Raw genomic sequence first — 288,358 nt, 5'->3', positions numbered from 1 at the left:
AAATTTTCACATTCCTTTGAGGGCTACTTCATCCAAATGGCAATGACTGAATTATTCATTTCTAATTAGCCAAATAAACTGGGATCTGTGAGATAGAGGAAATAATAAACATGAAAATTGGAGTCTGACAAAGCTGAGCTGAAATCATAGATCTGCCATTTTTTAATCCTGTCATTGAAGACTTTGATAAAATGAATAAGATAGAGTGACTGAAACTATATTTTCTTTTTAAATAATCATATAGATTCCCTGAACTCATATATAATTTTCTATATCTTTTTTTTTTCATAAAAGATAATAGCCTACTTATTTTTAACATTTTTTTTTTCAGATCTGCAAGATTAGCATCCAGGAATGGAGAGAGAGAATAGATAGAAGGAAGAATTATTAAAGAAAGGAAAAAAGAAGAAATGGAGGATAGAAGGTAGTAAGGAAAAATAAGAAGGAAAAAGGAAGGAGACCACAAGTAGACCATCTATTAAGCTGTTCTCCCTCAGCTCAATCCCCTCCTACCTCTGACCTCTGCTTTGTGATGCTAGGACCATGCACTGACAAGTCTCACTTCCCTCAAGAGGCTATAATGCTGGGAAACACAAGTTTGGTGGAGGAAGAAGGTCAGGGTTCCTTCTGTTTTGGGACCTGTGGCTTTCCTTTCACCTAATGATCCATAGAATTTCACCCTGGCACTGAATCTTCCTGCCAGCAGCCCCAGTGCCTGCCTGTAGCAGCAGCTGAATCCAGCTTACGGTTCTTCCAACATTTGCAGAACCCACCACCCCCAGATGTACGTATCATTTTAAATCACATAGCTATTATGTAAAAAATAATATATCTGACAATCACAACAGCTGAATAACTTGCCCAAATCAAATAACTTCTAAGTGGGAAAGCAGATTCCCACTATTAACTTTTTTAAAAATAAAATGTTGATTTTTTCATTCAGTATTATTTTTTATAACTTCTGTGCACATTGTGTTTATTGCTATAATTTCTATGAACACTGTCTTGTAAGCAATGTACACTCAATAAACACTTGTTGATAATAATTATAAAATGAGGGATTATTATTGCTGGGCATTTATTTTTAATGCTTTACATGTACAAATACATTTACTCCTCACAATAATTCCATGAGGTTGTTTTAATGAATCTTGATTTATGCCAAATTCTTTAGTTTTCATTTGTATTTATAGTTAATTCTAACACAAGAGAAGATTTTGAAAAAATGGTGATCCAATTGTGTAGCCTATAATGAGAGGGATTCAGATTAGAAAATATGAATATTTCTTAATAATAAAGTAGTAGAAACCTGGTATGTATTAAGGTTAACTGATTATTTTTTAAAGAAAGGATGTGAAGCTATGCTTAGGATATACTTTGAAAGCAGTGGGGTCAAGAAGCCTGAACAATTTTCTATGATGGCTAATTTTGTGTGTCAACTTGACTAGCTGCAGAGTGCCAGATTAAACATTAATTCTGGGTGTGTCTATACAGGTGTCTCCTGAAAAAGATTAGTAATTGCATTGGTGGACTCAATAAAGTAGTTTGCCCTCCTCAACATAGGTGGGAAAAATCCAAGGTGTTGAGGGACTGAATAGAATAAAAGTCAGAGCAAGCAGGAATGGGTCCCCTTTTTTCTTGCTTTACTAATAAGCTGAGATATCTCATCTCATCTTCTCTTGTCCTTGACCTGGGATTTATACATCTGCTTCCATGGTTCTCACACTTTGGACTGAATTATGCCACCACCTTTCTTGGGTCTCCAACTTACAGACCCCAGATGGTAGGACTTCTCAGCCTCCATCCTTGAGTGACCAATTCCTCATAAAAAGTCAATCAACCTATCCATCTTGTTGGTTCTGTTTCTCTGAGAAACCCTGATTAGTATACTTTCTCTATTCATTGTATATCTATTCAATGATTTCTGCTTTGTGTCAGGCCCTAAATTCAGCCCTATGGATTTATACTGTGGTAAATTTGATCACTGGCCCCAATTCTTCACAGTTCTGTATAGCTTTGCCTTTTTCCATATAATTTCACAATTCCTTTTACAAAAGAATATATTTTCCCTGTCTCTTGACTTTGAACTCTGATTTTGTTTGGCCAGTGGGATATGAGTAGATATGGTACAGCCAAAAGCTTACAGCATTAGGTTTGCTCTCTGTTCACTTATAAGGACCTACCCAGGAATCACTTTGCTGAGCTTAAACTACATCAGCCAATGGGTAAATGTTTGAGGCTAGCCTAGTTGAGATCAGAAGTATTTTAAAAAAACACTTCTTTATGCCACCAAGATTTTGTAGCTCTTTGTAATATAGCAACAGCTGTCTGATACACATAAAATATAATTTGTGGCCTTCAGTGAATAATATTTAATTGGTTATAATTATATAAACACATACAATATTATTTGATTGTGACCCTAAGGCAAATATTTTAAAAGTACTATCAGAGCACAGTGTGAAAAAACAAATATAGATTATCTTTGGCATTGTGATTGTGATTCTGTACTTTGTCATATGTATATATTTATAAATTTAAGAATGAGTATTCTTAACTGTAATTTGGCATTTAGAGTACATATAGTACCTATAGAAAACCAATATGAGAATTTAATGTGGTAAAATAATCACAGAAACTTCTTCAGAGCTTGCTGCTTGCCTACCCAACATCCATCTACCTCTCCTTCCCATAAAAAGGCATACCAAATTTATCAAGGAAGCCAAGGTAAAAGATAGTATCACCTAGCCACACTTGCATTTTGGTATGACCATGTACCATAGATTCTGATTAAAACAACATAAGCAAAAAAAAAAAAAAAAAAGCAAAAAAAACAAAAAAAAATAAAATAAAAAAAATAAAACAACATAAGCAGAAGAGCTGTATTCAGCTTAAAAAAAAAAAAAGAAAAGAAAAGACTCATTAAAGAAAGCCTACTCAAATTGAAAATGTATCCCTTTGGCCATTTTCCCCCTCCCATTGAATTAAAGTGAGGATCTGATATTCTAGTAGCCATCTTGGAGCATGATTTAATAGATATGGGCACTGATGATGACAAGAGTAAAAAAGTAGAAGTCATGACTGCTTCTAGGAGTGGAAATATCCATAAGTTCTACATCTGGGACTTTTGTTTTACGTGTGTTTCCATCATTCTTATTTTGAGATTTTTAATATTTTCTGAATAGTCATAGTGGCTAGTCCTAAAGCACCATAAAGCAGGTGAGATTTTTCCTGAAAATAAGTGTAAGGATGCAAAATAATGTTTAATTCATTGTTAAAGGCATGCATAAAACTTTTTTTTCCTAGTGTTGGTAGTTGGGACCATGAAATCTTCCAGCCTTCCTATTTGCACTTCTATAGCACTTCTAAATCTCCTAATGATATGCTTCATCTGCATTCTTCTGCTAATACTGTGGGGAAGGATCTGAAATATTCATTCATTCATACAGGGCATATTCATTATTTATAATGTTTCACTATGTCACATACTCCAAATCTATATCCTTTGGGTAAATTTGAAATTTAAAGTAAAGAATGAATATCAAATACTGGAATTTTTCAAATAATTAACTTGATCAGAAGATCACACCATCTAAAACGTTGACATCTTCAACAAAAACGTTCCATCATTATTACTACAATTCTTTATCTCTTAATAAATACTTTTATTAAAAATGAAAATAAAATTACTGAATTGATAGATTAATTTTAATAAATGTCAAAATTGAACCAAATCACCAACTCTAAAACTTTTAAAAGAAATCCTATATATTCATGGGAAAATAAAAACAGAAGAAATATTATCCAGATTTGGTTAAATCTTCATCTCTTTTAGAACTGAGTAGGACAATTTCCATCATTGCCTGGGACTTTACCTGTTTGTCCTATCAACTTTCCTCCTCACCCCTATAACTTCCCTCATTGTGGATATTTGTAGGTCCTACCTATGGAAAAAATCATTTTTGTCACAATTTCCACCTTACTTATTGTTGAGGGCATAAGCATCCCTTGTTCTTCCATTCCATGTGAAAAACTTTTTCTTGTATCTTATAGCTTACTTCCTTTTAAGATAATTTTTGTTGTTTAAGGTTTGACATTTATGTTTATAATCCATTTTAGGTCCTTTTTGTAGGTTTTGTATATCACCCATAGCAATAGGATTAAATTGTTGAAAACCTAACCCAGAATCTCATCCTGCCCATGGATGATTAAAATGCAAATTGAATTTTCAACCCTATAGAGTATCTGCTCTTAAAGGGTAATGCTTGGTAAAGAATGAGATCCTCTAAGTTGGAAAGGGGACTTGTGGCAAGATCCTGATAAAACTAAGGACATCAAGCCTCTACATTCTCTAAATGTTGCCAGTGGAATAGGCCTCCCCACTCTCATTGGAAGCAGCCTCCACACTCCCAGTGAAAGTACCTCTCCATTTTGTCTGATGATATTAACTCTGCATTACCTGAAGAAACTATAATGGCTATCCCTGAGACAGTTCCCATAAAAGACAATGCTGATTCTCCCTAGATCTGGAACAAATTAACAAAAGTCTAACCTGTAACATAGAAGCAGATTTTTGAGTCAGTTTACATGCCCAGGAATCCTTGAGTGAAGAGAAGGCTGGGTCCCTTGAGAAAGGACCCTGGTACACTGCCCAAAACATAGTATTCATTCATCTCTCAAACTTCCCCAAAGGGTCTTCTGATCTTTCACCAGGTAAACTGCACACTGGAGAAAAGGGAATAAGCAGACTTTAGAGGACACTGGTCTGAATTGACACATACCAGAACACCCAAAACATCAGTATAGTTTGCTGTGTAACAAAACAGGCTTATAGAGGTCCAATGACCAATGGAGTTTTGACTCAGGTTTGTCCCGTAGTGGACCAAGGTGGTCTCCTAACTTATCCTGTGACTGTTTTCCCAGTTCTGAAATGTATAATTAGATTAGGTATACTCAGTGGCTGGTTTTGTTTCCTGAACAAAGGAACTGAGAGCTATTAAGGTATGAAAGGAAAAGTGGAAGCCACCAGAACTATGTAGTTAGGAAACTGGTAAACCAAAAGCAATCCTAGAAGGATTACAGAGATAAGTGCCATCACCAAGGACTTGAGGATGCAAGGGTGATGATTTTTATCACAACCTCATTCACTTTGCTTATTTGACCTCAAGATAGGAGGATATTAGAAAATTACAATGGATTGTTGTAAATTTAACAAGCTATGATCCAATTGCAGCCACTGTATCAGGTATAGTTTCAATGTTTAAGCAAATTAATATATCCCCTGGTTGCTGATATGCAGCTATTGACATGCCAAATGTTTTTTTGTTTTTTTTTTCCCTCCATACTCATCAATAAGAGCCATAATCGCCAGTTTGTTTTTTTAGCTGGAAAGGCCAGTAGTACATCCTCACTGTCCTACCACAAGAGAATGTACATCAATCTTCCAGCTCTAAAAAAAAAAAAAAAAATCTTCCAGCTCTATGTCATAACTTAGTTTCCAGGGGCCTTGATCACTTTTCTCTTCCACAAAATATCACACTGGTCCATTACATTGATGACATTATGCTGACTGGACTTTGTGAGCAAAAAGTAGCCAATATTCTGGAATTATTGGCAAAACTTTTGCCACTCAGAGTATGGGAAGAAACATGACAAAAGTTCAGAGGCCTTCCACCCTAGTGAAGTTTCTAGAAATCCAGTGGCATGAGACATGTCAAGATATCCCTCCTAAGGAAAAGATATTGTATCCGGCCCTTCCTATAACCAAAAAAGAGGCACAATAATTTTGGAGGCAACACATTCCTCATTTTGGTATATTACTCTGGCTATTTACTGAGTCGCAAATTTTGAGTAAGGTTCAAAACAGGAGAAGTTTCTGCAACAGGTCCAGGCTACTGCATAAACTGCTTTAGTACTTGGGCCCAATAGTGTTGAATTCTCTATGGCAGATAAGGATTTTTTTTTTTTTTTGAGCTTTTGGCAAGTCTCCATATGTGAATCATTCTAGCACAAGCCCTTAGAATTTTGGAGCAAAGCTCTGCCATCCTCTGTGGATAGCTACTATGTTTTTGAGAAACTGTTCTTGTCCTGTTACTAAGCATTAGTGGAGACTAATGTAAGATGTATTGACTTTATATCATAGTACTTAAGTTCTGTCAATTTTACATCAAGTTATGGGATATCAAGAAGAGTAAACATTCAAGTACTTTACCTCCTCTCCTGGGGAAGGAGTTAGTTCATTTTTGATTGTATACAGGATCTCTGCATGATGTCGGGCAGAATCATGATTTTGTTTTTGTCCTTCTTTGGAGATTAAGTGTGGTTTAAGGAGATGTATATGGGTGCCATATTAGCAAGAGGTACTATGATAGTTAATTTTGAATCAGCTTGACTAGATCATGGGATGCCCAGACATTTAGTCAAACATTATTCTGGGTATGTCTGTGAAGGTATTTTTAGATAAGGTTAACATTTCAGTTGGTAGATTGAGGAAAGCAATTACTCTTCTCATGTGAGTGGGCATTATCCAGTCTTATGAAGGCCTGAATAAGACAAAAAGATTTACCCTCCAGAGAAGAATGGATTTTCCTCTTGACTGACTGCCTTCAATCAAAGACTTTTTTTCCTGCCTTTGGACTCAGACTGAAACATTAGCTCTTCCTGGATCTCAAGCTACCAGCCTTTGGGCTAGAAATACACTATTAGCTCTCCTGGACCTTCAGCTGCTGACTGCAGGTCTTGGAAGTTGTCAACCTCCATAATCACCTGAACAAATTCCTCATAGTTAATCTCTTCATTATGTCTATATATGTATCTCTATACCTACATCTATATCTATCTCCTATTTGTTTTATCTCTCTGGCAAACCCTAATACAGAGGAAGCTAACAGTTAACATTTTTTCTCAAAATCATTCCAGTTTGTTCATCATGGTGTGTAGACTTTTCTTCACTTTTAGCAAGAACTGCATAAGACATTAAGTCAATCAAGTCCAATGCACTGAGATATTGGTATGGATTCTGTGGTCATCCCCTGTAAGTTAAAGGATTTAACTGAATCATATGAATGTGTCAAAATGCAATATTTTATAGAACTATAGAAGTTTCAGATGTTCTTTGTGAAGAGCCCTAGTTAATTTTGCAAATGCAGTGAACTACTTTCTCTCACTATAAATGTGAATTGTGGCAAATAACTACTAGAATAAGTCCCTCAATCTCTTTGGCCACAGAAATCTTTAAATCTTACAGGGATTGAGTGGAAACTGAGGCCATGCTGAAATCTGTAAGTAGGAATGTGGTGTCAAGGTAGCCTAGTAGTCAGGCTGTCTCAAAGATACCTATTGCTTTGCCACCTGCCACTGCCCTCTGTCCTTTTCTCTGAACAATACACAGTAATACTCAGTCTCTTTATTGTCCTGGTCTATATTTTAAGTAACTCTCAGAAAGAACTCATTTGGTCTTTTGTTAAAGACTAAGTGCTACTGTGATTGGTATTATATAACTACCTATGGGATGGAACATTATCTTTCGTATTGTGAAGCTATGCCATCCTTCACCCTATTAGCTGTTGTAAAAGTCTGATGAAATCCTGAGCTTATTATCACACACAAAAAAAGTCTCTTAGCTTTAAGATTCCTTTCTATACATTTTCTAGGTGATGTATAGGCTTAAATGACTCAATTTCCTATTCATCACATTTTTAAGCACTGAAAATGTAACCCAGTTGGCTGGTGTTGGAAACAAGTGCAAGCAATTTTAAGAGGACATTTTTTTCCCTTTTACATCAAATTATGTGATTATATCAAAGTGCTTTAAAAAGAAAGTAAGGGCTGGAAGTGAAAAGTTGATTAAAAGAAAAGTTTGGGTAGAAAATAAACTCTCAATAAAGTCTCTCTTTTTTAAAAAATGGTTTAAAAATGTTGCTTTCCTGCCTATATTCTTCCATGACCAGTTCTATCCAGAACTTCAAAAAAGTGCAATTTCACATGGATATAACTTTGTAAGAACATGCATATTGTTTGAAACTTTAAGTAAAACTGTTACTAAAAATATGTGTTTTCATTGTATTTCTATAAATTCATTGACCTTTGGGGTGCTATAATAAGCTTTATTTTTATAGGGAATTTTATGATAAACCTGTGACAAAGTGATTTATCATGAATAATTGGCTTTATGTATTCTAGTTGACCAAATATTTTTAATTAGTAATGATAAAACTTGTCAATGACCTTGAAGTGCTATTAGGATATGATAGTATTTATTCTCAACAGATATTCTTCATCCAGTCCTGATATATTTAGAAAGCAGGAATCATGTCATCCTATTTGAGAGACAATTGTAGACATGACACTACATTATGCTGGACTTTCAGAATGGTTATTTGATGGTGGCAATTCAAATTATCATAGCAATGAAATTTATCATACAAAAGTAGTAGGTATTCCAAGAGCAGTTGATAAAGTACTGCCTGTCAGCATTTACTCAAATCATTATTGTTAACTTTATTAATAGAACTTTTAAGTCTTTTCAGTATTGACCTGTGGCAGCAACAATCACTGTTTGTTTTCTGTCTTTTTATTAGAGAGTGTACTCTGCACTCAAACAAATAGTGGTACAAATAGTTGTGGATCAAAATGACTGAAGAGGAATAACCTTGTGTTTTCAATTAGTTTGACCTTTCAAAAATATTTTTAAATACCCTGCTCGTAGAGGATTTGGCCTTTGTCATTATCCAAGGACTTTGTGTTATTTGAAGATTTAGCTCATTAATAAAATTAATGGTATGTTATGCAGTGAGGGAAAATAATAATTTTATGTGGTTTACATTGTGTGGATTAGGGCTAACTGTAAATTCTTTGTATATCACTCGTACACAGATGTTTTATAAAATGAATTGAAACTGCATGCATAATTTCCAGGCAATAAACCTGCACATCTTTGTGGTAAAGCAATATTAATGTATCAATTTCTTATGCCAAGGATAAGGAGCCAAAAATAAATTTTTTAAAAACCAATCATTTCTAGAATGATAATCAATATTTGCCCACATTTACTTAATTGTTATCTAAAACAAGATGAGTTCAAGATCTATTAGTTGTTGAAGCCATTGCATATTGTTTCTCTTTTTTCTTAAGTAGTTAAGCATTCACAAAACATCTATCTGGTTTTCAGAGTAGCCACACACACACACACACACACACACACACACACACAAGATTTGACTCAACTGATGACTTTAATCAGTTCTCAAGAGTATATTAGGGGTGATGGAACTCTACTTCTGATCTGCCTCAGACTCCAAGTCTCTTGAAAAGGAATAACACATGCTGTTTTTAATACTTTATGGAGACAAAAAAAAAAGTCAGCATTTAATGAACACATCAACTAAAGATTTTGTTTTTGAATCAAAGAGAAAAGCTACACCACTAATGAAAATTACAAAATTGTTGACTGATTTGTTTTTGTTGTAAACAAATTGTAGAGTAACAGAAAGGTTAATATGAAAAAAAGCAGCCTTAAGATGGTGTTTACTCACCATGATATCATAAAATAACAAATGATTATTCTTTGAGAGCAGAAAGCAATCAGTCAGTGGAAAATTATGTGACTGTTGTGAAAGATTCTCAATTGTACTTTTAAGCTTAAGGCCTAAGATAATGAAAATGTTTCCTAGGATTAACAAACCTTGCTAAGGTGAACTTTATGAAGTTGATGGTGGAAGAAAAGCAGATACATTTTCTCCCCGAAGGCACTCCCTCACTAAAAATAAAAGGTTTTATGAATTTAAAACACTTTGAATGCTATTTACTATTTTTTTCAGTTTTCTATAAAAGAAAAACCATAGGTATAATATACTTGTATATATGTATATAAGTATATATATACAAGTATATATGTCTACACACATTTATATACATACATGTATATATGTACACATATTTGAATCTTTTCCCTAAGTGTGATAGTTTTTCAGATATTATACCTGAAAATACATCATATATATATGAGTAGAACCAAGAGTTTCTAAATGAACATTCCTAATTCTAATTGTTTCCAATGAGACTTGAGCCGTTTCATATTGAGAAAGGCAATTAGCCTACTACTCAGTACTCTCTATATCTTTTATTGTGATCCTGATAGAGCTAATTTAGTGCTGACAGTTCTAAAAGAGTTCCTAGCTTAACTTGTTCTTCAAATCTCCTGATAACTCATTAGTGAGCTTTCTTGATTATCTAGACCCCAAATTGCAGAAAGTATCACTTCCTTCAAGGGAAACCAGTTTTTTGTTTGTTCATTTTATTTTTAATTTAGTTTAGCTTTTGTTTTGTTTTTGTGTGTAATGATATTTTATATCCCCATGATATTCTATTTTATAGGTTTATTTTAATAGGTTTGTAAGTTTAAAAACATAATAGTATCCATCAGAAATAATTTTTAAATTTTCAAAAACTCAACTTTGAAATGATTAGTAGTAATTCAAATAAGTAAACATTCAAGAGTTTCAGATGAGAAGAAAGAAAAATAACATATGGTACATGCAATATCGGCCTAAGAATTGGATATTAAAGTACCATTATTGAAAAATACCAATTTAAGGATTGGAAAGGCACAAATTTTTAACATGGTAAAATGGAGAAAACATAACCCACAGATCCAGAGTGAAGAGTAAGAATTTGAATGCCATTAACTTTTATAAGGAGTTCTTTCACTGAATTGTTTAATTTTCTTCAATAAAATGGAGAAAGCCCCATAACTTTATTATGATTCTGTCAGAAAATATTGAATCAACTATAATACCATGACTGATTTCTTGAATGGAAGATTTTAACATAATTTAGACATGGTTACCATAATTCTATATAACTGTCTTGCTTGATTTGAAAAACAAAAAATTGAAATTACTTGGGAGTGTTCATTCAGTATTATTTTGAATAAAGAAAAACATATAAAACAGTCTATTAGAAAGTAATGTCAAAAGTTACTGGGATTTTTACAATTTTTTAAAACAGCTTTTGTTAATAGATTTTGCTCATCTTCCTACATAATACCTCCATCAAGATGTGTTCATCTGTGCTGTTGAAATTCTAACAAAAATTTAAGTACCAGTTTTGGGTGATAATCAGTAATAAACTTTTTATCAAACCAATAGGAACCTGGCATTAAGCAGAAAATAATTAATGGGTTCTATAACTAATTTATGTGTGGATAATTTGTGTCCCAGGTGTACATTGGTGGATCATAAATCAAATGTCATACATTATGTGTGATCTAATTTTTTTTTTTGAAATGTACTTAGATCCTTTAAATTGGAACCATAACAGATGACAGCAGTGTAAAACATTGAAGAAGGTAAAGAATGGTAAATCACTCTTCTAGGTTGCAATTGAATAAAAATTTTATCATAATAAACACAGTAACATTAATAATAATACTTGTCTTTACATACTCTGAGACTCTAGAGAAACTTGAGTCATTGAGGTAATGTGATAATATCCTCTAGTGATAATCCCTATATTCTGATACATCCACATACTCTTCTCGGGAACAAGGGCACACAGTTCAAAATGACGTTGATTCTAAGGTGCAGGAAACTCTTTTGTGAGTTTGCAGCTAATAGTCTGCTGAACTAACTGCAATTTGAATAAGATTGGCTTAGAGGATGGTCAATTGATTGATATGGAAATCATATTCTGAACTTGTTTTAGAATTTTCTTTAAACAAATACACCATTCAATGGGTTCACAGAACCCATGGTATAATAAAGTAACAGATAAAAACACCAGTGTAGTATGTATGTAAATGAATGCAGTTGTTTTTAATTCTACGTTTTTTTTTTTTCTTTTTAAAAAAAGCCACACAGACTGGCATATCTACTGTGAATCAATGAGGCATAACTAAATTTCTGAATTTCTCAGGGAGAGAGATGGTTTGGGTAATGAACTATAAAAGTATATATAATTGAGCTATTGGCAGTATGTAATGTTTTAGCATAATGTAGAAATCTTCATCGTGCTACAGGTAAATGGGAAGATTCTTTTCAATATCTGAGCAGTAAAAATTTGGCTATCCAAATTTGTAGACAATAAAATAGATAGGATTTTTTTAACTTATTTTTCTTTGGTTTTGAGCCAAAATGCTAGAAGATGAAAGAATTTAACAAATAAATGTATTGAAAATAAAAAGAAGAGCAGTGGAGATTATAAATTTGCCAACCCAGCAAAAAATACTGGTAATAGAAGGAAGTCAACAATTAACCAAAAATAGAAAAAGAAAATTGTTGTCCACTTACTTCAGGAAAGTTCAGTTCAGAACATTCTATAAATATATTTGATTGGGGGGGGGGGGGGGTGGTGAGGAATGGTTCAGCCAATTGACCTGAGATTTAGGAGCCCTAGAAATGCTTCTAAACAAATTCTAGAAACCCTAATTTTAGATTAAACACTAAAGCAAGGATAAAATACTTCTAATTTACAATGCATAATGTATTTGCTATTGACTTCTATATATATGAAATAGCTTGTTTACATCATTCAAAAGAGTATGGTAATCATTTAAACCACATTGTTTGCTAGTAGATTAGTGTGGGCTCCAGTAATGAGAATGTATGTTTGTTAATCAACAGAATTCAATGCATTGATCACATCTAAAGTAACCAATTCTCTCGGGGCAGGTGGCGGGGGTAGCTAGGTATCTTTATGTGACTTGAAAACATTAGAAAATACATAGAAAATATTTTTCTGCTCTACATCGAAGCATAGGCTCTCCCAGACCTTATCAATCTGTGGGTTTTGATGGGGGCAGTGGCAGGGAAACATGAGTGTTATCTAGTTCTATCTGTGGGGCAGATGTATTTTGGTTGAATCAGACACTGCTCCTGATACCATTAGTCCCTTAGTCTCTACAGATCACTACATCAATCTCCTGTCTCCCTCTGAAACAATTTACATGTAAGTGTTCCTGCTTTCCTTTCTGCAGAGTTTATTCTATTAGAACTTCTCCAGTCTATCAGACATATCTGTGAATATCTGAAACTGACTCTAAACAAAGTTCTAATTCCTTCCTATGAGGTTTCTGGACCCCATTTAAATAGGTTATTGACAAAATAAGAGTTTGTGTGATGTCAAACATTCCTTGAAAATTACTGAAGACTATGGCTTCCAGGACACAGAAAATCTTTAAGAAGGTAGAGGACATAGTTTCAGAATAGGTAAGAATCAAACCATTATCTCTGATTCAACCAGAATACTTCTCATACGTTTTTATTAATTCTTTCAACATTTTTGTAACTTGATAAGTGTGAATCAAGAATATTAATATTAGTCTATTACCAGGCCCTTTTAAATTTCCCTAAATAGATAAAATTATACCTAGAAATACACTTTCTTTCTTGCACTAATTGTAACTTTACCAATTAAAGTCTGGATGGTAATATCTAGATAAAGCATTATTGATAATTTATAATTAGAGAGATGTGAAGCTAGATAAAAATTCTGGAAGGACTTCCAGGGAAGATGGCAGAGGAAGAGCATCCTGGGCTCATCTTACCCCATAGATACAACTAAATAACACCCATGTCAGGGCAAATAAACCAGAAAATGACCTGAAGACTGGCAGAACACAACCTCCACAGCTAAATGTAGAAAAGAAGCCACATCTAAGAGGGTAGGAAGGGTGGAGACACAGTTGGGAGCCAAACTGCCCTGCCCTTAAAGAAATAGTACAACAAGCAGACATGTTTGAGATACGGCACAGAAGCAGCAGTTTGAGAAATGCCTAGGATATATGGGAAGGAGATTTGTTTAGTAATCTCAGAGCATGTGCTGGAGGGGCAGGGATCTTTGGGATGCTTCTCCAAGAACAAACAAGCTGGCAGTCACCATTTCCCTCATCTGCTTCCCAGCTTAAACACACAGACACTCGTGGAAACTAGTGCAGCACAACACTCCAGTAGCTTGCTAAAAGTAACCCCCACCCCATATTCTTCCATGAACATGCCCCTGCATCCAAGCCTGGGAAGTTTTCCTAGTGGCTGCAGGTCTCCTTCAACAGCAGATCTTGCTGGCACCACAGGCTGCACAACAATATTCTCCCGCAGTTTTGCTTCTCCAGAAACCCTTGGCTGAAGCCTACCCAAAGCAGTGTCATAAGCCTGGCAGCATGCAAGCAGCCCTGACAGGGACCAGCACTTCCAAAGTGACTCCTGCCCTAGAGAGAGGAGGAGAAAACCACACACACCAGTGTTACTACAACCCCAACAGTGGGCTAAGGGCAGACATCAGGTATGACAATAAGCCCCTTCCACCAATGAAAGCTTCTCAGTGGACAGCACAAGGAGAGCATCCTGAAGTTTGGTGCTATAACATCTCTGGCAAAAGCCTGGTCTGCTTCAACTCAAGGCCAAGGTGGTCCCAGACTGACCCAGTAACAGTACAGGTACCAAACCATTCCCAAAACAGGCACAGAGAGTTATTGCAGATGATTAGACTGAAAAGAAATGTGGCTCAGCAACATATGGGCACTCGCAACACACATAAGAGACACTCCTGAAACACCAGGTTCTGGTGAACAGAGTATATTGCATTATAGGGCACTACAAGACCTCTTCTTCATAAGGCCACTGCATAGCTGACTTCCCTAACACACAGATACATGCATAGAGTTAGAAAAAATCAGGAGACTAAGGAATATGTCTGAAATGAAAGAACAGGACAAAATCACAGCAAGGCACCTAAACAAAATGGAGATAAATAATATGCCTGATCAAGAATTGAAAATAATGGTCCATGAAGATACTCACTGGACTTTAGAAAAGAGTGGAGTACTTCAACAAAACCTTCAATAAAGAGATAAAAAACAAAACAAAACAAAACAAAACAAAAAAACATAAAATGAGAACCAATCAGAGATAAAGATCTTAATAGCTGAAATTAAAAATGCACTATGGAGAATAAACAGTAGACTAGAGGAAGGAGAAAAATGGATCAATGACCTTCAGGAAAGAGTAATGGAAAGCAATCAAGATGAATAAGAGAGGGGCACTTGGGTGGCTCAGTGGTTGAGCATCTTCAGGTCAGTTCATGATCCTGGGACCCTTCAAGGAGTCTGCCTCTCCCTCTGCCTGTGTCTGTGCATCTCTCTCTCTCTCTCTCTCTCTCTCTGTATGTGTCTCTTGAATAAATAAATAAAATCTTAAAAATATATTTTAGGAGAGAGAAAAACAAATAATAAAAAGTGGAAATAGATTAAGAGAACTCAGAGGTGCCATCAAGCATAATAAATTCACATTATAAGGTTCCCACAAGGAAAAGAGAAAGAAAAGGGGCAGAAAATTTACTTGAAGAAATAATAGCTGAAAACTTCCCACATCTAAGGAAAGAGTTATCCAGATCCAGGAGGCAAAGAGAGCTTCCAAGAAAATCAGCACAAGGAGTTCCACACGAAAACACAGAGTAATTAAAATGGCAAAAAGATATGCTAAAGAGAGAACTCCAAAAGCAGCAAAAGAGGGCAGCCCAAGTGGCTCAGCAGTTTAGCGCCACCTTCAGCCCAGGGTGTGATCCTGGAGACCCGGGATCAAGTCCCACATCGGGCTCCCTGCATGGAGCCTGCTTCTCCCTCTGTCTGTGTCTCTGCTTGTGTGTGTGTGTGTGTGTGTGTGTGTGTCTCAAGAATAAATAAATAAAATATATTTTTTTAAAAAAGCAGCAAAAGAAAAGGAAACTCCATAAAGCTATCAGCTGATTTTTCAGCAAATCTTTGCTGGCCAGAGGGGATAGATGCTATATCCAAAGTGCTAAAAGTTAAAACAAAAAACAAAAAAACCTGCAGGGAAAAACAGTCTGTCCAACAAGGCTGTCATTCAGAATATAAAGAGAAATAAAGTTTCTTACACAAATAAAATTTAAAAGGATGTATCACCACTATTTCAGCCTTATAAGAAATGTTAAAGGAGACTGAGTGGAAAGGAAATACCATAAGCAGGGGTAAGAAAAGTAGGAAGCACAAAAGTAGTAAAATCAAGTATATCTGTAAAAATCACTAAAAATCATTCGAGGGACCCACAAAATAAAAGGATGAAAATATGATACCATATACCTAAAATGTGGTGGGGAAAGGAGCAACAATCAACTTAATATAGACTGCTAGATACATAGGATGTTGTATATAAACCTAATGGCAACCACAATTCTAAAACCAGTAATAGATGTACAAAGAATAAAGAGATAATAATCCAAGTATATCACTAAAGAAAGCCAGCAAACTGTGAGAGAAGGGAGCAAGAGAAGAAAGAAACAAAGAACTACAAAAACAATCATAAAACAAATAACAAAATGGCATAAATACATACTTGTCAATAATTACTTTGAATGTAAATAGACTAAATGCTCCAATCAAAAGACATAGGGTGATGGAGTTTACAAAAAATTAAGACCCATCTATATGCTGCCTATAGGAGATTCATTTCAGACCTAAAGACACATGCATATTGAAAGCAAAGGGATGTACAAACATTTATCATACAAATGGAAGTAAAAACAGAGCTAAAGTAGCAATAATTACATCAGACAAAATATGCTTTAAAACTGTAGCAAGAGACAAAGAAGTACACTGCATAATCATAAATAGAAAAATCCAATAAGAGGAGAAAACAATTGTGAAGAGTATGCACCTGACATGGGAGCACCCAAATACATAAAACAGTTAATAACAAACATTAAGGAACTAACTGATGGCAATACAATAGTGGTAGGGGACTTTAACATTCCATTTACATCAATGGACAGATCATCCAAATAGAAAATCAATAAGGGAACAGTGGCTTTGAATGACACAGTGGACCAGATGAATCTAGTAGATATATTCAGAACATTCCATCCTTAAACAGCAAAATATAGATTCTTAAGTGCATGTGGAACATTCACCAGAAAAGATCACTTATTAGGTCACAAGACAAGTCTCAACAAATTTTAAAAGATTACTCATACCATTATCTTTTCTGACCAAAACACTATGGAACTAGAAGTCAACCACAAGAAAAAAATCTGAAAAGAACACAAATACATGAAGCATAATTAGCATGCTACTAAACAATAATTGAGTCAACCAAGAAGTCAAAGAGAAAAAATACATGAAGATAAACAAAAATGAAAACACAATGGTCCAAATCTTTGGAATTCAGCAAAAGCTATACTAAGGGGGAAGTTTACAGCCTACCTCAAGAAACAAGAAAAATCTCAAATAAACAACCTAACCTTACACCCAAAGAGGCTACAAATGGAACAAATAAAACCCAAAACAAGCAGAAGGAAGGAAATAGGAAATAAGAAAGATCAGAGCAGAAATAAATGATATAGAAACTTAAAAAAATCAATGAAACCAGGACCTGATTCTGGTTGAAAAGATCAACAAAATTGATGAACCTCTAGCCATATTCATCAAGAAAAAAAATAGAGATAAGACTCAGATAAACAAAATCAGAAATGATAAAAAAAAAAAGGCTCTCAACAAAGTAGACATAGAGGAACTATACCTCAGCACAATAACAGCCATATATGACACACTCAAAACTATCATTATATTCAACTGAGAGTTTTTTCCCTAAGATCAGAAATAAAACAAGAATGTCAATTCTCCTTGTTTTTCTTCAACATAGTACTAGAAGTCCTAGCCACAGCAATCAGATAAGAAAAAGAAATGAAAGGCATCCAAATTAAGAGAGAAGCAAAACTTTCACTATTTGCTGATGACATAGTCCTACATATAGAAAACTTGACAGACTCCACCAAAAACCACTAGAACTGATAATGAATTAAGGAAGATCACAGGATACAAAATTAATATACAGAAATCCATTGTATTTTTATACACTAATCATGAAGCACACAAAGAGAAATTAAGAAAAAAATCCTGGGCAGCCACGGTGGCCCAGTGGTTTAGCACTGCCTTCAGCCCAGGATGTGATCCTGGAGATCTGAGATTGAATCCCATGTCAGGATCCCTGCGTGGAGCCTGCTTCTCCCTCTGTCTGTGTCTCTGCCTCTCTCTCTCTGTGTCTGTCATGAATAAATAAATAAAATCTTAAAAGAAAAAAAAGAAAAGAAAAATCCCAGGGTGTCTGGGTGATTAAGTTGATTAAGTGGCCAGCTCTTGATTTCAGCTCGGGTTATGATCCCAGGACCATGAGATTGAGCCCATTGATTGGCTCTTGGGGTCTGAACTCAAATCATGCTCTCTCTTTCTCTCTCTCTCTCTAAAAAATACTCTTTAAAAAATAAAAAGTAAAAAGAAAAACATTTATAAAAAATAATACAATCCTATTTACAGTTGCAACAAATATAACAAAACACTTAAAAATAATTCTAACCAAGGAGGTGAAACACCTATACTCTGAAATCTATGAAACACTGATGAGAGAAATTAGAGACAAAACAAACAAACAGAAAAACATTTTATGTTCATGGATTAGAGTAACAAATATTGTTAAAATATCTATATTACCCAAAGTAATCTACACATTTCATGCATTCCCTATCAAAATACCAAGAGCACTAAACAAATAGAACTAAACAAACAATCCCAAAACTTGTATGGAACCACAAAAGACCCCCCAAAAACAAAGAAACATTGAAAAAGAACTAGTGGTATCACAATCCTAGATTTCAAGATATTCTACAAAACTATAGTAACCAAAACAGTATAGCACTGGCACGAAAATAGACACACTGATCAATGGCACACAATGGAGAGCTGAGAAATAAACCCACAATAATATGGGCAATTAAACTTTAACAAAGGAAGCAAGAATATGTAATGGGAAAAAGACCATCTCTTCAATAAATGGTGTTAGGAAAACTAGACAACTTCATGCATCAGACTTTAGATCTTACACCATACACAAAAATAAACTCAAAATGAATTAAAAACCTAAATATGAGATCTGAAACCATAAAAATTTTAGAAGAGAAGACAGGCAGTAATTTCTTTGACTTCAACCCCAGCGACATTTTTCTAGAATTGTCTCCTAAGGAAAAAAACAAAAAACAAAAAACAAAAACAAAAGTAAGCTATTAGGATTACACCAAAATAAAAAAAAAAAACTTCTACACAGCAAAGGAAATAATCAACAAAACTAAAAAACAATCTACCGAATAGGAGAAGATATTTGCAAATGATATATCTGATAAAGGGTCAGTATCCAAAATACATAAAGAATTTGTACAAATCAACACCAAAAAACCCCAAATAATTGAATTTTAAAACGGGCAGAAGTTATGAACAGATACTTCTCCCAAAAAGTCATACAAAAGTCCAAACAACACATGGAAAGATGCTCAACATAATTCACCATCAGGTAACTGTACATCAAAACCATAGCCTGTCAGAATGGCTAAAAAAAAAAAAAAAAGAAAAAAAAAAGAAAGAAACAATAAGTGTTGGTGAGGCTGTGGAACAAAAGGAACCCTTGTACCCTCGTACAACATTGGTGTGAATGAAAACTGGTGCAGTAACTGAAGAAAACAGTAAAAACTTACCTCAAAAATTTAAAATTAGAATTACCATATGATCCACTAATTCCGCTACTACATGTTTACCCAAAGAATTTGAAAACACTAATTCAAAAAATATAAGCACCCCTATGTTTATTGCAGCATCATTACAATAGCCAAATTATGGAAGAGCCCAAGTATCCATGGATAGATAAATAGATAAAAAGGATAGTTAGGAAAAAAAATATAGGTAGCTGGGTAAATAGATGATACATATAAATATAGATAGATGATAGATAGATATATAGATAGATGATAGATGATAGATAGATAGATGATAGATAGATAATAGGTAGGTTTTAATTTACACACACACACACACTCTCACACATACACACATAATGGAATATTAGTCATAAAAAAGAATTAAATCGGGGATCCCTGGGTGGCGCAGCAGTTTGGCGCCTGCCTTTGGCCCAGGGCGCGATCCTGGAGACCCGGGATCAAATCCCACGTCGGGCTCCCAGTGCATGGAGCCTGCTTCTCCCTCTGCCTGTGTCTCTGCCTCTCTCTCTCTCTCTCTGTGTGACTATCATAAATTAAAAAAAAAAAAAAAAAAAAATTAAAAAAAAAAAAAAAAAGAATTAAATCTTCCCATTTGCAACAACATGCATGGAGCTACAGAGTATAATGTCTAGTGAAATAAGTCAGTCAGAGAAACACAAATGTCATATAATTTCATTCATATGTGGAATTTAAGAAACAAAACAAATGTTGAATATCCCACCAAAACAAATGTCTCATGAAATAGTATTGACTTTCTCCATTACACATAACTGCTTACTAGAATTAAACAAAATTAAGGTGTAGAGTATATATTTGGTTATTATGAATACATAAGTGATATTTAAACCCATGTAGAAGAAAATATTGCCTTGTTTGTCATATGACTTTTTATCATCTGATCTCATCTAACTTACTCTTCCAGTCTCATTTCTATCTATGAATGCCAGGAGTTCTCTTTGATTAACAGAATCAAAATTCAATGAAACTTATTTGGTGTAAATACTCCATATGACATATGATTATCTCTTTATCATGAAATGTGTTCCAAAATCCTCTTTTACGGCATTTTATAATACTGTATTATATATTTGTTTACATGTGCTTACATCTGCTAGATAGTGAGGTCCCTGAGAACAAGAAACATATATTTTTCACCAGTGTAGTTTCAGAATTTTAGTAAAGCCTGGGACAAAGGCTATAATTAGCTAATGTCTATTGAAGATTTTTTTATCCTTTTTTTGTCTACATCAGTAATTTATGACCAGAGATTTTTTATATGGTGTTAAACAGATTTTGTTCTCAAAACAATTTGCTAGGTATAGAATTATTTAAATGATACTTTTAAGGGAATATGCAAAGAAGGAATGGGAGAGAAAAATCTAAAAATTAAAAAGTATATATTTCTCCTTTCATACTTCCAATATTTCTTAAAGTAAAAGGCACATACCTCTGAAACTACTTTCTAAAAGTGTCAAATGACATGGAATAGAAAATTGTATAATCATCTAGTAACTACTATGGCAAAGTAGACTAATTAAAGGAACAAAATGTTTTAATTATTTATATGTGGGATTTTAATGCTCAAAATTACATAAAGTTAAAGCATAAGTAAAGTATAAAAGCATTTAATATTATTTTGTGTCAGCAAGTTACTTACTGAATGTTCTACTTTGAAAACTATTTATGCAAAATCCATATTTAACACATTAATGAAATAAAAGATATGGAAGTAGTAATAAAAATCAATAATTATTTATTGTGCTAAGATCAGTGACCAGGAAATAGATAGATATATTAAAGTCTTATCTAATGCTGCACATAATTCCAGTAATTGTTTTGAATATCTAATTTAAAATTGTTAATGGGTGGTATAAATAAAATACATCCTAATCATTATCAATCTAGTACAATATATTATTGTTCTTTCCATTTGTTATTTTTACTTGTTAGAACTGTGTTATTTAGCATTTTACTTAAAGCAGTTTCATGTTTATAGAGGATTGTACAGAGAATTACATAATGTGCAGGTCTTCTGCTTCAAAAACCATGACTGTTGGTAACTACAAAAGCTAGATAAAAAAAGAAAAAGAAAAACAGATAAATTTTTAAAATCTGGGTGAAACCATTGAAGATACATGGGCTTAAGGGAGGAGACACAAGCTCCCAGAAAGAAAAGAATCCCATAGATGTCAGACCCATGTTCTTGGTTCTCCACATGAGGGCATTTTCCAATCCAAAAGCTATAGGTGATAGGATAAGAAGCTGAACAGAAATATTGGAAAACTTATAGTCCTGGACAGATTAAAAACTGCAGCTGAGGATCTTCCAAAGATGAAGGATGCTGACAAGTAACACACGCTTTCAACTATGCATAAACCCTAGGAATAAGTTGAACAGAGTATAGATTAATAAATACAAGAAGCAAAATCCAGATAAATAGCTAGTGATATCATCTCACTCTGACAGACTAAAACAAAACATTCTTCATGAAGAAAGATATTATCATACAAGGTATTAAATATATTTATAGTTTTTATGCAAAATATCTCTTATTCAATGAAAAACTAATGGAGTAAACATAAGAATTGTCCAAAAGCAGCAGAAAAAAGGAAACCAGGAATATAAACAGACCTCTATGAGATGCTATACAGAAGGCATTTTTATAGACATTAAAATAACTCTTACATGTATATGCAAGAAAGTAACATAAACGTGAATTTTGACAGAGAAATGGAATCTTTAAAAAATCTTCATTGAAAAGTGAAATAAGTGAATTTTAAAAACTCATGGATGATTTTAAAAGATTTGACAGAGTTTAAAAGATTTCAAAATAGAGGGAATAAAAGCCTTGAGATAAATGATAAAAACAGAGAAAAATAAAGCACATGGATACGTGGAAAATAATGAAGCAGTCTATCATACTAGCAATTGCATTCCCAGAAGAGAAGAAAGAGACAGGGTAGAAGTAATGTTGAACAAAGAATGGCAAAAATTTTCTCAAGACTGAAAAAAGGAGTGCCTGGGTGGCTCAGGCAATTGATTAAGCATCTGCCTTCTGCTCAGGTCATGACCTCAGGGTCCTGGGAAGGAGGCCCACTTAAGGCTCCCTGCTCCCTTTTTCCCCTCTGCTTCTGTGCCTCTACCCCTCTCTCCACTAATGCTCGCATCCTCTTTATGTCAAATAAATAAAATCTTTAAAAAAATAACTATAAAAAGGTATCTAGCCAAAGTTTAAAGAGCGATTAAATTACAAAGAAAAAATATGAATAAACCTTCAACTGGGCATAATATATATATTACTGTAAAAATGAAAGATAGTGTAAACCTACTGAAAGCATCCAGAGCAAATATGCATATTACATACAAATTAAAAATGTAAGCTAAAGTCAGATTGACAGGTACATTCTGAGAGACAGAGAGAGAGAGGGGAGGGAGAGACAGAGAAAGAGAAAGAGAGAAAGAGGAAAGAAAGAAAGAAAAAGAAAGAAAGAAAGAAAGAAAGAAAGAAAGAAAGAAAGAAAGAAAGAAAGAAAGAAAGAGAAAGAAAAGAAAGAAAGATAGAAAGAAAGACAGGCAGGGAGGAAGGAACAAATGAAATAACGAACAGGCCCAATAACTTGAAAAATATCTTGAAAGTGCTAAAAGGAAAATAATTGACACCCTGGATTTATACGTATTGTAACAATAATTTCAAAATAAAGATCAAATATAGCTACATCTCACAAATGAAAAGAAATAAGTGATCGGCAGCAGGCTGATGCTAAAGGAAATACTAACCTGACTTCTTCAGGCAGTAGGATAGTATCTTGCTGAGAATAGTATGGTTGTCCATGATCACCAAAGGTCTTTGGATGAACACATGAAGAAATAGGGAGCCACATTAGTGATCTGGGGTGTGTGAATTAAAAACACAACTGGACAATCATATACACAAAAGAAGAGATAAAACATTACATATATATATATATAAACCATATGTATAAATATCTAATATTTTATATAAGCATAAATAGATGCTTGATAGATGATAGGTTGATAGATGATAGATACATAGATAGATGATGGAGAGATCATAGATGATAGATGATAGGTGATATAGCTATATGGTGTATTGGCAATAATGTGGAACAAATAACTTTCAAACACTGCTAGAAAATTTGTTGCAAACTATTTTGAAAGTATCTAACAAAACTGAACATACTCTAAATCTAAAAATTGTACTCAATACAAATTCTTGCATACAATTACAAAAACATGTGAAATATGTTCAATACACATTATTCATAATGGCCTCAAACTGAAGACAAGCTAAATATTCACCAACAGAGTATCTAGTGATTGCCATGAACCAATTACTGCTTTATGCAAAATATAAGTAAATGACACAAAGAAAATGTAGTATTATACAAACAAGAAATGAATAATATATATTTTTTATTCCATATGTATAAAGTTTAAAAGAAGCAATACTGATCTGTGGTGATAAAATCCAAGAGAGTGGCTAACTTTGGGAGGTAGGGAGAAACTGGTAGTGGGGTTTGGTAGGTTGGTAAGAAATTTTGTGACCTGAATAGAAATTACAAGACTGAGCTCACTTTTTAAAAATCTATCAAGCTAAAACAAAGCATATCAGAGGGTACATGGGTGAAATAGGTGAAGAGGATTAACAGTACACCTATGATGAGCACAAAGTAATGATATATTATAGAATTATTGAATCTCTATATTGTACACCTGAAACTAGTAAAACACTGCTTGTTAACTCTACTGGAATTAAAATTTAAAACCTAATTTAAAAAATAAAGTAAAAAATAAAACAAAAATTTATCAGGCTGTAGATTTTTTTTAATTTTTTAGTCTTTCTGCATGTATTTTATTCTTTAGTGGAAAGTCTTAATAATACAAGTGTAGTTTTTATAGAAGAAGCTTCTGATCTCCTACTGCCCTAAATATGGGTTGCTTTTAAAATCAAATATATGTCCATTTCTTTCTAACAATATTTTAAGGTATCCTTCATTAGGCAAGTCTTCCAAAAGTAACATAATACTTTGACCTATATGAAGAAGCTAATATTTCTTTTTCCTACTATAAAATTGAGTAGGAATGGGATGCATTTTCTATGATGTTGATTGTCTATCAAGACTAATTGCATATTGTAGAATTTTGGGATAGTTATAAGAATCATGTATTTTTAAATGTATATGTAACCACATACTACTGAAGCTTATTTGACTGAGATCTGAAGAAGCAACCTGAGAAATATTTCATTTCTAAGAAAAAATAAATTCATATCCTTTTTGCTCTGCTTAAGCGGTTAAATGAAATCATAAGGGTAGATTCATCTGAAAATTATAACTCTTTCTTCAGCAAGTAATACAGTTAGAATAAACAAACACAAAGGAGTGAATTCAAAAAAACCAATACAAAAAAAAAACAATGCAATTACTAATAGGATATCTGTCGTATGCAACAGAACATAATGATGAGCATTCATCATTGCTATTCTCTAAATAAAAATGCATGTGCACATAAGGCAGTGTGAATTACAGGCTGCTATGGAACCCCAAAGACATTGGGAGCACAGGGCATATGATTTCTAGATATAAGATAAAAAGCTTTTCCAGGAGTGTTTACATTTTAGTTGGATTTTAAGAGAATAGATTTTAAGTAGGAGAAATAATAGCACTCACCATATCTTAGAGAAAATAGCTCAACATATTTCTTTAAATAAGCAAAAATAAAAAATGTTCTCAAGTTTGCATTATGATACATGCTTTTTACCATTTAGAAAGGAACTTGCACATTTAAATGTAGCCATTATTTTTATTTATTAAATGCAAATGATTTTAGATGTAAATTATGCATTCACTAAATATTAATCACAAACTTTGGTAACAATCTATGTATTCAGATTCAGAAGTACTCCTTTTTGCTAAAAGTGTTTAATCATTCAATCATAAAACTTAGATTATTTTATAACCAGGTATAATCTGATCAACAATGTACTCTATTGGTTAAGATGATGTTATCTGTTGTAACAAATTAAATATGTATATTGAATATAAATAAATATGTACAAATTATATGTATAAAATAGATATTATATACATAGGCTCAAATATGATAAAACTGTTTATTATTTCCTCACAATAAGTCAAAAAGCCTAGGTCCTTATTAACTAGTGTGTTTTCTCTAAGATTTTTGTTTGTCTGTTTTGTTTTGTTTGCAGGGGGAAGGGACCTAGGCTGCTTCTGTAGTTTTCTTCAATGTGTGAATGCCAAAATTTCTCCAGTATCATTGATATCAAGGTTAGAAGGAGGGAAAAAAGTCAGAAGATCATGCATAGAAGGTTCATGCATGTAAGTTCAGTTACATGGCCACATCTCACTGTAAGGATAGCTAGGGAATACAGTATAGCTCTTTGCCCTTTCTAAGGAAAAAAGCAATTTGGTAATTAGTTAGCCAGTTTACATAGTAGTGAATTACATTTATTCATCCTCTTAAGCAAATGCATTGAGTAGCTACAGTTGTCATAAGCATTGGGCTAGGTACATAAATTATGCAAAACAACTATGAACCACAATGCTTGGGGTCTAATACCTTATAATCTAATTGAGGAAGAAAATGCATAAAAAGTTAGATAAGGCATTATACAACAATAAGTTTTGTTTTATTTTTGTTGTGAGAAAGAACAGATCCGTAGGACTCAGGGAAGAGGGGCAGAGGGAGAGAGAATCTTTTTTTTTTTTTTTTTAATTTATTTTTTATTGGTGTTCAATTTACTAACATACAGAATAACACCCAGTGCCCGTCACCCATTCACTCCCACCCCCCCGCCCTCCTCCCCTTCCACCACCCCTAGTTCGTTTCCCAGAGTTAGCAGTCTTTACATTCTGTCTCCCTTTCTGATATTTCCCACACATTTCTTCTCCCTTCCCTTATATTTTTATCAAACGTTTAAAGAAGAAATCATACCTATTCTCCTAAAGCTGTTTGGAAAGATAGAAAGAGATGGAGTACTTCCAAATTCGTTCTATGAAGCCAGCATCACCTTAATTCCAAAACCAGACAAAGACCCCACCAAAAAGGAGAATTACAGGCCAATATCCCTGATGAACATGGATGCAAAAATTCTCAACAAGATACTGGCCAATAGGATCCAACAGTACATTAAGAAAATTATTCACCATGACCAAGTAGGATTTATCCCTGGGACACAAGGCTGGTTCAACACTCGTAAAACAATCAATGTGATTCATCATATCAGCAAGAGAAAAACCAAGAACCATATGATCCTCTCATTGGATGCAGGGAGAGAGAATCTTAAGCAGGCACCACGCCCAGCATGGAGGCCAACATGGGGCTCAATCTCATGACCCTGAAATCATGACCTGAGTTGAAATTAAGATTTGGATGCTTAACCGACTGAGATTTCCAGGCACCCTCATATTTTGTTTTTCAATTAAATGTAATCAGGATTTTACATTTTCAAAGAAAGAAGGCCAATCATTAGAAGTGGTTTATAATCATAAACATGATGTGTCCCAGGATCAATAGGAGCAAACACATTTGAAGAATAGTGATATTTTGCTATAGAAGACTAGTTAGGTGAAGAGATTGATTTTGAATGTCATTTTGAGGTATATAAAATTGGCTCTACAAGCAAGGGAAAACATAAGGATTATTGAGCAGTAAAGTAGTACAAAGAAGAATGCAATTTAGAACAGATTGAGAAATAAGAAATAGGAAGGTACAGTGATCTGGATGTATCCTCTTCAAATTCATGTGTTGAAAGTCTAATACCCAAGACAATGGCAATAGAAGGTAAGGCTTTGGGAGGTGTTCAGGTCGTGATGTCAGAGCCCTCATAAACGGGATTAGCACCTTCACAAAAATGGCTCCAGAGGGATCCCTTGCTCCTTCCACCATGTAAGGACACAGTGAGAATTCTGCAGCCAGGAAGAGGGCCACCACCCAACCATGCTGGTAATTTGGTCTCAAACTTCCAGTTTGCAAACCTGTGGGAAATGAAGTTCTGTGGTTTATAAACCACCAAGTTTGTGGCATTGTTTTATAGAAGCCTGAGTGGACCGAGCTAGAACAGTAACCTGATACAAAGACGATAGTGATTTAGAACAAATTGAGAAATAGGAAGGAGAGTGACTTTAATAAAAAAATGGTAATTACTGCCAGTTGCTGAGATAGTCTGAGGACTTTGCCTTATGGCCATAAAAGAAGTCTAGGTGAAAGGTGATTTGTAAAGGAAAATGTATTTGAAAAGAAAACTAACAATATTTTAAAAACTTAAAAGGAAATATTATTCTATTAATAGGAATATAAGATATATGAATTTTATAATATATATATACATATATATATACATAATATTTGACATCAGGTATAAAGGAGATCTGTGAGTGCCCTCTTAAGTGCATCATTAGTATTGGCTTGTGTCCAGCTTGAAAAGTACTAGCTGCTTTACAAGGGTAAACAATCACAGAGCTAGGCAAATTAGAAAGTATAAACGATAGGTTAAATATAAGCCAGAAGAATCCACACTGCCTATCAAAACTTCAGTTTGCGTTAGTATAGAGTTCAAAGAGCAATCAAGAGCTTGATTATTTCATTGGATTCAAAACGTAAGGTTCAAAATGGATAAATTATTTGTGCTTTGACATCTTTTATGTTACTCAGAAAAAAAAATGATCACTTTTGATGATAAACTAAGGACTTCCCCCATTTATCCTTATAGATATTTAATAGATAGAAAAACTGTGACATATTATCACTCTAGATATCGGGGGTAAGAAGTGAAAATACAAACAAAGCTTCCCAGTCTATTGATGGAAATTTTTAGTGTGATGATATGATGAATGATGAATACTTTTAGTATGAGATAAAATAAATTAATAAACAAGAAAATACTATGTAGTGATAGATGCTGTCAAAAAAAAAGATACGGCTCTAATAGAGAATGATGGTTGGAGGTGGGTGCAACTTAGGTGGTTGGCAAGAAACACCTCTCTGAGGAGGTGGTATTTAAACTAAAATCTGAATGAATAGATAGGACCAGCTTAACAAAGATCTAGAGCAAAATAACAGTAATTAATAATAATAATAAATATTCAAATTATAATGAAGGACAAATAAACATATAAGTAAAAACACAATAAAAGACCCTGTGGCAAAAATGATCAGTTTCCTGGAGGAAAAGAAAGAAGACCAGAAAGACTGGAGCAAAGTAGACCAGAGCATTTGTGCAGAGCCCTGAGGGTTGGGTTTCACTCTGCAGAGATAGAAGCCTTTAAGCAAGAGAATAACTTGATCTGGTTTATATTTTTAAGAGGTCTCTGAAGAAGAATTATAAAGGGACGAGTAAAAGCAAAGGACCCAGATAGATTATTGTAGTCCAAGCAAGTGATGATGAAGATTTATATTAGAATAATAACAAAGAATGTAGACAGTTATAAATTTGTTTTAATATATTGTCAGAGGCAGAATGTGTCATTTGAATTAGGCTAGTTCTGTCTCAGTTTAACCAACACCCAGCAAGTTTCTTTTCCAAAAGAGATCCAGCTTACTCCTTTAGTTATGCAATAACTGACCTACCAACCTGTTCTTTGCATTCAGTCGTAATGCATTAATTCTGTAGAATACATTTAAATATTGTTTTTTTCCGAGAAAGACAACTACAACTACCTAATTTTTATATCTTGCTCCATAGATATGTAAATGTAGTTGCCACAAATTAAAATGGTGTAAATATGTAAATATAATTATGGTGATCACTTGAAGGCATCATCTTTACCTATATAAACATTTGATGGCAGCTGAAGAATGGATTAATGCATTCCCCAAACATTTCTTATTGGATTTTTTGATAGCTTATTAAATTAGAAATGATTTAATAGATGCGGTAAACATAAGGAAGTATATACTTGCACTAGTACAGACCTAAGTTCTGATTATCTGTATTACTATTTCCCAGCTAAGCTGTATCACACTCAAGGCACCATCTGCCATCAGAATAACTTGACCCTCAGTCTCTCTTATATATCCAGAGAGAACTTTGGTAGAGGGGATCTCATGGCATTGGCGTGTGACAATCTAAGATGCTTTCTATATATCTTATTTCTTATGTGGTATGACTATGACTATATACTGATAATGCTTCACATGCTTTTTCTCCTAAGACTTCGTATTCCTTCAAGGCATGGTAGGTGCAATGCCTGTGTTGCACCTATCATTCAGAATACAACATCTGCAACTATAGAAACACAGTGATTCTTTCTAACCCTTAGTGTCAAAGTAGGACACAGATTTTGCAGTTAAGCCAGTCAGACTTGGACTGGAAAGAAAGAAAAATGGGAGAATGATACCAATGAAGAATCATGCAGATATGAGGAAGATTGCTTGAAATTTCTCAAAACGCTAATTTGTAAATATTGCAATTCTTGAACATCTTTTGCAGGGTGTCTCACTATACTTCTATACACATAATTTTAACCTAAGAATATTTTAAATAAATATTTCATCTTGGTTAGTAACTCAAAAAGCCAGGTTATTATATCAATCACATATAATTCTAAATATGAATACACAGTAACTATTATTCTTGACCCTCCTAGAGAAGAACATAAACACTCTTTAAATACTGAATAGAATAAAAATTAAGAAAAACACTCTGTAAAGTGATAGTAGAGGAAATGTCACATGAGAAAGTTCACCAAAAATTTGTTAGGTTATTAAAACTTTGGAAATAGCACAGTCTAAACTCAAAAACTATTTCCCTCCAAGATTTATACACCACCTTTAAGTCTGGAAATAATATTAAATCAGGTTGATCACATCCCAGGATATTTCTGGAACCATCCACTACCTTGGAACCAAAATAAAACTTAGGAAAGCAATCAGTAAGTTTGTGCCGCAACAGATATGTGTGAAATATAGATATTCTGCAACCTTAATATCCCTTGTATGAATTTTGCTGATGGAATTTATTGAGTTGAGATTTCAGCATGTTATGTGTTTTCTAACAATGATTATTCTAAATAATTTAACACATGTTAAACAATTTATCAAACCGAGCTCATATTTCTCTATCAATTTCACATTTATAAATGTTTACGTGTATATAGGTACATTTAAAAGGACAGAACATACTTCACTTCTTGAAATATTATTCAACAGATAAAGCAGTAATTCCCAAGGAAAAAATAGCCATTATTTGGTTCATATTAACATTAACACGCATTAACATTTCTTTAATAATTTGAGCTCATGATTGACTGTCATGTCAATTTTATACTAGCTGAACTGAACCATTATATGTCCTTTGATGAATGATTGATATTCTAAAATCTTTCAGTCTCATTTTTACACTAAAAATTACTTAAAACTACTACAGAGATCATTTAAATGTTATAAATATCTTTAAAATGATACAGTGTCTGAAACATGGCACATAATATATCTATTATATTCAGTATAAGGTTATGCATTTTTATGATACTCAATTAATTTTAAAATAACTACCATTGTGCACTTAAAAGTAAGTCACACCATAAAGAAACAAAAAGAACAGACCAAATATATCTTTCTTTGAAATATAGAAAAATATTATATACCATGCTTTTCTTTTAGCCTTATCTTGATTGTACAATTTTGTTATCTAGAAAAGAAAGATGTCTGATAGACAAAAATTTTAATTTTTTAAGATGTTTTTATTTCTGAGTGTCAGATTTACCATTCATGTGAAAGCTTTCTTTTCATATATTTTTGTGCTTTGTAAAATTCCTAACAATGGAATTGACATATTTTGAATCACACACATACACCAAAGAAGATCCAAACAAGAATTATAATATGGCAATAATTTAGGTGTTTAGGAACAAATCATAAGAACATTATTGAAGAATGAAGTTACCCTCTAGTTATAGTAAAAAGCTGCCCAGATGAGTCGTACGGTTATGAGAAAACTTGATGATTTTCCTATGATTAGGGTCTTTTGGTTAGAATAAAAATAGGAATTCATTAATGCTTAAAGCTTTCCAGAGAAATGCTATTGTTAGCAGCATGTACATTCCTGCCAAGATGCCCATGGTGTGAGTCATCTTGTATAATGACTGATATATTACTTTGGCAGTCAGACATCATCCACCCTGAAAATGGAAGTACTGAAGTCCTTGGCAGTGACAGCTGTGTTTCTGTATAGTATACAGTGAAGTTGAATGGTATGATTCAGACAATGAGAAACAGACCTAATCAATGTTAGGATCCTTTTCTTTATGATATAGGCTTTCAGGTTTTGTAGAATGAGGCTCAACACAAAAATACATTCTTGAAATATGCATTATCATTCCACTTGTTTAAAAATGGTAGGCAGAAAACTAATTAAATAATGTATTGGTAACAGAAAAGATTTAACCTAATGTGACTAATTGTCCCTTTGTAGAGATGCAAAGCCCTTATAAAACCATTACGTTCTACTTTAAAACTAAAAATGCTGAAGAGGAAAAAATAATAAAAATGAAATAGAAAAGGATAAGTTCAATGTAACTAATATATACTATATAAATCTTTCAAGTTATGTGGGAAATTAACAATAGCCTTTGTGGATGGAGGAGATGATATAGATTTGAAGCTCTTCTCAGAGATGGGGTATAACACAAGATTTTTCAATTTTAAGTATCAATTGAAATTATTTTTGTCATTTGTATATATTCATATTTCAAAATCTGAAAAGAGCTTATGAAAACACTGATAACAAAAACTTATAAACTCAAATAATTATTGATTCCAAATAAAATATTGCAAACAATCGAGACAAATATCAGAAAAAGTAAAGTAAGAATATACTAAAAATGTGGGTTTCATCTGAGTCAAAATGGAAAGCTTTTACTAAAAGTTGGCATTTTCCTTCAACACCAATTCCACAACTCAATATTTTTCTTGTGATATGAATTGGCTTTGGCAATAGACCAGCTACACACACACACACACACACACACACACACACACACACACAAAGAAAGCCAGTAAGAAATTTGAGGTTAGCAAGAACACTAGTTTAATATTCACTCTTACAGAATCTGTGTATTTACTTTCTTCATAGAGGTTTTAGAGACATTTTACTGATTTTTTCCTTATAAATAATTATATGAAAGTGAAATTAAATCCCATGATAAGATATATGTAAATGATATAAAGTTTAGAGAATTTAAACAGATGGGTTTGAAATACTCCTTCTACAAAAGTATTCTGATAATTAAATTAAACTGAAAGAAACAGTCATTTAAAGAGAAGAATCCAGATCTTTAAGAGAATGGCTTCAAACTAGAAATCAGCACATTTCATACAGAATGCAATGCATTTGTTGAGTGCCTATGAGTGAACTATTCACTTGTTTTCTTCTTCAATTATGTGCTGTGGAATGGAGTAAACACTTTCTTCCTCCTTTCTTCTCACAATGCTTTATTTAGGGCGGTGATTCTGAAAGCTTCCCCAGCACCAGAATCACCTATTTGGACTTATTAAAAGACTGATTTCTGGCTACCGCACCCAGAGATTCTGAGTCAGTAGGTCTTGGTGGGCTCATCTTTCTAACAAGTTCTCAGATGTCAGTGATGCTCTTGATCCAAGAGCCACCTTTAAGAGCCATCACTCTAAAATAATAATTAACACTCCAGGTAGGATAGAAATTAAAAAAGAAAACAGTTGAGGAGGGGCTATTTCAAAAGAAGAAGAAGAAGAAGAAGAAGAAGAAGAAGAAGAAGAAGAAGAAGACGACGACGACGACGGCAACTGGAACAGATCCCAATAGTCATTGGTAGAACAATGTTGAGCAAAAAAAAAAAAAGAAAATGCAGTATTGGAATATAATCCAAATCCAAAGTAGAAAATAAATTTTGATGAGTTTATACTAATATGAATGATTGAATAAGTAAATAGGAGAAAATAGGCAAAACTGTGAAGAATTTTTTTTAAGATTTTATTTATTTATTCATGGCAGCAACACAGGCAGAGGGAGAAGTAGGCTCCATGCAGGGAGCCTGATGTGGGACTTGATACCAGGTCTCCAGGATCACACCCTGGACAGAAGGCAGCGCTAAACTGCTGGGCCACCGGGGCTGCCCACCTGTGAAGAATTTTAAATAATGTATGTAGATATTCTCCCATCAAGAAGCTGAAGCATAACTTCCCACCCTCAAGTATGGGTTGCATGTAGTGACTTCCTTTCAAAGAGTGCAGCATGAATAAGAGGAAAGAGGGGGGAAAAAAAAAGAAGGAAAGAGGAATAGTTTTGCAGTGAAGAAACCTGCCAGACACTATCTAGCCAAGCGATCAACATTAACACCATGTCAATATGATGTCATATTGACAGTTTGTATCCTTAATATAATGTGGTGAAAATGACATTTTACTCCTGTGATCTTCGCCCAAAAAAACTCATAACCCCACTCTAATCATGAGGAAGAAAATAAGACAAATGTCAATTGAGGGAGATTCTAAAAATACCTGAATCCTCAAAGCTGTCAAGGTCGAGCTGTCATCCAAAACAAGAAAGCCTAAGAAACTGTCATAACTAAGAACTTAAGGAGAAATGAAGGCTAAATATAAATGTGGTATCTTGAATAAGATTCTAGAGCATAAAAGGGACATTAGGTTAGAACTAAGGAAATCTGAATAAAATATTAATTAATGGCAATGCATCCCTAATGATTAATTATGACAAATGTACCATAGTGATGTTAACATATAAACAATAGGGAAAACTTGATGTGAGATATATGGAATCTATGCTATCTTCACAAATTTTCTCTAAAGCTCAAACTGTTATGATATAAAGTTTGTTACAAAAAGGGGCACCTGGGTTGCTCAGTCAGTTAAGTGCCCAATTCTTGATTTCTTTTCAGGTCATGATCTCAGGGTCATAGGATCAAGCCCCTATGTTAGGCTCCTCGCTGGGTGGGGTTTCTGGCTGGGATTCCCTCTCTCCCTCTCCCTCTGCCCCTCCTTTTTTCTCTCTCTCTCCCTCTCTGTCTCTCTGTCTCTCTCTCTCAAATGAATAAATAAATCTTTTTTTAAAAAAGTTTGTTACGAAAAAAAAAGAGTACTGATGATGAAAATGGTGAAGCAATTGGGAGACTGGGACAGGCTACTATATCATCTTCTATAGACTTTTTGGTTTTCTTTCTCTTAGAGAGTTTCTAACCACAAATGCATGCACACACAGAAAAAGGGAGAGAGGCATAGACTGACAGAGAAAAAGAGATAGAAAAGATTGAGGTGTGTCTCATTGGAATATTTTAGTGAGTTTTTGGCTTTTTTCCAAATTTCTTTTTTTTTAACCTGGAAACTACCCTAATTTTCACTTAGGTATCTATATCTTCTCTACTGAACCCATATATTTTTAATGAACTGATGTCCCCTTGGTTCAAGGAGTGAGGCATGTGGCTGACGCAGTTAAAGTCTGAGTAACTGCCTGAATTTCGTCCTCAGAGCCATAGATGTTGACAAGCAGGAGGATTTAATTCAGCCAATAAGTCTGGTACTAGAATAAGACTAGTACCAGAAGCTTCTGGGGAAGAAAAATCTACTGAATGATACAGTACACAGACATGAGACATGGAACAACTGTTGCAAAATTCCCAGCATAAAGGAGTCTAGCCTTGAGATCAAGCTGATACATTGAAAAAAAGGATGGAGAAAAGGAGAGAGAAGGGGTGAGAGGGAAAGAGAAAAGAAGATAGAGGGGAGAAAAAGAGATAGAGAGAGAGAAAAGAGAATAAATGTAGATCACATAGATCAACTTAACATATGTTAATATATGAAATGTATTTTTTTAAAGATTTTTTTAAGATTTTATTTATTTATTCATAGAGACAAAGAGAGAGAGGCAGAGACACAGGCAGAGGGAGAAGCAGGCATCATACAGAGAGCCTGATGTGGGACTCGATCCAGGGTCTCCAGGATCACACCCCGGGCTGCAGGCAGAGCTAAACCACTGTGCCACCAGGGCTGACCTATGAAATGTATTTTTAAAAAATAAGTTATATACCATTTAACCAATCTAGGTAAAATACACTAAAAATTTCAGCTATTCTAAAATGTGGAAATAAGCTTGTAATGACAGTCTTGTGGCTGTTAATAGATTATATTTGCTTGAGGCAAATAAATATGTATTATATTTCATCTTCCTTTTTCTTCCTAATTTTGAGCCACAAAATTTCAAACTTTTGCACTAAACTGTTATCCATTCAAGTCCTACATTATTACCAGAAAATTCAAAATCCTTTTAAATGTTCTGATAGCTCTTTTCCAGCTGGAACCATGGAAGGTGCAGAAGAGAAGAAGGTTCTTGCTGTGCCAGAAACCCTTAAGAAAAAGCAAAGGTATTTCACAGAGTGGAAGATCAAGCGTCTGAGAAAAAAAGTTTGCCCAAAAGATGCTTCGAAAGGCAAGGAGGAAGCTTATTTATGAAAAAGCTAAGCATTACCACAAAGAATACAGGCAGATGTGAAGAACTGACGAGGATGGCGAGAAAAGCTGGCAACTTCTACATGCCTGCAGAACCCAAATTGGCATATGTCATCAGGATCAGAGGTATCAATGATGTGAGCCCAAAGGTTCGAAAGGTGTTACAGTTTCTTCGCCTTCACCAGATCTTTAAAGGCACCTTTGTTAAGCTCAACAAGGCTTCAGTTAACATACTAAGGATTGTGGAACCACATATAGCATGGGGTTACCCAAACCTGAAGTCAATGAATGAACTGATCTACAAGCGTGGTTATGTCAAGATCAACAAGAAGCGAATTGCCCTGACAGATAACACATTGATTGCCCAATCTCTTGGTAAATATGGCATCATTTGCATGGAGAATCTGATTCATGAGGTCTATATCATTGGAAAACATTTCAAAGAAGTGAACAACTTTTTATGGCCCTTCAAATTATCTTCTCCATGTAGCGGAATGAAGAAAAAGACCACTCATTTTGTAGAAGGTGGAGATGCTGGCAACAGGGAAGACCAGATCAATAGGCTTATTAGAAGGATGAACTAAGGTATCTACTATGATTATTTTTGTAATCTGGTCAGGTAATAAATGACTACTTTCAAATGGAAAAATAATATTGTGATAATATTCTTTTTCTCCTTTTTTAAAAAAATTTAAATTCTATTAGCCAACATATAGTACATCATTAATTTCAGGTGTAGAGTTCAATAAGTCATCATTTTCATATAACACCCAGTGCTCATCACACCACCTGCCCTCCTTAATGCCCATCACCCTATAGCCTATCTCTGCATCCCCACCTCCCCTCCAGCAACTCTCAGTTTGTTTACTATAGTTAAGAGTCTCTCATGGTTTTCTCCCTTTCTTATCACTTCCCATTCAGTTTTCCCTCCCTTCCCCTATGATCGTCTGTGCTGTTTCTCATATTCCACATTGGAGTGGAACCATATAATTGTCCTTCTCTGGTTGACTTATTTCACTCAACAAAATACCCTCCAGTTCCATCCACACTGATGTTAAGTATTCATCCTTCCTGGTGGCTGAGTAATATTCCATTGTGTATATATATACACACCACATTTCTTTATCAATTCATCTGTCAGTGGACATCTTGGCTCTTGCCACAGTTTGGCTGTTGTGGACATTGTTGCTATAAACATTGTGGTGAAAGTGCCCCTTCAGATCAATACATTTGTATTTGGGGGTAAATACCTAGTAGTGCCATTGCTGGGTCATTTTTAACTTCTTGAGGAACCTCCACACTGTTTTCCAGAGTGGCTGTACCAGCTTGCATTTCCACCAACAATGTAAGAGGGTTCCCCTTTCTCCACATCCTTGCCAACATTTGTGGCATCCTGTCTTATTTATTTTAGCCATTCTGACTGGTGAGGTGGTATCTCATTGTAGTTTGGATTTGTATTTCCCTGATGCCAAGTGATGTTGAGCATTTTTCCATGTGTCTGTTGGCCATTTGTATGTCTTCTTTGGAGAAATATCTATTCATGTCTTCTGCTCATTTCTTGACTGTATTATTTGGTTTTTGGGTGTTGAGTTTGATACATTCTTTTTTAGATCTTGGATACTAGCCTTGTGATAATATTCTTAAAATTAGTTATATAATTTATAAAATAGCAACCAAACCATTGAAGTAACTTGTAAAGATAGCTAAGCCATATTTAAAAATGGAAGATTGTCCAATTAATATCTAGCCAGAATGGATGGGAAGGCTATTATCAAAAAATGGCAAGGACAACAACATAGCAGATAATTTGGTAGTGTGCCAAAGATAATGTATTGAATATTTTGAATTTTTCTGTTGTGAGAAAACATCCCTTTGACAGCTATCACTAACTGAGGTTGTTTCGAGGAGACTAGTGTAACCCAGGGACCCCTGAGAAAGAGCACTGATGCAAATCAGTCCCTTAAAATGATGGCTTTAATTAAGCTTCAGGTAAAACAGTCCCTCAACTGAACTGCAAGCAGGACTCGGTGAAATCAGAGTAAAAGCTCCTGAAATAAATACTTAAATTCACACAGGATACTGCCAAATATCTTTCTCCAAAAAAAATTTTGGAAATATAAAATGATGACGAGTCTCTTGGATTGATTGAAAATGTATGCTTTGAACACACCTTCACTTGGAGGAAAGAAAGGAAATAGCCACAGAGCTAGATGCACCTCCCTCTCTAGCGTAAGGTTAGGAATTAGGAGAAGTGGCTCTTCTGTCTGATTTCATCAGCCTTGATGCTTTGGGAGGCATATCTGTTACTTTCATCAGGAGAGCTAGGTACAGTTTATCAGTGGCTGGCACAAGATATATGTCATGATTTACAGGGTTCTGATGCTCTGGAGAATTCTTTGTCTCTCTCTGTATTGAGCTCATATTTGGAACTGGAAAGAAGCAAAATGATATAGCCATTCATTTTTCATTTCATTTTCCTACTTCAATTCAGATTGCAGCATCCCAATAAGTAGAGTCTGACAACTCTGACAAGCATTTTGGGCATTTTGTAATGTAGACAAAGGTGCAACATGTCTTTTAGGATAATGATGGCTTTGGGTGTTGCCTTCTTACTTTTATTTTGACCAAGACACTAACAACAGAAGACAACAGCTTAACACATTATCCCACTTTATAGTTTCATAGAGTTAAAAAAATTCATAACAAAACCTTATTTAGTCTTTTATCCATAATGACTTCAATTTTTGCAGCCAAGAATTTAGATACTTCACTTTAATCCTCTCGCCAAAAACATTATGAAAATTAAGTCCTGATCTATTATTTACCATTGACCTTAAAGTCTTAATTATCAAATTATTTAGTGTCATTCCTGAGAATGATGAGGTTTTACCATCCATTTCTCAATTCCCATTACTGTGGTTTTTTTTATGAAATAATAATTTAGGCTATTATCTCCTTGATTTGCATGTTCTTTTTACATATATAGATAATATCCTATCTATGTTTGGGATGTTAAAATATATCACTCAGCTATAACAGATAACTGCAAAAGAATGGCCATTGATTCCAATTTAAGCAGTTCTATTTGTCACGGTACTTAGCTTTAGATTCTGCTGGTGTGATATAATCCCTAAATACAGTTTCCTTTAACCAGTTTTTAAATATACCAAATTGTTGGTTAATTTTTGGAAGCCAGAGAATGTGAAAAAGAATGACCAAAACAACTTCTTTAATATTTTCCTAAATCCACAGCCCTCAGTAAATTACAATGGCACCTAGGAGTCTAACTGAAGAGAACCTATTGACTACTGAAGTCTTCAAGCTTTTGTATAGACATTCTAGGCATTGGATGCTCCTTAGTATTCTATTCCTTTATTTTATTGATCTGGTGGCATTTCAGTGAGTGAAGATACTATTTTCACTGATTTTCCATATAATATTAAAAATGTTTTTACAAAGACTACTTTTCTTCCTCTATGACCCTCCCTCCACCATGGTAGATCAACTCCCTCTTAATCCTCACAGATAAAATTCTCCTTAAAATGTATACATGTGAAAAAAAATGTATACATGTGTGTATATGCGTGTGTGTGTGCTTATATACTATTCTCCAGTGATGTGTTTAATTTTGTCTTCAGAGTCATGGCCTAAAGGGACAAGATCCTTGGTCATCTCTGTCTTTTGTTTTTCTTTTCTGAAGAATGAAAGGTCTTTCTTTTGCTGATCACATTATGGCTAAGGTGTAGAGAGGTTGCTTCAAGAAGTGATTAAAATGTGGGCAATTTGTTGGGCAATTGGGTAGAGGTTGAGAGTCCTCAATCTGTTGAGTGTCCTCAAATTGCTGTACCAAGCATGCGCTTGAATGTTTTAATTTAGATTGTGCATCCATTTAAATAGCTTGAAACAACATTCAGATAGCAAAGTGAGTGTTTGAATTTAAAGCTAATAGAGACTTTTTGTTTTTGTTTTTGTTTTCGAGGAAAGATCTAAAACCTTCCTAGAAGCCACACTTGGCATCTCTACTATTTAGATGGTAAAAAAGTGCAGACTCAGCTGGCAGTGATCATGGTGACCTGTGAGTCCCACTCACTCTCCTTTCATGGACAGGACGTTATCTTTCTGCCCTGGCCTTAAATGGAAAAGCCTGACAGCTTTCTGACCTTGCTTACTCCAGAGACAGCCTGTCTTTGGCGGCTCTGAAAGATACTGCCTTGCCCTAAGCTTCTCTGGTCTTTGTCATATGCCATATGACCCATCTTAACATGCGGCAGTTTTACTACTGATTTTCCTCCTTGTGTATTTAGTTCTGCCCCTGTCAGATGTAGATAAAAAATTTTTGTATATACTGAACTTACCTAGTAACTAACACCGTGACTAGATTTCAAGTATATAAAAGTGCTTACGAGCTTTAATAAAGAATGCCTCCTTCCATTTTAGGCTTGGCTCTCCCATTCAAGCCTTGCCTCGTGAATACATTGTGAATATATAGCAAACAAATCTGAATTTGCCTTGAAAATAGTATTGAGAAATTCTCCCAAGAAACTGTGTGTGTTTGATGGTCCATGACTGCCCTCCACAGGGTGCAATGCAGAGGGTTTTTTTTTTTATTATTATTATTGTTGTCTCTGTTTAATTTTCTTGAGTGTTCTGTCTCGGATCATTTCAGTATTAAAGAAAATTCATAAAGGCTTGAGAAGAAATTAAATTCCTTGATCTAATTTGGTGAAGGTTTAATCATTTAAGTTAAGAAGCAAATGTCAATGCCAGCCTAACCCTCACTCCCACTGTACATCATCCTGCTGCATCCAATTGCCTGATAAGGAGCTTCTGAAAAATGCTATTTTGCTTCTTAAACAACAGGTAATGGATTTTTAATAGTTTTTTTTTTCCAGCTCTTCTTTCTGTAGGAAATTGAGTTAAGAGCACAAATGTTGGCAATTACTCTTGTACTCCATGGCATTTGTTTGGAACTAGTACTTAATAAATCTACTGCAGCATTTACACTTTTCTAGACCATTTATCCCAAGCCCCCTGCTTAGACTCCTCATAAAAGAGAGAGACCTCCCAACTCTTTCAAGAGAACATTGTAGGATAGAATTTAACCAAAAGAGAGCAATCATCCAAATATACACATATTCGCACATTTTGTAAACTAATAATTTGATATGAATGGAAAAAATCATCATACATGTCTGGAATAAATAGAAGGTATAAACGACAACCACACTAGAGGGGAATTTCTTTCTTCTTTTGACAAGTCATTATTGCTCTGTCAGTTCCTTAGGGTCAGTCCTGGATTGTGTGAGCTGAGAGAAATGTTAAAGCTGACCAAACAAAAAGGACCTAATGTTTTGATCAAAATGGCTCTCTCAAAATAGCCTCTGAGAATCTGTTGTCATTATAAGAGCAAATGTGGAACAATAACAAACATCTTTCTATAAATGTTTAAGAAAAGAAATTCTTGCTAGCAATACCAGTGTATGTCAATGCCATGTTAAACATTAGACAACCCAGAATAGTGCTACTCTTTCCAGCATCATCCTGGATCTGACCAAGCCTGAATATCAGCCATGCTAAAGATCCTGCAGCCTCTAGGTTGCTGCCTGAGTCCTTGACCAGGACTGCTATCTTCACAAGTAAAGCCACAAATGCCACACAGAGGCCTGGAGTGAGATGAGCAATTTTACCCACTTTGGTAAAATACACACACATACATGCACACACACACACACACATTTACTTGATATGAAGAATATTTAGTTAGCCATAAATTCAATTGCTTAATTATAGGAAGGACAGGGTTACAGACAAAAATACGGAGGCTAACCAATGAAAAATAAAACAAGCTCTACCACGACCAGTATATCTTTTAGATCATCTTCAGAAAAGGTAACTTAAGAATTATATGCTTTAGTTCATTTCATAATGACTTCCAGAATCAATCTATAAATTAATTTTAAGAAATTTGAGAAGGTTAGTTGTGTCCCATAAGTATCTTTAATAGAAGACAGCACATTCATAAGCGATAGGGGCCCAGGCTTCTGTCTCACAGCTACACCATCTGGAGTACGCAGCTCTCAAGGTTATTGCAGATGGGGAAGAGAAGCATGGAGGATATTGCAATTGCAAGATGATTTTTAAGAGCAAGAACTGGAGTTGGCTTACATCACCTCTCACCTCTACCCACAAACTATTGACTGAAACTCAGCCAGTAGCACCCCATCATGACTGCGGGTGGGGTGAGGGGTAATATGATAAATGTCTTTCTATGTCCTCGGGACACAGTACGGTGACTGTATAACCTTGTCCCTGTCCCACTTTTCTCTATACGATAAATACATCAAGGTACATCATTTTCACTTTGGGTTAAATTTCCCAATATTATATAAATCATCATTGTTTTCCTTGGCACACTCATTTCTTTTTAATTTCTCAGTATTTTATAATGCAAGCACTTAAAATTTTTAAACGAGAACCTTTCTTTTGTCCTCTTATTCCAAAACCCTTTATCTGATAGACAAATGTTTTCTGAGGTTATTCCGAAAGAAACAAAGCTTTGTGGAAATATATTAAAGTTTAATTTGAGATACTTCGCTTATTTAGGTAGAACAATTAAGAAAAAGCCCTCACTGGGAATTGAATGCACAGACATTTACCCAAATTTTACGATAATGGAATAAAACAAAAGAAGTCCTGGTCAGTTTAATAGAAAAAATCATCACCAGAGAGAATTCTATTGGCTTTGAGCTTCAGACCAAGGCATGTTTATTGCTTGATTAAATATTAATAAGATTAGAGGTCATGCTCTTTGGAAAATCCCATTAGTAACACACAGTGGAGTAAAAAACATTCAACTTCAGCATTATTTGTAATACATTTAGAAGTATATGATTTACAGCTAAAAAAATGAAGCCTGAGTTTACTTGTATGCAGAAGCCATAGCCCAGACACTGCCATGATCCAGTAATGTCAGAGTCAAGGGAAGATTTAATATGCAAGAGATTAAAAAAAAAGGGAGAGTTTCCTTCTTCTGACAGTCTAGACAGTGCAAAATCATATTTCAAGCCTAAGTAGATCAAATTGCTGTTAAGTAAGTACATGTGTCTGTATTAACTAATCAACCATTATGATTATATAGACTAATTAGGTAGACTTGAATTGTAGCCTATCATAAACTGGTGATTAAATGGTAAGAAGGAAAATCTGAAGACTTGGCTCTAGTAATAACTCACCATGGGAACACGGATAAATGAGTGATGTTCATGGTACCTCCACGTCTCCAGCATCAGGATAATACCTACTTGGACCTGATAGTTTTAGGACATTTTTAATAATGAATGTCACTCAAAATGAATGAAGTTTCAAGTAGGGAATATGAAAAGAACAATAATAACTTTACAGCATAAAGACTGCTTATCTCTGGTGTCTCTGATATTTTCCATAAATACCAAAATGTAAGTTAGCAACACTGAATTATTACTTAAAAACATGGTTAGCAGTTAAGAGCTAAGCTACCCTGCTAGACCAGTTTCTAGCTCAGGATTTATATGGGGGAGACACTGAGAAATTCATTTCAATTGCTATTGTTAAAAAAGCATCTCTAATCTGTATAACATAGGTTTACCGTATTTTTTTTTATTAAATTTTCTACTTGGACAATTGTCCTTTGAACTTTTTGAGGAATTTCTCTTCTGATATTTTAATCCAATTGAATATATTTTCTGATGAGATGGCTAAGATCCAGAATTACAGACTATTAACTCTTTAAACTCATTTTTTGCTCATTATGGTCTCAGGTTAATATATATCCTAAAGATTAAATCACACATAATTTAAAGTCAGACATCTCTTAAAACCTGGTACTTATAATTTTTTTCTTCATGGGTTTAAATAAAAGGCACTGTAGAGATTAACATGTCCTTATTTCGTTTTATTTTAAATCACATGAGTATGAATGAAATTAGGATAATATTGTTACTTGAGAAATAAGATAAAACTCTACTACTGGTGTTCCCACAAATAAGAATCTGGGGATTTAAATGAACAAAATAAGCCTCCAAATTAAAAGAAGATCTAATTCAATTAAAATTGATATCTCTTTCTAAATTGCATAAGGGAATACTGCATTTCACATAGGAGCATTATATGACACATATATCATACAGGAGAAATTTATTTCAGACCTTTAACATTCTACTTTTCAAAGGGGCCCATGACTCCATTAGGATCTGACGACAGTCCTCGAGACCTCTCACTTCAGTGTATCTATAGCACAGGCATCCACTGTGCAAATTTCTTCACAAACCTGGCATTTATGTGTGAACTATACACATCCTGAACTGATGACAACAGGGTATTTGTTGCACTTGGTTTCCAGGGAAACGACACTTTACAGGATCCCCACTTATCCTGCTCCATGCGAAGCAGCCTTAGGATCGCCTTCAAAGAGCCCTCGTCTCCATCTGTGAGCTGAAGGTAAGGTGCTGTGATGGCAGCTGCTAATGAGCTGACTCGCCTCCATCAGGGAAGGCCTAAATTTATTTCTTCTGTCCCCGTAGGGAACTGTCAACCCGGAATATGAGTGAGAGGAGAAGAAATTATTGCCCCTTCCCAGGAGCATGGCGCTCTCACTAACACACTTGCTAATTTGATAGTTACAATAAAGGACGGATAGTTAAGAGGGAAAAAAATCCATGTACATTTGCTAGTACTGCAATGTCAGCTAAGTGTTTCCTTCCTAACTTTTCCAGGAGCAGTTTCTCCCTGCCACGCTCTCTGCATGTGCCTCTGACTCTTCCTTTTGTCAGCTGTGCTTTCTCCTAATTGTAGATTTCACATAGTGTACCCTTTCCAGAGGCCTGGGTTCCCTTGCTCCTAAATCTGTGATTGACAATGAAGAATTTTAACAGAAGCTCCTGGAAACACAACATATGTTTGAGATCAGTGGTTAAAGACAATTCTTGATATGGTAATACTCATTAATTGGCCATTGCAATGAGAGTATTAATGGCAGGTGTCCTCTGTTCACTGGGGCACCTGCCAGGGCCATTACTTCTAAACAGAGTCACAGTTATGCTAAGAAAGCCTGATTCTGAGGGACAATTAGCTAGATTCTGCTGAGATTGGAGTAAATTGGTGAATGAAAGTATGCCTCAGGTTTTACATTTTGGAGAACTGTTACCTTCCATTTGGAGGTATGCTTGAAAATAAGTAAAGGGCAATAGAATTCTTGCTAACGATACTCTAATAGAGGAAGCTTTGTACAAGAAGGAAGTGATAAAGTCAGGCTGCTGACAAAATTTACAGAAGGTGAAACAGTTGGTATCACTTGAATTGTACCCTCATTTACACTTCTGCTACCATTTACCTAACTGGACTTACTGTCTCTTATAGAACAATACATAATCTAGTTCATGAGGGTTTATGCTATTCAATTAGGAGATGGTGAGATTTAGTTCATATAGGCTTCCAGAAGCAATTCACTTCCTCAGGAAACCCTGAAGGGAGGAAGTAGAGTATATTAATATGGTATGAGATAAGAAAGGATGTGTGGGAGATAATAGGGGTGTTATGTGTGTGTGTGTGAGTGTGTGTGTATGTGTACGCGCACTTAGACACCTGCATACAAAAGTTTCAGGTTCTGAAATCTGTTACAGTAAAATTATAATAAGAAAAGTCTGGGCTGGGGTTTTTTTTTCTAAAATAACTGAGAGTAATCCTTATGACAGCATAGCTAGAGACTGTGGCTGATGGAAATAGAAGCAGACATAGGAATGTATCCGAAGGACTGGTTGAAAGGTGAATGGAATGAGAATCCCTAAAACAATAACAAAAGGGATTTTATGGATGGAAAAGAATAAAAAATCTATCTGTGGGGAGAGAAAAGAAATGTTCCAAAAAGTCCATCTTTACTTTTTTCCCCTTCCAAACTTTATTTTTTCCAAATGCCTGGATAGTACTGAGAGAAGAAATTACAGGTTCTCCTTAAAAGACAAGTCCAGTGAGGTACCCAGTTGAGAACTTCACAAAGACAAGAATCACTGAAAAAATCTAAAGGGTTTTTTTTTTATCCATTCTTTGATTTTGTACTTGGTTACATAGTGCTTTTTATTTTCCACTCTTTTTTTGTAAGTTTATTTATTTACTTATTTATTTATATAGTTTCTACAACATGAGGCCTGAACTGATGATTCTAAGATTAAGAGTTGCATGCTCTTCTGAGCCAGCCAGGTGCTATCATTCTTAAATGTTACTGTATTAGATTCACCTTAGAGATCTAATATATCAAAATATTTTTGGAACTTGATGATGAATCCAAAAATCTAGGTTTCAGAGCACCATTGTCTCCTGACAGAAGCCCAGTCTGCATTAGTTTTGGGCTTTGCCTGTCAACCTGAATTAGAGATCTAAATCAAGCTACAAATATGGCCATTTGTGCAAATATAGCTATTGTACAATATTGTACTATTAAATATTGTTATGTATTCTTCCCATAACATCTGTCGACTTTTCTTTGTGTAATACCCATTCCACCCATTCTTTGTTTATTTCCTCCCCACCCTGGCTGGATAAATGAAATGTGTCTTACTCATACTTGCATGCCTGGCAGTATTTAATAGTAACTTATACATTGTTGATCAAAAACTGTATTCATTTAAACATTTAGGGATGCCTGGGTGACTCAGCAGTTGAGCATCTGCCTTTGGCTCAGGTTATGATTCCTGAGTCCTGGGATTGAGTCCCACATCAGGCTCCCTGCAGGGAGCCTGCATCTCCCTCTGCCTATGTCTCTGTGTCTCTCATTATTCATGAGAATAATTTATTTATAAATAAATAAAATATTTTAAAAAAACATTCAAAAAGTATATGGTGAGCTCCTACTCTGACTTATAAACTATACTATGGGCTTGATATATAATTATGAATACAACACAGAATAAAATCGGAGAGCAGATTTTTCACAGTTTTAGCAAGGTGGCATGAAGTATTATGAAACGTTCAAAAGTTCAATTATACCAACAAGCAGAGAATGTATGTCAAATGTTACACTGAGTTGAAATAATCCTGCTTGCCTACCTCCTCAATTATTTTTAGTCCTAAATTCCCAGAGTAGCAAATGGTGGAATGAGGTCCAAGGAAAATCAGTCTCCTTTCCACCCTATATCCAGCTCTTTATAGATATCTCCTCACCCAAAGAGAAGTTTCCAAAGTAGTCGTATTATATGATATATATTAGCATTTGAGAAGACAATCAATGTCCTGTATAATTCTCATTCTGATTCCATTTCATCTTAAATGACCTCTTTCTGTCTTGTAAATGTATAGGATTCCCCAAAGTTTGCACCTTAGGTGGAAATTTTCTAACCTTTCCACCATCATTACAACAAAATCTAAAATGTTTTCATAAGGTACAATCAAATTATTGAGAAAAGATATATGATATGAGCTCTCCTCCCATAAGACCTTGAAGAAGGAAATAATTACAATATATTAATGAAATTATTGAACAAATATTTGTAACACATCTGCCACATATTTGTTACTTATTCTGCCAAATATTGCCAAATGCAATGCAAAAATAAGAACTCCTGCCCTTGGAATCTAAATAAAAAATAAAAGCATATCTATATACTTATTTGTTTCTTTAACAAGCATTTATTGAGTGCCTACTATATGTTAAGCATTAAACTGAGTTCTGCAGAAACAATAATGGATGTTCCTTGTCCTCAGTGATCTCTGACTTTAATGGAAGGAATAGATCCAGAAGTACAATTACAACACCATGTCCCATATAAAGAGGCAGAAATGCATAAGGGGTTTTATAGGTACAGAGAATAAGTATATAGCCTATTTGCAGCACTACGTTAATATGGAAATCTGGAATATCAGGAAAAGTCATCTTGAAGTGACCCTCAACGTGAGTTTCATAAATTGGAATGTTTACTCCTGTTAATAGCTGTTAAAAATACATTCTGTGCAGAGGGTCAATGTGACCAATATCAAAAGGGAAAAAAAAAAAACAACAACTTTAAAATCAGTAAAACCAAATTAGGAACATATGGCAAGAGTTTTAGGAAAACACAATGTTACCTGCACTAGGACAAGAGATAGAGGTGTGGAAAGGAAGGAAGAGATTCAAAATATTTCTAAATGCTTTGGTTAGGGATGGAAATCAGTGAGGAGACGAGTTGAAAGATAATCCCCATGTTTTCAGATTGACTGAGTGAATGATGATTCCCAAACAGAACTGCCAATCCAATGTGGTGATTGGTTAAAAGTTAGCAGACATTATGATATTCTAAGATCACAGGATGGTTAGCAAGACTTGGGACAGATGAACTCCTCAGTAGGTGACCACAAACCCGGAGAAGCCTGCTATCTTCAGATGCATGTTTTATATTTCCATTTCCTGTGAACGGTGTGGCATGGGAAAGGTTTACAAAAAAAGCTTCATGGAGAATTTAGACACAAATAATAAGAACAATTTCCATTGTTCAAATATCATCCCATAATAAATCTCTCAGAAAATGAAACACTGGTAGTCCTTTCCCCATTATTGAATTCATATTGGTAAGATATACATGTGTATAGTGAATACAATTAAGTTTTTTAATTATAATTCTGTCTCAAGAGAATTACACAGCTTTAACTCCTAGAAGAAAGCCATTATAAAGACTCCAACTGGGACCTTAAAAAATATAAACTAGAACTCCAGTGTATCTAGACGGGATAATAGTTAATACATTATAATGAGATCAGGTGATGAGTTTTCTCCCTGATGGTGAAATAGTAGCAAATATACCTTAAATCTTGTGAGCATCCAATGTAAATTGGATGATATAATACATCTATTATAATCTTAAATAAATCCACAACCAAGCTCATTACCTCTGTTATTGTTTCTACCCGTTTAATGCCATCATAATCGCTCCCATCACCCAGGTTTAAAAACCCAGCCACCATCTTTAATAGCTGTTCTGCTAGAACTTGGGGGAAAGTGTTTTTCTGAAGGAGGATGATGTATCAGGATTAGGAAAGACCAAGCAGGGCTCAGAGACGAATATAGGGTACGGGAGTTCGGGCAGGCAGTCTATACACATCAACACATCCTACACCAAGTTGATGGAGGCAATTTAGTACTAAAGGAATCAATATTTGATCAACAACAATTTAGGTACAGGAGGTCAGAGCACGGTAGTCAATCAGCTAGACAGGCAGTTTGGGGATCAAATGTACATAGGTAAGGAGTTCCTAGGAAAGATGCTGGATGAGTGAAAGGCTGAACAGGTACTCAGGAATCAAGAAAATTCAAAGGAAGCAAAGTGCAGAGCAAGGTCACAGGGTCTGCATCCAGATCAGCACAAGGAGAGGAAACGTGACAGGCAGGAAATCTCCCCCAGCAGTTCTTTCCGTCGGAGTGATCAAATGCAACCAGCAGTTTTGTAGCTTTGTTATTCAAGAAATACAGAATATTTCAGACTTTTAATGCTTGACTTTTAAAGATGGAAATGTCTTCTTTAAACTAGAAACTCATAAGGCTAACATGATGAAAACAGGTAGGTTTAGAACATTGGTCAATGTGTTCTGGTACTGAAACTCTTTTCAGGATTACCAGAAGGCTCAGTTTGCTCTCCATTTTGGTCTGATTTCAGTAGGCACCTCAGCAGCACAGTCTTAAACTGTGAGGTAGGTGGTTCCTTCTACCTCTCCCCACCACGGTAGTATAGTGTCATCTCATCTCCCATGACACAAAGATGACTTAAGCAATCCTGGTTTTTATTGTTTGACTTGTCCCATACATAATTTCAAAATAGTTTTGAGATAGGGACACCTGGGTGGCTCAATGGTTGAGCATCTGCCTTCAGCTCAGGGCATGATCCCAGGTCCAAGGATTGAGCCCCGCATGGGGCTCGCCACAGGGAGCCTGCTTCTCCCTCTGCCTATGTCTCTGCCTCTCTCTGTGTGTCTCTCATGAATAAATAAATAAAATCTTTAAAAAAATAGATTTGGGATAGCTAAGAGTCTCCCCATCCAAACCCCTAATCAAACATCTCTCCTGCAGGTTCCTGAGAATGTGTATAATCACAGCTTTCCAAGATTATTGCTTACCAGACTTTTCTTTCCAACTCCCCTGACACTCTGTCCTTTAATTACGCTCTCTTAATTTTGGATCTTCCTTTTCTCTTCCTTCTCCCTTTTTCCTGTTTGGCTGCAAACATGCAACATTCTTCTCTAAATATTACAACACAATTGTCTCCTAAATAACCTATGTTTCCTAATATCATCATACGATATTGAAAAACAATAGTTAATGGGTTTGATCCTAATTCCCTATTTGATTTCATTTCACTTCCTATGTTCTCAAACTGATGTATTCCAGCTTCTGGTGAAAGCCAACCAGGGAACCGAAGTCCTTTTAACATGTATTGATATCACCATTGAGTGAGGACTAGTGATAACATCTTTAATGGTTTACTTCTTTTTTGTGGTCTGGTTATTCTTTTTTGGTCACAGATGACTGTCATAAAAGACACCCTCCCTGCCCATACCTAAGGCAGGATGGTCTGACTTGTTCCCTTATCTCTGGTTTCCTTAAACATCAGTATTTGGGGGAGTTTTGTGAGCCTGATTCCCTGGCCTGCTACCTCTCTCTCCCTACCTAGCCCTGTTTTTCCCTAACTCAAAATGACACTTTCCAGTAGGGCACTGACCTGTTCCCAATCACTTAACTCCATGGTATTCTCCTCATCCCTCTTGATCTATTTTTAGAGTTTTATGTGAGGGAATTCCCCATTCTCTGGCTCTGATAAATCGATTTCTCCTATGCGCATCTAAGATAATAACATTGAATGTTTCAATGATGACTATTATTTCTCTATGAAATGTTGAGTAACACGATTTTAGCCTTTAATCCCCTATTTCCTTTTTTTGTCTCTTCTCAGAAATGTATCTTTTCCTTCTGGTTAAGTTTGCATTTCTAAATGTTAACTATTTCATCTCTACTGACAATCTAGAACCTTTCTGGAGCTCTGTCCTGCACCTCTGAAGAGAATCATTTATGTCTAATCAATGAAAGACACTTTCCATATCTAAAGCTGAACAGATTTTTCTCTTTTCTCCTTGGTAAAAATCTTCTTCCTTTTCCTTTTGTTTCATGTCCTCTGGGCTTAAATTCTCATGACAGCTTCTCCTCTTCTCTGCTTTCTGAGACCATCACATTTAATCAATCAAAATCCATACTGTTTCCTATTTCCAAATGACTCCTATTTTAGTCCTTTCTTTTCTATATCCATTGCCACTGTCCTAATTAATGCTTATACCATCTAAAGTTTGTTCTATGAAATACATTCTTCAAAGGTCTTCTATCACTAAAGTTTCGTCTCATATGAAATCTATCTTGCAAACAGATTTGTCTTTCTAAATACTGTGTTGATCATGCCACACATCTGACTTAAATACTTTGGATCAAATCGAAGCATCTAAGCCTGGAATTCAAAGGCGCGCACAATATATCCCAATCTATCTTCCTAGAGTCCTCCAATTACTCCTTCTGACCCCTACTCACTAAAACAGACAGATCTTTATATTAAGTGGCGTCTTTATGTCTAGACCACCCAGATCTCTTGAGTCTTTTCCCAATACTGTAACATCCTCCCCACCTATCTGAATTTTTCTCAGATTTCAAGACCAAGTTCAGATTCCACCAACTCTATAGAATACTTTTGTTTCCTGCAACCCACAGTGATCTTCTAAATTTGGTATATACAGCACTCTGCATATTTTTCACATAAAACTATGCAATGCATTCTATTTTGACATGTCCATCATATCTTTTCAACTGTGTTTCAATTATCCTACTTCAGAGAATATGTCTTGTATTTCTATATTAGGCATTTGTTTTTTAGTTCATAGTAAGTGCAGTGTTTTTATTGATTTTATCCAAGGTTGTAATACTTATTAATGAAGTGTAATAATTAACTTTCATTTTCTGTCTCTAAAATTTGTATGTTATATATGGGTATATAATTCATTATTTAGTTTTGCATGTTTCTTTCCTTCAATTGTATGGAAAAAAATATTTCTTTATCCTCATTTCTACCCCCAGGTATGTACATACACACATGCATAGTCCCTGCTTAACCCCTCTGTGACTTAAGTAAGCAATGACATTCTCCCCCTAAATGTTTTTCCTTTTAAATTGATGATTGGATTACTGGTCTTTATCTTCTCACTTCGGGATGTAAACATAAATATCCACTGTATAATGAATATATACTGTGTATCTATAAATACAGCATAACACTTCAGAGAAAAACTAGTTTTTGCAGCTAAGTTATTATTGCCATTATCTTACATTATGAGGAGTAGAAATCTTTACAATGAATATGTAACGGGATTTATCTAAGCATGGAGTGTCATAAATATCTTTGTCTTTATGTCTATTTTTTCCCCTAAATATACATCTCAAAGACTAGTAAAATTAGTTTGATGGAAGTGCCAATTTAAGTGCTCATAGTTTTTAAATTGTCTGATAAATAATATTAACTTGTAACAAAACTTTTTTTCTTCTTTTGATGCATTTCATATCACAGTCCAAATTTGCCACTTTGAATTCCCAGGTTTTAAATCTTCAGTATTTATTATAGCTACTAGCTGGTTTGAAATAGAGCAGCAGTGCCCTCTAGTGGTTCCTGTCTTTTCGGAAGCTGCATACACTGATTTCCTTAAATATATTTCAACTACATTTTCAACTAATTTTTTGTTAATGTCTTCCAGTGAAGTTTGTCACAAAGTATAATTATACATAACTTTTTCAAGTTGCCTATCCTTCGGAAAACATATCAAAACATACAACAATTAATTTAATTATTTTTCAAGGCTGTCATTGGTTTTAATATAGAAATCCAATGTCTAGAACATTTCTCACAACTTCCTACTCAAACCAGTTTTGTTTTCTTCTCAGATATGATTAGATATTCAAAATAAATATGAACTAAGGCAATTCATTAGTAAAAATATTTTTTCATTTATTTTAAATGTGAAAATTTTTAATATAAAATGACTACGGGGCCCATGAGGTAAAGGACCAACCTAATAGTTAGTCCAAATATTTACTTCCCTATACTAAGTTGCCCAAGTACCTAAAGTTAATCAAATAATAATTCTCTTCCAAGGGCTTATTATATGCCTAGGAAAATGAGTAGATGTTTATTTATAGTTTACTTCAGTAAAATAAATATTTATCAAATATCAGTTACTGTTGGGCAGTGAAGATATACTAATAAATATGCTACAGTCACAAAAAGCATTTCTCCAGCACTGTTTTTTTTTTTTTTTTTTTTTTTTTATTCATGAGAGACACAGAGAGAGAGAGAGAGGCAGAGACACAGGCAGAGGGAGAAGCAGGCCCCACGCAGGGAGCCCGACACGGGACTCCATCCCAGGACTCCAAGATCAGGCCCTGGGCCGAAGGCGGCGCTAAACCACTGAGCCATTCAGGCTGCCCTCCAGCACTTGTTTTAAAAATAATATCCCATAATAGTTTCATTAGGTTCTTGTATATCAATAATCTTTCCGTATCGCAAATAGGACAACCAGAATATAGAAAATTTAAAATGTATTCAAATGCATTTTGAACACCAGAAGTAGAACACTGCTAAGCATTCAGCATTTAAATTTTTACAATACCTGCCAACTTGCATGATGTGTTAAAATACGTAGTGCTTATAAACACATATACACATATACTTCAAACAAAAATGTGAAAATTCCATAAGAAATGAGATTTTTCAAAGCTTCCTGACCATGCCTATAATTTTGAGAACATATTATACAAACTTATGTTGTTTTTATTAACTCCTCAATTACATAAAAAGAGTTGTTAGGAAATATTTTATTATTCTGAACCTATTTTGCTAATGCTTTCAAAGTGCAGAATTGGCTACAAGCAACTTCCGTGAAATAGTTTCCAAGTTTCCATCGTGCTGGGTATCTTCTCACCTCTTTAGGTCCTCTCTCTACCCTTTTCAACCTAGCTCTGTACACTGGAAATTTGACACGTATGTACTACAGAAGTAATCTTTCTTGCCTTTCTGCAGCTTCCAGGAAATGAACAAAGGGAAGGAAAAATTCACTCCCAGCCCTACTTCCTCTGAGGCTCTGATGTATCTCTCTACGTATACTCATAGCTCCTGACAGGTATCCCTCTCCAAACAGCCTTCTCTGTCTCTGGATTCATAAACTGCTTCTTCTTCTCATCTCTTCAGGCCAGCCTTGTCACATGGACTGTTACCAACTGAACTGTGCCCCCCACCCAAATTTATATGTTGAAACTCTAACCCCCAGTATCCCCAAATACAGAGAATGGACTGTACTTGGAGATAGGGCCCCTAAAAAGGTGATTAAATTAAAATGAGGTTGTTCAAGTGGACCCTAGTCTAGTTTGACTGGTGGCCTCATAAAATAAAGAGATTAGAACCGGTAAGAGGGACACCAAGGATGTATCGACACGTAAGAAAGCCCTTGTGAAGACACATGCAGAAAATGGCCATTTACAAGCCAAGGAGAAAGGCCTCAGGAGAAATAAACCCTGGTGGGACTTTGATCTTGGACATCTAGCCTCCAGACTGTGGGAAAATACATTTCTGTTGTTTAAGCCACCCAGTCTATAGTATTTTGTTATGGTAGCCCCAACAAACTCCTACAAGTACTCTCATCAAGCTACAACCTGTGGCTTACATCTTAATCACAACCTTATAAACAGTCATTTTGCTACATTGTCTTGAACACCCAGTTAGAGTGTGCCATACAGTTTCTGATTCACTCCTCTATGTATTAGCCCTGGGTTGTTTATTTTTACTTTAATTAATGGCAGTGATGGCGTATCAGTTTCCTAGGGCAGATCTGATAACCAGAAATCTGAAATCAAGATGTCACCAGAGCCTTACTCCCTCTGAAGGCTCTAAGATAGAATCCTCTCCTGCCTCTTCCAACTTCTGCTGGCTCTTGAATTTCCATGGAGTGCATCACCCCAATCTCTGCTCCAATTTCATGACATTCCCTTCTGTCTTCCCTATCCTTTCTCCTAAGCATGCCTGTTACTGGATTGAGGGCCTACCCTAATTTTTCCAGCATATTCCCATATCAAAATCTTCACCTTAACTCCATCTGCAAAGATCTGTTTTCTAAAGAAGTTACATTCACAGGCTCCAGGTAGACATATCTTTTGGAGGAACACTCTCAACTTACTATAGACAGAAGAATAAGTCTCAAAATGAATTTACTATCTTCTTGCCTGATGTCTTCTTTTCAGTATAACATCTTCATTATACAGAAAAGAAATAGAGGGGCAGCCCCGGTCAGCGTTTTAGCGCCACCTTCAGTCCAAGGCGTGATCCTGGAGACTGAGGATCCAGTCCCATGTCAGGCTCCCTGCATGAAGCCTGCTTCTCCCTCTGCCTGTGTCTCTCATGAATAAATAAATAAAATCTTTAAAAAAAAAAAGGAAAGAAAAGAAATAGAGGAAATAATAAAGGAAAATAATAAAGGACCCCATACAATTAATATGGAAGTAAAGACAAGTACAATGTCCATACATAACTTGCCTTTCTTAACTCAAAATAAAGCACGTGGAACACATAAAAATAGTAACTAAAAGAATTTTAATAAATAAAATATATATTTAGCACATTTTAAAAGTATATAGGAAACTATAGTTATTAAAAGGAGGATCCTGTTGACTCATTCATAAAATATTTTTATACCTCTATGCCCAAGACATTGTTTTATCAAAGAAATTTAAAACAGTAATGATTTTTACGAATTAATATAATGAAACATAAAATAACAAGAATTAAATTCAGAAGTTCATCTAATATAATCATTTATTTTACACATGAGAACTCCAAATTTCTATTCATAAATCTCTTTAATCTAGGCATGGGTTTTCCTACTTAGATTCCACACCACAAATTAACTCTTTCATATCAACTGTGTTACTTTTTTTTTGTCAGTTGGAAAAAAATTGCACACTCATAACCATTCTCCTATAAAAAGGACACTCATAATTATTCTCTTTCTGTAAAAACTAACAATGTCTAAAGGAATAGATATAAACATACGAGCCAAGAGTTGATCTCTTAAAACTGTAGTTGGTCAATTATGGTCAAAGAAATATATCCCTCGGTAGTTTTCATGGTATTATTCTTTCAAAAGGAATCATTTCTCCCTAAGGACTTATAGTCTAAAGGGGTCTTATCAGGTTTTTAAATATCATATTGTAAAGACAGATTCTTTTAAAATCTGATCATAGTACTTAATGAACCCATTGTGTACCAATTAGCAGTTCATAAAAATTCTGGTCCTATGATGTCCATGACAGGAAACTAACAACTGTATAGCCTTCATGTTTTATTTTTATTTTCTCTTTCTCTATGTTAATATGCCCAACTTCTTTTCTTTTTTTTCCCATATAGGGTCTAAAGAATACTATTCCCTAACCCCTGAGATGTTTACTTTATGTGACATAGGATTCTTTAACATTTTAATCAGACACAATCTTTTACACTACAATGATTCTAGGAAGACAAGACTTGACAGTATGTGAGGAATATTTAGTATTGCTTCATGACTACCTGACTAGGCATAATTATAAGTCCTGCAAATAAAATCTTCCTTTATCAATCTTAAGACTTCTTTTGAATATAGTAAACTTTGTAGTGATCCTTTCAAAAAGGAATGCCTTTAAGATATTTTTATTTTTATTGTATTTGTATGTGTTCCCTGAACTTTTCTTTCCTCCCCAGGAGAAGGAGATGCCAGCACTAAGCCAGTTTGATGTCTGATGCCTCAAGAAATGACCAGGCAGAAAGAAAAAAGTAAAGAGAAATCAAAGCATTTCCTCTTGGGAAGCAGTTAATATTTGGTTTATATTTGATTCATACACAGATCAGATATTTCTATAGCATTCATATTCATCAAAATGCCTGCTGAAAATTGACACAAATATTGAATAGTCCTTGAGTATTTCTGCGGGAGGCTGTAATCCACATCAGGGACTGTGGTGTAGTGATTTTTCTCCCCCCCCCCTTTTTTTTTATGTTTAGTGTGACTTGTGGCTCTCCAGGAAGATGCCATATGGTATATGGTGGTGGAGTCACTAAATTTTTTTCCAACTGGACATGCGAGTCAACTTCATGTCCAGTTCTTTATTTATAAAGAAATAGCTCTGCTTAAGTAATTATTACAAAAGATTTGAAATTACAAGGGCCTTTCTATACAACCATCTACATAGGACCAGTGTTAGATGCCATCTTTAGTATCAAAACCAAGACTATATGGACAGCCATGAAAGTCATCAATCATTGAAAAGTCAAGGGTGGGAAAGCCATACATGAAATGGTATGCCTTTCCTTTTTTTATTATTTAGTAAAGTGAACTTTGCAATGACAAGAGCATAGAACATATTTACTTCTGGAGGTATGAAAATATAATGTGCTTAATATCTAAAGATTTCATGTAAAAGCTACATATATCTTGCTTCTCCTCACTATACCATGAAACTAATGCAAATTCCAGGTAAGAAAATTGTAGCTTTAAGTATTTATAAAACTCAGAGTATAAGCACATTTCACAAAGGTTATGACTATAGGCACATCTGGGTCGGTGACTTCTACATTATTCCACCATGTCCTGCAAAGACTCTAAACTAGTCTCCGATGTTTCCTCCCAATAATGCGGTAGCTACTTCCTCCGTCTTCCAACACTAATCAAAATGAACAATTCCCTCCTTTTTGCTCCTGCTTTCTTTATGTACCAGAAAATAATACACACCTTGAAATAATTTGTTTGTATATCCCTAAGTGTTAATTAAGTGTGTATTCCTACCCTTTAGCACAATGCCTAACACACCATAAACACTCAGTAAATTTTACCAAACTGCTATTGAATCTAACCATGCTGAACCTTATGATTTGTTTTTATCCAAATGCTGCCAGTAAGCAGTTTTTGGACCTTGGGCAAGTAACTCATTCTCTCCACAGTAGCTTTTAATCAGCAAAATTAAATATTTTAATTTAAATAATTCCAAGGTTAGTGGGCCTAAATAAAAAATATAAATGATTAGTCTTACAATTTCAAACTAAATTGAATCTTCATCTTTGGAAAAACTATGGAAGAAAAAAATATACTTTTGTTTTCATAACCTCCTAGAAAATCTATATCCATAACATGGGTGTTTAAAATCAAAGGTGTAGTGATCATTACAGCTAGCAGCTACATATGCACTACTTAGCACCACACTGAAGGCTAATTGGTTTGGGAAAGAAACATTTGATCATAACCGCCAAGTGCACATGATATATAATGATTAGTGAAACAAACCTAGTGCATGCTCTCTTCCCACTGTTCAGTTGTAGTTATTAGTGGCTGCCTACCTCCCCGCCTCCAGCAACATCGATGTCTCTAGAGCTCCCGAACCCATTTACTTTCCATTCACTGCTTGCCTCACTGCCTGCAGCTGTATTAATACATCCCAGAAGAATTTGTTCCCATCAATTACGGTAGAAGTTGTAGTCACAGTTCTGTGGCATATCAGCACAACTGCAAGCAGGCAAAAATAATACATAAAATAAATAAAATAAAAACAGACTCAGCTCATGAGTCACTGCAATTAAGATGTGAGGTATGGGAAGAGGAGAAAAATAAAAGGTGCTTTTACATTATCAGATGAATTGTTACCTAATATTTGCTATACAGAATATAACAATGATTTCTGGAATAATAAATGCATTTAAGGCTAAACTTACAGAGCAAGAATGACAGGTGTAAAACACTGGAGAACTTACCTAATTATTCCAAGTCCTTAATTGTGACTCCCCTGAATTTGTCATAGAAGGTTAATTTTCCTCTTAGGAATCTCGTGTTAAATGTTTATTCCTGCTACTAGAAATTATTTTTGAAATAAGAAATGCCATGAGTGAAAAATATTATGGTGTTGCTAAGATTTAAGGAATTGTCCTAAAATAAAAAAAATATATACTTTTCTGCATTTTTTATTATAATCACTTATGACTTGTATAGACTCAAAGAATTTTAAAGGCAGAAGAAAACCTGGTTATCACACAACTACCTCATTTCATTAATGAATAAACTGAAATACCCTACCTAGGTACTAAGGGGAAATTAGAGCCAATCATAATACTCTACTGAATACTGTAACCAGATCATCTTCTCTGAATATCCCTGATTTCCTTTACATTGGTCTATTCTTTTTTTTCTAATTTTAAAGCTTCTAATATTTTATTAACTCTAAGTTTTTATTTTCTCCCTCCCATTATAATGTATCTAGTTAGAGAGCACATTCCTTTGTCTATTTTGTTCATGAATGTATCCAAAACATCTAGTGTGATGTGAACACACAGTAAGGATTGAATAAATATAGATGCTGAATAAATAATGAAGGAATTGATAATTGGTGCAAAAAGTCTGCTAAGGAAGTAGGGAGAGGAAATATGAGAAAATACTCTCAAGAAAGACAATTGTATTGTTAACAATGGAAGAATTAATCTGGCGTGATTTTGGCTACAGATGGGGATCTTCATAATTTAAAACACACACACACACAAAAAAAACCTGGTAGTTTTAGTAACCTAATATTATTTGATTCCAAGTGAAGTCATTGGACAAGAATATCAGCTAAGAGAGAGTTAAAACATGATGGAAGATAACCCTTAAAGAGACGGTGAGGAATTAAAACTGCCATTGGGAAAATAGGGAAGAAAATTTGCAGGTTAGCGATCCTTTTTAAGAAGCACTGAGGGAATTGGAGACGATAAATGTGGAGGCACCAATTCAAAGTGCTCTTCAGTATTTTTCTTTTTTTTTTTTTTTTTTTTTTTAGTATTTTTCTATACAAAATCAACCATGCAGGTATAATTGTACAAAAGGTAGACAATCTGTAGAAAAAAAAAAAAAAGAACTCAGGGCTCAGAAACTGAGATACATATCTCATATCTATAAATCATGGAAAAAAGGACATCAGGAGACATGTTCAACCTCTTTTGTGTGTTTTTTTTTTCTTTTTGTGAGAATAAGAGTAATGATTTGCAAGCTCTTTACATGTTAGAGCAGTAACCGGAAGTGCATTCAATGGGCAATCCTTATTCTTTAAAATTCGTTTAGGGGTATCCGACTGGCTCAGTCGGTAGAGTATGTGATTCTTTTTTTTTTTTTTCAATATAGTTATATACTTTGCTTGCTTAAACTCGAGTTAGTTAGCATATAGTGTAATATTGGTTTCTGGAGTAGAATTTAGTGATTCATCACTTAAATATAACACCCAGTGCTCATCACAACTAGCGCCCTCCTTAATACCCATCACTCATTTAGTCTGTCCTCCCACCCACCTCCCTTTGTTCTCTATAAGAATCTCCTATGGTGTGCCTCCCTTTTTGTTTTTATTTTATTTTATTTTCTCTTCCCTTCCCCCACGTTCATCTGTTTCATTTCTTAAATTCCGCATATGAGTGAGGTCATACAATATTTGTCTTTCTCCGACTAACTTATTTTGCTTAGCATAATATCCTCTAGCTCCATCCATGTTGTTGCAAATGGCAAGATTTCATTCTTTTTGATGGCTGAGTAACAGTTCACTGTGTGTGTGTGTGCCATATCTTCTCTATCCATTCATCAGCTGATGGACATTTGAGCTCTTCCCATAATTTAGTTATTGTTGATAGTTGATAAACATTGAGGTACATATGCCCTTTCAAATCAGCATTTTCGTATCCTTTGGATAAATGCATAGTAGTGCAATTGCTGGATTATAAGGTAGTTCTATTTTTAACTTTTCTAGGAAATTCCATACTGTTTTCCAGAGTAGCTGTACCAGTTTACATTCGCACCAACAGTGCAAGAGGGTTCCCCTTTCTCCACATCCTCACCAACATCTGTTGTTTCCTGAGTTGTTAATTTTATAGAGCATGTGACCTTTGATCTCAGGGTGATGAGTTCAAACCCTATGTTGGGAATAGAGCTTACTTTAAAAATAAATAATTAAATAAGATTTGTTTAGATTTGCATTATGGTTATAGATGTATTCAATTTTGGTAAATGCCCCACATGCATTTGAAAACAGTGTGTATTTTGCAATTTTTGAGTATATTGTCTTATATATACCGATTAGGTCAGTTTGATTAATGTTTAATTTTTCTATGTCTACTTACTTTCTGTCTACTTGTCCTGTTATTGAGAAAGATGAGTAAATATCTCCAAATATGATACTGGATTTTTTTATTACTTCTTTTTCATGTCTCAGTTCTTGCTTCATATATTTTGAAGCTATGCTATTAGGTGTTATTGAAATAAGTTGCTAGACTCACGATGGAGCTGTTTCTGCCCAGGGTGCCAAGCCAGCAAAATAAAAGTTATATAATTCTAGTGTTCCTGTAAATGCTCCACTTGATCAAAAATGCAGTATATCCAGTCAGCCAAGCCCCAAACACTAAGCCAACTCTAGGCACCATACTATTTCCTTATTCCTTCTCACCCCAAACAAGGTTGATTATGTGGCCCCAGCTGATAGATTTTTTATTGTTTCTTCCTTGTTCTTTATTTTTAATCTTATAAAAACTTCCTGCCTTCTGCCCCATTTTGCAGTTGTGTGAATAGAAACTGTCTGCTTCATGAAGTGTTAAAGTTTATTTGTATCATCTTAATTGTTTTCTTTAATCGTTTTAGGGGGTCAAATGGGTGATGAGTGTTAAGGAGGTCACGTATTGTGATGAGCACTGGGTATTGTATGTAAGTGATGAATCACTAAGTTCTACACCTGAAACTAATATTACACTGTAAGTTAACAAACAGGGATTTAAATAAAAACTTAGAGGGAAAAAGAACTGTATTAAAAAAATTGTCTTCTTTAATCATTTTTTTAATAATTTATACAAAATACTGTGGAATTGTCCTTTTCATCATGTGAAATATATTCCCCTTTCCTTGATTTATATATTTTTATCTCTGTCAGAACTTCACCTTGTCATCACTTTTTATTTTTCAGTGAGATATAATTGACATATAACATCCTATTAGTTTCAGCTATACAACATAATGACTCAATACATGTGTATATTGCAAAATGATCACTACAAGAAGTCAAGGTCTGTCACCACACATAGTTACAACTTTTTTCTTATGATGAAAACTTTAAAGATATACTCAATTTCTTCATTTGACAGATAAAGAGGTAATGTTTATAAAAATGTGTTCTTTTTTTAAAATGTGTTCTTTTACTAACTACCTATGTAACTTTGGAGATGATATGTCTTCCCTAAACTTCAGTTCTCTGATTCTTAAAATATTAGTAATACCTTAGAGAATTTCTGTATAGTTGAAGTAGGATAAACCATCTTGGTGCTTTTCCTGTAATAAAATAAGACTTCATTATGTCACCCTGCAGTATTCAATACCACTATTAGTAGTATTTTAAAAACTTTGGTCCAACCCCAGAATTAGATGGCTTCCTTGAGACTTCTGAAAAGTTATGAGACTAGCATGACCTTGAAATCAATATCTGAAAAAGATGTGAAGGGAAAAGAAAACTATAGATTTATCTAAAAAACATTAATCCTAAAAAAATTTATCAAATATAACATAACAGTATGCATAAAAGATGATAGTAAATTATAAAAAAGTATGGTTTGTTCCAGGAATTACAAGGTAAGCTAATATTCAAATCAACAGTATTTATCATATTAACAGAATAACACAGATATTTTAATAGGAGCTAAAAATCATTTAACAAAATTCTGTACCCATTCATGATTAAAAACAAATAAAATTTCTTAGCAAAGTAAGAATAGTATGAAATTTCTTTAACCTGATAATGGTACCTACAAAAGACCTATATTTAACTAATATCACTTGTGATATCAAATATTAAGAGCTTTCCCATTGATATCAAAAATTGAAAAAAAGAGGGGCACCTGGGTGGCACAGTTGGTTGAGCTTCCAATTCTTGGTTTTAGCTCAGGTGGTGATCTCAGATTCATGAAATCAAGTCCTGATCCCTGTGTCAGGCTCAGGCTTTTGTTCAGTGGGGAGTCTGCATGAGATTCTCTTCCTCTCCTTCTCCCATTCTCCCACTTACTCTCTTTCTCTCTCTCTAATAAGTAAATAAATCTTTTTTAAAAAATAAAGAAAAAAATTCACTATCATCCCTTCTATTCTATACTGCAGTGAAATTATTAGCCAGTATAATAAGGAAAGAAAAAAATATATAAGGATTAAAATAAGGAGAATTATGCAACCCTAATAAAAATCTTTTATTTATGAGCAAAATGATAATCTTATTCTAAAATTTATAAATTAATGCAAAGGAATAAACATAGGTAAGACAATATTGAAGAATTTTTTAAATGTAAATTTGCAAATATCTCATAAACCTGTAATCAGTAAGACTGCATGGTGATAACATTAGAAATTACAGTATAAAATAAATAATGGAAACGATATAGAATATAGAAACAGACCAACACATATACAATCACTTTATTTATGTCAAAAGGCCTGTAGTATAGTAGGAATAGGTAATTTGTTTCAATAACTGGTGCTGGGCCAGTTGAAAATCTAAATAGGAAACATGGCTTGATCCATACAACATAGTATATATAAAAATACCGGACAGTTTGCATATCTAAATATATAAAGCATATGAATGAATGAATGAATGAATGAATAAATAAACATCATTTCTCTGAGTGAGAAGGGGATAGTAAAGGTTGGAAGCAGGTTTGTAACCTATTGTCTCCCTTTAGTAGAGACATTTAAGAAAGAAAAAATAGGCTGATCAAATTCCCTGCAATTATACTACAAAACAGGTGTATTGTAAAGGCATTATTTAAACTCTTATGTTAAATCCAAACCAGAACATGTTGGAATGTAAGAGATGAAGGACATTTGGAGATTAGATCTGACAATCTTGGACCTCCCCCAAAGACTTGTCATATCTTTTGCTACTGCCTGCATCCTCTGAAATATTAGTAATTTGGTACTGGGTACACTTTCAAAAATTATAGTGTATCTGATTTGACAATTGATCTTTATCATAGGCAAAGACTTCTTAGTCCACCTGGTAGCAAATCTTTTCTAAGAACAGATAAATGCAGTGTGTAGAGTTACACAATTAATACTACATAGAATGAGAAAGTACAAACTATAACTATATGCAACAGTGTGGATGAGTTTTAAAATAACTTTGAGAAAAAAGAGAAAATGTAAGAGAAGGCAAAAATACTATATATATTATTTTGGCAATCATATAAAGTTCAAAATCAAGGGTTAGTTAATAAAATGAATCTTTGGGGTTAAATGTCAGAATATTCTTTATCCTTGAAGGTCATTTACTAAATGTGCACAGAAGGGGGGCTTCTGGGATGCTGACAACATTTTCTCTGTTGGATTCTGATTACATAAATGTGGCCACCTTGTGAAAATTCATGAACATATTCATGATCATTTATGCATTTTTTGTATGGATTTTTCTAAAATCAAGATTTAGAAAACTGAGTTGTCAATGATCACACAATTGCTTTAAGGAAAAAGACTGACATAATAACTGATATAACAACCAGATCTTGTTCTTTTATCTTAATTATGCATACATATATAAATAATCCACATATTAAACAACCATACAAATCTTTAAAGAAAGTTTGTGCTTGCAATTTTCTAATAATTTTGATGGATTTGTCAACAAAAAACAGTGTGCTATGAAAATACAACTAAAGGGAAAAAATTGCATAGAACACCTTTAAAAACTTGCCTTGGGTCTTACAAATATCATGATGTAGCGAATGTTAACACCAAAACTCCAATGTTAGAACCAAAGGGCTGAATCACAAGTAGTTGCTAAACATCAGAGTACAACCTATTTTAGTTGAGAAATAGCCCAAGGTACAGAGAAATGAACTGCTAACTGCTTAGAAAAGTAATAAATAGCAATGACAAATAAAGACTCCCTGTGCTTTTTCCCAACTTTAAAAATCACATTTTTTTCTGAACTCTAGTGTAATTTGATTAAAATTAAAGGATGTAAATATATATATGTATATGTATATATATGTATATATATACATATATACAGAAAATAATTAATATATACAGAAAAATAATTCTTTCTAAGAATTGCAAATGAAAAGGGCATTTGGGTGGCCCACTTGGTTAATGACTGACTTTTTTATTTAGATTCATTTTTTTTATTTTTTTTATTTTTTAACGGTTTTCTTTATTTATCCACGAGAGACACACATAGAGAGAGAGGCAGAGACATAGGCAGAGGGAGCACTCTCCATGCAGGGAGCCTGACGTGGGACTGGATCCCTAGTCTCCAATATCATGCCCTGGGCCGAAGGCGGCGCTAAACTGCTGAGCCACCCTGGCTGCCCAATGACTGACTCTTGATGTCAGCTCAGGTCATGATCTCAGGACTGTGAGATCAACCCCTATAACAACCCCCTCTAGGCTGGGCATGGAGCCTGCTTAAGATTGTCTCTCTCCCTCTCCCTCTCTCCCCATCATCTCCCTGTCCCTCTCTAAAATAAATAAATAAATAAATAAATAAATAAATAAATAAATAAATAAATATATTTTTTAAAGAATTGAAAAGGAAATTAAATGTTATAAGAAAAGATTAATACATTTAACAGGGAATGTGGAAATCTTAAATAATAATTCTAACGAGGTAAAATAGGAATTTCTCTGATTGAATTATATCTAAATAATATATATGCCAATAGTACTGATCAAAGATGTTTGGAAAGAATAAACTTTGCTATTTTGAGCCCAAGACCTTAGTGATAATCTAAAAGTTGAGGAAAAAAGGCAAAGAGGTTTTAAAAAATCTTATTTGACTGACTTTCAGTACATAAATGGGTATATATTAGTAGATTACAGAACATTAAGATAAAATAAATTAGAAAAGAGAAATATATTTAAGTTGAATTTAAGAAAGGATAATTTCCTAGAAAAATATTGCATCTGAAAATGTCAAACTGGAATAAAGGGGTAAATGTTCATCCTTGAAAGGAAATAAATCAAGCATATAAAATGCCAAAGCAGGTTTCAAAATCTTTGATATTAAATGGGTATGGAAATACTTACTTACTTTATTTATTTATTTAGCATTTGGGCTTCCTGGGCCCAAATAGTGGAGAAATGAAAAATACATTGAGGCACAGAAGATTTAAGCAATCTTCATTCCAGATTTAAAAAATGTTTTCCATTCAGAGTATTTTCCTCAGAATGAATAATGATTTCAAACTTAAGCAACCGTCAACTTCATGTAGATGCAGAAGATGTTATATACAAATCTTGTGGCAAAGAGAAAGGAATCCAAGTATATTCACTAAAAAGGCAGCAAACCATAAAAGAGAGCAAGAAAAGAAAGGATTAGAGAATGAAATCTTGCCATTTGCAAAATATGGATGGAACTAGAGATTATTATGCTAAGCAAAATAAGTCAATCAGGGACAGCCAAGTATCATATGATCTCAGGAAAACTACAAAAACAACCACAAAACAAGAAACAATAAAGGCAATGGGGCACTTGAGTGCCTCAGTCAGTTAAGCATCTGCCTTCCAATCAGGTCATGATCCCAGGTTCTGGGATTAAGTCCCACATCAGGCTTCTCATTCAGCAGGGAGCCTGCTTCTCCTTGTCCCTCCTCCAATCATAGTCTCTCTCTCTCATTCTCTCAAAAATAAATAAATAAAATCTTTTTTTAAAAAAAGAAGCTTATGGCTCCTTAAAAAAAGGCAATAAATACGTACCTATGAGTAATTACTTTGAATGTAAATGGACTAAATGTTCCAATCAAAAGACAAAGGCTGTCAGAATGGATTAAAAATACAAGACTCATCTATATGCTGCCTATAAGAGAGTAATTTCAGACTCAAAGACACTTGAGGGGATGGTGAAGTACATATCATGCAAATGGATCAAAAGAAAGCCAAGGTAACAATACTTATAACAGGAAAAATAGACTTTAAAACAAAGACTGTAAGAAGAGACAAAGAAGGACACTATGAACAACAAAGGGCACAATCCAACAAGAAGATATAACAATTGTAAATATTTATGCACCAATAGAGGAGCAAACAAATACAAAAACAATTAATAACAAACATAAAGAACCTAAACAATAGTAATACAATTATAGTAGGGGACTTTAACACCTCACTAACATCAATGGGCAGATAGTCCAAACAAAAAATCAACAAGAGTGGCTTTTATTGACATACAGGACCAGATGGATCTAACAGATATATTCAGAACATTCCATTCTAAAATAACATAATACACATTTTTTTCAAGTGCGCATGGAACATTCTCCAGGTTAGATCATGTATTAGGCCACAAAACAAATCTCAACAAATTCAGAAGGATTGAAATCGTACATTATCTTTCTGACCACAACACTAAGGAACTAGAAATAAACTATTATAAAAAATCTGAAAGGAACCCAAATACAAGGAAGTTACCTACCAAGCTACTAAACAACAAATTTGTCAACCAAAAAATCAAAGAAGAAATAAAAAATTACATGAATACAACAGTTCAAAATCTTTGTGATATAGCAAAAGTGGCTCTAGGAGGGAAGTTTATAACAATACAGGCCTAATACAAGAAGCAAGAAAAATCTCAAATAACCTCATAATCTTACACCTCAAAAGATGAGAAAAAGAAGAACAAACAAAATCCAAAATCTGCAGAAGGAAGGAAATAGTAAAGATTAGAGCAGATATAAATGATATAAAAACTAAAAAAACAAAACAAAACAAAACAAAACAATAGAACAGAACAATGAAGCCAGAAGATAGTTCTTTGAAAAGATCAATAAAATTGATAAAATTTTAGCCAGACTCATCGAGAGAGAGAGAGAGAGAAAGAGAGAGAGAAAGAGAGAGAGAGAGAGGACTCAAATAAATAAAGTCACAAATCAAAGAGGAGAAATAACAACTGACATCACAGAAATACAAACAACTGTACGTGAATATTATAAAAAATTATATGCCAACAAATAGGACAACCTAGAAGAAATGGATAAATTCCTAGAAACATATAGCCTACCAAAACTGAAGAAGCAAAAAATAGAAAAGTTGAAAAGACTGATTATCAGTAATGAAATAGAGTAAGTATTTAAAAACCTCCCCAAAAACTGAAGTTCAAGACCAGTTGGCTTCACAAGTGAATTCTACCAACATTTAAAGAAGAGTTAATACCCATTCTTCTCAAACTATTCCCAAAAAAATAGAAAAGGAAAGAAAACTTCCAAATTAAATTTATGAGACCATAATTAGCCTGATATCAAAACCAGATAAAGACATCATGAGAAAAGAGAACAGACCAATATCTCTGATAAACATAGATGCAAAAATCTTCAATAAAATACTAGCAAACTGATTTCAATAATACATTTTTAAAAAATCATTCACCATCATCAAATGGGATTTACTCTTGGGATGCAAGAGTTGTTCAATATTTGCAAAACAATAAAAGTGATACATCACCACAATAACAGAAAGGATAAAAACAATGTGATTATTTCAACAGATAACGTAAATGCATTTGACAAAGTACAGCATCTATTTATGACAAAAACCTTCAACCAAGTTTTTAGAGGGAATAGATCTTAACACAGTAAAGGCTTTCATGAAAAACCCACAGCAAACATCATACTAAATGAGAAAATGAGAGCTTTTCCCCTGAGATCAGAAATAAGACAAAGATGTCAACATTCATCTCTTTTATTCAAATTGTACTAGAAGTCCTAGCCACACCAATTGGACAATAAAAAGAAATAAAAGGAATCCAAATTGTTAAGAAAGAAGTAAGATTTTCACTATTTGTAGATGACATGATACTTTATATAGAAAATCCAAAAGATTCCACACACAAACACAAAAATGTTAGAAATTCAGTTAAGTTGCAGGATACAAAATCAATGTACAGAAATTAGTTGCACTCACTAACAATGAAGTAGAAGAAAGAGAAATTAAGAAAACAATCCCACTTACAGTTGCACCAAAAATAATAAAATACCTAGCAATAAACTTAACCAAAGAGGTGAGAGACCAGTAATATGAAAACTATGATATATTGATGAAAGAAATTAAAGACAACACAAACAAATGGAAAAACGTCCCATGCCCACAGATTGGAAGAATGAATATTGTTAAAATATCTATGCTACCCAAAGCAATCTACAGATTTAATGCATTCTCTATCAAAATACCAACAGCTCTTTTCACAGAACTAGAACAGTCTTAAAATTTGTATAGAACCACAAAAGACCACAACAGCTAAACCATCCTGAAAAAAAAAAGAAAAGAAACATTGACGTATCACAATTCCAGATTTCAAGGTATATTAAAAGCTGTAGTCATCAAACCAGTAGAGTACTGGCACAAAAATAGGCATAAAGATCAATAGAATAAAAGAGAAAACCCAGAAGTCCACAATCATATGGTTAATTAATCTTTCACAAATGAGACAAGAACATGCAATAGGAAAATGACAGTGTCTTCAACAAATGGTGTTGGGAAAACTGAAAAACTACATGCAAGAATGAAACTGGACCACTTCTTACAACATACACAAAAATAAACTTAAAATGGATTAAGGACCTAAATGTGAGACCTGAAACCATAAAAATCCTAGAAAAGAGCCCATGTAGTAATTTCTTTGACTCTGACCATAGCAACATTTTTCTAGATATGTCTCCTGGGGCAAGGAAAACAAAAGCAAAAACAAACTATTGGAACTATATCAAAATAAAAAGCTTCTGGGGCGCCTGGGTGGCTTAGTCAGTTAGATGTACAGCTCCTGTTTTCAGCTCAGGTCATGATCTCATGGGTCATGAAATTGGGCCCCAGTCTGGCTCTGTGCTCAACAAGGAATCTGTTTGGGAATCTCTCTCCCTCTGCCCCTCTCTGAAATAGATAAAATAAGTCTTTAAAAAATACCTTTTTTTAGTGGTGCCTGGGTGGTTGAGTCAGATAAGGTCTGCCTTCTGCTCAGGTCATGGGTCAAGCCTTTCTCACTCCCTTTGCTTATTCTCTCTTTCTCTCTCTCTGTCAAATAAATAAAAATCTTTAAAAAAAACTTTTAATTAAAATCTTCTGCACAGCAAAGGAAACAATGAACAAAACTAAAAAGGAACCTATGGAATGGGAGAAGATATTTGCAAAGACTTCTGATAAAGGGTTAGTATTCAAAATATATAAAGAACTGATAGAAGTCAACATCTGAAAAACAAATAATCCAATTAAAAAGTGGGCTGAAGGCATGAAAGACACTTCTCCAAAGAAGACATACAGATGGCCAATAGACACGTGAAAAGATATTCAAAGTCATTCATCATCAGGGAAATTCAAATCAAAACTACAATGAGATATCACCTCACATCTGTCAGAATGGCTGAAATCAAAAATACAAGAAACAACAAGTGCTGGTGAGGATGTGAAGAAAAAGGAGCCTTCATGCATTAGTGGGATTGTAAACTTGTGCAGCCACTCTGGAAAACAATATGGTTTCCTCAAAAATTCAAAACAGAACTACCTATGATCTAGTAATTTCACTGATCTGTATTCATCCAAAAAGTACAAAAATACTAATTCAGGGGATCCCTGGGTGGCTCAGTGGTTTAGCGCCTGCCTTTGGCCCAGAGTGTGATCCTGGAGTTCTGGGATCGAGTCCCGCTTCGAATTCCCAGCATGGAGCCTGCTTCTCCCTCTGCCTGTATCTCTGCCTCTCTCTCTCTCTCTCTCTCTCTCTCTTTCTCTCTATGTCTATCATGAATAAGTAAATAAATAAATAAATAAATAAATAAATAAATCTTTTTTAAAAATACTAATTCAAAAGGACACATGTGCCCTGTAATTATAGAAGCATTATGTACAATTGCCAAATTATGGAAGCAGCCCAAGTGTCCACTGACTGGTGAATGAATAAAGATGTGGTATCCATACACAATAGAGTATCATTCAACTATAGAAAAGAATGAAATCTTGCCCTTTGCAATAACATGGATGGAGCTACAGAGTATAATGTTAAACAAAATAAGTAAGTCACAGAAAGACAAATACCACATGATTTCACTCATATGTGGAATTTAAGAAACAAAACAAATTAGCAAAGGGAAAAAAAGATAGAGAGGACAAACCAAGAAATAGACTCAATTCTAGATAACAAACTGATGATTACCAGAGAGGAGATGGGCAGAGGGTTGGGTGAAGCAGGTAAAGGGAATTAAGAGTACATTTATCATGATGAGCACTGAGAAATATATAGAAATGTTGAATCACTATATTGTATATCTGAAGCTAATGTAACACTGTATGTTAGTTACATTAGAATTAAAATTAAAACTTAAAAGAAAAAGCAAAACAGGGATGCCTAGGTGGCTCAGTGGTTAAGCATCCTAGGATCAAGTCCCACTTCAGGCTCCACAGGGGACCCTGCTTCTCCCTCTGCCTATGTCTCTGCTTCTCTCTGTGTCTCTCATGAATAAATAAATAAATCCTTTAAACAAAAGAAAAACAAAAACAAACAATATTTCTCTTAGAAATGAAATTACATTTCTTCTATACACACTCCAAAAGAGATGTTATTCTCAGAAGTGTAAAAATACTGATTCACAAATACACCTTCTGTAGTGTAATTCATATGGATGTCATCAAATCATTGTTCAAATTGGATAGCTATTAGTTAAGCTCAGTTTACTAGTTTTTTATATTATGATTCAAATTCATTAATATAAACAAGAAGTAGAAAGTGAAATAATGTCATTTTAGTTAAAAATAATTGGAATAAATTAGAAGTATAAATATATATAAGATAATTGAAATCATAATTATCATAGATAAAATTATAGCAACATATAATTTCCAAAGCAAACAAAAAATTGTATAAGACAAAAATTATTACTATTGAATTATATCTGAGAATAATGTGTTTAACTTAATTCATTGAACAACTATTTTCTTAGAGGTTGGTTTTGTGTTTTCATTTTCTTTTTTCTCCCCCTACACTTGATTAGATAAATTAAGATTAATTCCTACAGAATCCAAATCTGCCCTGTGGTTACACAGCCTTGAAATAGACCTTTGATTAAATAATGTTTGTATTGTTTTGACTGCCTGTACTTCTACAAAAAATTAAGGAAAAGCTGTTTTAAGTTAAACTAGAAAAGAGTAGAGAAGAATTTAAAGATAGCAAGGGCAGAACTTTACCAGTAGAAGTGTAATGAGGTTGGAAAAATGTTAAGACTTGCTTTTTTTGTTTTACTACAAGATAAAGAATATTTATTTTCTAATCTATCTTCTTTAGTTTCTGCTTTTGACAGATTGATAATTCCTGAACAAAGTTTATCAAGCAACGCCCCCTGCCCCAGACATCAAGCATCTGTCAGCAAAAGAAGATATCAGGGAGCAATATAGATTATTGTACAAATAAAAATTATGTGTAGCATAACCAATCATATATTTATTCTTTGATTTGTTAGAAAAAGAACAAATTGTATGTAATATCTATATAATCTAGTGAATAATAATAATAGAATTGGTTATAGACTTTATACACATTATTTTATCCTCACAGCAATTAATCGATGCCATCAAATCCAGTATTTTGCAAATGAACAATGGGAAGCTCAGAACAATCAAGAAAACAGACTTAAGTCAGCTGACCAATGATCAAATGAAGGAGGACTATTCACAATACTACCTTATAATTAGGGAAACAAAATATCAAAAAGTTAAATAACTTTCCAAAGATGCCAGTTAGCAAACGATAAAGACAATATTTAGATCCTGGTAATATGACCCCAGAATCCATTCTATCAACATTACTTTGTGCTTCCTCCTATTATAGATCTCTGGTTAGGAGTTTGATTCCAGATCATAATATTCAGAGTTGACTGAGTTCTATCAATGGGACTATTCGTGACTCCTAATGTTAATTAGAACGTTATGTTTCCTTTTGTTTTTGCATTATGTTATCTTCTTGATAAGTGTCTGTCATCAAGAGTAATAACTAGATAGGTAAATTCCACTGACCTTTAGTAATATAACAAGAGCACATGAAAATGAGGCAAGAGTTAATATCCTTTATCTTGCTCACTTGCTTTAAGGTTAACATTAATGAAGCAGAGTCATGAATTTAAATCTCATTTGAGTCACATAAATTTTCTAGACCAGTAAGCTACCAATAGCCCTCTCAGATCCAAGCTAGTCATTTTTCGTGGCAAACAAATACAGCTGGTCACAAAATAAGAATTTACAGACAGACCTGCATCATCACACTGGTAAACCACCTAAAGTCCATCTGTCAATAAGCACTCAGTCATTTCATCTTCACTTATATACTAAACTTAGTTTTAGTAAAATTCAAAATAAGTCAATCAGAGAAGGACAAACATTATATGGTCTCATTCATTTGGGGAATATAAAAAGTAGTAAAGGGAATAAAGGGGAAAGGAGAAAAAATGAGTGGGAAATATCAGAAAGGGAGACAGAACATGAGAGACTCCTAACTCTGGGAAACGAACAAGGGGAGGTAGAAAGGGAGGTGGGTGGGGGGTGGGGGTGACTGGGTGATGGGCACTGAGGGGGGCACTTGATGAGATGAGCACTGGGTGTTATTCTATATGTTGGCAAATTGAACACCAATAAAAAATAAGTTAAAAATTTTTCAAAGGAAAAAAAGTTTTAGTAAAATTCAATCCTAGTTTAAGAATATGCTAGCTATGCCTTCAAATTTTTGTACATGTACAGTTCATATGACATAATCTCACATAACATGGCCTAGTTAGGTTACAGAAAGTCAACTAAAAATCTAGGAACTATATTATATATTACTATCAACCTTACCACCATTCCAAAGGGAATCCCAAGAGACATTCACAGATGAACTGGACTGAGAGATTTCCCAGGATGTGGGAATTTCAGTGCTAAAAACAGCATAGTTCCCCACAGGTTGGGATGGTGGACCATTATATTATAATCAGCCCCTTATCTGCAGTCTTGTTTTCTGGGGTTTCAATTCTTGTAGTCAACTACCATCAACCATGGTCTGGAAGCAGATGGTCTTCCTTCTGAAATATCATCCGAAGGTCAATAATAGCCTAAGACTACATCATAATGCCTATGTCATTCACCTCATTTCATCTCATCATGTAGGTATTTTATCATCTCCTATTATCATCATAAGAAGAGTGAGTATAGCACAAGAAAACATTTTGAGAGAGAAATAATTTACTATTTCACACTCACATAATTTTTATTACAATATGTTGTTATATAACAAAACAATATGTTGTTAAATTTTCTATTTTATTATTAGTTATTATTGTTAATCTCTTACTCTATCTAACTTATAAATTAAACTATCGGAAGTATGGATGAATAGGAAAAAACATAGTGTATATAGGGTTTAATGCTTATTTAGTATTGATATATAGAAACATTTTACAGAGACAAATCATAGCCTAAGACTGAAGCTGATTATATGTATATATCATATATGATTATATATATGATATATATTTATATGACTATATATGATATATGTGTGTATATATATATACATGCACACATAGAGAGCGAGAGAGAGGTGTAAGAGACATAAGAGACAGACATAAAGAGACATAAAGAGATAGAGATAAATGATATAAATGTAGATATAGACATGTAGGCAAATAGGTGTAGAGATAAAGATAGAGATGCATAGATATCCACACTTTCAAAGAAGAAAGTATTGAAAGGAAAAAATAGTAATTATACAGTGGATAAACCTGACAGAAACTATGTTAACTGAATAATGAAGTTTGGCATCACCAGTGATTTTATGTCAAAATCATATATTCACTCATACTATGTAGTGAGATCACATTTGTGGTATTCTTTCCAAACTTCATAACCTCAGTCTAATCATGAGGACAACATCAGACAAATCCAAATGGGGGATATTCTATACAATCTCTGGCCAATATTCCTCAAATCTGACAAGAAATCAAGGAAAGACTGAGAAATTCTCACAGACCAGAGGAGATTGGAGAGACATAATAGTTGAACACAATGTGGTATCCTAGAGTAGGTTCTGAAAGAGAGAGAAGACATTTGCGGAAAAAGTGATGAGACCCAGGTAAAATCTGGAGTTTATATAAAGTAATGTACTAGTGTTGATTTCTTGTTATGACAAGTGTACCATGGTCATGTAAGATGATAATAATGGAGAATTTTCTGTATTGCATAGTCATTTTTCAGTAAATATAAAACTATTCCAAAATAAAAAGACTATTTTTAAAATAATTGATAGCTTGGGGGACAGAATAGAGAAAGATTAAACTTAATGCAGAGGAAGTATAGCATAACCCAAATGAGAGGGTAGGAGCAGTATGGATGGAAGGATGAAAATAATTGATTTGTAAGTTAAGTACTAAAAATGACATAACACAATGACATTATGCTTTTTATTTTTAAAATTTTCAAGAGCCTATTAGCTTTTCTAGCTACTGCATCACATGGTTAATATGTATTGAATTTACTCTGAAAAAAATAATTAGGTCTTCTATAATCGTAATTAAGAGATTCCAACATCTTCTACAGATATATTTGTGAATCTAAAAATAGGATTAGATTTTACCCTTATGGATTCCATTCCTCTTGGATGACTTTAGATTTGAATGGCTATATATTTACTTTTGCCACTCAAATCCATTCACTGTTGTCTTGGAAAGAGAAACTCTCCTGAGTTTGGGCAGTGACCACATCTCTCCTATTTCTAAGAATGGGACTGGAGTCCAAATCCATTCCTAAATCTAAGAATGGCCAGGTATCTTAACCTTGAACTATAAGCAGCAAAGTCATTAGCATTGTAAGGGTGAGTAAATCAGAAAGGACAGTGACCTTTCTCCAGATATGCACATGTTTTCAAAGACTTTATTTTTAAGTAATCTCTACATCCAACTGGGGCTCAAAATTACAACCCTCAGATCAAGAGTTACATGCTCCACTGACTGAGGCAGCCAGGTACTCCCAGATATACATGTTAACAAACATAATCCTGGAGCTTCTAGAAGCCAAATACCATGATTAAAATTGGCATGGAAAAGAATAGATAAGAATGCTTCTTGATTACATCCTACATGACCTGCATTACATGAATCATGCTTCTTCCCCTTTTCCACTTAAGCCACTTTAAGACAAGTTTTCATGTTTATTACTTGCAACCAAAAGCCCTAAAGGATAAATGAAATCCATAACAATGGACTCTATTATTTTTATGCACTTTGTATCTATAAATGTGGCCTCTTACGACTTCTAATTATTTATTCAAATGAGGGTAAAGTATAGAACAGACAAGTGTTCAGTGAGAAATCTGAGTTATATGATAAGAAATCTCACTCTAATTCATACCCAGCCTTTGGAAGTGAAACATGATTGGTCTAAGTAAGTGATTCTAAAACTTTAGAGTGCATACAAATTAAGTGAAGAGCTTGTTCATTATCTGCAGGCTCTACTGACCAAGTTTTGAACTAAGCAAGACTGGTTTGGGACCTGAGAATTTGGATTTCTAACAAGTTCCCATAGATGACTCTTTGAGAACAACTAACTGGTCTAAGCATATAACCTTTGATCCTCATTACTCTATGTGACTCAAGTAGTGGCTTTCCAGAAACATTATTTTCACTGTTTTAAGAAAGACATAGGGCAATAGAGCCACCTTTTCCTAGTCTTCTTCTTCCAGAGTTAGACACTGCAATGAGAGAATGTAGCACTTGGAGTTCCCACCCCCATATGAGAATCAAGAAAAAAAGCCAAGAGAACTCAAGGTATTCATTCCAACACTGAGACCAGAACTGACTTCTTCAGAGTCAGCTTATGATTGATAAGCAAATCAATGCTGATATTATCCAACCATTAGTCAGGCACTCTGTTACTTTTAACTAAATGTCCTGCTTGAAATGATTACAAATGGGCTACTGTAACTGCTATGAAAAGCACTCTTCTGGCTGTAAATTATTTTAGTGCAGCAATTTTAGGTCCTGTAAAGCCATATCACAGACTACAGTTTCTTGAACATAATACTTGTTCAATAAATATCTGCTGATTAAATGATAAATAATAGCAGTAGTTTGGATTCAGTATCACATACCTTGGGCTTTTAAGTATTAAAAAGATTTTCATGTAATTTCTCCTATTAACTAAACATACAAATTGAAAAAAGATCATTTTTTTAGAATATATCTCCTTTTCCCTTTTTAAAAATATTTCCCTCCCACAAATATTTAAAATACATTTTTCTACAACATACTAAAAATAGTTTAATAAGGGGAAAATCTAGGTTTGAAGTTTTAAAATAATGCAAACTAAAAATATGGAGAACATGAATCTTCTCTTGTCAAGGGATATTTATAAATCCCACTTAGAAGGACATCATTTCTCAGGATGTTCCAAGGCCCTAAGTCAGCTATTTAATAGAGAATAATACCAAGAAATATGATTCAGATAAAATAGTTTTATGGCATATAATTTCTTTTTTCATATATAATTTCTTAATGCTGTGTGAATGTTCCTATAACTCAGACTCACACATATTACATCAAACACTTTGGCTTCTGTGGAACATAGTAAAATATAATTCTCATGAATACTTAACTTACCTTATTCTGCATCACCAAGTCTTTGGCATTTAATGTAGCATTTCTACCTTTCTGTCAATAAAATTAAATCTTACATTTAATAGATGTAGATAAGGATCATAATTTTAAATAGGAAAATAAAATCTGTACAAAGTCCAAAAATGATCTTGTAAAACAAAACAAAACAAAACAAAAAGCCAAAAGTTTAAACTACTATAAGCTTTAAGTCAAAATAATTGCTCCCTTGTTTGTAGTATGCGCTTTGTCTCTAAAATTGTAGCACTTGCCAGTGGTAACTGATAAACTTAGCAGTTTTCAGCCTATAACTGTTTAATTTATTATCATTAATTTTTCAAAATAAACAAAAGAAAATATTGTGGAGAGGTTTTTTGTATTGGAATCCCCTTTATCCCCTTCATTTTGAAATGATTAAGAGGAAAATTATACTTTAAGTGTAAGAAAGTATTGATTCTGACTTCCTGGGTTTAGTTCTCTTTGTTTTACAACACTGAACAGTCCAAAGACAGATTTTTTTTTTTTTTAGCTCAATGTTTACCTCAGTTTGGAAATTATTAGCAATAGAAATACTAATTTTGAGTTATCATATATACATGATTCAAAATTTAAAAATCAACTAATCTTTTTATTGGATTATTACAGGAGTACACAATAATTTGCAGCCTCTTTTGGAAAACAAAGCAAAACAATGTATTAGGTTTCAGCTGTCTTACAGCTGATGATGTTACAATTATAAGGGTCACAAGGAGAGGGAATACTTACATGAAGACTCTATTTCCTAGACTAGGTAACTGAGCAGTCTCGTCCTATTCACGTGAAGTAAGTGTCTCTGGAGAGTCTGCTAAATTCATCATGATTCTAGTTCTCTGAGAGTGAGCTCTTGTGCCTATGCCCAGGCTCCACACCCTCTGTTCCCCTACCACAGAAGATTAAAATACTTTTGTATGGCTCAAGTAAGATTAGGGTAATCTAACCCTTCTCCCATGAAGTAGAAAATTGGAATGAAGAATCATGGATCCTACGACACAAGAACCCAGTCACATCTTTTGCTGACACTCTGGAGAGTCCATGAAAACTTGTTTTGGGGGCAGCCTGGGTGGCTCAGCGGTTTAGTGCTGCCTTCAGCCCGGGGCCTGATCCTGGAATCCCAGGATCCAGTCCCATGTCGGGCTCCCTGCATGGAGCCTGCTTCTCCCTCTGCCTGTGTCTCTACATCTCTTTCTCTCACTGTGTTTCTCATGAATAAATAAATATAATCTTTAAAAAAAGAAAAAAAGAAGAAGAAAAGAAAACTTGTTTTTTGTAGCGCTGGAACTTCTCTCATTTCTGACTTTCCCAGAGTTTGGCTATTTATTTCCAACTTATTCATACAATTCCCTTGAATAATCATGATAACCAGTTCACAAATCATATGTCATATCCATATATAAGCATAGCAAAAATTTATGTTCTTTCTGTATATCTCTATTTGCCTACCTATCTATCCATGTTTCTCTGCGGATATGTGGATATAGGGATAAATGATAATAGATGATAGATAGACAGATAGATAGATAGATAGATAGATAGATAGATAGATAGATGATTGATAGATAATACCTAAGATATATGGATACATGGATATTTATAATGGTCTCTTTATATATAGATATATATGATATTTTGTTATACATTTCATATTATTCAAAGGGATACAGTAAACCTAAGAACTGCCCCTTTGAAAATAAAAAGTCCCTGACCACACCTGAATAACTTCACATTCACTGGATTAGATTATGACCTTTGCTTAATACAGTCTGTTTAATTCCATTTATATATCTCTTTAGCCTCAATCATGTACCAATGAGACTTTGACCAACATAGCACAAATATTTGATAGCAACCTATAAAATAGTAAAAAAAAAAAAAAAAAGATGATAAGTTATATCAATAAAATCAACACAATCTATTGAATGGTAGAAAGTATTTCCAAATCACATATTTGATAAGGGGTTAACACTCAAAATATATTAAAAAAACTCATGCAACTTAATAGCAAAAAACAAAAATAGTCAAACTGAAAAATGGGCAGAGGAACTGAAGAGACATTTTTTTTCCAAAAAAAAAAACATATAGATGGCTAAAAGATACAAAAAAAGATGCTCTACATCACTCATCATCAGGGAAATGCAAATAAAAGCCACAATAATATATCAGCTCACACTTGTTAGAATGGCTATTATCAAAAAGACAAGAAATAAAGAGAGTTGACAAGGATGTGGAGAAAAGGGAACCCTTGTACACTATTGAAGGGAATGCAGCCATTGTGGAAAACAGTATGGAAGTTACTCAAAAAAAAAAAAAAAAAAAAAGAATTACCATACGATCCAGCAATTCCATTTCTGGATATTTATCTGAACAAAACAAAAACACTAACTCAAAAAGATATATGCACCAAATGTTCATTGAAGCCTTATTTACAACTAAATTATGAATAGAAGTGTCCACTGATAGATGAATAGGTAAAGAAGATGTGATACTTATTTGCAGTGGAATATTATTCAGCCATAAAAAAAACAATAAAATCTTGCCATTTGTGACAACATGGATGAAACTTGAGAGAATTATACTAAATGAAATAAGTTAGGGACAGATAAATACTGTATGATCTCACTTATATGTGGAATCTAAAAACAAACAAACAAACAAACAAAACCAAAACAGAGAACAGATTGATGGTTGCTAGAAGCAGGGAATTGAGGGTAGGAGCCTGGAAAAAATGATAAAGAGAGTCAAAAGGTACAAACTTCCAGTTATAAAATAAACAAGTCATGGGATATAATATACAGAATGGCAACTACAGTTAATAATACTGTATTACATATTTCAAAGTTGCATATTTGAAGAGAGCAATTTTTTAAAGGTTCTCATCACAAGAAAGATATTTTAAGTATGTACAGTAACTGATGTTAGCTAGAATTATTGTAGTGGTAACTTTTCAATGTATACACATATTGAATCATGTTATACACCTCAAACTAATATAAGGTTGAATGTCAATTATATCTCAAAAAATAAAAAATTTTAAAAAGTAAAAAAAAGACATTCCTGCTCATTAACAAAAAAATGTATTAACAAAGACAGTGTCATATTTTATTTAAAAATTGCCTTACTGGGATCCCTGGGTGGCGCAGCGGTTTGGCGCCTGCCTTTGGCCCAGGGCGCGATCCTGGAGACCCGGGATCGAATCCCACGTCGGGCTCCCGGTGCATGGAGCCTGCTTCTCCCTCTGCCTGTGTCTCTGCCTCCCTCTCTCTCTCTGTGGCTATCATAAATAAATAAAAAAAAAAAAAAATTTAAAAAAAAAAAAAAAAAAAAAAAAAAAAAAAAAATAAAAATTGCCTTACTGAGTAATAAATTATAATATGAAGGCACTAAGTTGGGAAAGATCAGAAATGGATATTCTTAGGATGTGAATGGGTGGTCTGATCAGTTGTACAATCAATTTTATTTTCTATGTTAGAAAGAGTAGTTGTCATGTCCTGTTCCCTTTAGCCTCTATAAGAATCTTTCCTAGATAAAGATTGATTTATTCAAAATGTTTATGTAAAAACAGATAAGCTGGAGAGGGATTAAAACACATACACACACATACAATCACTTATATGTAATAAACAGAAAGGCAGTGAAAAGAATACAGAACTATTTTAAGAAAAGGCAGAGCTGGGCCTGTTACTTGCTCCTTCATGCAATTGTAAAGTCCTGCTTTCATCTATCTAGCATGCTTTTCCTGATTATATCAACATGACTGACTGGCCATGGTTAAGAATACAGTCTGAAGATTTTATCAATAAATAGGGACAAATTTAAGGGTCATAATCACAAAATGCACATTTTATAAAAGATTTTGACTAACCAAACTGAGCTGAATTTTAAAATAAACCATACTTTTCCCCCCTTCATCAATATTCTCTCTTGTCTTTTATACACTTAGTTACTTAAAGGCAAAGAGAAATGGGCTTTGATAAATCCACCCCTGCAAAAAGAGCTTCTGATTTTTATGCTGTGCCAGAAACTCAGATTTAGATAGAAGTGCCTTATTATTATTTTTAACTCATTTATTACCTCTCCCTTGGGATTTCAAATTGGATTAGGACTACAGCTTGAACAGATTTCCTATCTAACCCTTAAAAGCAGTTGCAATAGAGTATAATTTGAATACAAACAAGACTCATTTCAAAGTACTTAGCACCGTTATCGCGTGCTTTGTAAAGGAATCTTATCAATCTTAAATGCTTTTATTGTACCTTATTGAAATGACTACCTAGAATTTTTCTCACTGCCCCAACCTCACCCGTTCCCATTTATTGATTTTAACATGTATGCAATTTCTTTTTCTTTTCCTGTGGAGTTACTGTACTTGAAATTTTGGGGATGGTTTCTACTGCATCTCTGAGCATATTTTCTCTTCCTAATTCCTACTTACTGTCATGAACTGCTTTATTATTGGTCCCATTTCTCACTTTCTTCGTGCTTGTGCCATTCATTTAGACTCATCCAACACTTTATTTACTGTGGTGCTTTGTGAAATTACTTTGAGCTGTTACTTGAAGTCCTGAAGTTAATGCAAACCTCGCCAATTAAATGATTACTTATGTATCACTCTTTGGCTTTAAATTTTTCCCATTACCCTGTGTTCTACAGTAGAAATTACACTCAATGACTGCATTAGAATTACCACTCAAGGGACATCTGTGGCTCAGTCGGTTAAGCGTCTACCTCTAGCTCAGGTCATGACCCCAGGGTCCTGGGATCCAGCCCTGAGTCAGGCTCCCTGCTCATTGGAGAATCTGCTTCTCCCTCTTCCTCTGACATTCCCCCCATTCATGCTCTCTCTCAAGTAAATAAATCTTTTAAAAAGAAATACTGCTCAAATAATTGACTACCTGAGTCGAGTCCCACATATTAAAGGAAATAAGTTCATCTCTGGAATATTACTCATTTATTTAATTTCAGACAAGTTTCTATTAGGATGTGATATGCAAAATATGACACTCATTATTTCTACATCCAGCCTCTCTTTTCATTGAGAAAAGATATTTTTAACAATATGAAAATAAAATTACAAGTAATCACTCATAACAGGGTGTTACTTGGACAGCTATTGTTTATCAACATTTTGATAATCTAAGTTTTCAATCTTAATTTTGTTATTTCTCTATTGCAAAGCAGCTTTTGACTGAAGCAATTTCATTTTCAAAATAGATGGATTATACTACCTTTTTCCTAGAATTCTAATTTTACTTCCCATTTGATTAGTTTGCTTCAGCACCATGATAATAGGACAATGCCCAGATTTCTCTTGCCCTTTCCTCTCACTTCCTCAGGGCAACTGCAGTGAAGGTGCTGACTTGAAGATCCTCCTTATGTTACCAGAGGTACTTAATTTTCCTGCCTGTTCTTTTTCCCATGCGGCCAAATTGGAAACACTTTCTTGGTTGCTGCTGCCCTGCAGAGAGACGGCAAAGATCTGCTGGAGCAGACAGACAACTCGCACTGATATCCTTGGTATATGGACATGCAAACTTTTCACACTCCAAGTGATTTTGCCATCTGGGTAACTAGGTCTGGTTGAAAACATTTCAATAAAGATTACCATTAAGTTTTCAAATGTGCGCATCATTGTAGAACATGTTTAAGACACTATCCCACATGCTTATTCATTGATACATGCTTATTTCTACACTATATGCTTGCTAGCTTGAGCAAACATGACTAGGCCCATAAGAACAATGAAAAGCACCCTATTATGCTGTTATTCCTTCAAAACCTAACTTCTGAGAAAACTGCAGTCACTGCAGGAAATACAGAAACATGTAGCAAATGTACTTTCATTTGGTTGTACAAAGTGTTAAAAAAAACACAACAGCTAAAATAACCAAGAGAGTGATGACTAAGTAGGGGAATAATTTATCTAATTCAATAACAAAACAAATACTATAGGTCTACCTGGGGGACACAGTCCGTTAAGCATCCAGCTCTTGGTTTTGGCTCAGGTCATGATCTTGGGGTCATTAAATTGAGCCCCATGCCGGGCTCCATGCTCACAGTGGAGTCTGCTTTGAATTTACTCTCCTTCGCCCTCTATCCCTCCCCCCACACGCTATCACTCACTCTTTCTCTAAAATTAACAAATAAATATTTTTTAAAAACCCAGATACTGTAGATCGGGGAAAAAAACGTAATTCATAGAAATGAGATTATAAACGCATGAACAAAACATTACATGTTTTTTTGTTATTGTTTTTATTTGTATCAAAACCAGCCTAATTCCCTTTAGGAGGTAACTTATCATCTTGATGCAGTTCTATTGAACTTTAGACTACTGAAACTCAGTGTTTCGGCTCTTGAAGCAAAAAAAAAAAAAATTGAGTTCCATCTCTGCTAGTTACTCTGCAGTTTGTTCCAATGTAGAATATGGTGTTTTGATGCCTTCTTTCATGTATCAATCATCCATGGGTAAAAGAGATTTCAGATATCCTAAAGAAAAAAAAAATGATGCTACATTTTTAGACCTTGTAACATCTCTACTTCTGGATTTATTTATTTAATTAATTAATTAATTTATTTATTTATTTATTTATTTATTTATGAGAGAGAAAGCAAGAGCATAAGTGAGGTAAGGGGCAGAGGGAGACAGATATGTAGAAGCAGACTCCCCGCTGAGCAGGGAGCCTGACTTGCGACTTGACCCCCGGACCGTGGGATCAGGATTATGACCTGAGCCAAAGGCAGGTGCTTAACTGACTAAACCACTAGGCACTCCCAGACTCATCTTTTTAATATCAAAGATTGACTAGCATTGTATAATGACAGATGCTAGCTACACTCATGATGAGCACAGCATAACATACAAACTTGTTGAATCACTATGTTGTATGCCTGAAACTATCATAACATTGGGCGTCAACTAATTTCCATTAAAAATTAAAATAAATAAAAATAAAGATGTAGAGTATCCTGTGGATACTCGGGACAAAAATATCTGTTAGTAGAAAAGGCCTTTTTATATATTTAAGTTTTTGATACTGTATTTTGAGCCACTTTGTTTTGGCTTCTCGCAATGTTGAATGTTCAAGATAAGATTATTTACCCTCTGAATCTTCCATTCTTTCATATTTCCTTTTCTCTCTTCACAACATCAGCATAAAATAAACTTTATTACTATTGATAACTGCATTAAAAAAACACAGTAAAATAAAGAAGCTCTGCAGCTCAAGTGAGATAAGTGTGGGATCTATGAATAAACTGCCACTATTAATTTTCATTATAAACAAATTTGAAATATTGTTATTCTTACATTATTTGTTTTATACACATTGATCACCTTCGAGAGTATCACAGAAGGAATAGGTCAGTTAGATGTAGGTATAGTTTAGGCCTGGGCACACCACAGAGAAATATTGAAATTTGCAGTTCTCAGCCACTTTAAATTTTTTTTTAATTTTTTAAATTTTACAAGAACAAGGAAACTCATAAAATAGCATCCTAATTTTTTGCTTTGTATATTGGTATGGAATATATAAGACAAAGTACCAGTATCTGGAATTGTATGTAAGAAAAGAGTAACTAAGGATGATGTGGAGTCCCCCCAAAAAAGTTGGAGGGAAATGGGAGAAAATGGATATTGCCAGGATATGGACACCTTAGTATTACTTTCTTTGAGATGAAACAAAAGATATTTCTCAAGTAATCCCCACTTGATCCAGAAAGTAGAACTATAACCTCAGTAGATGTGTTCACAAGAACATTTACTAAAACACCCAGCTACTCTTTCTTTATTGTAGATCCAAGCAAACAAGAAAGTAAAATATATTTAGGACAATTTGCCAAATTTACTAAGAGCTAACAATGATCCTATTTCTATGTTAGCTTTCATGGTGATTAACAAAATTCAGAATCATTTTACTTATTTTTAATATGGAAAAATAAAATCATGTATAGCTTTAATAAAGATACAGGACTATATTGCATTTGAAGAGTATACAGTGACGAATTCAAGTTACTCTAAAGATTAATAGAAATAAGACTAACTACTTAAAATTTCACTGATACTTGTGTTGTCTTTTCCACAGGATTACAGATAGAATTTATAGGAGACTCTTGAAATTAACTTTGTACCTTAATAACATTAAATCTCCCCCAAAATCTATTATAATACATGGCTCTTATTCAGCATACTTCTTCTTGACTTAAATCAAAGTTTGAACTATTGTAAAAAAAATTATAATGAATTTCTATGGAAAATCCATGTGGAGTTATATGGTGATTTAGTACACAGGCTTTAAAATCTTCACAATTTTTTTAAAAAGACAAATATAAAATTTAGTATTTTTATCTCCCAGAAAGTAGTAAACATTAGTAGTCTGTCCCAATAACTCTTCTTTTATGATAAATATGCTCCCAAGACCAAAAAATTAACAACTGAATTCCAGAGAAATTCCAGAATTTAAGGTATCAAATTGTACAATTAAATTTAGATAAGAAAGTATAAACCATAACCTTCAAAAATGTGAAGCCTAAATCTAGGCATTCCCACACTCAGGAACAAAGTGACTGCTTTCTTTTACTACAAACATTCGCTTACATTCAAGGGAATTCTTTAATCAGCTATGCTGTCCTCTGCCTCCAAACTGTAGTCAAAAAATAAAGGAAAACTGCTGGAAGTGCAGCTGTAGTTAGGGTTGTGTTCATTAGCCAGGTGGACACAAGAGCCAAGCTTTCAACAGACAGCTGCAATGTCTTTTTCCTCTGGCACTTATGTTAAAGCATGTGATTTCCCACTTTATATATATGCAAATTTTATTAGCACCAGAATGATTTCTCTTTCATTCAGAGGAAGTCATAATTTAAGACCATGCCTGAATACTCAATATTTTGTTTTACTTTTCCAAGCTATTGCCAGAACACATTTATTGAAATCTAACAGGGCACAGCTTGCACTGTAAAAGGTAAAATTACATATAGTACCACCTGGAAGTCTTATAGAGAGTAAATTAAAAGACAAAGAACTAAGTATAACATACAAAGTACAGTTACTGTTACTGAGTGTGGGTAGAGGAAACAACTACCCTCTTTTGAGGCAATCATATATTTTTCAAGCAGTGCCTCATTTCTCAATTTGTAAGTCAAATATAAGACTTATAAATGTATATAATGGAAAAGCTCTTGGAAATGATAAAGTAGATTTTTAAAAAGGCAAAACTCTCCTTGATTACCTTTTTGTTAGAAGGACTAGCTGTTTTTCTGGTTTGCTCTGTTCTGTGTATGCACTAAAAATTAAAGTTTCCAGAGAGGTTCTGGAAGGTTGAGCCCATAAGAGACATTGCAATCAATGAAGGAACAGGAGAAATATCTCCTTCATGAACCAGAAATTACATATCGATTATATATCAATCTGAATTTGCCAGCATGTCCCCATAATGAAAATACAGCAATTGTTTATTTTTTTCCAGCTTTATTGAGGTAAGATTGGCAAATAAAAGTTGCATATATTTAGGTTGTGTAACATGATTGTTTTGTTTTTTCCAAAGTTGTGTAATATGATTTAATACACAGATACTTATAAAATGATTATTACAATCAAATTCATTAACATATTCAGTACTTCACAAAGTTAATTTTTTTTTGTGGTAACAATACTTAAGATCTACCCTCAGCAAATTTCAAGAATACAACACAATATTATTAACTGTCATTGTCATACTATACATTAGACCTCCAGAAATTACTCATCTTATAACTGAAAGTTTGTAGCCTTTGACCAACATCTCTTCATTTCCTCCACCCTCATCTCTTCATTTCCTGCACCTGGCAACCACAATTCTATTTTCTAAAAAAAAAAAAAATTCTATTTTCCCATTTTGTGAGTTAGATATTTTTACATTCCACATGTGAGATCATATAATAGTTGCCTTTCTGTATTTTTCTTATTTCAGTAATATATGTTCTCCAGTTTTATTTATGCTTTCACAAGTAACAGGATTTCCATCTTTATGGTTGAGCAATATTCCAGTGTATGTGCATTTGTATGTGTGTGAATGTGCGTGTGTGTGTGTGTGTCCAAACACACCACAAAATGGTCAACAGGTATTTGAAAAAGTGCTTAACATCACTAATTATTAGGGACATAGAAATCAAAACCACAACAAAATATCACCTTATACCTCCTATGATGGCTAGTACCAGGACGACAAAAGATAACAAGTATTGGTTAGGGTGTGAAGAAAAGAAAATCTTTATATACTGTTAGTGGGAATGTAAGCTGGTACAGCTATTTAATGGGAAACAGTATGGAAGTTCCTTAAAAAATTAAAATAGAATTAAAATTAAAATAATTTAAATCAATTAAAAATAGAACTACTCCAAGGCCCAAAAGTTGCACTTCTGGATATATATCCAAAGGAAATGAATTAGTATGATAAAGAGATATGTGTACACCCATGTTCGTTATAACATTATTTATAATAGTCAAGATATGGGAGCATCCTATGTGTCCTCTGACAAATGAATGGATAACCACGCAATCTCTCCCTCATGATAAAACTGTATTTCTTGGGTCTAAGAATCCAACTGTTTATCCTCCTCTCACATCTATTCTAGAACATTGCCCAAGTAAAACAGACTTTGTAAAAAACCTGATGTACTAAGTAGCTTGTATTAAAATAATGAAAGATGAACTACTCTATTTGGTATTTGCATCTATATATTGGATTCATGGTTTATTGATAGATTCATGTTTGTCCTCATATTATAGTTTCATGATATAGTTTTTTCATCTGAGATTTTCTCAATGTCCTAAAAACCATGATATTTAGGCAAGTACTTTTTTTTTAATGGAAAACCATTTCTACACATCAACTTTTCTTGCTTTCATTTCTCATTTTTATTTTCTTTGGATCAAGTGCAAAATCTCAATATCTTAGGGTACTTTTTAATACATTATTTTTTCTTAAATTCCTGCTCTTTAATTAATACAAGATGCATATGGTATATTAATATTCTTGATGAGCACATAATTTAGTGAATAAAATAGCAATAATGGTGTGGGTCACAGTGCCCAGATATGTGGTCAAACATTATTTTAAATGCTGTTGGGAGGATGTCTTTGGGTGTGATTGAATTTTAAATCAGTAGACTGTGAGTAAAGCAGATTGCCCTCCATAACATGGGTGTTCCTCATTCAACAGTTGAAGGCCTGAGTAAAATAAAAGTTCTTTCTTGAGCAAGAAAGAATTTTGCAGTGGATAGTTTTCAGACTTGAACTGCAGCTCCACTCTCTCTTGGGTTTCTAGCCCAGTGGATCACCCTGCAGATTTTGAACTGGCCAGTGTCCATAAATGTGTGAACAAATTTTGAAATAAATCTCTTTATACACACACATATGCATCCTATTGGTTCTGTTTTTTCTGGAGAACACTGATTAATACACAGTGTAAATAAATAGTTGACTAATTTAATCAAAATCTTGTAAGTGTTATTATAGAAGCCTATTTAAAGCACGTTGAGTTTACCCCCTAAACAGAATAAAAAAGAAAAATAATATATTCCTCTCATAATAAAGAAAAAAAACAAAATTCAACAATTTATGAACAAAATGTTTAGCTAATTCAATTTGATAAATGATATATATGAAAAACCCACTGTTAATACCATACTTAACGGTAAGTATTGAACTCATTCTTGTCATGATTGGAACAAAGCAAGGATGTCTTCTCTGATGACTTCTTTACAACATTGTATTGGAGGTTTAATCCAATGCAACAAGGCATTAAAAAATATATAGGCCATAAATATCAGAAAGTAGTAAAATAATCTCTATCCCAGACAACATGATTGTCTACATTTAATAAAGGAATCCATCTGGATACTACACTAATAAAATAAAGTTTTTTGGAGTTGCAGAACAACATATCAAAATATAAAAATCAATAGTATCCCAAATGCTCTCAATAAATTATAGAACATTTAAGAATCCACATATCAATAGCAGCAAACAAAATTTTTATAAATCAATGTAATTATGCATAAGACCTCTATATTGAAAACTACAGAATATCTCTGAGCTAATTTATGACATCTTAGATAAATGGAGATATATAGTATCTACACAGATTAAAAGAATCGATATTTTTAAGATGCTAATACCCCCATGACTGATATGTTAAAAAAATCCTCATCAAAATTCCAGCATGACTTTTTAATAGAAATTGGCAAGTTTATTGTAAATTTTACATGGAAATTAAAAAGACCAAAAAACTGAAAAAAGAACAATATATTTGTAGTATTTACATCTTTGAAATATTTATTGACTCTAAAGCTGTAGTAATCAGACAAGCTACTGGCTTAAGAATAGATACATAGGTAGCTAAAAACTGATTAAAAAGTCCAGAAATAGGTACATACCTATAAAGATGAACTGATTTTTGAAAATGCACCAAACTCATTAGAAGAAAATTCATTTCAACAAATCATACTGGAATAAGTGGATATCTGTATAGAAAAAAAAGTGAATCTGAACTTATACATACTATATCCCTCACACCATAAATCCATAAAGAAAACATAATCAAAAATATATTACAGACCTGTATGGTAAACCATAATGGTACTAAAAACAAAGGAAGATATGAGATGATCCATTATTCAATATCTGGATTAGACAAAGAAATAAGACAAAGATTTAACAATTAAAAAAGAAAATTTGATTTCATAAAATTTTAAATGATACAATCCTTCTAAGATAAGATTGCCACTTCAGAAACTTCACATAATTAAGAGAAATACTGGGGATCCCTGGGAGGCTCAGCGATTTGGAGTCCTGCCTTTGGCCCAGGGCGCGATCCTGGAGTCCCGGGATCAAGTCCCAGGTCGGGCTCCGGCATGGAGCCTGCTTCTCCCTCCTCCTGTGTCTTTGCCCACCCCTCTCTCTCTCTCTCTCTCTCTCTCTCTCTCTCTCTATGTCTAAAATAAATAAATAAATAAATATCTTTTTTTTAAAAAAAAAGAGAAATACTGATCATGGTATTTTTGGCACCTGCATTTGTTCCTCAACTATGAATTTTATCTGGGGGAAAATGTCATGAGTTTGGTAAAACTGAGTTTCTTCTAAAGGTGTTAGAGAAACAACATTCACAACTCACCCTTAACCCCTTGTTTGCCCATGAAATGCACAGCTTTTGAGTAAGACGTCAATTCTGAGTAAGATGCTAGCTGCTACCACATGTCAGAAATTTCTGCATGGAGATATTTTGCCCAGTGACTTTGTAAAAACAGTCCCAACTCCTCTGAGCAATCCTCTGACTTTCATTAAAAGATATCCAGCAACCATTCAACTTAATCCTTTTAAGAACTACTTGGGATTTGCATCTTGAAATTTCAAATTTCTAACACAGTTCTGGCACACTGTGCATTCAGTATCACTAAGTCAAGCAACTAAACCTTCCCACCCTGAACATGGATGCCAAAAGTAGACTTTGTCATTTCTTCCCAGTACCACTCTCTGATTTGCCAGAGAATGCCCACCCAATTTCTTCTTTTTATTTTTCCTCATGCACAAGATTCCAATAGCCATTTCCAAATAGTTTCTGCTTTAGCTAAATGACAAGAGTGGGAAACAGTTCACTGTCAGTTTTCCTTTTGTCATTTTAATAGAACTACCTTAATACAAAGCTATTACAAAATAGGCTTTTCTGATTAATGGACCAAGAAAAGATGTTGCCATACCAACTATACTTGCATTAAACTTCTGGCCTCAGTCACAACAGAGGATCCTCTCCCAGTGTGGATAAAATCCCTCTTAACAAAGGGTATTAAACAATGTAAGGGGATGACAGTCACTTCTCTAGAATCAAGTTGAATAATTTCTGGGCCCCGAAACTAATCTGATTAGTCAAAGTTTATCCAAGTGCTCAGGCCACAAAATGTTAAACAAAAGAACGGGATATATGGCCCTATTCTTTGATAAGAATTCAGTCACCTTTTAGTGGTTTTTACCTACTAGCATTAGAAATTATAATCTGCTCCTAATGATCTATCACTCCCAGAAAAGAAGGCTTAATCTTATTGCTTGTATATAATCAAGATCTTCCCATTAGAACTGAGAGTCTATTTCTTATTAGCCCAACCGTTTTATATTCCCTGCTAAAACTAAGTTTTCTACTTGAGGATTTTACACTCATTTGTGTTATTAATGACTATTATTATAAGATGGTTACTTTCACAAACAACACAATGTTAAACATTGTTTGGCATTGGTAAACCTCCAAGGGCAAGATAATCACAAGGAGGAAGTTAAGCAATCTCCTGTACCAAGCTATACCACCTGGGGTTCTTAATGACAACTACATACCAGCACCCATTCCAAATTAAGTGGAGAAACAAGAAGTTACTTACGTGTCTATGCTTTGGGGCAGAACTTTATTTCTCCCAAGTGACTTGGGGTAAGGGAGAAACATATGTGTCTCCAATAATTCTTTCTAGCCTAATTAAACAGAAAACCCTCAAACATTCTAACGCTGATGCCAGCTACATCCTCACTTTCTTTCTGTGTGTTCCTATACAAAAAAATATTATAACAGACCACACAGATTGAGGCACTTGGTAAACACTGAGCTCAGCACGTTACGTGTAATTTTCTCAATTTTTTTTTTCAACAAACCTCTGAAATAGTCACTCTCCATTATTTCATAGTGAGGGAACAGAGGCTTGGATGGGTCAAGTACTTTACTGAAGGTCACACAGTAAGAGGCACAGAACAAATTCAAGTAAAAGTCTGATTTCAGAAACCACTTTCTCAACCACAATGCTATGTTGCCTAAGCGTGATAGGCCATAATAGAGAAAATTTAAATTTTGATATTGACTGCCTAATTCAGTCTGCTTATTCATCTTATTATGTGAAATAGTATCTATCTTACGTTAAACAATGCTACTTATCTTTTGAGATAATTACATCTTTTATAAAGAGAAAAAAAATAAATCTCTGGAAAAGTCTCTGCTAATTTTGAAGTGTATATATCAAAGATAATATGTTTATTCCAAGTATAAATTTTGATTACTCTTCTAAGCAGCAGTAGCACTACTTATGTATTAAATTATTCACTTATAATTTAAATTCATGAACAATATTCAGCTATAATTAACATTTATAATCAGCTCTGTAGTAAGAATCTTGCTAAATATTTGCAGTTTCCCCATGCTATCTTTAAATAGATTATGTTAAGTTAGTGGTTTGAGTATCACATGGGAGTTTAGGGAACAAAATAGCCCTCCTCAGCTCCATTACTAACTTCCTCTTAAAACAGGAAGTATTTCAGTTTAAATGTTCTATGCATTGAGAAATGCAACTGGCAAAATAAGTGGACTTTATGTATGCATGTGTATAATTAGAGTGAATTCTAAACATCATTTTAATTGTTAATTTAAGAATCTATTTGACTAATAATTTCCAAGATAAAAATAAATTTACTTAAGTAGTTCAATGAAATTGTGATGTTGAACAATCATTTTATTTTAGGATTTGGAAATAAATACTAGAGTTTTAAGAAAACTCTTGGAGGATAACGTTAATCCCTGAATGCCCTGTAAATATTTTACTGACTCATTAAATTCCCTCCTTGTGGGTTCCTTAAAATTATCTATTAAATAATTCTGTATTATCTGTTCAAAAAGTAATTGCAGTAATTTCATTTCTTTGAAGAAAAATAATTATTTGACTTTTCTAATTAAAGGATTTACTTCCCATGTTAATTATATTCATTCAATTTTACTCAAGAAATTCATTTTACCTTAAATAATTTGCAAAAGGATTGGTTTATTCATTTTAATAATCTGCAACTAGTCAGAACTTAATTCTTCTGAGAAAACCAAATCAAATTTTATCTAGATTGTTATTCAATACTCTGCAAGGAATGGCATTTTACTTTTATTCCTTTTTAGAGGATGTGATTTCATCCTCTTAATTTTTAAAATTAGTAACAATTATTTGTTATCCCTTCTCCTCTAAAATGTTTTATAGAGTTAAATAACTGTACTTCTTTTTTTCCCCCAAACTTACTGATTTTCATTTGATATCTGACATAAAGCCAGAGTCTCTAGCTGAAGAATGTAAGAAAGTCTCTCTCAGAGCACAGGACTAAAGAATGAACAGACATTTCCCTTGCAAAGAGCAAATGTTCAGAAGTGAATTTTTACAATGAATAATTCCAAGGTCTGAGAGCCTAATAGGGATTTAGAAACTGAAATTCTGATATATCTGGCTAGTAGAGGTCATGACTTCACCAGCCCAGTTACTTCCTGACTGGAGATATATTTTCCATGTGACTCCAATATTGAGAAAATATCAAGAACCCATCTAACAATTTCTATGAAAAACTACAATTACATGATCCAACTGACAATAATGAAGCCTTAGCAAAATATTAAAATTAATTTCACATGCTCCCAAGAACAGTTATGTATTTTCACACAAAAGTGGCTTTGGGAGCAAAAGAAACATTTTCTTATAACTCTATTTTATTTGAGGAATTTAATTTACTTGGAATTCTGATGGAAGGAAAGATCCTATCAGCGTACAAAAGTATCACATTAATGGAGAATTTAAAAATGGTGCATTCAACATCTACTCAGTTTTTCTAGAAAAAAAATCTACAGAATGCCTCAATTTCAAATTAGAATTTAGGAGTATCCTCTTTGGAACTTTGTAAAATAAATGGAGCTCTTTATAAAATACTGTCTCTTTGTAAGATAAAACACTTTAAATATTCCAATATTGAATTTCCAATACTCCCATCTATACCTTTGATAATTAGGTTTCAGAGAACTAAAGCATGAAAATACTTTTTACTGGCTTATGGCATCAGCTCTGTGTTGAAATTTTCATCAATAAGGTCACCTTCTTTATATTCCTATTCAATAATGCAGCATTCAAAATCAAAATATTCTATTTAGGGACACCCGGGTGGCTCAGTGGTTGAGCATCTGCCTTCAGCTCAGGGCCTAATCCCAGGATTCCAGAAGAAGTCCCACATCCGGCTCCCTGCATGGAGTCTGCTTCTCTCTCTGCCTATGTCTCTGTCTCTGTCTCTCTCTCTCTGTATCTCATGAATAAATAAATCTTAAAAAAAACTAATTAAAAAATATTCTATTTAATCTTAATGTTGCATTGTATGTACTTTGTTCCTTAATGTGTGTGTGTGTGTGTGTGTGTGTGTATGTATAGGTACCTGTGTGTATACTTGGTGTGTGTATACTTGATGTGTATATACTTGGGGTTGTAAGTGGAGAATAACTTAAGTTACTTCTATTATTTTACCTATGTGTGTTAACTTCATGAAAGCATGCCTAAGAAATTGTAGATCCAAAGAATTCTGATACCTGGGGTAAAGCTTAATATGTCACCAACCAGTTCAACTTCTAGATACTTGCAGGTGCCATCACACTAATATTAGCTCACCTACTGATGGTTGACTTCTTTCCAAGAGCTGCAAAGTGGGAGGTAGTCACTTGATCTTACACTGGCTTCCAGAAAATTCAAGGGTAGCTTTTGGTCTCCAAATTATAGCAAATCTTTTTTTAATTGAGCTGCTTCAGGTGGAAGCAAAAAACTCAATGAGAGAAGAAAATCACCACTCGAATGACTGCCTGTGTACACACCATGGGTGTGAATTTTGACATCGAATAGACAGTAATTATTGGCTCTAACATACCTGAGCCAAAACTTATAGCCTGTTATTCTGTTTCCATCTTGAACTGTCATATAAAAACTGAACTGTTTCCACCAGGGAAGTAAAGAAAACAGTGAAAGGAAAGCAAAAATCAATTTAATAACAAGTAAAAAGTGTTAACTGTCTAAAGAAGCACAATATTTCTTCTCTAAATATGCTTTGTAATTGCAGAATATTGTTGAAAGAAAAACAAATCCGGGCCAGGTAAGCACGCAAGACTCTTCTGTAATGCTATCCCAAGTTAGCTTGAAGACCTCAATGCTGCATATCAAGAAGCCAAGATTTAGCCCTCCCACCCCCAAAAGAATGGTGGTTTTCATTTTGGGAAGCTTTACACTTTAAACATGCATACATTTGCAGTTTTGCACAATATCATGACTTGTCATCTTATAAAAGAGATGTGGCAAACTAACCAATTTATGAAAATAAAAATGGACATTTAATCCAGTAGGTTTTCTATGAACTGCTTGTAGTTAAAATAACTCCCTGACAACTGGTAAACTGATAGTAGTATTTGGCACATTATTTCAGCTTATACTTTTCATGTTCATGATGGACCTTTTGTTAAGAAATGCCTTTTTACTTAGGTCCAAACTCCTTGGAAACTGAAAAACTTTATTATTTATAAAATTCCTAACAAGATCATTATATCCAAAGTGAAAAAGAAGCGTTCAATGTTAAAAAAAAAAAGTAGGTCAATCTTTTGCATAAATTTGATAGAACATTGCATTGTAATGTTGTGACAGTGATTAATCTTGGATTACCTTGAAATGAGCAGGATAAAAATAATCAGCCAATTTGTAGTGAATATCACATGTAACTATAGAATGTATTATCCAGGTTCAAATACTAGAATGTCTCCTTGGCTTTGTTATTGTTTATAGTGTATACATGGACTGAATCTTTATATTCCAGGCTCATATTTACCTCTGCTTCACCTGACAGATGTAATAACTTCCAGTATTTTATTTGAAAAGGCTAGAAAGTATATATACGCATGGCAGTCGAAGCCCAAAGGCTGACAACAGGGCATACTGGGAGAAAACTGACATTTAAGGCTACTGTGGATTTTTTTTCCCCAGCAGAAGGAACATTTAAGTGGGTCATGGCCCAAAGGTATTGAACTTCTTCCCTTGCTGACAGCTATTTACCAGAACACAGTTGAGTAAAGGAAGAAGAGGATTAAGGAGCTCCAATTGATCAGAAAATAGCATTCAAAGTTGAAACCTGTCTCTACTCCCAGGACTCAGCTTTTGAAAATCTTTTAGTGAAACCATTGTCAAGGGATGGCATAATCACAGAATGAAGTAAGAAGATTTAAAATTCTTAAGCAGACAAAAAATGCACTGAGATTCTAAGTTTTAAGGACTCATAAGAAATAGCAATGTGAAACTGAATCACAGGGAATAGTCATTGATCCTTTCAAATTATGATAAAAAGTATCAGAAGAAAACAGATCTTTCCATTGAATTAAATGTGCATTCCACTTAATTTGAAACAATAATTCATACAATCAACAAAAATAGGATGTTAAGATTATTTTTATTAACCTGTGCATTGTATGCAAAAGAATGCAAAGATGTGTATTAAATAAACTACATTCTGTGGCTATTTATTCCTTCAAAGCTTCATTCAATCAATTGCTTCTACAAGTTGAAAATGAAATACATAATGAAATGCAAGTGATAGAAACCTGAAGAGTAAAGTTTTTTTTGGGGGGGGAATGGGCTGACTTTTATAAATGATACATTTTTTTCTTGTCTTTTTTTCTTTTTTTTTAAGTAGGCTCCACACCCAGCATGGCACCTGTTGTGGGGCTTGAACCTATGATCCTGAAACCAAGACCTCAGCTGAGATCAAGAGTCAGCCACCTAACTGGACTTAGCCTCCCAGGTACCCCTGTTTTGTCTTTTCTAGTTAAAGGATTATTCTTTCATTTTGTGTTGATTGGATTCATTTTTGAGGGAAAGATTGGTAAGGTTCTTGGATTATCCCACAATGAAGACATTTGCCTTTACAGCCTGTGTGAAATGATCTGAGAGTCACTCACAGACTATACTGAAGAGATGAAAATTTCTCATTGCTAAGATACATTTTTGAAAATTTGGTTTCAATAAACAATTGACAGTGATAAGAACTAGTAGGTATTGTGTGCTAATTATGTGCCAAGAACTCTTCTAAACACTTTCCACAAATTAACTTAATTACAGTCACAAACACCTATAGTGTTGTAGCCTTGGTGAGGATCCTCATTTTCTAGGGGAGGGAACTGAAGTACATAAATGTTCAATAATTTGACCAAAGTCACAGAGTCAGTAAGTGGTAATATCAGAAATTAAACTTAAGACTGGGATCCCTGGGTGGCGCAGCGGTTTGGCGCCTGCCTTTGGCCCAGGGCGTGATCCTGGAGACCCAGGTCACCCATGGAGCCTGCTTCTCCCTCTACCTGTGTCTCTGCCTCTCTCTCTCTCTCTGTGACTATCATAAATAAATAAAAAATTAAAAAAAAAATAAAAAAATAAAAAAATAATAAACTTAAGACTGTTCATTCTTATTTACACAAGCAAAAAAGAGAATGTTGGTAGAACTTGTAGTGGTCCCAAAGTCAGAAGACATATATGCAAGTAGTGCTGTGATAAGTGGCCCCAACTCTGAGCTCCTTTTCATCTATGAATTGGATTAAAAATCTCCATCTCATGCTATTACTACATGCTTTAAATAAGACTGAACATGTAGAAAGGTTGTTCTTGTGATCTGTTACATTTTGTGTTTTATATAGAGAGATTCTATGTTTTCTATAAAACAGCATTTTCTAAAGTTCCTAGAATGAGGTCTTAGTTCATTTGATAAACATTACTCTCCTCCCTTCCTTTTCCCAAGTGAAGGAACAAAAAGAGCAACAGTCTTCTTGGGGGTGGACCTTAGATCAGAAAAGTTTATACATTTTTATTGTAGTAGAACATCTGTCCCTCATCTACCAACTAGGTTCATTTATCTTATCTATCTAAACAGCATAATTATCAGGTATGTTTTGAGAGCCAGTTTTGTTTCAGAAAAAGAATAAGGCATGCTGGAATGTATCCTTTTTTTTTATACTTTTATTTGAATAGAGTTGAAACATATTATATTAGTTTCAGGTATACAACACAGTGATTCAACTTCTCTATACATTATGCTATCCTCACCACAAATATAGCTACCATCCATCACCATACGATACTATAACAATCCCATTGACTAAATTCCCTATGCTGTGCCTTTTATCCCCTTGACTTTTTCATTCCATAACTGGAAGCCTGTATTTCCCACTCCCCTTCACCGATTTTGCCCATCTCCTACCCCCTTGCCTCTGGAACATATCTTAAAATATCACGCAACTTTAAATCATTGATAAAATTTTATTTATGTTAATATGTTAATTTTGGAGGGGCTTACTGAACCTAATAGAAACAGTATAAAATAGCTAATCAAAGCAGTATTTTTGACACATATAAATAAATGTGAAATAAATGCAAATATAATGGGTTCTGGGCTTCTGAATATTTGAATGGGACCACAATATAATATGATATTTAAAATTATAAAAATGTATCATGTAATAGCAATTACCATTATAAGTCATATGCTAATAAGCTTAAGTGTGATCATATTCTATGCTTAGAATTTTGATTTCTTTTCAAAATTCAGCTAAACAAAAGGAAAAACTAAATAACGATTCTTTAAAATGTCACATGTATATTCTTAATGTGTTCCACCATTGCTTCATGTAATCATTAAACAGCCTTATGAGTATGAGCATTATTAATAACTCTACTCTGAAGATATGGAAACAAGGAAGAAAGTTAACTTGCCCAAGTTCCCAGAGCTTGTGTGTATTAAATAACTGGGCTATGCAATAACTAAATCCATTCCAGACCCAGTATTCCTATTGAAATTCCTATAGTAAAGAGTACTGATCTCTAAAATCAATTAGTGTCATAATCCATTTTTTCTGATACATAGGCCAGTATTTTCAAAGTATGCTGAGAGAACCAGATGCCTATGGGCCATGTTAGGACATTGATCAAAAAGCACCATCTTGGATCATCCAGGGCCAACTAAATCAAAATCCCTAGTGATGGATCTGGAAATCCCATTGTTAAAAAAATAATAAAAATAAAACCTAACTTTAACAAAATAACCCAGATGATTCTCAAACACATGAAATTAGAAAAACACCATAAGCTTTTAAAATAGGATTACGTCTGTGTTCTCAGTGCTCTTAACACATATGGTAGGCAAGCTCAGTAAATATGTTACATGAAGCATTATAAAAGAATAAATCCGTGTGTCAACAAACCATTTTTCCATAAATTAGTACTAAATAAATGCAAAAATAGTTTCCATACTAAACACTCTAGGCATATATGTTAAATCAAATCAAGCTTCCTGATTTTTTCCTCTCTAGTTTTGCTTCATCTATTCTACCACTGTGACAATCATCTTTACACAGTTGTAGGATTTATGAAACACAGATGTGAGAGAGTTTGGAATTTTTAAATATGTAGTTAACTACTTTGAAAAACAAAATAAAAATTCCCTGTAGGCCTATATCAAAAACATCACACTTGGTATTTTTAAATTTAAATATAGTGAAAGAAATTGAAATATTCTCTCATTTTTAAAGATAAAAATACTATAATTTTCACTGCCAACTTTCTCAAGCAATTGTATTTCTCATTTTCTTTTTAATTTCACCAAAAATTCCCAAAGTTGCATTTACATATATGACTGAGAATACCAGTCTGGGGTAAATTTAGCATGACCCTGGGTGGCAACTCTAGCCTCTGTAACAAAAGAATTGCTTCCTTTTCTACAACATTAGATATTTATGTCTGTTTTATGTTTGGTTTATTAAGTTGTATTGAAATGATCATTAGAAGACCATATAACTTGGATTATCTGTAACTTCCTCTAAAAGTGATTCTATTAGTTGTATGTTAGACATTGTGTGATGAAGAGACAGGTCTTCCAGTAGGAAATCAAATTTGGAAGGCCAACCATGGACAAGCTGTTTCTATTGACAATAGTTTTGAACATCAAAGATGATTCTGATTGTGTCCAGATAGTATTGGTTAATATGATCTGTGCCCTACCTAGGTAGACCAGAACTTTAAGCTTTCTTTCATTGGACTATAAGCTTGAAATAATTGTCTTACACTGTTCAGACTTCTATAACAAACATCATAGTCTGAGTGGCTTATAAACAAAAAAAAATATTTTTCATAAGTCTGGAAGTTGGGAAGCCAAAGACAAGGGACCTGCAGATTCCGTATCTGGTGAGAACTGATTCCTGGTTCACAGATTGCTGTCTTCTTCCTGTGTTCTCACACTGCAGAAGGGTGAGGAGGCTCTCTGGGGTTCCTTTCCATTTCATTGGTGAGGGCTTTTACTCTCATGACCTAACCACGTCCCAAAGACCACACCTCCAAACACTACCATATTAGGGAATAGGTTTCAGCATATGAAATTTGGGCGGACACAAACATGCAGTCTGTAATAAGTTATTTAAACCAGAAAATTCTCTTTTGAAGTTATATGTTAATCTGCTATCCTTTAGTGGTTATTAACCGTTATTTAGTGGAATATAGTGTTGAAGGAAGAGCAGATTTGATGATTAAGAATGGCAGGTAACATTAGGGGGAAATTAGCCCAGGGGAAAAGGTGACTCCGGGGACAAGCGTAGAATCTTCCCTCATTTCCAACAGAAGCCTCTGAACTGTATTTGAGAAAGACAGCAGCAGTTGCCTGGTATCCAATCCTGTGTTAATTTTTTCCATCTAGCTCAATTTCTTCTTTTTGTCTGTTCTCTTGTTCTGTTTCCTCATTTCTCATTTTTTCTAAGCTTATTTAATTGGGTTAGCTTGCCAATTTATCTGTAATTTGAAGATATACACAAACAAAATGTCCATGGATAGCCTTGGGGGATTAGGGAGGGAATCTCCAAGGCCAGCATATTTGAATTTAATTCTTATCAATATACATAAACCCACCTGTTTCTCTAACATGTTCAATATATTTTTTCATATTTCCTTATGGTGACTAACCATCCATTACCTCCAGAATTATTTTTTTCAAGCTAAATAGAATTTATAAATGAGAAACATGCTTAAATATATGCTATATTTCCACTATTTTATTCACACAGAACATTATCTATGGGAACCACAGAATGAAAGAGTCATGATAAACTTTGCAATAGTCTGATTTTAGCCTGGGAGGAATTACTATTGACAACCTGAGTAGAAGAATAAATGGCAATATTTTGAACTCCTGCTCTCAACTAGCTGAATAACTAAGAGAACCTCATAAGCTGTCTCAAACTCACCTTAATAAGAAGTATGATTTTCCAGGTAGTGGTGCTTTGGCCTTGAGTGATGAAGTGGGTTTCCTCTCCCAAAGACACTTAGGGAAGTTGTGTGTCTTTAAAGAAAACCTAGAATTGATTACTTTGAATAATTTATTTAAAAATAGGGATCCCTGGGTGGCGCAGCAGTTTAGTGCCTGCCTTTGGCCCAGGGTGCGATCCTGGAGACCCGGGATCGAATCCCACGTCGGGCTCCTGGTGCATGGAGCCTGCTTCTCCCTCTGCCTGTGTCTCTGCCTCTCTCTCTCTCTCTGTGACTATCATAAATAAATAAAAATAAAAAATATTAGAAACATAAATAACTATTTCATAGCTTAATTCCCATTTGGAGTAAAAATTTGCATGAGTGAATGAAAAATGTATGTAAGAAGAAAAAAGCACAGAAAGCATTTGTTTGATTCACATAAATAGTCATGTGGTGCCAGAATGTTTTATTACTTATGGTAGATAATCTGCTAGCAAATACATCAAGTGCATCCATGCCAAGAGCTAATGAGGAGCAAAGTAGGATAAGTATCATTCTTGGGAAAGAGCCCAACATTTGATGGAAAGAGCAGAGAAGCTGCAAGAATGTTCTTTTTTTAAAAAGAATGAAATTAAAATAATAATATAACTACGAAAGAACAGTTCATTGATACTGAGATTTAACCTGTATCATTACACAGGAATTTTAATAACAGAAAACACAGTTATAGTGAAGTATAGTGAAGTGCAGGAAGAAGAAGATAAAATGAGTAGGAGATTGTAATTAAACTAAGGAAGAATTATGCTTGCCAGAAGAGGGTATTGAATAAAATTAATATGCTCTAAAGTTGGCGATTTTTATAATCCTACTTTTTTGCAAGAATTTCTTGAATGTTCACTTGTTCAAACAATTCATCCTAACTATTGCTTTTGGCAGTTCATTGATCATTTTTGCAAAATTGAAATAATTATCTTTTAAGCAGAAAAAAACTGTATTATTAGCAATCACTATATTGCACTGATTTCCTTTCTAATCAGATCTTTTAAAGAATGTAAGATATTACAATGAATGCCTAACTAACATTCACATGAATAGGTCATGACAAGTAATTTAACAAAGCATTATTTGAAATTTAAAACACACAATCACTCAAAATGCATGAACACTGTCTAATTGTTTAAAAAATTGAGCTGCTTTCAATACCTAATTTCAAACTTAAAAACTTTTAAAAAATCCTATGTCCAGAATTCTGAGATATATATGTATATAATATATATTATCCCAGATATATATAGTACATATATTGTCCCAGATCGATGAAACTGACATGGAAACAGAGGTCGCAGCACTCATAGTCTCAATGCTTTCTCCTTTCAGTTTATATTCATTCTTTGTTTTGAACCATGTGGAAAGATTATCACTGCAGTGTTCTCTAAGTAGAGTTCCATGTAGGTAAAATTTGTCTGTAATTTTTCCCAAGCGCTTTACAGATGAATCCAGTGACCCCCAGCCCTCCTTAACTACAGGACTTGACAACAGTCTTTGCGCCCCCCCCCTTCATTGCTGTCCCACATGAAAAAATTATATGTTCAGTTAGTATCTGAGACCTTTGCTCTCGGAAATCAAGTGATTTCTACCTTTGGATAAAGCTCTCTGAAGTGGTTTGTTACACTGCTATAGTCTATACTTTAATAAAAGATTTTAAGAAGATATCCAGTCTTTCCTCATGCTATAATTTTCTGCCTCTAAATCTAACTAGTCTGTTCTTGTCCATGCAAAAACTTAGTTTAATATATACCTCTCCTTAACCTGCCTTCCTGTTATTGATTGCTGCTACTTTGCTCATAATGCTTTTATAAGTTCTGGTGTCTAGAAATAACTCCCTTTCTTTCAAACCCCTTTTCTCTAAGAAAAGATAATAAGTGCAATTTGAATTGGAAAAATGTGGTAGGTGTAAAAATTCTCAGCTATGTACTTTATATTCTGATGACTCTAATACTTAAATGTTTTATATTAAAATTAAAAAGTCATTCACGGTTTTTATCTGAGATCCTTCCCAAACTTCATTATACATATTGAGTAAAGTCTACTTGAAGGGCAGAATGAAGACCACTGAACAGTAGATTATTTTGGCTTGTTATCATCAACTGAACTTCCCTCGTTGGCTATCACTGGGTACATCTTTTAAACTCTCAGAACTATAGTTTCTCCATCAATAATATGATCAGAGAATTGATTGCTTTCTTTAACATGGAGGTATTAGCAGAATTAATTGAAATTTTTTAATGTAATGAACTATTTAAATGCAAAGCATTATGATAAAAAAAAAAGGCGGGGGGGCCTTGTTGCCATGGGTGAATTTGTAAAAGCAAATGTGGAGATGAATATGTGTAAACCTCCAATGGCCAGCAGTAATTCCTGGGGATCATATAAGAGATTTTATCTGGATTTGGATACAAAGGGAAAATTGACTTTTAGAGCAGATTGTTTTCAAAGTTGTTTAACCGTAAGAAAGAAGATTTATAAGAAAGAATGTAGAGCACAGATTAATTAAAAGATTTCAAAGAAAACCATATGGATTAAGGGGCTTCGTGACTTTAAGAAAGAATGAACGAATGTTCTACAACATTCTGCATTAAAGCATTCTTTTGCGAAGATTATTTGAAGTCCTTAATTAAATCTACTTGAGTGTTCTCTTCCTATCGAAATTTCAACTTTCACTAAATGGTGGCTGCAAAAAGGAACAGGTTGATGTGCAACCATGCCTGACACAGAGGTTTTCTGTTTTCTAGGTTTTAGACTTTCTAGGCCAGTGCTCAAAGTGCGCCAGTTTTTCATACTACACCATCCAAATTGCCCCCCAAAATAAGTAAATGCATATATGCATGCACAATATTTTGCATATAATCAGTATGATTTGTTGTTAGATATTTGTTGTTTCTTTTTTTTTTTTAAGATTTTATTTATTTATTCTGCCACAGAGAGAAGCAGAGACATAGGCAGAGGGAGAAGCAAGCTCCCAGTGGGGAGCTTGATGTGGGACTTGATCCCAGAATCCTGGGATCATGACCTGAGCCAAAGGCAGAGGCTCAACCACTGGGCTACCCAGGCACCCTGATTTCTTGTTTCTGTTATTTTGTCTACCATGACTCAGCACCAGGTACAATTTATAGTGTTGACATCCTGGAGACCTGGTATCACGTCCCATGTCCGGCTCCCTGCCTGGAGCCTGCCTCTCCCTCTGCCTGTGTCTCTGCCTCTCTCTCTCTCTCTTTCATGAATAAATAAATAAAAATCTTTAAAAAAAAGAATTGTAATATTTGGATTTTATCTGAGTAAAATGGAATAAGATTATGGACAGATATTTTGCAAGTATTCGAAATGAAAGAAAAGTTAACAAAATCTCTGCAAAACTTCAGAACAAATCATAAGGTTTTATGAAAAGTTAACATTGAAAGGGTAAATTTGTACTCTTTCCAAACTGAGGTTTTTCACCAGGTTATTTAAGTTTGACATGTTCAATCTCTTGGCATAATAAGAACTTCATCTTTATAAACAGAAATCTTTGTGTGACTTACTCGATAAAAATGATTAACAGTTTAAAAAAAAGTAAAAAATAAATAATTAACAGTCATGAACAATTTGCCCCAACTTTTTTTTCTGAGAGAAAAAAGTTGTGTGATGACTGATGAGTTTTCCATCATAAAAGAGAGTTTGGCAATTTCCCACAACACCTAGGATCTTGTGCCATAACAAAGTACCACAGACTAAGTGACTTAAAACAACAGAAATTTCTTCTCTCCCTGTTGCAGAGGCTAGAAGACCAAAATCACAGTATTAGCCAGGCTGTGTTCTCTCGGAAGGCTCTTGGGAGGGTTCTCCCCACCTCTTCCAGTTTCTGGGAGCCAGAGGTGTGCCCTGACGCATGGCAGCATAACTCCAAGTCTTTTTCTCTGTCTTCATATCACAGTCTCCCTGGGTCTTGGTGTTATCATATGGTCATGTTTCTTATAAGGACTCATCACATTGCATTAGAAGACCACCCTAATCCAGTATGACCTCATCTTAACTTCACTAATTACATCTATAAGGACCATATTTCTAAACAAGGTCAAAATCTGAGATTCTGGAATTTAGGATTTCATGTGTTTTGTGGGTGACATGATTCAACCCGTAACACAAAACTAAGCTTATAACATTTTTATGAGGTGACTAATATTAGATACTTAGATCAGAAGATTGCTGAAGGTATAGTGTTTTCAAATAATAAAAGAGTTCAAAAAGATCTCATCCGAGGAGAAAACTCTTAGAATATATCTTAAAGAATAAATAGGAGGGCCTCAGGTAGAAAGAGGAGTAAGGAGGAAATAAGGAAATAACTCTAAGTATATTTTATGTTAAGGAGTAAGGTCACGAAAAAACAAAATGTATTCAGGAAACTGCAGATTATTCAGAATTAAAGTTTTCAGATAAGTGGAAGAAGATAAAGCTTGAAATAAATAATGAAATTCCTTGAATCATATTCCATATTTTTAGATCTATTTTCCTAAAAGTAAAGGAGAGTTATTAACATAGTTTAAATAGTAGAAATGTAGGTTACCTTTGTGTCCAATCTTGTGGAAATGCCAAGGAATGACTGAAATCATATTGATGAAATACTTAGAAAATTTACTCTGAAATCATTGTAGGCATCCAGTACATATAATTAGTTGTGTAGATAAATTCTATGTTTCTTAAAGAGGAAGAGCTTTTGAAACTACATGGAAAGTGTAGTAAGCAGTATTTTCTATATGTGAGGAATTAATTTTTAAATATAGTTTCAAATTATCCAATTATGGAGTGGACTATCTCATAAGACAAACACTTAAGTATATTTTGGAAAAAATCTCTTATTAAGGAAAAGAAGGGAAGACTTAAACAGTAATTAAAAACAAAATTTTAGTTGACTTTCAATGACAGTGGCCTAAGTCAACATGTTTAAATATTCTCCTTGAATAGTGTCTTTGAAAAGACAAGGAAATATAAAATAAATAATAAAATAAAATAAAATAAAATAAAACAAAACAGAGGGAAAATTCTGAAAACTTTGCTTGAAAAAGTGTAGGCAAGAGAGAGAACCATTAAAAAAATGTTTACATGATATTGTCAGTATGAGACTATATTGAGGATAGGTCAAACTGACTGGAATTCAGTATGTGCAGAGAAGAAATTTCTCTGGGAAGTCAGTTCACAGGAGCGCTATCATAATCTAAAATATGTCAGGATAAAGCAATAAGATCCTAGTCTAGGCCAGCTCTTAGGGCACTTGCAGCCCCAATGGAGCACACATTTCTATTCTGTAAACTGGTGCCTCAGAAATACAATTCTTTGTCTCTGTTTACTGGAAGTTCTCAGCAAGAAAGGAAGCCACCTGGACAATTTTCTTGTAAACATGTTAATAATAAAATCAACCAGTGGTCTCGCTACTGCAAAGTCCCATCCTGTGGACTGCTTTTAGATGGATCAATCTGTTGTAGGACTATATGGTAAACAAAACTGGTACCTATGAACATATAAAGCACAGGTGCCTGCAAAATGTTACTAAGCTTATGAGATGTAAGTCCTAACTTAGGAGAATAAAATGGAGCTACTTTGGTGGTCCAGGGCCTCTCCCTGCTTTGCCTGTACAGGCTTCCTTATTAATTGTGTCCTTGAAATTAGGAAACCTTGAAACTAGATAAGACTGTAATTGGTGGGTTAGGGCTGACTTTGACAGTCTGATGATTTATGTTATCTCACCATACACAGAGCAGCACATTGTGACAATTGTGACCATCTTTCATTTGCTATGCATGACATAGGTGGTGAAGATACTGCTCAAGATGGCTCCTAATAAAGACATACCAGTTGGACAAGCCCAAAAATACCCAGGTGTGATCGAACTATCAGAGCAGAGATGAAGGAGGTCTATCCACTTAGAACTGAATCTAAGTCTTTCCCAGTATCTTTCCTCCTACCCTAATTGTGACTACACCCATGATCAAGTAACATAGAATTACCCAAAAGAAAAAGAGAACTTCCTTTTCTGTTTTATCTAGAACTAACTGTTTTGAACAGACACCCACACTTTCTCTGAAAGAAATTATTTCAATAATCAATATCAGAATAAAAACCTTTCAAACAAATAGAAAATATAATCACTAATGATGGCATATGGTATTCTTCACTAGCATGAATATACATCTAACAAGTGACCTCAATTTCCCTTGTTTCTTTATTCTTTTATTTTATTAAGAACTACAGCTTTTACAAAGGCTGATACTAATGCTGTATGAGGTTGATATGTGCTAAGGCACATCAATCAGTGATACTAAACATAATAGGATGATACATGTGCTGGAAATACACACATACACACAGACATTTTTAATTACTTGGATGCATGCTTTGGTGAACTAAAACCATATCTAAGTCAGTAAGTGGTGTGAGCAAAAAATCTCTTTAAAATTCTTAAAGAATGTGAGAGATCTCAACGTGTTTAATGATTGTAAGGTATACTCAATTTTAGGAACAAAACTAGGGGACATTCTAAGTGTCTTCCAAGTAATCTCAACTTACCAAAACGGGAGATTGAAAACTTGGCTCATCTTAACAGGACCTTAAAAGGAGGATGCCAGTTACTAAAAAGCAAAACAGAAGTTTGTTAGAGCTGAAGAATCAATACAAATTTCCCACAAGTACAAATCTCTTGGATGAGATACAAGAGGGGGTACCTGGGTGACTCAATGTTTGAGCTTCCGCTTTTGGCTCAGGTCCTGACCAGGGGTCTCAAATTGGGCTCCCCACAGGAAGCCTGCTTCTCCCTCTGCCTATGTCTCTGCCTCTCTGTCTCTCATGAATAAATAAAATCTTTAAAAGAGAGAGAGAGGTACAAGAGGAAATATTTTAAATAGATTTAAAAAATGAAATGTCCATTCTCCTTGACTAGTGACAGTGATCTTGGATTCATATTGGCAAGACTCATGAGACACAATGTCACCTGGTACCAAGCTGACTGACCTTTAAGAAAGGATACAGGGCAGGCCACACAACGTGTACAGAATGACACGTTTCTAAACCACTTCCGCATCTGGGACATGCGTATGCTAATATGAGGAAAGGCTGACCAAGTGGATACCACAGCAGCACAGAGAGACTGCAAGCTCTGAAATCCCTTCATCTTTGTACCTGCCTTAGTTACAGAGCTCCCTTGGGCCTTCTGGTACCATTCTCTATACTAGGCTGCATCTTGTCAACTACCAGTTCCTCGTTGCTTATGAATTTCTCAATAGGAATTTTGAGAACACGGTACAGACACTGAAGTGGCTCAGAGTATGTTCTGCAGGTTTTTTCCACAGTTTATTTTGATCCTCTAAATGTTCCTGTTTGGTGTCACAAGAGACATTTAACCAGACAAAATGTCAGATCAAATGGTAAATCTTTCTTTCCACAGAAATAGTTCATTATCATTTTCAGCTGGATTAAATGAAAGAGGAAACTTTGGGACCAATAAAAATTGTCAGATGGATAACATGAGTACCGAATTGGAAAATTCAAAGAGGTTATTGAATCTGAAGAAATATAAATCAAGGACATAGTAGACCAACTAAAGATATTGACAATTCAGAGAAAAATGCTCCTATATATGTGTGTGTGTATATATGTGTGTATGTACATGTATACACTTATATATATACTTACATGTGAATGTTTATTAAATATTAAGTATTGTATGTACGATAAAACATTGAAATTTAAGATGCATGAATAATAAACCTAGGAATTTCCCTATATGAAAATTGGGGATTTTAAAAAGAATTACACAGAAGAAAAGGGAATAATTAAATACATAATAGAAGAATATGTTCCTGATTTGAAGAAAGATTTGAGCAACCACATTAGATGAACTTCAGGATAAAATATAAATCTCTAACACATTTCAGTGAGACTTTTTTTTAAGTAAGCTCTGTGACCAGTTTGGGGCTTGAACTCATGACTGAGATCAAGAGCTGCCTGCTCTACAAACTGAGCCAGCCAGGCACCCCTTAGGGAAACTTTTTTGAATTTTAAGGACCTGGGAGGAAAGGATGTAACAAAAGAACAATAGTAGAAGCAAATGTGCTGTGAAGTGCTTTTATCTTGAATGTTGCCAAAAATCTGCTCCAATATAAGGCAAAGCTGTTAAATCAAAAGCAGTAGAACCCCGCATCTATGACCGCATCTTTGAAGAAAACAAACCAGTGAGTGAAAATGGCATGATCTCTGGACAGCCTTTGGACAAATGGAGAATTCCTGAGCAGATCTGCTTGGGGTGGTGAACTAGCAATAAATGATTTCAGCTGCAACTAAAGTCCTCTACCAGTTGTAACTGAAACAAACAGCTTTTTGTTCATTTAACATAGGCCAAAAAGAGGGTCTGCCTGCATCAGAACAGCTCCTTAAATAGGTAAGGGTTTTCTTTTCTCATCTTTAGTGTATTGACTTTATTCTCTGAACTATAATATCAAGTGAGGTGGGAAAAATAGAAAAATAACTATGTCATGACTGGCTTAGAGGGTTAGACTAACCATAATTCTTTTCTCTTTTTTTAAGATTTTATTTATTTATTTATTCATGAGAGGCAGAGAGAGAGGCAGAGACACAGGCAGAGGAAGAAGCAGGCTCCCTGCAGGGAGCCCAACAGGACTCCATCCCAGGACCCTGGGATCACAACCTGAGCCAAAGGCAGACCCTCAACCCCTGAGCCACCGAGGCATCCCACTAATCATGATTCTTTGTCAGGGGCTGTGCTGTTTGACACCCTGATCAAAACTGGGGTTCTACTAGCAAAGAAGAAGAGGGACAGAATTTTGGCTATGAAACTATCAGCTGCGGGCAGACACAAGTGAGCAAGCAGAGGGCAGAGTTAAGTCCGTTCTCAGAGGGTCGGCAGCCATGTACAACTTACCTGTTACGTTGATGCTCAGGGCAAGTCACGTCCTCCGTAAGAACCAACTAACCAACCAGCAAAATTACCTTACAGTGAAAGAATCTCCAAAAACATTATGCTTTATCACAAACACACTCTAAAAGGCATTGATCACTCTAAATCACTTATGGTGGAAGGTGGGAATGGGAAGAGGATGATTTCTTTCTTTTCTTTTTTTAAATTTTTTTGTGTCATAACATTCAATCAATTTTTTTTTTCATTTTAACACCTCTGGTAAAAGAACTCATTATAACATGTGAGTAGGCTAGGAAGGACTTGAAATACATTACCACTATGCTATTAATTGGTAATCCATTTGGCAACATATCTTTCTACCTCTTTATCTTTCAAACTGTTATCAATGACAATGTTATGACAGAAATTTTGGGTAAGCCAGAAAATAATATAAGCCGAATTAACAGAACTTAATGATGGAGCAAATGCTATGGCGATAGGCCAATTGATCAGAAAGGAGATTTTAATAAAACCAAGAGATAAAAGTTTTCTAATCAGAAAATGGAAGTCTTTGAATTCAACCTCCTGGAGGCTCCTCATGGAGCTTCTCACTCTTGCACATCAGCACATTGGATGTGAGAGCACCACACTGTAGCCAGAGCCTCTTCCTGAGCTTGAATTCGAAATCTGCCACTCACTGGCTCAGCGACAATGGACAAGTTAATTTCTCTATTCCTTGGTATCCTCCTCCATAAAAGAGGGGGAATAACATTCATTCCTACCTCACAGAATACAGATGGAGATTAATTAAGATGATATCCATGAAGTATAACTACTTAATGGTACTTGTCCAATATCTATATGTGAATATATACATGTATGTATATGGAGTTGTGAAATCAGAGTTTCTAAAATAAAAAAAGCAATTGTGTGTTTTTGAGGCAAAGGAAAGGAAAACAAAGATAGGGTTACAGAAAAAGGTATGCAGAATAAAAAAGGTTTCATGCAGATTTTTTAGGAAGGGATAAATATATGAATAAATAGATATTTTGCTAACATTTGTTATAATCATAACATAGAGCCTGTTAAGAGCCAAAAAATAAATTTTAATGTTTCTCTCTCTCTCTTTTCCCACCAAATAATGTATTCTGGTTATGTTTCATTCAGGTTATTAAGGGCTTTTGACACGATGCCTGTTTGAAGCTCAGAGTACTGATGCATCTGAATCATCAAAATTTCCAAGAGAAATGTGTACGAGTATATTTTGAGGACATTTTTAAACATTTTTTTTCTAAATGTGAAATGAGAAAAAACATTTTCCGAGAAGGTGGTCTTATCACATTTGAAACTTTGAAAGCTCCTTATCTGTATATATATCTAATTTTTTAAAATTATTTATATATACAATTAAATAAGTAATTTTAAAGATGAAGCAATAACTTAAGATTCACATATCATGGAAGACAATGATAAAACAAACACAACCAATGAGAAACCAGGGAACTGTTGCATCTTCAGTGTTAGAAATGTTTTAGTTTTGTGAGAGCTTTTTGCTCAATGAAATTTATATAATGGGACTTCTTTTTCTTACTACTCTCTCAAGTCTTTAATTATTTTCTAAGCATATAAGTAATATTGCAATCCATGCAGTCTTTCCTTAAGCACTCAAAGGCAAGACAGCAGATAAGATTTGAAAGCCTACTGCCTATAATTTTAAATTCAGATTTAACTGTGGAGTCCTTCTACCAGGCAGATTTGCTGATTGCCACAAAACGTGATAGTCTATCAGTATGAATGAAAATTTCAGTAAGAATACTTTTCTGCTGGTGTGCAGCTAGTCTACTAGAGTTTCCTTTAAAGGATTTAGTGTTGACATTCCAAAGACATCTTCCTTTAATTTTGGCTGGCTTGTGAACAGATACTATTCTATATTATATCAGTCATCACTGATAGGGATTTCTTTTCCCTTAAAATCTGGCATCTTATTTTTTTCTGTTCTATTAAGGCTCATTTGTATAATGTTTTCATTGTTTCTACTGCTGCATTTAGATCAAGAAAACATAAATGGCATGTAACTTAGTAGTCACTCGTGCTTTGCTTCCTTTGTCTAGCTGTTGGATCAGCTCATAGCCCGTAACTGTTCACAAAGCATAATGCACTTGTTTGTATAGTCCTTTTTTCCCTCTCTGCTCCTTTTGTCAGCTCTTTACAAGAATCTGCAGAGCTGGCATTACTTAGCTCTGACTCTGAATTAAACCTATCAGGGATTTGCTTATTTTTTGCTTCTTCTTTTAAGAAAAAAAAAAAAAAGTGTTTTTTTTTTTTTATGAATCAAAAGACTAATGAGCCCATCTGTCATATTTTGCAAGAATGCCACAGTGAATCATTTTTTCTGACTTTAACTGGCACTGGGAAATTACTACATGTAAATAGACTCACTGAAATGTCAAAACAAGAGTGCTGCAGAAAGACATTTCTCCACAATGTTTGGCTGGGCTTAGAGTTTATTAGACAATCGGGAGAAGTTTGAGCATCTGAGCTTAAGCAAGATGTTTAGACTTTGAAGGAGGTGAAAAGGAATATGAAATAGCAGGAAAAATAGAATCTTCTCTCAAGTTAGCAGAGGTTATGATGTTTGGAAATTATTGCTGAGACAAATAGGAGCCTGAAGAATAAATGCAGTCCTCAGATAATATTAGAAAGCTATTGATAAAGAAATTTTATTTTATTGTTTGGAGATTTTATTTTTAAGTAACCCCTACACCAAACATGGGGTTTGAACTCAAAACCGGGAGATCAAGAATCACATGCTCTACCTACTGAGCTACCCAGGTGCCCTGGTGAAGAACTTCTAAACTACTTGCTTTCGAGGTAGAAAATATAGTGGTTTTTCATTTGAGAACTTATGAAGGAATTCTCTTTCGTTTAAAATATTTAGGCAAGGGATGCCTGGGTGGCTCAGTGGTTGGGCGCCTGCCTTTGACTCAGGTCGTGTTCCCGGGATCCGGAATCTAGTCCTGCATCAGGCTCCCTCCTTCTCCCTCTGCCTGTGTCTCTGCCTCTCTCTCTGTCTGTGTCCCTCATGAATAAATAAATAAATCTTTAAGGAACCCTCACACAGTTTTCCAGAGTGGCTGCACCATTTCACATTCCCACCAACAGTGCAAGAGGATTCCCTTTTCTCTCTTTTTTTGTTTTTTTTTTTTTTTAATTTATGATAGTCACACACAGAGAGAGAGAGAGAGACGCAGAGACACAGGCAGAGGGAGAAGCAGGCTCCATGCACCGGGAGCCCGACGTGGGATTCGATCCTGGGTCTCCAGGATCGCACTCTGGGCCAAAGGCAGGCGCTAAACCGCTGTGCCACCCAGGGATCCCAGGATTCCCTTTTCTCCACATCCTCTCCAACATTTGTGGTTTCCTGTTCCTCAAAGAGTTAAAAATAGACCTGCCCTATGACCCAGCAATTGCACTGCTGGGGATTTACCCCAAAGATACAGATGTAATGAAACACCGGGACACCTGCACCCCGATGTTTCTAGCAGCAATGTCCACAATAGCCAAACTATGGAAGGAGCCTCGGTGTCCATCGAAAGATGAATGGATAAAGAAGATGTGGTCTATGTATACAATGGAATATTCCTCAGCTATTAGAAATGACAAATACCCACCATTTGCTTCAACGTGGATGTAACTGGAGGGTATTATGCTGAGTGAAATAAGTCAATCGGAGAAGGACAAACATTATATGGTCTCATTCATTTGGGGAATATAAATAATAGTGAAAAGGAATATAAGGGAAGGGAGAAGACATGGGTAGGAAATATCAGAAAGGGAAACAGAACATAAAGACTCCTAACTCTGGGAAACAAACTAGGGGTAGTGGAAGGGGAGGAGGGCGGGAGGAGGTGGGGGTGACTGGGTGGCAGGCACTGAGGGGGGCACTTGACGGGATGAGCACTGGGTGTTATTCTGTATGTTGGCAAATTGAACACCAATAAAAAATAAATTTATTATTAAAAAAATAAAAATAAAAATAATAAATAAATAAATAAATAAATAAATAAATAAATAAATATTGAAAAAAATAATAAGCTAAAATATTTAGGCAAACTATCGATGCCCGGCTGAAAGTATTTCTATTTTAACTAAAGCACACTTGAACCTCTCCTTTTTGTTTTACTCTATGATGATACTTCTATGAATTTTTCAAGAGGGAAGATGATGAAGATGAAAGTGAGGATGATACCAGACATGGCTAAGTGATTATAATGTCCCTGGCATTACACTAAGCACCTTGAGGTATAATCTATCAATATCAAGGAAGACTTTCTCTTATAAAGAATCAGTATGGTTGTTTCATAAAGATATATATCAGTGCGGGTTGCATGGGGGAAGGAGAAGCACTGAGCACTATGGAAAAAAGAATGTATTTTAGGGATTAGGCTCCCCATTATGAGAGACCCCATAGAAGGAAAGATCAGAAAGATAACGGTTGGTAAATCAGAAAAAGGTCACTGGCAAAGAGTCATGGACAAGAGCTGCTGAATTCTGTAGAACACTGTCGCCTCTGCATTTGGGACTGGACAGGCTGTCCATCAGCAGGACAGGAACTATTATGAATAAAATCTGAACCTAAAATGAGAGAAATAAAACCAAACAGGAATGAGTGAGGGCAAACCTGAATGCAGGAGGATAAACCGAAACCCCCACCTCTCACTCTCTGCTTTCTGTCTCTAAACCCGCGCGCAGCCTTCCCGACCCGACCTGCCGGCGACCTGCGGGGAAGCAGGTGCTCTGGGCGCTGCGGGGAGCCGGGCCCGGTGACAGAGGCCGCGCCTGAGCTCGCTGCCCCGCCGGCAGGTGCGCTAGCGGATCAGCCAATGTGAGAGCCGCAGTGACCCCGGGAGCCCGGGAGCCCGGGCACCAGCCGCCCAGCTTGCTGGCTGCGATTTCACATCTAGCTTCGGGACCTCACAATTGGGCGTGCGTAGGTGGCTCAGTTGGTTAAGCACCCGACTCTTGATTTGGGCTCAGGTCATGATCTCGGGGTCGAGAGATGGAGCTCCACGTGGGGCTCCGTGCTGGGCGTGGAGCCTGCTTAAGATTCTCTCTCTCTCCCTCGCTCCCTCTCCCTCTAGCTTGCCCCCTTTTCTTTCCCCATCTTGCACACACCCAAGCTCTCTCTCAAAAAACAAAAACAAAAAAATCCAAAACAAACAAAACTCACAAATTTTCTTGTGGCCAACCTAGTCAGGAACTATACAGAAAAAGGTATTTGATAAATAAAGTTTAGCTTAACCGACACATACGAAACCATGGAATTTAGGGTTTGGGTCCAGACTACTTAAATCTGTTTCCTGATACTGTTTCCTGACACTGGTGTTTATTAACTCTGAGACCTTAGGCTAATTGCTTAAATGTTCTGTGCCTCAGTTTCCAAATGTCTAAAATGGGAACAATATTAGCACAACCTAGAGGACTGTGTGAAAGTTAAATAACTAAATACATGTAAAGTTCCTAAAATTACATGTAATATAATAAATGACCTCTATATGTAAGTAATTATAAGTTTTACTTCATGTTACCCTATTTTCCAAATAATCTTACAAAGTAATATCTTGGGATCTGCTCCCAAATTACATGCTGCTCCTCTGAGTTGGAGCATACTGCAATTTTTAAAACTCACAAGCATGCATGGTAAAATATCAAGATGCCAAAGGTACCACCTTCCATTTCTCTATTAAGGATAATGCATTGCTTTCAGCCCTCTGCCTCAAGGCAGAAACACCAATAGCCTGAGAAGTCTTTTGCCCAAAGCTCACATTGTAATTTTCAGTGGACATAACTGAAGGGATGTGTCAACAATAATTTTTCTGAGGGCAATGAAGGTTAAACTTAAAGCAGGTGATGAAATCTACTTACATTCTCCATGGGACTTAATCCATTATCTTCCCAGGCAAAATGTTATGTCAGAAAAATCCTAACTCACACCTTAAGCAAAGGAGCAAACCATTCTAAAATTAGATAAAGAAGAAGTGCATTCTATAGACTGGAAGTTCAGTCCCCAAACAAAAGCATGGAAATAGCATATGTTGTCTATTTTTGTTAAATAAAATTGTGTAGTTATCTTATAAAAAACTTACTGACCTCTGGCATGTCTAAATTAAGACATTAAGTATAATTGTATTAGTGAATTCTAAGAAAGAGAAAATTGTTATCTGACCAAGGATAAGAATGTCTGGTATCAGAGAACATCTTTGAGGCTTCCCCTTAATGGTTAGATAATTATTATCCCTATGATATTGCTGAGGAAATAGAAGTTCAGAGAAATAAAATAATAACTATTTACAGTTTTATATTAGTACCAAGAGGCCAAGATTTAAACTAAAGAAATTAAGACTCAAAGCCAATGTTTTCAACCTCTATGCAAATTGTCTTCCTTTTACAATCAGGATGGAACCCTGAAAGCTGTGACCAAGGTCTTGAAACATCAAATTCCATGTTCTTCTATGCAAAGATGAAGTGCCCATTGAAAATGTTTAATATACTGCATGATTTTGTATCATCTGGGTCACCTTAATTCTATATTAGTGCTATTTCCCAAGACTAGTAGTTATTAGTATTAATATTACTATTCATGTCTTTAATACTAGCACTTATTAGTAGGTAGGGTTTCCCCATATTAGTGGTATAGTTTTTAGCCAGGTAGTGGTCTCAAATCAGATATTTAAAATAACAGTTACAAACAAGAATTTCTGAAGTTAGATTTTAGACTTCCGGTGTTTAGAAAAGAACAGCCCTCCATTTGCATTTACATACCTTGAATGTTATGATATCACTCAGGATAGACTATGTTATGTTGCATTAGAGAACGACTCTCAGGTCTCAGCAGCACACAACAAACATCTATTTCTTGCCCATGTTGCATAACCACTGTTGGTCAGCTGTGATTCTGCTTCACCTTATCTTCAATTCTGAAAAAAAGAATTTCTCAGTTTCTTCCCAAACTTACTCTTGGATAATTCTGTGCTTTTATAACTTTAATGTACATATAAGTCACCTGGGTATCTTATTAAGATGAAGATTCTTGGTCAGTAATTCTGGAGTGATTCTGCATTTTTAACAAGCTTCCAGTTGATGTTCAGAGACCAAACTTTGCTGAAAATAGAACCTCTTCAAATTATTTCTAGATACTTCTTGGGGGCAAAGAGAGGAAGCACTGGCATCAGAAAACTCTGTTTATATATTGCTGGGTCTCACTGCAGTGATGTCTCTAATATGACAAGACCCAAAGTAATATCTACATGGTGAAGCCCATTGCTTCCGGGCTTCACCCACTGCCCAAGCCTGGTCATGTTATTTGTACTTAGGAAGTCAGAGACCAAAACCTTATTTCATACAGCAGCAAGATCAAATGTGATGTCATTAAGAATAACAATTATCACTAAATCAAATTGCAAATTGTTTTACATAATAGATAGGTTTTACCATGTGCAAGGTACTGCTAGTGACTAATGTGACCCCCACCAAAACCTATAATTTTTTATTATACTATCTGAATGCTGAAGAACTTTTTTTAACCACATAGAAATAGGAAATTCTATTGAATTTGCATTCTATCCAAACACAGAGTATCTCTCAGCTACCTAAGAAAAAAAAAAAGAAAGAAAAGAAAGAGATCCTAGTAAAGCTGGATAATGATATTAAGGACTGCATGTTTGTGTCCCTCCCAAATTCACATGTTAAAATCCTAACTCCCATTGTGATAGTACTTGGAGGCAGGGCCTTTGGGAGATGATTAGATCATTGATTAGGTGAAGCCCTCATGAATGGGATTAGTGCTTTCAAAAAGGAGACCACAGAGAGGCTCTTGGGTGGTGCAGTGAGTGAAGCATCTAACTCTTGGTTTCAGCTCAGGTTGCAATCTCAGGGTCATGAGCTCAGGATCATGATCTCAGGGTCATGGGATCGAGCCCTGCAGAACCTGTTTGAGCTTCTTTCATCCCTCCCACTCATGCATGCTCTCTCTCTCTCCCTCTCTCTCTCTAAAATAAATAAATAAATCTTTAAAACAGTAAACAAAGAGACTTCAGAGACCTCTTCATAATCTTCAGCCATGTGAAAAAGATACAATGAGAAAATGTCTGTCTGCAACCTGAAAGAGAGCCCTAACCATTACCTTATCATACTGACACCCTGATCTCTAGACTCCAGAATTGTGAGAAATAAATTTATGTTGTTTATAAACCACCTACTCTCTAGTATTCTGTTGTAGTAGCCTGAAATCAGACAAATAATGATTTTAGCAATGCTGTTTGGTATTTTAATCATAGACTCAATAATGTTAAAGCTAGTTCACATTGTCTTGTCCAAACTATTCATTGTATACATGCAGAAGCTAACACTTAAAGAATTCAGTACGTTATTTAAGGTAAAGTTAACAAAAGCAATAGAATTTTGACTTCGGGTGTTTAGAAAAGAACAGTCCCTCCATTTGCATTTACATGCCTTCAATGTGACGAATATCAGTAAGATAGGCTACATTATGCTGCATTAGAAAATGACTCTCAGGTCTCAGCAGCAGACAACAAACATCTATTTCTTGCACGTGTTGCATACCCACTGTTGGTCAGCTGTGATTCTGTTTTACCTTCTCTTCACCAGGTTGACAGAAAAGTCCTATCTAAAAGATTGCTGTTCCCATTGTAAAGGGAAGAAAAAATGAGATCTTTTTAGTCACATTTCATTAACCAAGAAAATCACATAACATATCAGAACATATTTTCCACCTGCAGGGAGATGTACATCAAGGGTCAGGGACAACCTTGATGTTGGTGGAGCAGAGAAAGATACTTTTCTACCAGGATAGTATAAATATTAAATCTAAATGATACAACCTTCTCCAATTGCAAATGGTGGGAACTCTGATGCTTTTGAATAGATCTAGCACTTATGGTATATGCTCAGTAAACAGCCCATATTCAGTCCATCTTCCTTCCCTGGTGGTTCCAGTTGCAACAGTGTCTTCTAGCAGAGATTGGTCAAGGCTATTTTGAATTATTTAAATGAGAATATTCTCTCCTGTAACCTAAGAAAACAGACATAAGTAGCAGCTATGCGATTTTATAGTTGGTAGATTATGGAGCAAAATGATACAAAAATCATGTCAAAAAGACGAATGGGCAGGAGAGTGGATTTGACAGATGATTGGAGAGGTGCCATGTTCCCTGTATCAGAAAGACATGTGTAGGAAGAAGCACAGGATGGTTGACTCAACTTTAAGTTATAGCCCAGGCAGCAGATGGATACAGGTATATAATTTCACTCTCACAAAGATGTGACCACTGTCACCTCTACATATGTGACTATAAAATCATTAGGATTTTATAGCACTGGCTGGAGAATGACATTCTCATTTCAAGTCCCCACAGCTACAGCACATAAAAATGATAAGAGATGCAGAAAAGACCACAGGACACTTTTCAGAGTAAGTTACTTACCTCTCTTATGTATAAACCACAGAAGCACAGGATCCCTTAGATCCTCTATTTTGGATATGGTCTGCCAGCTAGTATCAAGCACAAATTAATGGATGAAATGAAACCATAGAGGAAGGTATGTTTGGGAGAGATGGAAAGACGGTACCATTTCTCTTGTGCTAATACATCATGATCAACAGAATAAATGAATAACACATTTAGTTATCTTCCAGCGCTGAGGAAGGACACTAGGATGCAAAGTGGCTGTTTATGGATATGACTAGGCAAGCTCAACTTCTCTCAAAAACTCTGCTAAGGACAGATAGATGCCTTAAATTTTTCTTACAAATTCCAAGTGAAATGAATATAGCATTTTTGGCAATTATATCCCAGTTATGTGTGTGTGTGTGTGTGTGTGTGTGTAAATATGTGTGTATTTGTATTGTGAGACTGTGCACCTAATTCTGAATACATGTATGTATGTGTATATGTGTAGGCATGTGTGCATATGTTTCTGTGCATTGCTATACATGTAAGCATGTGTACATGTCTGTCTTTATATGCACATAGGCTGAAGTTCTAACACATAGACCTGCTTATGAAACAGCATTCTCCTAGTTATTTCCCTAATTTGGATCAATTCACATTGAGCAAGATTAGTTCCTGACAATCTATTCGGATCATTTCACTGAAGAGTTCATTTTATTTTCTGGATAAGAAACATCTAAAGGATACAGACGTCTGAAAGGTTTAGGCTCTATTTTTATTGCAGGGTTATTGAGCTTGAATGTAATTGAATTGTGAACATATCAAACCTTGTTCAGCATAGATACTAGTTTATGTAGTAATAATCTTAAAATGTTTTTAAAAAATAGCTTTTTTTATAATCTGCTGTTGAAAGGAAACACATTAGCTACTTTAATTGCATGCTTTAATTGCACACTTAAATTAAATAACTATGTTTGAGGATCTCTCTATAATATCTCTGTTTATTCTTTATCTCCTGAGATATCAGTCTAGCTTTTAGTGAACCTGCTTTTCTTCTCTGAAAGAGCTTTTTTATATAAGAGAGACAATAGCAGGCATATGCAAAATAATAAATGGTGGTTAGGTTTACATGTCCAAATTCCTGAAATGATTTTTTTAGGCTTTTTATGTAAAATTTGGCAGAAATGTTGCAATTGACATGCCTTCTTTTTGATTATAGTTTTCTCTGTATTCACTCTTAAAATTGCTACCTCACACATAAACTAATCTTATAATTAATCAAAATGTAAACTGATATCATTTTACCATTATCTTCATAAACGTTGATTGACAACTTTCTTTCAAATCAACCTGGTATGAGTTGGTTTTGTCTTCAAAGTGAATTTCTTAAAACCTCATTAAAACAACATAATGATTACAGAAAATGTGTTCACAATAGATAAGTACATCTAAGGCATTACCAGGATATGTGTTAGAAGGGGTGAGGTGGGGGATAGTTGAGTATCCCCCAAACTGGCACTTTGAGACCAAAGCAGGTGACTCCATACAGGTTATACAGTTTTATTTAGCTAACTTACTGAGAGGGGGGATCCGGCAGGTGATGATCTGTGTATCTGTCTAGTTATTCTCCACAAAGTCTTGACCTCAGTCTATGGATATTATCAAGCAAAGAGACATGAACAAAGAACACTGTAGTGATATCAAAGGATTCACAAGTACTTTTCATGCATTTAAGTGACAGCTGACCTTTAATTAGATATTGTGGCACTACTTGTGCATCAATAAGGGGAAAGACTGTGTTATCTCTAACAGATTCATGAAAGGCCAAAGCAAGCCTCCCACAATCCCACCTTGGCAGTCATTTCTAAGGTATGTATATTAATCTCCCATGGGCTCAGAACACATGACCCAAGAGAGGTCATGGAGCCAACATGAATAAAATGGAGAGCCAATGATGCAGTTGGTGTTGTCAGCACTCCCACAATATGAAATGTATATATGCTTGAATGAATAAGCTTATCGTGTTCAATAGCAAGAGATAAGGAAAGTCAAAAGCTCTAGCTATTCTAAAGCCAAAAACAATAGAAAGACATGTTTTCAATATTTTACAATAGGTTACAAATAGTTCGTGACTTTATCAAAGGATTTCACATTTTGGCCAAATATTAGAACTTAGGGAACCAAACAATATCATCTCTACTTTGTCAATGATACAGAAAAATCACAGAGAGCCAGTGTCCTTAAGATACTATTGCAAACCAGGGAGATGACACACTGGCCTCTCAAAACAAATGCCTTATATTAATGGTAAATAAACATATTTCCACTGTCTGAAAGTTGTTTAGGATGACTAAATTCTAACCTAGAATACTCTGGAAATTCAAGGTTAAAATAGACGACAAATACTTTATAAGAATTAGGAAAATTTTTAAAGAAACTAAGAAAAAAAACAAATAGACATTATATCCTAACATTCTAATGGCAATCTATTAAGTTCAGAAATAATATATTCCTACACTAGAATACTTATTCTTAGAAAAGAAAAAATCAGTAAATTACTATAATGAAATAATTTCTACTTTCAAATTAATAATTACTTTCTAAAGAAATTATTTCTAATTTTTTTTTTATTTCTAATTTTTTTAAGGTGCATCATGAATACTATTGAATTCCTCATCAAAACCCACTGAGTTTACTAAAAGCAAGGTAACGGAGTAATAAGTTGATTAAATAGCACAGATGTTTATTTTCATCTGACATAATAACCCAGATATCAAGGGTCAGGAACTTGTGGCTTGACTGTGCCATTCATAAGAAAGAGCTTCCAAGACTGCTACTTATTCCCATTTTATAACCTCATGAAGGAAAAGAAAAGTTCAGCAAGACTCTTCAAGGAGAGGATCCAGAAGTTACACATATCACTTGCTCTTATAACCCATTCCCCTGATCTTAATCACATGGCGACAGCTAAGTTGAAAGAAGAGTGAAAACGATGGGCTGTGACTGGTAGCCTAAGATAAAACACAGTGAGTTTCATCACTGAAAGCAGGAAGGGGAGAACAAAAACAGGGAAGGATTGTGTTTATATAAAATTCCTCTTAGTTTTACCAATCTTTCCAAGGATCTAACATAAAAAGTCTAACTTACCATATATTTGTCCTGTTTAATTGTTTTTATCTAACCAACTTCACCAAACTCATGCCTCTGCCACTGACTTCATCATCCTAAACTCATAACTTAACAATAAATCTATACTCGTGGTTACTGTGAGCTGTTTTATTTTTATTTTTTTGCTGTTTTAGTTTTAATGTTAATAGTCCTAACTCTTAGCAACAGCATCAAGAAACATTCATCAAACACATAATTGTAGATACAGTGCAAAATTGTAGATACAGTGCTTTAGCAAAAAACTATCCCTATATATACCTGGCCACTTTCATCTAGAAACTGACACTCTCAATAATAAAGGGGAAGCAAATAATAGTTATATAAAGAAGCTATGCATCTATCCCCCAAAGGATTTATTTGGGTGATATCTAAAAAGGCAGAGTCATATAAATGAAATGCAAAATTTTATTTGAGAACTTTGGCCCAGGTCAAGCCAGGAAATTTCCCCTTCCCTAACTTGATGATGTCCTAATTGGGATCTTATCTCTATGTTTTCAGTTAGGAAGGAAAAGAAGATAAGCTTCTGGAACTATTTTAACAACAAGACAGTGAAACTGAGCAAGTTGATGTGGAAAACTTACCCTGTGAAAAAAATACAGCCTGATATAATGCTTCGGTGAGGATAGCAGGGCAATTAGATTAAAAAGCACTGAGAAAATTTGAGGCTGACTCTTTCAATATCAGTGACCTCCAGGCACTAAGATGATTAAAGTTAAAAAGTAACATGGTGAGAAGATTAATCCTGCCTAAGCTACAGATGTGGCTGGCACAACAATATAAAATCATGGGGCTGTGAATTGGTTAGGATTCTGTATATATAGGGGGTTCCTTTGAAAATGACCTAAACTAGCAGCTGATAGGAAAGAACATGCTGATATTTTTTCAAAGCTCCCTACTAACCAACTAAGATGCTATAAAAAGTGTGGTAACCCCCACTAGGAAAAACCAATCTCTCCCAGCCTCGCTCATTTTTCTTTCCTGAAATACAGGTCTATTTTTGAATACTGCCATGAATAGAGTTCTCTCCTTTGGAACAGTTAAGTGCTATGCAGTTCAGCATGTTCTGGTATAATACCTTTTATTCAAAAGTTTCATAATCCACTTTACCGACAAAAGTAGATTAGGGAGATATGCTTGGTGAGCGTGACTTTCATATGACAAGGTAAGAAGCTGCCTGTGGAGCAGGAATGAAGTAGGAAGAGCTAGGAAGCAGAATTTGCATCAGCAAAAGGGAAATAAATATGGTCTTGTGGTCGTCAGGTGAAAGAAGGATGAAAAGAAGCTGCAATGAGAATGGAAGGTCAGTGGGAGAGATGAAGGAAAAGATCTTAGGAAAATGTTTTAAAGGACATTGTCTCACATAGCTGATTTTTAGGTGAATTTCTCTGAAAGAAATCTAGGAAAGAAAGGCTTTTTAATGTGAAGAGACATAAATCATACACTTTGGAAGGGACCATAAAAATCATAAAGTCATGAAATTTTAGAAATGAGAGTGATTTTAGGATCAGTAATTTCATTCTCCAGATGAGAAAATGGAAGCTCAGAAACAGTTTTAGTAAATGCCCACAGTTGCACAAGAAGGACCAATATCTATATGAAAAGGTGGGTCTACTGTCTACATATCTACTGCTTTATCCACAAGGTCACATCACCACCTTTGAATGGCAAACACGTTTTTTTTCCAATTCAAGGAGTGCAATTTTGCAATTGTAAACAGAATATTCCAGTGTATGACTTCTTTAAGAGCTTTCTTTACTCTCAAATTGAAAGTGGTAGGCGACTCCGACTCCTACGTGATACGACTATTAATTGATGCGAGAGATTACTATTAATTAAGCAGATTTATAATCTCCTTATGTTGTTTTCTTGTATCCTTCCATAAAATAGTATTCAACTGAAAATATTGTACATATATAAACTAAATTATATTGTCTTCTCAGACTCTTCACAGCCATGAAGCTTTGAAATGACATCTGAATTAATGTTTTAGGTATAGTGTTAGCTGAGTTAAAATTGATGTCATCTTTAAGCCAGAAATTACATCGGATTTGTGAAATCATTATGTTGTAAACCTGAAGTTACTATCATATTATGTGTCAACTCTACTTCAACTTTTAAAAATTACATTAGATGGACTTTTGCATCAAGTCCGAATTAAAGCTGAAGCTTAAATTGTTCTTCTCTAGAACCTAATTAAATGAGTTGTAAACTAGTTATGAGCTAGTCAAAAACTAAAGGGGGAAAAAAGCAAAACAAGACAACAAACAAGTTCATAGCATAAGCTTTGTCCAAAAACAAGAATATTAAGAGGTTCAACATGGCCCTTTTTTCCTATTGTTCACCTACAAACCCTCTCCTCCCCATCAGTACTGCTGGAAAAAAAAAAAAAATCAGAAAGGTTCTATATTGTATTAATACCTTTCAGTTGGTAGAAAAGCAGGTCAAATTGGTGAGTAAACAGCCTTAGAAAAAGGAAGAGAAAATATCTCAGGACCAGCAACTCTTAGTGGCCAGCTACCGGTTAGTGGATCTCAGTGGAGATGAGAGAAAACCATAAGGCTTATAATTTCTCAAAGCTACTCATCTCTTTGCTGGGAATAGTGTGCAGCCCAGAGGCATCCCACACACATTCACACACAGAATAAACTCTTCATGACTACATAGGGACCTTGGTACAGAGTGTTCAACGGAAATTTCAGGAAAAGAAACCAACCTCCCTTAATCCCTATTTGCATAATAAAAAGAAAAAGCCTATAGTATGCATTCCTCAAACTGCAGCTCAGACAAATACAAGGAGAATTCACCCACTCTATGGGAAAATCATGAGAAAGAGTCTAAGCAGAACTTAGACTTCCATTGGGCTAATGGAAGCATGAAGTAGATAAAAGGAAATAACATGGCAGCCATGTAAATATACTTCAGAAAGAAGAAAGGGACAAAGAGAGAGAATAATATGTAAAATATTGCCAAAAAACTGAATCTGGAAGCAAATTCAACAAAAGGGAAGTTTCCTATTGCACTGTTTATTGTAGGATGTTAATAAGAAAATGAGGTCAAGACAATAAGAACTCAGTAACAAGATAATAAAACACAGAATTAGATTAAAAGAGAAAGATCATAATTAAGAAAACCAATAGCAATCAGAATCAACAGCATTATACAAATAAACACTAAATTAGCAGCAGCAGAGAACAGAAAACACAAAGTTGAACATGGAATATAAATAAAATGTATAAGGGAGTCATAGATACTGCAACAATTAGGAGAAAGGTATAGGTATAAAGGAATGACAAGAGAATTTAATGCAAAGAAAATTATACTCCAACCCCAATAAGACATCTGGAAAATTAAAGCAAAAAAAAAATACAAATTTTAGTAAAGGAATGTTAATTTTTCAGTGAAGGGGTAACTAGAAAAAGTATACTACATTTTCACGAAAACTCCATTCAGAATAATCAATGCCAACTTATTCTCTATTGAACGTCAAGTATGAAAAAATAATTCTCTAAGCATTCAGCCAGATATACAACACATCACATACAGAATTAAGATAGGGAGTTAGCTTTAGACATTTCCACAATTATGTTCTGTGTTCAGAAAACAGTATTAGAAAAATATCTTCAGAATTCCAAGACAAAAATAAATGTCATTTGCCCAAGCATATAATCCCTAGGAAAGGATACTTTCTCTTTTATTGTTTTAAAGGTTTTTATTTATTTGTTCATGAGAGACACAGAGAGGCAGAGACATAGGCAGAGGGAAAAGCAGGCTCCACGCAGGGAGCTTGATGCAGACTTGATTCCAGGACTCTGGGATCACAACATGAGTCATAGGCAGATGCTCAATCACTGAGCCACCCAGGCACCCCCTTATTTTCTCTTTCAAGTATAAAGAGGAAGGTCTCTCACATACAAATGAATTCAGAAAATATAGAATCCATCATCCAACCCTTCTAAAAAGAATTTGAAAACAAAAATAAGCAAACAGCTGATTGATGATGTTATACATGCCAGCAAAAGATGAATGTAATAGTTGAGTTTAATACTCAGACCAGAGAATTGCAGAGGAATAATAGCTGCAAGCTTTTGAGGGGAAGACAAGAGGACACCAAGTTTTTATACTGAGACAAATTTTTCTTCAAGTGTCAAAATAGTAGAAAACAATATCCAGTGAGCAAATCTCTGGGATTACAGTACCTGAGGATCCTCATTGAAAAGATATTTAAGGGCAGCCCAGGTGGCTCAGCGGTTTAGCACCGCCTTCAGCCCAGGGTATGATCCCAGAGACCCGGGATCGAGTCCCATATTGGGCTCCCGGTGCATGGAGCCTGCTTCTCCCTCTGCCTCTCTCTCTCTCTGTGTCTCTCATGAATAAATCAATACTTTTTTTAAAGAAAAGATATTTAATAATATTTAAAGGCCTATTCCCCCCATCCTTTTTTTTTTTAACCCAAGATGTCTATCAAATAGTCCTCAGACTTTGTACAAAGAAAGATCACTGTTCTCTTGCAAAGCATAAAATATGAAGGGGCTTACCAACTAGATATTAGAATAATATGTTAAAATTATATGGGAAGTCAAAGAAAAGAAATATACCAGTCTTAGAGACAAGCAAATGTGAGTTTCTGAACGCTCTGTCACCTTTGAACCATGAATCACAGGAGTAAGCTAAGTGTTAATTGATTATAACACTGGGCAAACAGGCATATTTTCAGAGGGAAAAATCATCTGTAGAAAATCCAAAAGTATTCTTGCTGAAAATATAGATTTTCTTGCTATATATATATATATATATATATATATATATATATATTAGTTTAACCTTATTGAAGAAATCTGTTTGGTAACAACCCAGTCATGGGAAATTTTTTAAAGGTGAAAGCTGCCAGGAGTTTCTCATATTATGCTGAAGAGTGAAATGAATTTTCTATAAATGCTCATGGCCTTAATCTTCAGAGACCCTCCAAATTATTACTGCTCCCTTGGACAGTCAGAGAATAAAATCACATCTTTGTTGGGATGCCTGGATGGCACAGTCAAGCATGAGACTCTTCTCAGGTCGTGATCTCAAGGTCTTGAGATCAAGCACCTGCATGGGGTTCCTTGTTCAGCAGGGAATCCAGCTTGTCCTTCTGTCCATCCCCCTGCTCTTACTCTCTCTCAAATAAATAAATAATTTTAAAAAATGTCAGTGTTGTTTTTGACACAGTTTATCAGTATTCTCCTTCCTGGTTTGTTTTTTAATTCCTCAGCACTCTATCATCAGAAAGACATCTTTCTACATTTTCTTCAAAATTTTTCTATACTTTTTATGTATATTTAATTCACCTGGAATTTATTTTTCTTTATGGCATAAGATAAGGATCTTATTTTATTTATCCAGAGAGGGATAACCAGCCAACAGAGCATCACTTACTGGACAGTCATCTTTTCCTCACCTATTATTAGTAACATTATCTTTTTGATCCATGAAGTTTCCATGTGTGAGTCAAGTTGTTTGTGGGCTCTTTATTCGATTCCACTGAGATTTTTCTACTTCTGGATCCACATCACACACTGTTTATTATCATAACTCTGTAATGAGTTTCATTAGCTGTTGGCTAAATTCCATCTTATTTTAGTTTTTTTTTTTTCTTTTCTTTCTTTTTTTTTTTTTTTGCATTTTAAGACATTGGATTTGCTCTTTTTCACATGACTTGTTTGTCTTATTTTAGTCTATCCTTTAGAAATTGTTACCTCTTTTAAAGAAAGTTATTCTCTCATTTATGTGAATATATGAAGTATAATTACTGAAAGAATTTGAGGAGAATGTATAAGATGAATGTTGATTTCATTTCTGAACCTAAGTATATAATTTTTGGTTTTCAATCTTATATTTAATATATTTTTACCCTGTGCTTAGAGCACAGCATGTGAACTCATCATTGTATGCACTTCTCCTTCCCTTATAAGACAAAGTCCAAAGAAATATAACAAAGTTCTACTTGAGTTCTGAAAAGTAATTGCATCTGCATCAGTTGTAATACAAAAAGCAGCAATTTCCCTTCCAACTTCTTGGCTCCCCAGATTCACAACCCCCAGGCTCCAACTTTAGTGAAGGGTCTGGCCTATAACTAGAATCAACTCCTAGAATATAAGTAAAATGAACTTCTTCCAACTCCATCAACAGTATCTCTCACTTCCTGCATATTTTAAAGGGTTTAACAATGTAATTAGTATTAACTCAGTTAAGTAAAAAATGTAAATGTATTCCATGACATGCACTTAGTTATTTATATTATACTTTTTATCAGCAAGGATTTCAGAGTACAAAATTAAATTCTCTTCTTTCAAGAATAAAGAAGAAGAAAGTGGAAGTAGTTAATGCTTATTGCAGCCAATTATAATATGCCACAATTTCAGTGCATTAGAGCCCTCTGATCTGGGACTTCCTTATCTCTGGCCAGTTTCACTTACCAGAACAAGAGGCAAACAGGTTTACTTCAGAATAGGTTTGGCTTTATTCATTTATTTTTAATTCTAGATTCACTGCTTATTCAAAATACGGAAGTTCCAATAATAAACTGTTCTTTAATGATCAGAAAATAGTCTTGATTTTCTCAAAAAGTACAGGTCTACCTGTTCTCTTCTTACAATTAGCTTGTTTAAAAAGATAAAGTTCAAGACAAGTGAGCAATGTCTTCCCCACCCAGAATACTTCCTTAAAATAGAAATTTTCCCCCTCTCTCAGCAACTACTCTCATTCATTGGTAACCATGATTTAATGAAGATTATAAAATTTGTGATTATTTCAATAGGAAATATGTGAAACATATACATATGATATATATACATATGTAAACACACAGGGAGAGAAAGAGGGATGGAGGGAGGGGAAGAGAGAGAGATATACCTATTAATATAGATGTTGGGCTTAATATATATCTGTACATAAGTTATTTTTAAAATGTCTACACCTACACAGATTAGGAGAATTGCTTTAATAATGACCTGAGTCAGAGGGTAGAAGGTTATCTGTTAGAAACTCTCTATAAATATCAAGCGCATGTGTCTAATGACTAATTTGTTTGCCATGAATTTCACATTTTTCTTAATAGTTCTGGAAATGATAAAGTGTCATTTTTGTTTACCACATGCATTTAATTTCATTCACCTCAACAAATGGCTTGTTCAGGTGATTAACATTTATAACTCCAGGCATATCTTTACTCATTAATATCTTCTTAAAGATTAACCACCCTTTTTAAGCTACTTAACGTATAGAGATATAATGTTGCTAAAGGGACATACACAACTCATTTACACTGACTGGTAACACTAGGGTAGACTTATGTGGTTGCTTTACATATCCTGGACAACTTGAGAGGTTTGCTCTTCAGTTGGTTGAGGGGTCTACATTCTTTTATAGTTCTTAGATTAGCAGGCTTTCAAAAGCCAATAATGGTGTCAAAAAGAAGTATATCTTCAAGGCACCATTCTCTGAGTACCTATGAAGTTTTGTTCATAGTTCTCTTTGCCTTAATGGTGGTTCTCTGTGCTGGATTATTTGCAGTGTCCTGGCTGGCAATTGAGAGATCAGAAAGAGGTAAGTCCCGTGGCTTTGGCTACTGAAGCATCTCCCAGTTGAATGTGCTCACTCTATTCTCAGTTATCCCACCACTACGTTCTATTTGTTGCTATGCTTTCATGACAAGATATCTATGTTGTGTTCAGATGCTTTCTGCAGTTCACTTCATAGAATATTAGAAAATGAGCTCATAAGTAATTTGGAATTTAAGGCAGATTTCAAGCATGAGACTCAATTTTTAAAATAAAAAAAATGTTAAGTTTTTTAGTTTGAACATAAAGTAGATGTCATAGCCCATGGATTCCTTCTGATGTAATTTTTAAAAAGATTTTATTTGTTTGTTTATTTATTTATTTATTTATTTATTTATTTATTTATTTAAGAGAGAGACAGTGTGCATGAGCTGGGGGAGGGGCAGAGGCAAAGGGAGAAGCAGACTCTCTGCCAAGCAGGGAACCACATGTGGGGCTCAATCCCAGGACCCTGGGATCATGACTTAAGCCAAAGGCAGAGGCTTAACTGACTGAGCCACCCAAGCGACCATTCTGATACTATTTAAATTATAAACATATTAAAACATTGTTAACTAGTCAGGTCAATAAATAGGGAAGGTTAAAGGAAATATATTGTTTATTTATAGAGAACAATATTGTCTATATGTCCAACAATTTGAATGGCAACAATATAAGAGAATTTGGATGTAACTATAGACTTAGAAAGATCTCAAAATGCCTGAATAGCAATTTGTAACAAATAGGGAAATAAGGAAAAATAACAATTATTTAGAGCTAACTTATCTATACCGGTAGCTTTTCAAAGATCTTCAAATGTATTCTTTTGTTACAATGAGTTGTTAGTTGTTATAGTTACCCTCATTTTGTTTATTTTATTTCAAGATTTATTTATTTCAGAGAGAAAGACAGAGAGACGGAAAGAGAGCATGAGGAGCAGAAGGAGAGAGAGAGGGAAAGAATCTCAGTCAGACTCCATGCTGAATACAGAGCCCAACTAAGAGTTCCACTGAGGGCTCAATCTCACTACCATGAGATCACAACCTGAGAAGAAACCAAAATCTGGCACTTAACCGCTATGCCACCCCTCCACTCCATAATTACCTTCATTTTACAAGTGAGGAATCAGAGACAAATTTAAGTAACTTGTTTAAATTTGTATCAGTACTGTATAGTTTTATAAAATAATTCCAATACAATCCCATTTAAATACTATAGCTGAATACAAGGAATATATTTTTGAGAGCAAGAAGATTTAGGATATTTTATAGAAAAGTTCACTTAGACTATTAGAAAAGTGTCTGTTTTGGTCTTAATTAAATGCTGTAAGTAACTTGAAGAATGAATAATCATTAGAGAGTCCATTGGAATCTTTGATGTTTAAGGAAAAAGGTACAAAAATTACAAAAGCTGTTTTACAGGTAAATAAAAATAAATATTTATAAATGTTAAAATGATTTGATAGTGAACAACTAAATATAAAAGGAGAGTGGAGTTAAAGTTATAATAGAATACCAGAGGACATAAGATATGCTACCTTTCATAGATTGTTTTACTTTTTATTGAAAATCATTTTAGACTTACAAAAGATTGCAAAACTTGTAGAGTTCTTATATAACCTTCACCCAGATTCCCCTAATGTCAGGATCTTTTATATCCATAGTACCATTGGCACAACCAAGAAATTAACATGAGTACAATGTTATTAACTGAACAAGACATTTTGTTCACACATTGTTGGTTTTCCCACTAATGTCCTTTACCTGTTCAGGATCCAAAGCAGATTCCTGCACAGGATTTAGTCATCCTGTTCCCCATCTTCTCTAATTCAGAGTTCCTCTGTCTTTCCTTGTTTTCCACAGTTAAATATGTAAATCTAAATGCAGTTTTGAGTATTTAAAAACAAAATGGCATAAATGATAATATATTTCATCAATTATACAATGATAACTGTTTAGATTGAATGCCAGTTTATTGCTTAAAATATTATTTCTAATATTCCTTCAGGACTGGGAAGTTTGGTGTCAACATATGACAGAGCCTGGGTTCTACATTGTGTTAACCCTTTGTCCAAATCTGTCACTTAAGAACTTTATCACCTTGGGAAATTTTCATAGTGAATCATAGCCCCAATTTCTCCACCTGGGAAAAGGAGAAATAACATCTTCTCATATCACAATGTGGGAATTATGTATCATCATTAATACATTTGCAATGATTTCATTATTGTGTTTCAGTTGAAGAGTCTCATTTTAAATTTAAATATATATCAAGAAAGATATTCTGATAAAGGGATTATTCAAGACTCGATGACACACATTTTATTACCCATGTTTATATTCAATCTACCTTTTCCCTTAACATTTTTTTGCATTAAGATAATATATTTTCTGCAGCATTCTCAATAACTTCTCCAATAACAATAGTCACTAACTAATGGCAAAGGTCTTACATATCAACTTTATAATTGTTAGAATAAAAGAAGTAGTTTCAAATCTGTTTCAAAGTAAACACACACTGAAACCTTCACAGCAATCCACATGTAGAAAACCAACAGTGTCCCTGGATGCCAGGTGTTCAAGAAGTATCTGAAACCAACTACAAAACTTTTAAAACTTTTAATGGTCCATTTCTCACCATGATTCCCTGAATCAGTTCTCAAACTGGCAGAAGTCTATCCCTTATCTTCCAACAGGAATCTTAGTTGAAAAAGAAAGAAAGAAAGAGAAAGAAGAACGAAAGAAAGAAAGAAAGAAAGAAAGAAAGAAAGAAAGAAAGAAAGAAAGAAAGAAGAAAAGGAGGAAGGAAGACAAACCACTTGGAAGCTAGGATTGTGGGTTAGATTTCAAAGAAAAGAAAAAGATTGGTAGCATAGAGAGTTTATTTTTAATCTTATAAAATAACCATGTAGCCAAAAAAAAAAAAAAAAGCACCTAATTATGGAACATGAAATCTGCAAAGAAAAAGCAAGAACTACCACACCAACAACGCACGAAGCAAGAAATTTACTTCTGAGTATCAATCGGAATGTGCATATTCTCTCTTATTCATAAATCATATTTTTCAGTGTCTTATTTCTTATTAATTCATTAGATGCAGTGTTTGGAGAAAGTCACAAAGCCAGAGGGACATTGAAAATAATATCCGGAGCTACATATAATCCTAATTTGCAAGACAAACTCTCAGTGGATTTCAAAATTCTTGCTTTTGACCTTCAGCAAATGGTAGGAGACTGTCTTTTTTCAGCTGATTTAAAATTTCAAAACATATTTCACTATTTGCCAAAAGATACACGGAACCCATTTTCTTACTTTGAGGAAATTAATAAATAAATGTAATACACCCAGAATGCTTAAGTGCATGAGTCCCATCACCACAATGAAGGAAATTGTAATCCAATTCTAAGCAGAACAGAAAGATCAATTTGTTTAAAGTAGTTGAAAGTTTGTCTTAAATATAATATGCTTCTCTAAAACTTTTATTTTTTTAGATAAATGAGATCTTTCAATCAAGTAACCTGAAAAATGAATACAAAAACTCAAGAATTTTACAATTTGAGTGAGTATAGATCAAAAATTTTCTATTGATAAAAAGAATACAGAATCACAAAATAGTGATTTTTTTGGCTAATACTTCCTAATATTTGCTATTATAGTGTCTCATGGTTAGGAGAAAAGGGAACATTTAAAATTTTCCACATTTTCCTGAAGATTTTGTGAGAAAAGTGGCACAGCACAAACTTTCATATTTGTAGCAAATAAAAACTCTGGATAGTTTATCTTATGTTAACATTTTTCTCTCTCCTGGGTAAAAGCTTGCAGAGACACATGGAGGGGCTGAGGCTGAAGGTATACAGATGCCGATAGAGTGTTTTAATTTGCTATGAACATGTGGAAGAAGTCCACTTACTACCTTCCATTTACACTGTCAATCATGGGAGAGAGCATATGTGTATGCTGTTGCAAGACAAGACGACCTAAGGAGAGGAGAAAACGGATGCCATTTCTGATACAAAAAGAAGAATTAATACAGCATAGTAGTGATATTTTCTGGCTGTCAGTGAGTGTCCTCCAAGATGTTGAGACATCAGGAGGGTATTGAATGTCAGTCTAAGAGTCCGACATTTAACCTTTTTCAAATAGAAGCCATAAGGGACGTTAGGTCATTGGAGAAAGCAATGAGTCCCACTCCGCAGAAAGTCTTATCTCCTACCAGATCACAAACAACTGAGTCAGAGAGCCTGGCAACAAACATACTTGGTACCCGGTTTGGACAAGAGTACTGACATTAGTAAAAGTATCCTTAGTTCTTCATGACCAAATAGGGGAAAGAAGGTCAACTCAAAGACTAAGATCATGTTTAGAAAAACAGTGAAAAGGTCAAATGAGGATTATTTCATGAGCAGAAGAAATCTCAAGGTCTTGCCAGTTCTTTTTGTCACAAAACTAATCCTATCAGAGGAAAATAACAAGAAAAAGTTGATAAATCTCTGTCTCTCTCATTCTCCCTTTCTTTCATTCCTTTTTTTCTTCTTTCTCATCTATTTATGTATCTATACTTATCATTCTTCTTTTTTTAAAGATTTTATTTATGTATTCATGAGAGACACACAGAGAGAGGCAGAGACCTAGAGGGAGAAGCAGCTCCCTGCAGGGGAGCCCGATGTGGAACTCAATCCCAAGACCCTGGGATCATGACCTAAGCCGAAGGCAGATGGTCAACCACTGAGCCAGCCAGCCATCCCTATTCTTATCATTCTTTATCTCACTGTATATCCATGACATCTTGGTCCCCCTGGCAGACAGCCCTACAGCCATCTATGTCTTCATTCCTATCTACAGTATAGAAGCTTCTACTCCTGTTTTCAGGACTTATTACCTCTGAAAACTTCTTTTCATTGACTCAATATTAGGACTGGAAGGAGACATATGGAATCTTGGGAAAGGTTTTTATTTGTTATTTGTTTGTTTTGCTTTTTTTTTTTTTTTGTCTTTCTCAAAGGCTATTTTTAAAATATATAATATATAAATATATATATATATTCAATATTCTGTGAGGATAAAAACATGCATACAAGTGGTTTTTGTTTGTTTTTTGCCACTTTAAGTGATTTGTCTATTTTGGAGTGTAAGGATCCAATTTTCCCTTTCCAGTTTTGTAGTGGACTGAGTGTAGAGCTCTGCATTAAAGCATTAATTCAGATTTCTCAAACATTTTAGCATTTCTTAAGAAGAGGTGTCCCAGGTACTTGCCTCTCGTTATGCCAGGCTCTACCCAATGAAATCCATACAAAGTACAGAGTATATTGCAGAGTTTACTAGGATAGCTTTGCTAATGGAACTCTTCGTATCCACCTATTTACAACATGCTGGATTACTTTAGATTGGGAAAAAATGCTGGGAAATTGGGAAAAATCTAGATTTTCACTAGATTGGGAAAAATTGCTGAATATAGATTTTTATACACAAGCTTGGTGGATTATCAAAACCCCAGCATTTTTTTTAATATTTAATAAGTACTCTTTTATTTCTCTAGATGGTAAAATCACTATATTGGAAACTGTAAACTATTTTAGCTGAGGAATTCTTTCTTTCTTCTCCTTTATAGCTATCTAGAAGACCAATGGAGTAGCCAAACCCTGATATATATTTTATAATGATTTACAAATAATACATTTATCTCTGTAGAGATACACCCAGTTGTAGCTGAACTACTTTTAAATCAGAAGTGAGTTTTTGAAAGATGCAATGCAAAGAAATTTCATGAAAATGTCTGCAAGATAAATTATAGGTCTTGGCTCTCCAGGAGACTGAGAAGGTTAGGAAAAGAAATTCAGAAGCAGTAAAGAAACCAACAAGCAAACATTTAGGTTTACTTTAAATAATCATTTATAAGATGACACTCAGAATAAAGTGGCAGACTCCTAATTAGCTTTACAAATTATTTTAATTTTAAACTGCAATTGACAAAACCAAGTAACAGAAATAATGGATTCTCAGTAACCACCACACCATCTGTGCAAACTACATCTAAAACTCCTTTAAAATACTATTTTCCTTTTGGTTACTGATCTCAATTCAACTCATGCTACACTCACAAGTACATGTTCAAATTAGAGCAGTCAGAAAACTAAACTGAATCAAGGTATCCTTTCTTCCTTTTAAAAACATTACTTAATACCAACCCCCAGGTTGTGAATTAAATTGTGTGTGTGTGTGTGTGTGTGTGTGTGTGTGTGTGTGTGCATGGCCACTCTGCAAGTTTGCTCTCCTCTGGGAGCACTTTATGTCATTCTGCTTCGTGGAAAGTGCTTTGACTCAGAGAACATTTAGCAGTTAATTCTTTTAATAAAGTGCTGTTTACCCTTTGTGGCAATATGCAGCTAATTTTGCCCTTTGGGCACAGATGAGTCACAAAGTTAGCAAACGAAAGACTTTTGTTTACTCAGCAACCCTAGAGGTTATCAATACCATTAAGAAAATAAGAGATAAGAAACATTTTGATTTATTGCACACAGGCTCTCTGTACAATGTTAGAATTTATCTGCTTTAAAAAAAAAACAAAACAGATATTCCCTGGGAATAAATACTTTGAGATGAAAATAGCCATTATTAGGTGGTTGTTGTTTTCCTAAAGGAAGAATTCTCATTTACCCTAATAAATAAAATCAATCTAACAGCAGTGATCAAGATCAGTATCAAACTAATCAAATAACAGCTTTGGTTTTCTTACTAGGCGAGGCACAAATGTTTTTTTATGGTTCTCCCGATTTCTACATATATATCTCTTAGCTCAACATTTACAGTGAATGAGAAAAGAAATTTTAATAGAACTGTATATGATAAATGTTAACTAACTGGAATTAAAAGCTTAAAAAACAGTAAGAAGTTATCTGTAAAAATGAATAAACAAAACTGTGTGTATATATATATACACATATAGAATATATTTAGAATATATATATATATATATTTAATATGAAACTCTTGTCCTTCCAAAGTATAAATAATTAAATGTAATGTACAATTTCCAGCTAAGTTGCATCTTTCATACAAAATATTTCACGCCTGAGAATAAACTAATCCAGTTACTTTCAATTCAGTGAAGGAAAATACCAGTCTTGTACTTTCTCTACCAAAAATGCCTTACCTCTTCACTCCTTAAGCCAAATAAAGACAAGTGTTCAGTCAAATTAAACATGTGGAAAATGGCATAAAGACCTAACTGAGGGTACCTGGGGGTTTCAATCAGTTAAGCAGCCAACTCTGTATTTCCCCCAGGTCATGAAATCAGGATCTGGGATACAGCCCCTGTAGGACTCCGTGCTCAGCGAGGAATCTGCTTGAGGATTTCTCTCCATCTCCCTCTGCCTCTGCCCCTACCCTTGCTTACACATGTTCTCTCTCTCTCTCTCTCTCTCTCAAATAAATAAACCTTAACAAAAAAAAAAGAGAACCAAGATTCAATCAGAATTAAAACTATCTACTGTGCAACCAAGAATAAAGTGAAAATGTAGATATGAAGACATAGAAATATCTTTAATCCTGTCCATAATTAATCCTGTGGATTTAACTATTTGGGGGCAAAGGGCAGTTAAGGAGACATAAATAGAAGAGGGAGGAGGAGAAAAAGGAAGGGACAGAGTGAGAGCAAAGTAAGAGAGAGGAAAGAGTATCAGAGAGGAGAAAGAAGGAGGGAGGCAGAAGGAAAGAGAGAGAGAGGGGAAAAGAAAAGAGAAGGTTCTATCTCTCAAAATTATGGAGGGAAAAAATATCTATCCCTTCCACCTCAAAACCCAACTAGCTATTTTCCCTATCTCTTTGGATATAAAAATCTGGTAACAATGCAAGATAAAAAGCTGGACCTGCATCTAAGTAAATGTGTTGTGTTCTCTTTCCTCTTAAATAGTTCCCATGGCATTGATAGTGGTGGTGTTGGGGGTATGAGAATGGGAACTATGTAAAAACACAACTGGGAAACAGAGGTCCTGGTTTTCATTCCTGTCTCTGATAGTAGTAAGTGTACAACTCTGGACAAAGTTACCTACATTAGTCTAAGCCCCAATCTCCTTGTTGCTAAAATAACAATGTTAGGCAATATCAGGTGCAAAAACACAGTAATCTCTCTTTTCTGGAGCTTCTCTTTAAATAAATATGGAATAAATGCTGCGAGTTCTATGCCACTTAGGATTTTTAAAACTTCAATTAACAGAACACATGACTAAAAGTGCCACAATCAGCAAATGTGTATGATCTGACATCACAAGAAAACTGGAAGTTTCAGCGGAGGTTAATTCAATTGTACAACGACAGTGGCATAATCAGGAATTTAGGTGTTTTCCTTCTTTCTCTATCCCATTTTTAGCTTGTCAACCATAGCTCATGATTCCAAGGTGGAAGTAGCAGTTCTGGCAATGATATGTAAATATTGTAATGTTGAACAAAGTAGAATAGTTGCCTACTATGAGCCTTTCTCAGTTAGATATGGACAAATTTTCCAGAAATTTCTCATGGGTGTCCCCTCAGATTCCATTCATCATGGTGCAGTTATATGCCCGTGAATAAAACTGTCGTTGACATAAGGAATGGATGAAGAAGATACCAACTTTCCTGAGAAAATGGAGAGTTATTCTCAAATAAAATTCGGCCAGCATGGAAAAATTAATTAAGGTGAGAGAGTAGATTTTTAAAAAAAAAAAGTGCAACAAAATATATCCTTATCAAAGACAGCAAGTGGTTCCATGCATGGGTAAGTTTAGGGAACCCTGAGCTAAACAGTTACTAAGGAGCCTTCTCATTTACAAGATTTGATTACTATGATTTAAGCAAAGTTAAACGTTCTAGCTTTTGACAATAGTTTATTTAATAGAGATGAAGTGTGAAATTATTATATCACAGTAAGCCAGTTCATTTCAAAAGTGAAAAACCAGCTATACAGAATAACTTCTGCTAAACTTTGAGCCTGAATAGTGGCACAGACATTCAGGAGGACTATCATTCCTCGAGGAGATGTTGATCTACTATAATCTTTATGGAACGTTCTGATCCTATGTATAGGGAAAGAAAATATTTTAAGCTCTACCAAAATCATGGTATGGACAGATAAGTAAAGAATGCTTTTAGAACTGAAGGAATCCTTGAAGAATCTCATTAACTTATAGACACCACAAGGATATGAGTGTAACTACCCACATTTCAGAACCAGCAAACATACAATGTACAATTTGATCCTCCTAGTCTTTGACTTTAGGATCCGAGTACCATCTGAGTACCCCCAGCTTTCTGAGACACACACGATGAAGGTCAGGGCTACAGTTTGTCTCCCAAGTGGTTTTAACCTAAAAGAATACCATAAACCAAGCAGAGGTGTAGACAGGAGAGCAAAGTCTTTCAAGTATCGCTTTTAGACCAAAAAATTAGTCATTTTTATGTTTCTTTAAACTGTAAACAAATCATCAGTGAAGAAGACTTTTTAACTCTATGTTTCAGAAAAGGGGGCAAATAAACAAGTATATGATTTGGGCCAAATAATTGAATTCTAATGTTATGGTCAGAAATAATGTAGGCAAAATGATCCCACCAACTCTTGACCATGAGAAATCCTAAATATATGTGTCTTCTTTCTATCCCTTGAAATCAGGGCATATTTTGATATTTTATATTAAGAAGAAAAAGTAGATATAGATTCATTGCTATGAGCTTGCTAACAGACCTTTATAAATGATATAGAAAGCTTCCCTGAAGTCAGTGAAACTCTCTTAGACTTCACCCTAGTAGAGACCATCTGTGTGAAATTACAGATCCACACTTTTCTTTCCTTAAAACAGTAAATAATAAATATCATGATACCATGTAATTGTGTTTAATTTGACACAGGTAACCCTGGGAAATAGCATGGCCTGAGGATTAGGGTGCCAATGCAGAAAACTCAGATTCCAATTCTGGATATGTCTGTGTTCTTGGAGAAACATTCAATCTTTCAAAGATTTTTATTTATTTATTTATTCATGAGAAACACAGAGAAAGAGACAGACATAGGCAGAGGGAGAAGCAGGCTTCCCGGGGGGGAACCTAATACCAGACTCCATCTCAGGACCCTGGGATCACGACCTGAGCCGAAGGCAATTGCTCAGCCACTGAGCCATCCAGGTATCCCCAACATTTGGTCTTTCAATTCCCTTTGCTTCCATCTATAAAATAAAGATGATATTTGACATAACCTATCAAATTTTAGTACACAGGTGTAAAAAGGTGGTAAGTATAGAGAATTTCAAAGACATATTACATGAATTAAGCACAAATCATTTGATAAAGGCTGACTTTTTCTTCTTATATCACCTTTTGCTTTGCAGAAATGGCAGCATTATAGTTATATTTGACCTTTTCTTTGCCCGGTGGGTGTCAGATGAAAATGTAAAAGAAGAACTGATTCAAGGCATCGAAGCAAATAAATCCAGCCAACTGGTCACTTTCCATATTGATTTGAACAGCATTGATATCACAGGTATCTGTGAACATTATTTGATTTCTTTGAATCATTAAACTATGAAATTAAAATTCTAGCTATATACCAGGGAAGCAGTAGGATCATCCTTGACTTTAGGAACATGTCTTATTGCCTGAGGTAGCACATTTACGTGAGAAATTCAAAATACAGAGAAACCATATTTGAAGGAAAACATCAGTGAGAAAAAGTTCGTAAAATATCAAAAAGGTTCTGAAAATCCTGGCATACACAAATGTTTATGAGTCTCATCACATTCTTGGCTTTAGTCAAGCTCACCCTGATTTTTCAGAAATAAGTAGCAGTCATTACTTTCTGATAGAGTCATAGACATTATTCAATTACAAAATCAAGTATCAAGCCCACTCTATAGTTAAGAACTTAAAAGAAGGAGGAGGAGGAAATAAAGAGATCAATGAGTTTGATTCATCCCACCTATTTGGTAATAAAAAAAATAAAACCTCATTCTTAAAATAAGTGATTTTAAAATAAGAATAAATCAAAGAGAAAAGAGATAGGGCATCAAAAATAATAGCAAGATAATAAATATCTATCAATGGCTAGGTTATTCTAAATTTTCCATTCTAGTTGTCCCCCATTCAATTCAATTCAACAAACATTTACATTATGTCTTCATTTTGGTTGAAAACAATACTACTGATTGCCAGGTCCATCCAGGTCCATCATTCCTTATCTATAAACCTTAGAGCCAAGTGTGTTTCAGAATCTAAAAACTGTTGGACATTAGAAAGCTAGTCAATATATAAATGCCCACATCAAGTGGAATAAAGGCAAACTTTAATAGACTAACACCAATGTAAGCAGTTTTGCTACAGAATGAGATCAGTCAGTATAGGTTTGTCTCTAAATCAAATGTATAAAAACATGCAGAAGTTTTTTGTTTTGTTTTTTACTTTTACTGAAGTTGCAGACCTGTAGTCGCTTTTCCTTACAGTATTGGTTCATCAAGCACAGTTTTCTTTTCCATTGAGTCTCCTGTTGTATCCTAGGAGAAGGTAAGTAACGCTCTTAAGAGCCTCCTCTACTGATGGCTTTGTTCCCTCTGGCACAGCTGTTGGAGCAGAGACCATTTTAGATCTTTGTCTGATTCAGATGAGCTTAAAAACTACTAGTGTAAGTTAGAACAGGTGCTTTATTTATCGACACATTTAATCCTTACATTAAAGTTACTACTTTGTGTCTTACTACTTTGGGGAGTGTCTTTTACTACTCCCCATTTTACAGATGAGAAGAGCAAAGCACAGATAATTTTGATAAATAGCCTTAAATCACAGTTATTTAGAGTTAGATTGAAGATTCTGACTCAGGTGGTCTGACCCTAATGCCTGTGCTCTTATCTATTATACTAGCCTGTTTACAATGGTTTTATCTTTGAACAGCATTGATTCTTTCTCAATAGTCATTTTCTTCTAGGAAATTGGTTTCTTACTCTCTTTAGTTGAATATGCATCAGTTTCTGGAGGTTTATTATGGCAAATGAATTAACAGGCAGGCTAAATCTTATTTTCATGACTCCCTACAGTTGGGCTATTTGGGGATGGTTTTAAAAAATAATTATTTATTCAATAAAAGCATGTCCTTGAGTTAACTTAAGATAAATATCATAGATGTGATAAACTATATCACAACATCAACAACTCAAAAATATGTTCTACACCTTGAACTTACATTAATGTACTGAACTATGTTAGGATACATTTATCATGACACCAAGGTTAATTTTAGATATTTAAGTTTAATATTTACTTGTCTCATGTGAATGTTTTAATTTATTACATTTAAAATTGGTTGAAATTTTCATAAATACCTTGGTTTTTATAGAGTTCACAGCTAAATAAAATATAATAAAAAATTAAAATATTAAACTCTTGATGAAAAAATTTTATAAACTTTATTTTGTTACCTTCTTCATCAATAATCTAACATATTTTATTTATGAAGCTGCTATAGATCTTGTAGGAACAAAGCAATGCAGAAAGAAATACTGAAATAAACAACCTAGTTAGAAGAGAATATACCTCTTCACATACTTATCATAAATACAGTTTTAAATAAAAACAAATTGACTAGATGAGGGTTTTTCATAAGGGATGCTTTGGTTTCCTTTATATTTTACATAGTTGTCATATTTTTTTTTATTTATTTTTTTTAATTTATGATAGTCACAGAGAGAGAGAGAGAGAGAGGCGAGCAGAGACACAGGCAGAGGGAGAAGCAGGCTCCATGCACCGGGAGCCCAACGTGGGATTCGATCCCGGGTCTCCAGGATCGCGCCCTGGGCCAAAGGCAGGCGCCAAACCGCTGCGCCACCCAGGGATCCCTAGTTGTCATATTTTTAAAACTATTAAACAATCTAAAGGGTAAAGAAAACAACTGGTTTTTACCTTTATGTGAAAAGCACTTTATATTTAAACAGGACTTGAGATTCTCAGTAGATATTATTATGTACAAGTTTATTTTAACATCTTCTATATATTTCAGTGCAAAACCATTCATTCTAAGTTTGACAATCTAGTGTGCAATGTTATATTAGTTGTCTTAAATATAAATTATCCCATGTAACTATGATGAATAGATATTTTTCTTAAGTGAGTAAAACAAAGCAAACTTTCTGTACAGGTAAATTTTACAGAAAGAACATAGAGATTCTGGAAATTCATCAAATGTATTGCAATCAAATAATAATAGAAACATCCAACATGAGCTAGGATAAAAATGGGAATTCTAAAAGATCAGATGCCCTTTGAATGATATTCAAACTGCACTCACTGTTTTGTAATATATTTGTGTCATAATCTCAAACTTCAAATCTACTTTATTCCAGCATCTTTGGAGAATTTCTCTACAGTTAGTCCTGCAACGACTTCAGGTCAGTACTTAATGGCATTTTCAAAAAGTATAAGTTGGTGATCATCAAACTGCATGACATTAGGGAAAAAGGTTTTTTTTTTTTTCCAAAGCCCTATCTGCGATATTATTCTTCATATTACAATGTAAGAAGTTTACATTTGTTTAAGAATAATTTAATTTAGGGATGCCTGAGTGACTCAGAGGTTGAGCGTCTGCCTTTGGCCCAGGGCGTGATCCTGGAGTCCTGGGATCGAGTTCTACATCAGGCTTCCTGCATGGAGCTTGCTTCTCCCTCTGCCTGTGTCTCTGCCTCTCTCTGTGTGTCTCTCATGAATAAATAAGTAAAATCTTAAAAAAAAAAAACAGAACAATTTATAATCTTGTAGATTTTATAGTGCCTCATTACACATGCCAAGGACATGCATTTCCAATTTAAATTTTCTTTTCATATTTTAAACTCTATATATGTTCACATACATGTATGGTGTGTGTTCACATACATGTATGGTGAGCATGTGTATGTGTGTAAGCGTGAGTATGTATAGCATCCTAAAATGTGGCTCTTATCCTGTAGCCTTGGAGATGAACCCATAACATTTGTAAGATCAATGGGAATAAAGAAAAAAAAGTTTTAAAGATAATCAAATGATGACTTTCAGAACTCATTCTTAAGAAAGAAGAATCCAAAGCTTAATGTTAACTTTGCTCTATTCCTGCATTTCCTTATCCCATCTTTCTAACTACGCTTAGCTATTACTGCTCATAAAATTTAGAATTTCACTTTGTCTCACCAAGATCACATCATTACCAAAAGTTGCTTTGGGAAATTATCAAAAATTCTAAAATTAACCTAACCTATCACAAAATGTAATATTATTATATTGCAGAAAAATAATTTAAATTGAAGTCAGGAACCCTAAACATCAATCCTGACTCTGCCAACTACCAGAAACATGGAGCACATCTCTTTATTCCTTTGAAAATCTTCTCATAAATCGCAAATAATATTTTTTTCTGAATATTTCAGTCATGCCAAATTTCAAATTTACGTATAAATTATTTTTAAATTATAAATTCTTATAAAATTATAAAGATAGTACTTTTGGTATTATCTATTATTGTGACCATTTTTATAATATTTGAAAGATCTACATTTTATTAAAATATCTGCCTGGGCCAGGTGCTATACTTTACCAGTTGTTGCCCCCATTTAATTCTCAGAATGATCCTGTAGAGTGGTAATATTTTTTTCCACTTAAAAAGAAAAAAATAATAAGCAATGTGCCCAGAGTCACACAGCTATTAAGTGTCAAACTCAAAAATTAAAAGTAATTCCTTTGTATTCCAAAGCCCATTATCTAAGCATATCCCAAACTTCTTTTTCAAATAACATCGGGTTAACCTAAAACATTTAAGTTTACAGCCATTAAGAAATTAATGAATCTTCATGTTTAGTAATTGACCATTGAATAACATCATCTTCTTAGAAAGTAAATGACTTAAAATCTAAAAACCTCTGCTCTACAATTCTAAAAATTTAAGAAAACATAAAAGATTTATTCTTAGAGGCAGATACAAATGACATATTCTTAAGTCAATGGATAATCATAATTCACAGGTTAGGGGCTTAGTTACCTGTGTGGCTTAGTCAGTTAAGTGTCTGCCTTTGGCTTAGATCATGATCCTAGGGTCCTGGGATGGACCTTCACATCAGACTTCCTGCTCCGAGGGAATTTGCTTCTACCTCTCCCTCTGTTCCTCCCTTCACTCATGCTCTCTTTCTCTCCCAAATAAGTAAATAAATATTTTTTAAAATAAAAACTCTCAGGTTAAATATTAAGCAGAGAAAATATACAATAAAGTCCTAAGAATCAGTTTAAAAAGGTAATAATTATCTTAATGTCATTTATTTTTACAGAAAAGCTAACAACCAGCACTCCTCTGACAACTCCAGGTCAGTTTTAACAATTTTACTTATACCTTTTCAAAAAGTTTTCACTTATTTTTTATTTTAGGCTCTTGAGAATTCTATGCTAACACAGCAGTTAATATTGCTCCTATTTTATGGATAAGAAAATTGAAGCATAAAAGTTTGCAGCTTTAGCCTAACATTGCACCAAAAGTGAGCAATGTATTCAAGGCTAATGCCTGGATTAGCTAACCTCACTCCAGTCCTCTGGCTAGAACCCTGGTTATTATCTGTTGCTAAGAATGCCACCAATAGAATCAAAATGTTTGCCAGAAGAGATGTAGTTTTCATCAGATGTGGGGGTTGGGTTTTTTTCTCTAATTATTCTGTCTGCATACAAGGTAGAAATGCTTGCTTTCTCAATCCAATATGTGCTGCCAAACCAGCACTGAAATAGCCTTGAATTCACTCATTCAACAAGTTTTCATTAAGTGGCTTCTTTGTGCTAACTCCCAGTATGTATCTTTGATGTGCCAGTTTCTCTGGATTCCAGGTAATTGTCTACTGTGCTTTTGTCTATCTGCTTGCCAACTAAATTGCCTTTTCTGGTCCTAACTTAATCTTCATGTTGAATGGCCTGGATGTGTCCTTCATCTCTTCAGAAAAACTCCATAAAGGCAATATTATATAGATCTTCAGGTCCTAAAATAATACTGCCATTTTTATATTATTAGAATCCATATCAAATATTATATACATACAAGGAGAGAACATTTGTAAAACCATAAATGCCCTTTTGAGTAAAACTTAATAATTCTTGAATAAAATAGTTGGCATGATGTTTGAAAAGGAAAGCGATACATAAATCATTCATCAAAATTCTTTATAAATCAATCCAATACACTTCCAAATCTGCAGAGATTGTTTATGGTAGGAAAAGGCTGCCCGGGGTTATGTTTAGGTTTTAACCCATACAGCAATCCAGCATACTAATAAATAAAACTGTTCTTTATCTCACAGTCTCCTCTCCAAGATGGTAAATTATTTACAGCATTTAAAACCACCTTTCAACACACTTTCAAAAAAAAAAATGCTTCTATAATTGATAATGGCTAATTCCTTCAGTCTAAAAATAAGCTGAAAAAAGTGATTTTAATGTATTTTGAGAAATATCTTTCTAAAGCTTTGAAACTCAGCAACATATATCCAAATTATTGCCTGTTTTCTATTTATCTATTACTTCATTGAGTGATTCATATAAACCACAGGATCAAAGACACTTTCAGTGTATAAAATGTCCTAAGAGAAATACGTGCAATGACTTAGAGGAGGAAAAATCGGTGTCAAAGCAAGAAAGTCTTGGACTTAAAAAGTAAATAGTTCTCTCTTACTTTTCTGAGGACAAACTTGTAAAAAATGTAAGAAGTGACTGAACTTTATTATGCCAGTTTCCTCTGGCCAAAGGAGATGGAGAATGGGTGACAAAGAGTGTGAGAGGGGTACTTTACCCATACTTTGCTCTCATGGGAAGTGAAGCAAAAATCTCCTTTTTTACATGTAAGCTACAAGGATGGGATATGTATACATTTAGCTCTATCTTTTACACTTTAGGTATTTGGTATGTAAATTGAAGACTCAAAACAACATACAAGTCTCTATCATCAAAAAAAGCATAGTCAAATCCATCATTAACTAATTCCACCAATCACTCTATATGTGGTGTTTGGCAAGCTACCCAGTCTTTTTTAACGTTAGATTAAAATATATACCTTAGAGAGTGATCATAAAATTAAAAAATAATACAGAGACCACTGCACCGTCTCAATTTGTGATTGCACAGAGTTAGACTCCTTCTTTCTTTTCCCTTCTGACTTATACAGGAAAAAAAAGCACAGTTTGGGTGCACATTTTTTTTTTAATTTTAGGAATATTTCAAAAATGAAACTAAGGTTAAACAAGACAAGTGTACTTGATGATGTTCACTTAAATCTGATAATCTATTTGACTTAAAAAAAAACTCCTCCGTTTTTGAAGCTTTCCTTTTATTGGACACTGTATTGAATTACCTTAATCAATCCTCAAAGAATTATAATAAGGAAAGGAAATGGAAAAATCTCATATTTCCTCTTTTATTGGATCCATGAGTCCCCAGTCATCCTTCCCATTTTTCCCCCTCTCCTACAGCAAGATACTATAGATTTATAGAGGGGAACAAGGCAATTAAAACTGCAGTTTCCAAGCAGTAATTTATTATGAATATGCCTTTCAGGGGTGTTAAGTTTATTCTCATCTTTATATGCCTGGAAGACAGAGTTTGAGAAAAATCAACAAATGCATGCATCATATACCTGGCATTAGTACTGTTATAAATTCTGCCAAAGAGAATCTTTGTATGATAGCAGGTACAAAGTCCATGAGGATTATGTTCTATTGTTCAACTGCCTTTGTTGCCAATTACTGTAAAGTTTTATTAACCCATTTGGAATACGAGAGGAGGGAGATGGGGACTTGGGTTGAATTACACTGATTGATTTCTTGGCTGCTACAGAGTGCCAAGAGGGGCTGTTTTGGGCAATTGTTCAAATGCTTGAAGGATTTCTAGAATATAGCTTGTTCTAGTCTTTTGTTGTTTCCTATGTAGGCAATGATTGCAGAAAAACAAAAGTTTCACTATTATGGGCTTTCTCAATTTCAGACAAAATGCAATCTTGCTCCAATACTACTATGTGGAGGGACTTAGGGATTGAAGAAAAGGAATTGGCTGATTTAGTGAAGAACATGAAATTGGGTCAAGAGAAGCCAAGGTGGAATTATGCTCTTCAGTTGAATTGCCCAAGGACTGAAACACAGGGACTTTATTGAACACCAAATGTATTATAATTTTATTTTTCTTTTTCTACATTTGAAAGAACAGCATGTACATTGCTAAACACACTCCTCTAATTTAAAACATCCTTATGCACATGATATCAGAACTGTTTGAGTATCTTTCCACTGTAATTTCATTTGGACTGACCAGCCATAGTCTTGCTAAAAAGTTGAAATTAGTTAGATCAAAGTTGATAAGAATTTCTGTAGGGTGATATTTATTTTCCCAATAGAGTGTAGAGAAATAAACTTAGTCGATAAAGGCAGGCATTCATAGATTCAAACTCTACTTTCACTGCTAAGTATGCTATAAGGATGTGGGACTTAATTTGTCTCACAAAGCTTGGTCCACCAAGTATTATTATTTCTGTGTGAATAATAGAAAAAATAAAATGTGAGATTTCCAAAACACGATTTGCAAATTATTATTTGTAAGTAACACTCTTTGTAACTGATTTGGAAGGGGAAAAAATGGATTTCTGTCTTTTTATCCTCTTTGAAGCCTAGCACAGAGCCAGCACTAAGTATGCACCGGAAATTCTTTACCACAAATTCACCAAAAATTGTTGTGACTTTGGATCATTCTGGAGCAATCACATTGAGTTGATGCTGAATCTTTCATGATATAAATATGAATGGATAATTAAAACCTTCTATTTGCAGAATCTCAAATAATAGTAATTTCCTGGTAGGTTTTCACAAAATGCCAAAGAATTAATAACCCAAAGATAAAATACCGTATAGATATAAAAATACATGCACACCCTTCTCCCCTGCTCAAGATAACATTAATTAATATTCAGGCAATTTGTTCAGCTTCTGATAAACAAAACCAATTATTCTGCTCTCTCTGCACATTTCTTTAAATACAATTACTTAACTCTTTTCCTAGAAATTCCCTATTGAGAAGTACAGTACAGTCTTCTAAGAGAAGGAGAAATACCAGAGCAAGAATTAGGGAGTTAAATGGCAAATAGAATAATACACAGTTGAAGAACTCTAATTTTAAGAATGGAAGGTCCTTTTTAAAAATTGGCAGCTGGCTAATTTCTGTAACAGGTAATGTTTCAATGAATGATTTTGTTGGAAATTGTCATCAGATGTTTTTGTATGTAAGGAGATGAAAGGAAGACAGGAGACAAGGTAAAAAGGCAGTCTGATAAAATCTCCAGATGTACTCTCCTAAAGTAACAATTACATTTATATTTTCCATACCGGTTTCAATATGGAGAACTTCTCTTTCTTCATGGACTAAGGTAGCTGAGGAGTGTTTATGAAATAGTCTGAAAGAATAAAGTACAACCCAAACTGTAGTACCTAGTATTTCCAACTTTAAATCAAAATATTACAACTAAAACTAAATAAATAAATAAATAAATAAATAAATAAATAAATAAATAAATAAATAGAAATGCTTCAAGTTAGAGTCATTTTCTAATTCCACTAGGGGTTCCTCTTATACCTACTATCATGATTAATTACCATGAATAAATTCCACTGCCCGCTCCAAAAGCATGGGCATCATGAATCCCCCTTTCCATCCTCTTGGTCAGGGACACATCTAGTCACTAAAATTTATCTATTATATTGGTAAAATAGCAATTGAGTCCATGCCCCATCTCCTTTAGCAGTTGAAATTCCAACCCTTATCCACTAGTAAAAACTAGTGAGAGTTCAATCCTTATTCACTTCCAGTTTAATCGTAAAAATAGCTTCTTAGCTTTTCTCCTTATTCTACGTGATTCTCCACTTGGTCCCAAAGTTGCCTTCACAAAACATGGGCTGATCATACCACACACATATATAAAAACTTTTAATGCCATTGCCTATAGAAAAAAATATTTCTAACATTTTACAAAAATAAAAAATTCTCCTACACTTGACACCAAACTCACTTCCTGCCATTGCCTTTACAAACATCCTACCATCCAGATAAGTTATACTCATCTGCTTTCTGTATATGAATGTGCTCTTGTCACATCACTATATATGAGTTCCATACATCCCTCTCTCTCTTCCTGGTACATTTCTAAGCATCCTTCAAAATCTAGTTTATAAGAAGATGTTTTCAATTTTTGACTCAAAAGAAAACTAATTGTCCAGTCCTTGGTGTTCTCATAGCACTTTTTTATACTTCTTAAAAAAAAATGGTAATGAACCAGTCTTTCACTAAACTCCAGGCTTCATGAGAATAGAGGTCTTTGTCTTATTCATCCTTTTATCTCCATTCCTTAAAAATGTTTGACACAAATAAATAGATAATAAACAATTGTGGAGTGAATAATCATTAATAAGATCAAAAGATCCCAATTGGTACATTCTTCTAGTGTGGTTTTGAGGTTCAATCTGTAGAGTTCAGTAGGGCAACAGATAGACATGTGAAGCATCATGAAGTGCAGTTCCCATGAGAAGCATTACAATGGGCAAAATTATACATATTCCTTGCTATATCTCCAAATCATTTAAATGTTGAATATTTAGAATTCTATTAACTGCTGTTAAAACTAGACATAGATTTTGTAGCATAATTTTTTTGTTATTTATTTAGCAAGCATTTATGGAATACTATCAACACTATACCTTCAATGGATTAGAGATTCAATGATTAAGGACTCTGGATAAATATTTCATATATATCAACAGCTGTAATATGCTTTTGGGTCTATTCAGTACCAGTTTTACCACTTTAATTATCTTAAATGGTGTGGCCTGTCCTTTAGAAATGGCTCTGATCTTTATCATGTCCTATTTTAAATATTAGGTGATCTATGATTTTCCCAATGGTTTATATCCATTTTAATTAGAACCAATTATAAAAATCTAACTTAGTTGACTATATGCCCAGAAACCCTGTCCATAGATGCTCCTAATTAGGTATTACCTTAGTAGATTAACTGACACAAGCACTTTTATTTTCCCAATTAATTTCATTGAGCATAAGGAGAAATTTCAGAATCAAATATATTTTTAAGCTCCAGCAGATGGCAGTGCAGTGCAGAATATGCCATTTTTAAAAAACCCACACTTAAATTTTCCAAGTTAATTTCTAGAAGTAAAATGTGTTTCTTGGTGCATCACTGTAGGTAGGCACATGGAAGAGAGCAGCAGATGAAGGACAAGACAGGCTAAAAAGAGAAAATTGATCAGATTCTGGTCCAAGTATGGCATAGAAGTCTCCAGGAGAATGTTTGCATCTTTCCCACTAAGAATTTCTGACCCAAGAAGCAAAGAAATACTGAATGGAAATAGCGATTGGGTTTGTCCACTGCTCAATGTAGCCAGGCACTGGAAATTTTAAGTGATTTATTCTACTATAAAATGACTTTTGCTGACAAATTTTGCTCTACAGAAAGCAAACTTTGACTTCAGCCCCCATATTTCCAGTAATAAGTTTATAAATAAATGAAGTGGTTACTGGATACTGCAGATGATGTGAGAAAGATTCCAATAAATTGCCCCACATAACACATGTAAATAGTCCTACAATGTGTAAACATTAGAAGCCAAATGTCCAAACTGTAGTATTGATTTATCAAGGTTAAAATCAACAAAGTAAACATTCATATTTAACATCTCTGAGCAATATATATCTTCTTTTCAAAATTTGAAATTCTAAACTTTTACAAGTGACTAATTAATTAAATGAAATAAAGTTTTACATTGGAAATTGAAATATACGTTTGTAAGAAAAGACCTAAATGACAATACATCATAAATATCCAAACATTGTACATATGGTTGGAAATTAAATTTACTATGCAAGAAACTTATAAATTCTGTCTTTTATTTTTCTAAAGGAAATGTCTCTATAGAATGTCCGCCTGATTCAAGTCCTTGTGCTGATGCTCTAACGTGTATAGCAATTGATTTATTTTGTGATGGAGAATTAAACTGTCCAGATGGTTCTGATGAAGACAACAACACTTGTGGTATGTAATGCCCCCCACATTTTCTCTCCCCACTGCCTTTCATCCCCTCCCTCACTGTGTATACACACAGACACACACACACACACACACACACACACACACACACACACCTCAGATACCAGAAACTACTGGAGAATGAGATATCTCAATACTCATGATTATAATGTAATACAGAACCTAAAAATTAATTATATTAATGTTTTCCTGAACCATATTATACAATATTAAGCATTAATTAATTAAGAGGAATTCTATTTGATGGCTATGGAAAGAATGCTGTCTTTAATGTCCATTAAAAGTGAGGTAAGAGAATGTTATTTTTTTCATGCCTTATTAAACTATTCCAAACTATTATGAATTTCAATGCTCTTTCATGTTTCATTATACTATAATATCAATAATATCAATCTCTTTTTGCCATTTCAGTGACCCCTCACTCTGTAATTGCCACTCTTTAATTTTGATTGTTGCATTTATTTGCCTTTTGACATAGAGGCAACAAATAGGCAAAAAGGTATATTTGAGTTGCAGTTCTATGAATAATAGAAACCAGTTATAAATAAAATCTTGTCTTATGAATAAAATAATCCATTCTTTATTTGTAAATTTTGGCATCTGTTTAAGTGTTAATATTATTATTAATTATTGTTATTATTATTTCACACTTAAGTAGTACTCTAGCCAAACATGACTTTAAGTGATTTAAATATCTTTACTCTTTGACTTACTTTATTTTATAGTTGGGTAACATATATATGAAAGATTATCACAAGACTATAAATATAGATTGATAAACAAGGTGAATAACTATTTGAATAACGAGCTTATAATTTGTTATTCTTAAAGAAAATTTGTTCTTAAAGAATTAAACATTAAGCATGAGTTAAACAAATTTTTGGCGTGGTTTATGATCGATCTTAAAACTGACAGCAGCACAGTCAGTTCCTGAAATGAATAAAGGTTATAGTCACAATTTGCTACACTTTGCTCTTCTATTTTTGCTGCACTTTGTTCTTCTTGCTTGATATTAATTGAAGATGAATGCTCCAATAACAACCACAGCTTAGTAAGTTACCTAACCACTTGGTACTTAAAAAGACAGGCAGTCGGCCTGTTTTCCAGGACCAACTCAAAAAAAGGCAACTTGACTAAAGAGGCTTCTACTAAGTAATCCCAATTCAAATGTTCTTTGATAAAATTCAAACCTTCAAAGTTTAACTAAATACTTTGAAGTGCACTCAGAGCATATTGGAAGAAAGTGCAGGCTACAGAATATTTTTTAATCTATTTTATATAACTAAGTTACTCAAAGAAGAAGAAAGCAACATTCTTTTTAGCTATGGTTTTCAGGCAGTTTCCAAAACCTTTTCAGGGAGAACATGATACAAGTGTGCCATCATGAGGTAATAAGGGTGATGTTGCTTAATATTTCAAGAAGAAAAATGTATGCCAAAGCTAGACACATAGCTTTCAGCCTATATAAAGATTATCGATAAACTTGAAGGGGGAGGAGGGTATGCAAGGTGAATTGAACAATCAGAAAATGTACCATACCTATTATTTGGTCTTTACTGTCATGAAGTTAATAATGTTCATGGTAAAGTCATATCAGTGCATTTCCAAAAATAACCATAGAAGTATCATCTAAATGTAGTAGTTTGTCCTAAAATAAGTCATAAGGCCATGAATTCTTTTTCTGAGTGAGCATGGACTAACGGCATAAGCCTCAGTATTCGAACTGAATTCATTCTTTAAATTTGCTTTAAAGACACAATCAAATTGCATTTTTAGTTTTCAATATCATGGAGTTTTGTGTTAATTGAAACTTAGTCTCAGGGATCCCTAGGTAGCTCAGCGGTTTAGCACCTGCCTTTGGCCCAGGGTGTGATCCTGGGGTCCCCGGATCGAGTCCCGCATTGGGCTCCCTGCATGGAGCCTACTTCTCTCTCTGTCTCTCTCTTTCTCTCTCTCTCTCTCTGTCATGAATAAATAAATACATAAATCTTAAAAAAAAAAAAGAAACTTACTCTCAACTAATCATCCATGTCACGAAATTTCTTGAGTCTCTAGATCCTCACCTTTCATTTTTCTTGGTTCTCTTCATTATTTGTATTTTAAAATTAGCATCGTATTTATCTTTGAAAATAAATTTAGTGCTTGCCTCGGCAGCACATATACTAAAATTGGAACGATACAACGAGAAGATTAGCATGGCCCCTGCGCAAGGATGAAAATAAATTTAAAGCCTTGTAAATAAATGTGGACAACTCCATCAAGTAATCTGTCTTTATCCAGCTAGGATTCAGGCCTATAATTTGTTTTATTCATCATTCACCATTAGTGATGGTGAGCCCAAAAGCCCAGTACACTTCCCTTCGACTTGAATTTGAACTTCTGGTAGCATAATTTCTACATGAAAACTTGTATCCATTAATCTAAATTCACAAAAAAAATTAATTTAAAAGTATTTTTTTCTATATGAAATTGACCCTTGTGCTCTCTCTCTCTCTCTTTCTTCTCCAGCTGTGAGCTCTAATTCTAGTGTGTTATTAATAGAGTCCCATTAATGTTGACTTCCTCACATAGCTTCCTTTTTTAGCCTTTAGTTATTTAGGTTTTATGCAACTTATAGCTGACGATAGCTGAACGAAGACTTCTTTAAATTGTTTTTCTCTTCTGATTAGAATGGCGTCAGCAGGAAAGTTCACTTTAGCTGACCTATGAGAAGGAAAGATGCTGACTCACAGCCTTTAGACCAATGTTAAGACCTATTTGGAAGTTGTCAACTATCTCTTTAGATTGTTTGCATGCCTCTATGTGCACACTAGACCTTGGTGGATGGGCATAGATCATGTTTGTTTTATGTATCCTTGAGAATTTAAGAACCTAAGCAAACATACAACTAGTAAATATTCAGCCAGCAGAGGGAGCTCCCAGTAGGTTCTAAGAGCGTCACTTTAAGGAATCCTCTCCCAATACAGGCAACATTTCAGAGAGCTCAGTAAATGCCTGATATTATTTGACAGGCTCATTTATCTCCCATTCAGGATTTTTTCTCATGCTGGACTGTAAAACACTATGTAATCTAAAAAGTTTAATCTTGGACACTAAGTAATCCTACTTATCCATGCCTAGGTTAGGTCTATCTTTCTGAAAGGCTATCCTGCTTCATTGTCTTGTGCAAAATTAGGTTCTCCAAAAACATCCTGATATTAAATGAAAGAATGTATGAGAAAGCCCCTAGAACAAGGGGCTGTATCTTGAAATAATAATTTTGGCATTCTGAGCTATGCTATTGTAAGTAGTTCAATACCATTGTAATTTTATTTTAAATGCCTTCAGGAATATTCTTCTTAAAAATCCTTTTATCCTCACATGCAAGAATTCCCCAATGGCCCTTTAGAGCAAAACTTGACATGCAGATTATTCATTCCCACTAAAACTCAGCAACTCCATAGACAACTGGAAAAATTGATCATACTTTTTAGGATAGGCTAAATACTATGGTAAACAATCTTATCAATTTAAGACAATAACAGTTTACTTATCATGTCATGGTCCAAGGAAGAGGGCAAAGGGCCACGCTTTGTGTAGGCATTCAGGATGCCACCTCCTTCACTGTCCCTAGTGCTTTGCATCCTTTGCAACCCACTGACAGACAAGGGAAGAATATCATAGAAGGTCTTTTTAGAAATCACATCTGGAAATAAACACAGTTACTTCCATAATAGTTTAATGGCCAGGATCAGACACCTGGCCCCATTTATGGAAGTGCAGCCTAGTGAGTGCCCACAAGGGACTGGGAAAACCTACAACAATCCTGCCATCAGGGACATAACTCAAGTTTTTGGAAAACACAGACCTGTTGATACTTCCCCCCAAAAGATATAGTGAATGGGTGTGAAGAAGTGAAGAATTACTGAAAGTTATCAGATTTGCAAATTGGCTTTATAAATTCTTAAACCAGTCTTGGTTTGTTCCCTTTAATTCTATTCTTTTAGCTTTCTCCTATTTGTTGTAGAATGCTATCGCAAATGTGATCTATTCTAATTTTAAGAACAACAAAAATGACAGAATTTTATAATTTCCTGTTTCTTGGGGCATCTGGGTGGCTCAGTTGGTTAAGTGTCTGCCTTTGGCTCAGGTCATGATCTCAGGGTCCTGGGATCCAGCCCTGAGTCAGCTCCCTGCTCAGCAGGGAGTCTGTTTCTCCCTCTCCCTCTATCCCTCCCCTTCCCCCTCATCTCAAATAAATGAATAAAATCTTTTTTTAATTTCCTGTTTTTTCTTTTATTTACAATTCTATACACACATTCTCCCCTACCCCCTACATGAGCTTTTCATTTCAGAGTGGATGATAACATCACGATATGTCTATATATTGAAGTATCAGGCAGTAGAGCCCTGAATGCTCAGTAGTAAGATGGCCTGGCTCTGAATTGTCACTAATAAGCTGGAAGAATGTTTGCTAGTTACTTAACCCCTCTGTGCCTCACTTTCCTCACTTATAACTTTATAAGATGGTTGTGGAGATTACATTAATACATCCATAATAACTTCAGAACAGTAGCCTGCACATAGTGAACATTCTATCAATGCTAGCAGTTATGTTAAAATATAACTGGCAGGATTGATTGGTCCACCTCATTAGATGTAAACTATTTACAAGAGCATGGACTTTCTTGTATAATCTTGAAGTCCATATGTTCTTTCCACAGATTAAAAGATTCCATATATCACCTAAAATATAAACAGACAGTATTTTTACTTTTATAACATTGATTAACATTATTTCTTTTTACAACTAGAAAATTACTTAATTCTGCATTTAAAAAATCACACATTTTACTACTTATCTTCAAATCATACAATTTCTCCTTAACTGTCCTTGTTTGCTCAAGGAAGTATTATACACAAGGAGATTCAGTTCTCTCAACAAGCCATGATACTTTCCACTTCCTTTCCCAGATCTGTGGTAGATTTTTCAGTGCTTAATCCTTTGGCTTGGATTTTCTTTTCTGTTTTCAGTTTTTGTTGTTATTTATCTGTTGTTTTGTTTTTTGTCTTCTGCTGAGAATCACACTATTCAGTCATAATAAATTCCTAAGTCACTATTTTTAAATAAACTTGAATCTTACAGTTCACAATTTTACAGTCTCACAACCACAAAGTGATTTCTTATGCTTTTTTAAAAATACCAAAAATAGGAAAATGCCAACCAACACCAAAAGAATTTTACAAAGATTTCTATATATTTACTTTTCAACTTTTTCTTTTGTCCACATAAAATAGCTGATGTCATATAATAGCTTGTATTTTATAACTTGACAGAATGTTGTATGATGTTACATGAAATTTTCCATCCATCCATTTAGGATTAGCTTATTCTAGCTCTCAGATTTCAAAAGCAGTAATGTAATGTTAAAAATTTCTTTAATCTCCCTACCCTCAATCAGTGCTTCTGGTCTACAAGGAATGAACGACCTACCAAGAGGAAAAGGACACATTCTAGGAGTAGTTATCTTATAATATGGTGTCAAGAGAATCAAGTAACTAAGTATATAGAAAATCTAAGAAAAATCAAAGATTGTGAAAATAAAGTGTTTTTTTTAACACATAATATACATAGTAACTGTAACGGGGACACAAAAACTAGTGAGGCATGGCTCCAGGTTAATACCCTCGGTAAGATTTTAAACTATTTGGAAATGATTCAGATATACGTTAAAGACAACTAATAATACATGACATTAAAGAGAAATATATGAAGTAAATATGCTACAAGAATTAAAAGAGGGGATCCCTGAGTGGCGCAGCGGTTTGGCGCCTGCCTTTGGCCCAGGGCGCGATCCTGGAGACCTGGGATCGAATCCCACGTCGGGCTCCCAGTGCATGGAGCCTGCTTCTCCATCTACCTATGTCTCTGCCTCTCTCTCTCACTGTGTGCTTATCATAAATAAATAAAATTAAATTAAAAAAAAAAGAATTAAAAGAGCAAACTGAGTAATCAAGAAAAGCAAAAAGACATATTCAGGAATATTAAAAGAAGCTAGCTAATTCCTACAAAAGAAGCAAGAAGCTTAAAAGATGGTGGAATAGTTTGGATGATGGAATTCACTATAGGCCACTGGCACCACACATATCATTTGCCTGGCCATGTTCTGATCATTTTCCGGAGGACATAGCATGTAATGCACATATTTGAAATTCACCTTTACTGTATTTAATAGGGGAAATAAGACAAAAAATAGTAGCCATTTGTCTGAATTGGAAGTTTATAATTCAAATACATTCATTTATTTCCTTAAAAATATGAAAAAAATACTAAGAATGCAGCTTAGGTATGAGTATTAGAAATACAATGTCTTTCTAAAGGAATCTATGAAGGGTTATGTACAGGTATTTGAAAATAAGAGTCGACTTTAAACATGAGAGATGATCTACTCCCATTTGATCATTTCAGTTTTGTACAATGGCCTCATACAGATCCAGTTATGAATGTTCGGTGTTCATTAGCCAATGCAAATCCCATTTCATTTGAGAAAACTTTCTGAGATTGTTTTTTGTCTAACATCAATTCCCATGTTTTTCACAGCCACAGCTTGTGACGGAAAATTTTTGTTGACTGGATCTTCTGGGTCCTTCCAGGCTGCTCATTACCCAAAGCCTTCTAAATCAAGTGTTGTTTGCCAGTGGATTATACGGTAATATATCATCTTCTATTCCCTATTATTAAGTCATAACATCTTTCTCTGATACAGTAACTCCTACCACCTTCAGTAGTCTGTAGTTTAACTATCATTTTCACTGGTTATGAAGCAAAGTCTTCCCAACTGATAACTTGTCCAAGAAGTTTCTCTCTCACTCTTCACCTATAAAAAGGTGTTCTGTCCTATTGATAATACTGTCTAATAAATGGGGCCACCGTTGGGCTCTGCAGCAAATTTTTCCCCCTATGACTGGCACAGATGAAGTGTTGCCAAGGTGAACAGCACATATTTATACCTATCTGTATATTACAAGATATAATATTCCCCATCACTTGCATTCTGGCCACAGGGGAGTTCCTTTCTCATTATGCCAGCATCTGTGTGAAAATCTCCTCTGATGTGATTTGGTCATAGCATATTAAGAGCTGGGGACACCCTCTATACACATTCTTTTTTGCCATATCTTGAATAACACTAAATCAGTTACCATGTATTTGATCTTCAAGCTCTTAATTCAATTCACTAATTCAATTATTGTGATGATCCAAATAATCAAGCTGCTGAAGGTTGATAAATCTTGATGTTTATCTAAAGCCTTTTTCACACAGGAGTAGTACCTGATGTTCCTCCCCCATATTCCAAAGGAAAATTATTGGTACTTAAATAAATAAAAGTAATACTGAAATAAACTCATCACAACTTTTTTTTTTATTTTTTAAGTACAGGACTTGTCATGGTTTCAAATAAGTTAAAAAGGAGTATAAATCTCAAAAAAAGAAAAAAATCATCTTAAGTAACTAATCATTTTCCTCCATAGAACATATAGAATAAATATTCTATGGAATACTCTGTGGTAAATGACATTTTAGTTAGTCCATTTCTCTTAACAACTGGATGGGATTATGGTTTTCCAATCCAACCCACTATATGATAGTTTTAATCATTCTGATGATTCACTAGAAAACCAGGGAAATCAAGACAACACCTGATTAAAGAAGGTTATAAGGCAGTGTCAAACAAGTTCTTTCCAACCATATGATAGAAATGGTCCCATAAAGATGCACAGTGTTGTTTATTTGTGGAGACATCCCAGAGATGAGGTGGGATATGAAGGGATTATTGTTCTAAACACATTTACTTGACATTATTCAGGGAAAGAAGAACATCCTGTTCTCTTTAAATAATTTCTATTTTGGCGCTCAACCACATGTAAGTTAAGTTTTCATGCTCTAGACAATATGTTACTTGTGTGCCAAAGACAAGATTTTGTATTAAAAATGGTAGCTCACTTGTCAAGTGAAGAATTCAACGATTTGGAGGTGTATTATTTCCAATATCACATCAAATTTAAAAAGAAGCAGGGCAGCCCCGGTGGCGCAGCGGTTTCGCGCCGCCTGCAGCTGAGGGCGTGATCCTGGAGACTCTGGATCGAGTCCCATGTCAGGCTCTCTGTATGATGCCTGCTTCTCCCTCTGCCTGTGTCTCTGCCAATCTCTCTCTCTGTCTCTATGAATAAGTAAATAAAATCTTTTAAAAAAATTAAAAAGAAGCATTTATAAATGGCTATTCGCATTGTTCATAAGTAAAATGAAAAACAGTCTATTCCTTACTTAAAATGTCAGCTGAAAGCTTTAGAAAAATCTTAAATTACTTCATCTGAAAATGGAAAGAACATGAATTCTAAATTACTTCTTTCAATATTTGGAATTTCATCAATAGCAAATAAAAATAATTTAATTGTTAAATCTACTGCTTAATAAAGCTAGGTCAAATTTATAGAAGAATTTATAAGCAGGACACAACAAACTTTTGCCATAATAGTAGTGTCATTTATGTAATAATCACACTATATTAATTAAATTCACCAGTAATACAGAAATGATTTGTAAAACCAAATAATCCAAATATTACCCTAAACACAGTACTTCAAGATGAAAGTATGATCTAATTAATCATATAAATGACCTAAGTATGTTTTCTTCTTAAAACTGATTACTACAATAGTGATGCATTGTCCTTGATAACTTGTTTCTCCTAATGGTGATCAAAGTAGGGGTAAAGATAATGTTTCCTTCAAGATTTGAAGACTGTTTAAATAGTGGAGAAATGTCTAAAGTGCAATTAAACCATATTTGGGCTAGATAAGCCCATCCTTGGAATTAAAACTACATTTAACAGAGTCTAAAATAGTAAGAATGTAAGCACTGGACACTGTATGAGTTCAAATCTACACTCTATAGATCCAAAATGTGTGTTCTCAGGCAAATAACTAAATCTCTTTGACCCAAAATGTATTCATTCATAGAGTTAAAGATCTCTAAATTCAGAAGCCAAAGTAATTATTAAATGAAGGAGTGAATGTAACGAGCTTAGCCCCATATTAAGATATCAAAAGAGTAGGCTCTAAAGAGATTAGCTATTGATACAAAAATGCAATATGCATAAATTATATTTAGTAAAATATCCATTCCCTTCAAAAAGACATAAGATAACCATGCCTAATATTATAAAACACAGATATTATATTTTTAATTAGTCATATTTATAAATGATGACATTTTATTGCAAGTAAGTTGGCTTTTCTGAATCAGAAGAAATAGAAAACAGTATTCATTAGTTTCTCTCTTCTACATTTGACATTATATTTTTTAAAAAGCAAAAGAATCCTGAAAATTAAAGTTCCTAAGGAGCTTCTCTTGTGTCCTTTGGTTTCGTAGCTTAAAAATATCACATGAAGAATAACTCACTAGATTTCTGCCCAAAGATGCCAATATTTTAGTTAGAAAAAACAGAAATCACCGCTGAAGCCTGCTTCATTTCTTTGTCCTCTGTCTTCTTAAAGCTTTGATGCCAGAGTCCCTAGAGGGTCTCACTAGCAGGTTCACTCGCCCATCCTTGAACTGACCAACAGAGGCAGAATTTGTATAAATGGCTGCCACTATTTGCCCATAGATCACAAGATCTTTTATGTAGAAAATCATCAAAATACACGCACTTATACACACATCAACACACAACAAATGAAAGAATTTAGCAAAGTTACAGAATACAAAATCCATGTAAAAAATCAGTTGTGTTTCCATACAATAACAATGAACAATCCAAAAAAGAAATTAAGGAAAAAATCTCTTCCCATACATACATACACATAACACTCACATAACACAAACACCACATTCACCCTACATATAAACAACACGTATACAATTAATACCACAAAACCACTAGATCCACATCAAACATATACCACACAATTATACCACATGTGCAAAAAAAAAAAATAGGGAGAAATCTTCATAATACTGGTCTTCAATTACTCTAAAAACACAGGCAACTAAAGAAAAATAGACAAGTGGCATTATATCACATTTAAAAACCTTCTATACAACAAAGGAAACAATCAGTAGAGTGAAAAGACAACCTATGAAATGGAAGAAAATATTTGGAAGCCATATATCTGATAAAGGCCTAAATATCCAAAATATGAAAAGAATTCTAAACACTGAATAGCAAAAAACAACCCAATCAAAAAATGAGCAAAAATCTCTAATAGATATTTCTCCAAAGAAGGCATACAAATGATGAGCAGGCATATGAAAAGTTGCTCAGCATCAACAATCATCAAAGATATGCAAATTAAAATCACAATGGCCATTATAAAAAAAAAACAGAAAATGATAAATGTGGGTGAGGATGTGGAGAAAATGGTGCCCTGTGCATCGTTGATGGAATGTAAATGATGTGGTCACAATGGAAAACAATATGGAGACTCCTCAAAAAATTTTAAATGGAATTACTGTATAATCCAGCAATCTCATTTCTGGATATTTATCCAAAAGCGTTGAAATCAGAATCTCTAAGAGATATTACACTCTTACAGTCAGTCCCATTGCAGCATTATTCACAATGTCCAAGAGACGCAAACAACCTAAATGTCCACTGACCAATGAATAAGTAAAGAAAATATGGTACATACATATAATGGAAATTATTCAGCCATTAAAGGAAGGAAATCCTGTCATATGCAACAACATGAATGAACTTTGAGGTCATTATGCGTAAGTGAAATAAGCTCTTCACAGAAGGACAAATAGTCCATGATCCCATTTATATGAAGCATCTGAAGTATTTAAACTCATAGAGACAGAAAGTAGAATGGTGGTTTCCAGGGAAAAGGAGAGGATGTAATGGGGATCTATTGTTCAAGGAGAATAGTGTTTCAGTCATGCAAGTTGAAGAAGTTCTAGAGATCTGCTGTACAACATTGTGCTTATAGTTAACAGTTCTGTATCATATACTTAAAAATTAGTTGTCAATCTCATACTCTGTGTCTTTTAATCACAATTGGAAAATACATTCAAATTTTAGAATGCATAGACTTGTAACAACCTGTTAAGAGTATAGTAATCTATTTTTTGCTTTAATTTAGTGTAAATCCAGGACTCTCCATTAAACTGAGCTTCGATTATTTTAATACATTTTATACAGATGTATTAAATATTTATGAAGGTGTGGGTGCAAGCAAGATTTTAAGAGGTAAGTTAAAACAAATATACAATTATCAAAAATGAAAATATGTGGTAAACTCTTTAAAGCAATGTGTGTTCAGTTTGATTTTAAACTATGGACTTGAACTTTAAGTTACTGAAAGGAAAAAGCAAACCTGGTTCTCATAAAATTAATAATCTTAGTAATAAATGGTTACAATTTCACATTATCCTCTTCTACTTAGGTTTTTAAAATCATGTGGAGGGCAGCCCGGGTGGCTCAGCAGTTTAGAGCCGCCTTCAGCCCAGGGCGTGATCCTGGAGACCCGGGATCGAGTCCCACGTCGGGCTCCCTGCATGGAGCCTGCTTCTCCCTGTGCCTATGTCTCTGCCTCTCTCTCTGTGTCTCTCATGAATAAATAATAAAATCTTAAAAATTTTTTTCATTAAATCATGTTGAGTTTTCCAAAGAAATAGAATTATGTCTTGGGTTACCATGCTTTCTTTGTTACTCCCCATTAAGCAAAATTCAGACAAACCCTGAAAACCACTTTTCTTGACTCACAGAATGTCTTCTACTTTCATTTTGCAATCTAATAGTCTCTTGCAGGACTACTCCAAATAAAATGGGTAAAACAATGACTAGCCCAGGATGTAGACTCAGAAAATGGTAGGTGTAGGTGGTATGGCTCTTCTATAACCATTTTGTCATTATGTACGTGGACACTGATGAAAGCTAAGAAGTCAGGGAATGAACTAATACACATGTGCCCACTTCACATTATTTGTCTGGTCTCAAAATCCATGGACCTACCATTCTGATACCCACAAAAGTAGGAGTGGAGTTCCAAGAGGAAATAAAATAAGGATGAAGAAGAGGATATAAAAATGGAGTCCAGGGAATAACTAGTTTTCCTTCCATTTTGGAGAGAGAGTCAAGTGTAGAGCTGACATAAAGTTGCAAGTGACACCTGTTTCTCAAGTTTATGTAATAGCTGCATTCTTTAAAAACTATTTTGGCTCTCAGATTGTGCTCCTGAATAATGAAAAGTGAATCCTATCTAATAAGTGTTTTTCATTAATTAATCAATTTGAGAAATATTTAAGCATAAGATAGGTACTTTGTTTTGAGTAGTATTGTGTAACATTGACTATACTGAGTGTTTTGTGTGGCTATTCTTAGTATTTTCAATAAACCTGCAAAGTAGGCACTACAGGAGAGGAAAATGAGGTCTAAGAGGTTAAATGACCACAAGTCCATGGAGCTAGTTAGTGTTAGACGCAGAAATGAAACTTAAAACTCTCTGACTTCAAATACAATGCAATTACTCAATGTGTTTTAAAAGCTCCAAGTACAAATATAATAGTGAATATACATAAAATAGATGAATTCATAGTAAGTCACATTTGGCTAAACCAAATGAGCCAGCCATTTGATAATCTGCTTATTTCTGTGATTATAAGTCAAGTTCCTTAAAATTGTAATAAATTAAATATTTACATTAATAAACAAATAAGCCAAGTAATATAAATTTCTCCAAGGGCTAATGTGATATTAATAGTAAATTTAAGCATATGCTAATGACTTGCAATATGCAAAATAGTATTCTCAACACTTTAAGTTAACTCAATAAATGCTCCCTCAAACCATATTATGTAGGTGCTATTATAATTTTTCTTCTATAGATGATGAAAACAAAATTCATAGAGGCAAGTTGTCTAAAAGTGACAGATGTAAGTTACCCTCATGTTCCTTTATTCCTCAAATACCATGATTTGCCTAAATGCTATTCTAACTCATTTTCATATGCTTAGATTATCAGTAATTCATAAATAAATCTTAGAATCACCAGGCATACTGATGTGAATAATGTACAAATGACTATCATAAAAAATCAATACAGAAATTAAATATCCAAATAGACAAAAATCTATGACAGTGTATTTAAATTATAACAAATAGGTAGTTGTTTAAATTTTAAGGTCTTTTTGAAATATAAATCCATTTTAAAGTTTTGAAAATTAAATATTATAATCATAACTTGAAAATATAGGAGAAATGACATTGGCTATTAAAATTACATTTTAAAATAAAAAATAATACCTTTTTTTAAGAAGGCAACAAATATCTTACCTCCAGCATCTAGCACAGTGCCTGATATATTAAAAACTCAGTATTTGTTGATTTAAATTTAGACTAACAGATTTACATATCACGGTATTATAGCATGTAATACATGAAGATCAATAGCATTGCTCAACTCTAAAGCTATTTTATTTTTATTTTATTTTTTAAAGATTCTATTTTTTTAATTTTTTAAGATTTTATTTATTTATTCACGAGACACAGAGAGAGAGAGGCAGAGACACAGGCAGAGGGAGAAGCAGGCTCCATGCAGGGAGCCCGGCGTGGGACTTGATCCTGGGTCTCCAGGGTCATACCCTGGGCTGAAGGTGGCGCTAAACAGCTGAGCCACCAGGGCTGCCCTAAAGCTATTTTATTTTGTAATAATGCCAATACTTTAATTCTTGATTCATGGTCCCATCTTTTTCTAAATATTTTAGCAAGCTCCTTTGAGAGATATATAAAATGTTTACTTCTAATAAATTCCAATTCAGAATATATTTCAAATATGGTTGTTATTTTATTACATTGAAAATATATAGATCACTTTAATTAAATTAGGAAAATTAAGATTATCTAGAGAAATTAATAAGAAAATTAAAGTATCCAGCACCATAAAATAATTACATAACTGATTAGAGGTAAGTCAATATAAACAAATTCTAAAGGAATTTTCCATCATTTTTACATATAGGGATGCAAAACTTCTTCAACTGGTAGAAAGTGTCAGAGTAGGATGATCATCACATAAAGAAAAATGATATAGAATGCAAGAGTATCTTCTCCAAATAATTAGTGAATTGAGGTTAATCAGAATAGAATAACAGGAGAATTTGTTCAAAAATATTTATTTAAGTTTCAGTGATGAAGGTATAATATTCAGTTCAGTTGTACTAATCTATCAATATTGGGTCTGGAGGTGGTGGAAAATGTAAGTATGTTCATTTATTTTTTTGTTCAGAAAAATACGTAGACATTTTTAATGCATTCTCAAGGAAAGACAACAAAAATAGCCTGGGTGAGCACCCTGGAACTGATTTTGAATTGTCAATCCCAGAAAATATGTTCCTGAGTATATAGTTGTCATGCCATTCTTTATATCCAGTGCTTAGCTGTCACTCCATTCCCAAAGGACTGCTAACAACATATCCCTAATATGGTAGCCTAACATTTTAAAGGCATGCTTTTACAACTGAAGCACACAGAAGTGTGTTTAGATATAGCCAAAGATACAGAACACAGTGAATCTTCCTCAGTTGTCAACTTATCCTACAACAAAAGTTATCATATTGTGAATATGGCATTAAATAATAGATGCAACTATTTTTCAAGGTAAAGCATTTTTATAAACCTTGTGCTTTTATTAAAATCCTTTTGCATAACTTAGAAGTATTTATCACTATGGAAACAAGCATTAGCTTAAGGTATTCACCTTCCTAGAGCCTCTTGAAGATTCTCCAATTATGGTGTTTGGGAAAATTAGGAATTACTTCTTCAGTATTCCCATGGCATTTCTTTCATAAGAATGGGGTAGGGGTTTTTTGTTTGTTTGTTTGTTTGTTTTTAAAATAATGCATCAGTCCAAACTTTTCTAATAGGGGAACCTGGCTATTTCTTCTCCATGCCATCAGCACTTAGCACCATACCAAATTCAGTGAGCGCTTAATAAAATGTGTTGAATATATTAGAAATCCTATACAACACACAAAGATAAAACTCTGGTGGCAAAATTCCTACTCTTATAAGTTAGTTAAAATAAATAGTTTTAAGCTAGATCTGTTGAATCATACTCTAAAAAGTCTGTCATTCTTGCCCATTGTCCTTTAAAATGTCCCTGCATTTTTTTTAAAGATTTATTTTTATTTAATTATGATAGACATAGAGAGAGAGAGAGAGAGAGAGAGAGGCAGAGACACAGGCAGAGGAAGAAGCAGGCTCCATGCTGGAAGCCTGACGTGGGACTCGATCCCGGGACTCCAGGATCACGACCCCGGGCCAATGGCAGGCGCGAAACCGCTGAGCCACCCAGGGGATCCCCATGTCCCTGCATTTTAATCATGCTTTCCTCTTTCATAAAACCTATTAACTGGCTTTACGGTTAGAAGACAAATGCTGAATCAATCCACGTTTAAGTGTGACTACTTGGCAAGTTTATGCAAATTAATATCTATAGAAGTGTTGAGTTTTTAATAGTAGACTGGATTTTCTTAAGGAAATATTCTCTAAAAAGTCATTATCTTATCTATTAAAAAATCACCTTAATTATTAGGTGGTTGTTCTGTTTTTCAACTCAAAACCTGACTCTTTAATGGAGGCTGACTTATTACTGTATTTACTCAGACTGTAATTCATGCATCCAAATATTGACTGAAATTTTCCTATATTCAGACACAGGGACAGAGGCACAGAAAGCATCATATAATCTGTTTTCAGGGCTTACAACCCAGAAGGAGAAATGGAAAAACAATAGCTATATTCACTGAGCATTTACTATGCACCAGTCACTGTATCATATTACTTATTTAGTCTTTATTACAAATGTTTATGGGAAATATTATTATATAACAACAGAGGAAACTGAAGAACATAGAAGTTTAGTAACACATGCCAGGATTAAATCTCATGCTGACTCTGGAGTCTCTGTTCTTAATCACTACCCTTTCCTGCCTTCCCAAATGCATTAAGATACATGCCTTCCACTGTTACTATGGTTCTGGGACACTTTCTAGTCAAGGATTTGTTAAAATCTGATGAAAGCTTTACAAAGTATCTACAGACACAAATATTCTACATTTCCAGAAGTTTATATTTGTCTGTTATGTGTAGCCATGTTAATGGACCTCAGAATAGAAACCTCTGCACCTGTAGACTAGTGCAATAACATTAGACAACATGGGGACCACATTACAACCATCAAGGGTGCCACTGAACCAGTAGCCACATTTAAATCCAACCGGAAACCACTGTCTCAAAAAAATCCATTGCTATAAGAAAGAAAGAAAGAAAGAAAGAAAGAAAGAAAGAAAGAAAGAAAGAAAGAAAGAAAGAAGATACATTTTAAAGCAAAGTTTTTAGAATATTCACACACGTTAAGTGACTAAATACTGATTGACTACCAAGGTTTTCAATATGAGAAGCATAAGGTAGTACGCCGGTGAGAAGAGTCTAAATAACCAATGTGGCTCTTCACAAGAAAATACTGAAAAAACAATACAACAACACAACATTTTTTGGGAAAGAGCAAGATGTGAATCCACACTTATTCATGTTCTGTTACATTCTATTGAAATTATCATGCATATATGACCTTTTTTTTGCTAATTTCTGTATGATAAGCACAGAATTTTCAATAGTTCATAAAACTATCCTTTTGGGGAATACAATAACAGTGGTGCTTTGTTTCCCACCTGTGAATGTGGTAATTTTCATAACCCGAATATGATACCCAGTTCAGATTGTCAAACTAAAATACTAAATCATTATTTCTTACCTTTTTTTTTTCTTATCATCCCCACTAAGAAAGCTTTTCAGCCCTTTTCTTTCATAATTGCTCTCCTCATAAAATTTTAGGTGACCTGATATCCTGGCCATCTGTTATGTATTGTATATATATCTGGGCTTTATATATTTAAAAATTAAGGTAATTTGGGACACCTGGGTGGCTCAGCGGTTGAGCATCTGCCTTTGGCTCAGGGCATGATCTCGGGTCAGGGGATAAAGTCACACATCGGACTCCCCGTGAGGATCCTGCTTCTCCTTCTGCCTGTGTCTCTACCACTCTCTCTGTATCTCTCATGAATAATAAAAAATCTTTTAAAAAATTAAGGTAGTTTGGCTCTTAACAACCAATTTTTACCCCCCTTGGAGACAATATCACCCCCCTGAGAATGTATTGCTAAATTATAAATTTTTGTAAAAGCAAATTTCATATAACAATAATTTGTAAATCCTCATAAAAGTACTTCACATGCCAAGCACTATGCTAACCCTAGAGAATCAAAAATCTGGGAAAATACCTCTTATTTGGCTTAGATTCAAGATAGAAAAAAATGATAAAATCATTATAAGATTCTGTAGAAACAGTCTTTCAGTCACCTAGTATTATTTTAAGGTCCTACAGTTATATGGGTAAACAAGCAAAGAAGTATTCTGGTTCCTAGTATTGTGATCAGTTTTAGCCATTATTCATGAGAAATACCTGATAGAGCCAAAATTTTAGTTTTATAACTGCTTAACTTGTGTGTTTCTTACAGGAATTTTCTCAATAAAGGAATACATCTTTTTATAAGTGTATATAGTGTTGTATAGCTCATAATTAAAAATAAAAATAGTTTTTTCAAACTATAAATATGCATAATAATTTGAGGTTTTCTAATGCTTAGAAGAGGCATTTCAAGTAAAAATTAATCATGACTAATGCTTTTATTAATGAGTGGTATAAAATTGATAGATCAACTGATAAAACAATAAATTAATAATAGGTGGACAGATGGATAGATTAACTGATAGATGGATAAATGGATAGATATGTACATATGATAGTCATTCTTTTTTTTTTTTTTTTTTTTTTGTAGCGTCTCTCTGGGAAACCAATCCTGACACAATTAGGATCTTTTCCAACCAAGTTACTGCCACCTTTCTTATAGAATCTGATGAAAATGACTATATTGGATTTAATGCAACATACACTGCATTTAACAGCACAGAGCTTAACAGTAAGTACTGTTTATTCTTTAGCCTTTGAATCTTCAGATGCTTTAATATTGTAATGGAATGTTAAAAGTATCAAAACCTAACATTTTAGAACAAGGTCATAATTTGTTTCATATGCAAGTTCTTTAATGAGTCTCTCATGTATAACTCTCTTTATTTAATAATTGAAAAAATTGGGAAATTAGAAAATAGTTCATGTTCTTCAAAAAAACCCCAACCGATTTGACAAAAATTACAAAGTTTATGCATAAAAGTAATTCTGAGAATATTCCACATCAACTTAATTTTGACCCAAGTATTAAATTTAGTAAAAAGAGGAGAGAAAAATATGAAACGAAGTTTATGTGGGTAAACCAACAGAGGTAAGATGCAATACAATAAGAACAAGGAGCTTGTTTTTGCTAAAGCCCTACTAGGGAATAGGAAGCACGTAAATTTAAGACAGTTGGCAATAAAAAGCTGTTTTCATTGTTTTTTTAACTAAGTGGAATGAAACAAAATTACAATGAATTTTAAAAAAAGACTGTGTGCCTGACACTTAATTATAAGTATATAGAGTTGCATAGAGGAAGGGAGGAAAGAATAAAACAAGATGAAATCAGAGAGGGAGACAAGCCATAAGACACTCTTAACCATAGGAAACAAAGTGAAGATTGCTGGAGGAGAGGGGGTGGGAGGGGTGGCATAACTGAATGATTGGCATTAAGGAGACATGTAATGGAATGATCACTAGTTATTATATAATCACTAAATTCTACCACTGAAACTAATAGCACACTATATATTAATTGAATTTAAATAAAATTAAATTAAAAAATAAATGTATAATACTGTATAAGACTAGATTTTCAATGCAATTGATTACAATTGGTCACACTATGGACTAAATTTGAAGTGTGTTTTCTTTTTTTAATTCACAGATTATGAGAAAATTAACTGTAGTTTTGAAGACGGCTTTTGTTTCTGGGTCCAGGATCTAAATGATGATAATGAATGGGAAAGGATTCAGGGAAGCACCTTTCCTCCTTTCACTGGACCAAATTTTGACCATACTTTTCACAATGATTCAGGTATAATTCATATATAATTCAAAAATCAAAAAGAAGGTGGTATGTGGTTTCTCTAGTTTAATGTGAACAGTATTATATTCAAGACAGTTTTTTCAAAGTTTCTTTTTAAAAGAAAAAACAGGGGCTCAGCTGTTTGGTGCCTGCCTTCGGCCCAGGGTGTGATCATGGAGTCCAGGGATCGAGTCCCACATCAGGCTCCCTGCATGGAGCCTGCTTCCCCTCTGGCTGGCTGGCTGTCTCTCTCTCGCTCGCTCGCTCTGTGTGTCTCTCAGAATAAATAAATAAAATCTTTAAAAAAAAAAAGAAAAGAAAAAATAGGCTAATAAATGCATTTAAATGAAAATGGTAAATAAATAGGCAAGTTAAAGTGAGTAATTAAAAAAATTTTTTTTACCCTATATATTCATGAAACATTGAAAAGTACTGAGTCCTTTACAGACAAAAACACTTGGGTTGTTGCCCTAGATCTGCCACTTACTGTTTCCTAATTGGATTGTAGGAGGCGATTAACTTTTCTGAACTTTGGTCTACTTTGCCTTGATTTCATTTTCTGATTATTTATTGCTGTTGTAGAGAAATACAATTGATTTTTGTATATTGGTCTTGTACCCTGCAACTTGTTTATTAACTCTAACAGTTTCTAAAGACTTTCTTAGAATTCCCAATATACAAGATTATGCTACCTTGGAATAAAGATAATAGATTTACTTCTTCTGGGATCCCTGGGTGGCGCAGCGGTTTGGCGCCTGCCTTTGGCCCAGGGCACGATCCTGGAGACCCGGGATCGAATCCCACATCGGGTTCCCAGTGCATGGAGCCTGCTTCTCCCTCTGCCTGTGTCTCTGCGCCTCTCTCTCTCTGTGACTATCATAAATAAATAAAAATTTAAAAAAAATAGATTTACTTCTTCTGAGGAGCTATCTTAGTCTGTTTAAGCCTCTATGACAGAAAACCACAGACCGTTTAATTTAAACAATAATTTATTTCTCACAGTTCTCGAGGCTGTGGTCAGGATGCCAGCATGGTCAGGTTCTGGTGAGAGCTCTTTTCCGCCTTCATAGACACCTGCCTTCTCACTGTATCCTCACAGAGAGAGAGGGAGAGAGAGAGAGAGAGAGAGTCAAAGAGAGACAGAGAGATAGAGCACTCTTTCCTATATCTTCTCATAAGGTCCCTAATCCCATCATGAGGGTTTCATGACCTAATTATCTCTCAAAGGCCCTACCTCCAAGCACCACCATATGGGGATTAGACTTTCAACAGATAAATTGTGGAAAGACAGCCATCAGTCCATAGCAAAAGGACTATGGAACAGTTGATTCTAATGCATGGTCATGAGGTTTGTAAATAGCTTTTTTTTTTAAGATTTATTTTTATTTCTATTTATTCATGAGAGAAACAGAGAGAGAGGCAGAGACATAGACAGAGGGAGAAGCAGGCTCCTCACAGGGAGCCTAATGTGGGACTCGACCCCGGGACTCCGGGATCACAACCTGAGCCAAAGGCGGACACGGAGCCACCCAGGTGCCCCTGTAAATAGCTTTTCATGTGAATATTAGAATTAGCTTTCAGGCAGAAAAATAATATTGGAGACAATAATAGTTGATGAAGAAGAACAGAAGTTCTAGGGACTTATCAGGAGATAAAGAAATCATAGCAGGAAGACCACCTATGAAAACCTTGGAAGCATGTATTTATAATACCAAATTAATCACTGAACAGAGAGTTTACAAATCTAGAAGTAATGTAGATCTTATAAAATAAAGAATATTACAAAAAGGACAGAATAGAAATTTCTTTTTTTTTTTTTTTTTTTTTTTAAAGATTTTGTTTATTCATGAGAGACAGAGAGAGAGAGAGAGAGAGGCAGAGACACAGGCAGAGGGAGAAGCAGGCTCCATGCAGGGAGCCTGACATGGGCCTTGATCCCGTGTCTTCAGGATCAGGCCCTGGGCTGAAGGCAGTGCTAAACCGCTGAGCCACCAGGGCTGCCCAGAAATTTCTACATTTAGATAATTTTCTTGGACAAAAATCCATCCTACAATATAACTTGTCAATAGATTACTGATGAAAATATGGTTCAATTCAAACAACATACATTACAATCTTACTTTAACCAGACATGGCTCTAGGCATTGAGCACACAGATCTCACATCACCGCTTCTGTAAAGTCTATCTAGAACTTGTGAGTTAAAATTTCCTTTTCCATTAAACATTATAAACACCTCTTTTGTTTTTCCTGCCATGTGGTGTTATATTTTCTTACTTATTTGTTTCTTTTCAAAAAAAAAAAGAAACTGCTCTTTTTCATCTTTAAGTTCTTAGCCCATTTTTAGTGCCTGAATCTAATGAACACACAAAATTATGTTTTAATTTATATGAATGAATGTCTACAACTTTGACTCAATAGGTAATTTCTGATTGAGTGAGTTATTGACTGCATGAAGTTGCTTATAACATAAAAATAACCTGAGCAAATGTGCATTGTAATTTATTATCAATGGCCACTTCTATTACAGAGTTTCATTTTTATAACCTGAAAAGTAAATAGCAGATTAAATGTCAATTGTGAATGACATTGCTAGGAGGACATTAAAGAGTTCATTTTTGGGGGGCAAAAATTTATCTGTCTAATCCTGTTCCTTTAGACAACAGCCTCCCTGGAATAACAAAATTTGATTCAGCATACTACTTCAACTTGATCAAAATATTGCTTAATAAAAAGTGATTACTTTTGATCTATTTATAATCTATTTCCTCAGTCATCAGCAGAAGCCCCAGCTGATTAATTCTTCCACTTCTTTATTCAAGAAGTATTTTTGTTTTAAGCCCCAGTCCCTATTTAAGGTACTCAGAATATATCTTTGAACAAAAATAAACCAGATTTCCTGCAATCGTGAAACACATATTTTGGAGTGAAAAAAATTTATAAACTAGAACTAAGCAATATGTATGACAAGTAATTACAACTTGTAGGCATGCTAAATATGAATGAGCGCTCCGAGAAAATACATAGAGCTTGGTAAGGCAGCGGGGAGGGCAAGTGAGCTGAGGTGCTGTTGCAGATTAAAACAGCATGATTAGGTGGGGTCCCATTGAGAAGTGACTTTCAAACCAAAACTTTACAGAAATGAAAGAATAAGCCGTATAGATTATTCTAGATGGAGGGAATGAGCAGAACAAAGGCTTTAAAGGGAGTATGCCTGACTTGTTTGAAGAAAAGCCAGGAGGCCAGCATGGCTGATGTGGACTAAACAGGGCTAGTAGAGGTCAGATAATAATGGGTCTTCTATGGCTTTGGCTTTCTCCTCAATGAAATGAAGAGCTATTGGATTCTTGAGCGTAAAAGTGGTAGGGTTCAAACTGGCTGGTTGAACAGTTTATGGAAAGGCAAGGGCATTGTCAGGAAGACCAGTGGAGAGTTATTACTCTAACCAGAGAGGAGGCCATAGGACTGTTAGATCAGTGGGAACAGATGCAGTGAGAAGAGGTCAGATTCTGGAAATAATCTGAAAGGAAAAGTAACAGGATTCTGCTAAATTAGTTAGCAGTGTGGAGCTATGAACAAAAATGTGTTCTGTGTAGATGGCCAATCCCAATAGACCAAACATGTTTAGTATGAAAATTATGACATCCCTACTACCATACATAGTTAATCCTCTTTGAATTAGTGACTTGCCAGAGTCTGATCCTCTATGGATAACTTTATAATCTGCACAGCTACAGACCAATCCCAATGTGATAATCACCCCAGCCCTCTGAAGAACCCTGGCCTAAAAATGGTCAAATAAATTGACCACTTTTTTGTCTTTATTGTAATAAAAAAAAAAAGTCTCTACCACACTTGGACAAGAGTAGTTAGAGCAAAGTACAGAAAGCATTTATATCTATTGACTATGACAGATACCTTTTATGTAGTTGAAGTCTTTGATGTTCAAATGATCATTTTTCTACTTTTATGTCATCATAATAAGAGATAAAATAATTCCACTGATATTTGAAGGATATAAGTACATTACAGGAGGAAAATGGTTTCAGCTTGCCAACAGATTAAATAACTAAAGAAATAAGATGAAAATGACCAAAGTGAAGCAGGTTGAATGTCAGGTGGAGGTTTTAAATAGTTGGGTCGGAAATGGAGTCTCTGGAGAAAGTCCTGTAGCTGGAGTTATTTAAAATGAGACAAGTCAGAGCAGTTCAGAGCCCACCAGGGGCAGTGGTGTAATGAGAACGGATGATAGGATTTAATAGGTTCTCTCCAACTCTCATACCACTGATTTCATAATCTACCAGACATCTCTCCCCACCCCCAGAGGCATTTTTCTTCCAACCTGCTTTTTTATGTGTCAGAACATCCTACCTCTGAAATGGAAGAGAATTAAATCTCTCCTGCTGTTCCTCTTATCCATGCAGGGGATTTTTGTTCTTTGCCTTCACTTTAAATGACAGAAAAGTCTAAATGAAACAGATAAACTTTGAATTAACATTGCTTTAGGGAAGAACATCTAAGCCCCTTAACTTTTTGGCTCCTTCTTTAGAACTCTCTCCTGATAGAGCAATGGCCCCCTAAATCTGTGCACTGTCAATGCTTAGAGTTTCTCTGTACCTCTTAGAAGCAAAGGGACCCAGTAGAGATGGCAGCACTGATACAGGGCAGCATCTTGGGGTGCTCAGAAGTGGCTCATTTGTTCAGAACATTCAGAAAGAATGAGGTCAGTAACATATGAAAACTTCAGAAATAGAGGGGTCACCAAAGGGCTAGACAGCCCAAAGAAAGTGTTTCTTTGTTGGCCTTTCTCAATGAAATCATAATTGTTTCTAATGCCTAGGGGTTAGCATAGTGAAGTAGTAAAGACCATTAAAATTGAGACTGAAGTCAGCTAGGTTTAAATCAGCACTGCCATTTAGGCAAGTGTCCTGTTTTCTCTCTGCCTTAGTTCCCTCATCTGGGAAGTGGGTTGATGATAATCAGGACTTGACCTCAGAGGCATGTTTTGAACATTAATTTGGTTACTGTGTAAATAAATAAATAAATAAATAAATAAATAAATAAATAAATAAGAAAATGCTTGGCACATGACACAAGTGCTATATAAATGTTAGGCATTATAACTATGTTCTTTTCATGATGCAAAAGCATTCAACAAACAAAAATTGGCTGTGGTAATGTTTTAGGTGGTAGGCTAGGGAGAAAAATAGTTACATTACTACATTTTCAAAAGTATATAGCCCTTTAGATATCTGCATTTCATTTAGCATAGGTACTTTTTTTTCTAAAATAAGTATGATTTTAGTGTTTTCAAAGTAATATTGTCTTTACTTCCTTATCTTTCTTGTGATGTTGAATTTTAGAAAATATTACTTTCTAATGTTGATAGACTTGAATTTGAACTATTCTCTAATCTACAACTTTCAATATTTATCTCCTAGGTTCAGTTAATTTTACATAGGTATTCACTACCCACAAAATGATTTTTTAAAACGATTTTATTTACTTACCCATGAGAGACACAGAGGGAGAGAGGCAGAGACATAGGCAGAAGGAGAAGCAGGCTCCCTGTGAGGAGCCTGATATGGGACTTGATGCCCAGGCCAGGATCACGCCCTGAGCCAAAGGCAGATGTTCAATAGAGGAGTCACCCAGGCATCCCACTCACAAAATATTTTATATCAGTTTGTTTTCATCTTAAGAGGGATCTCCAAGCTTCCACAAAGTTCTGCTGCCTCTCCAGTTGCTGCTATCTCTACATCACATCAGTGCATATCCAACACTTTTTCTTCTTAATTGAAGTGTTAGGTGTGAAAGCATAGGTTTGGTTCATGGAGAAATAAGCAGAAAAAGAGATAGAAAGAAGTTGTAAGAAAAACCTAAGGCTCAAGAAAGGTTCACTGTATGCTTAAATTAACAAAATATATTCAATCCTTTGGGTTTTAGGCTGACTCTGAGGTTCATTCCAATTCTCAAAAACATTTTAAGAAACCTGCACGATTTTATGGGCACCTGAGTGGCTCAGTCAGTTAAGCATCTGCCTTGGGCTCAGGTCATGATCCCAGGGTCCTGGGATGGAGCCCAGAGTCAGGCTCTCTGCTCATCAGAGAGTCTGTTCATCCCTCTGCCCCTCCATACTCATGCTTTCCATCTCTCTCTCTCTAATAAATAAATAAAATCTTAAAAAAAATAAAGAAATTTGTAAGATTTTAAAAGAAATTGTCATTTGACCATAGAAATTCCCATGTGGTTATGAAAAATATCTCTTTAATCATTCCTTTTGTGCATTACTTTAATAAAATTAAATTAAAAAGCCAGTCAAATTGGTAACAGGAATAAAATTAAGCAACATTCAGCTAATCCATATTGAGAATTCAAAACTGAACTAAGTGTTGCTCTTTTCCCAAAGTCTAGCAGTTTTAAGTCACATGTGACCATGAATGTAATACACAATATAGCAGAATAGGTGACATCAGAAAATTCAAAAGGAGTGGTTCCATATAGTTGGGAGCAGCAAGAGGAGCTTTCTAAAGGAGATGGCAGGTTGATTTAATGACCTCAAAAAATTAGTAGGATTTTGACAGGTACAATTGTAAGGAGAAGTAGAGTGACAGAGAGAAAAAAATAAAAAGACTCATAAATTTCCTGGGTGTTGAGCAAATTAAAATAATCGAATATTGTAGAAGTGCTATATGTAAATAGATGAATTATAAGAACTATGGCTAGAAAATGACATTGAAGTCTACATAGTACAGAAGCCTCAAACATCATAGTAAACTTATGTTTGCTTAGTAGGAAAAAAAGAGATGATAAAAGATGTTTAATAAGGGACAAATTAGATTGTGCAGAAAGAGGCATTATTGAGCTAGGATGTAGGAGATGAATTCTCATGGAGAGAGAACTATAATGAGACACACTGGAAAATAGTGTCAATGACAATATGACTTAAATCATAGTCCCAAGTGTTAGGATGTCCCTACTTGTCCACTTGGTAAGATACTTCAATAGAAATATTGTGTGAGGGGATCCCTGGGTGGCGCAGTGGTTTGGCGCCTGCCTTTGGCCCGGGGCGTGATCCTGGGGACCCGGAATCGAATCCCACGTCGGGCTCCCAGCATGGAGCCTGCTTCTCCTTCTGCCTGTGTCTCTGCCTTTCTGTCTCTTTCTGTGTGACTATCATGAATAAATAAATAAAGTCTTTAATAAAAAAAGAAAAAAAAAAGAAATATTGTGTGAACTTCTGGTTTCCATACTCTGAGTGGAATCAACTGGATGTACAACTAAATGAGAGCTTCTGAAATGAATAAGCAGCTGAAATTGTGCCATATTAAATTATTGAGGGCCAAAAGGATGGATAATCTTGAGAAGTCTTAGAAAAGGCAAAATAGTAGTCTTTAAATATTTGTAGAGTTAGCATAAACTTATTTATCCTTAATGTGCCCAGGAGAAAAAATAGAAAAGATAAGCACATAATAACTTTAAAAAAAAAAAAGTTTTTAGTTGTGCTGAAATGGAATGGGCTGCCTTGAACACAATGATTCCTGCTATATCTGACAGATATCAGAGGTCAAGTGACCCCCACAGGCAAATGTAAATGAAATTTAAGGACAATCAACATAGACTAAGAAAATTTTTATGCATACAATACTCTATTTTTAAAATACATAATTTTATGAAGAATTTCCTTCATTTTCTAATTTAAGAATTTAACTGATATCCCAGAAATAGTTAATATATTATTTTTAATTTTTATTTTATATTACTTATTATTATGTTATTTTATTTTCTATTCCAAAACATGTAATTCTATGTGATTTAATATATTGAGCTTTTAAAAATTTATTTATGCAAAATTCATAAGGTACTATATCCACATAACTATGTTTTATCTGAACAATGATTCACAGCATCATGATATCTTTATCAGAGTAAAATTCCCACATATATTATTACTTAATGAGTAAACAATAGATTAAAAATATTTCTAATTATAACTAATTGACTATGAACACGGCAAAACATAAAAAGCACAAAAGTTTTTATGTTACATAATTGCTGCTAACTAGAAACATTTCTGAACAGGGTAGCTAGTTCATTATTTATTCATGGTCTTCAGTGGTATTTTAATTATCTCCTCCCCAACTATATTCTAATCAACAAAATTAAGGTCAATTCAAAAGGGATTTAGAATTTGGCATTTAAAGGGTGGATTCTAGATCGTCTTCTCTGTATCTCTGCTACATTTTTTATTAGGTTGAATAATTGAGCACTAACTATAGAGATAAAACAAGAACTCATAAAATGCCACAGAATTATATAAAGTATAAGTAATGTGTTAATATAAAATGTTAAACATGCATTCATTTCCATTTTACATTTTATAATCTCAATCCAGTGAATGTATATTTATTACATTTATTAATGTATTTGACCATGATTTCACCTTGATAAAATATTCATTCTGAGGGGTATTTTTGGCTTCACTAATCTAAATATAAACTGATATATCTATTGGAAGTTTTATTAGTATTTTTCTTCATATCTTATCCTTATTCTACATGTCGTAAATGAATGAATTTCAATTCTATACAGCATTGCCTGTAAAAATTTTTGTTGGAAAACATGAGAGAAGATGTTTGATTTCAAATAAACACTAAATTTCAATATTTCATAAAAAACTACATTTATTAGAAATCAGATTTAGAAATTAGAAATCAGATTTACCCAATATTTCATTTGCTTCATAACATATTTTGTTACATGATTCTGGCTTTCTGTCATAATATATAAGCTGCAAACTAAGAATAAAAAAATTAAATTTCCCTAAGAAAATGTTCAAGATTATCTCACTCTAGCAACTCTTCCCACACTTCAAATAACTCAAATCATTGGTTGGAATAATGAATTCCAGACCAGAAAGCACTTAATGCAGTGGCTTGAGCTATTTTAGAAGGCTTTTATGTAGATTAGCATACTTCCTGCTCTTCTGTGATCTGATTAGTTATCATTCAAAGGAATATGGAAGATAAAACCATCATAAAATCAGGTAACTTCTTATATAGAAAAATGCAGTATAGTCAATGGATTAAAAAACTGATGGTCTTTGAAACTCTTAACATTGCCTTCAAATTTGTGCTTAAATACTTGCATATATCATGACTTACTTCACCAGCATATCTAAATACTCTCATGTACTCATTGTCTCTAAAGAATTTAACTGATTAAAAAAATCTAGTAAATGGGAATTAAAGTGAAATCTGGGTATGATAATATGATAAAATAATCATGAGGACTCATAAAAAGTCAGAGTTTTATATACCCTTAGTGATGTTCCAGTTCAAGGCTCTTGTTTTATAAATTGGGAGGTCCAGATTGAGAGGTGGTTTTCCTGACTAATAATTTATTATGCAGAGACAGCGCCTTCTGGGGTCACATCTACCTTCCTTTCCATTCCTTATATTTTCACCTTAAATTACTCCTTTCTCCTTATAACATGATATATCTCACACAATGAAATTGCTGACAGTTAAGTGAAGTAAAAAAAATTTTTGTTGTTTTTACAGGATTTTACATTTCCACCCCAACTGGACCAGGAGGAAGACGAGAAAGAGTAGGACTCTTAAGTCTCCCTTTAGACCCCACTTTAGAACCAGTCTGCCTCAGTTTCTGGTATGTCATAGACACATGTTAAATACTATCTTATTTAATGAATACCATTCCCTTTCTCACATTGCCATGCTCTGATTTCACTAAGACATCCCAAGTTTTCATGGATTTGCCATTATTTTTCTAATTGATAAAGTAGCAAAATGCTGGGAAACTTTACTAGCAGCTCCCTCACTAAGCAAAAAGGGAATATTTCAGAGAAAGTAAAGGATTTAGAAGAACCCTAAGTTGCATTTATTCTAATACTGTAGAAATCCAATCATTTGTGCTTGTTTCCAAACTAGGTATTATATGTATGGTGAAAATGTCTATAAATTAAGCATTAATATCAGCAGTGACCAACACATGGAGAAGACAGTTTTCCAAAAGGAAGGAAATTATGGAGAAAGTTGGAATTATGGACAAGTAACATTAAATGAAACAGTGGAATTTAAGGTTAGCAAAATACCTTGTGATTCATAACCATGTGCTTGTGTTCTAAAAATGGTGATGCAATTATAGGTTAAGGTAATATGATGACAAAAATATTTTATGGATATAGCCAAGTCATTTTCTCTACTTTCTCAATCTCTTAAAAAAAAAAAAAAAAAAAAAAAAAAAACAATCTCTGGGGATCCCTGGGTGGCTCAGCGGTTTAGCACCTGACTCTGGCCCAGGGCATGATCCTGGAGTCCCGGGATCGAGTCCCACGTCAGACTCCCTCCATGGAGCCTGCTTCTCTCCCTGCCTGTGTCTCTGCCTCTCTCTCTCTCTCTCTCTGTGTCTCTCATGAATAAATAAAGTCTTTAATAAAAAAAAATCTCTGAGTTTGGGGCCCCTGGTGGCTCAGTTAGTTAAGTATCCAACTCTTTGTTTCAGCTCAGGTCATTATCTCAGGGTCATAAGATGAGCTGGCATTGGGCTTCACACTGGGCATGGAGCTTGCTTGAATTTCTCTCCCTCTGTCCCTCCCCATCCCCTACCCCAGTGCATGCATTCATGAGCAATCTCTCTCTCTCTCTCTCTCTCTCTCTCTCGCCCTGTCTCTCTCTGAAAAAATAAAAAATCTCTGAGTGCCCTTATTTTCATTTATTCACTAACTTATTTAAAACCACTTAATGAGGAACAATTTACTACATTAAAGTGCTACTTATAATGATCTGTAAATTCCATAGATATTTTGTGGGATATTACAGCTTTCTTCAGCAACTTTCTAGCTCATGCCAACTATCTCTTCCTATGTCCCCTAGCTACCTAGGACCTCCAGTTTTCCACAAATATCACCTAGATCTGCCTTTTACTTTTCTAGGAAATCATCCTTTCCTATTAGAACATCCAGGCCCATCGATATCCATTCACCCTGCCCCACTTTGATTTAATCTATGTATTTCCTTTAGAAACAAATTTCATGAGCTGTATCTTTGGGAAGTCTTTGATCATTTATTTCACATTAAGGTGAATTAATTTTTCAGATAACAGCTTAATGTGTTCTCTTCCTAAGGGTGTTTGCAATTAAAATACAAGATAATACAGGCTAATAGTTTGACCAAATTAACAATGTTTTAATCGGGTCATTTCAGACAAGAGAGTATAACTTTCAGAAGGTGTATATTTGGACAGACATAGTTATTGTGACAGCTTTAGTTTTTCTGTGACTTTGTGGAAGGAGGCAGTAATTAACCACTCTCATTTACATTCCTTCCATCTTCCTTTCCTTCCTTCCCTTTTTCTTCCTTTTCTTTTTTCTCAGTCTATCCTCCCCCCACCCCCACCCCCCAGGAAGTTTTCTTCTCTAACTTCATTCTCTGATAATTCAGGGAAGGATAAAGGAAAATGGAACATCAGAGGAACAAAGAAATGGCAGAGCAGGAAAATAAGTACAGTAGTTCCCCTTGTCATACATCCTAAGACCCCCATTAATACCTTAGATACTATTGAACCCTACATATACTATGTTTTTTTTCTGATACCTACCTACTTATGGTAACGTTTAATTTATTAGTTAGGCTCAGTAGGAGATTAACAATAAGAAAATAGAACAATTACAATAATTACTGTGACAAAAGTTATGTGAATCTGGTCTCTCAAAATATCTTATTGTACTCACCCTTCTTATGATGATGTGGAATGACAAAATGCCTACATGGTAAGATGAAAAGAGGTAAATTATCTAGGCATTGTGACATGGCCTTAGGCTGCTGCTGACCTTCTGACATACAGAAGGATCATCTGCTTCAAAGTCCAGCTGACCACGAGGACCAGACAGTGAAACTTCAGATGAGGGGGAACTACTATATTGCAGTGGCCAATATGCCTCAATTCATGGAGCATTTTTTTTTTTTTTAATAACTGGATCCACTTTCTCAAAGTTAGCTTATCAGGCAGATTGAGAGCATCGAGTTCCACAAATATTTGCACCTTGGCTTTGCCACTTCGTCGTGAAATCTTGTCACTTTAGTCTCTTTGAAATTCAGCTTACCCGTACATGAAAGAGAGAAAATAATCCTTATTTGGAATTGTGTCTAGCATGGAGAAGGTGAAATGAATGAACAGAGTGAATGATGTATGACTGTACAATAGTGTTGAAAAAATTGAATGAGATAATATATACAATGTGCCTCGCATAGTAATTAATATATCATGGGTATTCTGTTTATGTCTTTCCTACACAAGAGAGGACCCAGGAAAGTTTAGCTAAAGTAGCTACTGTCTTTAAAAACCTAGTAAGTTTCATCTGACCACTGAAACTTTCTTCCATGTCTGGGTCTGTGTCATCTGGGCATTACCCACACACAGTATCTCACACCAGCTTCCTGGGTGAACTATGACTAGTACTAGATGGCCCTGAATGATCATATTTACTTCTATCTTCTCTTATCCCTTTCTTTTCTCATTTAAATTATCTAGTTGGTGTGAATTCTCTTTAGGGCTCATATGCTGTAAGAAGGCAGACAGCTACCTGGATTTCTAATATTATTGAAGGGAGGATTCTGTGAGAAGTTTGCTGTCCCCTGCCAGAAAATGTGGATCCATGACAGAACACAGTAGAGTATGACAAATCATGAGAGACAGAGACACAGGAAACTGTGGCAACATTGGTTGCCACAAGAAAGGAAGGAAGGAAGGACTCAGAAGGAAGACACTGGTGAGAATTTAGATTAGTATGAACACATAAGTAGGGAGAAGGATTATAAAAAGCCTGATCTATCAATATTTCACTCTACAGAAACTGGCCCTCTTATATTTGGAGTTGGCAATTCTGATTTTCCAGCAAATATTGAGCCAGAAGAAGAATCAAGTCCCAGAAGATTAGAGTGGAATGACTTCATATCCTTCTCTGAATTGCAGGTTGCTTTTAATGCTTTTAAAAACCAGATCCTGAGTGATATAGCATTGGATGACATTAGCCTAACATATGGAATTTGCAATGTGAGTCTTTATCCAGAACCAACTTTGGTCCCAACTCCTCCACCAGAACTTCCTAGTAAGTAACTATAACATGTATTTAAATCATTAATATTTTCAAGTAGATCTTCCTTTGGCTCTTTAAATTATCTCAGCCTAACATTTTTTCACAAAAAAGGACTCCAAAATATAAGTAAAATGGAAGTTAGCAAAATATTACATGTTATACACACACTTACAAGGAAATCACTCAGTACTTTGTTATGCATCATATTTATAATAATTTTAGTATATTTTTATTTTTAAAATAATGAAGATGCTAACTTCCATTTTGTTTCCATTAGTATACGAACTAATGCTGTATTGGCCATGTAGCATGGCAGATAGTCTTTTGGGAAGGAGCCTTAAGATTCTCATTGTCTTCTTAAAGAAAAATGTTAAGATCTCCAGAGGAGTTTGGTTAAGCTTGAAATCCACCCAGTCTATTTCCAGAATAATTTAATAATAATTATTGGGCTTAGACTTTTTCTATACAGACCAAGACCACACAAAAAGTTTTTATCCTAAAATGGTGCCTTTGTAAGACCCTACAATGTGCTCCCTTCATGGAGCCACTAATGTGTTATAGTTGAGCAGTGACAAGGATTTCCAATGTCCTGTGGAGTCTTTTAACACAGAAGAACAAAACAGAGTCTGTATCCACCTGTGCTCTTAATCCAAATTGGAAACTGACATTTCAGAGGAAAAAGGGGCATTACTACCCATCTTATCCTGTCAAAGGAGACAATAACTTCATATCACTTTCTGACTATGGTATTTGACAGGAAAAAAAAACCCATATAATGATAAATTATATCAAACATGTATTTTTCCTCTACTGGGAGTCTTCACTGCATTATAGTTTTGATATTAAAAAATCCCTTCTATCTTTGGATTATGGCAGTTGGAAACTGATCTAGTTCTACAACTTTGCTTATGTCAGACCTCATGGATGTTTTTGTTCTGCTATGGCTCTGAGCCCACAAACACAGCACTTTTTCCTTTTTTTCATTTCCTTCCAAGTGCACTTGAAACTCTTCCCATCACATCAGCAAATCAACTTGGAGAACATATCCAAATTTGACTTTACTTCTAAAACTATATATTTTTCTGCTCTCAATCTTTAAGTCAAAAAAAAAAAAAAAAAGAAAGCAGACATTTCAGATGAGAAGTTTTAACAATTGAAAAGGTCTACAGATAAATGACTGGTGTTTGAGAACACATAACAAGTGAATTGTCGTTAAGATGAGGATAGTAATTACATTGCCATACTGGTTCCCTGCCACCATATTGAATGTGCAGTTACATTCTATCAAAAGGCTAGTTTACACTTAACCATCTTTTGCATTAGCATGTTTGGATGCTTGTATGGGCTATACATAAATTCCTCAGTATTCCAAACATTCATTCAACTTTTATAAATAGCTACTATATAATAAGCACTGCATAATAAATATAATATGTCAATACCAATGCATGGAAAAAAATTTAATCCATGTAAATAAATACTTAAGACAATATATAATTTTGTGCCCCTAAAAGTAATAAATGAGAAAGTAAATGATAGACTTTGGAGAATAAAGTGTGAACTGGAGAAAGCTTTAAAGAAACATTAAAGAGACAGGACACTCATAAAATTTAAACAAAAGCAGAAACGTAGCATGCCTTCTCATATATATTGGTCACAAAATTGTGGCAAGAAGTGAGTTTCATGACACCAAACTCTGAGTGTCATTTACCTTTGCTTCACCAGTGTCTGACTGTTTCCTAACATCACACAAATAGATGATTAATAATATTAGATATGAACTAAATCTTCCTCCTCTCTCTCTCTCTCTCTCTCTCTCTCTCATTCTCTCATGTTGGCTACAATTTTCTTTTGGCAACACAAACATTTTTGTCAAACAAAATATTAATACCAGAACTGGAGTGGAACTCAACATCAATGCAATAATTTGGGCCACCTGACAATGTTTAAAAGTAATTGCTTCACTTTATTTTGTATGAATGCCCCATACCTTACCTGTCTATTATACAAAACATTCTCATGCAAAAAAAAATGAACATTCTAATTATTAAAGTCACTACTAGTTTGACAAATAATTCCTATGGATAACAAATATTAGAAACATCTTGCTATTTGACATTTCAGTCATTTAAAATAATTTTCTTAATCCTTTCTGCCAGTGTGTTCCTCTATTTATCAATAGGTGGTCAAGAAGAAATTTTTCTAGTAAAAGGAATAGTTTCATAGGCTTTACTTTTTTTAATAACAATCTCATCATTATCTGAAATAGAAAATGTGAGGGCAGCCCAGGTGGCTCAGTGGTTTAGTGCCGCCTTCAGCCCAGGGCGTGATCCTGGAGACCTGGGATCGAGTCCCATGTCAGTCTTCCTGCATAGAGCCTGCTTCTCCCTCTGTCTGTGTCTCTGCCTCTCTCTCTCTCTCTTCTCTCTCTCTGTCTCTCATGAATAAATAAAATAAAATCTTAAAAAAATGTGAGATAACTTCTGTACATAATGTCAAACATACAAATAAAACTTTAATATAATTTCTCATATTAATATTTTAGTCAGAAAAAGAAAAGAATAGCACTTCAATGTCAAGGTAACATGATATTCCTGCATATTTTAACAAGGAAATTATAACGGTAGAATAATCTATCTGATTTTAAAATATAAACTTTAGAATTTGCCCAAAGTATATTTGTTCCAGTTTCCAAATGGTTCACTTCAGGGTAATATTTAGCACAGCATAAAATGTTAATTACCATCAAATGCATTCTGAACAATTTCATTCTAATGCCATTTGCAATTGGTTCAGTGAAATTCTTATGTGAGCAGAGCTTTTCTGGTTCCAGATCACTGATTTGTTTAAGCAGAAATAAAAGGAAACCATGGCTGACTGGCTAATAGCCTTTCTTTGGCTCTTACAGGGCATTTAAACAAGAAAATAATCCCAGATCAGTAGCTGACTAGCAAAATTCCTCCCTTGTTCCTAGGGATCTACATCGTGCCCAGTTTGGGGAAATGTTCAGTTCAGTTTTCATACCTACAGGGATTCTTCATTTTGTGACTTCGATCACCTGTTGCTGAATTAGCTCTACAGTTGTTGCCCTATGACTTCAACATAAATCATTTAAATGTGGAAATTGTATTGTGAACACTTTTCAAAAGCAACCATTCCATTACACAAATATTATGTTAATTTGCAACAGAATTTGGGTGATTGATGATAATACACCTACTGAATAGAATAAGTATATACAAAAAGGAATCCACACTACAGGCCCTTAACTTATTTCTGTAGCTGTTAAAACTATTTAAGAGAAAAGATACAAGCTCTAGTTCTGGCTATTCTAATAGTCACTTTTTATTTCTACAATTTTGATATACTTGGCCATTATTTGGGCCATTTTCCATTTCCAAAGACAAAATCAAAGTTAATTTGGCAAGTTTCACAGACAGGACATTCATTTAATTCTTCATATAGAAATGAATTGGCACCTGTCTACTTGTCTTATAATTATATGGGGGCTGCATTCTTGCAGAGCTGCTTGCCCTTCATATCATTAGTGTGACTTAATATTTAATTCTCTAGCAAATTCCATATTAACTGCACTCATTTGCTCCTGTATCAGTGTGTTTTCATCTATTCTGTTTTGTTTTCACCTTTTTATGTTGAAAACTAATAGCCTATTTGTTGGCTAGATTGCTATTCATTACAAATAAAATAGACTATAAGGAATGAAAATTTGAACTTCATTGTCATAAATTTAAGATAAATATTAGTATCATGGCTGGTCACTGGAACCTGTGAATGGAACATAAATTTTGATAAACTGAACACAAAATTTTTATGGGATTTTCCATTTTATACAACTTGAATTTTTAAGATGTTATCTGTAATTGTGTAGGACTTATCTATTACTATGATGATGAAAAATAATCACTGATTTTAACAACATTCAAGCATCAATGAAAGGCATTATTCCTCAAGGCACACCTATTATTTTACCACAAACATCTTTAATTTGAACCCTCCTACTGTAAGTGGGAGCTGGGCTCTTCTCTTTCTCACTTCACATTGACACATATCTCATGAACGTCAGAGGCTTAAGCATGGATTAAAAATGACATGCCTCAAGAAAAATATCTATCCTTGACAACCACTTGCAAAATACTGCAAGCTATTTACATATTGTATGTAGTGAAAATCCCTGCTGGCATAGTAAGGAATTAATCAGAATACAAATCTTTGAGAGAACAGCTTCAAGAAAAGGAAAAATGAAAAAGTTTCACAGCTGTGAATAAAACTCCCTGTACCAGATAATTTAACTCTCGTTCTCTGGGTGGAGTTTATCTAATGACACAATATGATTGTGGTACCCAGAAGTACATTTTCTGAATCTTTGGCCCCTCTAATAAGGAGGCCATCTCCATTATAGCAATACCACCATTAAAATAAATCGTGTCTTCATATTTAAAATGGCTGAAAGTACTTTTCCCAATCCCTTACCATCATTTATATACAGAGAATAACTGAGAAATCTTACCAGGCCAAGGATCAGAGATATCTTATGGGTCAATTATTTGACATGAAACTATATCTGATATTCATTTCAAAACAGTAATTCTTAAATATTTCAGAAGAATGAATTTTCTAATGCTTCTATTTAGTGAAGAAATGCTAAGTGAACTGTTTTGACAGGCTTAACAATTACACTTGACAACATTTATGTACTAGGTGTATATTTATTAAAGTCCTATTATTCATCTACACATAATGTACAGCTGTGTTATGTGAAAATTCAATACATTCTCCAAAATATCAGTGATTTACTCCATTAGGAGAATACAACTTTGAGATCTTCCTATTCTTTGAGGAGAAAATAAGAATGATGGTTTAAAATCAGCAACAACAAAATGAAAACAAATCCACTGGCCACACTGGCTCTGTTTAAACTAGTGAAACAGAAGAACTGGTTTTCCCCAACCTGCAATCTGCAATCTGCAATGCTAGACTTTGCCTTGCAGAGTTTTTATACTACCCCTTCCTCATTAGTTCCACAGAGAATTGAAGGGAACATTTCATGTTACTAAGAATTATTATTTTTATTATTTTTAAAAAATATTTTATTTATTTATTCATGAGAGACACACAGAGAGAGAGAGAGAGAGAGAGAGAGAGAGAGGCAGAGACACAGGCAGAGGGAGAAGCAGGCTCCACGCAGGGAGCCTGATGTGGGACTCCATCCCGGGACTCCAAGATCACGCCCTGGGCCGAAGGCAGTCGCTAAACCGCTGAGCCACCCAGGGATTCCATCACTAAGAATTATTAAAATTAAATGAGTATGTGTAAGTGGAAGTTGAAGGGTTGTAGTATATACTTCTTCAGAAATCTTTGCCAGGCAGGTAGTCACATAATCAAGGAGAGTATTGACCTCAGATATAGGATCATACAATTCCCTGGCCTTTCATTCATTCCTTCAAGTGGAGAACCTGCCCTCTTTCTCCTTATCACTCTTTTTTTGGTTCAAATACCTTCTTTATTTTTTTAAAGATTTTATTTATTTATTCATGAGAGACACAGAGAGAGAGTGAGGCAGAGACATAGACAGAGGGAGACACAGGGTCCTCCCCAGGAAGCCCAATGTGGGACTCTATCCCCCAATCTGGGATCATGCCCTGGGGCAAAGGCAGAAGTTAAACCGCTGAGCCACTCAGACGTCCCCAAATACCTTCTTTAGCACCCTGTGTACACTAACTCCTTCCTTCTAAATCCATCCATCATTGACCTTACTTGTTAGCACTTTCATCCATGTTCCATTCTGCCCTCCTTCTCTTTGTGTATACAAGCGTATGTCACATACACATACCGTCAAGTGGCATTCACTTGCCTATGGCTTAGACCAGACAGTGAAAAGGATGCAGAGTTTAATCAACCTAATAGGAAGACATATTGAGGGGTGAGGGTGAGACAAACTGAATTGAAGTCTTGACTCTGGCCCTAAATTGATGTGTACAGCATCAGCAAGCAACTGAATACTGCCAATATTCATATCGTCCATTTAAAATTGAAATAATGAAGTAATGACCTAGTCCACGTGTATGTAATAAGAATTCATATTGAATATGCCAGGTAATGTGTAGGCACTTTTCATAATTATGTCTGATTTTTATAACAACCCTGAAAATCTCTAATATATATCTTTTTTATGTATGAGAAAACCAACTCTCAAAAAGACAAATAGATAACTCAGAGTGACAATTTTAATCTACCATCTCCAACACATCTTCCTTTTATACACCATTTTCTCTCCCCGCTTGAGCCAAAGTGCATGGAAACAATTTGCAAGTTATAAGGCTTTGCAAGAGGTTTTATTATTCTTGCTAAGTTCATCTGAGTCTGGATCAGCCCACCCAGGAGACCATGTAAAATAGACCAGATCTACTACCTTCAAAACCGGATAATAAGGCAGCACCACCGTTGGACCACAACCGCCTCTCTCTGTTCAACTAGAGTACATTATGAAACCCAAGTTTAAGATGCTTATTACACAAATTTGGAAGAAGCACATGAATTGAAAAGATATACATAAGTGAGACACAAGACATGTAAAAGAGGAACCAAAAAAAAGAGTATGACCGAAGGACTGCAGAAGGTGTAAAGACATTTCATTATCTCTCATATAACCTGATTTGTCTTACTGAGAGTAAAGAACTTTGGCATCCTCTGTCTTTAATTAGAAAAAATATATATGAATCTCAGTTTCCTATATTCTTAGAATTAGATTACTTTTATTCTTTTGATTTTAAATGTAACATGTTAATACAAATAAGATAGAATTAGGATCCTTGAAGTAGTTGATGAATCTTTATATTACTTTAGAATTTTCTTCCAACAAGCAGGAAGATAAATATAAAGTAGTTTAAGAATCTCATAAAGTTAATCTGCCAACTTGAACCATCTTAGTTTTAACTGGAGTTTCTGTGCTGTATTTTTTCTAATGAATTTTTTCCCAACCTGACTCCTGGACAATGTCAAGTATCAGACCAGTGTCAGCAATTATTTGGCAAGAGAAGTTTCAGTTTGTCTCCCTTTCTTGAGAGTAAAACATCTCAGTATACAGGATAGTGAAGCTCTCTCTCTACTGAGGAAAAAGAGACGGGGGTGGGGGGGAGGTAGAAAAACAAAAAGAAAGAAAACAACAAAAGAAATGATAGAATGAATGATTTACTTGTCTTTCAAATAGGAGAATGTCAAATTTAAGATTTGTTCCATTATCGGAATTCATTATTTTCTATATCAGGAATCAGATACCTTATTTCATAAGGCCTACTTATAAAAGATGCTTAGCAAAATTATTCCTTGTCCAAATAATTTTGGGAAATGCTGCACATGATTACACCTTCTCGGTGATTCAAAGAACTGAACAATATTTAAGGTTTTCAGAAGTTCTTCTGAAAAAGAAGTGGAGACCTGTTAGCCTGCACTTTTCCCTTACTTAAGTTGCAAGGTTTTCATTTACACAAACTATAAATTTTATGTGCCAAAACCAGTATTCCAAGAAATATAATTGGGAATTTGCTGCATATAATATTATCTCTCTGAAATAAGCATTGTGTTAGTAATGATTTTTCATTGTTTTCCTTTTCTCTTTTTCAGCTGACTGCGGAGGACCTTTTGAACTGTGGGAGCCAAATACAACGTTCACTTCCATGAACTTTCCAAACAGCTACCCTAATCAGGCTTTCTGTGAGTTGTTTTTACCCCCAGGCCATGAAAAACAGATGTATATACCAAGGCTTGATACCCCCTTTGATTCAGCAAAGTGGATTATAAATTTGCCAATACTAAGTATACCTACCAGATCTATGAGATGGTATAATGATAACAACAATAACAATAATAATTACTAAACTTACTTAGCATTTATTTCACACTAGGCACTGTGTTAGTGCTTAATATGTTATTTCAGTCAATTGTTGCAATCATTCTTTGAAGAAGGTGCTATTATTTTAATTCTCAAATCTAAAAATTTAATAAAACCAGTAAGTGAAAGTATCTTATTTCAGATACTGCTCTCTTAATCACTCTTCTTGATTATGCATATAATATATGTAACAAATTTACAATTCCATAAAGTCAGTGGAAAGTATAAAAAGTAAAGGGCCAATTGTGACATCCACACCTTTTGTAAATATATATTACTGTCAATAAAGCATGCAGCTAGAGTAATGTAGTTAGATTCTCAGGATAAAAAATCAAATACATGTGCCTGAGTGGCTCAGTCAGTTAAGCATCCAACTCTTGATTTGAGCTCAGGTCATGATGTCAGGATGGTGAGATCAAGCCTGGTGTCAGGCTCTGTGGTCAGTGAAGAGTCTGCTTCAGGATTTTCTCTTATTTTCTCTCTGCTCCTCCCCCCACTTGCACACACTCTCTCTCTAAAAAATAAATCTTTTTAAAAAGATGAAATTATGAAGATTTACTTAAAAATCTTAAGCCTAGAGAGAATATGATAAAACTGCACAGAGCCTATCTCTTGTCAATATTCTAACTGGAGGAACTCATTCAAGCTGCATAGAAATTGTATTAAAGATGCCAATTCCCCAGCACAACCTACAAATATTTCACTTCGGTAGGTCTGGGAAACAGACATGTTTCCTCCCATGGCTGCACCTAACATAGCAACCCCAATCTAAAAGGAGAAATCTACCAGTGAAAGAAATGCCCTAATGACAGTGAAAAATGTGTTGTTAGAAAATGTCAACTTTTCTTCCTTCAAATGACCCAGAGATAAGTAAGTATCACTTTCATAGGAGAATAGAGCCACTATTCCAGGGACTTATCTGATCCAAAAAAATAAACAGCCATGAATCTAATTTGACTTGTATGAGGAACCAGAGATTATCATCTCTACTTCACATTGAAGACATCTTTTAAACATATCATTTGTACAATGTACTGATCTAAAAATTCCAAAAGTCAGTGGAATATTAAAAGAACAATCTATAGAAATTTATTAAATTTATTGATTTATTAAATAAATATTTATTGGGTACTTTATATGTTAGGCACTGAAGTGAGAAAAGAAACAAACATAACAAAGTCTAGATGAAAATGTAGATAAGTTGTCAGGCTTTACAAAATGCCCAAGCTATTGTAACAATAAGGGAAAAGGCAGGATGCCGTGGAGGGGCATGAGGTTCATATGAAAATTCAGAGAAATTTGAAATTCTCAAGAGAGTGAAGCTTTTGAGGGAAATCAAAACAAGTGTGTTATAAACTGTGTTGTCATATATCACTTCTTCGTGTGTGTGTGTGTGTGTTATGTATTACATTTAAGGTGTTTGGAATTTAAATGCTCAAAAGGGAAAGAATATACAACTTCATTTTCAAGAATTTGACTTAGAAAATATTGCGGATGTAGTGGAAGTCAGAGATGGTGGAGAAGATGATTCTTTGCTCTTGGGTAAGTCTGAGATTTAAATATTGTGAAAGTTGTATGGCTCAAGAGATTGGATTGATGGAGAGAGCATTTCCCAATAACTGTAATCACTCTTTTACAACTAGCAAAATGAAATTACAACAGCAGAGTAACATGTCAAATTTTATGTGGAGCTTCCAAAATGAGAGTGTTTGCAATAATAACAGAGTAATATTCTTTTTGAGCATTCTTGGCAAACCAGAATTAATATTTTTGCATTAGCAGTTTCTACCAGCTGTATTAATTCGCTACAGTAAGCATTACTCCTTGGAGACTAAAAGCTAAAAGACATACATTACTCATAATATGCATTATGTGTACATCATATTTCCAAAAACTGCTATTAAATCCAGTTTTGTTTCACTTCAAACTAAAGGAACAAATAGTGTTTTTATGCAAATATTTTTTATGATTTTTATTTACATTTATTATTACTCTGATTGTGTCTCCAGTACCAGTTGCTTCTATGTAAATATCTGAGAATTATTCAAATATTGATCAAAGTTGATTTTTCCCTATTTTCTACTGACTACTAATTTTTTTAAATAAACATGGGGAAAGTATACTACTCCAGAGAAATTCTTGTATGTACGTCATAAAATACATGGTAACATAATAAAAACCTATCAATCAAATGTCATGGCTAATATCCTTTTTAACTACTACCAATTTTTAAGAAAGCATCTCTTGATAAATAACACATTAAATTATGAAAACACTTATAGGGTCAACTGGAGTGAATGAAACCACACACTTCACAAGTAAAAATGTTTCATAAAACTGTGCTTTGAACTCATTAATCATTTTCCACAAAATCTGGCCAGGTAGCTATGCAATCAGGATGCAATACCATGAACACGGCAACCAATGGAGGAAGACCAGAGGGAACTTTCCATAACAGTACAGGGACAGGGTGGTGGAGAAGGTTTCCAGTAATATTAACCATCACTGTTTACACAGAGTTCTTCAGAAAAATCCCACAAAGTTCTAAAGCGCAGACTTCCTAGAAGAGGATTTTGAAAACCACGCATAGAACACATCAACAATGAAAATCTCAGTGAGGTTGGGAGGGTAATGTTAATAAGAACTGAAGAAATTCAAATATTATATTTGTATACATAGTTATAGACATATTTTGAGCTGTTTTCCCATTTTTAGTTTATATTGTCCTTCTAATGAAAGTTTCAGTGCTCTCTTTATGCTCTTTCTCTCATAAATAAATAAATAAATAAATAAATAAATAAATAAATAAATAATAAAATCTTTTTAGAAAAGAAAATTTCAGGTTCTCATGGTCCAAGAAAAATTTTTTTTCATCATTTCACCTCTTAATATTTACATCAGTCATTAAAAAGTAAATAAAAATTCTGGAGGATCTCAGAATCATAGTTTTCAAAGTTGTAAACAAGAAGTTCTTTTGAAACAGGGGATCCCTGGGTGGCGCAGCGGTTTAGTGCCTGCCTTTGGCCCAGGGTGCAATCCTGGAGACCCGGGATCGAATCCCACATCAGGCTCCCGGTGCATGGAGCCTGCTTCTCCCTCTGCCTGTGTCTCTGTCTCTCTCTCTCTCTCTGTGACTATCATACATAAATAAATAAAAAAAAAATTTTAAGAAACAGAATCACTTTCAGGGATTCTAATATATAAAATATCTAATAACATGAGAGATTCCTGGGTAGCTCAGTTAGTTAAATGTCCAACTCTTGATCCGAGCTCAAATCATGATCTCAAGGTTGTGAGATCAAGCCCTGTGTTGGGCTCCATGGAGCCTGCTTAAGAGTCTCTCCCTCTGTCCCTCCCCCACGCTTCTCTAAAAAATATGTATGTGTATATCTCTAATAATATGAATGTATTCTTTAATTAGCCTAAGACTTTATTGTGTAGTATAGAATATTTCTTTATTTATGAACCCTCCAAAGCCCAGGACTTCATGAAAAACATTTTGAAAAACACCACTTAGGTTTATATTATCTGTCTCTAATTAATCCAATCCTTCAGCTTAGGCTAATGATTCAACTCACAAAAAATATCAAATAAATTTGGATAAAAATTTTTTAAGGGGAGCTATAATCTCCATTGTTTTATAAAGGTCTTTAAAACCAGTCATGCAATCATTTTCTTTTTCTGGGATATCATGAGCTTTGAACAGTAGTGGTGCTAAGCCAGATAATATTATAAGCAGTATTAAATTATAGAGCCACAGAAATCTCAAGCAATACTGGAAAAGATCAATAGAGAAGTTGGCTTTCTTAGAAGCAGTGTCCAAAATCTAAACAGAAGTACATAATTATTTATGTGTGGTTGCTCCTCGAGCAGCCATGCTGCATGTTGCATACCTCTAAAAGATGGAACTGATAAATGGGTATATTTTCTTCTACATTCAAAGTATCATTTTAATGATTATCTTGTTTTCATTTGGAACAGCTGTCTACACAGGGCCTGGGCCAGTAAAGGACGTGTTCTCAACCACCAATAGAATGACTGTGCTTTTCATCACTGACAGTCAATTGGCAAAAGGGGGATTTAAAGCAAACTTCACTACTGGCTACTACTTGGGGATTCCAGGTATGTGCACTTGGGACTGCATGTTGCGTGTAAACTTTTGGAGCAAAATGACAAAAACATACAGTATTTCAAAGCCTAAATATGACTTCTGTGTTTGCATTTGAATGTATTCATTCTTTCTCATCTTATCAGAGATTTCCTTCTTCCTTTATGTCCACATAACCACTCCCTAAGTCACTTCAAAACAGGAATCCATTTCATTTTCAACAAATTTACTTGCTCTTCTATGGGATGTAAACTCGTGAATTTTGTTCACTTAGGGGGGGCATTTTAAATGGTAAAAGTGGGGTACTTGACACTATGAAGGAGGACTATTTGTCGTGTCCCCTTTGCTAAGAGCATTTTCAGAGAGCAGCAGGGAATCAGGCAAGTGAACTCTTTGGATTCCAGCAAGATCCAATTAAAAAATTAACATCATTAACTTCTTAAAGACAACCAGTATAAAGCCCCTGCCATGAAGGATGAAGGAATTTGATGCTAATACTACTGACATGCACAACCTTCTTACCCTATATTTTTTTATATCATAACATAATCAGCAGGAAAAAACTAACTTGCCTGCCTGCTCATCATGGATATATCAGTATCTCTATACATGTAGGTGGGGGTGTGATGTAACTCATTGCATTTGACAACCTACAGAGAATTTGTGATCACTTGCTGCTCCTCTTGGACTATGATTTTTCTTATATTATTGCTCCTCAACTGTGGTTCTCTCCTTGTGCAAATATGTCAGGAAGATGGAATGCATGTCACTTCCTTTATCTATCTTTCTTTTTCATAGTAGATCGTGGTCAGTTTGTCTTCAACTAGAATGTCTAGAAAAGTTGTAGGGTCAAAGCAGGGATCTTCATCTGGCCTGTTATCTAATCTCTGTTCTTTCACTCACAACAAGCCTAGACTTTTGACTCCATCTCTGAAAGTTGTATGCTTTTAGCTTACTGCAAGGCTAATCTGTATCTTGTCTACCCTCTGGACATGAAAATAAGCCACATCAATTATTATCCAACTTACTTAGGTAGGAGTGAGTGGTAGCCCAATCAACTAACCTGCCCTTCCGGATTTCATGATTGGTTTTAGAAACAGCTACTTGTTTATAAGCAACAAGTGACACATGTCAATCAAAATATTCAATTAATGAAATAAGCAAACAAAACATTAAAAACTATGATAAATATATAGTATAATAAGATAGAAATAAAGACTTCGAGACCTACTGAAAATTAGATTTTACCTTAAAATACAGTCCATAAAAAAGAAGAAAATATAGAAAATGATATGATTTAAAATTATTTTACTTTACAAACTAAAATATTTTAAAATCATATTCATAATTATTTTTCAAAGAAGTAAAAAAGAAAATACAGTGACATGAAAGTAGGAATAGATGTTATATATTTATGCAAGTATATGTTTATATATGTATGTATAATGACTAAATTCCAGTTAACATAGAATGTCATATTAGCTTAAGGTATATAATTCATTGATTTATCACTTATATATAACACCCAATGCTGATCACAATACCCTCCTTAATTCCCATCACCCATCTAGCCCATCACCCACCCACCTCCCTCCATCACCCCTTAGTTTGTTCTCTATCCTTAAGACTCTCATGTGGTTTGCTTCCCTCTCTCCCTTTTATCCCCCTCCCATATTCATCTGTTTTGTTTCTTAAATTCCACAGATGAGTGAAATCATATGGTATTTGTCTTTGACCAACTTATCTCACTTAACATAATTATTCTCCAGCTCAATCGACATCATTGCAAATGGCATGATTTCATTTTTTATGGCTGACTAATATTCCATTGTGAGATATATATAGATATATATATCTATATATATCTCACAACATCTTTATCCATTCATCAGTCAATGGACATTTGTGCCTGTTTATAGTTGCATTATCAACAACAGCCAAATTATGGAAAGAGATTACCATTTTGGATCAAGCTACTGGTTCTGTTCCATGATAATTTTGTTGCTACTGATTTTACTATGATAACCATGTTTGCCTGCCAATATTTTTTTCTTTTTTTTTTACTCCCATGCCTGCCAGTATTTTAGTCCAGTTTTTTCTTTGTGGTGTAGCTATTATTTTAATTTTAATTTAATTCAACATTTGATTTAACTCGTTAATCATTTGATTTTCTGATGATATTTTTATTTTTTTAAAGATTTATTTAATTATTCATGAGAGACACACAGAGAGAGAGAGAGGCAGAGACATAGGCAGAGGGAGAAGCAGGCTGCTCGCAGGGAGCCAGATGTGGGACTCAATTCCAGGATCACTCCCTGAGCTGAAGGCAGACGTTCAATCGCTGAGCCACCCAGGCATACCATCTGATGATATTTTTAAAAGGTAGATGAGTAACAAACGTAGATGAGAAAAAAATTATGTATAGGATTTAGTTCTTCTAAGATAAAAAAGACTTTGGATGTATATAGTTGATAAAACCTAATTGGTTCTTATTGCTACATAGAAAATGTCACATAGAGAGTAAATGACATAATAAAGAATTTTAGTTAATAGTAGAAAATGCAAAATGGTTTCAGCATTATTTTTTAACTAAAATTATGACTTCTAGTTTTTTAGGAAAAATTAATATTTAATTTTAGCCTCTAGTATTTTGCTAAACACCTGCCCCCTAAAAATGACATTACAAATCAGTTGCCCTTAAGATATTTGGAAAACCATGGCCCTTTATGAGCAGAGGACTTTCCTGTTGAAACTCTACCACAGCCAAATTATTTTTTCTGATTTGATTAGAGGTCTTTGTTGATGCCATAAACAACAAAGTTTTTTGGTTGATTGAATACCTATTCAAACACTCTGGCACCAAAATATCCACATTTCCACAAAAATTACTGCACAAAAGTATGATCAAGAATGCAAAAACAATAGATAAAGAGATGGAAAAGTGTGCATACAGGAAAAAAATGCCTGCAATGGGCCTGCAGTAAAAAAAAACACCAAGCCACAATTTGAAATTTGAAAATAATAAACATTCCCAAATGAAAAGAACCAGTCAAAACTAACAGTGACAGATATAAAGGGAGAAAATTATGTATTTTGACCAAAAAATCACAGTCTTACTGTTGTCTGTAAAAATTTAATAAGCAGTAATCAGTATTATAAAATTTACTATTTAAACTTTTAAATTTCAAGAGGGATATATTTTGACAAATTCCTAAACAGAATAAATATAATCATTTTTCAAATGTGTTAAAAATCAAATCAGCTTTGGGGTTCCAGGGTGGCTCAGTCAGTTAAGCATCTGACTCTTGATTTCTGACCAGATTTTTTTTTTATTTGAGAGAGAGAGAGAGAGCTCACAAAGGATAGGGAGAGAAAGAAGCAGGCTCCCCACTGAGCAGGGAACCCAGTGTGGGGCTTGATGCAGGGCTCAATCCCAGGACCCTGTGATCATGACCTGAAACAAAGGCAGATGCTTAATGACTGAGATACCCAGGTGCCCCTAACCAGGTCTTGATCTCAGGGTCATGGGATCCAGCCCTGTGTTGGGTACCACGCTCAGCAGAAAGTCTGCTGGAGATTTTCTCTCTCCCTCTCCCCCTGCTCCTCCCTTCTCTCTTTCTCTTTCGATCTCTCTCAAATAAATAAATAAATCTTTAAAAAGTCAAATCAGCTTTACATATTACTCATTTCATGAAGAATACTTAAAGACAGTATAGTGGTATTTTGAAGATTTTTTCGAGAATTGAATGTATGGGCATCAATATCACCTACTTGGCATCTGTCACCTATTATTTGAATGCAAAAAGAATTAATTCTTCAGAGTATCTTAATGTAGTCCAAGAAAATATCTAATAACTACTCTGGGTCTCCCAAATTTTTTCCAAGAATGATGTCATGGAAAGAACTTTTTTTGAATCATTATATTGTATAACTGAAACTGAAACAACAATCTATGTTAACTACAGGAATTAAAATTAAAAACTTAGTTTAAAAATCTGAATTAAGAAGAAAGAGAAGGACTGAATAATTTTTTTCCAAAAACTATATAGAAATGGCCAATAACTACATGAAAAGATGTTCAACATCACCCATCATTGGGGCAATGCAAATCCAAGGCACAATCAGATATCAACTTACTCCTGTTAAAATGGTTATTCTTGAAAAGACAAGTAATAAATAACAAGTGTTGATTAGAATGTGGGGTAAAAGGAACCCGTGTAGACTATTTATGAGAATGCAAACTGGTACAGCCACTGTGGAAAACATTATGAAGATTCCACAAAAATTAAAATTAGAACTATTTACATAATCCAGCAATCCCACTTGTGGGTATAAATCCAAAAAAAAACTGAAATCGGAATCTCAAAGAGATATCTGTACTTCTATGTTCATTGCAGTGTATTTACAATAGCCAAGATAAAGAAACAACCTCAGTGTCAATCTACAGATAAATGGATAAAGGTCATGTGGTATATTATATTCAGTGCAATACTATTCATCCATGAGAAAGAAGGAAATCTTGTCATTTGTGACAACATGAATAAAACTTGAGGACATTATGCTAAGTGAAATAAATCAGAGGAAGACAAATACTACATTACATCATGTAGGTGGAATCTAAAAAAGCCAAACTCTTAGAAATGGAAAGAAAACAAACAAATAAATAAGTAAATAAGAAAAAAGTGTATTTTTAAAGAAATGAAGATGAATTATAAAACCAATTGAACTAATGAGATAAAAACTTAACTCTAACCAATAGAGAAATGGATTTTTTTCATAGATTTAAACAATTGAAATAATTTTTGGCATTCCACCATCCGCAAAAAAAAAGAAACCATACAAAATTTTGATACAAAATTTTAGAGAAGTGCTGGTCTTTTAAAAAAAAAAGCTTAAATCTTAAATGAGAACAATGGAAAGAGGTGGAAAGAAAAGATCACAAAAAGGAATACAGCCACAAATCTCTTCCACAAAAATATTACAGTTACTGGTTTTTATTAGATTTTTATTAGATAAATATAACACCAAGGATTTTGAAAAATATCACAACAATTCTATTCAAGATAAAAGCCTAAAAAGCACAACCTATGACTTCTAATGCTTCTATCCACTGATACCAAGTTTTTGGTGTAGGAATTGTTCATGTTTGTTTATCCATTTGCTAGATTGTAATAATTATGATTATGTTATTCAAGAAATAAGTCATTTAGAAAGAATTCCTGACTGAAGCTAGAGTGGACGCTTCCATGACCATCACTGTGTGGTGAATATTCTGGGAATGTGGTTTCCCATCCTTCATGGACATGGGACAGATGCTGCTGGGTGTAGAAAATGGAGTGAATGAGTCATCATCAGCACAATCTTCTCCCAGCGGGATTTTTACACCAAAAGACTGAAAAGCAATTATAGAAACAGGGAATCGGCAGTGGAAGATAATCAAGCTGGTAATGGAAAGAGAGATTGAGCACACTTATCTGTTTATATGGTGCCCTGCTTTGAGGATCATTTTAGAAAGAAGTATAAAAGGGATATCAAAAATTTTCAGCATTTATGTACTTCATTTATCTTCTGAGGTATTTCAAGGGCAACTTCCAATACATTCAACTGAAATATAAAACAATTGTATAACATATTTTTGTATCTCCTTTCCTTATCCTATTTTTAGCATTTCCTTGTAAATTAAACTAGAACATATGAAATATAGATTTATTAAGATCTGTCTCCCATAAATGTCCCCTCATTGCTCTTTTCTGATACTCAGGGTCTTAATTTGGAATTCAATAGTGCTTATCAGGCAACTGTGGAAATGGCAGCTGATTACATTTAGGGGTTTAGAGCCCTCCCCAGATTGTGTGGCATGTGCCTTAGAGATCAATTCAGTTCCATTTAAAGCCAAGCATATGTTGATTAAATGAGGCAGGGCTACTGGAGACTTCATAAAATGAAGATGGGAAAATTCAATTCTTGGCAATATTTCTTTTTCCCTCTTTCACTATGGGCATAAAATGATCGGAAGTAAGATTTCAGAGGCCACAGAGAGTTAGACTTTTGGATTAAAGACTTCATAATGAAGCTGAACTGCTATATGTTGCAAAGAATTGGAATCCAGTCCATGCATGTAAGGAAAATTTTGAAAGAGTTTATTCAGACCTTTCCTCAGAATTTATAATCTCTACTCAGTTCAGCAACAATAGACCATTTTGCCCCATTCAGTGTTTTTTCATTGATGCATCCATTTTACAGAAGCAAATTATTTTTTTTCTAGATTCAGGGGATCCCTGGGTGGCTCAGCAGTTTGGCGCCTGTCTTTGGCCCAAGACGCGATCCTGGAGTCCCAGGATCGAGTCCCACGTTGGGCTCCCGGCAGAGAGCCTGCTTCTCCCTCCTCCTGTGTCTCTGCCTTTCTCTCTCTCTCTCTCTGTCTATTATGAATAAATTTTTTTAAATCTTTTTTTTCTAGATTCATAAGGTATAACTTCAACATCTTCAGGATAGCGCGCAAAAATAAATTACAATTTTCAGATCTTTATACATGTATTCATATTTTCATTTAGAAATTTAAATTTCCATTCAGTAAATATATGCTTTTACAAATAAATATAGACTGATGACACTAGTAAGAGTAAATTTATCAATAAGCTTATTTATGATTAAATTATTGGCATTGAGAACTCATCTTTACATAATGATTTTAACAAGCTATGAAAACAAAATAATGAGATAATTTCAAAATAACTCATGGTGACTAACATTCTCTATTAAGATATTTAATCATGGATATATAATTAGGCTGTCAGCTTTTTAAATAAATATAATGTATATCAAAGTTTAGATTTAAAATAGAATATACAAATACAAACACATGTATCCCTAGTTTTAAGCCTTCTTTCTGTTTAAAGGAAAATTAATAGTGGATAAATAAAATATAAAGTCAGTTAAAATATTAATGCTTGCCTGTAGAATATGAAATTATCTTCACCCATTTATCATCTCACTAATCTGGTTAAAACCTATGTGTTTGTGAAACAAATTGATAATTACATTTACAAGAACATCCCTAATAGTATTATAGTTGATATACGTAACCTACTTCTCTCATTGGGGTAAAGATTTATAGAAACAACTGGCCCAGCCATGTCTTCTTTAAAATATTTTTTTTATTAATGTAAGTTAGATTTGGGTTACAAAATGCAAACTTTTTCAAAGTTTAAGATAAAGTACAAACAGCTCCAATTATTGTTTTCAGATACTCAAAGGAAAAGATTAAGTATGATTTCTTGTTGGTAATCTGGAGGGGAAAGTAGCACAAAGGGCACTTAGAAATAAGAATGTTAACTTAAGTATCAGCTAAAGAGGTGCTTTCTAAGTGTTATTCTTTTTGCTTTTAAGAATATTATTTGTTGAGCATTCAATATACTCATACTGGTTTACCAAATACATTTCTTTTTTTCAGCTGACTCTCCGAATTCACCTAAGACATAGTACTTACTCGTATGAGACAGTAAAGAAACTAAAGCTCTGGGCAGCCCAGGTGGTTTAGTGCCGCCTTTAGCCCAGGGCTTGATCCTGGAGACCTGGGATGTCAGACTCCCTGTGTGGAGTCTGCTTTTCCCTCTGCCTGTGTCTCTGTCTCTGTCTGTCTGTCTGTCTCTCTCTCTCTCTCTCTCTCTCTCTCTGTGTCTCATGAATACATAAACAAAATTAAAAAAAAAAAAACTAAGTCTCAGAGAGGGTAACTTCTTTGCTCAAGTTTGAAAATAAACATAAATAAATCAATCAATAAATAAATAAAGAAAATGGCTAAATTGCAGACCAAACCAAGGCCATAAGATTCCAGAGTTTATGCTTTAGCCAACATTCAAATACAAATAAGCATATTTTATCTTTATAATTCATAGAATCAATTTGTTTACAAATAAATAGAGTTTCCATTAGCCAATAAATTGCCCAATTTAAAAAATATATTTCTTTGAAATCATACATTTGAAGATCACTTTATATTGTGTCAGCTCTATTACTAGGGTTTGTACTGATCTTTGAGGCCTATTAATCATTTAATATAAATTAATCCACTTAATGTTTAACAGTTACTACTGATTTCCCACTTTAGGCAGGCATGTAAAGATGAAGAAACAAGGTCTATGGATATTTCAATTATTAAAGTGTATTTTCAATTTAAAGAATGGACTCGATAAAAGTGCAAACAGAAAAAGCTTTCTTTTTCTCCACCTACTTTATTTCAAATCTCCCTTTTGGCCCCTGGATATTTCAAGTGGACCACCTCACTCTTGCAGTTATTTTAGGTCTTAAATGTTCTTAACTGTGTAATTAAGATTCACTTTTAGATATTAAGATGTACTGTCAAATTGAGCATCAAAATTTTAAAATCATCTGGTTCAAATTTTCTTTTATCTCCCAGTTCTGGTACAAATCTTAGCCTAACAACTTAAGGTAGAGGACCCTAGAAATATTGCCTTTGACTCACGTTCCACATTCTTTCCCTTCCATCTTCCTATACCTGCAGTGTTCAAGGAGAGGCAAACAGGAAAAATCTATCACCACTGTGTTTTTCTTTTGGCTAACGGTGGCTCCTGGCCAAAGACTAGCTCTTTTGTAGAACAGAACTGTGGGTTCTTTGGAGCATTCCTCTCCTGCTCTCCTTCCCCATGACTACTGCACTGTAGACAAGAGTAGTACTCTTCCTAAGCAATCTCCTATAGCCCTACTCAGTTCCCAATTCCCTCCCCGCCCACCAGGTTCTGCTCTGCCTGTGTCCACTTTGTGTTGGAGCATGCTTATCCTGTCAGGCAGCTGTCACTCATTTATATTCCCCAGTGCCCATTGGCCATAAGGAAACTCATGCACTTTTCCCATATGGAGAAAATGCAGGCTGTTTCCACTGCCACTCTCTCTCCAGTCCCTAGCTACCCTCAAGGGAAGCTCCAGCCTAACTTCTGACTTTGAATTCGTTACATAGGAAGTGAACATAAATCTTCATTTGTACAGCTACCTGCCCACAAACTTTAAGAACCTAGAGTCACTACTTCTTGTGAAGTTATTCATTATACTTTAGTTCAGTCTGATATTTTTCAAAAATCGGATCATGAAATCAGATTTATTTGGTTTTGGTCAGCATTTCATATTATAGAACGGAATAAAATAGAAAAGAATAAAATTTAGAATAGAATAACAGAATAAAGGTGTTTAATTTAGTTACACACACACAAAAAAAAATTTAGTTACACACACACACACATGCACACATCAGTTAAAAAAAAAAAATCTGAAAGCTCCTGCATGAATCCCACAGAAGCAATAGGTCTCGTGATTCTTTAGTGTAAAAAAAAAACCTTCAGGTGGGTAGTGATATGATGGCCTTCCTCCTTTAAGGTAACTCAGTATGAATTGTCTTGGAGCTTCCCTCCCTTGGTGTGCTGGATGGCACCATCTTCCCTTCTCCCACTTGAAAACAGTTCCTTGAAGATATATTATGCAGTCTTTTTAGGAAAGATATATATTCTAATCCTCATATATACACACATACCTAGAAACAGGTGATGGGTCTTGATAGTTGCTAGACCAATTTTGCTATTTTTTTAGTAAGTGTAGTATGGCTACATTTAGTACCTCTTTTTAAGAGTGTAACAGTATTTATCAATACTCTCAGATTTGGGGCTACGACCTAGATTTAAAATGACAGGAATGATTCTTTTCAAGTACCATTACATTTGGTCATCATAAATTGAGAAAATCTATATGGAGATTAGTACAGTTCAGTTTTGAAACCACTTTAACATGAATTGCATCTCCTTGAAAACAGTATAATAGTTTATAATTAATATTCATAATACCTTTCAAAATACAAATTTCCCTCTTCTTTATTTTTATCGAGTACTTTTGCTTCCCCATTATGATCATCTGTGCATGATGTGAGGGAAGAAATATTAAACCCTCCATACCAATCTCCATACCCTCTATACCATCCCTCTTCTCAGGGAGGCCAAATCCCATGTGGCCCTCAATGAGATCCTAATACTGCCATGTAGCTATCCCTCTCAAACCACAGTTAAAAACCATGTTGAGGGAGCAAACCCCTCTCTACCTGTGCAAAACCCTGTAAGATCAAACAGTTCCAGAAAACAGTAGCAGCCACTTTCTTCAAACAATGAATATTTCCAATAAGCCTATTTTTACATGACTCAAATTCTGGAAACCACCAACTGCCTCCAGATTCACTCAGTTCCTTCTTTGTCCAGCCTTTTCATTTTCCTTCTATTTTTTCATATGCCAGTCACATTCTCTTGACTCCAACCTGATTTACTTGTTTAGAGCTCCATCTTCAAGTTCTTTACAAATTACTGCTATTGCAGAGTTTCCATTTATTTGTGACTACTTTTCCCCCACCTGACCCAGGCTATAACCGAGCTCACTGCTTCTAGCCTGGCCCAACTTTGGTCTCATCAAAAGGCCACTTCCACATTTCCATATGATATAAGTTTGGATGTATCGTGTGGTAAAATCAATAGATCCTCCTATGCTTGTGTAACATTCCAATGGTTGTTGCTTGTATGTTAATTTGGGGTAGAGATGTCTATTGAAGAGACGAACAGAGATAGGGAGGAGTGTATCCTAAACCTCTTGGCCATCTCTTGGAACTGCTCTGTGCTCTCTGAAAAGATGCCTAAGGTTTTGTGCACACTTTTCTCAAGCCATATCTCTGGCTTTGACCCTATTGTTGTGGAGGTATTCTGAGAACAAAGTGTATGTAATCTTACTTCATATTAAATCTACCTCAATCACTCACTGTGGTAAAGGCCAATGTGTAAAGAGGCAGGAATGGGATGGATACTATGGGATCATGTATTTGTCACGTCTTCACTCCATAAGTAAATATTCTCTCTCAATAGAGCCCTGCAAGGAAGACGATTTCCAGTGTAAGAATGGAGAGTGTGTTCCATTGGTGAATCTCTGCGATGGCCTTCCGCACTGTAAGGATGGCTCAGATGAAGCACATTGTGGTATGTTCCATTTTAGGAAAACACTTTAATCACGTTAGCCTCTACATTTGGCTTCTACAAATGTAAAAGATTCAGAATGTGGTTATCAATATATGTCTTGGTGCTTTGAGGTATGATCATCCCCCCAGTGATTTCAGCACTTAGTAATGTTATTCTGGTTAGGAGAAAAGTTGACCAGCAGATCCCTGTTTTTTGTTTGTTTGTCTATTTAAGCTTGACTGCATTTAGTAACTTTAAGTCTAGGACAACTCATATTCACATAAAAAGCATAATATACCATAGACAGAGAGACAATGGCCTGCACCAGGCCCTCTAGCACCACCCTATTAGCTAGGATAGTTTGCCCATTGCCTGCATATGGATACATCTTCATATTTACTTAGAACTGACTATGTTAGATTTGCTCCTTTGCATTTCTGGTTCTTCAGTACCTACTACTCCTGCTTTGTTGAGTCCTCAGTCTAGCCTACTTCCAGATCTCTATAAAATGATGAGCAATGACTACTTTTACTATGTCTTGCTTTTATTTCTAAGCAAATACTTAATGCTACTTATTATGCCATGCCCTGTAGCTGAGTGCTTGTAAAACACTCTTAACATAATAAGAATTAGTTCTTTTTGGCCATGATAAACCTGAGGCTTGGAGAAGTTAAGTGGCTGCCAAAGATCACACACCTAGTGAATGCTAGAGCTGCATTTCAACTTGAGTCTGCCTGATTTTAAACGTGAACAAGAACATTAACCTACAGAATTACAGTATAGTGTTTGTGGTAAAACTACCATTGCTGATGTTTCACCTGTTTGATAAACTAGCTTCACTGGGCCCAGTCCCTACTCAGCCACTCATAGCCTTTATACTGTATCCAAAATGCTTGTAAGGTAGCGGGGAAGAAGACGGAAACTAAGCAGCAAAAGAACAAGGCCAAAGAAAATAGTTTCTAGAGAAAGAAGTAAGGGGAAAAAATGCCTAAAGTTGTTTCTGAACTTGAATTTTCCTTCTTTTAGAGACTAAGCTTATAAGACATGATCCTCACAAATAACTTTATTTTCTATTTATTTGCTGTATTGATATGCAATAAACTTCTGTATCTCTGCCTTTTCCATCTTTATAGTTATATGAAGGAGCAATGTTAAGTCTATCAAATTTGTATTTTTCAAGTTAGGCCTTCTAACATACTCTTAAGAAAAATTACAATCAATCTCATAACTCTAAATGTTAAGAACATTACACATGTAGTTTACCTTTTTTTTTTTTTTTTTTTGAGCGAAAGCAAGGGGAGGAGGGACAAAGAGAGGGGGAGAGAGAGAGAATCTTAAGCAGGCTCCACCCCCAGCAAAAGCCTGGCAGGGTTCGATCTCAGGACCCTGAGATCATGACTTGAGCTGAAATCAAGAGTCAGACGCTTAAGCAATTGAGCCATCCAGGCACCTCAGAGCCCATCATTTACTCTTAACAGCTTAGGCCGAAGTGACCTTGTGTATGATCTGATCTCTTTAGTACGTCTTTTCAACGGCACAAGGAACAACAATGGTTTGGTGCAGTTCAGAATCCTGAGCAGATGGCATGTAGCTTGTGCTGACAACTGGACCGCCCAGATTTCAAATGATGTCTGTCAGCTGCTGGGACTAGGGTAAGTGATTCTTCTCAGGTCTGTTTTAAGAGATTCTCAAATGTTTTTATTGATATCAAATAGGGTTTATTAAGACATAAATTTAAGGAAGTTATGAATTTAGAAAATACACATGAGCAAAAGGAAGACAAAAAATTTTGATTAAAGCCATTCTCAAAAACAACCACTGTTATGTTTATAAAAATATTTATTTATAAAAATATAAATATGATAAAAAAAAAAAGAATTACCACAGGATCCGGCAATTGCATGTCAGGATATTTACCCCAATGAACTGATATATTTGCACACACACGTACAAAGCAGCTTTATTCAAAATATTCAAAAGGTGGAAATCCTATACTACAAAATTTTACAAAATATAATATTATATTGCTTTTTAGCCTACTTACACGGGCATTTCTCATGTCGATTAAATATTTTCTATAGATTATCAAAGAAAATGAAATATTCTTTGTTATACTATATTATAGTATATATATAACTAATCACAAAGGTCCTAGAGAACATGCTTTTGCTATATCTTTGCAACATTTTCACAATAATTCCTTCAGAAAATCTGTAGCAGTGTTACTATTGTGAGAAAAGATATGCAAAATTTCAAGGCTTTTTGAAGAAGCATAATGCAAGTGATAATTCCATATTAATGACACACCTAAGATTTATTATAGTTCCAGTCTGTCATAATACATCATATCAAATACACTAGTTCACCATATTCATTTCTTACCTTCCTATCAATCTCAAAAGTAATAAGGTTTAAAATAGAAGGGAATAGTAGTAATAATTTGCTTCTTTTAAGTTGTATAGTCAATTCTAATTCAACATTCTGATCCTTTTGGTATTCATGATTTAGGACATTTAATCATATTAGATCACACATGGTTATTTTATCACTTATAGCACTATATTGTTTACTAGTATGTCTTGTCATTTTAAACTATAAAGTCTAAAAAAATAAAAAATAAAAAATAAACTATAAAGTCTATAAATACAGGAACTATGCTTATTTTATCCAATACTGCATTGCTACCATCTAGACTTATCATTGTCTCAAAATACAGGTAGTAAATAAACATTTGTTAAAGCAATAAATTATTCATTACAAATAAATATATATATGCATATAAATATAGAAATATCTAGCCATCTAAATGCCCAAAGTTGTTCAACATAAATCATTATCATTTTCCTTCTGTCCTGATGGGGAATGATTTTCTAATCCATTCTAAAAGTTTTGTATAAAGTGAAAAAAGGAAAATAATTCAAGTCCACTTCGACATATATCATGAGCATTTGGCAATTATCTCAACTGTTCCTAGCTCATCAAAATCAAAGGTAATTGATTGCTTTCTTTATAAAGAGCCCTTCTTTCTAGCTGATTAATAATCATGCAGTCTTCATGCTATACACAGATTTTCAAAATTTATTTCAAAATGTTTATTTTTTAATGCAAGACATATTTTCCACTAGAAATAACATTAATGTAGCAATTAGGTCTTGGTGTAACCTATAATAGCCGTTTAATTTCTAGTAGACTGGGAGAGTTACATTGTGTACTAATGCCGATCTAGTACCTAACCACCACATAGAAGTATTCCTATAGTAATAGGAAAATGTTTGAGGCCCTATTCAGAGTATCAGAAATGCCCCATAATTTCTTGCAATTTGAATTGAGAGTTTTCAACTTCCTTTACTTCCTAAAATACTGTTCATTCAGAATCTGAACTCCTCAGCTTTAAGTCTCATTCAAGTGATGTCAACCTCATTAGGAAGATAAATTTCTATAAAGAGCAAAGGGAGGATGTGAGTTTCATCATCCATTATGTAAATAATCATCAGTTTGGTTTATATGCATTAACCAGAGATTTCCTGCACTTTATATATATTATTGTTTTTATAATACATTATAGCTTGTATTCTAACAAATCTTTCAATGTGGGAAACTTGGAGAGCTAAGGAAGCTGAGTGGAGGGTAGGTTGTAGCGGGAATAATGTTTTTTGATGAAGAGGCAACAAAACACTGAACTGACAGTTGTTTATTTATCCTCACTTCAAGGAAACCACTGGGCAAGTGGCATTGATTCCAAACTCCTATTTCAGTGTTAATTTTAGTTCAATACAGGTGAGGCCCTAAGAAGTCATTTGCTTTCACTACTGAACTTGTCAGTAATTCTTACGAACTGTTTTACAGACTCAAGAATTTAGTAAAGGTTAAGCTAAGGAGATTGGTAACTTGACCTTGTTTCCACAAGTAATGAATCCAAATATCCTGGATGATGGAGATTTCACTGCACAGGAGCTTGTGTTCCAATTCACCATCTATCCAAGCATAATTATATGGTTATAGACACAGGAGTTCTTTTCATTCTGGTTGTGAATCTTAAATAAATAGTTTCCTGCAGGATATAGAGGGTCAAAATGAATCACTTACAAAGACCAAAGTATGAACATCTTCATTGACAGAAGTTTTTAAAATTTGAATTAAATATGTTGGGGATTCCTACAATTGCATGACATAATGTATTGCAAAGGAAAGATTTCTTTATTACTTAACAGTTGCTAATATAAATGTATTATTTTGATTACTCCTGATCAAAAATTTAAACATTAGCAAAGATATTGTGTCTGTTCCATGGATGAGTAAAACATGGCTTTTGCTTTAAATATGGTGGGGACAGACACATAAATAGATAATGACAAAATAAGGTGATAAATAAAAGGTGCTAGAAGAGAACCACTCAATTTGGGCATGTCAAGGAAGGCTTTCTAGAAAACAGCTTGAGCTAAGTGGATGACAGGCAATCCCACACAACTGTGTACTATCTATTTACATGTTTTCCCCCAGCCAGATTTTACTCTCTAGTTCACTGACCTCATTTTCCATGAATCACAGTCCTCCAGCAGGAGACAGGGACAAAGAACTAGATTATTTTTTAGTGTGTATCAAGCAAATAGTACATCCCACTGCCTTAGATACAGTATTTTTTTATGAAGGTCAGGCACTTGCTTTCTTCAGAAATGAGTCGGGTAATCTCTGCAAAGACTTTCATCTTTGGGCCTGCACTTATTAAATAGTCTCCACAGTGCTCTTGTAATTGAAAGAAAGTTATAGCCTTAATGAGAATGTGTCTAGACTGGGGCATGGTAACCGAAAGAAAACTTAGTGAGTTTAAAATGATGTGTTTGGTACAGTGGAAAGTAATTTAGGAGTCAATTTATTAAAAAGGCACTGTAGTCTCTCAAGATTATTTATGCAGATAGGGTACAAAATGCAATTCCCCCAAGATTCTAGTAAATCATGTTGAGGCAGATTTCATCAGCCTTCCCTCTTTTAAATGAAACATTTTCATTCCCTGCCATTTATAGCATGCATAAGTAAAAAAGTACTTTAAATAACACTTTCATGTCCCTGATCAAAGTATGAAAGAAAACATTTTACACCAATGCAAGAATAAATGTTAAAGAAACTTAGGGTTGTGATCTTTAAAACATTTCCTAGGAAAGCACACTACCTTGTTACTAATCCAAAAAATGAACTATGTGGTTGAATTGCCTTGCTGAGCCATTAAAACCTAGAAGTCATCAGGTCTGTACAGCTTCACAGAATTTAGGAAATACTAATGTCTTAAAAATAGATTTGGAAATAAAAATTAAAAAAAAAAAAAAAAAAAGGGATCCCTGGGTGGCGCAGCAGGTTTGGCGCCTGCCTTTGGCCCAGGGCGCGATCCTGGAGACCCGGGATCGAATCCCACATCGGGCTCCCGGTGCATGGAGCCTGCTTCTCCCTCTGCCTGTGTCTCTGCACCTCTCTCTCTCTCTCTCTGTGACTATCATAAATAAATAAAAATTAAAAAAAAATAGATTTGGTTATACACACCGCTATTAGGCTGCTTATGAGGAGTTGCTGTTAATTTTTAAATCCTATAATAGTCCCGGGGCGCCTGGGCACTCAGTCTGTTAGGTTAAGTGTCTGCCTTTGGCTCAGGTCATGATCCCAGAGTTCTAGGATTGAGTGCCCCCCACACTCCCACCCCCATCCCCCACTCCCACCCTATCCCCAGGATCCCTGTTAGGCGGGCGGTGAGAGCGGCTGCTTCTCCCTCTCCCTTTGCCCCTCCCCCTGTTCCTGTGCTCTCTCTTTCTCTCTCAAATAAATAAAATCTCTAAAATCAATCAATCAATCCTATAACAGTCTTATGCAAGGTACCTTCTGTTCAAATGTCAGAAGCCTCAGGTTGAGCCTCTCATTCTCAAATCCAAAATAAGAAATAGAATTACTTCAAGTTCTTCCATTTCGGAAGTGTTTGGAAACTGCTGGGGATGAGGGGATAAAATGCTGTATTTATAAGCCTTCCAAATAAACAGAGCATTAATGGTTTAATAGCCTCTATAGGTACCACCACAAATTTGTATCCACGGTTTAAATGGGTCCTGGAAAACTGAAAATAGAACCTGTGATTCATATTAGTTTTAAAAATTGGTAGGCAAAAAGTGTTCTTGTCTTTGTCCATATTTCCCATCATTGTCCCCAAATTTTCAACCATGTGGGAAAAGCCTTAACACAAAACAACAAAGATAAGATACGGGAATTAATAGAAAAAAAAAATGTAACTACTAACTTCTACTTTAAATGACTTATTTTTTATTTGCTAACCTCACACAGAAATAATTAAATACTATTTTCTGTTATTTTTAATTTTTAATTTGCAAGTTTAGCACCAAAGGAAATTTTTATTGTGTTCTTAGCTATTTTCCTAGAGTGGGATGGGGTGAGAGGCAGGTGTGGGCAAGATGGTGGAAACATTGTATTTTACCAAGTTAAAAAGTTCACCATTTACCTGATATACAAACTATAACTCTGATGTTTTTTCCAATTTTAAAATTAGCAGTGAATTAACTAAATATAGGTAAGGAGAAATAATTATAGCAAAGCATAATAATTTTAGAACTTTCTAAGATTCATATTTAGTAAAGTTTATTATTTACCAGACTATGAAAAGCACAGTGGTTGGGAAATTCTCTCTGCTATGGCCAAGGGAGTGAAAGTAAGTGTACCACTGATTTGTAATCCAAAAGTTGGATCAGCAGCCCCCATACCTGGTTATAGTTAGAATCACCTCGTCTTTTACCCAGATATTTGGATTCAGTGTGGTCTAGGTCAGTGGTTTTTGACATATGATTTTCAGAACCAAACTAGTAGCATCTGCAAGCCTGGAATGCACATACAGAAATGCAAATTCTGGAGCTCCACCTGAGGGACCTACGCATGGGCAAGTCTAGAGTAAGATTGGCAGTCTGTGCTTGAAAGAGCCCTTCTGGCAATTCTGATGCTAAAGTTTGAGAACTGTAATCTAGGGTAGGCTTTCTTAAGCTTCTTTTGTGTGTCATGGACACTTTTGGCAGGCTACTAAAATTTACTAACCTCTTCTTAGAACTGTATATTTAAGTGTAAAAAATAAAATACATATAATTACAAAGGAAATTAACTTCCTAAAAAAAATAACTATCAAAGAGCACCTGGGTGGTTGAATTAAGTGTCCAATTTTTTATTTCATCTCAGGGTCATGAGATCAACCTCGCAGGGGGCTCCCAGTTGGCGTGAAACCTGCTTGAGATTCTCTCTCCCTCTGCCCCTCCTGCTCACACATTCTCTCTCTCTAAAAAAAAAACTTGTTAAATAAAAAATAACTATCAAAATATTATAAATATGACATAGTAATAGATATGTATAGTATCTAGTAATAGTAATTAGTCATAGTAATTAGTAATTAGTCATAGTAATAGATATATTTATTTATATATATATTTATTACATATATTTTATTTAGGTATTGGATAAAATATGTTGGCAGTTCTAATGATTACTATAAGACGAAAAGTGAGCATAAATAATTTTTTAGATGTATGCACCAACAGTTATAGGTGTTGCTATCAGTGTTAATGGTTAGTCACCTACATTTGTATAACAAAAAAGACTAAATTTCAATTAAAGGTTAGTAAGAGTTAGTTCTGTAATTATCTCTTATCTAACCACAAATCCCTTACTTATTATCACAGACAAGAAGTAGCTCCACAGACCCAGACCTTGCTAGTATGGGGCCTAGAGATCTCAGGTCTTTGCAGAGCCCTAGGTGATTTTGGTGGGGTAGTCTTGTTGTCCCAAAGTAACCCATGAACTTTTGTGTACTTGTTTCAGTAGAAAACAGAGAACTTGTACAAAGTATCTATCTCTAAAGTCTGGCACTTTGATTTCATCAGGTATTAAAAACAAAACAAAGTGAAATGAAACAAAACATCAAACTTTTTTTTTCTACTACAACCTGCTTGAGGGCCATCCCTGACTTAACCCAGGTGACTCCTTAGTCTTTTTTTTTCTGACACCAGCCTATTTTAACTTCTCTAAAAAAATGAAAACCTTTCTTGCCCAGTAGATCAAAACAAAAGTAGAGACTTTAAAGAAACCTCTGTAAGAAGGACATCATTAAAAGGGGGGAAAAATCTGCTGCTTGGTTTTCACCAACCGTAGCCTGGTTTTATTGCTTTCTCTGAAAAATTCATTCCTGATTTCTCCCACTAAATATTTAGTGGACTCTCTTATATGAAATGTAACTTATTTATATTGACATAACTCAGGGAGAATTCTCATTGTCTTTTTTATTTTGACTTTTATTCTAATGGGTGTTTCGTAACCCCAGAGAAATTTATGTAGCAAAGAAATTGTTGAGACTATAATCCTACATATAAAGGGTTAAGAAAATATCCCTTATGTTTGGCATAATTGTGAATCATCTACCAATAAATTTTCTACAACATATAGCTATTTAGTCTATAAAAGTCTGGCACAGACTTTTTTTTTTTTTTTTACTCAAAGACTTTTTTTACTCAATCCATATGTATAAGCCAGCATCCTTTATCATTTCCTTAGACCCTGGTTTGGGTTTTTTTTTTTTTTTTTTTTTTTTTTGGAGGGAGAGATTTATCTAAATTCAAGTTAATTAACATACAGTGCAGACAGCCACATACAGAAGAATGAAACTGGATTACTCTCTTACACCGTACACAAAAAAAATAAATTCAAAATGAATGAAAGACCTAAATGTGAGACTGGAATCCATCAAAATCCTAGAGGAAACACAGGCAGCAACCTCTTCGACCTCAGCCACAGAAAATTCTTGCTAAGGCTCCTCTCTAAGTGCAAATGACATATCAGATAACGGACTAGTATCCTTAGATCCTGTTATTTGTGGGGAAGCTTCAATATTCTAAAACAGAAATAGTTGAGAACAGAAGAAAACTTTTGCTCTGTGAAATGAATAACCAAAATCTTCTCGTTCATTTTATTTCCCTCCTAAAAACTATTTCCAATTCCTCAACCTGTAAATAATACTGTATATTCTATGAGACCAAGGGCCATTTTTAATAAAATTGATAAAATCTAGTGGAACAATATACCTTCTGTCCCCTTCTTTAATTTTTTCTTCTTTAGGGATGCCTGGGTGACTCAGCAGTTGAGCATCTGCCTTTGGCCCAGGGCATTATCCTAGAGACCCGGGATTGACTCCCACATTGGGATCCCTGCATGGAGCCTGCTTCTCCCTCTGCCTGTCTCTCTGCCTCTCTCTCTGTGTCTCTCATAAATAAATAAATAAATAAATAAATAAATAAATAAATAAATAAATAAAATCTTTAAAATTTTTTTTCCTTCTTCCACTTTCCCTTATTTTCATTCTTCCTTCTTTTCTTGCTTCCTTCCTCCCTTCCCTATTCCCTTCCTTCTTTTCTCATATCCTTCCATCTTCTTCTTTGCTTTATACGCTCACCTTTTCAAAAGAAACTGGGGTGATTTATTACAAAAGGTATGTGCAGTAAGATTAATAGAATAGTAGCTGAAAATAAGGTCTGAAGAAATAAAAAGACACATCTATAAAACGTACAGGGTCAGCACCATTACTAGTATTTCTCTCTGAGATTCCTGGAAACCTGTGCAAAAAAGAGAACATTAAAAATTGCATCATTTTAATTGTGAGATAGGATAAATGTTACCAGTTCCATAGGGAAGACAGATTTCTCCTGACACTAAATTCTAATGGAAATTTTGCATGCATGTCCTTATAAAGTAGTAATGCTTTAAAAAAAAATATGTGCACTGATCATCCCAATGTTTATAGCAGCATTATCTACAATAGCCAAATGATGGAAAGAGCCTGAATGTCCCATCGACTAATGAGTGGATAAAGATGAGTGTGTACACACACACACACACACACACACGCACACAATGGAATAATGGAATATTACCCGGCCATAAAAAATGAAATCTTGCCATTTGCAATGATGTGAATTGAGCTAGAGAGTATTATGCTAAGTGAAATAAATCAGTCAGAGAAAGACAAATACCATATGGTTTCACTCATATGTGGAATTTAAGAAACAAAACAAGTGAACATAGGGCGAATAAAAGAGGCAAACCAAGAAACAGACTCTTAACTATAGAGAGCAAATTGAGGGTTGCTAGAAGGTGTCTACACCTGAAACTTATATTACATTATATGTTAACTAACTGGAATTTAAATAAAAACTTGGAAAAAAGAAATATGTGCACTGAGAACACCTCTTAGTAAATGTAGCGGTGTATGCCATATGCCTCTTACCCAAAAATAAATAAACTCCAGTGGCAGGTAAGAAAATAAAGTTGCAAATGAGTCAATGATATAGTATAAGGGATTAAGGTCACATTCTCCAAGATGTTAAGCATAAGGATCCTGTCTCTGACAACCTCCCTTGAGTCTAATTTCTCTCTGCCACACTTGAGGTAGGAAATGCCAGGAATTTGTTTCCTTCCTAATATCATTAAATCTGTGGGATAATACAGAACAGCTACCAGACTGACCCATCAATTTTTCTCTTGTTCTTAAGATGGTAGCTCACACAAAGGAGGAAATTGATCAGGTGAAGATAATTTTTTCCACTGGCACTTTTTTTTTCCTTCTGTGTGCCACAAAATCTTAGATGTCCAGGTCAGAAAATCCGAAAATAATCCAGTTTAACTGTTTGCCAAACTATGGTGGTGTTAGGTGAGTGCTAGGTGTGTTGTCATAAATGTGGTAAAGGACTAAGCAGTTGTAGCTGAAATGTGTCCAGTTCAGTCAAGCTGTTTACCTAACTGCCCTCATGTCCTGACTCTCTGAATAGGATGCTTTGCTCTCCTTTGCCTCCAACTCCTTTCATTCATCTTCCCCCCAACCTGCCGCCGCCCCGTTCAACCACTCTCCCCACCTTCTGCCCTGCCAAATCAATCCCATTCTTTCCCTCCAACCTGAAAAAGGGTCCATCCTTCTCTAAAACCCTTTTCAGAATAATCCCACCTAGCTCCATTCATGACTTAAGCCTTTTGGGGTGTGAAATGAGCAACAATGCCTGGCTGCAGCATTTGCAACATTTGTTATTCTGTTTAGCTTTAGTGTGTCCAACAGCTTAAAACGTCCCTACCTAAGCTCCTGCTTCAGGGAGGAATTCTTATCATGGCAAATACAGTCTGAGGATCAAGACAAAAGAGGAAACCCAAGCAGGCCTGAGAAGAGACACAGAAGATTTATACTGTACAAGACCCTCCAGGATATCTTTCTTTTGCTCCCTAGAATTCATCTCTGAGTGTATTTTTATACTCCATATATGACGTTAAAAATAATGATGGTGGATTGCATTTATATGCTTCTTTTCTCACATAGAATAAGGTTTTCCTGAAGCCAAAGGAGCCCTTGGAGGATGCATAACCTATACAGATGATAATAAAGGTTTAGAAATGGGTAGTCAGGAGGCATTAGCACGTCAACAAGGTAATGCTATATGGGCATGTTTCTATGTGATACCAAATTTCTACAGATTTCAAACAGCTGTGCAAATGTGTGGTAGAGTTATCTAAATCTGCAGAGTAAAAATTTCCAGAATTTAAAAAATGCAAACCCTAGCCATAATCTTGACAGTTTCTCTGTAAAAATTAAAAACTAGTTTTGTGGGAAAGAAAAGGAAACTGAGGCAGGGAGCAACTCCGTGGCGTGCTTTAATTACAGAGCTTAATGAGAAGTTACTCTCTCTCAATTCAATTTTTCAGTTTTTCTGAGATTTTGTTTCTCAAAAATAAATGGTGCTAATAAAAGGTTGCTAACCTTTCATTTGCTGAGAATATTTTAAATATACTTTATTGTCTCCATCATTTCTTAAAATAAGAAATAGTTTGTTGTAAATGTTCTCTGCAGCTTATATTCTGTTTACTGTGAATACAAACTGGAATAAATTGTGTTCAGTCTGGAAAAGGATGAGTTGAATTTGGCAGGATTTGAAATGCAAGTAATCGGTCTCAAATTAAACTCCAAATTCTAGCATCCAGCATGGACACCTGGAGATGTTTGTATGAACTGATGGCCTCTAGACACTGCTTTCAGGTTGCTGGCATCAGTATATATGACCAAAAAATGATTATGTGAATACTTTATACTTTTTTCCAAAGGAATGTCTCAGTTATTCTATCCTATGTTCTATATTCAAAACAATATGTCTGTTGTATTAACTTCAGTCTGTTTCCTCATGTAAGTTTAAGACTTGTAGAGGAAATCTAGAGAAGACAATCTCAGAATATAAACTACATCTTTTTTTCGATATGCACATATAATCTTTACTTTTCCCTCTGCCAGATAGTGAAAACATCACTATGGATGGAACAGCATTTGAGAATCCAAGGGTAGAAGTATTAGCTGTTACTAAATATTTTATATTCTTTAAGCTTTGCCTTTAGTCTATTTTTTTCTCCTAGAATAGGCTTATGTTAAAATTTACTTGCCAATTCCATCATGGTATAATGCTAGTGGTAAGTGTATAATAAATAGATACTAGATTTTAAAAACTTATTTACAAATAACACTTCAATATGTTTTCAATTTAATTTTGTCCAAATTTTGTTTTGAATCTCCAGAGATATTAATACATCTTCTCAGGGTCTGTAATAAAAAGAGCTTGTGAGGGTACCTGGCCGGTTCAGTTGATAGAGCATGCAACTCTTGATCTCCAAGTCATGAGTTAGGTGTAGAGCTTACTTAATTAAAAAAAGAAAGAGAGAGAGGCCACCAGGGTATCTCAGTTGGTTAAGCGTCTGATTAACCAGGTCATGATTCCAGGGCCCTGGGGTCGAGCCCTGACCCCTGCATCTCATCAGTCTCCCTGATGAGCTGAGAGTCTGCTTCTCCCTCTGCCCCTCCCCCTGCTTGTGCTCTTTCTCCCTCTCTTGCTCTCTCTCTCAAATAAATAAATAAAATCTTTTTTGAAAAGAGGGAGAAAGAGTCAAGGGATGGAATCAAAACAGGTAGAAATAATGGAAAAGTGATATATATATATATATATAGAGAGAGAGAGAGAGAGAGAGAGAGAGACAGACAGAGAGACAGAGAGAAAGAGAGCACACACATGGGGGAGCAAGGGAGAGGTAGGGGCAAAAAGAGAGGGAAAGAATATCTTAAGCAGATTCTGTTTAACCAGCTGAGCCACCCAGGAGCCCCTTTGAGATACATTTTTAATGAATCACCCTTCAAGATGTTCCTTTATGTAGTTATGAATGTTGTCAAATGACAAAACTAAAACAATTTAGTATTGAGTCTGATGTTCTTTACTCAAGAGAAAACAATCCGTCAATCAGGGGAGTATAGTTAGTGCCTCACAAGCAGTGGAGCAGCCTTTCTTAGTGACCTTGGGCAAGAGGAAACTTTGTGGAATGTTAGAAGAGGTAGCAGGGCACCATTGGCTAGGAGGTCAGGAATTTCTTTATAAGCTTAGCAGGTCCTATTTTCTAGGGCAAAGTAGGCTAGTGAAAGCTGACTTGGAAGATTGTGATGGTGTATATGAAGATTTCTTGACAGGAGGCCTTTCCTGTGTGGGCTGCCAGGTTTAGATCTGTGAAGTGGGCCAGGCCACTGCTGTGGCCTCCATTCTGTGGGGCCCAAAATGTGAATTAACTTCATCAGTGCCTTAAAACAAACCACCTATCAAGTAACTAGAAGTCATTTTGGAAGCCAAAAAGCTGACCCCCTGAACAAGTAAAAAATAGATATTATATTTGGATTTGACAGGGGTTCCCTGACTTGCAAGCATCAAAATCACCTGGAGGGTATATCAACGAACAGACGCTGGACCCCACCCCCAGAGTTTCTGATTGGGGTGTATAGAGTGGGACTAGGCAATTTGCATTTCTAGTACATTCCCTGGAGGCTCATACTGCTTGCCTCTAGAACATACTTTGGAAATCTTTGGTCATGGAGAGTCAGGAACACTAGAAGAATGCCCAACACATATAGGAATTAAGCAGAATAATGATATTGAGAATATTGTTGCAGGAATTCTCTGCTTTTAGTGCCTGTGGTCCTTGGTCACATCGCTTTGAAGGATGAAGAGGTAAACCAGACGAAGAGTGATGGGCAGCAAAGTTTATTGAGCAAGAGTATAAAGCTCCCAGAGAGGGAGGGGCGGCCCAGAGGGTTGCTCTAGGAATTTGTAAGTGTAAGGATTTTTACGAGCTCTTTTGCAGAATTATTTTAAGCAATCAGGGTATGCTGAGTTGTGCCAATCAGGACTTTGGTCACGTGTCTGTCTATCTATTAGGTTAATGTCTATGTGCTGATGGTCTTTCTTTGGTTAAAATCTGGGGCTTGGGAATCCCTGGAGCCTGCCTTAGGCCCAGGGCGTGATCCTGGAGTCCCGAGATCAAGTCCCACATCAGGCTCCCTACGTGGAGCCTGCTTCTCCCTCTGCCTATGTCTCTGCCTCTGTGTGTGTGTGTGTGTGTGTGTGTGTGTCTCATGAATAAATAAATAAAATCTTTATAAATAAATGAATGAATGAATAAATGATAAATAAATAAATAAATAAATAAATAAATAAATAAATAAATAAATAAAATCTGGGGCTTATTGTCTTAACTGCCCTCCTTGCTCATGATAGGGACAAATGCCTTGTGGTTAATTGTCTTATTTTAGGACATTTTGCAGAAGTCACTTCTGCAAAAGCTGCAAAACAGAATGCTAGTGCACACCTGCCTAAGCTATAAAACGTGATGTTAGTGCTGTTTTCTTTAAACCATCTTGACTCCATATTTTCTTGTTAGGGCCCCTGGCCCTGACTATCTAAGTGTTCAAATAACTCCTAACAATGTGACCAAAAACAGTAAGAGAAGAGATAGATCTAAAAGGGACAATGGAGAGTAGCAGGGACCCACCCTTACAGCAAAGATGAGCACCCATCAACCCATTATAATGATGTTTCTGGAGCCTGCAAGCAAAGTCGACACAACTAGAGCCTCTTCAAATTGGATAAGTATCAACTGGCTTAAAAGCTAAGATTAGTGTGATGAATTCTACCAAAAGTTGCACCAGGGTAAAATTCAAAGTCCTCTGATATCTGTTTTGATGCACATTCTATCTTCTCTGAATGCATAAATCCTTAAATATAATGTTTCTCTATTACAGTCCTTCCTGACCCAGAGCTTTCCTGATTTCCATACCCTCTGCTGCCTTTTGAGGTCTTTATGCCTCTTTTGTTTTCTGAACTATAACAAAGACATTTTATATAAATAGTTATATAAAATGATGCTTCCGCTTGCCTGAAGGGAATGCCTGAGTCTTTAACAGTAACAGTGACAGCGCCCATTCTCCCTTTGGCAAAATCATTTCAGGTGTCCTTAATGAACGAATAGTCATTGATTTGTATGCTAGAGTTACTTTTATCTGTTTATAAAGTTCAAGGCGCTGAATTCTAGGACATTAAATAGAGGCTCCATTGCTTCAGTTCTCTATTCAGTGAATGAAAGTTACCAGACAAATACGTTCAGGTTTTTTAAGATGTTGGCCCATCTGAAGGAGACAGGAAATACTCTCAACTTAGTTCTTATCTTCTGATTGATCATAACAGCCATAAGTGTTCCTTGGAAATTCCCTGTAAACAGAGAGAAAAGGGTGAGTGTTGGTTACAGTGTGGACTACAGTGTTGGACGTCCTTCTGAAGAGGCAACAGGTGGATCCTTTGTGTTATCCCAAAAGATAAAAACCGGATCATCTGCCCGCTAAACCAGTAGAAGTTAGCAGCAATCAGGATGTTTTCAACCTAAAATCATATTCTTATGCAAGGATTAAAATCTGGAATAAATGAAAGGCAGGAAACAAGATTAAGAAGCTAAAAGTTTCCAGCGAAACCTACAGAAGAGAGTCAGGATAACAGAGACATCTTTAATTATGGTTCACAGTTGAGAGCACGGATATAACATGTTTTCAGGGATAAGAAAGACTAATAACTTAATGTCTTTTGTCACATGGAGAGTGTCTCTTTCTCCATCCCACCCTGGCCCATGAGTTGACACTTGGAGGTCCAAGCTACATACTCCCTTTTCAGAGCAATCACATAGCTTCTTATTTTAAATTAGGTCTTGCTAGACTTCGAATTGAATGAAATATCAAGAACAAAGAAACCTTTGGAAAAGCAAACACTGAAGATATTATTTTTCTAGGTTGTTCTTAGGCAACATGCATTTTTTAAAAGATGGATTACACTTGACAGGAAAAAAGTTTAATAAATTATGGTGCCACAATTCTGTGAGGTTGTCATTAAAATTGATCATTCTGGAAATTATTGAATAACATAGAAAAGTAAAATGAAAAAATCAGATACCCAAGTAATATATGCACTGGTTTTAATTTTGTTAAACAGTATTTGAGCATGCAAACAACCAGAAATATTACACAAAAATTAAAATTATATTTCATGTCATTATGGATAATTCTTCTATTGATTTATATCATCTTTTATCTAGCAAAGCTTTTGAAGTTTTATATTAAAATATTAGTCTTTTTGTATGGAATCCCATACTTTTTTTAGTGTCAACAGTATTAAATAACTAGAAATTTAAGTTTTGGATCTTTGTGTTTTGTTTTGCCTCTATGTGTCTTTCCATAGGAGTGGAAACTCATCAATGCCAATCTTCTCTACTGGGAGTGGACCATTTGTGAAATTAAACACAGCACCTAATGGCAGCTTAATACTAACACCAAGGTGGGTCCCAAAATCTGTTCTTGGACTAATTGTACTTGAACTGGAAAGAAGATAGATTTTGAAACTTGTTAGATTTTAATGCCACCACATATTAGCCATAAAATCTTGAAAGTTATTAATTTACTTTTTTATTATTCAGATAATCTCGAATAGTACCTAATTGATCCTATCTGAAAACATTGCCTAATCCTCATGTATACAGTAAGACAGTCAAATGAGATACTTCATATATAATTGTGCTATGCACTGATAGAGATTCAATAAATTTTACTTCTCTGTCCTTTCTATCCTTACCTTCAGATTCATAAACAAGTAAATCCCCAAGGAAAAGAATTGTGAGAGCTGGGATAAGTAAGTCCACTGTTGGTCAGACTAAAGAGGACGACACAAATTAGCTATCAACCAAAGACAAGAGAAGAGAGAAAGTCATGGTACTTAGCAAATAGAACATGAGTATTAAGTGAAGGACTCCAGACTTCTAATTGGGCCTACATATTCTCTTTTTTAAAATTAGATTCATTTTTATAGCTTTTACTAATGTTAAAAAAGCAACATCTTTCCTGTATTCAAAGATCTATTTTAGCTTAGATTATATCATTTCTCCTATTTGTGCATTAATGATACTTTTTTGTTGAAATGGGCTTTTGAATTTTACAGTTCCATTAAAGGCCAACTGGAGGGGGGAGGCAGGGAAGGGAGGAGACAGTAACTCCAAGACGAAGCCATAAGTACTGACAAAGATTTAAGATGTCATTGCTGGTGCATTAGCTTGCAGTTTTTTGTATAACATACTTAATGATGAAAAATGAAATTATGTAATTATTCAACTATTCATGAAAAGTTATCATATCTGTGAGCTGAACCAGTATAACAAGTTGATAAAGGAATATTTTTAGTACCAAGGACTTTGCAATTGAATGTTTCATATGAATGCTTGCTGGTCCTTGACTGATATTATTAGTCTCATGGGGGGGAATCAAAGCATTTTCAAGTGAGAAAGCAGATTTTGAGATTTCCTTCTATAAGCATGTCTAAATTTACATTAGCATTATCAATCTTGAGCAGTTTGCACACTGAAAATTTCTTTTATTTGTATCTTGTAGACTTTTAAGAATAAGAAAAAGGACAAAGGATAAATGGTTTTAAAAATTCATCTCAGCATATGCATGTTTCAGAGCAGATGTGGGTTATTCCATGCTTATCGTCAAGATGGCAGTATCAGTGCTGTCCCTATTGTCTGTATGTTTATGTTACTTGAAAGAGTTCTATGAAGGGCACCTGGGTGGCTCAGTCTTTTAAGCATCTTCCTTAGGTTCAGGTCATGATCCCAGAGTTCCTGAGATGGAGCCCACATGGGCTGGCTCCCTGCTCAGCGTAGAGTCTGTTTCTCCCTCTGCTCCTCACCCTGCTTGTGCTCCATCTCTCTCTCAAACAAATAAAGTCTGAAAAGAAAAAAAGAAAAGAAAGAAAAGAAAAGAAAAGAAAAAAGAAAAGAAAAGAAAAGAAAAAAAGAAAAGAAAAAGAGAAGAAAAGCAAGAGTTCTATGACTTAGGGAGTATTGCTCTACTCTAAGGCCAAAGGAACAGAAGCTTGGTGTCGATAAGTGACTAGGACAAGTTTCCAAAGCCGTAGGCAACCCTACATCGCTCTGCTTTTCCACTCTACTGTGTTATCTTCCAAATTCCCCAAGGCAACAGCTCACTTTAAATAGCAGTTCTGGAAAGGAGAAAGAAAGAAAAAGCATAGCCTTTTCAACAACAAAAAAGCCCATGTTGTCGAGTACAATGGATACACACCCATCCATGTTTATCATACTAGGGCCCCACAGGGCTGAGAGAAAGACACAGGATCATGTCACTGCATACATGATATACCCATATCTAGGTAGATACACATGCCTGCACATTGCTTATTAATAAAACCTAAAGTGTATTTTCTTATATTTCTTCATGTCCAGAGGGCTAAGTTAGCTCTGATTTCAGGACCAAAGGCCAGGACAGTAATTCCACTTTCCTCCAATCTCTCTAAATATACCTGGACGAAGTGTGGATTCACTGCTCATTCTGACCAGGCACTAAGCAATTTATTCCTCTACACTAAGCTCCTGCATCTGTATGCTTACGCATGAAACATTTGACTAACTGAAATGCATGGAGAGTGAGGGGCAAAGTTCAGTTCCATTATCAGGTTAACTTAATAGTTACTTTAATTTTTAAAATTTATTCAACTCTTCTATGGTTGCCTAAAAGAATATCATCAGTTTCGTACATACTACAGAGCAGTAGGCATCATTTAATATCTAAGAATGCTGAGGCATTTTAAACATGGATTTTCACTGATGAGTAATGGATATAGAAAGAGTTTGGATGAACTTGAAAGTATGCTGGAAAGCATTCTAGAAACAACTTCTCTCTCAACCATGAGTATATAACAGAAGGGGAGTTAATTGAGGGTTCTTCTTTGGGGAATTATAAATATATAGATATAAATATAGATAGATATAGATAGATATAGATATAGACATAAGGATCCCTGGGTGGCGCAGCGGTTTGGCGCCTGCCTTTGGCCCAGGGCGTGATCCTGGAGACCAGGGATCGAATCCCACGACGGGCTCCCAGTGCATGGAGCCTGCTTCTGTCTCTGCCTTTCTCTCTCTCACTGTGTGCCTATCATAAATAAATTTTAAAAAAAATTAAAAAAAAAAGATATAGACATAGATATAGAGATAGATATATAGATATTCCCATATCTAGGTAGATATACATGCATGCACATTGTGTATTGATAAAATATAAGTATATTTTCTTATATTTCAATTAAAATTACCTTCTATTCTCAACGATATGTCAATTGGACAGTATGAATGCATGTGATTTCAAGTAAACCTTACCATGTATGTTCCAGAAACACCGAATTGCTTTGATTGTATTTGGGATCTCATATGGATTTGGAGTCTTGTTTTAGGGAAATTTTTCCCTAAAATTTCAAACACCTAAATAATATGTGCAACAGATGCAGTTAAATATATAAGTAGAAATCATTACATGTTTGTGTACGTTTTTGTTTCAACGTGACCAATATCTGCGTAGCCACAGGGAGAGTGTGAGCAAGTGATTTAATTCCTTGTATTATACTGATCTCTAGTGGTCAGGAAGTATGACACACTTTTAAACTATTTTCCTTTGTTTAAATTACTGTTTAAAATAGAATCCTTAGCTTTGAAAAAAAAAGTTTGTATCCAAATATTTAAACAGGTAGTGAGTTATTAAATTATATATGTCTACACTTCGTATTTTCCTGTTTATATGCTTATTTCCCTTGAAAGCAGAGCCCGTGATTCATTCATTGTTGAATTTTCTGAGTAGAGTTACAGCCTCATACACAGTGCAGGCACTGAATAGTTCTCCAATTAGCCACACTGAGACATATTCTGTATTATAGAATGATGAAACGCAAGATTGGTTAAAGCAAGCTAATAATAACTATCATTTATTGAGAGATCATTGTGTGTATGGCACAATAATAACTCCAGTGCAAACATTTCTTTTTACTTCTCACGAAATTCCAGTAAAGTAAGTACTATTGCCCCCATTTTATGGATGACAAAACTGAATCTCAGGGACACTGAGTAACTTATCCAATATCACATGAAATGTAAGTGGTAGAGTTAAGGGCTCAAACTCAGTTCCAATGGAGTTCAAACTAAGGATTTTCTTGCTGTGTGTATCAGCCTCCCCATTTTTCATATATGATACTTACACATGAAGGTTAATTCTACTAAAAAAATAAAATGATGTGCATTATGTTCTGTTTTAAAACATTAGGTGCACAATTTCTGAAATTTAATTGTTCTTCTATTACAGTGAACAATGTTTCCAAGATTCATTGATTCTGCTACAATGTAACCATAAGTGTAAGTAAATATTTTGTCATATTTTCTTTCCTTCAAGCCTTCTGTTTAAAATTCGGAATAGAGGGGGCATATCACCTGAGGTTATTTTGTAGTGATCCACTCAGTTTTCATAATCAGAGGAAATCCATCAAAATAAAATAGATGCTCTTTCTTCAATTATTTTAATAGGGTGTGGAAACAAACTGGTGGCTCGAGAAGTCAGCCCAAAGATCATTGGAGGAAATGATGCCAAAGAAGGAGCCTGGCCCTGGGTTGTTTCTCTTTATTATAATGGCCATCTGCTCTGTGGTGCTTCTCTCATCAGCAACGACTGGCTGGTGTCTGCTGCCCACTGTGTGTATGGGTGAGTGTGACATCGCAGTGTCCCCTCCAAATTGAGACACCACAGCAGACATGGTGCATCCCACTTCATGCAGCCTCACGTACTCAGGGAAATGTTCCTGCTCTTTATGATACTATATAGCATCAATAATATTCCCACTAAAGTCATATATAAAAATACAGAAAGTTAAATGGAGGTTCATTCTTCATTAGATACTTGCATCAAGTATTGTGTTTCCTACGTATGTAAAAATTAAAATTCTTACCTACACAGGTAAGAATTTTTAAAGGTGTAAAATTCATATTGAATGTGTAAGTTGTGCTGGTTATCAATCAATCAGGCCAATATTTCAGAAATTGTCAATATCAGAAAAGCACCTTTAGATAGCCCTCATGTTACAAATAAACTGTGCTCTAGAAGTTCACATGTAAGGACTTCATTGTGAATTAGGATAAAAATGTTTCCTTCTCAAGTGAGATCTATTTTGATGCTACTCATAACTAAAACTTAGAAGTAATATCAAACCAGATTTGACTCTTCTTTGATTACATGATATGACAAAATACATAGAGAGAAGATAGATCTTAAGGGGTGCCTGGGTAGCTCAGCAGTTGAGTGTCTGCCTTTGGCTCAGGGCATGATTCCAGAGTCCCAGGATTGAGTCCCACATCGGGCTCCCTGCAGGGAGCCTGCTTCTCCTTCTGCCTATCTCTGCCTCTCTCTCTCTCTCTCTCTCTCTCTCTTTCTGTGTGTGTGTGTCTTTCATGAATAAATAAATAAGTCTTTAATTTTAAAAAGTAGGTAGATCTTAGAATTCAAGATCTATCTTCTCCCTCTAGAAGCAGCCATACTCTAAGCAGTACCACAGGGGAAAAAAGAGCAGGTGAAGGACAGGAAGAAAAGATGGAGAAAATAAATATTCTTAGGCCCCAAGAACATGTTGATTTTCTACTTTCACCTTCCTAGGTAATCCCATTCTAACACTTATGAATTAGGCCAGAAAAAAAAAGGTAGCTTCTTCATAGAAGATTCATAAGCACTGACCTAGGGCAATTTCCTGCCCTTGAGTAAAAGAAGCCTCCAGAGAATGACCTCAGCTGTGAGGATTAGGATGAGCCTCTCTGTGGCCAGCGTCCAGAATCTTTGAGAAAAGAACCACATGTGCTCAAGAATGGAAGACATAGCTGTAGTTAATCAGATAAAAAAAAAAAAAATCAGCTCCCTACCAACACGGACATTGAAAGTTCTTGAATGGACGGAGACAAATTGTCAGATGCAAAAGGTTATGATAATTATTTGGGAGATGGGAGTGAGGGGCAGAAGGAATGAGTGGTTGATCCCACTGGACCAGAGTGAGAGCAAAGTTGAACTCAGAACCCAAAGAATCTGAAATGAAGACCCAATAGCTAGATCCCAACTGGACTGATCACCTGGGCTCCAACAGGACTACCCAAGGTACTACCTGTTTATACCCAAAGCTCTTTGGTTCTATACATCACACCCTCTACTGGGTGAGTAAACTACAGCCCGTCCCATACCTAAACTACCCCTTCGTGACTTTTCTGCCTCTGGATAATTATATTTTATTCTGTTTTCAACCACATCACAAATGTCTATGGCAGTCAATTTTCCCATCCCCTGCTAAACATGACTTTAACTTTTACCTATTCATGCTCTATGCCTTGGTATGCCACAGGTGGGTAACCTAAACCTCAATTTCCAAGTAAAAGATATCTTTGGCTACAGGTTCATTGTCATTTTCTATTGCACAAAGACAGATCTTAGTAAGTTAGCGACCTCCCGTATTAACCTTGGACTTGCTAAATTAGTCCGTTTGATGTTCTTGCAGAACATATGCTTTCTAAATGTCAGCCAGGCTTGTAGTAATATTAGTGACATCTTTCATTTATCTACCTCACAGATGTACTTAGTGCAGGTCAATGCTACCCATATCGTATCTTTTCTTTTTTTAAAGATTTTTTTATTTATTCATTCATGAGAGACACAGAGAGAAAGAGAGAGACAGAGACACAGGCAGAGGGAGAAGCAGGCTCCATGCAGGGAGCCCAACGTGGGTCTCGATCCCGGGACTCCAGGACCACGCGCTGGGCTGAAGGCAGGCACTAAACCACTGAGCCACCCAGGGATCCCCATATCGTATCTTTTCAAGCCACAAAAGAAATGGAAAAACAGTTTCATCCAATATAAACACATGTTTAACCATATAAGACATAAAATATCTTTTCACAGTTTCAATCTGAACACAAGCAAACAAGCAAGTGTAAGCTGTAATAGAATTGTGACGAATTCAAACTCATCCTCGCCCACCTTGCATTTTGCTCTCCAAAGCCACTGAGTGGTATTATTTCTTCTTTCCCAAGAAATGTATATCTGGTGCAGGTGTTTTAACTTGCAGGTGGTTAAATGGTTTAATTGGACAGCTCTTCTCTGTATACATTCTTACTGTCCACACTCCCGTTCCCATCCCCCAGCCACAGTGTTCCTGGATGTCATGAAATTCCACTATGCCTCTTCTTTTTCTCTGTCACTGGTTTGTCTTCTTTTTGAACCTTAAAACAGATTTGGAGAGCATGGACCAACTGTGGTTTAAAGGCAAGGTTGACTTTAGACCAGAGGGCAGAATTTTGATCCTACTAATGCTACTGACCTTATGTCACTTGGTAGCTCTGTTTCGGTATCCTCCTCCACAGTGTGTTCAGAAAGACATCTGCCCCCGAGAGTGATTATCAGGACCAAAGTAAGAGGATGCAATACTTTCGCATACTATGAATTACATAAATGTACAATAGAATTCCTATTGTGCTCCTGTTCCTGTGCAGGAAAGGTCTGTGAAAGAAGATTCTTATTCTTTCCCGGGAGACATTGAGTGTATTTCCTTTTTAAACCTTTTATATTACTACAGTTTCAAGCATGCACAAAATTTGCAAATAATAGTACAGGGAACGTTTGTATACCTTCACTGAGATCCACCAACTGTTTCAATTTTATGGTATGAAAACTTCTTTATCATTCTTTCATTCTCTCCAGTCTGGAGAAATACTTTTCCTGAATCACTTGGCAGTGGATTAGACATTGTGCTCTTTACTCTGTATTTTTACTAAGAACAAGGATATTTTCCTATATAATCACACAAAAGCATGGAAATTTAACATTAATGTGATACAATTATCTAATCTATAGAATGTATTCATTTTTGTCAATTGCCCCAAATATGCCCTTTGTAACCTTCTTGTTTGTTTCTATGTTTTCTGCCCACAAACTAATCCAAGATAATGCACTGCATTTACTGACTACACCTTTAATCTTGAAGACACTTTCTACCGGGTTATCTTTCTGTTTTTCTTGTCTTGGCTATTTTTTAATACAGCAAGTTATTTTATAGAAAGTCCTCCTATTTGGTGAAACCCTTCAAGCTTGTCTACTTGTTTGTCTTGATATATCTCCATGCTTTGAGAACTTCTTTACTTTCTGCAAAATAAGATGTTCCAGGTTCATCTTGTGCTTTTTCTACCTTAGTCCTTAAATCAAGCTTTCTATAAGAAACCCCCATTCCATTTAGCTATTTTTAGTTCCACATTTTAAAAAACAAGATATTGTGTGCTCCTTGCTACAGCTGCTGTGTCCTACTCCTAGACCCTCTCAATAGATGTAACTATACACCTACAAATATGAACTCAAAATGACAATTCCAAATAAAATAGATTACCACAGGGTACATTCTGATCTTTTCTCCTGTGTTTGCAGCACCTGTCCCCAATAGTAAGAAACCTGTCCCTACTATCCACAAAATATTTGTAGATTTGCTTAAGTTTAGAACACAAGTTGTTTGAGAATTCCCAACCCTCACTATAAAGCAAACTTGTCATAGTTTGATGTTTGTTTTTCATTTTTTTCCCACTGACATAGAGTAAATACATAATTTTAAGTGCACAATTTAATGAGTTTTGGAAATGAATACACCTTTGTATCCCACACTCCTATCGACACATTTCCATCACATGCAAAATTCTCTTATCCCTCCTTCTCAGTCAATCACCATCTCTGCTTCCAGAAGCAACCATTGTTCAGCCTCTTAGATGGGCAGGTATATGTAGATTCATAGTCTGGATCACATGTATTAAATACACACACATCAATGATGAAATTATACATAGAGAGATCTCTTGCCAATCTCCCATTCTTTTTTTAGAGAGAGAGAAACAAGTGGAGGGCAGGAATGAGGAAGGGGGAGAGGAAGAAGGAAGCTCCCCACTAAAAGGGAGCCTGACACGGAGGCTTGATCCCAGGGACCCTGGGATCATGACCTGAGCCAAAGGCAGTTGCTTAACCGAGCCACCCAGGTACCCCATCAATCTTTCATTCTTTAAGAAGCCCTTTAGAAAAGACCAAATACATTTATCTCATTCTTTATTGAAATAATTCCTCGAAGAAGGTGTTAATATTCCTAAAATAGGTTATTTCATATATGAGGTATTTTGGGTATGGCAAGAAATACGTACTACTATTCACATTTTGTTTAGTATCAAATTAATTAAACTGATAATAAAGCTTTGAAGCAAACTTTTTGAGTAGTTAGGTATATAAAATAACATAATTTAATTGATACTTCTATTACAACTTAAAACTTGGATTCATTTGAGTGCCTCAAATACTTTAAATAGGACTAGGACACAGAATAAACACAAATATAGTACCTAGAAAATTATTTTGTTTCTATTAAAACTTACCCTAATACATAAACATCATGGTTTTTATTCATTTCTCTATATATCTACCTATTTGATGGCTTTACAAAGTTCAATGTATTATTTCCTTCAGGTTGCGGAAATTCTATAATAGTTTTTCTTTTTTACCAAAAACCAGTAAGTCACTAACTTAATCTTGAAATCTCTACCAGCCTAAGAAAATTCACTTATTTTTGATTTACAAAAATTACTATAGACTTACTGGTTTTTGGTTTAGAGTAGATCTTGGCTACTTTTTTTAAGGTATTTCAAGTTTGAGCTGCTTGTCAGCTTTTCAATTGTTAAAATTCTCTTGTATCACTAGGACTTTATAAACCAATGCCTTTCTCAGTTTTACCAATTTCCAATATGATGTCTGTCCCTTAAAATTATGTGTTTGTGAAGTTTTTCTTGGCCTATAATCTATTTCCTTGATGCTATTCGGTTAACTCTATTTTTAATAATGTATTTTTCTTTTCATGTGTTTTTTGTTTGGGTTTTTTGTTTTTGTTTTTGTTTTTTTAGTTTTATTTTTTACTCCCTTCATCAATAACACACACACCACCCCTGCCTCTGGCAAAGCACTTTAATAACATATTTCTTAATAGCAGATATCTCATTATAGTTGTAATTCCACCCAAAAGTTATAATATTTCCTAGAAGCTCCAGTGCCAGATATTTGAGATTATTTTTACTTTGAAAACTGATTTATCATCTTGAATCACATTATTGGACTAGAACAGATTAGAACAAGTGTTGTTCTAAGTTTGGGGTATGATAGTGCTCTACAGACCAACAATGTCCTTGCCCTAGAAAAATACTCAAATATTTTATTTTAGGGAGTGATAAGTGCAGCAAAGGAAGAAAAAGTGGTATAAGGAGAAAGCAAATGATAGGAGCAGGGGGCTTCATTTGGATACAGTAGTGACAGAAAGCTTCACAACAAATGAAAATCCAAGGAGAATCTAAAGAGATGAGAGAGAAACTTAACACAAATTTCCCAGGAGGTAATATCAACTCGAATACTCTGGGGGTAGGAGTGAGATCAGCCTGTTCCAAAAACTTCAAGAAGGCTGCTGTTGTTGCTGGCCAGGAAGTGGTTGGCAGAGAGGTAGGAACAAGACTAGAGATGCAGGCAAGACCAGATCCTGGGTTCTGGCGGGGACTCAGGAGGTTATGGTAAATGGGATGAAAGACCATCTGGAAGACAAAGAGTGACATCATCGGGAGAGAGCAATAGTGAAGCCAGGAAGACCCAGTTAGAAAGAATCAATGGTGGCCCTAGGATTGTGCCTGAGAAAGCTGGACAAATGGCTTTCATTAATGGATTTCATTATTTCATTGAGTAATACTTTTTCCATTTAGTGGAGAATAATAATAGAGATCTAAAATTTTGTGCTGGAGGTAAACATTGGGGTTGGCAGTGGGCAGATGTGACTAAAGTACAATCTTCTTTAATGATAGAATACAAAAAAAAAATTCAGTTTAGACTTATAGGTACCCACTGATTTTTTTTTCCTTTCAGCATATTGTGCTGCTCTGTCATAACTATTTTGCCATATTTACTTTTTACTTCAATGAAAATCCCATATAAAAATGGACATCCTCACACTCTGAGTAGGGAATTTATTTACACATCAGCACACAGCAACCTAGAGTGTCATAGCACTAGTTCCTCCCATCTGGGGCAACATCTAAGGATCACCTATTGTGTACCAAGAATCATGCTAGTATTTGAGGTGATAGAAGTCAGGAATACATGTCTTTCTGTTGCCTCCCAGTTTGTGCCTTTCTTTCTCTTGCTACTAAGAAAAACATTTTGCATGAACAGGGCAGGCACAGGTGTTATGCAACAGAAATTCAGCCAATGTCCCCTGCTTCAAGGTACACTACTTCTGCCATCTTTAGCCTGTGTCAGATTGGCACTTGCCTATCCAATGGGGCTATCTCCTGTTCTTGTCTTCACCTGTTTTCTATCCTATAACTTTCCCTTGTTTCACTAGCATGTAGATGCTTTGAGACAAATATATTTTTAAAACATAGTAAGTATCCCCCCCCCCCCCATCTGTAGCGATTTTTCCTGAAGGCTGTCTTCTCCTATCTCTTGGCTTTGGTTGAATGGAAAAGCTAGGGAGGATTCTATATTGCTCAATATCCCAATAGTAATTACAAAGTGAAGATTCTTGGGTTCCACTCCAATCTTCCAAATTAGAATCTCTGGAGGTACAAATTAAGAATCTGAATTTTTACCAAATACTTCAGGTGATCCATAAAATTGAGTAACACTGGCCATACCTTCTGTATTCTCAAGTCTTTCTTCTGAGATAAGGCACTAAGATTGCAGTAGGATGTAGTCATTCTGTTAGTGCTTGTGCTAATGTGGGCTTGTGGGGAAGCTAAGCACAGAGACATGAAAAGTTATGTGGGCCGAGACTTGAGAGAGAAATATAATGGATAAATATTAGAGGAGTATCTCCTTCCTAAAGTACAATTTACAGATTCAGGAGAAAGAAAAACATGAGAAAAAGTCTATTTTCCATGTAGCCCTATACCAACTTTGGAACTCATTAAGAATGTATCCGATTAATATTCTTGTAACTTGTATTTAATTAGACCAGTAGCTTGAAGCATGTATGTGTAATTTTCATGGTCTGGTTCACGGACTGGTTTTCTACTCCAAACCTTAAAATAACAAGACAAAATGGTGATTACAAAGTTTGTGCTACCTACAAGCTCTCTCATATCAGTAACTAATATTTATTGTTCTCAGAAGGAGTACAGTACCTACAAAAGAGATAAGAATTTGGGAGGTTAGCTACTGAATTGCATTATTTTATCTGAACTGCATTTTTTAAAGATTTTATCTATCATCTATCATCTATCTATCTATCTATCTATCATCTATCTATTTAGAGAGTGCATAAGTAGGGGCAGAGAGAAAAGGAAAGAGAAAGAATCTCAAGCAGACTCTCCACTGGGTGTAGAGTCTGACACAGTGCTTGATCTCATGACCCTGCGAGCATGACCTGAGCTGGAATCAAGAGTCACTCAACGAATTGAGCCACCAAGGCATCCCTAAACTGCATTATTTTATCATTGAGTTAAATCTATAGCAAATGACTGCATATACCTCTCTGAACTTTCATGTAAGTTTTCTGAGGATAAAATATGTAAAAGACAATCTTGTCACTTTTGAAAATAAAGGCACTCTATTAATTTCAAAATAGAACTCTATAATCAGTTCATACTCCCTTTTTTAAAGGGTTTCATTTATTATTTTTTAAGATTTATTTATTTATTTATTTATTTATTTATTTATTTATTTATTTATGAGAACACAGAGAGAGAGTGAGAGAGCCAGAGAAACAGGCAGAGGGAGAAGCACACTCCATGCAGGGAGCCTGACGTGGGACTTGATCCTGGGTCCCCAGGATCACGCCCCGGGCGGAAGGCATCACTAAACCGCTGAGCCACCCGGGCTGCCCAGTTCATACTCTCTTTGACCAAATTTTATACCATTAATATAATTAATGTTATTTATAATATGAACATTAATATAATGCATTGGTTATATAGAATATAATTATAATGTAAAATATAATGTGTATAAATAAATATAATTAAAGCAAAGTAAGAACCATGGTGTGGCAACTGTAAAATTAATATTTTTAAAATACTGAGTTAACATATATTAAATGTTTCATAAAAAATACAGTTCTTTAAAAAGAGTAACTACCTGTTACCTGTCAGCCATAACAGATAGGCCGATCAAGTGACAACCATGACCAGCTGAGCTTTAGGAAATGTACTCAAACGTGTGATACAGAAAGAAATTCGAAGATAGGATATCAGGAAAGAGATTTAATGCTATCCCTTCTCTTTGAGTAAGCCAGTGTGGGCAGAGGAGTCCCAGGGCACAGTGGGAGTGAATGCAGTTAGAATATCTGAAATTATCAGTGTGTCTGGCTAGGCTGAAATTCCTCTGACCTAGAGAGGGGAAAGTGAAAAGGCCTCCTGACTAGCAAACACAGCCTTCACAGTACCATAATACCCTCCTGGTGCAGCATCTGTCCATTGAAGGAGCTCCCACCAACCACTAGGAGCATAGACATCCTCCCCTTCCTGAGCCCAGATAATCCAGTGGCAGAGAACATCTCTCCCTGCAATGCTCCCCTGATGTTCTCAACCCCGCCCACACAACCCTGCCCATAGCCCTTACGGGCACCCCACTATGTTGGTGCAAGTACAGCTTCTGAAGTCAGACAGTCCCAGTTCAAGTCTCTAGGCACCTTTTAAACTATCAGCACCCAGTTTATTCTCAATGTAACATCCATAGCCTGGTGGCAAAAATGAAAAGAGTTGATGCAGTCAAAGTATGTGGCATGGTTCTTGGCACAAAATAGGTTCTCTGTAAATGGGTGTTATTCTATTCTGTAAAGCATGTGAGCAAGTTTCCTCTTATTTTAATGCAGCATGGTTACCAGTGGACGTCTCCTGGATGCTTGGGCATTCATTGGCTTTACCGATGCTGGTGACCTGATCAAACATGATCCCTTGTTTAATTTCAACAAAGTAATGGATAGGTAGAAAGATAAACAAATGGACTTGAAATAACTTCATGCCCTTTATATATTTGTTAGGTGACTTGGCTTCTAAGAGCTGAAAGACCACATTAGATGAGGCATTTATAACTATTAAGAATTAAATTACTAGCTCATCTAAAAGAGCAGTTGTTGAATTTTGACTTCATTGTGAATATGGCTTAATTCCAGCTGTTCACTAGTAGTTTCTTGGTGTAAAAATGTTGCAGGCCAAAAGCACAGTTAGAAGTCCCTGCACACTTCCAAACTGTCATTTAATCTGCCTATAACACAAATGTTATCTTTTACCAATTCATTATCAAGGGCCAACACTATGTGTGGAAAATTACTCAAGTTTATTATGTATGAAAATCCCTGGAATTTGTATGTTAGATTTTAGACATCATAATAGGTTTTATTGCTTGTCTTAACTTTGTGTGAATTCAGTGACCCTGTAGACAGGAGAATGCTTCTGAACCTCCTTCCATTGCTACCGTAGCTGCTGGGGTTGCCTGAAGAAACCCTGGACCAAGGTGTTTAGATCCCATGGAATGGGATCTAAGGCAGTGGCTCTCTAACTTGGCCATATGTTAGGAAAAACTTGGAGACTTAATTTAAAAATAACACATATTTTTTAAAGTCTTTTTTGAAGAAGGATCATTCAGAGAAACTCAAGAATATTTTAGGACAGGAACACATAGTTCTGAAATACCTACTACAAGGATCTTTCAAAAGTAACTGTGGTGGATGGAGGGTTGCTTATATGTCTTTTTCATAATTTTCAGGAGAAATTTAGAGCCATCTAAGTGGAAAGCAATCCTAGGCCTGCATATGAGATCGAATATGACTTCTCCTCAAGTAGTAACTCGGTTGATAGATCAAATTGTCATAAACCCACATTACAATAAACGAACAAAGGACAGTGACATCGCTGTGATGCATCTTGACTTTAAAGTGAATTACACAGGTAAAAAAAAAAAATCAGTTTTAGTTATCTTATCTGGCCAAATTAATTCAAAATTAGATTTGAAATATTATAAGTACCAATGAGTTAATAGTCCAGAAGAGTTGGATAATTTGTTATAGAAATCATTATAATTTAAATGGAATTGAGGAATGGAGCGAAACATATTCAATTATCTTCATCAAGGTGTTTAAATCCAAATTTCTAGAAAGTTGGTCCGCAGAATAAAATGTCCTGAGCCCCCTATAGTAATAAACTCAAAGGAGCAGCCCAGAGAAAATAATGTTACAATGCATGGTTTCTCTATTTCTCACATGAAAGGAAGGCAGGTCCACCTACCACGAAGTACAGAGTAGGACAAACTAAGGAAGAGCATATACTCTCAGAGTAAAGTGAGTAAGAATTAAGATATCCATAGAACAAAGTTTTTGAAGGAGATTCAATAATCTTAATAGAGTGGCAGCTGGAAGACTTCCTCCAAATACCTAGATAATGTGCAAGATATCACCTGATGGAGTAACCTATATCCTGAAGGTATAAAGTTTACTCCAAAGACTTTTCCAACCCCCAGTGAGGAGAAAGAGCTGCCATTTCTGGGCTCTCATGGAATTCGGTCTACACATGTATTAGAGCACTTAGCAAAGGCAGACTATTACTGTGGTTAATTATGTAGCCCTGTCCTTGAGGGTAAGCACCATATCTTATTCATTTTTGTGTCTGCCCCGGGTCTTACATGTACTGGGTGCTTAATAAATGTCAGGCAGCTTGTAAATTGTTGGAGAAGGGCTTTAAAAGTCGGCGACCAGTACTGACGCTTCCATAAGTGCTCTGTAAAGCAGTCACCTAAAAGCTTTTTTAATGTGGAGATAATTGAGGAAAATCAAACAAGCCTCAGAACATTTGTCCAAGTGTCTCTTAATTGACCCTGAAGAACAGCCTTACCAAGATTTTCACAGAACTGACTCTGTAGATAGCATGATTACTTCAAATCAAATCAAATATAAATGATCAACTCTAGAGCTAAGACATTATTTATCTTCTTAATGAGTATTTAGGAAAGTAGAAAAGGATCTTGAAAGACCACCAGTGATACCTAGTCCATTGTCAAAGGGTGCCACCCTGAGATGCTTCTTTCCCCTAAGATTGATGTCTAAAAAATGTTCAGGCTGCATAAAACAAAAATACATTTTTTTAGATAAAATGTTGAAAATAATTGATTTTTAAAACTTGTTAGAAATGCATGTTTATCTGTGTTTTGTTTTTCCAGATTATATACAACCTATTTGTTTACCAGAAGAAAATCAAGTTTTTCCCCCCGGAAGTCTTTGTTCCATTGCTGGCTGGGGGAGGGTTATATATCAAGGTAAATCATCAAACTCAACAAAAAGAAAATGCCTACTAGTAAGAAGGATGCTATTATACTAGCCTGTGAATATTTTCAACATATTTTTTGCAACTCTTATAACAGTTTTCAGCAGTAGCTCTTAAAAGCACTGTTATATTCATATGCTGTGTATTTGTATAATTTTAAAAAAAATTCCAGATTGTGTTGAACATCCTATAAAACTATGATCCCTATTGGGGGAGAGTTCAAGCATCCCTCAAACTTAGTGACTGGTTTTAGTATTACAAATACTTTGATAAAGAGAAAAGATATGTCTATTTAAGTAAGTATTACAAAGGTTACATTTATTTTTTAAATATTTATTTATTTTAGAGAGACAGAGCACAAGTGGGAGGGGCAAAAGGAGAGAGAGAGAAAGAAAATCTCAAGCAAACTCCACACTGAGTGCAGAGCCTGATGCGTATGGGTCTTGATCTCATGACCTGGGCTAAAACCAAGAGTCCAAAACTTAACCAACTGCACCACACAGTCTCCCCACGAAATTTATTTTTGTAAAGCACATGGATAAAGTCTGATCAAAAGCCAAATTATTACCTGTTACATTTTCCAAATCAATAAAACCCTCTTTATTTATCATATAAAGTCTCACACTCACATTCCCTAAAAAATGAGAAGGGAATTCCCCTTTAACTTCAACATGCTGAGTCAGCCTACTCAGAAGGGGCACGAATCTTACACTCAAGAGTGTGAACTGACTCTTGGCTTTATTTAACAGGATGTTTTCCAAACACAGAAAAGATGCATATTAAAACTAACCGAACATAATTTTTTACAAAATTCCAGTACTTCATTTTCTCTAAATGTAACTACAAAATATGCTGGATTCAGGATTCCTTTTTTTTTTTTTTTTTTTTTTTTTTTTTAGATTTTATTTATTTATTCATGAGAGACACAGAGGAAGAGGCAGAGACATAGGCAGAGGAAGAAACAGGTTCCCTGCAGGGACCCTGATGTGGGACAGACATAGGCAGAGGGAGAAGCAGGTTCCCTGCGGGGACCCTGATGCAGGGCTTAATCCCAGGACCCTGGAATCACACCCTGAGTCGAAGGCAGAGGCTCAGCCACTGAGCCACCCAGGTGTCCCAGCTTTGGAATTCCTAATAGGAGTTATTGCATCTAGGGCAGAACTTTGACTACCCATTAAACACAAAGGAAAGGCACGATATAGTCTGGTGGGAGAACCTGACCTCTGGAGTCACAACAGATCAGGGCTGAGATATTTAAAAATCCTAATTGTAATAAGATGAAAAGCCACAGAAACTTGTACTACCAGAAGCAAAGCATTCACAATTAAAACACTCTTATTCCTTGTAAAAGAAAGGATGACGTTCTATGTCAAATCTTTGCCTGATGATTTCGACAAAGGTTCTCCACCACAATTACATTATCTTGCCGAAATGCCTCATGTCTGCTGTCCATAAAGTGCATTGAAGTCAAAGACTGTATCTTTTTTTATTTCCTCCACTTGAAAAATGCTATGATTTATTAAATTTGAAATCTAAAGAGTAAAAATGATTCCTAGATAGATATTTTCTCTATGAGACTTCAAACTAAAAGATATTTATGATCACAGTGTAGACTCTTCAAAAACAAATTATCCACTAACAAAATTTAAGACTCCTTGTTCGGTAGGAAATGGGAATTTCTTTTAAGAGCTGAGTAAACTTGGCTCACATTTACTTATTGTTACTAAAGTTATGCATTTAATTGACTTAAGAAAGGTCTCTAAGAGTGGTATGGAGCCAAGGAAAATCTGTATCTGAGATCAATTTCATTTAGGAATAAACAGTCAGATCATGTTTAAATACTTCCTGGGTGATGGAAATTTTAATGAATTTTATGAACTTTGGCTTATGATTTCCAGCTGCTTAATTGTGTAAAACTCAGCTTCCCCCATTTTGAGTATATTGCCCTAATAGCTAGGAAAACCATGAACATATTGTTTACTAGGAAGAAATGAAGTAATATTAGTCAGTTAAATTAAGGCAATTAGTAAACCTAAAATAAGCTTATTGACATTTTTATGTATGTTTTTAAGTGTGTATTCTCAATTATCCTTAAGGCAATTCATGTTGACAAATAAATATTAAATATAAGAACACTGCTCAAATTTTTCTTTACCAAAGAGATTTATCCTATACCCATCTTTCTTATTCCTTGATGAGAAGCAAAATGGGCTTTGGTTTTATAATTGTTTGTGATAAAAACTAAAGTCTACCAACCCATCTTCAATCTTCATAGAATGAATGACAGTGAGATGCTGAATTCCCTCCTCCATCTTCACCTCCTAAAGTCCACTGTCAAACATAAGGACAGTGGTTTGTTGCTGGAGTCACTGTCACCAGCTGGAAATTCCCATTTGTGCACAGTTCCCAACTCCTGTTCACAGTCATGCTGGTACCTTGAAATTGGCCATGGTTCGGGTGTTTCCATAAGACAAATGATACATATTGGAGATTTTTTTGTCTTAAAAACCAGTATTAAACATTTACCGACACACCACTGAGTCATACATAGATGGCTTTGCACCTAAATTATATACATATGTGCATGTATACACACACACACACTCTTCAGTGTGTGGATTAAACTTGGCTGGAAATGAAGTCACAAACACTTTTGCAGCAACGTTGGCTGTCATATGTACTAAGTTATCATCAACTTTCTGCCTCTCTTGAGGAACCAAATAGAATTGCTAAGTATTAGAAAGTGCTTATCAGGTGCCTTTTCTGAGGCACTAGACACCTGCATGTTTCACATCTCTCTTGGGATTAGTATTTCAGTAAACAGAGAGTCATGCCGCCAATAGAGGAGTCATTTTGTAAAAAGCGTGGAAGCATACTCCGTTGCAAAATGCCTCCTTTCTCTTCCCCTGCATGAGGATAACAAGCTGATTGCCCTTAGACCAGGGCACAGTTCATTTGAGCTTTGTGTTCTGCTCAGTGTGCACCTGCTCGTTCACATAGCATCACAAAGGTGCTGAATGCCATTCTAAGGGATCACCTCTTCAGGTGCCACATGAAAAGCCTCCTGGATTTCTGAGTTGTTGCTAATTTCCATAAATGAAACTCTTTGTGTCAGTGGGCTTTTTCCCCCCCATGAGCAATACTGTAACCATTTGAAATTACTGAAAATGCCTACAGCCTGTCTAGTCCAATCCACCATCCCTGCTAGCCCTTGGGAACTAAAGAAGTGCTTTACTGTTATCCATTTTGCAAAATCCACAGATGGGCCTTATTATGTGCTTTAAAATACTAAGGTTTAGCATTTAGTTTCATTATATATACACACAGTATTCGATAATGAGAGTGAACTGTTGAAATAAGTAAGAATAATGGTGGCTCATTCAGTGATGTATGTTGATCACTTCTGACTGGCTGGCTGCATTACCATTTTGAACAGGTCCTACTGCAAACATATTGCAAGAAGCCAATGTTCCTCTTCTATCAAATGAGAAATGCCAACAACAGATGCCAGAATATAACATTACAGAAAATATGGTATGTGCAGGCTATGAAGAAGGAGGAATAGATTCTTGTCAGGTAAATATGTAAAACTGTTCACCCTGTATTTCCAGAAAGCATTGCTATATCATGATTTTATTGCTTCACAACGATTAGGGAGTAAAGAAATCATCAGAGTTTTGACCTGATTTCTTCTTTTCCCAAACTGGGACTATGTTTGTTTCTTTTTTTTTTAATTTGTGCCTACTTGCACAGTATTCCGGAGTTGATGTGCACATGAGAAATAAAACTACTTTTTAAGAACAAATATTAAAATCGGATGTCTTTAGAACCAAGGCATAAAATATGAATGTGTACGATAGGTAAAATATGTAGTATTGGCCCACTGTTGACCTTAGCTAAATCTAATTCTAATTCTTTAAAACCCTGTGCAAACTTCAAACAAACAAAAAAAAAGCCAGTCTGAAGGCCAATTTCACCTATTGGCTTCTAATTTTCAACCCTGGTTTTGAGTATGGGCCAGGGGTCTAGTGACAAGAAATAATTTCTGCATGTAAACCAGCCTGGATAGCCTGGTTAAACCAGTTTGCAGCAAACCATTTGTAAGAAGGTTAAAAATAGAACTTACTCAACAGCGTGCCATAACCCTGGACCTGGGACTCCTACACTCGGATTTTCATCTTATCTTTGACATTTCATTTTAGAAATGTAATAATATGAACTTGCTGAATGTCAACACTGCAATATATTTGAAGTATCAATGGCTTTTGACTTGGGTGACCACCAGAGAAAACTCCTACCCACAAACTACCCTCATTGAAGACAAAAACATCTTATCACTTAGAAATAATGCAGCCAGCTATTTAGCTCCATTAAAATCTACATATGCTCAACAAATAAAAAGTAAATTCCTCCAGATTTTAGAATTATTATTAATTTTTTAGGTGCAGCATGGAGTAGTCATGAAAGCATAGATTCTGTGCTCAGACTACTCTTATTTCGCCCTTGCCTAAATACTTATGAGTGAGAGTTCAGACAAGTCACTTAACTTTTATTGAGAGATTTAAAAAACAGGTAATACATATAAGCCATTTAAATAAGCACTCAAAATATTAACAATTTTCACTATGAGACTTTGTAAGTAAATTTTCTAGCATTTTTTATGTACTTGAAAATTAATAAGATATTGATGCATTGACATCTACTGGCTTAGATTAAACCTGATAGCAGTACTGAGCAAATGAATAATTTACAAACGTGGATTTATACCAGAGGAAAATCTTTCACTTTGTTAAAGAGTAAACAACTTGTTATATATATTAACACATATGTCACCATAATTCGACTTGATACAAGACTTTTTTTAACAGACACTTAAGCAGATGAATCTTGATATGTATCCTCTAGTTAAGCTAGTGTCTCAAATCATGTTAAACTTTCAGTTTAGTTTTACATTTATTCTGCTTTGTTGAACACTTGCAAATCCAAGACAAATAGGATAGCTTTCTTCTTGTTTAAAATTTATCTGTGGATCTTACACATTCCTTTTAAAATGAAAAACATGCTAAAGGTAAGATATATTGCCACTTAGAGGGAGATTTATAGAATTATTGTTCAGAAGGGAAATCAGCTGTACAACTTCAATTACAGTTAATGGGCATTGTGTGGCAGGTGCCTCATGTACTAGGTAGAAAATATGACCATGGATGCTACTGATATTAGAGTTACATTAAGCCCATCGCTCATGCCAGAGCTCTGAAATCTTATGTTTGGCTCTGATTTCTAGAGAGACTAATTATGGTATCAATTAGCAAGTAAGAAAGCCACACATTGGGGCAATATCTTCTGTAATATGTTATCATGATTGAGTAATCGATAGTCTAGAGGGTCACATGATTTTCTTTGTTCAAATTTAATATTATGTTATTCAAGAGGATTAACTAAGAATACCTTTAAAATTATGAAAATGCTACTATTGATAGCATTGTATTGTATTGATGTATTGATACATCACTTGAACAAGCTCTTTGAAGCATTATTTTCCCCCCTACAGTGGCAAAGAATTGGCCTTATTGGTCATTCATACATTCTTAAGTATCTTCTGGCTTACCAAAGGCTTGCATTTGCGGGGCGGTTGTCTGGATTTTAAGGCACCACAAGTGGCTGTAGAAGTCCCCTCTACATGGAACTAAGTGAATGACATGAACAGCTAACTATGTGGAGCCTTATTTTATACCAGTGATTTTCCAAGCATGGCCTCCAGTCCCCCAGCATCACCTGAGAACCTGTTGTAGGTACAAATTCTCAGGCCCCAGTACAGACCTGCTGAATCAGCAACTCTAAAGCTGGGGCCCAGCAATGTGTGTTTTAGCATGCTAAAACCACTGGTATGGAAAAATAAATTTTACGTTAATACTTTGGACATTTACTCATATTTTTGAAGTCCATACATATCTCTGAGATAGTGGAAGAAGAAAATATCTTCATTGAACAAATCAGCAAATGAAGACAAGAAGTCACATAACTGAGCTGAAATGGTATAGTTAGATGAGCAAAGTGACAGTCCCAGACATAAGAGGTCTCTCAACCACACAGACAACTCAACTGTTGGGCATCAAGTCTGCTGGTGGATCCTTTGAATACCTGCAACTGACCCAGTACATGTTGGACAATTTAAAATCCTCATTCATGGAATCAATGTCTAGATTCTATTGTCTTTCTTAAAAATGGAATTATTTTTTTAAAAAAATATGTAGAAAACCAAATGACTCCTTTTAAAAATATCCAAACAGTTGGGGTTTATTTTTTAATAATCTCTTTGAGCTTGTATTTATCCTTAACTGTTCCATAAATATTTATGGACCCATATTATAAAGGTTTATATATAAACCTATAAAGGTTTAGGATACAGAAATAAAAATCACAATCCTTGCCCTCAAACACATTTGTTACATCTAGAAAAGAGGTAACCTATGGTTGCCAGTGCAATTTATGTTCCTCTGTACCCAAGCAAGAAAAGGTGCTTTTATACACCACAGGTTTTTCCCTTAAATATGGTCCCAAAGATAATAAAGAATCAGACAAAAAGTCTTTCAGGATATTTTTTAACACAAACTTGGATTGAAATATTCTATTATACCAGGGATTGCAACAAAAGTACACAAGGCTTTAAATTCCTTCATAAATATATAACAAAAGATAAAAAATTCTGCATAATTAACATAAGATAAATATTTGTCAATGCCATCATTAAGTAATGGTACTACGTATTCGCATTATGTTCTTTTGCTTTATACAGAAATACTTATGTGCAAATTAAATTAACTCTATTAAAAGCTGCTAAAATTGATATTTAAAAATTAGAAACAATTCTCATTTAAAATCTGTGAAAATATGTGTGCTTATCATAAATTATATCATTGATATGTCTATTACAGTTGAAATATTAAGGTTTTTTTCATGTCTGATTGTGTTCATCTAAAGACAAAAAAAAAAAAAAAAAACCTACCCAAAAGAACTAAAATCAACCTCATGTGTGAGTTTTTAGTTTCTTTAAACACACAATGTGAAATAAGTGTCTTTTCTGCAAAGCCTCTCATAATTCTTGGAACATACTTCTGTTTGCTTTTATTTTTTGGTTTCAAGTTTTTATTTAAACTCTAGTTAGTTAACATATACTGGAATATTAGTTTTGGGAGTAGAATCTAGTGATTCATCACTTCCATACAACACCCAGTGCTCATCACAGTGTCCTCCTTAATATCCATCACCCATTTAACCCATCCCCACACCCCACCTCCCCTCCAGCAATCCTGTCTGTTCTCTGCAGTTATAAGTCTGTTTTACAGTGTGCCTCTCTCTCTTTCTACCTCTATGTTGATCTGTTTTAAATTCCACCTATGAGTGAAACCATATCATGCCTCTTTTAATAAAATGATCAGCTTTTAATACATATTTTGGTTGGGATACTTCTCATAGTTGTGCCTTAGAGAATTTCTTAGTACCTATTCAAATGCCATAATGAAAGTATGGAAACTTTTGCTATAAAATTACATCATGAAATAGTATAAAACTACTTTTATACTACATCTATAAAACTACATACAAATTGTGTTTTAATTGTCATAGTTTCTCATGTCCTTAATGAGCAGCCAAAGGTTCTCATTCTTGACAGAGAGTGATGGTCAGGAGATAAACAGATGACTTGCAATTAAATCATATTTTTGATCTTTAGTTTTTAATTGATTTGCTAAAAATAACCTTAGATCTTTACACCAATTGACACACATCTATAATTTTCTTTTGCAATTTTCTCTTTAGGGGGATTCAGGAGGACCATTAATGTGCCAAGAAAACAACAGGTGGTTCCTGGCTGGTGTGACATCATTTGGATACCAGTGTGCACTGCCTAATCGTCCAGGGGTGTATGCCCGGGTCCGGAGGTTCACAGAATGGATACAAAGTTTTCTACAGTAGGGTGGTCCTGAACCAACATGAAAGTCGTGCAGTTTTCCCATTCCACTTTAAGGAGCATGGAAACTGAGACTTTTGTAAAAATGGTTTCTAAAACAGTTTATTCTTACATAAGCCACTGCAACGCTGAGTAGTATGAGTGAACACAAAAAATAATCTTCACCATACAAAGTAACTTCAAAATAATACATTTTGATTTCATTGTGAACAGTTGATCTTTCAGAGATCATTTCCTTTGTTTTTAATCATTTTTATCATGTTCTCTTCTTCAGAGGAATGCTGCTGTAAAATATATACTATATACTTAAAGTTTTGGCAAAAATTAGGAAAAGAAGTGCAATAAACTTTTGCACACTATGTTGTTATTTGAAGTGAACTACTATAAATTATCTAGTTCCACCTAAGATAGCTATTTTCAGAATCTCAATAGTCTTCCCACTTTTCTATCTAAGTGTATTTCCAATTCAACTTGAGCATATCCTTAATATTTTCCCCACTCATAAAAAATATGTGCTTAAAGCTCATGTTACAGATGTGGACTAAACTGATTGCACAATCCTCTCAAGCTAATTAAACAGCAAATAAGCACAAGTCTATGCATCACCCTTATATCAAAACAAAAAGTAAATAAACTGATACTGTCATTCTGTTATTGGATCATTTTTTTTCCTGGATTAATCATACCTTCTATTTATCTCAAGCTAATATTTTTAAGTTTCCAAAAAGTAATCAGACATATCCAAAAAATGCAACTGTTACAAATGTTTATTTTCTGATCTATGTGTTTCACAGTGAATGTTTTTAACATGTGCAAAACTTACTTAGACACAGTTGAATCACCCATTAGAAGGCCAAAAATGTGGAATAAATGAATTTGCTTCACTGCTTTAATCTCTTGGATCATTTCCAGAGTAAGTGCAAACTTCAATTTAGCTTACCACATAAAATCTATTGATTTGGGAAGACAAAATTCACACCTACTTAATACAGATGCACACACACATACACACAAATTGCATGGGTCTATATGGTCCAAAATAATAAAAGAAAGAGTAAGGTTTAAAGGAGTGTAGACTAGCCCTATGGAAGAAACACAATTTGGGTTACATCTGAAAGGAATGATTATTACTGATGTTTTGAAGAGGCATTGGGGCTACTGTGTAGGTAGGGGTTCAGGGAAGTTCAAAGATTGAGGATAGTAGATAATCATGTGTTGCTATACCAAAAGTCTCTCTTGCTGGGGAACAGAGAAAGCGAAAACAATGTCATATAAAAAGGTGTGGCTAGATAATTGGGCACTACAGATTCCTGGTAAACAAATATGGTATTTATTCTTAGGGCAAAAACCAGGAGTCCCCAAATACACTACTCTTTTTAAGACCTTTCCAATGACTTGATCTTAGGAGCAGTTAGAAAGGATGGAGAAACAATAGTAGAGTGTGTTGTTTGATTTTACTCCCTGGATACTCACAATTCACATTTCAAGACATGTATTAGAACTATGTTTTGAAAATAAAAACAACAGATACACCATGTACTCCTTTTCATTTCTCAGAGGCCAGCTAAAATTTTAAGAAACTCTAAGGACAGTCTCACTGTCACTGTCTAATAAAAGAGAAGTTGATTGCATGGGTTTAGTAATTGATACCAGAAGAGCTATGCAAGCCTGGATCAAGACAAAAGGCAAAACCATGGCCCTTCCCCATTGCCTTGCCTCTCCTGCCATGCAGCTGTTGTGGTGGTCATGGGTGGCACAGACAACGGGAAAGCACTTTGTCCCTTCCATCAAGTCCTGACTGAAGGAAGAGATGCACGCAGTGGGAGCTTGGAGGGAAGTGGTAGATCCCAGCAGAGATGGGTAACCACGCAGAGAAAGGGAGTGCTAAACATGGGCAGATGGAAGCTTAGATTGCAGCTGTCCTCCCCTTCCCTCAGCCTCCAGGCAGCTGAAAGGGAGCCAATGCCCGCTCATTTCTATTTGTCTCTCAGTTTTGCCAACCAACTCTCATTGTGAATTGCTTTAATGAAAGCTCTTAATTTTCCAACTTAAAAGGTTTACCAGGGAAAAGATAAGGTTTAAAGTCCTCCATAACCCCAACTTCCATTCATACCCTACCTAGATAGTCACTTGTCTTCCCCTTCATGTACTGATGCAAACATTATCTATATTTTGTTCACTTAAAAGATTTAGACAATACCCATGGTCATTCTTCAGAAACAAGAACTTTTTATTTACGCAAGAGGAACACAGGGACATTTGAAGACCAGATAGTTACAAGTCTCTTGAGAAGAAGCCACAAGCATTGAAGAAACTAGCAGACGATAAGACAAGAGGAGCTACAGTTCACTGTCTCAGCCAAATCCTCAACACAAACACATGCTCATTGATGCCCTCCAACCCATGTTTGCAGTAGTTCATAGTTTGTCTCCTTGGTGAAACATCTGTGTGCTGTGCTTACCTCCACAGTGATGGTGACCAAGCACCTGGTCCCAACCATGAGACCACTTTACCTGCTGACAGAGGCTAAACAGAGCTAGGGAAAACCTCAGGCCCCCTCTGCAGCCATCTGCTTCTGGTCTTAATCCCTGCCCCCAAACAACCATCTTTGTTTTGTGGGCAAGGGAGGGACCAAATGGATTCCAGAATCCTCAGAGAGCTACTTGTGGATATATAGGCAACATGTGAAGACATATGATTTATATTGTATATGCCACTTTTTTTTGTTCTAGACTGAGTGTAATATTGTTGATACAGCTATTAACAAAGTTGTTACAAAATCTGTTGAATTTTGAACTAAAAATAATCGTAAGGCACATGTCTTGCACAATTGAAATTAGACAATTCTTGCCTCTAAGTAAAATATTTGAGTAAATTTCCACCACAGTTAACGAAATAGCTTCTTATTTCTGAAGAGGTTTCCTAAATGTTGTCTGATCCCAAAGCAGAGAAACTGAAAGATGAACCATTTCTATAAAAGAAATTTTTCTATGGTAATACATCTACATGTGTGTGGATTCAGTTGTAAACAGGGATACATTTCTTTAATCAAAACAGCATGTATTGAAAAATGAAACACCATAAAAATAAATATTAGAACAGTCCATTTTTATCAAACACTTATGTAAAGGTAAAATAGTTTTGCACACTGTAAATTTTAGTACAATTTACATTACATTAACTAGATTACAACTTATGAAAAGTGACAGAAACAAAAATAACTGCTTCCAACACATATAGTTAGTTCTCTGACGTGTTGACGGCAATTTCATCTGCACAGTCCATTCCATGTACTTGGAAGTTTGGGTGCATCCTTTAGCGAAATAAGCATGTCTCACTCATTAGCACAGCGTATTTTGTAAATGAATTAACAGACATATAAAAATTATTTTAATATTTGCCTCAAGGGGGAGCTTACAGTTCATCTTGCAGACCCTTTGAGATTTCAAGCCATTCCAAGCTAATGTTCTGATGCCTGCCATTCCTGATGCAGATCCAGAATTTGACAATTTTATTTTCTGTTTTGGAGCAAGTCAGTGAATTTTTATACTTCCATGCCACTTTCTTTTCTGGTGCTTTTTGAAATCCACAATGTGGACTGGGTTGGACTAGTTTTTGTTCTTCCTTTACTGAAAAACATAAGAAGACGTAAGTTCAACATCTGAGCCCTTTTTATGGAAATAGGCATGTTTGGGGCCAAATGGAGATATCTCAGACCCTTTCTTCTCTCACCAGCATATCTACAAAAAATTCTAGATTATTCCAGTATGTGAAGATGGTAAACAGGTCATGTGAAATGATGAAAAAAATAAAATTGATCCCTGTTTGACCGTTCTTAGTTTAAAATCAGACACATTCAGACACACACAGGCAAATGTGTCTAACATAATACCAAAAACATTCATTATAATCACCCATAAATCTTCATTTTATTTGATCAGTGATTTTTGAAATTTTGCTTTTTGGATATTCTTCCATTCACATATGCTATATTTAATGCCAAATCATCAAAATAGTGCTTTTGTCCTAAGTATGAGGACCTTCCTAATCCCCTCCTTCCCTCGGTTTTACTGTTTTATAGTAAACTCACTTAGTCCCTGAAAGCTTGGTTTTGCTTCAGTTTCTTCAACCAATGTAGTTCAAAGTAGATTCAGGCCTGGGTAACTTAGTTCCCAGAGATCTGAGAGTGAACTTCCCCCTTGTCAGATGTAGAATCCGAGCTCACACTTCCAGCCCCTGTAGAGGGCTGGCTGTCTTCTCACTCTCTTTCCATAAAATGGCCACTTCTCAGGCTCCTGCATAAATGCCTGTTTTAGAGTTTAAGCAAGTCCTTCTCTACCAGGCTACTTATCAAGACCTAGATTCCTGAGTCCAGTTTCCTGAGAATGAGCCCTCACCTGGAACACGTAACCACTTCCGGTTCCTGCAACCGGGGTCCTGCACTTTTGGCCTCCCACAGATTGTCCCTTTATGGGCATCTGACATCTGCCCCACACCCTGTGAGTGTCCCATTCTGTCCATTCTCAGTCTACCAAGAGTGGCAGAAGTCCTTCCAAGACAGAAAAGAACTCTTCCTAACAAGCCTGAGCAATACAATTCTATAATGTTACTTACTTGACTTCCATTTAACTGTGAATTTGTTATTAATAAAATATGCCCAAATTATATGTTTTGGAGATTTGCTTCCAAAAAAAGTAAGACCAACACATCTTTATCTACAAAGTCATCTAACATGAATGAAAAATAAATCAAGCAAAGTTTATGAAAAACAAGAAATGTTTTCAGATGGTAAATAAAAGGTGGTTAAGTTATTAATATAACTTAAACTTTTGTGTAGCATTAGTATTTTATTTCAGAGTTACTATTGGTTAAGGAAATAAGTCATTATTTTGAATATGACATGGAATGACATAAGCCATTATGTGTACCAGATTGGAATTTAAACTTTCTGCAAGGCACTCAGATGATAATGGAGTTGAGTCTTTGGTGAAGTTTCTCCTTGCTTTCCTGGAAGAAAGGAAAAGGGGACCATCTAAGAATGAATGAATTAAGCACTACAGCTAATTCTGGCATGTGGAGGTACTCAAGTCTGGTTTATTTTCTCACTCTGAGAATTTCAAACAAGTGAGAGCTCCACAGATCTTCAAAGTGTAAAAATCTGGAAGACTTTTATCTTAATAGAATCTCCACAATAATACACTATTTGGAAGAAGAAAAACCAACTTTAGAGAAAACTCAGTTACTGGCACTTTAGTCATTTTTATTTTAGAAATGACAATGTCTACATATTTTTAAAATTGTTTTTTTCAAGCTCATTTGTTATTTACAGCTCTTCCCTTAACAGTTTGCTGAATTAAGGGAGGATTTATATCACATCCTCTCTCTACTTCTCTGCTTTTCAAAATGACTAATCATCTTTCCATCTACAGTCTTAGGAATTAAGGGAAGAAATGAGATATTTACTCTCATCGTTTTTCTGTACAAAACATTACAAAAAAAAAATTTAACTGTGTTTCCCATATGTATTAGAAAACCCAGAGAACACAAAGTGTAGTATTAATTTGCCATGCTTACTTATCATTATTTGAAATGTCGTATTTAAATAGCTCGTACAGCATGCTTTGTGTCCTCCTTTAAACAATTTATGTGAACCATTTATAGTTTACATCTATTTCATGTTTTTTTGTCTTCCTGGGGCTTTTTTTCCCTAGTGAATTCTATTATGGTTTATTTCAGAAACAGATGAAGATAGACTCAAATCAAAAGAGAAATATGCAGGCCCTTCTCTGATGGAGGCACTCAGTTTTTGTTTAAAATACTGACAAAGATCCCTGTTCAGGTACCAAAAAGTGAAATAGAAATGAAATGAAACAAAATACTGACAAAGATGGCTAGTTTATTCCAGCAAATATGCTCTCATTTAAATGCAGCATCCTTTTTCTTTTAATACATATGTTTCATATACTTTTTAATTGATAAATTGACACACATGAAAAAATTTCACCTCTAACTCAAGGGTATGATTAAACAGATAAAAAAAGGATACTCCCAAGAATCTTGCTGTTAAGATATACCATTTTGTTTGAGGCTGCCTACTAAAAGTGACCTGTTTTTGCCATTGCACTTTATTTCCTATACTCAAAAGACCCTTTGGAAATAAACAAAAGCCTAGTACTTAAAATTTTAAATAAATATTACAGAGTGCACCCAAAAATCAAGTCTTGCATACAGCACCCAAAAATCAAGTCTTGACATATACAGGTCAAGATGGAAAGCTTTAGCACTAATGCTTATACATAATAAACAGGAGACAGTATAGTATAGTTACATACATTGTCAGCCTGAAAGGATTCAATATCAGATGCACACCATACACACACTAGCTATGAGACCCAAAGCAAATTGTGTAACCCATCTAAGCCTCCATCTTCTCAACTGAAACACAAAAATAAGTGGGTACCTACACCATCCGACTTGTGAATATTAAGTGAGATAATTCATGAATCCTATAAACAAAGCCTGTCTCATTAAATTGTATATACTGGATTTAAACTAACAGATAATGAAAATCAGAACGTTTTTAAGGAAAATTATAATTTAATACTAATATTTTTAGTGAGTTCTGGAAAGCCTACATAAAAGTTTTCAAGTTGTCTCTACATATATGAATTATTTACCTTTTATGCAGCATCTGGAAACAGCAAGTTCCAAAAGCAACCAGGATCAATAAAAGCAGTGGGATTGTTGGTATAACAACATAAATTAGATTGGGAATTATGCCTATAAAAGTAAAACAGTCTTAGTATAAAGAAACGGCTGAGGCAAAATTCTAACACTAAAATTATATAAACATTTTCCAAAACTTTAAAATAGAATTATTACAAATAAATGAATTCCAAGAAATCTTATTCCCCAAATATTGAATAATCTAATGAAATAATATATATTTGTTTGATAAAAATTAAGAACAAAATCTTACTTCACTGGTTGCCATGCTCCAGTTCAATGTCCATATTTCTAAAACTATTATTTAAATCTGCAATTTAGATAGGGGCTAGTTTTCACAACATATTAATAATCTTAGCTATCTTACTTCATTAATCCTCAGTTATTACTTAGAGAAACAAGCACTGATTATTAAAATAATTGTTGATTTATTGGTTACATAATTATCTTAACCAATAAGGTCAATGCCTTGATGATATGCAAGACTCTCAGGGATTAAATCAAAATATTAAATATTAGTAAACATTAACTAATGATACAGTCATAACCCAGAGACACAAGATTCCAGAAGCATAAAGATTTGATCTTAATTAAATTCTAAAATGAATAACTTTTTTAATCCTGCTTCATCACACTTGATAATGCTAGGTATTCTTAGTAAAATAAAAAACTGCCACATTTAAGTCCCATACAGATTAAAATCACTTTATTAAACATTTTTTCAGAGTCATAAAAGGGAAAATATTCCTCATGTAATTATTTACTAATATTTTTAATTGGCTTTATATGTTCTGACTGGTTTTAAAATCAGGCACCTGAAAAGTAACACACACTAAGGTTTAATATCATGTCCATACAAGAAAAGCAAATTGAAAAACTATACATTTAGTTAGCAAATCAAAAGCTGTCGGCATTACCAATCTAAATTATTCTAGTCAGTGACCAGATTTAGATCAAACTATTCATTTAATTGTACATCATGTCCTTTGTTAACAAAAGATATATAAACTGAGGTCTTAGTGATGGGGTATTTTGGAGATAACTTGCTATGCTTTCACCTTTTCTTGAGCCCTCAATACATGACTTCAGGGATTTTAAGAATTCAGGAAATATTTTCATTCCTTTTCAAAATACCATGATGATCCCTTATATATAATAGTAAATAAAAAGAGAAAATATTTCCTACTCTTTCGTGGATTTTGGATCACCTGTGGAAAGATTCTGCAACTCTGAGTCTTTGGCTCAATCTTCACAAATCAACTAGGATAAATCAAGATTTCTGTCCAATTGTCACAGGACCATCCTAAAAGGAGTGCCTAACTAATACTAACAGGAATTTCTGACAATTCCAATCAGGGAATGTGCAGTTGCACTGGGATTTCATTATTTCTTTTGCCAGGGGCAGCTGAGTTAAGAGCTGATTGTATGCATTCTTTCCACCCTCCTCACTAGTGATGTCACCTTGTTAGGCTAAAATCAGCCAAATGGGAGTACACACCACCACAGGACTCTGCAAAGGATACAATTCAGGCTTTTCCCCTTATACCCATTTCCACATCAGTCACTCCCTAAACATTTACCAGCACACCACTGTTGGCAGGCCGCTGAATGTGCCAATTTACATCATAATGCCCATGTGTTGTTGAATTCAGGTTTCCATGTAGATTGTGTAGTTTATGGCTAGTTATGTCTACTTAAAGTGAAAAATAAGAAGGAAACAAAATAGATTCTTTTGTTCAGAAACTAGTTTAGGGGACACCTGAGTGGCTCAGTTGGTTAAGCATCTGCCTTCAGTTCAGGTCATTATCTTAGTCTTGGGTGTCTGCTTCTCCCTCCCCCTCTCCCTCTGCCTTTCCTTCTGCTTGTGCGTGCTCTCTCTCTCTCTCTCTCTCAAATAAATAAATAAAATCTTAAAAAGAAAAACTAGCTTAGCATTATCTGTTCTAACGTAGTTCAAAAGTAAAGTTCCTAGGCCCAATTTAGTGTACCAAGCAACAAGAAAAATTAGTGCCAACATGAAGCAGAGTTTAAAATTACAGGTTCTGCTCTTTGACAGAAGGGTTAGAAACACGTGAATTCATTACCTGCTTCAGTAACAACCACATTTTGATGGGTATCTCCTGGTTGATTTGTAAAATAAGTCTTTTCTATAGGAGAAGTTGGATTAATCTCTGTAAATAATAAGTATAAGCATCATATATAATGATAAAAAAGAGAAATACAAACATAGATGAAACTAAAAGTCTATGAATAAAAGAGAAATACAAACATAGATGAAAATAAAAGTCTATGAATAATGTAAATACCATAGTTTTGATTTCTGAACCATTTCAGATAAAAGTTATATTTTGAATTTAATTTTACATGAAATTATTCAACTGTGAAGTCATCACTTAGTTATCTTTGAATAAAGTATCCACTTGGTGAATCTTGCAACTCAGATCTTGGTGAATCCTTGCAACACCCAACTGTATTTAGAAATCAATAGCATGTCTATACTGATGACACTCAGCAGATGACTACATGGATTGCATTTGGAATTGATGATTCAAGTAACAACGTGCTAAAACATATTTCTGTCCTAGAAAAACAATGACATAGTTAGATTTGCTTTCCAGGAGTGGCTATTTCTTTAAAAAAATAATAATAAATTAAGGCTTGTAAAGTTATTTCTTTCCCTGGTTTTATGAGACAAGATATCTTCAGTGGTCATGCAATTAAAAAATGTCAAAATTTCTTACCATGATCTGGTACCGCTGTGCTGCCTATTTTTTTCCCCAAGGGCTCTATTTGTTAAATTAATAGTTCAGTGAAAGTAAATTGAATTAGTAAGAAAAAAGAACCCTGTAACTTATCTTCATTTGCTTCAAAATATAATTCTCTGCTTATGTTTGTCATTTGATGGAAAGAAAAAAAAACATATGCAGCATTTTGTATTAGTGTAGAATGTTAAATCATTTTTAATATTATGTTGGCTACTCTAATTTGGCCACATAGTCTTTCTTTATTGAAAGTTTATCATACACCATCCTGTAATAATATTTATTATTTTCTTCTACACATATGTCACTCTAACACTTTAATAGCCTCCTGTAGGTTTTACAGTCCTACCCTACGCTCATTTTTCTACAGAACTTAGGCATTCTATGCCTGTTGCTGCTCAGCTGGTGTTTGCTGAACAAATAATACAGATATTATGTATTTTACCAACACAGAACTGGTTATTCTTAAAAATTATCTTAATAATCTTTAAATTGATGTGATTTCTGATAAATAATATTATAGAAATTTAATCCCATATACACTATTTTTAATGTCTTAAGAACAAGAGTGCATAATGCAATTTTAATAAATATAAAAATTAGTTTCTGAAGTATCCCCATAAAAATGTCTTAGGATAACACTGATAGAAACAAAGAATAGATATGTAACTCATACATAATAATAAAAAATGGAGAAAAGGATGAGAAAGTCAGTGAGTTATTCAGTTTCTTCATACTTAGGTTAATTGTTTACTACTTCAGATATCATTAGTCATATTATTAGATGGTATGTAGGAGGCAGGAGGAGGAGATTAAGTTCAAACCACACAGCACTTCTGGTAATTGGAGAATAAAGTTCAAAATAATTGGTGTTTTAAATCATAAATTTTAATAAATACCACTGCTTACTCCTCCAAACCCCTCACCACCAAAAACTAATCAGCCTCCTCTTAAAGAGCACTGACTATATAAGCAAGAAATTTATTCAAACCAGCATCCTCCATAAATAAAACACTAAGCTCAAGGAAGGCTGACAAATAGAAAATAAATAAAGATGAAACTATCTAAATTAAAATAAAGAATAAAATTCAACTATCTTAATAAGACTATAAATATAGTTACATATTTATAACTATAAAACTGAACATGTCCATCAAAAACAAAAAATATATAAAGGAATCTTATTGACAAAGTATAGATTATTTGAAGATAAAGGTAGAATGTAGAATTAAAAAACAATTTTTTATCTTAAATGCTCTTCCATGAGTAATAGGAATCTAGATTACTTACACAAAACAAGTAAACAAGATTCTGGATTTGATAGGGCCCTGAATAATTTGGTAAGTATGAATGCAAAATAAAAATAAAATAAACCAATATATGAAGGGTCAAACAGTTTACTTAAAAGCTAAAGAAAGGGGAAAGAAATACTAAGACTACTCTATAACATACTTTCTTTCATTCAATAGTTTCAAGTACATAGTATCAACAATTTAAAATATCAGAGAATTTCAATTTTATGTTTTTCCAAGAAAAAAAAATAAAAACAAAGAACATAAGTGCATAACAGATTTGGCTTTGCAAAGGCTTCTAGGAGGGTAATGATGGATTTAGGGCTTTAAAGAATAAACTCACCAGGGATATAGCAAGCTGACTAATATACCAAAAAGCAGGATAAACATAAGAGAAAGGTAAATCTAATCCAAATAATCCCTTGTGCTTTAAGGTCTTCTGAGAAAGGAATCATGTAATTTCAAGAGAATAATGGAAATAGCAGTACTTGATTATAATTGCCTTCCATGAACACATTATGAGGTCAAGTAGACAGCCCCTCAGAAGACTTAAAATGACACTTCCCAACACTGAGGATGAGAAAAAAAAAAAAAAAAAAAAACATCTCAAAGCCTAAATGTCTAGTTTGATTTTATTAGGTGAATAAACAAATTAGTTCACGTAGTTTTGATTAGTCTCTACTTTTGGTCAAATATTAATTTAGTTGAGCTGTCCTCTTCAAAGTAATTCAAATTTACTATGTCAACAGGAAACCCCACCAAGTATAGCTCAGGTCAATGCAATCTTCCCATGCTGCACAGGGCAAGAAGTTGGAGACTTCAAACAAAAAGCTAACCAAGGGGACATATTCCAAAGAATGACAAATAGGAAGACCATGAACATGCCCCTACTTTTTTTCCACCGTGGCCAGTGAGCTATAACCAGTCTGACTGTCCTGGAGGAGCACATGCGAAGTAACATGCCAACAAACAATAAGCTAAGGTTCTAGGAGGGAGTTGCTTTGTTCCCTTAAGTGCACTAGATAGTCATCCAAAGATCTGTTGCTCACATGTGTAAAACTCTAGGTGCTTTGGTGACTTTTACCTACTTCGCACACGTTACACTAAATATTTACAGTATTTTAAAATAGATTATTCTTTATAAAATCTCTTTACAAAAACAAAATTTGACCTTAAGGTTATAAATATTATTTTCTCTTAAAGACAGCTCTCCACATGTGTGTAGTTCCTTCCTTGTACTTAACTGATCGGGCAGTTTGCTCTATAGCATAAAGTATATTTCAGTTCATGAGGGATATGACAAGCTGCAAAGTCATTCTATGTTTCAAAGCAGAGAAACAAAAGGAGCCAAAGGCAACGAAACCTGAATATAAATAGTAAAGATAAAAATGTAAGCAAATATGCACAAAATCTGCTATACCTACTTACTGTTCTTCCTACCTGGTTCATACTTGCAGATGTAATTGTGCTTCATGTTGCACCTGTCATCATTCCACTGGTAAAGGTAGGGACCGCCAAGACCTGGATTGGCTGTTGGCTGATGATACATCACAACACACTTCTCACTTCCACAGGAAGGTTCATCAGTATACCAGTTTCTATAAAAAGAGCAACAGGAACACCTCAAAGTGATTTCTTTTTTTTTTTTTTTAATTTCATTTACTTATTCATGAGAGGCACACAGAGAGAGAGAGAGGCAGAGACACAGGCAGAGGGAGAAGCAGGCTCTGTGCAGGGAGCCTGACATGGGACTCGATCCCGGGTCTCCAGGATTACACCCTGGGTGGATGGCGGCGCTAAACCACTGAGCCACCCCAGCTGCCCCAAAGTGATTTCATTCATTCTACTATTTTGTTTTGTTTACTGTTTCAAGTTTTTTTTTTTTTAATTCCAATTAGTCAACCTATAGTGTAATACTAGTTTCAGGTAGAATTTAGTGATTCATCACTTACATGTAACACCCAGTGCTCGTGACAAGTGCCCTCCTTATAATCCCCTTCACCCATTTAGCCTATTCTACTCTGACATCCTCTCCAGGTAACCTGAAATCTCCCTTCTCCCTTTTGAGTCTCCCAGAGAACATCCAACTCTGCAGGATCCCTACTCACCGGTACTGGGAACTGCTTCCGTCAGACCACTGGTAGAGATCTGGGCAGGCACCAGATGTTTGCCCCTCTCCATTTCTCCAAAGCCCTATCCAGAAATCACCATCAGAAATCCCCGTTCCTGGTTTTGTCAGGTTTTGCAACATACTTTCTATTAACTTCTGTTCTGCTTCATTGTCCAGGCTGAGAAGGGCTCCCCCCTCACTCTCACAAGCCAGGCGTGCCTCCTGGAAGCTCACTCGGCTGGACAGTTCATGGAAGTAGGCCATTTTGTAGCAGGGATGCTTGAGGTCAGCGAAGCACACCTTTTGGCCTGAAAAAAAAGAATCTAGGTGTTGATTATCTGAACTATATTTATAATGCTACCATGAATTAAGATTAAAGAACCAATCAAAACAGGATACACTCTCCCAAGAACGATTCTTCCACTAAATCATTTTATGGGGTTTATTTTTTAAGTTATTATTTTCAATTTTTAAAAGCAAATTGATTCCCTAGTAAACCTGTAACATAAACTTTTAAACACCATACTTCAAGAAAATTTTTGTTAAGGGAACTCATGATTCTTCTGGCTTAGATATAAACTACCACAGTAAATAAAAGTAGCTGGAGAAATTTCAGCTTATCTAGAGAAAAGAGAGCTAAAAAGTCAAAATTATTAAAGAAAAATAATTCATAAAACAATTTAATTTTTAAAAACAAGTAAAAAAAAGCAATGTATAGAAGGTATGAAAGATATAAGGTGGCAAATTTAAGGTGTAAATATCTTTTATTGTATATACATGAAAGCAGATACATTAAAATCGAAAGTTAATAGAGGCCAGAATGAATGTAATTCCAGTAATAACGTATTAATATAATATGGTATTAGAAGTGACAGGATAGCTTTCTATAGTACTCTAGATTAATCTTTGAAAAAATTCTCATTGCCAATTTTCTGATTTTATAGAACATGGTATGTGTGAGCTCCAGTCGCTCAGCCAATGACTTCTATCCTTTTACATAGACATCTCAAATGAGCTATAAACTCCAAATAAAGTTTTCCAAGTTTGAACTTAGAGAATCAAGATTTTATCTATTTTAGAGAGTGGGAGGGAGAAGGAGAAAGTGAGTGAGTGCACAGGAGTGCAGGGAAGAGGAGCAAGGGGGGAGAGAGAGGGAGGACAGAAAGAACTTCAAGCAGACTCCAGAACCCATGCTCAGGAAGGGGGGACAGGTGGAGGTCATGCTGGATCTCACAACCCTGAGATCATGCCCCCAGCCCAAGCTGAGTTGGACATTCAACCAACTGAGCCATGAAGGCACCACTGAATTTAGGAAATCAAATACTTAAAACAAGCAAATAAAAAAGAAATGCATTTTAAATGTGAAACAAAAATCAGGTAATAAATCAATTGCTAATTATTATCAATCTTTGAAACTTGGGTAGAGATCAGGGTAAACTGAAATTTGGTCAAACCTCTCTTTTAAAAACAGTTGATTGATTAGCTAAAAACAAATTAGATGATATTTATGAGAACAAATTATTTTTCAGCCTTAGAGTCCCGATTTATGTATTAAATGGAGACATTAAATAAAAGGACTTCAAATATAACCTAAAAAATGCCCTATTGGACTAGTTGAAATTAACTCCTTTATGAGTCTAAAAGTAGTAACACTGCATTTCTTTTAAACTTTCCCTAATTTAGGGGCTCCTGGGTGGTTCAGTCAGTTGAGCATCTAACTCTTGATTTCGGTCAGGTCATGATCTCAGGGTCCTGATATCAGGTTTGTCAGATCGAGCCCCACATGGAGCCACCAAGCTCAGTGGGGAGTCTGCTTGAGATTCTCTCTCCCTCCGCCCCTTCTTCTGTTCTGTCTCAAATAAATAAATACAACTTTAAAAGAAAAAAAATAACTTTCCCTAATTTAGAATTTCATTCAATTCAAATCCAAATTCATTTAAATTTACCTTTCCCCATGGTTAATCTTAACGATTGGTAGTTTTACTGCATATTTCTTTAGGAATAAAGACTGGCAGCAACAAAATGTCCAAAATGTATGAATAAATAAAGAGAATAATCAGAATTTGGGAAGGAAATTTAAAATGTAATTTTTATTTATACTTGTATTTTAAGAATTTTTATGAATTACAGCACTTGGTTAAACCACCTATCCTGTATCTCTAAAGATTTTTAAAGTCACTATATTCATACGTGTGTATATATATATGCATATACTTTAAAAATCATACATATATGGCATATATATATATACATATATATACATATACATATATGCCAGAACCCCAAATGAAGCTTAAAATAATTTTGAGACCTCTTAATGGAATATCACCCTTTTTATCAAGTTTCATTGTGCAACATTATTGCTCTACTTCTGCTCTAACAACATCTGTGAAGATTTAAATACACAGGCAACAAAAGTTTGATTTAAAACAATCTCTCAGGGCATCCCGGGTGGCTCAGCGGTTTAGCGCTGCCTTCAGCCCAGGGCCTGATCCTGGAGACCCGGGATCGAGTCCCACATCAGGCTCCCAGCATGGAGCCTGCTTCTCCCTCTGCCTGTGTCTCTGCCTCTCTCTCTCTCTCTCATGAATAAATAAAATCTTTTAAAAATAAATAATAAATAAAATAAAATAAATAAAACAATCTCTCAGAATTGAATTTCACATATGTCTATGTATTGAGCAGAATAACTTTTCCTAATAACTCAGTGACATAACTGCAACTGCAGATGATCACATCAGGTCATAATAGAGACACACCAGGGATATTACACTGTACAGGATTTAACTAACTCTACCAGCAGTGGAATTCCTATTGTTCTATTGTTTACATCCGCCCCCTTATACCACCTGACAAGTAAGCCAATTATACAGAGAAATCTCCAGAACAGCCATCCTGTTTTGTTTTGTTTTTCAGAGCTTCTTTGGTTCACTTCTGATGTCTGCTGTCAACATTAAAAATGCCATGTGTCCCTCTGTCATTATTTCTTATTCCCAACCTGCCCATAGCCTCTATTACTTTTCTCATCTTTTTCCGATTTCAGTTTAGAGTTGGTCTCAGAAAACAGACTACCAATAATTTTATGTAAAATGAAGTCAAATTACTTTGTGCTAAGAAATTAAGGCAGAGCTTTCCTGCTTTCTTAAGATTTGTGTGCATAAAAAAAAAAAAAAAGATTTGTCTGCATAAACATGATTCTTGTTGGATTGGAGTTTTTTTTTACCAGGTATTTAATTTTGTAGCTGATCAAGAAAATTTGTCAGTAGTGGAAGGAGAGGAGTGCTATTATACCCAAAAAATACAACTTCAAGCTTTATACTCTTAATTACAGTACATCACACTGAGTCAACATCGGTATCACATCCATTCTCCCTCAGAATTGGCAATTAATGACCTATGAGGACACTCAGAGTCAGGAGGGAGCAGAAATCAGGAGGCCATTAACCTCACCACAGTGTTTGACTGATAGGCATTCAATATCTTGGCACAAGCTGAGGAGAGTCCTCTAATAAAATAGTTGCAACAAGGCAAGCCAGCCAGCCGGGTGTCCTCTCTGTCTCATTAACTGTGATCTGGACCCGGGAGCAACACACTGTATAATAAGCACAAATTAACGGACTGCCCCTAACTAATTGTTAATGAAAAATAAAACGTTAGTATGAATGACCACAGGAAAATGGAATTAAAGAGACATCAAGAGGACAAATCCGTCTGAAATAAATAATCCTTTAGAGAGAAACATGGAAGTCCCAATGGCTGATTCTAACACAATTATTTATTTTAATTTCTCCTAATTTATTATTAGATTTTGTGATGACTTCATTGTTTAAAATGGTTGTTCCTGATAATATTCTAAAAATGTCATTAAGCCCAGTAAGTTCTGTGCTTGCATTTTTAAAGCAAGCTATTTCCATTTTCTTCTTCTACATCCTTTACATATTTCTAAGTCTCAAAATATATCTCAACTGCATTCCCTTGAGCTTTCAACTTGCTCAATTTTTTTACTCTCAAGAACTCTCAGACTTGAATTTGACTTCAGCATTTCTGAAATATTAAATTATCCACCAACATTGTTTTGCAAGATGTCAAAAGGAGCCAATATTTTTTTTAAATTAGTCAGGCATTTGAACGAGTAAAAATTGTTTATGTAACAAAGCCAGCACACATTCAGAGGGTGCCTACCTATGATTTATATGCCAACAATTTCTGCTCATTATCTTTGATATGTTAAAAATAAATACAACACAGATTTGTTTATGGTAAGGACACAGAAATGATGACAAGAATTAACTCATTTATAAAATTAAGATAGCTCTTTGAATGAAATTCTTAAGAGAACTTTAGTGTAATGGGGAAATTCCTAACATCACCATGTGAGTCTACAGTGAAATAATACTAATAAGAGAAAAACCTAAGGCAGGGACTGTATTTAAAGTAATGACTGATACTGCAGAAGTCCTAGATGATAGCTGGCTGTGGCACTGTCTGTGACAGGCATTCCCCTCTTTGGTTGTAGATGATGGAGTGGTCCAGGGTCATGGTGAGGAGGTAGAGACTATGGTGGCTGCATAGCAGAGGGACTGTCAGGGGATCAGAACAGTGGCCAGTTACCACTAGCACAGGGAGATATTAACTCCAAGGTATTCACTGAATATCAGCTGTGTCCTCAGATTTTGAACTGAAAAGTCACTAGCCGTTCAGATCTAGCAAGGCTGTTTACAGAAAATTATAGATACATTGCCCAGTTTTATTACCATTTATATATACAGTAAGTTAAAGCTGACACTGGATTTCTTCACATCCATTTCTATTTCACTACCAACTACTGCCTTATTGTGCAAATTTGGTCCAAGCTGCAGCAAAATCAGCAGAAGAAGCTACTGAACGCTCACCACCATTTCAGCTGATCACATTTGGCTGTCACGGCAGTGGAACTCCCAACAGCTGGGAAACAAATGTTGCCCTAATTCCCAGAAAAGTTCCATTAATACAGATCTTTTGGAAGCAACTTTCCCCACTTCTGTAAAGTCTAATCTTCCTAGAGAACCATTACAATGACCTCTCTTCTCATTCTGTGAGATCACACGGAGAATCTCCTTTTCTCTGATCTTTAAACGTTACATTCAGACAAAATCTTCCATTGACTATTTTGAACAAGAGGAATTCTAACCTTCCATATACTACATTTACTTGCATCTACTATTCTATTAACCATAAAGTATTTAGATAAATATTGAGATAACCATATAACAGTTACACTAAGGCAAACTTTAACAATAATTAAACATCACCTAGTATTACAGTGACAGACATCCTTTGATTGTTGGCTTATTTACAAGAGTTACAAAAGACTTACCACCTAGGATTCTACACCTATTAATTTTATACACACATGCAATACAGAACTACATACGTATACTTGCACTTTTACTTAGGATAATTCTCAGTACTGCCTACTAAAATAAACATTCCTACCATTGTCACCACTAAGATTCTGCTATTCTACTATTCCCACGAATAGATGGTTTTGTCTTTTGTTATAGTCATGAAAATTCCTTTAGAGCTAACTATTGGCAGTAAATGTTTTTGGCAAGATACAAAAGTGAGGCCAAACTTATTAAGTTATGGCAGTTTACTTTGTTCTTCCTAAATAGAAGCGATCTATGATTCAGTTTTATTTTGCTTATATTTATTAACTTTCTGACAGTTGAGTCCTCTATTAGTAAAGCAATACATTTTTCTTGTACCTTACACTATAGTCATATATTATCAATATTGAGTTGAATTTATACCATAATTTTCAATAAAAGCATAGACCTCTTATGAATTCTTATGATTCAATCATGATCTACTTTTAGTTGCAAAAATAAATAAATAAATAAGTTGGGGGCACCTGTGTGGCTCAGTGGTTGAGATCTGCCTTTGGCTCAGGACGTGATCCCCGGGTCCTGGGATCCAGTCCCGCATCAGGCTCCCCACAGGGAGCCTGCTTCTCCCTCTGCCTATGTCTCTGCCTCTGTCTGTGTCTCTCATGAATAAAAATAAAATATTTTTTTTAAAGTTGTATAAAAGAGAATCTACATGACAAGTCTTCCCCAAACCTGACTGACTGAACTTTGGATATTTTACCAGAATTCCACAAAATAATTTGTTTTTTATCATTCTTTCTTAGTCTCCCCAAAATCACATTGCTAAACGGGCTGGTCCCACATTATACATTGTGACATAAACTCTGACAGCAATGCCAACACTTCTAAACTAAAAAGAAATGCTTTCAAGCAGTGTCCTCCTTTCAGTGTTCAATATTACACCAACTTCTTAAGAATCCTTCTTTATTAAAAAATTAAAACATTCTTTATTATAATAGCTCATTTTTGTAATGTTGATTTTATAGTGCAATTAAATGCATAATGCACTATCATGAGTGTGCTGGGACCTCTTTTCTTGCATTGATAAACAAACTCAAAACTGTAGTTCTGGGTCATTTTGTGGACAGTGGTGGCAGCTGCAAGTCCTATCTTCCCCCCTTGGGAAATACCACAAGGTTTGAGAAGGGAAAGAGACTCATTTTTTTAATTTGCATATTTCAAGCTGAGATCTAAATAACAAATGGCAAACCAAGTACCTGTGTGACTTAAAGGTTAAAGCCTCCATTCAAACTGGCTTTGAATGCCAGAGCTGTCCTTGAACTGTGGGTATGCATGGGGACATGACAAACTTTTCTGGCCAGTTTTCTTACCTAAAAAGGAGTTTTAAAGAAGCACTGATAATCATAACACCAGAAATTTATCAATAGTTTAGCATGAAGGGTCTCATGGCTAGCACAATTTTGGTAAATTATGAAACTATGTTCTCTCCTGGTGATGTAGGCTCTTCAGCTAGAAAAAGTTGTGTTTCCCTCTAGGTGGGCTTGCATACTGAGCTCCCTCTCAGCTTCTCTGCATGTACTGTCTGTGCATGACCCAATCCGCCTGAATCTGTCCAAACCCCTTAACCCTCCAACAATCCTGTACTATAGGTCTCATGATGTAGCTCTCATCCGTTTTTTAAAATGAGCAAGGCAACATAGAAAAGTTCAATATTTTGCCAGATTCACACAGCTCTTAAGTCAGGGTCTAGAAGCAGGCAGTCTGTCTGGCTCCATAGTCCATGCCTTTACCCAGAGGTTCATGCTGCCTCCATATATGTCCCAAATGTAGTATTTTTTCTAAAGTGAAATATTTTGGTAATAAAGGGATTGATGAATACATGCATGATGCATGTTTTCTATGTTATGATTATCAGAATTGATTTGTTACTGATTAGCATTGCTGGTATATGCAAGGGCTTGTGCATTAAGGGTTTGTTTTTCTAAAAAAACAGAGTCTGTTCTTCTAAGCAGATTGTGGATTTTCTGTTACTGAACACAGAGACATGGGACAAATATTGGAACATCTATCTCATATTTTCAAACCATATCTAGCCTTAACTATTTTTTTATCAAGCCCTTTAATTTTCTAAAGAAAGCAAAGCCCAAATAAATTTTTCCCAATTACAAGGATTGCAACTATAGTCAAATTGTCAGGCATGTTATATTACCAAGTAATATGTTACAATAGTGAAAGAAATAATCTTGCCTGCCAGTTGTGTATTTCCATCCACCTGTATGCCAAGTGCCAGCAAAGAAAGCTGCTATAAAAAGTAAAAATTGTTAGTAAGAACATCAGCTGGATTTCCATTCTAGACCCCATATAATACCACCTCTTTTTTAACATTAATGTAATAGATACTGCTATCCTCAGGAAAAAGAGTCCTAAAACAAAACTATAAAATGATGAAAAATAGCAGTTAAGGAGTAATGGCAATGATAGATGTGTAATTTATTAAATGACTGGTAATAAGATTAATTTGTTCCTTTCCTGCCCAAGAGATACTTAAAGTAATTGCATCTTTGAAAACTGCACTGTCATCACTTTATGCTTTTGATGATGTCATGGAACAGTACTACAGGATGGGGTATGCTCAGCAGATTTTTCCTATCTCCCTTGCTATTACAATAATCTATAGACTACTGGTCAACACACATTAATTTGCATAATTCTGTGGCATCTGCACAATAAAAGAGATGTGTCTAAATCACCCAGTCTCTTAAATAAAATACAGGCCAATTTTTTAAAACTTTTTTTTTAATTTTATTTATTTATTCATGAGAGAGGGGCAGGCAGAGACACAGGCAGAGGGAGAAGCAGGATCCATGCAGGGAGCCTGACGTGGGACTTGAACCCAGGTCTCCAGGATCGTGCCCTGGGCTAAAGGTGGCACTAAACCGCTGAGCCACCCAGGCTGCCCCAATGCAGGCCAGTTTTAATGAGTTCAAAATAATATGTATTAAAGTTTTCTGCAGAAATTTGGAGGTACCATGAAATTGACCTAATGCCATTTTGTTGCATAACAAGTTGGGGATCACTGCTGTGAACACTAAAAAGAAAAAGCAAGAGTAAAATACACACACACACACACTACATCAAAACACTTCAAATGCTTAAAAATATCCATATGATCTTCAGATATATCTTCCCATCTTAGAAACCTGAATTTTGAATACCTCTTTTTTTAAAAAAAGATTTTACTTATTTATTTGAGAAGGAGAGGGGGAGGGGGAGAGAGAGGAAGAGAGAGGTGGTGCAGAAGGAGAGAATTTCAAGCAGGCTCCATGCCCAGCACAGAGCCCAGTGCAGAGCTTGATCCCACGACCCTGAAATCACAACCTGAGCTGAAACCAAGAGTCGGATGCTTAACCAGTTGAACCTCCCAGACACCCCTGAACACTTCTTTTTCATATGGACCCAAGTCCCCATAAGTAAAATCCTCTTACCTTTGTCCTAAAGATGTCATTCTCTCCCAGTCAAGTAACAGAATTAAATGGTTGTACTCCCCACAAATATTCTCTACATATCTGTGTTAAAGCAACAAATCAGTGCAAATCTAAGATCCTAAAAGTAGTTCTCAACTTTGACTCATAAATTCATTAAATACTCTTTCATTAAATATTCTTTAATTTATTAAATTACTCTCATGGTTATATAATTTATTACATATTTGTGCATCAAAGTAAGCATGACCACTAACCTATAAAAATACTTTCCTGTTAACTAACTAATTAGATGCTATTAACTCTTATGGGGCACATTATGATGATGAAGTTTGAAATGTTATTTCTTGGGACACCCAGGTGGCTCAGGGGTTCAATGTCTACCTTTGGCTCAGGGTGTGATCCCGTGGTCCTGGGATCCAGTCCCACATCCGGCTCCCTGCATGAAACCTGTTTCTCCTCCCTCTTCCTATGTCTCTGCCTCTCTCTGTGTCTCTCACGAATAAATAAATAAAATCTTTAAAAAAATGTTATTTCTTGTTAAAATATTTTTATTTCATTTATAAATAATGCTCTCAAGTTTTAAAATAGTGATGTATTTAAAAGTATTGGAAAGTATCTTATTGAATATTTTGAAGTACTTAAAGGAAGAAAATTTCTATAAAGGATTATTTTGTGAGTTCCTGTCTTTTTTTCTGGGAAAAGTAATTATTTTGGTACACTACATAGAAATTGCAAATAGTTGTACTGATATCTAACAAACAGCAAATGCATTCTATATAAGGATGTTCCTAATAGTGCCCCCAAAGAGCTTGTTTCACTTGATAGACACTTGAGTAAAATTTCGGTCAATGGTCCCCAGTGGCAGGAAAAAGCTGATGCACCACTCAAAACTTAACACTGGTAAGGCAGACATTAGATCTACTATTTCCAGCATGTCATGTTTTGGACTGTCTGTACTCATGCTATTATGGCTAAAATATATTTTTAAAAATTTATCTTTAAAGGATAAAGCCACAAACTTATAATGGTTAAATTTTAATGTGAATTTTTATGGCCAAAGGCAATTAAATTATTCATAAGAAAGCCATAACTAAGTAATTATTTTGATATCAAGTAAACATCATCATTTATGCTAAATCAAATAGATCATGTTCAGTTAATTAGAAATTTTCCAGATGTCACCTACAAGATGCCTATAAATACTTAATAGAAAAACACAACAAAAGGTTTGCAACAATTTACACAATAGAACAGAAAATAAACATCAATAATTTTTTAAGTTATGTTTTTAGTTTCCATATCATCCTTCTCCTTTGCAAGTTTTATGGCATATAAACAAGAATATACCAAAAGGATACTATTTAAGTATCAATGAAGTGTTTCTGTGAGTTTAAAACACACCATATGCTAAAAGCCTGGTCTCTGCTGCTCATTCATTTGTAAGAGTAATTCTCATAAACACAAAGGCAGTCAAATATGCAATTTACATATTAAGATAGGTCTATAGAGTGAACTTTTTCTTCAAAGCTAAATTAGGGGGAAAGGGATCTAGTGCATAGTTCCTGTAACATCCTTACTTGGTACTCAAAAGTTTTCATTTTATCAATACAAAGAGCCTGATTTTCTCCCCATGCCCCCCAAATGTAAGCAGCACGCATGTCCTAATGACAGTTCACAGGGTATTTAATTCCAGTGTCTCCAGAGGGCCAAAAAGTTAGCAGAGAGTGATCGATAAGTAGACATTTAAGAATTGTATTCTTAAGATGCAGAACATCACATACTGCTGAGGGGAAGATCAACAACAATTAAGCTTCACATGCCAGTTTCCAAAGGTCTGGCTTCAGTACCCATTAGGCTGATACCACTTGTCATTTATCCTTACCTCTAGTGGCACCTGTTCTACAGATGGACAGAATGTGAGAAGGAATTTGCGCTTTTTACATTTAGAAAAAATCCACACTTAAAACTCACGCCCACACACATTCAACAGATACTTATTGCACCACTTTAATTACCGTTGCAAGAAATTTCAGGGGGGATAGTTACGCTCGGTTTTCACGTGAGGCACTATTCATTCATCCTAAGCTTTTGAGAATCTTCCCTTTTTGTTTTGTTTTGTTTTTTAAGAGACTTTCCCAAAAACTAAGAGAGGGTGAGTGTGATAGGTATTGCTCAACCAGAGAACAGTGAAAGTCGAAGAAAAAGAAAAAAAAGAAAAAACCCAGAGCGAATGCTGGGAAGCTCGCCAATTTGATCCGTTTCCCTGGCACTGCCTCCAGCCCCCTAACTGAGCGCCTACTGTGTGCAGCAACCCGTGGTCATTGCCAGGGGCCCCTCAGCCTACCTGCACCTGACTTGTCTCCGGAGAAGTCCCTACCTTGGAACCAGGTGTGCGTGGGCAAAGGAAAGGAGGCCGCACACAGCGCTCAGCAGTGTCAGGCCGCCGTGAGAACAAGGGCTTTGTGCCCCCGAGTCTGCGAGCGGCCCAGGGGAGCAGCTCTGGCCTCAGGCACCATCCGAGCGGACCCAGCGGGGGACCGAAGTGGAGCCGGGCCCACAGGGGGTGGCATGTCTGCAGGGTTCTCCGGGCTTTAGGTTTCCCGAGCCGGCTGCAGGAGGGTGCCCTGCCCCGTGGCCGACTCCGTCACGAAGCAAAGTGGAAAGGGCTCCTGGAAGACGCTGCGCCGCCGAGGACGCAGCAGAGCGCGCGCCGCAGCTGCTGGACCAGGCACCTCCAAAAAATGTAAACTTTTCTCGGTGCGCGTTTCTGGGGAGCGGGGAAGAAGGCGGAACACGGCGTCTCCCCAGCGTCTGCACCCGCCCCCCGCCGCCCCGTGCCCCGCCCCCGGGATCCGCGGCCCCCGACTCACCGCTGACCACGCGGCGGCAGGAAACCCCGGGGCCGCAGAGCAGCGCGGCGCCCAGCAGCAGCGAGAGCGCGCGGCTCATCGCGGCGCGGCGCGGGGGTCGCGGGCAGCCTCGGAGCCCTCTGCCCGCGCCGCCGGAGCTCGAGCCCCCGCCCCCGCCCCCGCCCCCGCCGGGCCCTACTCCCGCCGCCCGAGCCCCGCTGGCCGGGCCCCTGCGCTCATCGCCGTCCGCCCGGCCTCCCGCGCGGGTGTGGGGGCCGCAGCGCACCGGGGCGGGGGCGCGGCGGAGGGGAAACCAAGTCAGAGGGAGGGTCCCGCGGCCGCCCCGGCGGTGCAGCAGGAGCCCCGCTCGGGCCCCACCCGACCCGGTTGCTCCCCGCGGGCCTCGGGCCGGTGCGCCCAGTCCCGGCTCTCGGGCGGCGGCAGGAGCAGGAGCAGGAGCAGGAGCAGGAGCGGCAGCAGGAGCAGCAGCAGGAGCAGCAGCGGCAGCAGCTCTGCGCTGGAGGCGCGCCCTTATATACCCACATCCCGAGGCTCCGGCCCCTCGCTAGCAAGATTTTTTTTAACTACTTCGTCTCTCCCGTTACGCGGAGCATCCCGGCCCCTCCCCTAAAAACTGGAGCCTCTTTGAAGAGAGTGCGCTCAGCAGCCCCACCTCCTCTCTTCTGCCTCCCCAGGTCCCTTCTTTCCATTCGCTAACAGACCCGATACTCATTTGTGTGAAATGTGACAGCTTTGCTATTAAACTCTGGCAAAAGTTGGATCCATTTCGTTTTCTCAAAGATTGATGTCCACGGGGATGCCAAGTTGCAGGGCCTTTCTCTCTTTGTGCTAAATTGCTTGATCATATGCATTGCTAGATGCAGGGCACTAGCCACTATTTAAGATGGATTGGCGACGTGGGAGCCAAAACCTGCTCGGTGAATTCTATGATGTGGCAGGTTTTCCCCCCACCTAGGTTCTGCAAATAGATTACTTCCAAGCAGGTTGTTTGACTAAATGCCACAGGAGCAAACCGAAGAGAGTATCTGAAGCGCGGTTTTCCCAACTGATGGTAGCCTCAGAATGCAGCTCCAGAGAAAACCATCAACACAAATATTCTGCATACTTGGGAATTTCCTGGATGTATATGTATGAACTTCTTTACGATCATCTATCCGTGATCTGTAGCTTCCATTAGAAGTAAAGCGTTCTAAAACCTACAAAGACACTTTTCCATAATCTGACTTGGTCTTTATATCAGACCCTCTGAAGATGCTAGAGTTTAACCTGGAGTATGGAAAACAACTTCATAAGATTTTCATCTATACCTAACTTTGTGATAGGAACCCTGAGGATACATTTATAGTGAGCTTCGATCGGATTGGTATTTTCCCATTATGATGCTTTAAATGCACCAGAATTTGTTAAATAGCATCTTTTGTTTTTAACGGGTGGTACATTTTCCTATAACACCTCCCTGTCTTTGGCTTTCACAAGCCACAAGTACACTCTGAACATTTATTGGACTGCTTTCTTGGAAAAAAAGGTAAATCCTGTTACAGTAAGAACAAGTCTTGCAGAGTAAGATTTCTAGCACTTAAAAAAGGCCTTAAGGATTATTAAGCCCATCCTACCCAAGAAAGTAGAATTCCACAATAATTATAATAGTATCTATCAGTTTATTTTTCCTTGTATTACCATTAAATTACTAATTTATTACAGGTCCATGGGCAATTAATAAATCTTATGATAGTTATGGATCTTGTGAGTTTTGCTACTGGCTAGATGTCATAAAGAAACAGGCAATGCTGGGCTTTTGAATGGAAATGGAAAATATAAATCCTCAAAGCAATAAAGGTCTATATCTAGCTCAGCCTTGTAAATCATGTCAAAGTGTCCCTGGGTGTGGCTGTGGTCAGAGAGCTGCTGGAGGGGTTCACAGTCCAGTGTGGAGAAAGAAATGTAATAAGGACTGTGCGTGTAAATGCTGTACTGGAAGTCTGAATGGAGTGTCATGGTTAGCATAGAGGAATGAAGAATTATGTGTTTTGGTAGGAATTCTCTAGCCTTTGTCCAGGTTGATAAGCCTCAATGGCTGACTACCTGAGTGCTCCAAATGCTTGCAGAATTAGGATTCTTCATGGGAGCTTCCTTTCTCTTTCCGTGCCATCCTATTCCCAGATATGTGTGGGCCCAGAACTATCATGAACAGTTCCCTATTTGGGGAAGAATACCAATGGATTACAATATAAGCACTGGATGTAATTTCCTACTTATCACTACATCCCAATATCCTAAATGGCTTAGATGCCTAAAAAGTCAGCCAGTCCTTGAAGCCACTATTGGCAAGGAGGAGCTCCATGCTGTTAGTACTCCAGAAAATCCAAATTACAGTAATAAGCATATCCTCATACGGTTGTAGAGACTTCTAAAATACGGTTTCCTCTCCTTGGGCTCATATTATATTAGTTCGGGTGGCTGCATCCATTAACTAGGGCTATTTAGCCATTATTCTAGCAGCTACCTTACTTGCTAAGACAACAAGTTATTAAAGGCTCTTTTTAGATGTGATGTTTTTAAAAAGGACTGGCTAACATGACCAGCTTTTTTCTTTGTTTCTCCATCACCAGAAAACATGTGGATGGATCATCATTAAATTTAGAGAGCACATTTTGAGTAGTCATAAATACAGAATTTTTGTGGTATTTGATACTCTCTGGAGAGCATGGTGGGGGTGGGGGGAGGGAAATCTCCCTTAAATAATTTTTTTTTCATGCAGCAAAGTGGGAGATATCAATTAGAAGTTTTCAAAAAAGTTCCATTTTAAAAAATACTAAATTACTGAAATTTAGGGGAAAGCAACAAATATTCATTTTTTTATGAATTGACTTTGTTTTTCCCTGCGATGTGCATAAGGTATCATAAAAGACAAATGACTTTCTTATAGCAAACATATTTCCCCTCTAGAAATGCAAGAACTACTTTCAGATCAATCAGGAGATAAGAGTTCTGGAATGCCTGGGTGGCTCAGAGGTTGAGCGTCTGCCTTCAGCTTAGGGTGTGATTGTGGTCAGGTCTGGGGATCAAGTCCCACATCTGGCTCCCTGGGAGGAGCCTGCTTCTCCCTGTGTCTATGTCTCTGCCTCTTTCTGTGTCTCTCATGAATAAATAAATAAATAAATAAAATCTTTTTTAAAAAGGCAGGGGGAGATTAGAGCTCTTGGGCAATCAAGAAAACATAGGGTTAGATGAGGAATGTTGGCACAGGTATAGAGTTTGGCCTGCAGATTGCCGGAGACCAAGGTGTGATAAGACCACATGACTGGCAATCAGGGGAGAGGACTGTTACAAGTTAAGGTTCTCTGCCCAGTAAAAATCAAAATGAAACAACAACAACAACAAAATCCCAAGAACTTCAAACCGATTAAGCTAAAAAAGTTCAACACTGACTCAACAACCTAAAACGTAACTCTTCTCTACCCAAAATAGCGAGGTAATCTCAGTAATAGTGGTCCCAAAGAAATTTCAGGCATGATTCAACCACTGAGTCCCCAAAGGCTCTGAAACATCAATTAAACAACAATATTTGGAATCCAAAGTTTTGAAAAGTGACATCAGGCCCCTTAATAGTATGCTATGGAATCTGTCTGTCCCAAATATACAACTTACTCCTTGACCGTCTCTATTCTCTTTCAAATGTCTGCAATCCCCCCTAAGCATCTGTTTCTTATGTCCATTAATAAGCCTCAAGGACAGACAGTCTGAATTCCAGGCATCCATGTGCATTCAGTGGCTCCTCACTGGGGCAGCTCTATACAATGGCTTTAGCCTCAGTCACAGCGGGGTTCATTCATATGAGTTCCAGAGCAAAAGGTGACAAAAATGGCTGTCTTGGTTCAGGCTCCTATAATAAGATATCATAGACCAGGTGACTTACAAACAGCAACACTTTATTGCAGTTCTTGAGGCTGAAAATCAGAGATCAGGGTATCGCATAGTAGAGGTCCAGTGAAGGCCTTCTGGGTTACAGACTGCCAAGTCCTGGTTAGATACTTATATGATGAAAAGAGAAATAAAGAGCTCTCTGGGGGCACAGGTCTTACTCCTGAGTGCTCCACTCTCATGACCTAATTGCCTCCCAAAGGCCCCATCTCCCAACACCATCACATAGAGGATTTCAGCATATGAATGAGGGGAGTGGGAAATACAAATATTCAGTCCATTGCGATGGTCTACAGGGGATTCGTTACAATGTTAAAAATGATTATAACTAAGATATGTGAAATACTATTGGAATCCAATATTAACTAATTTATTCATTCTATTACATTTTATTTAATGATGGTTAATAAGTCTCCTGAGCACTATCAACAATATTGCCATGATGTAAGAAAACACTTGAAAGTGGAAAAAAAAAAAAAACCCTATTACAAAACAACTATTTTAGCAATAGGCAAAAACAGTTTATTTTTTCTAAACAACAATTAGTTGTCATTTCCAGGAAGAGAGCATTGAATCTAAGGTTTATCCTCTCTGTTCTTCAGAAGTGACACCTTGATATCCGTGCAGGCATGTAACTGGCTCAAACGCAAGAATGAGCAGTTGGACAAAGTCCCCTGTGATTTATTCGTTCTTTTCAAAATATGCCTGTGCTATAGAATGCATGACCTATGTCATTTACAAGCCAGTTCTACTTTTCTTATAATGCTAGTAGAATTGTTAGCTTTGACAGGGCTATCTAAGAAAGTGTCAACATTCATAATGCTGTTAGAAATTTAATAAAGAATTGTAAATGCTTACAAAAACATGCTTTTCAATTATTTGAAGTTTAAATTTAGGAGCTACTAAGTCTGTCACATATTCTGACCATTCAGGTGAGGAATTAAAAATATTTGTAAAATTCAATTATTAAAAGTATATCTTCTTGGATCTTAAAAATCATAAGAAATTATGTGAATGTCTAACTAAATATCAACTCTGTAAATTAAAATTTCCTTTTAATGCTTCTCTATTATTTTAAAGCAATGCAACTGGGTATCACTGTTATCAATCTACCATGAACCAATACTTCTTAATCTTGGCTTAATTACTGAATCCTGTCCTAATAATATATATTAACACAACTAAAAAAACAGTGATATAATTAAATCAAAAATAAAGATAAACTAAGGTCATCCTTACTCCAAGGGTCTAGCCTGAATTATCTAGGTACTTAGTTGACAAACTCGCAAATGAGTATTGTGGTACAGAGAAACTGCTCATAGCTACCAGAATCATAAATCTAAATTTTCAGTTAATATAATTTTGAGCAAGTTTCTTCACTTTTTTAGTCTTCATTTTAAAATATAAAAAGAATGAGTTGGAGAAGTTCATGCTTCCCGATTAGACGGCCTTCTGCTCCAGAAATGCTGTTTTTTAACAAATTTTTCCTTTTTTTATTAAAGAATTTTATTTATTAATGAGAGATACAGAGAGAGCTAGAGAGAGAGAAAGGGAGAGGCAGAGACACAGGCTCCATGTAGGGAGCCTGACGTGGGACTCAACCCCGGGTCTCCAGGATCAGGCCCTGGGCTGAAGGTGGCGCTAAACTGCTGAGCCACCTGGGCTGCCCTTTAACAAATTTTTCAAATCTTCATCATTATATGTACTAAATTATCCCCAGTCAGAATAAGTCTTATATGCATATATGCATTAATTTTTCAAAGGTATACCGATGATACTGAATTTTTAAATGTCACTAAATTCATAAAACTTTTGTCCACATATTTATTAATAGTTGCTAGAAGAACAATTGTTATTATGTAGGGTCCTGGAAAAATATGTTAAAAATAGGGTTTCCTACTCAAAGAAGTTGGGATTCACTAAGCTATATTATTTCTAAAGTCTTTTTAAGCTTTACATAAACTTCTATTTTTTTTAAGATTTTATTTATTTATTTATTTATTTATTTGTTTATTCATGAGAGACACACAGAGAGAAAGGCAGAGACATAGGCAGAGAGAGAAGCAGGCTCCATGCAGGGAGCCTGATGTGACTCGATCCTGGGACTCCAGGATCATGCCCTGGGCCAAAGGCAGGTGCTCAACCGCTTAGCCACCCAGGAGTCCCAGGTTCCATTTTTTAACAGTTTTCTTCCTTTTTTTTTTTTTCTGTCCTCCCCTTCTTTCTTTCCCCTACTATTCTTTCTTCCTTCCTACCTCTTTCCTTCCTCCCTACCTCCCTCCTAACCTTCCTTCATTCTTTCTTTCAAAAAGACTATGAAAGAAAAAAAGAAGGATGAACTGAGTAGCTCAGCTCATTGAGCCTCTGACTCTGGATTTCAGCTCAGGTCATAATCTCGGGATCCTAGGATGGAGCCCAGTAGGCTCCATGCTCAGCAGGAAATCTGCTTGAGCTTCTGACTCTCTCCCTCTGCCCCTTTTCCCACTCTCATTCCTCTCTCTCTCTCAAATAAAAAATAAATAAAATCTTAAAAAAAAAGACTATATCAATTTATAGCAAATGGGGATACTCTCTTATTTGATTTCCAAATAAATCAGAAACTAAAAGTCCTGTTAAATCTGCTTTGGTCCTCTGAGTAACAGACCAACATATCACAAATGCCACATAAATGGAAAATTCAAACAAAGCAAAATAAAACTAAGTGTTGAGGGAAAGAAAATCCAACTAAGAGTCCATAAAACCATGAATGAATATATTTGATGAACCAGGATTTTTTTTTCTATAAAAGTGGTCTATTTTACTAACAAGAAAAGTGTGTCAGAAAAAAAAAAAGAAAAGAAAAGAAAAGTGTGTCAGGAAGAGGAATTGCTAAAGACCTAGAAAACGTAAAATATGTCCCTTATGGTATTCACAAATATTCAGTGTTTCTCCAAAAATATCAAGTGACTAAAACACAATGGTGTCAAAGCAACCATAATAGCAGTAAACTAAGCTATGTGGAATGACATACCGCGTTAGGGAGAATTTGGGGAAGAAAACAAAGGTATTAGGACAAAAATCAATTTAAATATCCTTCTGGAGGTACATCTATTACTTCGTTATTTATTCAGACACTGTTTCTCAGGGTAAATGGCTTATGTGCCAAATGTATGTGTATACTGCAGCACAGCAACATGGAAATTTGGAGAATAGCAAGGAACATACTGTCAGATAACTCATAGATACCAACATCCATAAAAGTCTCTTTCTCCTCTAGGCGTACTTTTTCTTTATATGTAGAGGTAATCATTTACCCATAATAAAGGCTATCTATTCTGCATTCCAAAGAAACTCCTTTAAAATAAACCTGAACAGAAAGGGGAAAAAAAAATAATGAAAGTAAATATATTTCCACTGTCAAATCCCTTATACAAACAATAAATAAATTAACCATGCTACATAAAAAATTGATGCTGTAAGACTGCTCTCTAGAGAATGGGCACAAACATTCATAAGGCAGCCTTAATTTTCAAGGGCTTTCAAGATGGAGAGATAAGAAATCATCCTAAATGTATTAGCTAAGTACTTCCTCTCTTCCTTAACAGGTAGGAGTCGCTTAATCTGAAACTATAAAATGAAGAATGGATTAGATTTTTAAATATTTATGAAGTCAAATAATATGACAGTTACAAAATTATATGAAGTTCTAAAACAAGACTGGGATAACCATTGTAAATTCAAGTTCATCTCCACTGAGGCTCATTAGCATGTAATTCTAATGACTTTTGAAAAATTCCTAGGAATAAAATAGAACCCTCAATATCTTAATCCCTTAATCAATCTCCCCACCTATAGACATCAACCTCTCCCTAAACATGTTACTCCACATGGTTTATTCTAACCTGTTGGGGGCCACTAGACCCCTGGAATCTTCTCCCAGATTCTACATTGTTCTCCCTAAGTCAAGTTAATAGTTCGGGGTGGATGATCATGATGGAAGACACGACACCATCCTGCCTCCACTTAGATCTGCAGATCTACATAATCCAAATCCTCCCCTGATTATCCCATTCCATGTTTATATTCATAACTGCATCTGTTACTCATTCAACAAACACTCATTGAGCACATATCACAACTGGGGGTATACTTGTTTACTCCTTTAATGTTTGTCTTTTCCCACTAGGTCGTGAGTTTTGGACTGGTTTTATTCCCCACCAATAGGCGCCTGATAAATATTTATCAAATAAATATATGAAAGAACGAATATTATCTCTGAATTAAGTTTTTTTTACCTTCACTTGAATCCAGGTTTTGGAACCTCTCCCTTTTCTTTTTCTGCTTACAAGAATGATGGTAGTGGATGGAGAGGGACCTTGGGTAACTTCATCCAGCACAGAAGGACAGAAGGACAGTTCCTGGCCTCCATACTTGCTTATCCCTGTGGCAGAGATCAAAAGAGGCTTCCAACTCTCCAAACTTCCCTTGCCCTTACTAATACTTAAGACTTGCAAGGTGGGAGGTTTTCAAGTGTAATGTGTCACCGGTATTGAAGAATCTTAGCTTAAATGTATGTTCCCATTCTGCAGAAATGTGGAATCATCCTCACTATAGCTGTATTTCTTATGAGTGGGCATGCATGAGTCCAAAATTCAGATGTACATTCCTAGATGATAATGTTAGAGAATCTGAATTTTGTTTTTCTACTTCCACACAGCTATGTACTCCTGTCAGTAACATCTTCCATGAATACAGTGACCACATGTCCTGATTTGCCTGGCAAAGTTTTAATTTGCCCCAAACGGTGCCCATCTACACCTTGATATTTTCCATGTGGTTGACTATCACCTCCTATATGAAATTTATTTTTTAGTAGCTAGAGAAAAGTATTTTCTTGGCCTGATTTTTTAAAATATTTCATTATACTTCTCCTCCAGTAGTTATGTCAGGTACATTATGTCTCTTCATGTATACATTAATCTCCTTTAGGGCAGATACCATGTTACCATGATAATGAGCAATTCAATAAATATTGACATCAATTAAGATTTTTCAAAAGCCTATAAATAGCAATTACAGAATAAAATTTTGAATGTTTTCTTATATAATGTTCACTGACTGTAAGATATGAAGATTGAACAGAAATAGGAAGCATGCACTATTGTTCAGATGGTTATTTGAAATTCATGTCAAATTTATGGGATGAGCACTGGGTGTTATACTATATGTTGGCAAATTGAATCTAAATTTAAAAAATAATCTAAAAATTAAAAAATTATTGATTTAAAATATTTTAGGAGCACCTGAGTGGCTCAGTCAGTTATGCAGCCAGCTCTTGATTTCAGCTCAAGTCATGATCTCAGAGTGATTGCCCTGCGCCCAGCGTGGAATCTGCTTGAGGGTTCTCTCTCTCCCTCTGCCCCTCACTCCCTCACTCATTCGTGTGCTCTCTCTCTAATAGATAAATCTTTAAAAAAAATATTTTGTAATTTTTTTATCAAATTATTGCAAACTTACTAAATTATGAAGCCACCTGCTCCTTTGCTGAGTTCCACAATTGCCATTTTCAGTGTAGTGTTGAAGTGAAATCTAAATGATATAGAAAAGGCCCAAATCAAGTGGTCATAATGATCATATTTCTTTCCAAAGAAACTCTAGTGATATCTTGTGGAATCCTTAAGACTCATAAAGTACACTTTGAAAATCAGAATTCCAATCAATAAATAGCTGTATGACCTAGCTAAGCATCGAAATGTTCAGAATCTACCAAAAGCAATCAATCATATCTCAAATAGATGAACGCTTTTGAGATTCAGAAGAAATGAAAGAGAGTTGACTCTTTTATTTAATAACAACATAGAATGTAAATAAACATAACTGGACAGTCTAAATCTATATGATTTTAAGGAGAAAAGCAATTCATTTTTTAACATTTGAGAATTTCAAATTTCTCCCTGGATTTATAAAAGCCCCAAATGAATGCCATCTAGCTAAATATGAACTATTTGTCTGTCTTTTCTGTCTCACCTTTAATGTTCTAGTTTCCAATTGCTGTTCTTGGTTGTCATAGAGACAAAATGCTATTTTCAATAAGTTTGGGTAGAAAACCTGTTTAGAACACCTAATTTATTATAAGTGGAATACAGTCAGTTGGTTGCATGTATGACAGATATTTCCTATTTTTTAAGAAATTATGTGATATTATTTGATGACTGTTACTTCTTAACCCTTTCATAACACAAGACAACTCTTAAGATTCATAGGCAATAACAAGAATATGAAGATGTGCTTGTAGTTAATCCAAAGAGCTGACTGGGATTTAGGTTTTACCTTTCCCAGCATCGGTATTTCCAATTATCCCATATATCATCACCACACTGTTTTGCCTAAAAAATAGCTTTCTCATATATTTATTATTTTTTAAATTTACTTCCACTATTAACATACATACACTCATAGAAAATACAATACAAAAATCAGAAAAAATGGTTATGCATAATGCCACTATCAAAAGCTTCTATTAAGAAAAACAAAACAGGTTTTCATATATTCTACTCAAAAACTTTCCATTACACACTGACCACAGAATGAAGTTTGAATTTCTTTGTCCAACATTCAAGGCCCTCCAAAATTGCTCCTCTTTTTCTTCCTAGCTTCATTTTCACTTCCTGCTTTCATGAATCAGTCAGCACAACCAACCAGCCAGGTTACTCACAGTCTCTATGCTTTCTCACCTCACTACATACTTCCATAATATCCCCCACCTTTCAATGCCTCTTTCACTACATTTATCATAAACATTGGCTCTTCCTTTGCTCAAAAAAAAAAAAAAAAAAATCTTCAGCTATCCTTTGTCTTTTTCCAAATAGATAAAATCTACTCAGCCCTTGAATAAAATCTACCTTGTAAAATGTTTCATACTATCAATTTTCACAAATTACTTAGGTGTTTACATATATGTATTTTACCTCCTCAGCTGGAAGCTAAGCTCATTCATGAACAGAACTATGTCTGGTACATCTTTTTTAACCCAAAATCAATGTTCTGGATTTAATTTACTAAAAAAGCCTTCAGAGCAGAAGTCATGTTCCAGATGCTTTCTGCCTTCCAGTGACACCTTGATAACTTTACATCCATATAACATATATGGTAACATGTTTGGGAATGAAGGATGAAGGAATGTATTGTTCTCTGCCTTTTTTTTTTTTAATTGTATTATCCTCTCTTATCCCAGATACTGAATAACTGTTACAAAAAACACTTACTTCGTGTGTTGTCCATCAAAGGAGACTTTAGAGCACACCCACAATGTGCACATAAGGGTAGTTGTGCAATGGAGGTAGAAGGTCAGGAAGCAATGCCAGAAACAGGTGTTTCTTCCCTGTTTACCCAGCAGCTATGCTGTCTTGAGGTTTCATGACCAATCAAGGAAAATAAAATTCCTGCACTCCTATTTCTTTTTTTTCCTACACACCTAACCTAAAGAGGTCACCTGATATCCTTCCAAGCACAGTGTACCTAAGCAGGTAACCCACTGTGGAGAATAGTCAACATTTATCTGGCCAACATCTACTCTCCCCTCACAGGACAACTCTGACAGCAATCACAAGCAAAAGTAGAGCAGTAGAATGAGGACACACATCAGTTTTAAGACAAAGTGGCTTATGCATTGTCTTTAAAGTTTTAAAAACTAAGGTGTGATTTGCTATCCTGCCCTTTTATTAATATGCACAATTAACCATGAGCTTTGAGCATAGTAAATTTCTTTCTTCATTCCAGCATTTTAAAAAGTTAAGCTCTATTGATTCATTGTATGAATAATATAATTTGGAGTATCATTCTTCAATATATCACCGAAGAATTAAAATATCATGCATTTGGCATAATGTGTTTTTTAAAAGTTGTGGTTGGAATATAGACAGCATTTTATTGACTTGAACTTTTAAACCTTGATAGATATATTGTTTTAAGTCATAATAAATAATATAATTTTGAATACGAAATTTTCCACACTGGCACATTAGAGGAGCAGGAAAGGGAATGCATAAAGTCTTACCAGAAGCAGCCTAACCATTATTCAATAATGCCAAATTATCTCAGTGAAAAAAAGAAAGGATCTAAAAGATTTGGTTTGGTGCTTGGGTAAAATACTAGTTGGGTTGTTAAAAGGTAAACTCGGGGCTTCCCACTAGATGCTATTGGAAATTCTGAGATTGATTTGCTCTTTCTTAGGACAACAATAATATCAGTTTATAATTACCACATGCTGTTACCTTCTGAAAGGTTTGGAACTCCTTTTATCCTCACAAAAATCTCACAACACTCTTGTTATTCCCATTCTTAAAGATACGGAAGCTAAGGTACAAGGATATTAAGCAACTTGCTTATGGTCACACATGGCTAGAAGACAGCTGAGATTTGAATGTAGGCAGTCAAGCTCTAGAATCTGTGCTCTTAAACACAACATCAAGCCACTTCTCAAGAATATGTTCTCCTGTGCTCTAATAGAAAGTCTAGAGGCTCCACTAACTAGTATTTCCTAAGACACTAGATATTTTTTCTCCGATTTCACATACCTAATGCTTCATCCTTCACCTACCTATTGGACAATTCTATGCAAAACTAACCCACTGTTTCCTAAGTCGCTGGAAGGATTTTAAGTGAAATATAGATTTTAATAGTTATATATTTACTTGAATATGTAGTAAGACAGTGACATGGGAACCCTTATACATTGTTGGTGGGAATGTGAATTAGTAAAGCCACCATGGAAAACAGTACAGAAGTTCTTCAAAAGATTCAAAATGGAACTTCCACATAATCTAGGAATTCTACTTCTGGGTACTTATCTGAAGAAAATGAAATACTAGCGTGAAAAGATACCTGCATCCACACGTTCACTGCAGTATTATTTACATTAGCCAAGATATGCAATCTAAGTGTCCATTGATGGATAAATGGAGAAAGAAATTGTGTGTGTGTGTGTGTGTTTATAAACAGCCATAAAAGGAATAAAATCTTGTCATTGCTGCAGAATAGACAAGAAGAGCATAATGCCAAGTGAAATAAGTCAGACAGAAAAGGACAAATACCATATGATCTTAATTATATGTATAATCTAACAAAAATAGGAAAAATATACTCATACAGAGAACACATTGGTGGTTGCCAGATACAGGGGTGGGAGGGGGAGTGGCGGGAAGGGCAGGGGTGGGGAAGAATGAAGGGGGCATCAAAAGGTTAAACATAATTACCATATCAAAAACAAAACTTTACAGATATTAGTGCTTGAACAAGACTGAATAAAATAGTGAATATTTGAGGTCATTTTAAAGTGAAAAAATAAGACTGGTGATAAAAAAAAAATGGGGCAAAAACTGTGAGGATGGCAGGTGACTGACTGATGGAGTTTGCTAAAATTAATCTAAGTAGTGCTTATGTCAGAGAGCTAAATATCCCTGTAGGCCAGGAATCCCTGTAGGCCAGCCCTGGAGTGTCTCCGCACAACTAAGGCAGAATTATTTTAGCCCCCACCATCTTCTTATATAAAACCACAGCTTTTCTTCTATCACAACAATGCAGAGGCACCAAAGCAATCATACCCATCTTCAGCTGTGACCTTTCCAACCAAAAGCCCCTGTAGAGCCCAGTGGGTCTCAGCCTCTCGTACCCAGCACACCTAGCCAGGTTCTTTTATAAAGGCCGCAGGAGCAAACAAGTCACCACCTAGAAATGGAGAGGACCCGGGAGGGCCATCCAGGGGGGCTCAGTCGGGTCAGCATCTGCCTTCAGCTCAGGTCATGATCCCAGCAAGGGTCCTGGGACCCAGCCCCACATCGGGCTCTCTGCTCTACAAGGAGCCTGCTTCTCCCTCTCCCACTGCCTGCTGCTCCACCTGCTTGTGCTCTCTGTCAAATAAAGGAAGGAAGGAAGGAAGGAAGGAAGGAAGGAAGGAAGGAAGGAAGGAAGGAAGGAAGGAAGGAAGGAAGGAAGGAAGGAAACACTGGGGGATCAGAAAGGGAAAGGACCTTCTCTGTGTTAAGCAGTATCTTAATCACTAATGACGTTAGCTTGTTTCCTTTTCCTAATAACTACGATGAGCATCACTGTTTCTTTTTCATAGACAAGGAAACCCAAACCCACAAGTATATAGGGTGTGCAGCCAGGTTTCTTTCATTCTGAAGCTGGAGGACTTGTGGACAGTGCAGTAGAGACTGAAGAAAGGAAGCCGAAGGTAAAGGAGAAATGCCGTTGAAAGAGACCTTGAAAAGACACAGACCAAATCCTCATTGTAATAGATTAAAAGGTAAAGTAGAGCGACACGGCCAGGCACCTGGAGCTGCAACAAAGATATCTGAGCGGTCAGTTCAGTGCTCTTTCTAGCACCCTTTTTGGAAAGGTGCAGGCATTCGTTGGAAGGTATAGCTGGAAAAGATGCTTAAATTAAGTCAAATGGAAGGAAGCCTGGCTGTGCCAAGTCCCAGGGTTAGCCCACACCCAATGGCCTGCAGCCATGGACATGATTTCTGCTGAACAGGTTATAAAATAAGTAGGGAACTCTCCAAGCACTGTCATCTCATGAGCTTGGAACCAAAAATATTGAGCACTTTAGTAGGCAGGAAGAGAATGCAAGCTGACAGTTACCTTGTCAGAATTTTTATGAGAAGTGCTATTACTTTATGCATTTGAAAAGTGATTAGCACTTTTTAAAATGTTAAAAGCTGGGTAAAGTTGTCTTTGCAAAGACCAACTACAACAGACCGACACATTCTCCCTGGTGAATATTAATATTGCCAATTAAAGGGGCATCTTTGTCTTCATATTTCCACAGTGTCTTGCCCATGGATGAGACTATATAAATGTTTGCTGAATTGAATCAAACTCATTCTAAAGGTTG

General features: G+C 35.1%; 2 protein-coding genes, 1 non-coding gene and 1 pseudogene across 5 annotated transcripts; 3 read left to right on the top strand and 1 right to left on the bottom strand.

Annotated features, from left to right (window-relative positions):
* The first annotated feature begins 35,883 nt into the window (after positions 1-35,883).
* Positions 35,884-36,679, top strand: LOC487701 (annotated as a pseudogene).
* Positions 36,680-130,900: 94,221 nt separating this feature from the next.
* TMPRSS15 (transmembrane serine protease 15) lies at positions 130,901-248,953 on the top strand. The gene is made up of 25 exons (XM_038581118.1): positions 130,901-131,045; positions 134,132-134,262; positions 134,529-134,596; positions 141,390-141,541; positions 146,331-146,366; positions 152,987-153,118; positions 159,714-159,822; positions 164,258-164,364; positions 171,015-171,155; positions 172,074-172,223; positions 181,777-181,882; positions 182,164-182,314; positions 185,207-185,342; positions 192,972-193,061; positions 194,656-194,781; positions 197,221-197,361; positions 208,255-208,365; positions 209,864-209,996; positions 224,988-225,083; positions 228,947-228,996; positions 229,165-229,339; positions 239,429-239,610; positions 240,875-240,970; positions 244,415-244,554; positions 248,797-248,953. Exons 1-25 carry the CDS (start codon positions 130,901-130,903, stop codon positions 248,950-248,952), a joined length of 3,060 nt encoding a protein of 1,019 aa, XP_038437046.1. The 3' UTR covers position 248,953.
* Positions 155,272-155,380, top strand: LOC119867122. Its single transcript, XR_005382492.1, has one exon. It is a non-coding gene; the product is annotated as a U6 spliceosomal RNA (small nuclear RNA).
* Positions 248,954-252,356: 3,403 nt separating the features above from the next.
* Positions 252,357-273,674, bottom strand: CHODL (chondrolectin). 3 transcript variants are annotated; one of them, XM_038581265.1, is made up of 7 exons: positions 273,562-273,674; positions 261,836-262,145; positions 261,168-261,325; positions 257,758-257,844; positions 255,625-255,727; positions 253,876-253,954; positions 252,442-252,576 (listed from the first exon to the last, which is right to left on the bottom strand). In XM_038581265.1, exons 1-7 carry the CDS (start codon positions 273,638-273,640, stop codon positions 252,574-252,576), a joined length of 819 nt encoding a protein of 272 aa, XP_038437193.1. In that variant the 5' UTR covers positions 273,641-273,674; the 3' UTR covers positions 252,442-252,573. The 3 variants fall into 3 exon arrangements, with proteins under 3 accessions (XP_038437192.1, XP_038437194.1, XP_038437193.1); XM_038581264.1 differs by lacking the exon at positions 253,876-253,954 and having other exon boundaries at positions 252,357-252,576; XM_038581266.1 differs by lacking the exons at positions 253,876-253,954; positions 273,562-273,674 and adding an exon at positions 273,069-273,470 and having other exon boundaries at positions 252,357-252,576.
* Positions 273,675-288,358: the final 14,684 nt, after the last annotated feature.

The sequence above is a fragment of the Canis lupus genome, chromosome 31 (genome assembly GCF_011100685.1).
Source record: "Canis lupus familiaris isolate Mischka breed German Shepherd chromosome 31, alternate assembly UU_Cfam_GSD_1.0, whole genome shotgun sequence".
In the NCBI taxonomy this organism is placed as follows: Eukaryota; Metazoa; Chordata; class Mammalia; order Carnivora; family Canidae; genus Canis; species Canis lupus.
Note: the sequence above shows the minus strand (reverse complement) of the source record. Positions and strands in the feature narration are given on the sequence as shown.

Bases quoted from the DNA above. Each gene is read 5' to 3' on its own strand.
- CHODL (XM_038581264.1), bottom strand. From the start codon at position 273,640: ATGAGCCGCGCGCTCTCGCTGCTGCTGGGCGCCGCGCTGCTCTGCGGC. The intron at 257,845-261,167 runs GTAGGAAGAACA...TATTATTTACAG, and splicing joins CATCTGCAAGTATGAACCAG to AGATTAATCCAACTTCTCCT. The intron at 252,577-255,624 runs GTAAATAATTCA...TATGTTTTTCAG, and splicing joins TTCCAGATGCTGCATAAAAG to TAAAGGAAGAACAAAAACTA.
- TMPRSS15 (XM_038581118.1), top strand. From the start codon at position 130,901: ATGGTGTCAAAAAGAAGTATATCTTCAAGGCACCATTCTCTGAGTACC. The intron at 141,542-146,330 runs GTATCTGTGAAC...TTATTTTTACAG, and splicing joins GAACAGCATTGATATCACAG to AAAAGCTAACAACCAGCACT. The intron at 209,997-224,987 runs GTAAGTGATTCT...GTCTTTCCATAG, and splicing joins TGTCAGCTGCTGGGACTAGG to GAGTGGAAACTCATCAATGC.